A 254898-nucleotide genomic window follows, 5' to 3' on the forward strand; every position below is an offset into this window, starting at 1 on the left:
ATAACACAATGCCGTAATGTATAAGTACAGAGCCACGTCACATGTATAAAAAAAAGTCACACGTACAAGGCGCATTTAGCAAAAATGAAAGATAATACAAATATTATAGAACAATATCACAATGACGGTATATATAAGTATAGAGCTACGTCAAATAGATATCACCAAAAACAGACAAAACAGTAAAAAGTTTTTAATTTCTGTGTCATTTTGGTCTCTTGTGGACAGTTGTCTCATTAGCAATATATCATACCACATCTTCTTTTTTTATATATATATTAATAAAGACAAATAAAAGAACACTAGTACACGTTAGTAATATAATAGACAACTTCAGCATCAGACATTATACTTAGTTATAATTTGTAAACAAGATCGTGGTACCGAAGAATTTTAGAAAAAGGACGAGATGTTCTATGGCATGCATCTGGTTCTTTAACTTTCTGCTAAGAGACTGGTTACGTCTGAGTAGGAGCTGTAAGCTCTCTAATACCGAATAAGTAAGTTAGGAAACGTATATTTCATATGCAGATGCAGTTGGTATATTGCTTCTAAGGTCGTCTTGTTTGTCATAGATTCTGATACTGAGATGACTGTGCATGTCAATTAGGAGATATATACTCCGTATTCAGGCTTTGTAAGGATGTTGCTATATAGAAAAGGAAATTTCACAATTTGGAAGCTGCAATCATCTCTTTTGTCGTCAAGTTTTGTTTCAACCGATCCTGATTGTCAATTGCTAGATGTAAGCCAAGATATGAGGCATACTTAATTGTATCTGTTGTATTCTTTATCTCTCGTCCGATGAAAAACATGCAATCAACACAATCACCAAATTTAGAATTGTTTTGTTAGAGAACATCATCTATATAGCGGAAAGTAAGGTTTGTGATACTGTTAACTTTATTTTATTCTATCTAAGAAGTTCCTGTATGAGGTCAGCCTCATAAAAATGCACGAACAATTCGGCGGCAAGTGGGACAATTGTGGGGGCTTTTCATCCGAGCGTCACTGGTGAGGCTTTTGAAGACGAAACGTTCGTCTGGCACAAACACACAGTTTTAATTCTGATATATATGATGAATTCATTTCCATGTATTATTCATCTAACTAAAAATTGCATAAAGTGAAAGAAAACGAATGTATTTTTACTTATTTCAGGTTTCCTTACGACACGTGTTTCCGGTGTCGACAAATTTATATATCAAATAATGTTAACAACTTTCAAGGAGAAACGTTGCATTTGTCTTAACGCGATCTGGTATCAAATGATGTAATTAGGTCTTTCCACCTTTCCGTGGAAAGACCTATTGAATTTGTTCTGATTATTAGGTCTTTCCACTTTTCTGTGGAAAGACCTATTGTTTTTCTTCTGATTATTTTTTTTTCTTCCGCCTAATTTTGTTCTTGCGATAAACATTTGTTTCGCAATATGTCGCTTAGATATTTTGTATATGATATCGAACAGTTTATGCGCTTTTGAAATTTACCCTGCGTAAACGAATACTTTTCTTTGTAGGAGTTATCTCCCCAAACACTGTTTTCCTTGTTATGGCATCTCCTTCGCAACCGTTAAAGATTATGACAAATTTATTTTACAAAATTGTTCGTTACATCCTCAGTAATTTTTGGCGTATTTGGATCGAAGCGATTCGAAGAAATTTTATAGGAGTTATCTATCTTTTCGGAATAAATTTGTCGGTATGTTTTTTTAACTCATAAACCGTTAACCTTATAACCCTGGAATGTTTTTATTTGAGTCCCCTGATTCCTAACTTAGAAAATTAGGTCAAGGTCAAAGGTCAAGGTCATATTTTAGATTTTCATAACCAATCAATCAATCAATCAATCAATCAATCAATCAATCAATCATGATCATGATCAATCAACCAATAATGATCATGATCAATCAATCAATCATGTTTCCGTCTCATGTGTTTCTTATAGGGTTCAACCAACCAACTAACCAACCAATCAACCAACCAATCAATCAATCAATCAATCAATCATGATCATGATCAACCAATCATGTTTCCGTCTCATGTGTTTAATATAGGGTCCAAGATCTTCTTTGTTTCTTTTTCCGTGTTTCAATTGACCCTATCCAACGTGTTTAACCAACCAACCAACCAACCAACCAACCAACCAACTAATCAATTAATCAATCAATCAATCATGATCATGATCAATCAATCATGTTTCCGTCTCATGTGTTTAATATAGGGTCCAAGATCTTCTTTGTTTCTTTTTCCGTGTTTCAATTGACCCTATCCAACGTGTTTAACCAACCAACCAACCAACCAACCAACTAATCAATCAATCAATCAATCAATCAATCAATCAATCAATCAATCATGATCATGATCAATCAATCATGTTTCCGTCTCATGTGTTTAATATAGGGTCCAAGATCTTCTTTGTTTCTTTTTCCGTGTTTCAATTGACCCTATCCAACGTGTTTAACCAACCAACCAACCAAACAACCAACCAACCAACCAACTAATCAATTAATCAATCAATCAATCAATCAATCAATCAACCAATCAATCAATCATGATCATGATCAATCAATCATGTTTCCGTCTCATGTGTTTAATATAGGGTCCAAGATCTTCTTTGTTTCTTTTTCCGTGTTTCAATTGACCCTATCCAACGTGTTTAACCAACCAACCAACCAACTAATCAATTAATCAATCAATCAACTAATCAATCAATCATGATCATGATCAATCAATCATGTTTCCGTCTCATGTGTTTAATATAGGGTCCAAGATCTTCTTTGTTTCTTTTTCCGTGTTTCAATTGACCCTATCCAACGTGTTTAACCAACCAACCAATCAACCAACCAACCAACCAACTAACCAACTTATCAATCAATCAATCAATCAATCAATCAATCAATCTGTATGACTGTTTAATCATGACAGTTTATTGAAGGAACAAACTCTCAATTATTCAAGAAAAATTGAAATTTAATATTGTTCTTACGTCACTTCTGAAAAAAAAATCCACATGTTCTCTGAAACTACAAGTACAATCGACCTCAAAATTTGCAATCAGCAGGGCATACATGTACTAAACGTTTATAAAAAAACTTGGTGCAGATATCTCTCAAAGCTTTTCCTAGAGAAAAGAAATGGCAATGCCGTAAAAATAGCTTGCTAGGTCCGTAAATCTCAGTAAAAACCTACAATAAAATGTCCGCTCCGAGTTTGAAATACTAATCTGTGTTACAAACAGGTGCTGAAAAATGTACATTATCAGAAAATAATCAATAAATGTGTTTTAAAGTTACACCGGATCAATTAAATCCAAAACATGCACTACTTGTGAACTGTCATCAAAATGTCAATTTCCTACAATGACAAAAGAAATTACATTGTGTACATTCAATCTCTATAGATGTTGTCTGTTTAACGTCCCCACCTAAAAAGAAATAAAAAGACTATCTTTTCGTTATTATAAACCCGTGTCACGTGATGTGGCGCGCGCGCTGTACCTAAAATAAAAGAAAAACTTTCCAAACTAAACATGAAACTTCTCCGGTAACAATAATATAGACCCCATACAGAAACAAACAAACAAACAAACAAACAAACACCCCCCAATTCAATTAATTTTACAGGGGGAAAGACCCCCTACAATTGCTTTTTTAAAGCAATTGATTTATATTTATTATTATTATTTTTTTTTTTTGTTTTCTTCCGCCTAATTTTTTTTCGTGCGTATTATTGATGTTTCAAAAGATGTCGCTTAGATATTTGGAATATGGTATCGTATAGTTTATACACTTTAAAAATTTACAACTGTGTAACAAAATACTTTACGTTGTAAGAGTTATCTCCCCAAACACTGTTTTTCTTGTGGCCACTACTCCTTCGCAACCGTTAAAGATTACGACAAATTTATTTTACCAAATTGCTCGTTACATTTTCAGGATTAGGATATTCATTTGGACCGAAGCTTTACGGAGACTCCATATGAGAGTTATTCCCCCTTTTCCCTTAAATTAAGTGATATGCATTTCTAAATGGTAAACCATAAGTGATAAAGACATAGAGTCTTTAGATTTGGGGTCCTTGGTCGAAAATAATAAAAATGAAGTCAAGGTCAAAGGTCAAGGTCATATTCTAAATTTTGATTTTGGCTTATTTTCATTTATTTTCAAATACCTTATGACATATCGACAAATAATTTTTCATAAATTGTTAGTTGCGACATGTCCTTACTTGTATATTTTGGTTGAAAGGGTGCGCATACAATAAATTGGAGTTTTTGTCCATCTTACATTTAGAATTACGTGTAAAGTGGTATTACTCATTAACCAAACATATTAAAGACCCAGGGTCTTATGATTTAAGGTCCTTGGTTTGTGACCTTGAAATTGAGGTCAAGGTCATAGGTTAAAAGGACGTTCTAGATTTTGACCTTTGCTTTAAATTCATATAAATACATCATAAAGCCATAGGAACTAACATTTTAAACTGATTTTTCATATTGCAATATCAAAATAGATCTTTACTAGTGGAAAGACCTACAATTGTTCTCTGAACAATTGGTTTTTAATTATTATTATTTTTTTTTTTTTTTTCTTCCGCCTAATTTTTTTTCTTGCGTATTATTGATGTTTCAAAAGATGTCGCTTAGATATTTGGAATATGGTATCGTATAGTTTATACGCTTTACAAATTTACAACTGCGTAACAAAATACTTTACGTTGTTAGAGTTATCTCCCCAAACACTGTTTTTCTTGTGGCCATTACTCCTTCGCAACCGTTAAAGATTACGACAAATTTATTTTACCAAATTGCTCGTTACATCTTCAGGATTAGGATATTCATTTGGACCGAAGCTTTATGGAGACTCCATATGAGAGTTATTCCCCCTTTTCCATTTAATTAAGTGATATGCATTTCTAAATGGTAAACCATAAGTGATAAAGACATAGGGTCTTTAGATTTGAGGTCCTTGGTCCAAAATGATAAAAATGAGGTCAAGGTCAAAGGTCAAGGTCATATTCTAAATTTTTGATTTTGGCTTATTTTCATTTATTTTCAAATATCTTATGACATATCGACAAATAATTTTTCATAAATTGTTAGTTGCGACATGTCCTTACTTGTATATTTTGGTTGATAGGGTGCGCAGACAATAAATGGGAGTTTTTGCCAATCTTACATTTAGAATCACGCGTAAAGTGATATTACTAATAAACCAAACATATTAAAGACCTAGGGTCTTTTGATTTAAGGTCCTTGGTTTGTGAACTTGAAATTGAGGTCAAGGTCATAGGTTAATATGACGTTCTAGATTTTGACCTTTGCTTTAAATTCATATAAATACATCATAAAGCCATAGGAACTAACATTTTCAACTGATTTTTTCATATTTCAATATCAAAATAGATCTTTACTTGTGGAAAGACCTACAATTGTTCTCTGAACAATTGGTTTTTAATTATTATTATTTTTTTTTTTTTTTTCTTCCACCTAATTTTTTTTCTTGCGTATTATTGATGTTTCAAAAGATGTCGCTTAGATATTTGGAATATGGTATCGTATAGTTTATACGCTTTAAAACTTTACAACTGTGTAACAAAATACTTTACGTTGTAAGAGTTATCTCCCCAAACACTGTTTTTCTTGTGGCCACTACTCCTTCGCAACCGTTAAAGATTACGACAAATTTATTTTACCAAATTGCTCGTTACATCTTCAGGATTAGGATATTCATTTGGACCGAAGCTTTACGGAGACTCCATATGAGAGTTATTCCCCCTTTTCCATTTAATTAAGTGATATGCATTTCTAAATGGTAAACCATAAGTGATAAAGACATAGGGTCTTTAGATTTGGGGTCCTTGGTCGAAAATAATAAAAATGAGGTCAAGGTCAAAGGTCAAGGTCATATTCTAAATTTTGATTTTGACTTATTTTCATTTATTTTCAAATACCTTATGACATATCGACAAATATTTTTTCCTAAATTGTTAGTTGCGACATGTCCTTACTTGTATATTTTGGTTGAAAGGGTGCGCATACAATAAATGGGAGTTTTTGTCCATCTTACATTTAGAATTACGTGTAAAGTGGTATTACTCATTAACCAAACATATTAAAGACCTTGGGTCTTGGGCCTTGGCCACTTCTCCTTCGCAACCGTAAAAGATTACGACAAAATTATTTTACCAAATTGCTCGTTACATCTTCAGGATTAGGATTTTAATTTTGACCGAAGCTATCCAGAGACTCCATATGAGAGTTATTCCCCCTTATGTATTTGATATAGGTGATATGCGTTTCTAACTGGTAAACCATAAGTGATAGAGACCTAGGGTCTCTTGATTTGAGATCCTTGGTCCAAAAAAATGAAAATAAGGTCAAGGTCAAAGGTCAAGGTCATATTCTAAAATTTGATTTTGGCTTATTTTCACTTATTTTCAAATACCGTATGACATATCGACAAATATTTTTTCCTAAATTGTTAGTTGCGACATGTCCTTACTTGTATATTTTGGTTGAAAGGGTGCGCATACAATAAATGGGAGTTTTTGTCCATCTTACATTTAGAATTACGTGTAAAGTGGTATTACTCATTAACCAAACATATTAAAGACCTTGGGTCTTATGATTTAAGGTCCTTGATTTGTGACCTTGAAATTGAGGTCAAGGTCATAGGTTAAAAGGACGTTCTAGATTTTGACCTTTGCTTTAAATTCGTATAAATATATCATAAAGCCATAGGAACTAACATTTTAAACTGATTTTTCATATTTCAATATCAAAATAGCTCTTGACTAGTGGAAAGACCTTCAATTGTTCTCTGAACAATTGGTTTTTAATTTATATTGCCTTTCTATTTTTTTAAGCGATGGGTTGGTCGTGCTCTTAATAAAGCCCGTGTGTCTGAGTGCGTCTCCTCTGAACCTATAACAATATTTAAAAAACAAGCTTGTCCCAATTGTTGAGGCTAATGCAATATTGAAACAGAATGTTTTATCCGAAATAATTCAATGTCTTCTTAAAGGAGTTATTCCCGATTTCGATTTCAGGTCAATTAGCTCTTGTTTCAAATTTTGAAAAAGGCTGGGCAAGATAAGATTTTGAAAAGTTTAACAATAAGTTGTTATAGCTGACTGTGCGGTATTGGCTATGATCATTGTTGAAAGCCGTACGATGACCTATAGTTGTTAATTTCTTTCTCATGTTGGTCTCTTGTGGAGAGTTGTCTCATTGGCAGTCATACCGCATCTCCTTTTTTATATACACTTACCTATCGTATAATACTCGATTGGATAATGTGTTAACCGGAAGTAACAAATTATCGTCTTTATTTAATCGAAATCGACAGCATATAGTTTTGTTATCAGTGGACTGATAGCTATCCTTTCAACTGAAGGTGATAGTTTCTAAACCTGATCCTCCATTTATTTAACGAAACTGAGCATTAATAAGTTAAATACAAAAAAAATACATCTCCGGGGTAAATTTATAATGAAAAGTCCTTAATAAAATGGCAAAATGAGAAGCTCAAACACATCAAACGAATAGATATCAAATGTTATATTCCTGACTTTGTACGGGCATTTTAGTCTGTAGAAAATGGTGGCTTGAACCTGGTTTTATAGCTAGCTAAAAGACACTTGACGTGATCATGATTGAGATATTTTCTTCGATCGGAAGTAGAAAAAATGTCTGATTTATTCCCGGACAAAATATATAATAATTAATACTTTATTGTAAGCAATACAGATTGAAGAATATACATTATTTAAACAGATTAGTGTCTTTGTAATAAGCATCATTGTACATTGTAGAATATATACATATAACATATCATAGCAATTATACTAATATTAGAGATAAAATGTAAAAACTACATACAAGGTTTTTCTCGACGATTAGAAAAAAATACATAAATTATTGAGTAATCTAATAAAAGAGGGACAAAAGATACCAGAGGGACAGTCAAACTCATAAATCGAAAATAAACTGACAACGTCATGGCTAAAAATGAAAAAAAAAGACAAACAGACAAACAGACACACAGAAGTACACATGACACAACATAGAAAACTGAAGAATAAGCAACAGAGGGACGAAAGATACCAGAGGGACAGTCAAACTCATAAATCGAAAATAAACTGACAACACCCCACCAAAAACTAGGCGTGATCTCAGGTGCTCTTGAAGGGAAAGCAGATCCTGCTCCACATGTGGCACCCGTCGTGTTGCTTATATTATAATAAATCCGGTAAATAGTCTAATTCGGTATGTCACATTCATGAAAGGGAAGGGAATTGTAGCTACGAAGTAAGGAACATATCCAATATCATTTGTAAAACGGTAATTTCATAACGGTCGACCAACTCGTGATGGCGTCCGTAAAATTTACGAATGGATGATTTCAACTTAACCATTTGGAACTCTTGGTTTACTTGTTTTCTTATGAGCAAAGTGACATGTTTACAAGAATTACTATATTTGAAGTCAACTGATAACAACTATTTACACAATTTGATGATCTGAACTAAAACGTTATTCATCTAGACAATTATGGTAACTTTTGTTATTGATGCAAACAAAAAGTAGACTCACAGGAATACTGAACTCCGCGAGCAATTCAAGACTGAATGTCCATATTAAAATGGCAAAATCAAAAGCTCAAACATATCAAACGAATTGATTAGAACTTTCATATTCCTGACTAATAGTACATTCATTTTCTTATGTAGAAAAGGATGGATTGAACCTGGTTATATAGCAAGCTGAAACTCTCACTTGTATAACAATGTCATCACATTCAAATATATTGACTAAGAGTGAACACAACAAACAGGCATAATAGGTAAAAATGTCAAAAATAGAGAGGAGAACATTAAACATTGTGATATAAACTTAATCAGTATAAAACAAACAAATATGTGACAAAAAAGCACAAACAGGCATATATGAAATTTATTAACCTCATTCATTATTACTTTTTTTTAAAATTTTATTTATTTAATTTTAATCCACCCATAAACGATTGTAAGATTGTATGTACTGGAACCGAAACCTTACCCTGACAGACACATGCATACATGGTTAGGTTAACATTAATCTGACGTAGAATTGCGCCTTTGAAGTACATCAGATGATCAAATGAATGGTACCGGTGTTTTTGATGATAAACAATCACTGACTCTTATTTATTCAGTTTTAATTTAATTGATGAATAACTTAAAACAGTTAAACTATAAAACCATTGCATATTTTGTAGACAATTTAAGGCATATCTTCTAACTAAGTGTAAACTAAGTTATGTGAAACTGGTAATGTCCTATAATATATCATAAACAGTACAAAAAACAACAATATTTAGAATCTATATACAATACAATTTTGAAATGAAACCTTATTATACTTTTTATGAACTGAAAGAAGCTTATTACTTTTTTATATATCAAGTTACAGAACTTACAAAGCATTTATTTTTTGAAATCATTGTTAACTCAAGCATGTCAAAAACCGAAAATGGCTTAGTGTTAACTACGATTTATTTTTATCAATATAATCAGTAATGTTACAAAAAAGACTGCAAGGAAGAAAAAAAGTTATTTATCAAATTGCAAAATCAAAAGCTCAAACACATCAATCGAATGGGAACAACTGTCATATCTGTGCTTGGTCAACATGGTGAAGGCATCTCTTTATGTGGTTGTATAGCTAGCTTAACCTCTGACCTGTATGACAGTCGCATAAAGTTCGATTATGTTGACGACATTGTGTGCGTAAAAAAAAACAGGCAAATATATATAAAAAAACATGGGTTATAACAGACAATCTGCCATAAATATCTTACAAACTGTAGAAACAAACAACTATGTCGAACAAAGAATATCAAAAAGTCATGTATACACTTGATCGAAGAAGCACAGGAACAAAAATGAAAGACAAACATTTTCCTTTACATTTTTAGACTTAAACTCTGACTTTTGGTCATGTCATGGAGTGACTGGACTCTCAGTTATTTTTTATATTATCTAAAACAAAAAGTCATTGTGAGTGCTTCGAATTTCAAATATTTTTGTTGAGTCACATATTTGAAAGTGCATATATTTTAATTTTCTTACGTGGATGCTTTTTTTCTTTTACTCACAGCAACTGTTAAATGCCAAATTGATTATAATTTGGACCAACGATGTTGTTCATTAATGTATAAAAAATGTGTTTTTGAACGATTTAATTTTGTCCAATGAATAAACTAGCTGCATTTTCCCTACTCAAAACGAAACGGAAAATTAGAAGCCGAAAAAAATCGGCAACGTCAGGGCGAAAAATGGAAAAGCGAAAAAATAACGTATAGATTAACAACACCGACATCACAGAAAACTTGGAATTGACCAAGACAAACCCAACCAAAACGACTATACTAACTCGGTCCTTCGGAAGGGTGTACAAATCCTGCTTCATATGAGACACTTTTCGTTCCGCTTATACAAGTTAAAATCATGTTATTAGCCTCATTTGTTTGATTACACATAAGATAAAAAAAGACGATATTGTACATTAAAAGATTATACTCTTGGTAATTGTCATATGTTGTTGCAAATAAGTTTCTATTCTGACATGTCAGATGTATTTGTAATATTTGCTAGTTGCTGTTTTTTTACGACGCCAATAAGAAAGGCGCAATAACGAGAGTTGAAAAACGCATCCCACACTGACAACACCGAATACAAAAGGGGCATACCATGCATGATTTGAACAGGCTCCTCTAATCTTCCAATAAAGTAACTTACGATCATCACTATACCAAAAGTATAGCATTGAGGCATTTTCTACATAATATAAAGCGTAGTAAAATACAAAGAATAATCCCCCACATTTTTTGTTCTTGTGACACTGAAAAACATGTGATACGGAAAAGCCAAATATGTTGCCAAATGTTCCTAAAAATAAATATAGCCCAATGTCGTCCTTCTTACTACAGATAAGCATGCATCCATGAAGAAGACGATAGACAATGAAAATGGAAACATAAGGACCATATTCAGCTGTATTGAGTGCAAGCAAGTTAATACGCTGTCCGATCTCGGCTTAACGTGATATCCAGTGAATGACCTTGATCAAAACACTGGTTCTTGGTTCTGTTCCGTCTTTCGATATTGAAGTTTGAAGGCATTTAAAGACCAAGCCAATCCGAGGGTAGATGCAGTTATGCTCAGGCACCGAATAATCTCTGAATATATGTTTCGTAAATTATAATTGTATACAGCTCATACGACAGCTATATGAATTTTCAATACTAGATGGTTTTAAAGTACATGTAAGTAATCTACATTTTTTTCTCTCTGAATATGTGATCGTTTTCTTTTACGTGTTAGCTACAATTTACATATTTCCAGCTACATGTATTTAAATATTAAGCAAATACTTTGATATTTTTATGATAAAATAATCTATTCTCAAATGGACTAGAAATAAAAATCCCAATGACCCACCTTATATGCTGTCATATGATTGTTTTTTTTTAATTTTTTTATTTTTGTCGAAAGAGAAGGAGGGACGAACGATACCAGAGGTACAGGACAGTCAGACTCATCGATTGAAGGTTCAATAGCTTTTTTGTAAGCAGTAATCCTCTATCAAGGGAATCATGATAGGAAATACAAGCTCGGGAATATACTTTTTCCCTCCTTCATGTATTTTAGTGTCTATAGTAACTTACGTGTTGATAAGTGTCAGTGTGTGTATCAGTAATACACATATATAGTTGTATTTTTAACTGTGGGGCGGCCTCTACTCTAGCTATAATGAGAGTAAGGTAAGCTAAGACATATTCCAATTAAGAATATGGTTTTCCACGTGCAAGTAGTTGAGCATACCTGCAAATATGAACATTGTGTACATATTACTTAACTACAGAAGATAGAACATTAATTGTATACAAATTGCATATGCAACATTAGTGTTGCGTTTCAAATATTCAAAGATACAATGTACGTGTACGTGTTTCTTCTTTGTATAAACGATTGCAATTCCAATGTAATTTAATTTTTATTTCAGAATAAAAAAAACGGATGTGTTATATGCGCGAAGGTCATAAATCATATCCGTATTCATGAAACTCGTGATTTTGTTCTAGAATATACAGTAGTTATGTTAACTTTCTAAGATATATACAATATTCGCTTATAGAACTGTTGGAAAAAAATAGTGACCAGTAAACGCTTGTATTTGCGTCAACATAGTTGTCAATGGTACCAGGATTAAAAAAGCGTTTTTGTCCTACATGTTTGATTATAGAACTCACACGTGACATCAGAATCAAATAATTTGAAGAGTTAAATCAAATATAAAAGTCGAATATGATATTTATCATTTCATGTTTTTGTGTTTTAAAACAAGGTCAGTCTTTGGGGGAACCTTATAATTAAAACATTGATGTTTAAGTACCCTGCCTCTTTATATTCGCAGTAGCTTTCATATTTTTTAAGGCCTGTTGTCATGACCAGATATCTGGTGTTTCAAACATGGCCGAATTTTAGGATCATGTAGAAACAATTCGAATAAAAAGTTTTAAAAGCACTTCGCATTTTTTACACTGTTTAACCTGGTCTTTTAATTTATCATTCAAAACCAGCTATTCCTTTTGCCGAAATTTTTTGAAAGGTGTACAACTTTAGTACATTGCTGAACAAACCAACCGAAACACAATAAAATATCCGAAAACAATCAGCTGCACAACTGTGACCAAAAGCCTTTTCAAACTCTTGCTCTGCAATCACTCGACACGAAACATATTTTGAATTGAGAATAGCATTTTACACTCCAAATATACAAGCAATGTTACACATTAAAAAATTTATAACAGGTGTTCTCGATGGGAGGACACAATTCTGCTATCTATGATGAGTTTATTTATATACTCCTGCTTGACCTGATTTATGATATTTGAACATTTACTATTTTATTTTCAATGAAAAGGTATGTGTTTGTTTAAATACTTAAGATTTGTTTTTTACTGGGAAAATATAAATAAATACGCTAATGTTGGGAACAAGGTAAGGTATACTTAGGAAGAATACTGCCATCAACCAGATACATAAGGAGCATGCTGGATGATCATCTGCACATTGTGTGTATTCTTGTTTAGTGTCCTCCGACATAGGATCTTCGACAATTCGTTTATAAAAAACTGCGGCTAGAAAAAACACTGGAAGGAGTGGGAAAAGCATAACCGGCAAGACTGATGAATATTGTCCATTTATAATATACTGTACGAACAGGAACACATCCAACAAGATATCAAATAGGTACAAAACATATGCAAACAAAGTAAGTGCAACATGGAGTATAGCCACTTTAAACGATTCGTGGTACTTCTCTGAAGAGTACAATCGATAGGCAGCTGATCAGACGATAACCATCATTACCATTACACCAATTATAGTAAACATGATTTTTATTTCGTTCGTTTCACTCATCGTTGACAATGTATCTAAAATATTATCATAGTAAAGTTTATAGTTTATCACTTCTTCTTGAACAGGTGTGCTCAGTATTTTTGAATTGTTCATTTTATTTTTAAATGAATTAGTTGCACTCATCAACATTAGATTAATTTGGGGTACTGTGAGCAAAGCTTAAAAAAAAGATCTCTATCACTCACAAGTTCGTCAGTAAGGAAAACCCAAGCAAATTGTGATCAAAACCAAAACAGGAAGTGAACAAAATCCTTACTTGAATTGGTTATTTTTGTAAGAAATTTTTGTGAGAATGTCTCAATCAATTGTATTTATAGTTTTTAAATAGTTGCTGATAAAAGATTGGAAAATTTAATACACATGTTCCCTGTGTCTCTCTTGTGGAAAGAACATGAGTACCCTTAGATGAATTAATTGCAAAGTCCATGCACTGGTAAGGGTTATGATGTTCATAAGTTTGAAAATGTTTCAATGAATTACATTGAGCGATTAAAAAAGAAGTGCGGATAGAAAATTAGTAGCCCCATACCCTAAAATCAATATCAAAGTCCATGCTGTGTTAGGCGGAACTTAGAAAACGAAATCAAAATTGAAATGAAAAAGTTAAAGAGGAGGTAAACAATTGAACTGTACCATGAATACTCTACTGATATTTGATTGCAATACACTCATTAGTTAAGGAAATGTTGATGATTGCGGAGGGTCATCCGTATGAAATGAAATTGAACTGTACACAATTTTGTATACAAAAGTCCAGAAATCATTCTGATCAAAATGTAAATTGCAAATGACAAATCGGTGAACGTTCCATTGAAATCAATAAACTTAATTATGAGATGTTCAGAAGGGTGATGTTAACACCTTTAATTGGAAAGGGCTAATAAACAAATACAGGTATGGTTTTTTTATGTACAGAAATCTCAGGATAGCTAATTCGAGATGTACATTTATGCACTATGAAAGTTTAATGTAAATCCATTCACTGGTTTTGCATGTTTTTGAGGATTTGAGAACAGGGACCTACAATATAAAAGGACAAAGTGTAAAATCTAGGAGGAGATGTTTAGGAAACACTACATATCAACTTAATTAAAACCAAATAGGCCATAAATGAGTACACAACGTAATGAATATGCCGGAATTCATCCTGTGGTTTAGAAGAAATTTGCATTTACGGGAGAACGGTCTGAAGGAAATTGCAAATAGTTTATACTCCAATAGAACGGATAATTGTCAGAACTGGCGTAAATCTATGAAGATATTTCAAATTGTTTTTTTTTTTTAACTAATTGAGTTATTCTAACGTGGCATTGTGTGTGTTTGTTTGCATATCTCAGCGTGTTAAACAACGTGGCTGTTCATATGAAAATAATACAAGCATTACTTGTTGTGTCGTTACTCCAAGATGGTATGGTGACGGTATCGTGCATGGTCAATGTGACAGTTTGAATACAGTTCAAATAGTACCTATCAGTGATATTCATATTGGAAGCAGTCGTCATTCTGATCATGACTGAAATTAAGATTAAATCTTACAAAAAGTTTGTTTAAAATAGCATTCATTTTGCAATCTTTTTCAAAAATTTTTGAAAACAAAATTCTGCATTTTATTAGGCAAATTGTTATGTATATGTAGATGGTTGTAAAGATATATTGTTAATACATACAGACAACGATTATATTGAAAAAAAACAAATACTTGTGAATTGCTTATACTTGCTATTGAAATATAAGAAGATGTCTCGTTCCAAGATAAGCTTACATGATTGTGATTATACGTCATTTTCAATATATAAATCGGCATCTGTGAAATATATATCTTGTCTGAACAACAATTCATTATGAAGTTTAAAAATTCTTTAATCATCAGGCCAGTTAAGGAATATTAATGAAAAAATTAATTACTGTCACTTGTTCTTGTTATCGACATGCATAACCGTACACATATAGACCTATCAATGTGTGTAAAACTATTCATCTTTAGCCATAAAAAAAAACATAATTTTGACGCGGTTGCTTTATGTTCTAACACAATGGAAAATATTAACAATTTTTTTAATACAACATCAAATTTTGCAACTTAAAATTCTTCAATTGTATGTCTAACAATTTATATTGAGGTATACAAACTACAAAATTATAATGATTATTATATTTCAGATATGACACGATTTTGCAAGCTTTGACAAACAAAAAATCAAGGGTTTGTGATATTTCAAATAAATATGATTCCAATGATAAAAATATATGACCGTTTTCAGTTTGGTCCTGTCATTTTTCTGACGGTATGCTTTCATTGGTCCAGTCAAGAAGTAGAAAACGTGCATTTAATTTCTACAACAACAACTAAAAAGACGACACACTTGCACTTTAACGCGGAGGTAAACGGCCGTTCACTATACAAAAAATAGAAGACGCGATTTGTTTCGTTAACGCTGAGGTTAACGTCAAAGGCAACCTCTGCATGCGAGTACATGTACATGTTGCTCTTACGTTTTCCGCATTTTCAAATTTCCATGACGATGTCAGATGTTGAACTATAAATGAGTTTGAATGTTCCCTTGATAATATCTGCCTCTTTTTCACAAAGTCATGTACAGAAAATAGGATGAAAACATTGATAACCAATATATTCCTGGTTTCACATTGGATACCTTATAAGATTTTTTCCTAGAAAAATTACGTACATCAAATAAGGAAATATTGTATGACTTACTTGAGCATTTGGGCTTATAATTTAAAATACTACTAGAACACACCCGCGAAATCGCGGGCATTCAGAGCGTAGTTTAAAGTATGTAAAGAGTTGTTTGAAGAATTTTGAGAAATATTGAATGACTGGAGAATTTCAGCAAAAGTATCATAAATCATAGGTTATTGGGGACAGGAAAATGTTTTATTTCCAAAATTCCCAATTTGTGGTTTTCTATCAATTTCAATATGAATATACATTTAGTATGTTATGAACATTTAAGTAAGGAGCCTGAAATTCAGTGGTTGTCGTTTGTTTATGTGTTACGTATTTGTTTTTCGTTCATTTTTTGTACATAAATAAGGCCGCTAGTTTTCTCGTTTGAATTGTTTTACATTGTCATTTCGGTGCCTTTTAAAGCTGAGTATGCGGTATGGTCTTTGCTCGTTGTTGAAGGCCGTACGATGACATATAGTTGTTAATTTCTGTGTCATTTTGGTCTCTTATGGAGAGTTGCCAACATGGCAATCATACCACATCTTCTTTTTTTTTGTAATCAATAAATTTTGTAAAAGATTCAATGACTGGAGAATTTCAGAAAAGGTATCAAAAGTGCACATGAATAATTTTAGCGCTTATCTGTATCTATATATAAATAAAGTGTATTTACTTTCAATTCTTAGTTTTCTAATCGATCCATGGTGGTCATTGATATAGTATACAGACCCTCTCTATTTAATAAACTCTGTGACCACCGTGGATAGTAAACTTGAAAATGATAGCAGATAGAATTTTGAAAATACACTTTATTCGTAGTATATGTATGTTCAAAGTATACAGAAAAACGCAAACCGGAAGTATAATCTGACTTAAAATTTTGACCAATGACGGTACAATATCCGTATGCCCTTTTTCTCGTTTTTCTCCCAAAATAACTCTATCTGAATAATCATATAAATGGATGACAAATGCGACTATGCACTGTACCTATAGGACACAGAGGCGTGTTGATTACTTTATTGTGGAAAGAAGAGAAGCGACACCCAAAATGAGGTCTTCTCGTTTAATAGTATAGAATATCTCTACCTAATCAGTTTACACCAAAGGAGATGGGAACAGTTGGTGTGTTCACTTAATAAGAGGCATACTAATACACGTGACTGCTCATTACGATCATAAAATTGATTCTATTTTCATATTTTATGTTGTTCATTTAGTGTTATAATCAATTCAGGTAGATAAATTCTGCTTATTTCAGTTAGTATTTCTGCCTAATCTTAATTGATATATGAAAAAAAAAACATTAAATAGTTAAAATTCCATGTATTGAAAAAAAGTTGCTTATTTTACATTACAACAGTTTCTTATTTAGTTTGTTTGTAACAAACTATTATTGGATTTGCGTAAAGATATGTATCAAAGATATCGTATATTTAATGAATTTGCAGTTTTTTTGTTAACATTATCCCAGCCAAGTTTTAATGAAGGTATGTATCTATTACTCGTTTCAACTGATTGGTTACTAAAAACTCGTACAATGGATGTACATAATGATCGATTGATAGCTGGTCAACGACACGAGTCATATTAAATTCTTTTTTTTTAGAAAAAAACACATGTGTATTCAATATAAACCTTGATTTGTAATAAAATAGAATGAGGTGGATTTTAAATGTGCTGACTATGTAGTATGGGCTTTGTTTATTGTTGAAGGGCGTACGAAAATCTAGACCTATAGTTGATAAATACTGTGGCATTTGGTCTTTTGTTGAAAGTTGTCTCATTAGCAATCATACAACATCTTCTTTTTTATTATTCGCACGGTAAAAATCCGGCAGATCACGCTTGTCACCCTACCTGGACACATTATTGTGACCCCGAGACATCGAATCTTTGTTATAAAATCTTGTGGCAAAGACGCAGTAAAATCCTTTGTAAAGTCCTTGTTTCGACTCGACATGCGTTATAACCCTAAACCATCAGTACTAAATTCAAACCAGTTACTGCGTGACTACCTAAGAGTTTTTGCACATAACTTTGATATATCTGTACTTACCAATACGGTTAACTGCAATTATAAAATGTTTCTTCTTTGCGTCTTGACAACACGGACCTACTCTGATCAACAATAAACGATACTTTGAGTGAAACAGTATAATAGTATAAAGCCTGACTTATTGTTTCTACGAACAATGGTTGTTCGAGATGAACATGATGGAAAATCAAGATAAACGTGAGTTCCATTTGCTTGTAGAAAAGTCAAATTTAAACGGAAAAGTTTAATATTTGTAATTTATGTCCTGTCATTGTTTGGTCGTTGTATTGTTTTTTGTAAGTTTCATAAAAGTCATATTTCCTTGTAATACACTCAGTGTCGTCGGACGTAAACGTTTATACCGAAAGAATTATCTTTAACTTGTTTGTCGTTGGGTATGATTTAAAGCTCACTCGATATATCAGTGGCCTAGCAGTTGGGATTTAAAGAATCGCTTGTAACACATTTAGATACATAAAATGAAAGTTTCATTTCACAAAGCTTTAAATGAACTACAATGTAGCATGTTTATCTATTGTCATAAAAATTGATAATATTTATTAAAATTAGTAGATTTAGCTATCAAAGTCCATATATATCATGTATATAAATAAAGTAACATTATTTGTTAGTGCAAAATTGTTTTAATGATATTTAGGCTTAAATTAAAAATTATTTGCTATCCCCTCTCTGTGATTAAAATAAGATAACTCTGGTAAATTTTTCTAACATTCAATCATTATGGGAAGATGATATATTTCTGTTTCTATTTATAGTCTTTTTCAGGAAAGTTCTAATTGTTTTATGTAGTGTCCAATTACAATTTTTCACCAGAGCATTCGGCATGAGTTAGAAGTATTGGAATAAAGTGGTGGCTATGGTGCACTGTTTTGTGTTTGTTCGTATGTGTGGTTGTGTAAGGCGTTAATAAACGACTTTGATGTATTTGTCTTTAGGATCGAGCAAATCAGATGTTATAGATAACCGAGGGGTGTCAGGATTGATCAAAGGAAAGACCGACCGGAGGGAGGTCTTTCTTTTAACAATCCTGACACCCTGAGGTGTGTTCTACGACAAGAAAAACCTTAAAATATGCATTATCTGACTTATATACCGTCAAAAAAATATTAATTTTATAAAGATGTGTAATTTAGTATCCTATTTTACCGACAACACTAAAGTGGGATATTCCTTTCTAATGCGTTCAGGTATTAATTCGCCCTGCGGCTCATTTAGAATGTGAATTAAAACTCACTAAATAATTTAGATATAAACCTTTTTAAAATTAATATCCATAATCAATGAAAATATTACTTTAACTGCATGAAGTAAGACACAAATGTATTGTTACCATCCGATAACGGTGTATGACAAATACAAGACACATTGTAAGTACTTTATTGTACCACTTAGCTTATGGAAAAGGGGGAGGGGTATATATTTTTTTCTATTTGTTATGTTATTTCTATCGCGGAAAAGTGGTTTTTTTTTTAACAATTTTACTTGAATCGAATGAAAAATTCAGAAAGATTGTCTTTTGAATAGCAGTACATTTTATTAAAAGATAATCAGGATATAATTATATACCCTCCGCATCCGACCCCTTTGTGAGTTACGTTAATGTTATTCAATAGAATATAAGATTATCTTATTAGCTGATCATTTGATAGAGTAAAACAGGTATACATAAATTTAAAAAAGTTAAGAACTGACACGAAGACGAATATAAATACATGTAGGTCAAAGTATGATTTTCTATTCAGTGTGTATCGTTCTGAACATGCATGAAATATTTGCCACTGGACGTTAAGCAAGCAACCAAAAATCAATCAACCTATTCAGTTTGACTCAGTAAGATTTTCAAAATCTTACACACGAATATGTTAAATCTGGATTTATTTTATGAAAGTCTACATTAAAATCCATCTGACATATATGATAAAGTTTCTTTATTGTAGCGATAAATTAAAAAAACTTCACGTTAGTTGTCTCTAAAACTAAAATACGGGACTACAATGACGGTTTCTTTTACACCTATCATAAATTGAACTTTAAAAAATATATTTCCAAATCGACAACAAAAAACTATTAGACGAATACAGTTTTGAAGTAAATCAAAGATTGCATTTTTACCAAGGAAAATAATGACCTCACACAGGTCATTATTTTATGCCTTGGAGCATATATCATTGAAACATGGTATCGTCCGGGTTGATTCTGAAAAAGAATGACCTGTCGTTCTGAAAGAAAATAACTCCATATAGGTATATAAGAGTTACATAAACGTTTCTGCTTCATTTTGAGTTCTGGAATTATTGTTTACACCATATCTTAGAAACAAATGCCTTTACGAGAAGAAGGACGAATGCTGTTGGACATTTTATGATGCATACCACAACTTGAAACAGTGTTTTCTTGACAGATAAAGGAATTTGATGCGACTGTCATACAAGTGAGAGGTTTAGCTAGCTATAAAACCAAGTTCAGGTTATTCTGAAGCAAGTCCCTGTGATCTGTGATTTAGAGCAGATTGTCTCATCGCAGTAAGAAAGTTATTGATGAGGGTTGATCTGACCCTGCACATTATTGACGTTTTTTTTTTTTTTTTTTTAATCTTTATTGACGTTCTTGCACGGTTTGAATATTTAAAAGTAACAAAAACATATACATGTGATACATTTAAGATAATAAAATAATTCTTTAATATATTGGTATATATTAATTTTAAACATTGCAAAATAAATAAAAGAAATTATGGATATACATAAATGTCTTTAATAGACTTATGAAAAATAGGAATATATTGTACATTTACAGAATTTGTAACGATTTTGAATTCATTAAAAAAAATTATATGTGAAATATAAAATTATAACCCTGTTCAAGGTAGACAATCAACACATTGACTCTATGAAATTGAACATAGTTCAAAGGGACATAACTGCTGCATACAAATACCACATCAATCGAATTAATTATCTGTGCATTTGCGCTCCACCTTCAATGAATCTTCTAAATTATAAATATACACATGGAAAAAATTATTGCAACACCAAATTGAAATTGATATAAAAAAAACACTTTTCATTTTTTTGTGATATAATTTGGTAAAATAGAACAACTTAAACATTATTTAAGTATCACCTGAGCTTAATCAATAAATATCGAATCGATAAGTTTTTATCTGCACATGCAGCTACTGTACCCGTAAATAGCAAAACAGATTTTTTCATCCTCATTGTTTTCAACACTTTAAATAACCAAGTTGTTAAAGTTATGTGATTGACACCTTGTAATGGGTCGTCGACAACTCTAAACTGCATCACGATGGCATATTATCAGCATGAGAGAAGCAGGGATGTCGCTGTAACAACTGCACGTATTGTTGGTCATCACCATTCCACTATAAGTCGTTTTGAGTTAAAAATAAGGCATTAAACGATGTTCAAGACCTTTCGAGATAAGAAGACCCCCTATACCATTTGCTAGGGAAAATCAAGCATAATGAAGGTTGGTCAGAAGGAAACCCATTGCATACAATACAATCCTAAAAAGAGAGTGGTGAGCATACAGGAGATTTTTAACAATAAGTGTTCGTGATCGACTCATCGCTACTGGTTATCGTGCGATAAGACCATTTTAGAGACCTTTGCTTACAAACAGACACACATTTTTCCGTATCCAATGTAGTGCAGAGCTCGCTAAAGTTGAAAACTGATTCCTCTCAGCTCACATGTAATAAATGTCTGCAAACTGGGCACGTGCTCAGAGCGTGTCCAAATGAATGGGTATGTACAACATGCAATAACCCAGGACATAAGAAAGCTGAATGTCCAAATTTCGAGACTGTTATTGCCAACACCCAAGAATATCCAGTCAACGTCAATAACGCTAGCATGCATAAATCTGAAGATTCAACAAGCGAGGATGAAAATACATCTGAACATAAACAAACAAATACTGAAAAGATGGGAACCACTAACCAGTCTCCGTCTTTTTTACAAAATTTCAATGTGACAAGTGCAAATTTCAGCTACACTGCTTCAAATAACAAGGATGCAGCTCTTAATATGAATGAGCCTGAACACCAAGGCATTTCAGCAGCTAAACATAACAATGAAATTAAAAAGGCAAAAGCTAAAGCTAAAAAAAAGTCTGGCAAAAAAAAACGATCCACAACAACTTAACAAAGACAACGAAGAGAATCCTAATCAATCAACATTGTTCTTTCATTTCCAAGGAAACAACAATGTTGGAACGCCTGATGGACGCAAAGACAAACGCCCGGCAACAACACCAACCGACCAAATTCACGAACGAACATCAAACATTCAGAAACCAAAGGGACCCTAACTACATGTATTATCCAGCTCAACTAAATGTACATAAACTTTATAAACATTAAATAGTAAAATTATCTATCTACTTCCATGAATATTTGTATATATCTACTTTTTTTCTGTGTTTTTATTTATAGTGTAAAAAACAAACAAAACAAAGAGCTTTTTGCAACAAAAGATTGTATGTGTCCAACTGATGTTATGGCGAACATAAACAATGTTTTCATTTTATGTTTTTTCATGACTTTTATTTATTATGTAAAAAAAAAAAAAAAAAAAAAGAATACGATATAATATTAGATTATATGTTTGAATAATGATATCGAAAATGAAAATTACTTATCTTACATACATATTGTATATTGTATTTGTGTTGATAAGAGTCATGAGAGTAGTACATGTATATTAACCAATCAAAAAGAGAAATATGACACAATACTAGATCATACATTCTCAATTGACGATGTAGAAATAGAAAACAGTGTAATGTTTAATTTATCTTACATGTATATGTATGTTTATTCACATAATACCAACAAAAACATATGTTTGAAAGAAACAAATAATTTTAACACAAGCATTAAACCAACAAAAAGAAAAAAACTTTTATTCACTAGTTAACAAAAGATCATTAGTTCTACTATTCACGTCATTAGGCTGCATTAGTTTAATTCAGCTCATCACCAAAATGCTTTTATTACATGTATGCACTGATTGCACAAACAAATCTTCTATTTTCTGCAATTCAAACAAGGATACTTGGAAAATATATCAATCACTAAATATTCCTACGAAATTGCAAATTGGTACGCTCCCCTTCTAGATTTTGAGTTTCCTCATGAGAAAGAGTTTTATCCACGTTTGTTTCTGTTATATATTTTATTTTGGAACAGATCGAGCTGAATGTGACAAGCTGAATACTGAAAAAATAATACAGAAATGTGACAAATTGATAAGTAATTGGAAAAAAAGAAATCTTACAATGATAGGTAAAATAACAGTTGTAAAATCTCTTCTTATACCAAACCTTACATATTTAGCTTCAGTCACAAACCTACCACATGAATTCATTCAACAGTTTAAAACTCTTATCTACAATTTTATATGGGATGGTAAACGAGAAAAAGTCAAACGAACCACACTAAGCAAAAATACTACTGAGGGAGGGCTTAAGATGACAGATATAGATAATTATATAACTGCACTACAAATAGCATGGATCAAAAGACTTACTGCAGATGATTTTGCTAACTGGAAAGTAATTCCGACATTTTACTTTAATAAATTTGGTGCTAATTTCATGCTACTTCACATGAATCTAGACAACATTTACTCAATACAAAATCTTTATAAAACTTTACCAAAGTTCTACTTAGAAATTGTAAAGTCTTGGTTCAAAGTACAAAATTTAAATAATACCAAACTCAATATGAATTTTAAAAACATTAGACAACAAATCTTATGGGGAAACAAACTGATAAAATTTCAAGGAAAATGTTTAGTTTTTATAAATTGGATAAAAGAAGGTATTATATATGTTAATGATATAATTGACCAAAATGGTAATATCTCTCAAGAAATAATATCTAATAAAATATCCTCAAAATCCAATTTAATGTTTGAAATTTCAAAACTTAAAAATGCTATACCAAATGAATGGCTCAAGGTACTTAAATCAGAAAAATCAATAAAATCAAAAGTAAAAAATAAACTTAACCTTTGCATTAATACAAAAGAAAAAAATAAGATAATAAGTTTACAAGTAATGGAAACAAAACAGATATACACACACATTAATAGTGGAAATGAAGACACGCCTTCAAGTTTCTTTAAATGGAAACGTGTCCTAAATTTAGATTCTTTAATCCCAATTAAATCAATGCTAAACTTTGTATTTACTTATTTAAAAGATAACAGATTAAAAATATTTAAATGGAAATTGCTGCATCATATCCTTCCTTGTAAACAACTGCTTTTTCAATGGAAGATAAAAGAAGACAGTAAATGTGACTTATGTAATGTAACAGAAGATTATAAACATTTTTTTTTTCTAGAATGTCATTACTTTAAAACTTTTTGGGAAAAGATCAAAATACTATTAAATAAAGTTAAAATAGGTCATCATATCCTAAACTACAGAAATCTCATTATAGGATATAAAATCAGTGATATTAATTATTATGATATAAATCTGTTGGTGACACTCATCACATTTTCTATCCACAAGTGCACCCACAGTTCAAATTATAAAACTACAAATTTTGATGTGTATGCCCTGTTCAAAAAAGATTTTTTGAACTACTTAAATATTTCGACACTTTCAGGTGGTAAACATGGTAAAATTTTGAAAGAAGTAAGCTTGTACATATAATTATTATTCTTGCATATATGTTATATGCTATATTTATGCAGCAATATATGTGTCTCAATATTATTTAATCTTAAAACCACGTGCTGTGGACTTCGTCATGATCATGATCAGCGACAGTGATAAAAGATTTAATCCCTACTATTCTTGAAGCATCCTTCATGTAATATACCACATATTCATAAATAAACTTATATAATGTACTTCAATTCGCAACCAAGTATGTACACCTACATAATTAATATATATAACAAACTGCTTCGAATGTTAATTTGCCTCCATCGTGTGATCCTTGATCAATAGGTCATGACCAGGTCAACTAGCATATATACAGAGTCAAAGCGGTTCACGAATGTAATTTTTCCGGAAATTAATTTCTGTTGTAATCTGTTTACATAATATTGTTACATGTAAATCTAACCTTCTATTATTATTATTAATTTACTGAACAATCTCCCTGTTTGTTCAGTAAAACTAACACTACAGGGGTGCCCTGTCAAATGCTGTAGACATGGTATTCATTATAACAGCAATAGTGCAATAAATCAGATTTTAGATAAAAAAAAAAAAAAAACGTTGAAAACTAGCATCGTGGAGGAAGATCCATTGTTCCAATGGAACTCTGTTCATCTTCCTTGGACGGATCGTAGCCCGTATTTGAACCATATCGAGCATATATGGAACACTATTGGGCGGAACGTGCGCGAAAGGACACCCCAGTTCAAACACATCATGAAATAAAGAATGCTCTTCATCAGAAATGGTTGCTGCTACCTTAGCAACAAATTAGTCGATTGTTGGCAGGAATCAGAAGACGTTTAGATGCGGTTATCCGTTTGAATGGAGGCTGCGCACAAAGTACTAATTCTTTGGCGTATAACGATCAACCATGATGTGAACAGTCATCTGAAGATTAATTTTGAAATGTCTGACATTGTAAGGTTCGACTACAGTTACTGTAAAAGTTGTCAAATGCATTTTTTTTGTACAAAAAACACTTCATTTTGTTATTAAAATTTTGTTATATAAATATTTTTTTTTCAAACATTTTTTGTTTGTTTCAATGCCAATGTTATCATAAACTATGTGTCAATAATATTATACAAATATTTTATTAACAAACTAAAAGACAAATTGAAAGAGTTGGTATTACTTTGCTTCATAAAAAAGAATGGCCAACGTAGATACAAGTATCTTGTCTTAGGGAGGGATAAATCCTACTTTGTAAAGAATCACTCTGATTCAAACAAAAAATTCTCTGAAACTGATATTATCAAGATGCTTGATTTCTTGATTGACAACATATTTGTTACGTTCGGAGGACGTGTTTTTCAACAGACTGTCGGCATTCCCATGGGAACAAACTGTGCCCCTCTACTCGCCGACTTGTTTCTTTATTATTATGAGGCTGACTTCATGCAGGAACTTCTTAGGAAGAAAGATAAGAAGTTAGCAATATCCTTTAACTCTACTTTCCGCTATATAGATGATGTTCTTTCACTAAACAATTCAAACTTTGGTGACTATGTGGAACGCATCTATCCAATCGAACTAGAGATAAAGAATACTACAGATACAGTTAAGTCGGCTTCATATCTTGACTTATATCTAGAAATTGACAATGAGGGTCGGTTGAAAACAAAACTTTACGACAAAAGAGATGATTTCAGCTTTCCAATTGTGAACTTTCCATTTCTAAGTAGCAACATTCCAGCAGCACCTGTATACGTGGTTTATATCTCCCAATTGATATGATATTCCCGTGCTTGCATTTCCTATCATGATTTTCTTGATAGAGGTTTGCTGCTCACAAGGAAGCTATTAAACCAAGAGTTCCAAATGGTGAAATGAAATCATCCCTTCGTAAATTTTACGGACGCCATCACGAGTTGGTTGACCGTTATGGAATAACCGTTTCACAAATGATATCGGATATGTTCCTTACGTCTTAACTACAATCCCCTTCCCTTTCATGAATATGACCTACCGAATTAGACTTTTTACCGGATTTGTAATCACATAAGCAACACGACGGGTGTCACATGTGGAGCAGGATCTGCTTACCCTTCCGGAGCACATGAGATCACCCTTAGTTTTTGGTGGGGTTCGTGTTGTTTATTCTTTAGTTTTCTATGTTGTGTCGTGTGTACTATTGTTTTTCTGTTTGTCTTTTTCTTTTTTAGCCATGGCGTTGTCAGTTTGTTTTAGATTTATGAGTTTGACTGTCTCTTTGGTATCTTTCGTCCCTCTTTTATTATATTCCATCCAAAAAAGAGGCTGATTTTTCAAAAATTTTAAAAAATCAAGGTGTTGCAATACTTTTTTCCATGTGTATATAACCACAAGTTTTTAATATATAGGAAAGTGAAAACTAATGAGAGCTAACCCACTGTAAGAAATGTTTCTTTGAAATTTTTAAAACTTACTCAGAAAAATGCTCGAGTCACTTGACCTTCGAATTCATAGCTCATAATTAACATTTTTACACAATATTTTAATAAAGTTGTTAAAGATTATTTGCTTCTCAAAGTGTAAGACGCAACACAAATCGTATGCTTGCATAAACTTACCAAAATACTTATGTAATTAATTCCTGAACATTTCGACATTGTCTGGTTTTATTTATCGATACCGGTTGTAAACAAATCACAATCACATGCTAAGATCCAACTAATTACGTATATCACAATATCGTCAGGTAAATACGCTATACAATCTATAGTACTTAAACTCTATGTCATTTGGACTCTTGTGGAGATTTGTCTTATTGGCTATTAAGGTAGATTCGTGGTATACCGCGAATTTGATATGCACAATTACAGTATAAAATCGGTCTAGTTATTTACCCAAATCTGCATATTTGGGGACAGATATAATACACAATCTTTAAACAAATACCATAAGGTTTTGTTTTTAAATCATTTTTTTCAAATGAGCCAGTTCAGGGGAGATAACTCGTTAGGTAAAAAAAAATGATACCGAACTAATAGGGATTTTTTTTATTTATCTTGTTGGAAGAAAGCAAATTAGGTGACACCATTTTTTTATTTTTATTTTCTTAAAACATATCATAAAAATGATCTTCTCAAAATTCATTTCAAAATTCTATGAACAATCTAACCAAATTTAGGCAATTTTCAACCACTCATAGCTTTCAAAATAGCAAGGTGACCCATACTTTTTATTATATTTAAAAAAAAAAGCATAGTAAAATCTTAATTTTGGCAAGTTAAAAGAAAATTCTGTCTAAAAATTCTATACTTATGATCTATATTAAATCACATCGTCTTTTTATATCATGTTTATTGTGAATCAATAATAATACAATTGACAAATACTCATTACTTTCTCAGTAATTGGTTGGTTTTTTCAAACGTTACTTCGAGTACATAAAAAGTCATTTTCCAATATGTATATGCATACAACTGACTCACATTTTAAGCTCAATAAATTCAATAGATAAAACACGTAGTTGCTTCTAACAAAACTGTTTTCAAAATTGTCAGAAACTACGGTTTTAACTCCCTCAGGCAAAGTTGACTTTTGTGAATTTGGCTATTTATTTTAGGTATTTTTGTAGCCCTTCAACTGTTTCGGTTCTTATACATCCTCGGATTTCAAATGTTTGGCTTTGAGCGATCCTTATGAAGGTAAATCCAGAAAATCGCTTTGGACGCAAGAAGTTAATAAACGTGCTGGTTTAAATTTTTTAAATCACTGGTTCGATACCTCTGCTGGTGGACTATCATTCCCCGAGGGTATCATCAGATCATTAGTCAGTACTTATCTACTGACATGATTTTATAAACTTTACTAAAATTGTCTGTTTATAAATTTTAAAATTATTCAGAAAGTAAAGTTTCAACTCCCTCAGACAAAGTTAACTTGAGATGAATTTGGCTATTCATGTTATGTATTTATTTTCAACGGTTTTGGTACTTATACATCCTCGGATTTTAAATGTTTGGCTTTGAGCGTTCCTGATGAAGGTAAATCATTAAAAGCGCTTCGAACGCAATACCTTATTAAACGTGTTGTTTTCAATTTGTTACGCATAGTGCATTTTTTTAAGACTTGATGTGTGTTGCTTACTTTTGAAACCCATGATGTGATCAAAGTTTGGTAACCTCTACGTCATTTGTTATGTGGTCAATAGTTGTCTTATTGTATCTTCTAATATACCTCTCGCTTTTTTTGCTAATGCGGCGTAAAGCAAACAACAATCAATCAATCCAATATACATCTGTTCTTCAGAATAAATTATTACTAGCAAACGTCTGGGTGTAAGAGGTATTATACTTTGAATTTTCGCTTATCAACTCAGTATATTATTTTACATTTAAAGCTAACAAGCTTTACCTCTCTAAAAAAACTACCTGAGACATTATTTTTCATTCTCTATCGTATGATAACATCAACTGCAGAATATACAAGGTTACAAATAATTAAACCAATGTTATGTGAAGACTGTATTATGTTCTTATTTTAATGCAAAAATTCGGGGAAATCATCACAAAGGAATGAAATCAGAAGATTGGATATTTATTTTAATGAATATGTGTATATATTTTTATTTTTTTACATATTAATTCTTTTCTTGTATGCGTTAATTATTAACCAGCAAGGACTTTTGTGCCTCTATTATTCATATTAATATCCACTAAACCTGCATTCTCCTTGACTGTTATATTGTGTACCAATAAACACGGAACCTTGAGTCATCGACTGCATGGATACTTGATACGTGGATCTTACATTTCCTCCAAATGTTTGGTTGTGAAATGTAGGAATAAAATGTTGCCGATTGCTTGCATACCAATCACTTTGGGAAGGACAATCATTCAAATGTTGCAAGTGTTGTTGATTCGTGTTGTATTGTTGAATTGGTTGAGACTGATACGATTCAGTATTACATCTTGAGTTGCCTTCTGACTCGTATAACTGTCTAGTATTTAGCTTTTCTCCTCGATATTGGTCTACATGTCGATCACTATCATACTCATAGTATCTTTGCATATGTGAGTCATTTTCATATGTTACGCCATAATCACAGGTATTGCCCTCTAGGCTGTTCTGATAGTTATTTGTCTGATTTTCAACTTCAAAACCACAGTTATCAAATTGTCTGCGATTTGTGCCTGAAGAAAACTGATCAACTTTATCCAGGGACGCATTGTGACTGCATGTTTCGTCCAACATGCCCTTGGCGATTGTGCGATGTTGTTTGCGACGTGAACAATAATATAAATTTAAACATAATAGATGCAGAACGCAAGCTAGAGTCACCACGGCAAATACACCAGGTGCCCAACGTTCGTGGTTTGAACATGCTCCTCCTAGCTTTATGTAAAGTAAACCAGGATCATCGCTATACCAAAGATACAACAAAATACTATTTTCTGTGTAATATAAAATGTAATAAACTGCAAAGAACTTCCCGCCACATTGTTCTTTCTTGTGACATTTATAAAATTCTGACACAGAAAAGCAAAAAATGTTGCCAATTATTCCTAAAATTAAATCAGGTTCTTCTAAAAATCTACAGCGTTCTTTTACCGACCACCTTTCACAACATCCGTATATGCATCCAAATGCAAAACGATACATTATAAATATTAAAACAAGTATACTGTATTCAGCAGTTACGAGTGCTATCAAAAGAATACGTGGCCCAATTTCAAACAATCGTGCACACCAGTGAAACATCTTAACCTTAAAGTCATCCTCCTTTTCATTGTCTGTTTTTCGAACTTGATGTTTGATGGCATTCAGCGACCAAGCAAGTCCAAGGGCAGATGCAGTCATGCTCAAGTAACGAATGATACCTGCAACAAAGAGTGATTAATCAAATTGTATAAATCATAGATATGTGCTGTTTATTGCATTTTATTAGCTTGATCACAGTTCTCCGACTACGTTACAATTTTGTTGTAACTATTGAAACTATTATAATTATGCAAAGCAACATGGTATCAAATAGCAGATATAAATATCAATTAATGATAAAACTATGATAACTATATATGTAACGGTGCTTCCATCTTGTCTAGATTTTAACAGAGTACTACTCGCTGAAACCAATAGATGAACTATGTTTATTTTAACATGATCTTAATCATGTTGATATTAGTTCATTTACCATTGCCACACATTTCATTATATTTTAACGAGTACTATACTTGCAAAAATGCGTGTGCGTATAATTTCAAGAAAAGAATGAATCGATCATGAAAATTATCAGTTTTTCTTGGTCACTAAGACATTGCTGATGTGGTTAAATCTGATAGGTATTGGAACATATATTCAATGCCCGTTATCACTGTAACCAAGATCGTTTTTTAATTTATAGATTGGCAGATAACAGAAAGGAGTAGGTTCAGTAAAAAACCCTTTTTGGCCCCAAAATATAGCAGTTTTACAAAAAATGTAATCTTTTAAATATTTACTGAAAAGGTGAATTTCTTTTTCTACATAAATATGGGCTGTTTGTGACAATACAATGTACATATATCGGGTACTAGCATCATTAAGTCACGCCAATTTACTGAAATCTTCACAATTTTAGCATTTTAGTTAAATTTTAGACGGTTTCCGTCTTAACTGAAAGTGGCCGCATTCGTGTTCATTCATAATATTGAAATGTAAGTTGTATATGGTGATAATACATACCATATATAAAGGTTGAGGATGACACGGATGCGGCCACTTTCATTTTTGACACAAACCATCTGAAAAGTGACGTTCTTTGGCATATTTGATGGATTTTTCATATTTAAGCTTGAATCGGAGCGTTTTAATGACTAAATCAGTTAAAATCTTTCCCAAAAACTTATTGAATCAACTGAAATAGACATTTAAGTGTTTAAAAAGTGTCCAAAATCTTTCGTTAGATGAAATTGAAATTTGAGGCCAATATCGGTCCTTACCGAACCTACTCCTTTACCAAGCAACGTTTTATACGTACTTTATTTTCAAATATATGTGTTTGATCCTGTTTATATAACGGAAGTATTAATCGATGTTTATACCAAGAAACAAAGATATTCATTTTTCTTAAATCGACGTAGAGCTGTCAAAGGTTAACTTGGAAAAAGGTCTGGTTTCAATCGGAATTGTCAAATCAAAGTTAACTTATGTTAACTTTATTGCAGGACTGTTTTCGAAGTTAACTTATGCTAACTTATGACATGACTATTTCGAAATTAACTTATATCAATAGCGGACCTGTTTCCAAGTTAACTTGTTGGCAGACATTAAAACAATCCTAGGAGAGCTTTTCAAGTTAACTAGATGTTGGTCCAAGGACTGGTCAGAGCAGTTCTAAATCCTGTCACAGGTTAACTTTGACCAGTCCAAATGACCGGTCAAAGCAGTCTAAATCCGGTCACAGGTTAACTTTGACCAGTCCAAATGACTGGTTATCAAAGTTAACGTGCTGTACAGCTTAAGACTGCACCCATCTGAACTACTTACTATGAAAATCCCACACTCTAATAAGAAATAGTGGTACAGTGGTTTGTACTAGAAAAAAGAAAATTCACAACAATTACTGAAATCCGATAAAAATTCAAAATGGAAAGTCTACAGTAGTTAAACCTCGTGTTCCATAGTAGTAACATTGCAAACACAATGTATAATGTGATTTGAAAGTCTGAGATATTGCTGTTAATCTTTGACATACATTAGACTACTGGGTTTGTAAAAAATCACTTTAATAGCCGTATGTGAGGTAGGATCTGCTTACACTTCTTAATTACCTGAAATCACCATCAGAGTTGTGTTGGTGTTCGTGATATTCAGTTTTAAGTTTTCTTAGTTGTGTTGTTTGAACTGTTAATTTTTACTTTGTACTTTGATTATATGTTGGTCTATTTTTTCTATCCAAAGCGTTGTCCGTTTGTTTCTTACTAATACCAACTTTTAGAATTATAATCCTGGTACTTTTGATAATTATTAGAAACTAGCCGATAACATTTTCAATTACTGTAATTGCTTACTTGTAGTAGAAGTGTCCAAATGTGTGTCTGTTATTGCCAGGTATATTTGCACTATTAATTGGGGTGCAGACTCTAGTGTAGCTTCCACCAGAGTCAAATAAGATGTTAGATATTGCCATCTAATATTTTCTTTGCCACGTGCAAGTAGCTGGGCATATCTGAAACACAAAGTATACTTGAAGAATTAAGTACTATTTAAAACGATTCACTGAACAACTGATTTATCTATTTTGTAAAAAAGAAATAATATTTACCTCTGTATACAATGTACCTAACCAAAAACCTAGGATGTGTAAATATAAATGATAACGTTGTTTAAGTTAACGCCACTTAATCCAAGTCGAGTTTAGTCATATTGACCTTACATTTGTATTAATACGTGACATCCTACCTGTATTGTGTATGTATGAGACTGTCATCAAAGTGAGAGGGTTAGCGCTATAAAACCAGGATTAATCCACTATTTTCTACATTTGAAAATGCCTGTACCAAGTCAGGAATATGACAGTTCTTGGCCATTCGTTTTTGATGCGTTTTGTTATTTGATTTTGCCATGTGATTATTGACTTTCCGAATTGATTTTCTTCTAAGTTTAGTATTTTTGTAATTTTACTTTTTATATGCGCACATACATTTTGATTTCGATATTGATATTGTGTCACAAATCAAACTTTCTCGTTAAGTGCATGTTACCTTGTTTCAGGTTAAGTGTATTTTGGTCGAATGAAGTCATTTCAATTGATTTTTTATAGTTTGCATTTTAGTATTGAAATGGTAAAGTACTGTATCAGATGAGGGTGAATAATGTTTTATGTAAACAGATATAAACCCGCTGCATTTTCAGGTTCCTGTCCTAAGTCAGGAGTTTGTTGTTCAATGGTTGTCGTTTGTTGGCGGTTTTTATAGATGTCTCTCGTTTTTCTTTAACATGACGGTACCCAAATTGCACCTTTTTGACAGTTTTTTCACCTACGTTTTTATGTTGAAGACAAAAATGTCCATTGTGTGTTAATTGTGTAGCCGTATCCTCCTTATTATATAGGTTTCCAATTTGATTTTTAATCCATATTGAGTCATAGAAAAATGGGGTTCAATCAACCGCCAAACTATCTATGATTATCCATGAAAGCTCCATATGTTGATGTAAACTGTGAACGTTAATTGTATTTTTGAATATATTCACATATTCTGTAAGACGTGTATAATGTCAAATAATCTAAATACAAATTGTTGAGTCACAAAGAATTTTTTTAAGAATTTGTCTGCTGTTTATGTTGAATAAGTACATTGTGGTACTCGGTGCAATTTGAGTACCATGACGTTATAAATTAAATTTTTAGTTTTCTTGTTTGAATTGTTTAACATAATTTATTGTGGGGCTTTTTTAACCTTGCTGATCGGTGGGATATTAAGCCACGTGTTTAAGAGTAGTACTTAGGTTTGTTATGGTCAAATTTTTACACATTGTGACTTGTGACTTGGACGGAGTGTTGTCTCATTATAACGTATACAGCAAAAACAAGCATATTACCCAAATAATAACTTACATGAATGTTGGTAACAAAGCTGCAAATGGACAGACAATCAGTATTATCACCAAACCAAACAACTGGAATACCAATTGCTGTTTACAGGATAAATCTTGGTATGTACATAACCAATTGTCGTGTTGCTTTGCAAAGAAAACAAATGCTAAGAAAAGAATAGGGGCGAAAGTAAAAGCCATGACCAGCACAAACTTTGAAGTTTGTCCAATTGATATGTAATGTATGAACATGAATACATCAGATACAGTGTCGAACAGGTACAAAATATATGTAAGCAAAGTAATTACGACATGAATTACTGACTTTGTGTAAGAATCATGATAAGGTTGTCCTCCAGAACAACACACTCGGTAGGCAGCTGCATACAAAATAATAGCCATAACCATTCCAAAAATTGCAGCACCCATAATCGGTATTTTGAAAGATTCACTAATGATGAAAATTGATGACAAAGTATCTGAAAAAAAGGTAAGGGTTGAAGTCGATTTTAGCCTAATTATGGTAGGCACAGAGTTTCATATGTTTCATGTTTCATATCATAAAAGAAAAAAATGCGACGCATATTAACAGAAATCTGAGAAGGACGCTAATAAAAAATACGAAGTTTAAACATGATCAATTTATATATCACAAAGAGGCAATACAAAAATTTACAAATGAATTATGGTATAGATAATCGATGCACTTAAAATGGATTGTCATATTTAAATGTTACAGGAGCGAAATTAGAGTGTGCAGGGTTTTTTTTCTGGTAACTTTTCGTTGTATTTTCTTACTTGAGGGAGAGGTTGCTTCGAATTCCTTTTAGTATGGTGAAAGTGATTGTATTGCATTTTGCAGATAATTTATTGTTAATTACGTTTTTCATGTTTACAGTTTTAAAGTATATCTGTTGAAAAAAACACATGCATGTAAATATATACCTGATGTCGTAATTTCATAACTATCAAATGGTGTTGTGATTGATTGGTTTATGGTTGATGTCTCACTTTTTGTACAATTCAAATAGTACAAGTATGTAATGAAATCCGAGTCGGGTGGAGTCGTCTTGAAGTCCATAGCTGTAATATTCAAATAGAATAAAATAATTGTATTTTGCACATTCTGCACGAATAAGCTTTATTTAAAGTATTCCTTATTGATGACATGGATTGACAAATGAACTACTAATAACCCAGTAAATATAGAAAAACATTCAGTGTAGATGACTTTTGATGTGTTATTCGCTTAACGTGAAAGTTGCAAGTTGTTCAACAGTTCATTGAGAAAGTGTTATATATATATATATATATATATATATATATCAATTATTGGCGTAAAAGTCAGCATTTCGTGCGTAAAAATGACCACCAAAGTAGGCACGGGGTTTAACTATGCATTTCCCTGCATACTTAAACTGTAGCGATATATTTCTCTATGAAAAACTTATTTGTTCATTGAATTACGGTATCATTTTTAAAGGCTTTTACATTATCTTCCACATGCACCAAAAATTAGCTCAATTGCGTTTATTTTCGTGAAATGCCGACACTTCGAAATTTCAAGACGTATATATGATGACCTATGCGCTTGCTTCAAACATATAACTTAAGAGTGCACGGTCTTTAATCATATATTTCTCATTTAAACTGATATATATATTGCTTTTTATTTATGAAATAGATAAAGTGTAAAATACCTTAATTTTTGGTTAAATTATATAAAGCCAACTTTCTTAGTTAAAAAGATATATTTAATAAACCGATATATACGCCTCGTTAAAAGGGTTTTCTTTTCTAGCAATGAATCTCACGTGATTAAATACGTCACATGTTATGTGAAGGACATTTGATATCATGTACAGTCTGTAGAAAATGGAAGTTATATATTTTGAGATTTACACTATATTACGAGTTTATCAAGGTATGAAAATTCCAAATAGGATTTTATTTGTATTATTTGTTTATTGTCAGTATAATAGATATAATAGATAGGTATTAAATGCATTTAGTTGTTATTTTTGGCTAGATGAGCTCTTGACCTACTTAATGTAATAAATAACAATAGCTTATTTACATTTAAATTTATCACAGACCCTGGCGGATCTAGAAATTTTCATAAAGTAGGGGCCCTCTCTAGTCAACTTTCAATGATTCAACAGTGGCGGATTCAAAATCGGTAAGATTTTGTGTTCCCTATATAATCCCCCCTTTTTTGTCCTGGGTTAGGAACCCCTTTTAAAAATGGTTTGATCCGCCTGTGTTCCCTTAATATTTAACCACTTTTCAGAAATAGAACCCTGCGCCCCCTTAAATCTACCTCTGGGCTCTGGGTTATATCTCCAATTGAGGTCATATTAGAGAAATCAGGTGTACAAACACCAAAGTAGGCACGGGGTTTAAGTATGCATTTCCCTCTATACATAAACTGTAACGATATATTTTTATATATGTATTGCTTTTTATTTATGAAATAGATAAAGTGTAAGATACCTTAATTTTTTGTTTAAATTAAGTAAAACCAACTTTCTTAGTTTAAAAAGATATATTTAATAAACCGATATACGCCTCGTTAAAAGGTTTTTTTTATAGCAATGAATCTCACGTGATTAATTACGTTTTTACAATGATTTTTATAGTTGTTACAATAATGAAACAATAATGACACAAATCATAAACATGAATTTAACTATTTCTTAGATGTTAATCTACAACCAGATCAGAGCCATATACATAAAAAGGCAAAACAATATATTTATTAGCTAGATGAGCTGTTGACCTACTTAACGTAATAAATAACAATAGCTTATTTAGATTTAAATTTATCACAGACACTGGCGGATCTAGAAATTTTCATAAAGTAGGGGCCCTCTCTAGTCATTATTCAGTGATTCCACAGTGGCGGATTCAAAAGCGGTAAGATTGTGTGTTCCCTATATAATCCCCCCTTTTTTGTCCTGGGTTAGGAACCCCTTTTTAAAATGGCTTGATCCGCCTGTGTTCCCTTTATATTCAACCAATTTTTCAGAAATAGTTCCCTGCACCCCCTTAAATCTACCTCTGGGCTCTGGGTTATATCTCCAATTGAGGTCATATTAGAGAAATCAGGTGTACAAACACCAAAGTAGGCACGGGGTTTAAGTATGCATTTCCCCTCTATACATAAACTGTAACGATATATAATTATATACATATATTGCTTTTTATTTATGAAATAGATAAAGTGTAAGATACCTTAATGTTTTGTTTAAATTAAGTAAAACCAACTTTCTTAGTTTAAAAAGATATATTTAATAAACCGATATACGCCTCATTAAAAGGTTTTTTTATACGCCAGTCAAAATTTTGACGGGACGTATTATGGTATACAAATGTCTGGTGTCCGTCCGTCTGTTCGTCCGTCTGTCCGTCTGTCCGGCGTAAACATGTCGCACCGTAACTTAAGAACGACTTATCCAAATTTCATGAAACTTAATATAGTTGTTTCTTATGATGGTCAAATGATCTGTATACTTTTTGGTGAAAATAAGATTTAAACTTTTTGAGTTACGGCACTTTGTAACTAAAACAGGGGTGTGCTTTTTTTCACATGTCGCACCGTATCTCAAAAACGTTTCTTGATTATTGCTTAAAACTTTACACACTTCTTAGTTATATTAATCTTAATATCTGTATATTTTTTGGTGATGATTCAAAATTTCCTTTTTGAGTTTTTGAGTATTTTGTTAAAAGGGGGAGGGTTTTTTTACATGTCGCGACGTATCTCAAAAACGATTTATGATTATTGCTTAAAACTTTACACACTTCTTTGTTATATTAATCTAAAGATCTGTATACTTTTTGGTTTGATTCAAAATTTTATTTTAGTGATATTTGTAAAATAAAACAGGGTGGGAAGGGGGGGGTTCACATGTCCCGCCGTGTCTCAAAAATAATAAATGGTTATTGCTTAAAACTTCCTCAGAAACTATTTATGATTATTGCATAAAACTTCCACAGAAGACGTCGGGCGTAAGCTGTTTTTTTTATAGCAATGAATCTCACGTGCTTAAATACGTTATTACAATGATTTTTATAATTGTTACAATAATGAAACAATAATGACACAAATCATAAACATGAATTTAACTATTTCTTAGATGTTAATCTACAACGAGCCATATACATAAAAAGGCACAACAATATATTTATTAGCTAGATGAGCTGTTGACCTACTTAATGTAATAAATAACAATAGCTTATTTAGATTTAAATTTATCACAGACCCGGTTGGATCTAGAAATTTTCATAAAGTAGGGGCCCTCTCTAGTCATTCTTCAGTGATTCCACAGTGGCGGATTCAAAAGCGGTAAGATTTTGTGTTCCCTATATAATCCCCCCTTTTTGTCCCGGGTTAGGAACCCCTTTTTAAAATGGGTTGATCCGTCTGTGTTCCCTTTATATTCCACCAATTGTTCAGAAATAACACCCTGCTCCTCCTTAAATCCACCTCTGGGCTCTGGGTTATATCTCCAATTGAGGTCATATTAATGCAGTTTTCATCACTTATTTTTCAAGATTCATCATAACACAAGTTCTTTATCTAATAATGTATATGGCTGAATCCGCCTCTGTAGAAATTATCTTTCTGAAACACAAAATGCATTTAACTTTTACACATCTAGTGTATGACAGATCTTAAAACTTTTCCAACTGAAGCCAAAAGCCAGAAAACTTTTTATTCTCATAGTGGTGTGAACATGATTGTTGTTCCCATAATACTTGTTCCCCCTGGAACAAGTCTTTGAATGGTAATAAGTTCTTTGGAACAAACATAACATAATTTTATTTCCACCTTCTTAAGATATTTTCCTGGAACTAAAATGTTATATGGTTTCATAATATCTGTTCTTTTAGAGAGAGTGTCATTTGATTTTGTATACTTGATCACACCTTAGTTGATATTCACCTCACATTTCATTTACCTGGACATGAAGTACATACAAAGAACATGAAGAGTGGGCAAGAAAAGGGGAACGTGAACCCTGGAACACATATTTTTTTTTAAAATCTCCGGACTGACTTTAAATTAAGTCCCTGTTTATTTTTTAATAGACTGTGAGAGAAATCAGGTGTACAAACAAGAAACACGAGGCCGGGATAAGGTACCGGTACTTCATGTATCTCTAACAAATGTAAAATTCAAAAAAAATATTATAACACTAAAAAAAATTTATAAAAAGAGATACTGAAATGTTTTATTTAGTGTATAAAGTGTTTTTTCAAAACTAATATATTTTCTCGTTTCAGCTGAAAGTACCTCTCTAATAACTGTTTATGTGCTGCTTAAAAATATATTGCAGCACTTCACAGTTGCTTGAAAGGTTGAAAATGTCATCATGCAGAAATTAGAGCAGATTCCTCAGATTAAAATCATTGAAAATGGATAGATGCACTGGTCCTGGTGGTATACATCGATACAATTAATCTTAATTACATTTGGAATGAAAATTGTCTTCTTTTTTGGTTTTTTGCACGATAAAACCAATATTTAAAGTGAGTCACTCGTTAAAGGTAATGTTTATCCCATTCTTAAACCAATGCATGTATATCATCAACTTAGTCTTCTGTGCATTTCTAATGCAAAATAAGGCAAAATGTTTGGTCCGATTTGATTCTGTTATTACAAACTTTTTAAACAAATTACTTCCCTTTGTTAATCTGAGACTGGTTCCATACCGGACAATTTGGCTTTTGCCAATGCAAAGTATGATGGATTGAAAATGATGTATCGGCGGTTAAACTAATTTTGTATGAAAAATAATTTCTGATGTCGTAAGTATTTATCTAAACAACAAGAGGGACGAAAGATACCAAAGGGACAGTCAAACTCATCAATCTAAAACAAACTGACAACGCCATGGCTAAAAATGAAAAAGAAAAACAGAAAACCAATAGTACACATGACACAACATAGAAAACTAAAGAATAAACAACACGAACCCCACCAAAAACTAGGGGTGATCTCAGGTGCTCCGGAAGGGTAAGCAGATCCTGCTCCACATGTGGCACCCGTTGTGTTGCTTATGTGATTACAAATCCGGTAAATAGTCTAATTCGGTAGGTCACATTCATGAAAGGGTTATTCCATAACGGTCAACCAACTCGTGATGGCGTCCGTAAAATTTACGAAGGGATGATTTCAACTTCACCATTTGGAACTCTTGGTTTAATAGCTTCCTTGTGAGCAGTAACCCTCTATCAAGAAAATCATGATAGGAAATGCAAGCACGGGAATATCGTTTCAATTGGGAGATATATACCCCGTATGCAGGTGCTGCTGGAATGTTGCTACTTAGAAATGGAAAGTTCACAATTGGAAAGCTGAAATCATCTCTTTTGTCGTAAAGTTTTGTTTTCAACCGACCCTCATTGTCAATTTCTAGATGTAAGTCAAGATATGAAGCCGACTTAACTGTATCTGTAGTATCCTTTATCTCCAATTTGATGGGATAGATGCGTTCCACATAGTCACCAAATTTTGAATTGTTTAGTGAAAGAACGTCATCTATATAGCGGAAAGTAGAGTTAAAGGATATTGCTAACTTCTTATCTTTCTTCCTAAGAAGTTCCTGCATGAAGTCAGCTTCATAATAATAAAGAAACAAGTCGGCAAGTAGAGGGACACAGTTTGTTCCCATTGGGATGCCGACAGTCTGTTGAAAAACACGTCCTCCAAACGTTACAAATATGTTGTCAATCAAGAAATCAAGCATCTTGATAATATCGGTTTCAGAGAATTTTTTGTCTGAATCAGAGTGATTCTTTACAAAGTATGATTTATCCCTCCCTAAGACAAGATACTTGTATCTACGTTGGCCATTCTTTTTTATGAAGCAAAGTAATACCAACTCTTTCGTCTTTTAGTTTGGAATATGGAATACTTGTGTAAAGAGTAGAAAAGTCAAATGTTTTAACACTGTTACAAGATGAAAGAGAGTTAGATTGTATGTACTCTAAAAGATCTTTGGAATTTTTAAGTATCCACATCTGATTCACGCCACCTCTAGAATAGGCAGTTTCACAATAACTTTGAAGCCCATTTTTGATTGCTGATAAAGTAGATGTTAATAATTTAGAAAGAGGTTTCGTGGAGCACTTGGAAGTTTTTAACAATAATTTCTGATGTCGTAAGTATGTATCTAAACAACAAATTAATGTAATTAAAAGATTTCAAAATCTAAGATTACGCACAGGTAAATTTGCTGTTCCTGCTAGCTCTCCATTGTAATAAAAAAAAAATGAATGTCCCTCATAATGGAGACAACTAAAAAAAAGGTATCTAATTACAGGGTCGGGAATTGGCAAATGGACTATAATAATGCTTTTTTTCTGCTTATCATGTTTGTGGCTTTGATCTTGTTGTACGTGCTTTAACATGATGATGATGGAAGTGTTTAACGACATTGACTGGATATACATCCCGCGGGCAATTGGTGAGCTTTAGATATTTTCTGCAGTTGGTATCACAAGGATTTGTATAGTAAGACTTACTATACAAATCCTTGGTAATCAGCAACAGGTTGAAGGCCGCTATTTTGGTGCACGGCCATCTTGGTTATGCTGAGCTATTTTTGGTTTGTTTACTCTTTTGATGTTTCTTTTGTACTTCACAACGGCTACTTTCAGGCCCAGGTTGGTTAGCTTGATAGCCCGCTAACAACGATGATGGCGTACTAGTCTACGAGTTTCTGACGTAGTAATAACGATGCAGGTAGCATAATCAGTACCAAAGTCGTGAGACAGTTAAATGAATGTCCATTATTCAACACCTCGGTTACAGCTCTCGAGCGTTTGTCGTCATAACACTCCCCCATCAAAAATAAATTTTGGAGTGTATGCTGACGCGGGTTGGTTTCTGTCATCGAAAGAAGTTAGTCGTTAATACATCTAATAATAAAAATTCCTAATTTTGAAGCAAGAATAAAACTAAAATTTTCATCGCACGAAATTGAAATAAAATATAGTGTACGAAAATCCATACAAATAAAATATTAAATAATGATATGTTTTGTTTCTATTAAGTTAATGAAATTAAATGAATAGACAACTTTCGAGTTCGATGCATTTCCGTCAAAAACTCTAGTTTTAGTGAACGTCATTTGTGCGTTTAGGGGCGTCGTCACTTCCATTCCAATATTGAACAAGTGGTTGGAAAACTATACTTCTATATTGTACGAATTATTCGGCAAATTGAATTCTCAAAATTGACAATCAGCACTACTGTCATTCGGAATTGTCATTAAGTACCTATATAACAAGCATTATTTCTAGTTTATCCTGCATAATGACGATCACTAAGACGCTTGATGAACGTTAATAGTGCAGGGATACAGGCGATCCCCTCTATCTGGTAAATGACGTCATAAAGGCGCGTATAATTGACGAGTTTTTTTCCGGTGACGGATGAACTCGAAAGTGGTCTATTGAATTAAAATTTCCAAACTATATATTTAGATTTCTCATATTTCTCGACTGTCTTCAATTATTACAAACAAAAAGAAAAATGTTTATTTAGCGGGTTTTTTCTAAAACAATATATCTTCATTGTTTTTTGATATTTCAAAAGACATCTTATTTTGTTTGTTTGCCAAGCTTACTTGTATGCGGTTAGTACCATCACTAATAACTCCTAACTATTAAAGACCAAATGACCTAATTAACAACAACAAATGGAAGTTTTTAACGACCTTGACTGGCTAGGCAAAATAAACCTGATAATTGGTATTCAATATATATAATCCTAGGTCATGCCTGACATATTTCACAAAAACGGCCGATGAAAACTTCGATAACTCCTTAAATGTTAAAATGTTAAAATGATTTTATCAAAACAAAAATTATTAGATGAAGAGTTATATTATCTATCGAATGCATACCTTCACAACACACTAAAACATATATTTCATGTCCTGAGTGCAGTTTGTATGTCCTGCGTGCACTCAGGACGTCCTGAGCGGTGTTTAGACGTACCGGTGTCTTTTGTTTAAGTGTTTCATTTTTTTTACATTGTCATTTTGGTGCCTTTCTTAGCTGACTATGCGTTATGGGCTTTGCTAATTGTTGAAGGCCGTACGGTGACCTAAAGTTGTTAATTTCAGTGTCATTTTGGTTTCTTGTGGAGAGTTGTCTCATTGCATGGCAATCATACCACATTTTCTTTTTTATGTTTGTAAAAGTTAACGCACGACAAATGATGACAATTATTCACCTAACCCTGGTATCAGGTGAGCTAAAACATTTGCATTCAAGTATGACTACATATTTTGGAATCAAAACCAGGACACTATTGACTATTGGGCGCGGTTTTTATATAGTTATCCTTAAATGTGTTTTGTGTATGTTCAGTGGAAAATATTACAGAGTAATGAAATGGAGTTTTGAAAACGATCTGTAAAATGTCGAAACATATACAAGAAAAACATACAATCTTCACGCTATACAATAATTTCTACGGAATTGGCTTGTACAATTTCTTTCGACAGGCTTGTAAAATTCTTCTTTACCAGTCAACAGAATTATAATATACAGTGTTAATTTCCATTGTTTAACGCAAGCGTACATTGTAGATAAATAAATTAAATTGTAGTGACCTGGGGTCGTGTCATCGAAGGTGTCTTAGGACTAAGACATGTCCCAAGACCATCGTAGGAGATTTTTTTGCTCTTAGCCATGTTATTGAAACGATCTTATTTTAAGAGATGTCCTAATGGTGGTCCCAACTTTAGGAGTACTACTAAGGTCTTAAGGACATTTTCACTTTAAGGATAACTTTATGAAGTCTTAGCATATAAAATTAAAGAACCTTAGTGAGCACGCTCACATACCCCACGTCCCCACATTGTCACTGGAGAAATTGAATAAGTGTAAGAAAAAAAAATTGTATAAGAAAAAATAATGACTAATAATTTCCTGTCAATATGCACATCTACATACAGTGAAACCTGGGTAAACCGAACCCTGATAAAACCGAATTTCAGTTTAAACCGAACAATTTTCAAAGTCCCACACAATTTCCCTATTAATTAACGTTAATCTAACCTGAAAAAACCGAACCCTGTCAACACCGAATTCCGAACGCTTTTTGAAGGCTCGTTAGTAAATTTGTATCTAAAAATTACCTGTCAAAATCGATCAATACCAATCAAAACAATAAAATATAATTAATTATTTGCATGATTTAATTAAACAAACACAGGGTGGCAGAGTATCCCCGAAGGTATTTGAGGTTTAATGAACTTGTGAGTTGTTATTACAAACTAATTAGCATGTCTGTGTGCATGTATAAAGTGATTTTTTCGTAAAGAAACGTTAAACTGGTCAGTTACCCCCATCGCCGATAATGACAAGAAAGGAACTTTCCCTCAGATCAATTAAATGAACCTTACTCAAATAATAACGGCCACAAAATCGAAACTGCCATTCTGTAGCTAAACTGTTTAATTAAATAATAGTTTGAAAGCCTTTCACCGGATTAAGAAGTCGTGCAACACAACAAGGTCAATGGATTTCGATTGCTGGATTCCCATTAGAGGCCCTATATATTTGATTCGAATGCTCCCGAAGACTTCCGTTAGTTATTTAGCAACGATAAAGTCCGAGAATAAACTGGACCCCTGCTGTTGTTTCACTGTTATCGTGTGCCGAAGTATCAATCAGCGGGTGACCAGTTTAGTCCGATAACTCGTGTGTACAATGACATTCCCGATTCAACTACGGAATCGTCATATGACAGTGACTGTGAATCTGAATTGGTCAGTGAATTAACGGATGAGAAAATAATTATAAAAAGCAAAATCACTCCACGTCGGACATCTCCCAACGACGAGCGTGATTGACGGAGTGGCGTTTGTTTATCAACAAAAATGTAGCAATAGTTATCAAAGGTACCAGGATTATAATTTTGTACGCCAGACGCGCGTTTCGTCTACATAAGACTCATCAGTGACGCTCATATCAAAATATTATATTGCAAAACGTCTATCTTTTATCTTCTTTTATTTTCACATTTACATCTAAATCAACACAAAAATAAACTGTCGGCTGTTGTGTCACAATGTAGTATGTCCTTATTATCTACAAAATTTCATGAAATACTGTTGTGTGGTTTCAGAGGAGTTGAGATGACAAACTGTTGCAGAAGTACATTGAAACAAATAAGTTCAAAGGGGCCTAACTCCTAGAAAAAAAATGAATCGTAATTTCCTGTCATTATGCACATCTACGTAGTATGTCCTTATTATCTACAAAGTTTCATGAAATTTTGTTGTGTGGTTTCAGAGGAGTTGAGATGACAAATTGTTGAAGTAGTACCTTAAAGCAAAAAAATTCAAAGAGGCCTAACTCCTATAAAAAAAATTGAATCACAATTTCCTGTCGATATGCACATCTACATAGTATGTACTTATTATCTAAAAAGGTTTCATGAAATTCTGTTGTGTAGTTTCAGAGGAATTGCGATGACAAACTGTTGCAGTAGTACATTTAAGTAAATAAGTTCAAAGGGGCGTAACTCCTAGAAAAAAAATTGAATCGTAATTTCCTGACGATCTGCACATCTAATAGTATGTCCTTATTATCTAAAAAGGTTTCATGAAATTCTGTAGTGTAGTTTTAGAGGAGTTGCGATGACAAACTGTTGCAGTAGTACATTGAAGCAAATAAGTTCAAAGGGGCGTAACTCCTAGAAAAAAGTTGAATCGTAATTTCCTGACGATATGCACAACTACATAATATGCCCTTTTCATCTAAAAAGGTTTCATGACATTCTGTTGTTTGGTTTGAGAGGAGTTGCGATGACAAGAAACAGGACCGACGGACGGACGGACGGGTCAAAAACATTATACCATCCGCAACTTCGTTGCGTGGGGTATAAAAATGAATCCTGCAATTAGCCAACTATTGTATAAATAACAGGTACATACAAATAAATGTTTGCTTTTTTGTACTTGTCCTGTTACCCCAATTCCACGTTGAGCAAGCAGTAATATGAACATTTCTGTTTCCAAACCAGTTCATTTTGGGGTCCTCTTCGCGGTCCGTGTTTCAACGATGTCGATTTTGTGAAATTAGAGACAATGATTTTGATTTTATAACTAAAGTTTCAAGTGTTGGGAGTAATTTCAGGATTCCTCTTATATGCGTTGCGGACTATATCGACTGTATACCTTTTGTTCCTCTGTTAAAAAGCTTTCGAATGAGATATAGGGTATATCTATAATTAGAGCTAAAAGGTCGCAGCAGTTCATTCCATTTTTCAAATTCTTCATTTCATTATTCAAAATTTCTTATTTTTCTTAATTTTCACGCGTATTTTGGCATTTAGGTCCTCCGTAACCCCTCTAATAGTCAATGCTGCACATATCGTTTATACTCAGTTTATTCTATTACCAACAAGCTCTCATTTGGTGTATTAATTTTGTCTTGATTAGGGGCAAACGGCTTGCAACAATCCATTCCGTTATTCAAAATAAGCTATTTCTTAATGTTCAAACGTATTTCGATGTTTTGTTCCTTCTGTACTCCTCTAATATGCGTTGCAGAACATATCGTTTATCCTCAGTTTATTCCTCTATCAATAAGCTTTAATTTGTATACAGTTTGCCTTGATTAAAGGCCTAGGCCTTGCATCAGTCCATTTCATTATTTAAAATAAGCTATTTCTTAATGTTCGAGCGTATTTCGATGTTTAGATCCTTCATTACTCCTCTAATATGTGTTGCTGAACATATCGACTATTTATCTTGTTTTCCTCTCTTAATAAGCTTTCAAATGAGGTATAAGGTATATCAATGATTAGGGGCTAAATGGTGACAGCAGTCCATTCCATAAATCAAGTGTATTTCGATGTTTAGGTCCTTCGTTACTCTTCTAAAATGCGTTGCGGAACTTATCAACTATATATATTTTGTTTCTCTCTTAATAAGCTTTCGAATGAGGTTGAAGGTATATCTATAATTAGGGGCTAAAGTCTCGCAACAGTCCATTCCATTATTCAAAATATTCATTTTATTATTCAAAATTGGCTATTTCTAAATTTTCACGCGTATTTTGGCATTTAGGTACTCCGTAACCCCTTATGGTCAATACGGCACATATCGTTTCAACTAAAATTATTCATCTATCAATAAGCTTTAATTTAGTGTATTAGTTTTGCCTACATTAGGGACTAACGGCTTGCAGCAGTTCATTCCGTTATTCAAAATAAGCTATTTCTTAATGTTCAAGCGTATTTCGATGTTTAATTCCTTCGTTACTCCTCTAATATGCGTTACTGAACATATCTACTATATATTTTTTTTTCATCTCTTCATAAGCTTTTGAATGAAGTATAATGTATATCTATAATAAGGGACTAAAGGGTTGCACCAGTCCATTCCATTATTCAAAATATCCATTTCGTTAATCAAGATTGGCTATTTCTTAATTTTCACGCGTATTTTTGAAATTAGGTCCTCCGTAACCTCTCTAATGGTTATTACAGCACATATTGTTTAAACTAAATTTATTCCTCTATCAATAAGCTTTAATTTGGTGTATTAACTTTGCCTTGATAAGGGGCTAACGGCTTGCAGCAGTCCATTCCATTATTCAAAATAAGCTATTTCTTAATGTTCAAACGTATTTTGCCGTTTTAAGGTTCTTCGTTATTCCTCTTATATACGTTGCAGAACATATCCACTATAATTTTTTTTTCTTTCTTAATAAGCTTTCGAATGAGAAATAAGGTATATCTATCATAAGGTACTAAATGGTCGCAGCAGTGTATTTCATTATTTAAAATATCCATTCATTATACAAAATTCGCTAATTCTTAGTTTTCAAGCATATTTTGGCATTTAGGTCCTCCATAACCCCTGTAATGGTCATTGCTGCACATATCGTTTATCCTCAGTTTATTCAATTATCAATTATCTTTAATTTGGGTTATTTTTTTTTTTGCCTTGAATAGGCTCTGACTGCTTATAGCAATCTATTCCGTTATTCTAAATAAGCTATTTCTCAATGTTCAAGCGTATTTCGAGGTAAAGTTCCTTCTTAATTCCTCGAATATGCGATACGGAATATATCGACTGTATACCGTTTGTTCCTCTGCTAAAAAGCTTTCGAATGAGATATAATGTATATCTATAATTAGAGCTAAAAGATCGCACCAGTCCGTTCCATTATTGCAATCATTCATTTTGTTATTTAAAATTTCTTATTTGTCTTAATTTTCAGGCGTATTTTAGCATTTAGGTCCCCCACAACCCCTTTGATAGTCAATGCTGCACATATAGTTTATACTCAGTTTATTCCATTACCAATAAGTTCTAATTTGGTGTATTTATTTTGCCTTGATTATAGGCTAACGGCTTGCAACAGTCCATTCCGTTATTCAAAAAAAGCTATTTTTTTTATGTTCAAGCGTATTTCGATGTTTAGGTCCTTCGTTACTCTTCTAATATACGTTGCGGAACTCATCAACTGTATATATTTTGTTTCTCTCTTTATAAGCTTTCGAATGTGGTTGAAGGTATTTCTATAATTAGGGACTAAAGTCTTGCAACAGTCCATTCCATAATTCAAGATATCCATTTCATTATTCAAATTGGCGATTTCTACATTTTCACGCGTATTTTGTCATTTAGGTACTCCGTAACCACTCTAATTGTCAGTACGGCACATACAGTTTAAACTAAATTAATTCCTCTATCAATAAGCTTTAATTCCGTGTATCAATTTTGCCGAAATTAGGGGCAAACGGCTTTCAGCAGTCCAATCCGTTATTCAAAATAAGCTATTTTTTAATGTTCAAGCGTATTTCGCTGTTTAATTCCTTCGTTACTCCTCTAATATGCGTTGCTGAAAATATCGACTATATACCTTTTGTTCATCTCTTAATAGGTTTTCGAATGGAGTATAATGTATATCTAGGATTAGGGACCAAAGTCTCGCAACAGTCCATTCCATTATTCAAAATATCCATTTCATAATTCAAGATTGGCTATTTCTTAATTTTCACGCGTATTTTGGACATTAGGTCCTCCGTAACCCCTCTAATGGTCATTACGGCACATATCATTGATACTCATGTTATTCCTCTATCAAAAAGCTTTAATTTGTTGCATTAATTTTTCCTTGATAAGGGGCTAACGGCTTGCAGCAGTCCATTCCGTTATTCAAAATAAGCTATTTCTTCATGTTCAAGCGTATTCCGATGTTTAGTTCCTTCGTTACTCCTCTAATATGCGTTGCAGAACATATCGTTTATAATCAGTTAATTGTTTTATCAATAAGCTTTAATTTGGTGTATACTTGCTGCATTGATTACAGTCTGAGGGCTTGCAGCAATCCATTTCATTATTCAAAATAATCTATTTCTTAATGTTCAAGCGTATTTCGATGTTGAGATCCTTCGTTACACCTCTAATATGTGTTGCAGAACATATCGACTATATATCTTTCTTTCCTCTCTTAATAAGCTTTCGAATGAGGTATAAGGTATATCTATACTTCAGGCTAATTGGTGGCAGCAGTCCATCCCATAAATCAATATCCATTTCATATTCAAGATTGGCTATTTCTTGATTTTCTTATGGCCATTGTCGCATATATCGTTTATACTCCGCTTATTCCTCTACCAATAAGCTTTAATTTGGTGTATAAATTTTGCCTTGATTAAGGGCTAATGACTTGCAGAAGTCCTTTCCATTATATCAAAATAAACTATTTTTTTATGTTCAAGCGTATTTCGATGTTTAGGTCCTTCGTTACTCTTCTAATATGCGTTGCGGAACTTATCAACTATATATATTTTGTTTCTCTCTTAATAAGCTTTCGATTGTGGTTGAAGGTATTTCTATAATTAGGGACTAAAGTCTCGCAACAGTCCATTCCATTATTCAAAATATCCATTTCATTATTCAAAATTGGCGATTTCTACATTTTCACGACTATTTTGGCATTTAGGTACTCCGTAACCACTCTAATGGTCAGTACGGCACATATTATTTAAACTAAATTTATTCCTCTATCAATAGGCTTCAATTCCGTGTATTAATTTTGCCAAAATAAGGGGCTAACGGCTTACAGCAGTCCATTCCGTTATTCAAAATAAGCTATTTCTTAATGTTCAAACGTATTTTGATGTTTAATTCCTTCGTTACTCCTCTAATATGCGTTGCTGAACATATCGACTATATACCTTTTGTTCATCTCTAAATAAGCTTTCGAATATATTATAATGTATATTTATGATTAGGGACTAAAGTCTCGCAAAGTCCATTCCATTATTCAAAATATCCATTTCATAATTCAAGATTGGCAATTTCCTAATTTGCACGCGTATTTTTGACATTAGGTCCTCCGTAACTCCTCTAATGGTCATTACGGCACATATCATTAATACTCATTTTATTCCTCTATCAATAAACTTTAATTTGTTGTATTAATTATTCCTTGATAAGGGGCTAACGGCTTGCAACATTCCATTCCGTTATTCAAAATAAGCTATTTCTTAATGTTCAAGCATATTCCGATGTTTAGTTCCTTCGTTACTCCTCTAATATGCGTTGCTGAAAACATCGACTATATACCTTTTGTTCATCTCTTAATAAGCTTTCGAATGAAGTATAATGTATATCTATAAGTAGGGACTAAACGGTCGCACCAGTCCATTCCATTATTCAAAATATCCATTTCCTTATTCAAGATTGGCTATTTCTTAATTTTCACGCGTATTTTGGACATTAGGTCCTCCGTAACCCCTCTAATGGTCATTACGACACATATCATTAATGCCTGATATTCATATGATGAAAACATAATCTTTTTATCAGTTTAATTGAGATCCGGAGCTGGCATGTCAGTTAACTGCTAGTAGTCTGCTGTTATTTATGTATTATTGTCATTTTATTTATTTTCTTTTGTTTCATCTTCTGACATCGGACTCGGACTTCTCTTGAACTGAATTTTAATGTGCGCATTTGTATGCGTTTACTTTTCTACATTGGCTAGAGGTATAGGGGGAGGGTTGAGATCTCATAAACATGTTTAACCCCGCCGCAATTTTGCGCCTGTCTCAAGTCAGGAGCCTCTTGCCTTTGTTAGTCTTGTATGATTTTTTATTTTAGTTTCTTGTGTATAATTCGGAGTTTAGTATGACGCCCATTATCACTATACCAGTATACATATGTTTTAAGGGGCCAGCTGAAGGACGCCTACGGGTACGGGAGTTTCTCGCTCCAATGAAGACCCATTGGTGGATTTCGGCTGTTGTCTGCTCTATGGTCGGGTTGTTGTCGCTTTGACACATTCCCCATTTCCTTTCTTAATTTTATCAATTGATTCCTCTATCAATAAGCTTTAATTTCGTGTATTAATTTTGCCTTGATAAGGGGCTAAAGGCTTGCAGCAGTCAATTCCTTTATCTAAAATAAGCTATTATTAATGTTCAAACGTATTTCGATGTTTAGTTCCTTCGTTACTCCTCTAATATGCGTTGCAGAACATATCGTTTATACTTAGTTAATTATTCTATCAATAAGCTTTAATTTGGTGTATACTTGTTGCATTGATTACAGACTGAGGGCTTGCAGCAATCCATTTCATTATTCAAAATAAGCTATTTCTTAATGTTCAAGCGTATTTCGATGTTGAGATCCTTCGTTACTCCTCTAATATGTGTTGCAAAACATATCGACTATATATTTTTCTTTCCTCTCTTAATAAGCTTTCGAATGAGGTATAAGGTATATCTATAATTAAGGGCTAAAGGGTGGCAGCAGTCCATTGCATAAATCAATATCCATTTCGTATTCAAAATTGGCTATTTCTTGATTTTTTTATGGCCATTGTCGCACATATCGTTTATACTCCGCTTATTCCTCTACCAATAAGCTTTAATTTGGTGTATAAAATTTGACTTGATTAAGGGCTAATGGCTTGCACCAGTCCTTTCCATTTTTCAAAATAAACTATTTTTTCATGTTCAAGCGTATTTCGATGTTTAGGTCCTTCGTTACTCTTCTAATATGCGTTGCGGAACTTATCAACTATATATATTTTGTTTCTCTCTTAATACGCTTTCGATTGTGGTTGAAGGTATTTCTATAATTAGGGGCTAAAGTCTCGCAACAGTCCATTTCATTATTCAAAAAATCCATTTCATTTTTCAAAATTGGCGATTTCTACATTTTCACGCGTATTTTGGCAGTTAGGTACTCCGAAACCACTCTAATTGTCAGTACGGAACATATATTTTAAACTAAATTAATTCCTCTATCAATAAGTTTTAATTCCGTGTATTAATTTTGCCAAGATTAGGGGCTAACGGTTTTCAGCAGTCCATACCGTTATTCAAAATAAGCTATTTCTTCATGTTCAAGCGTATTTCGATGTTTAGTTCCTTCGTTACTCCTCTAATATGCGTTGCTGAAAATATCGACTATATACCTTTTGTTCAACTCTTAATAAGCTTTCGAATGAAGTATAATGTATATCTATAAGTAGAGACTAAATGGTCGCACCAGTCCATTCCATTATTCAAAATATCCATTTCATTATTCAAGATTGGCTATTTCTTAATTTTCACGCGTATTTTGGACATTAGGTCCTCCGTAACCCCTCTAATGGTCATTACAACACATATCATTAATGCCTGATATTTATATGATGAAAACATAATCTTTCTATCAGTTTAATTGAGGTGCGGAGCTGGCATGTCAGTTAACTGCTAGTAGTCTGCTGTTATTTATGTATTATTGTCATTTTATTTATTTTCTTTTGTTTCATCTTCTGACATCGGACTCGGACTTCTCTTGAACTGAATTTTAATGTGCGTATTTTTATGAGTTAACTTTTCTACATTGGCTAGAGGTATAGGGGGAGGGTTGAGATCTCATAAACATGTTTAACCCCGCCGCAATTTTGCGCCTGTCTCAAGTCAGGAGCCTCTTGCCTTTGTTAGTCTTGTATGATTTTTTATTTTAGTTTCTTGTGTATAATTCGGAGTTTTGTATGACGTCCATTATCACTGTACTAGTATACATATGTTTAAAAGGGCCAGCTGGAGGACGCCTACGGGTACGGGAGTTTCTCGCTCCAATGAAGACCCATTGGTGGATTTCGGCTGTTGTCTGCTCTATGGTCGGGTTGTTGTCGCTTTGACACATTTCCCATTTCCCTTCTAAATTTTATCAATTGATTCCTCTATCAATAAGCTTTAATTTCGTGTATTAATTTTGCCTTGATTAAGGGCTAATGACTTGCAGCAGTCCTTTCCATTATTCAAAATAAACTATTTTTTTTTTATGTTCAAGCGTATTTCGATGTTTAGGTCCTTCGTTACTCTTCTAATATGCGTTGCGGAACTTATCAACTATATATATTTTGTTTCTCTCTTAATAAGCTTTCGATTGTGGTTGAAGGTATTTCTATAATTAGGGGCTAAAGTCTTGCAACAGTCCATTCATTCCATTATTCAAAATATCCATTTCATTATTCAAAATTGGCGATTTCTACATTTTCACGCGTATTTTGGCATTTAGGTACTCCGTAACCACTCTAATGGTCAGTACGGCACATATCGTTTAAACTAAATTAATTCCTCTATCAATAAGTTTTAATTCCGTGTATTAATTTTGCCAAGATTAGGGGCTAACGGTTTTCAGCAGTCCATACCGTTATTCAAATAAACTATTTCTTCATGTTCAAGCGTATTTCGATGTTTAGTTCCTTCGTTACTCCTCTAATATGCGTTGCTGAAAATATCGACTATATACCTTTTGTTCATCTCTTAATAAGCTTTCGAATGAAGTATAATGTATATCTATAAGAAGGGACTAAATGGTCGCACCAGTCCATTCCATTATTCAAAATATCCATTTCATTATTCAAGATTGGCTATTTCTTAATTTTCACGCGTATTTTGGACATTAGGTCCTCCGTAACCCCTCTAATGGTCATTACGACACATATCATTAATGCCTGATATTTATATGATGAAAACATAATTTTTTATCAGTTTAATTGAAGTGCGGAGCTGGCATGTCAGTTAACTGCTAGTAGTCTGCTGTTATTTATGTATTATTGTCATTTTATTTATTTTCTTTTGTTTCATCTTCTGACATCGGACTCGGACTTCTCTTGAACTGAATTTTAATGTGCGTATTTTTATGCGTTAACTTTTCTACATTGGCTAGAGGTATAGGGGGAGGGTTGAGATCTCATAAACATGTTTAACCCCGCCGCAATTTTGCTCCTGTCTCAAGTCAGGAGCCTCTGGCCTTTGTTAGTCTTGTATGATTTTTGTTTTAGTTTCTTGTGTATAATTCGGAGTTTTGTATGACGTACATTATCACTGTACTAGTATACATATGTTTAAAGGGGCTAGCTGGAGGACGCCTACGGGTAAGGGAGTTTCTCGCTCCAATGAAGACCCATTGGTGGATTTCGGCTGTTTTCTGCTCTATGGTCGGGTTGTTGTCGCTTTGACACATTTCCCATTTGCCTTCTAAATTTTATCAATTGATTCCTCTATCAATAAGCTTTAATTTCGTGTATTAATTTTGCCTTAATTAAGGGCTAATGACTTGCAGCAGTCCTTTCCATTATTCAAAATAAACTATTTTTTTTATGTTCAAGCGTATTTCGATGTTTAGGTCCTTCGTTACTCTTCTAATATGCGTTGCGGAACTTATCAACTATATATATTTTGTTTCTCTCTTAATAAGCTTTCGATTGTGGTTGAAGGTATTTCTATAATAAAGGGCTAAAGTCTCGCAACAGTCCATTCCATTATTCAAAATATCCATTTCATTATTCAAAATTGGCGATTTCTACATTTTCACGCGTATTTTGGCATTTAGGTACTCCGTAACCACTCTAATGGTCAGTACGGCACATATCGTTATATATATACAAGTCTATATATATATTCTTTTATATGTTATCTCATCCGAAATTTTGAATTTTATGCATTTTTAATGCATTTTTTATTTTTATGTATACTATTTTTTTAACTTCTCTGTAACCTTTGTACTTGCATGGTTTTATGAGAATAAACTATCTATCTATCTATCTTTAAACTAAATTAATTCCTCTATCAATAAGCTTTAATTCCGTGTATTAATTTTGCCAAGATTAGGGGCTAACGGCTTTCAGCAGTCCATACCGTTATTCAAAATAAGCTATTTCTTAATGTTCAAGCGTATTCCGATGTTTAGTTCCTTCGTTACTCCTCTAATATGCGTTGCTGGAAATATCGACTATATACCTTTTGTTCAACTCTTAATAAGCTTTCGAATGAAGTATAATGTATATCTATAAGAAGGGACTAAATGGTCGCACCAGTCCATTCCATTATTCAAAATATCCATTTCATTATTCAAGATTGGCTATTTCTTAATTTTCACGAGTATTTTGGACATTAGGTCCTCCGTAACCCCTCTAATGGTCATTACGACACATATCATTAATGCCTGATATTTATATGATGAAAACATAATCTTTTTATCAGTTGAATTGAGGTTCGGAGCTGGCATGTCAGTTAACTGCTAGTAGTCTGCTGTTATTTATGTATTATTGTCATTTTATTTATTTTCTTTTGTTTCATCTTCTGACATCGGACTCGGACTTCTCTTGAACTGAATTTTAATGTGCGTATTTTTATGCGTTAACTTTTCTACATTGGCTAGAGGTATAGGGGGAGGGTTGAGATCTCATAAACATGTTTAACCCCGCCGCAATTTTGCGCCCGTCTCAAGTCAGGAGCCTCTGGCCTTTGTTAGTCTTGTATGATTTTTTATTTTAGTTTCTTGTGTATAATTCGGAGTTTTGTATGACGTCCATTATCACTGTACTAGTATACATATGTTTAAAGGAGCCAGCTGGAGGACGCCTACGGGTAAGGGAGTTTCTCACTCCAATGAAGACCCATTGGTGGATTTCGGCTGTTGTCTGCTCTATGGTCGGGTTGTTGTCGCTTTGACACATTTCCCATTTCCCTTCTAAATTTTATCAATTGATTCCTCTATCAATAAGCTTTAATTCCGTGTATTAATTTTGTCTTGATTAAGGGCTAATGACTTGCAGCAGTCCTTTCCATTATTCAAAATAAACTATTTTTTTATGTTCAAGCGTATTTCGATGTTTAGGTCCTTCGTTACTCTTCTAATATGCGTTGCGGAACTTATCAACTATATATATTTTGTTTTTCTCTTAATTAGCTTTCAATTGTGGTTGAAGGTATTTCTATAATTAGGGGCTAAAGTCTCGCAACAGTCCATTCCATTATTCAAAATATCCATTTCATTATTCAAAATTGGCGATTTCTACATTTTCACGCGTATTTTGGCATTTAGGTACTCCGTACCACTCTAATGGTCAGTACGGCACATATCGTTTAAACTAAATTTATTCCTCTATCTATAGGCTTCAATTCCGTGTATTAATTTTGCCAAAATAAGGTGCTAACGGCTTACAGCAGTCCATTCCGTTATTCAAAATAAGCTATTTCTTAATGTTCAAGCGTATTTTGATTTTTAATTCCTTCGTTACTCCTCTTATATGCGTTGCTGAACATATCGACTATATACCTTTTGTTCATCTCTAAATAAGCTTTCGAATGTAGTATAATGTATATTTATGATTAGGGACTAAAGTCTCGTAAAGTCCATTCCATTATTCAAAATATCCATTTCATAATTCAAGATTGGCTATTTCCTAATTTGCACGCGTATTTTGGACATTAGGTCCTCCGTAACTCCTCTAATGGTCATTACGGCATATATCATTAATACTCATTTTATTCCTCTATCAATAAGCTTTAATTTGTTGTATTAATTTTTCCTTGAAAAGGGGCTAACGGCTTGCAGCAGTCCATTCCGTTATTCAAAATAAGCTATTTCTTAATGTTCAAGCGTATTCCGATGTTTAGTCCCTTCGTTACTCCTCTAATATGCGTTGCTGAAAATATCGACTATATACCTTTTGTTCATCTCTTCATAAGCTTTTGAATGAAGTATAATGTATATCTATAATTAGGGATTAAAGGGTCGCACCAGTCCATTCCATTTTTCAAAATATCCATTTCATTATTCAAGATTGGCTATTTCTTAATTTTCACGCGTATTTTGGACATTAGGTCCTCCGTAACCCCTCTAATGGTCATTACGGCACATATCATTAATGCCTGATATTCATATGATGAAAACATAATCTTTTAATCAGTTTGATTGAGGTCCGGAGCTGGCATGTCAGTTAACTGCTAGTAGTCTGCTGTTATTTATGTATCATAATTGTCATTTTATCTATTTTCTTTTGTTTCATGTTCTGACATTAGACTCGGACTTCTCTTGAACTGAATTTGAATGTGCGTATTGTTATGCGTTAACTTTTTTACATTGGCTAGAGGTATAGGGGGAGGGTTGAGATCTCACAAACATGTTTAATCCCGCATCAATTTTGCGCCTGTCTCAAGTCAGGAGTATCTGGCCTTTATTAGTCTTGTATATGCTTTTTAATTTTAGTTTCTTGTGTATAATTCGGAGTTTAGTTTGACGTCCATTATCACTGTACTAGTATACATATTTTTAAGGGGCCAGCTGAAGGACGCCTACGGGTACGGGAGTTTCTCGCTACATTGAAGATTCATTGGTGGACTTCGGCTGTTGTCTGCTCTATGGTCGGGTTGTTGTCGCTTTGACACATTCCCCATTTCCTTTCTAAATTTTATGAATTTATTCCTCTATCAATAAGCTTTAACGTCGTGTATTAATTTTGCCTTGATTAGGGACTAAAGGCTTGCAGCAGTCCATTCCTTTATTCAAAATAACTATTTCTTAATGTTCAAGCGTATTTCGATGTTTAGTTCCTATGTCATCCCTTAATATGCGTTGCGGATCAAATTGACTTGATAACTTTAGTTCCTCTCTTAATAAGCTTTCGAATGAGGTATAAGGTATATTAATAATTAGAGACTAAAGGGTCACAGCAGTCCATTTTATTATTCAAAATATCCATTTCATTATTCAAAATTGGCTATTTCTTAATTTTCACGGATTTGAAGGGTTTTTCAGGCCCGGGCCCCCACTCTTATCGAGATATATATATATATATATATATAGTGAAGCGCCGTAAACACACACAGAGTTGAGTTTTTCAAATGCAAATAATGAAGTTTAAAGATCTTATATATGTGGTATTTTACTTTATTTCTTTAAAGACTGCCAGGTATATTACTGTAAATTCTTAAATTATTGCGAGGTTTTTAATTATTGCGAAAATTGCGACAGAGTTGTAAACGCAATAATAAGATTCGTAAAAGTTAAAAATCGCATTTAAGTCTAAAATGACAAAATCGCAATAATAAATGCACGCAATGATTTCTGAATCTACAGTAAGTAGTTATATAAAATCCATAGTCCAAGTTTAAACCATTTTCACGCATCACACCAATTGTTAATAAACAAATAGTTAAAACCCAAAAGTTTTGTGTTGTTAGATTGCTGTCTCGTCGATGTATACTCACACCACCTATTATTCAGATCTCTAAGAGATATAAATATGCTAAAAGGTCATGTGTGTTAGAAGTCACCCTAAAACAAATGTCTAAATATTAAAAGAAAGAAGAAATGCATGCATCTATTTGTTTTAATTATATTATAATTGTGCAGATCAGAAGATCTTTCTATATAATGATATTTCCCAGTTCAAAGTCTTTTATTAAAACCATATATTTAACACCAAAACGAAATTGTTCTCCAAATTAATACTCAGATACATGTACAAACACTTTGGTTTGTTTTGAGACTAAGAAGGAGCGGGAAATGTAACTGTAAGCTATACATTATAAATCAGCATGTGTTAACCCATCTAACATGTTTATTTAGATAGTGTCCAGAATTGTTAAATGATGATAGGGCGAATGAAGCGGGAAATATAACTGTAAGCTATTATACATAACATGCTGATTACGCATTTCTCACGGATATTTGATACAGGGAAGGTCGTTGTTTTATCATCTCTACCACAAGTACACATTCCATCCTCTAGTTTCCGCTGCAATTTATAATTAATCTGACAGTGCTCGACATCATTCTAAAGTATTTTGCTTCACCGATAAAGGATTAGATATAAAAAAAGAATCAAAAAATTATTAATATGATACTTTAAATTGCAACAGTCTTTTTTTAACTATTTTTAAACATCGACCATCTTTTCATTTATAAAAGGAACCATGTATATTGAAAAAAGGGAATATGTTAGTTTGTTCCAGGGCGTTTTATCCTTCGATTTGGAAAACAAATGTTTGTTCCGAGCAAATATAACTATACCCCCTTGAAAAAATGAATGTTGGGGCTAAACAAATATTTGGTTTTCATTTAGAAAAAAAAATAATTATGAAGTTCATTTCATGATTCAAGATAAGCTATTTTATAATTTTTACCCGTATTTCGATTTTTAGGTACTTCATTACTCCTCTAATATGCGTTGCGGAACATATTTATTGATCATCTTTTAATAGGCTTTCGAATGAGGTAAAAGGTATATTTGTATTTGGGGGCTGAAGTGTTGCAGCAATCTAATCCATTATTCAAAATATCCATTCCATTGTTCAAAATTGGCTATTTCTTAATTTTTACGCGTATTTCGGTATTTTGGTCCTATGTAACCGTCTTGAACGTAATTGTGGGTTTTCTATAAATAGCTTTCACATGGTGTATTTAAAGTTTTTCTTATTAAGGGACTGAGTTACTGCCTCTAAATAAAGTTTTATTACTGACGAGTCACAGCAATTCATTCTTTTCTTAAAAAGAACTATGTAATTTTTATATAAAAAAGAAGATGTGGTATGATTTCTAATGAGACAACGGTCCATAAGAGTTTTAAATGACACATAATATGCATTATGTATTTTTCGACATGTTAGATCCTCCGTTTCTCCTCTAATATGCGTTGCGGAACATACTAACTACATATATTTTGTTCTTCTATTGATAGGCTTTCGAATGAGGTATCATGTAAATATGTAAGTATGGGTTGAAGGGTCGCAGCAATCCCTTGCATCATTCAAAATTGGCTATTTCTTAATCTTCACGGTTATTTTGGCATTTATGTCCTCCGTAATCTCGAGCTCTCTAATGGTCATTGCGGCACATATTATTTATAACCTAAACCATTTTGTTTCTCGATCAATGAACTTTCAAATGGTTATAACGTTTTCCTTAATTAGGGGCCGACAGTCTCAGCAGTCCATTTCATTATTTAAAAAAAGCTACATTTGTACTTCTTAATGTTCACATGTATTTCGATTTTTAGGTACTTCGTTACTCATCCGCGTTGCGGAACATATTAGCAATATACATATTATATACCTTTTGTTCCTCTATGATTAAGCTTTCGAATGAGCTTGAAGTTATTTCTGTAATTATAGGGCTGAAGGGTCACAGTAGTTCATGTCATTATTTCAAAATATTCATTCAATTATTCAAAATTGGCAATTTCTTTCTTTTCACGCATTTAAGTCCTCCGTTACCTCTTTTATGGTCATTGAGGGACGTATTATTGATAAATTTTGTTTCTCTATCAATGAGCTTTCACGTGGTGTATAAAGTTGTCCTTCATAAGGGGCTGACAGGTCGCATCAGTCCATTCCATTATTCAAAGTAAGCTTTTCCATAATGTCCACCCCCATTTCGATTTTTAAGTCCTTCGTTACTCCTCAGATTTGCATTGCAGAACATATTGACTATATATCTTTTGTTCCTCTATTAATAGGCTTTCGAATGAGATATAAGGTTCATATGTAATTAGGGGCTGAAGGTTCACAGCAGGCCATTGCATTATTCAAAATATCCATTCCAATTTTCAAAATTGTCTATTTCTTAATTTTCACGCGTATTTTGGTATTTAGGTCCTCCGTAACCCTTCTAATTGTCATTTGGGCACATATTATCAATAAAAATTTTGTTCCTCTATTCATAACCTTGCAAATGGTGTATAAAGTTTTCCTTAATTATAGGGCTTATGGGTTGCAGAAGTTCATTTCATGATTCAAAATAAGCTATTTTATAATGTTCACCCGTATTTCGATTTTTTGGTACTTCATTTCTCCTCCAATATGCGTTGTGGAACATATTAACTATATACCTTTTGTTCCTCTTTTAATAGGCTTTCGAATGAGGTAATTTGTTTATTTGTAATTAGGATCTGAATTATCGAAGCAATCAATTCCATTATCTAAAATTGGCTATTTTTATTTTATTTTCACGCGTATTTTGGCATTTTGGTCCCCTGTAACCCTATTAAACGTCATTGTGGTTTCTCTATCAATAAGCTTTCACTTTGTCTATAAAGTTTTCGCTAATTAGGGCCTGAGTTACTGCCTCTAAATAACGATATTGTTACTGACGAGTCGCAGCAGTCCATTTTAAAAAAGCTATATTTCATAATGTTTATGCATATTTTGACATTAAGATCCTTCGTTACTCCTATAATATGCGTTGCGGAACATATTAACTACATACATTTTGTTCTGTTATTAATAGGCTTTCTAATGAGGTATTATGTATATCTGTAATTAGGGGTTGAAGGGTCACAGCAATCCATTCCATCATTCAAAATTGGCTATTTTTAAATCTTCACTGTTATCTTGGCATTTATGTCCTCAACCTCTTTAATGGTCGTTGCTGCACATATTATTTATAATCTAAACCATTTTTGTTTCTCTATCAATGAACTTTCAAATGGTTACAACGTTTTCCTTAATTATGGGCTGATGGGGCGCATTCATCCATTTCATTATTTAAAATAAGCTACAATTGTATTATGCTCACATGTATTTCGATTTTTTTGTCTTTCGTTACTCCCCGCATTACATTTTAGCTATATACTTTTAGTTCCTCTATAAATAAGCTTTCAAAATTCTTTCTTTTCACGCGTATTTTTGTCATTTAGATCCTCCGTAATCCTTCTAATGGTCATTGCGACAGCAATGAACTCTCAAATGGTACATAAAGTTTTCCTGAATTAAGGGATGAAATGTCGCAGCAGTTCATTTCATCATTTAAAATAAGCTATTTCTTAATGTTCACGCGTATTTCGATATGTAGGTATTGTTACTCCTCTAATATGCGTTGTGGAACACATTAACTATGTACCTTTTGTTCCTCAATAAATAAACTTTCGAATAAGGTATAAAGTATATCTGTAATTAGTGACTGAAGGGTCGTTGTAGTCCATTCCATTACTTAAAATATCCATTCCATTACTTGAAATATCCATTCAATTACTTAAAATATCCATTCCATTATAATCAAAATTGGGCATTTCTTCCTTGTCTTGCGTGTTTTTGGTATTTAGGTCCTCCGTAACCAATGTAGTAATCATTGTGGCTCAATCGACATGTTTTATAATCAGGGGATAAATAACAGCAAATACATAAATAAAAATAACCTTAATCATAATTATGGGCACAGGACGTTTGCGCTTTTTCACCTCTTAAACGATACGACATTTGCGCTTCAAATACTATGGACATTTGCGCTTTAAATTTTGATTCACCAGTATTAAATTGACCGGACATTTGCGCTTTTGCACCTATTGTCGTCTATCTGTAATTTTAAAGAGAAGTAATTATTGCGTAAATAAATTTAACTTATATTTGGCATTAGTACGACAAATGGTCCAGAATAATTCCCTGTACATTATAATGAACAGTTCTACTCGACTCATCCTGATATTTTTATCTTTTTAAAGAGCATCATTGAACAACAGTATGTGAATCACATTAGATTCGTTATATTGATGAACAGGCACCCCTGTCAAGAATTGGGAAAGAGAATATTGAATATATATTTGAAATGTGTGCGAAATGCCAGTCTGGACAGATAAACAGAGCTAAATTTGTCCAATCCTTGGTCTTCATATATCAAGCGAAAACTGACCTGTGATGACTGTACGTGTTTTTAGGTCTTTAGAATGTTTACCTTTAGCTCAGTGTATATAGACTTTTTTAAAAACACATATCAATGTGCTATGAAATGAATGTGCTATGAAATGTGCTATTAAATGATTTTTTTAAACCTTTAACCATAAAGAAAAAATATTATTCTGCCAGTATTAAAGAGGAAGATATGATAGTCATAAAAATCAAATATTGCAAAAGGGCAAATGTCCTATGTTAACAGCGCAAATGTCCTTTTTTAAAAAGCGCAAATGTCCTATGATTTGAAGCGCAAGTGTCCAAAAAAATAAGCGCAAATGTCCTATGAAAAAGCGCAAACGTCCCGCGCCGAATCATATATATATGTCTTGGTTTTCAGGTTGTCCATACATTGAACCTTCACTTTTTATCTTGAAAACAGAAATACAAACTATATATCATTATTCAATATACATCACTTAACATTGAATTTTGACTACTGAAAAATTAATAATGGACATACATCAGTGCAATGCTTTCTGTTCTTAAATTGTCTGATCTAGCCAAGAAATCCTTGCTAAAAATTCTGTGGACCTCCTACGGCACCTATTAGTAGTTAAAGATTTGTTTTTACTAAACAAATTAATTTAATGTATGACCTGCATGTACGTATCGCTTAGAAAACGGCCATATACCATACGGCGCGGGACGTTTGCGCTTTTTCATAGGACATTTGCGCTTTTAATTTTGGACACTTGCGCTTCAAATCATAGGACATTTGCGCTTTTTAAAAATGTACATTTGTGCTTTTTACATAGGACATTTGCGCTTTTGCAATATTTGTTTTTATGACTTCCTTCCTCTTTTATACTGGCTTGGGACCGACAAGTCATATTTTTTTAAATGTTTAAAAGTTTATATACAGCTAAAAGTTAACATTTTAAAACACATAAAACACGAACAGTCATCACCACAGTTCATGTTTCGCTTAATATCTGAAGCCTAAAGAGTCAAAATAAGTAGCTCTTGTTATCTATTCTGACTGGTATTTTGTCCACATTTCAAATACAAAAATCAAGTTTTTCTTTCTCAGTTCTTGACTGGAATGCCTGATCATCAATATAATGAATCTAAATATAATTCACTGAGTGTTGTTCAATGATACTCTTCAACAAGATAAACATAGCAGGATGAGTCCAGTAAATCGTGATTCAATTGTCACATAATTTTTGCAGATAGTCTGCAAATTTGGAACATCCAAGTTCACTTATACAAAGGTAAAAAGCGCAAATGTCCAATCAATTTAATACAGGTGAATCAAAACATAAAGCGCAAATGTCCATAGTATTTGAAGCGCAAATATCCTATCGTTTTACAGGTAAAAAAGCGCAAACGTCCCGTGCCCATACCATAAGGTCAATATTAATCATCGATGTAATTTGCTCTATTGGATGTTTGAAATTTCAACGGAGGCAATTTCTTGGCATGACAAACCAGCCTCTTAGCGATAAAAGAATATTTTTGAAAGAACTTAGCAGTTTGCTACCTTTTTATTCTTCAGTTCGTTTTTAAAACCTCTTTGTTTCTCCAATTTGAAAAATTCAAATAAAACGAAAACTGAATTTTCTTTCATTAGTGAATTCGAAAAATACTGCTTCATTACTTATTTCAGAGTTTGAACACTTGGTGCTTAGTTTCACTTCATTCGTAGTTGACAAGGATGGACAGATTCCATGTCGAAGGTCAGTGTCTCTCTCCAGGCTTCCCAGTTTTTCTCTACATGCCATGAAATAGCGAATAATGATAACAGTGGCGTTAAAGACCAACAATGAACACACCAATCATTATATATCCTTCACGTTTCACAAACAGATTATAGTTTTGTTAAACATAAATATTATTATTTGAAATTAAATTTGACAATAGAAATTTCCCCGAATCGTTTAATAGTGAATCCGGATTACACTGTAATATGTGCCGCTGGATATGAAAAAGCTCAAACTCTAATAATTTTGAACAACTAGTGGAATAGATAATTTTAAAGCAAAACTATCTTAATATTGTGTCAGCTACCTTAAGGGAAAACAATAAGTAATGAGAAGATATATAACATTTCCAAGGATAAGGTTACATTCCTTACTTAAAGTCGACACCTAATAATGTAGAATATCTATTTCCAATAGAAAAGAGTAATTCTGAGAATAAAGAGAGCAGTCGCTATTCAAAAGGAGCATGTTTGGAGGGTTGAGATCTCTAAAAACATGTTTAACCCCGCCGCAATTTGCCCCTGTCCCAAGTCAGGGACCTCTGGCCTCTGTTAGTCTTTTATGATTTTTAGTATTAGTTTCTTGTGTATAATTCGGATTTTAGTATGACGTCCATTATCACTGAACTAGTATACATCTTGTTAAGGGACCGGCTAAATGACACCTCCGTGTGTGGAAGTTTCTCGCTACATTGAAGACCCATTGGTGGCCTTCGACTGTTGTCCGCTCTATGGTCGGGTTGTTGTCGCTTTGACACATTCTCCATTTCCATTCTCAATTTTATGTCTTTGACAAGCAATGCTTTAAACCACTGACAGTCTCTTTAACGATCCCATGCACAAAAATGACAAAACTAAATAACAAAGTATATTGTCCCAGCTAGCCTGAATAGTGTAGGTTTCAGCTCGAGAGTTCCCACTAAAGGCATTTCGTTTTTTTTTTAGATAAAAAGATTTGAGATACCCAGTCTACAAAATTAAACAAAAGTTCAAAATCTGACTCTCGTCTGTACTAATTGTTTCATTGGCAATTTTACTACATTTTCTCATTATTATGTTGCTTCATAAATGTCTTTAAAGATAAAACTTCTGTTGGTGGTTACGGTTCGGAGATGGGCTGTTCTGTCCTTGTCAGATTTCTCATACATGTTTTTCTATATTAATACTCTAGTTAGAAGAAAATAGCTTGCAGTTATCCGCTATCTCAAGAAGTTTAGACATTTGCTTTAAATAACATGCGATGAAATAAACACTTGAAATGAGTGAAATTCTAAAGATGTCGTAGACATATTGATTTATTAATTGATTAGGATAAGATATCTTGGTTTTCAGTTGATTGCATCCGTTTCGTTCTCTCACAAGTACAAATGAAGATCTCGATCATTGATTATACTGTTCTGTTAATTTCTGTGTCATTTTGTCTCTTGTGGAGAGTTGTCTCATCGGTAATCGTACCACATCTTCGTTTTACAAGTACAGAAAATTTTGGAAAGCTCATTTTTAATTATTTTTTTTTTTTTAATCGAATATTCCAATCGTTACACCATTTTCCAAGGTCATGAATGCTTGGCGCCTTTAACATGATTTAACCCTGTCACATTATGTATATATATATAAATATATATGCCTGTTCCTACTTAGGAGCCTGTAAACCAGAGGTTGTCATTTGTTGCTGTATATCATATTTGTTTTCCGTTCATTGTTTTAGTACATATTTCATTTTTTTCATTTGTCATTTTGAAGCCTTTTGTGGTTGACTATACGGTATGGGTTTTACTCATTCTGTTATAATAAAACACCCATGCAACCACGCATCCCATATTGCTGATAGGACCCGACACAAATATCAATTTCGTGTTTCGGTAGTTAAGCTTGGGATGGTCATTTTAAGATGCATTATTTGAATATAATCAAATATGAAAATTATTCATATTTATATTGATATATTTATATTTTTATTCTTCTTCTATATATCGAGTTATTATGACAGATCTACCATCATCAGGGGTCCAATTGTCAATTTAATGTTAAAGTCTTTAACTTTGATCTACTAAGCATATCTCCAATACTTTTATGTTTGCTATACGCAACTATTGGTGCTGTATTGAATATTTGTACACAGTCTTCGTCGAACTGTAATAAATGCCAGTGTTTCATTATACGTTTCTTTATTTTACGTATATATGGATTATATTTAGTTATTAAAACTAACGGAATACTTTGCTTCTCTTTAGATTTGTTTTGTTGTAATAAATCAGTACGGTCAATTGATAAAGCATCAGTAATACTATCATCTATTTCAACGTTATCATAACCCCTATCTAATAATTTCACTTTGAAATTAGTTAGAATGTTTATTAATTTGTTATGGTCACTTGTATTTCTAATTTGCCGTATTGCTTCACCTTTAATAAATCCTCTGAATACATGCTGTGAGTGACAGCTATTTCTGTGCAGAAACAGATAAGAATTTGTTTCTTTAAAATGTATTTCGAGGTCAAGAATGCCATATGTTGTAAATCTTTGACCTTTAATTACATCAACATCCAAGAACGACATTTTATCGTTTTTGATTTCATAGGTGAACTTTAATAAGGGGTTATAATCATTTGCTAGACGAAAAAAATCTATAATTTCATCTGATGTTCCATCATATATTATGAATCCATCGTCTCTATATCTGCCATGATAGAATATTTTGTCTTTATATTGAAATGCAGAAATAATTTCATTCATTATTTCAAACATAAGTATGTCACAGATTTCCGGTGAAGGAACTGCACCAATTGCCGTACCTATTATTTGTTTGTAAATTTTCCCATCAAATTCAAATACATTGTTTTCTAAAATGATTCTCAACAAATGTATTAATACATTGACTGGCGGAGCATTGACCTTGAAGTTCGATTTGTCAAAACTGTCATAGGCGCGTTCAACCGCACGCAATAATGCTTCTTGAGGTAGATTTGTAAACATCTGTGTTATATCATACGAAACTAACAGGCTGTTTGCCATAGGTTTTAATTTCTCAATGATATTAATGAACGATGTAGTATCTTTTATATATGTGGACTGATTTTGAACTATTGGTATAAGAAAATAGTCAACGTAATGACCTATAAGTTCAGTTACAGAACCACACTGTGATATAATTGGTCTGCCAGGTGGAATTATATTTAATTCATTTAATCCATCATGTTGTATTTGTTTAAACGTCTCTATTTCAAGGCGGTGAATTTTTGGAAGAATATAAATTCTCCCTAATCGTGCATCTCTTAATTTTTGACCATTTGTTAAAAATCTAAATGATATTTTGTCGATTATGCCTTGATCGTATAATGATTTAACATACTCAATGACTTGGATTTTCAGTTCTGCCATGTTAAATGAATCTAATTGGCAGTAATGTTGAGTATTTAGTTGTCTTGAGACTTCTGTTATATAGTCTAGCTTGTCTAAAATAACACAATTTGAGTTTTTATCTGCCTTTTTGTTATAATAAAACACCCATGCAACCACGCATCCCATATTGCTGATAGGACCCGACACAAATATCAATTTCGTGTTTCGGTAGTTAAGCTTGGGATGGTCATTTTAAGATGCATTATTTGAATATAATCAAATATGAAAATTATTCATATTTATATTGATATATTTATATTTTTATTCTTCTTCTATATATCGAGTTATTATGACAGATCTACCATCATCAGGGGTCCAATTGTCAATTTAATGTTAAAGTCTTTAACTTTGATCTACTAAGCATATCTCCAATACTTTTATGTTTGCTATACGCAACTATTGGTGCTGTATTGAATATTTGTACACAGTCTTCGTCGAACTGTAATAAATGCCAGTGTTTCATTATACGTTTCTTTATTTTACGTATATATGGATTATATTTAGTTATTAAAACTAACGGAATACTTTGCTTCTCTTTAGATTTGTTTTGTTGTAATAAATCTTGTTATAATAAAACACCCATGCAACCACGCATCCCATATTGCTGATAGGACCCGACACAAATATCAATTTCGTGTTTCGGTAGTTAAGCTTGGGATGGTCATTTTAAGATGCATTATTTGAATATAATCAAATATGAAAATTATTCATATTTATATTGATATATTTATATTTTTATTCTTCTTCTATATATCGAGTTATTATGACAGATCTACCATCATCAGGGGTCCAATTGTCAATTTAATGTTAAAGTCTTTAACTTTGATCTACTAAGCATATCTCCAATACTTTTATGTTTGCTATACGCAACTATTGGTGCTGTATTGAATATTTGTACACAGTCTTCGTCGAACTGTAATAAATGCCAGTGTTTCATTATACGTTTCTTTATTTTACGTATATATGGATTATATTTAGTTATTAAAACTAACGGAATACTTTGCTTCTCTTTAGATTTGTTTTGTTGTAATAAATCAGTACGGTCAATTGATAAAGCATCAGTAATACTATCATCTATTTCAACGTTATCATAACCCCTATCTAATAATTTCACTTTGAAATTAGTTAGAATGTTTATTAATTTGTTATGGTCACTTGTATTTCTAATTTGCCGTATTGCTTCACCTTTAATAAATCCTCTGAATACATGCTGTGAGTGACAGCTATTTCTGTGCAGAAACAGATAAGAATTTGTTTCTTTAAAATGTATTTCGAGGTCAAGAATGCCATATGTTGTAAATCTTTGACCTTTAATTACATCAACATCCAAGAACGACATTTTATCGTTTTTGATTTCATAGGTGAACTTTAATAAGGGGTTATAATCATTTGCTAGACGAAAAAAATCTATAATTTCATCTGATGTTCCATCATATATTATGAATCCATCGTCTCTATATCTGCCATGATAGAATATTTTGTCTTTATATTGAAATGCAGAAATAATTTCATTCATTATTTCAAACATAAGTATGTCACAGATTTCCGGTGAAGGAACTGCACCAATTGCCGTACCTATTATTTGTTTGTAAATTTTCCCATCAAATTCAAATACATTGTTTTCTAAAATGATTCTCAACAAATGTATTAATACATTGACTGGCGGAGCATTGACCTTGAAGTTCGATTTGTCAAAACTGTCATAGGCGCGTTCAACCGCACGCAATAATGCTTCTTGAGGTAGATTTGTAAACATCTGTGTTATATCATACGAAACTAACAGGCTGTTTGCCATAGGTTTTAATTTCTCAATGATATTAATGAACGATGTAGTATCTTTTATATATGTGGACTGATTTTGAACTATTGGTATAAGAAAATAGTCAACGTAATGACCTATAAGTTCAGTTACAGAACCACACTGTGATATAATTGGTCTGCCAGGTGGAATTATATTTAATTCATTTAATCCATCATGTTGTATTTGTTTAAACGTCTCTATTTCAAGGCGGTGAATTTTTGGAAGAATATAAATTCTCCCTAATCGTGCATCTCTTAATTTTTGACCATTTGTTAAAAATCTAAATGATATTTTGTCGATTATGCCTTGATCGTATAATGATTTAACATACTCAATGACTTGGATTTTCAGTTCTGCCATGTTAAATGAATCTAATTGGCAGTAATGTTGAGTATTTAGTTGTCTTGAGACTTCTGTTATATAGTCTAGCTTGTCTAAAATAACACAATTTGAGTTTTTATCTGCCTTTTTTATTACTATTGTTTCATCATTTTTCAAATTGCGTAGCGCTATTCTTTCGCCCTTAGTAAGATTGTTTTTTACATTTCTTTCTATTGGTAGAAAAGACAATTCAAGCTTGGTTAACTCTATATAATTTTCCAACGTATGGCACGTAGAGGCAGGTTTATATCCTGTATTGCTACGAAATGGATGAAGGTAAGTTTTTTCTTGACTGAACATATACCGACATCGTAATTTTCTAGCAAATTCATTGTAGTCTTTTAGTATAGACATTTTTGCATTTTTGCTTGATGGCGTTGGTATAAATTTCAAGCCTTTCGCCAACAGGATATATTCCTGATTTGATAATCTGCGTTTTGATAGATTAATAACATGCTTTTTCGCATGTGCAGTTCTTTGCTGCATATTGTATTTATTCCGTTCTTTTTTATTGTAGAATCGGAATTTTTGCTTTTTAGCATTTCTATTAAAACGACGTGCCATTTTTGAGTTCACATTGGGTGATTCTCTTAGCTACGTGCCTTTGTTGAGCTCACATTGGGTGGCTGAAATATTTCAATAAATCGTTGTCAAAGCCTATCCCAGCACCCCAACTCCATAGATCATAAGGTGTTTCGAACATCTATTTAGACCAATTAGAATTAACTAATTGACCATGGCCATGTCCATCGTCAGGAGCCCAAGCCATTGCATAGTGACACTTATTATAAAAATACTGTAATTTTTATTAGGGGCTCGACACCTCATGATCTGTTTTATATTTTTCTATACTCTTTATCTACTTAACTTTGTTTATCAATTTAACGAACAAAGTTTAGAAACTATTTTCATAATCTGCAACATATCAATTACCCAGAGTTGCTGATGTTACTGTGTCTTTCAAGTTTTTATGCATACGGAAAGCAAACAGAGGTCTTTTATCAAATAAAATAAAATGTTTGCCTCTTCGTCATCCTTCAATGTATCCCATTGATTTAAGATATTGTTTTTTACGTGTGATTTCTGTCTTGAAAACACTGTTGAGAATACCAAGGGAGGCCACTGTAATACAGATTTGGGCTTTACCATTAATGTGTCTTTTCTTTGTTTTGCAGTCACTTCCTGCACAACCGGTTCATATCCAGATTTTGTTAAAAAAGGGATGACGTTTAAAAATTTCACCCTTGTCAAAATGATATTTACATCTTAGTTTTCTTGCAAATTCATTGAAATCTGATGCAATACTAGATTTTGCAAATTTGGTCGAGGGAGACGGTAGATATTTTAATCCTATACTGAGTAACAAAATCTCATCGTCTTTTATTTTTTCAGTGGTGAATATTTTAACATATTCACGTGCTTTTTCAATTGATTTTTTTTCCTCTTGAGAGAGCGAATCTATATCTTTCTATTTTCTGATAGAAGGCCTTTTTCATGATAGCCTTTTTTGTTTTTTTCGCTCTCTTAAAGTGTCTGTTAGCCATGCTTACAGATCGGAGGAAATCGCCAGAAGGCAGTGTGCAATTCATTTCTTGATGTAATATTGATTCTTTATCAAGCCTGTATGAACTCACCAACCAATCAGATATCAGTTACTCATTAGGAAACTAAATAAGGGGAAGAGGAGAACATCCCTCCTAGACATTGCAACCAATCACCATTCATTGCTTTATAAACTAACACGTTTACCAGATGCATTTTGACAATTTGACTTTTTAATTTATCAGACAATCAAAAAGCATACATTTTTGTTTTGCAAATCTCAGCACTTTCTTATCAACTTATTCCTCTCACTAAAAATCTCTGACGTATTGGTTTTTACATTTACTTTCCTTGTATTATCATGTATGTATTACAACTTTAACATGAAATTGACATAATTAATCAACCCTTAAACCTTTCGGTATAGATATTTTTCCAATTTAATATCTATTTTGACAGAAATGAAAAACACATTATCAATGCACTATTGCTATTGCCGATAATAACCGTTGCATTTAATTATAACGTATTAATTATGACCACTTATCGTAAACAAATATCAAAAATTATCTTTGATGGTTTTATTTCTCAACTTTAAATAAAGATATATTTGTAAACATTTGTTTATCATCATAATTACATTGTGTTCATTGATAAACTAACCTTCTTTGTTCTGCTGTATCAATTATCTATAAATTAAGCGTAACTCAAGAACTGATAAGATATTACACTTTTATTTACACACTTTACAGCTGTTTGTCAAAAAACATCACTAAAGAAGTGTATAGGCACACGTTACATGTTTTATCTTCTTCCAATGACTTATCTGATGTTACACAGTTCAGTTAAATCATATCCATCGCTAGTTGCATTTATGTAATTCAAGTTTGTTTATAAAACTGTATAAAATATAAAGCCATAACAGATCACTTGTGGGACTGCCCTTAAAGTGCCAGATTGCAATTTGAGACGATGTGGGTAAAACCCCAATTTTTTAGCATTGCTGATGATAGATATTTCCTCCAGTGAATAAGCAAATACAGGAAATTGCAGCAGTGTTCAAAATGCACCAAATAACCACTTTATTGTGGTACGAGGAGATCATAAAGTCAACAAGATGTCAACTAAACAATTCTCAGGCTGACAGCGTGATAATAGCTCAAATATTTCAATAAATCGTTGTCAAAGCCTATCCCAGCACCCCAACTCCATAGATCATAAGGTGTTTCGAACATCTATTTAGACCAATTAGAATTAACTAATTGACCATGGCCATGTCCATCGTCAGGAGCCCAAGCCATTGCATAGTGACACTTATTATAAAAATACTGTAATTTTTATTAGGGGCTCGACACCTCATGATCTGTTTTATATTTTTCTATACTCTTTATCTACTTAACTTTGTTTATCAATTTAACGAACAAAGTTTAGAAACTATTTTCATAATCTGCAACATATCAATTACCCAGAGTTGCTGATGTTACTGTGTCTTTCAAGTTTTTATGCATACGGAAAGCAAACAGAGGTCTTTTATCAAATAAAATAAAATGTTTGCCTCTTCGTCATCCTTCAATGTATCCCATTGATTTAAGATATTGTTTTTTACGTGTGATTTCTGTCTTGAAAACACTGTTGAGAATACCAAGGGAGGCCACTGTAATACAGATTTGGGCTTTACCATTAATGTGTCTTTTCTTTGTTTTGCAGTCACTTCCTGCACAACCGGTTCATATCCAGATTTTGTTAAAAAAGGGATGACGTTTAAAAATTTCACCCTTGTCAAAATGATATTTACATCTTAGTTTTCTTGCAAATTCATTGAAATCTGATGCAATACTAGATTTTGCAAATTTGGTCGAGGGAGACGGTAGATATTTTAATCCTATACTGAGTAACAAAATCTCATCGTCTTTTATTTTTTCAGTGGTGAATATTTTAACATATTCACGTGCTTTTTCAATTGATTTTTTTTCCTCTTGAGAGAGCGAATCTATATCTTTCTATTTTCTGATAGAAGGCCTTTTTCATGATAGCCTTTTTTGTTTTTTTCGCTCTCTTAAAGTGTCTGTTAGCCATGCTTACAGATCGGAGGAAATCGCCAGAAGGCAGTGTGCAATTCATTTCTTGATGTAATATTGATTCTTTATCAAGCCTGTATGAACTCACCAACCAATCAGATATCAGTTACTCATTAGGAAACTAAATAAGGGGAAGAGGAGAACATCCCTCCTAGACATTGCAACCAATCACCATTCATTGCTTTATAAACTAACACGTTTACCAGATGCATTTTGACAATTTGACTTTTTAATTTATCAGACAATCAAAAAGCATACATTTTTGTTTTGCAAATCTCAGCACTTTCTTATCAACTTATTCCTCTCACTAAAAATCTCTGACGTATTGGTTTTTACATTTACTTTCCTTGTATTATCATGTATGTATTACAACTTTAACATGAAATTGACATAATTAATCAACCCTTAAACCTTTCGGTATAGATATTTTTCCAATTTAATATCTATTTTGACAGAAATGAAAAACACATTATCAATGCACTATTGCTATTGCCGATAATAACCGTTGCATTTAATTATAACGTATTAATTATGACCACTTATCGTAAACAAATATCAAAAATTATCTTTGATGGTTTTATTTCTCAACTTTAAATAAAGATATATTTGTAAACATTTGTTTATCATCATAATTACATTGTGTTCATTGATAAACTAACCTTCTTTGTTCTGCTGTATCAATTATCTATAAATTAAGCGTAACTCAAGAACTGATAAGATATTACACTTTTATTTACACACTTTACAGCTGTTTGTCAAAAAACATCACTAAAGAAGTGTATAGGCACACGTTACATGTTTTATCTTCTTCCAATGACTTATCTGATGTTACACAGTTCAGTTAAATCATATCCATCGCTAGTTGCATTTATGTAATTCAAGTTTGTTTATAAAACTGTATAAAATATAAAGCCATAACAGATCACTTGTGGGACTGCCCTTAAAGTGTCAGATTGCAATTTGAGACGATGTGGGTAAAACCCCAATTTTTTAGCATTGCTGATGATAGATATTTCCTCCAGTGAATAAGCAAATACAGGAAATTGCAGCAGTGTTCAAAATGCACCAAATAACCACTTTATTGTGGTACGAGGAGATCATAAAGTCAACAAGATGTCAACTAAACAATTCTCAGGCTGACAGCGTGATAATAGCTCAAATATTTCAATAAATCGTTGTCAAAGCCTATCCCAGCACCCCAACTCCATAGATCATAAGGTGTTTCGAACATCTATTTAGACCAATTAGAATTAACTAATTGACCATGGCCATGTCCATCGTCAGGAGCCCAAGCCATTGCATAGTGACACTTATTATAAAAATACTGTAATTTTTATTAGGGGCTCGACACCTCATGATCTGTTTTATATTTTTCTATACTCTTTATCTACTTAACTTTGTTTATCAATTTAACGAACAAAGTTTAGAAACTATTTTCATAATCTGCAACATATCAATTACCCAGAGTTGCTGATGTTACTGTGTCTTTCAAGTTTTTATGCATACGGAAAGCAAACAGAGGTCTTTTATCAAATAAAATAAAATGTTTGCCTCTTCGTCATCCTTCAATGTATCCCATTGATTTAAGATATTGTTTTTTACGTGTGATTTCTGTCTTGAAAACACTGTTGAGAATACCAAGGGAGGCCACTGTAATACAGATTTGGGCTTTACCATTAATGTGTCTTTTCTTTGTTTTGCAGTCACATATTTCAATAAATCGTTGTCAAAGCCTATCCCAGCACCCCAACTCCATAGATCATAAGGTGTTTCGAACATCTATTTAGACCAATTAGAATTAACTAATTGACCATGGCCATGTCCATCGTCAGGAGCCCAAGCCATTGCATAGTGACACTTATTATAAAAATACTGTAATTTTTATTAGGGGCTCGACACCTCATGATCTGTTTTATCTTTTTCTATACTCTTTATCTACTTAACTTTGTTTATCAATTTAACGAACAAAGTTTAGAAACTATTTTCATAATCTGCAACATATCAATTACCCAGAGTTGCTGATGTTACTGTGTCTTTCAAGTTTTTATGCATACGGAAAGCAAACAGAGGTCTTTTATCAAATAAAATAAAATGTTTGCCTCTACGTCATCCTTCAATGTATCCCATTGATTTAAGATATTGTTTTTTACGTGTGATTTCTGTCTTGAAAACACTGTTGAGAATACCAAGGGAGGCCACTGTAATACAGATTTGGGCTTTACCATTAATGTGTCTTTTCTTTGTTTTGCAGTCACTTCCTGCATAACCGGTTCATATCCAGATTTTGTTAAAAAAGGGATGACGTTTAAAAATTTCACCCTTGTCAAAATGATATTTACATCTTAGTTTTCTTGCAAATTCATTGAAATCTGATGCAATACTAGATTTTGCAAATTTGGTCGAGGGAGACGGTAGATATTTTAATCCTATACTGAGTAACAAAATCTCATCGTCTTTTATTTTTTCAGTGGTTAATATTTTAACATATTCACGTGCTTTTTCAATTGATTTTTTTTCCCTCTTGAGAGAGCGAATCTATATCTTTCTATTTTCTGATAGAAGGCCTTTTTCATGATAGCCTTTTTTGTTTTTTTCGCTCTCTTAAAGTGTCTGTTAGCCATGCTTACAGATCGGAGGAAATCGCCAGAAGGCAGTGTGCAATTCATTTCTTGATGTAATATTGATTCTTTATCAAGCCTGTATGAACTCACCAACCAATCAGATATCAGTTACTCATTAGGAAACTAAATAAGGGGAAGAGGAGAACATCCCTCCTAGACATTGCAACCAATCACCATTCATTGCTTTATAAACTAACACGTTTACCAGATGCATTTTGACAATTTGACTTTTTAATTTATCAGACAATCAAAAAGCATACATTTTTGTTTTGCAAATCTCAGCACTTTCTTATCAACTTATTCCTCTCACTAAAAATCTCTGACGTATTGGTTTTTACATTTACTTTCCTTGTATTATCATGTATGTATTACAACTTTAACATGAAATTGACATAATTAATCAACCCTTAAACCTTTCGGTATAGATATTTTTCCAATTTAATATCTATTTTGACAGAAATGAAAAACACATTATCAATGCACTATTGCTATTGCCGATAATAACCGTTGCAATTAATTATAACGTATTAATTATGACCACTTATCGTAAACAAATATCAAAAATTATCTTTGATGGTTTTATTTCTCAACTTTAAATAAAGATATATTTGTAAACATTTGTTTATCATCATAATTACATTGTGTTCATTGATAAACTAACCTTCTTTGTTCTGCTGTATCAATTATCTATAAATTAAGCGTAACTCAAGAACTGATAAGATATTACACTTTTATTTACACACTTTACAGCTGTTTGTCAAAAAACATCACTAACGAAGTGTATAGGCACACGTTACATGTTTTATCTTCTTCCAATGACTTATCTGATGTTACACAGTTCAGTTAAATCATATCCATCGCTAGTTGCATTTATGTAATTCAAGTTTGTTTATAAAACTGTATAAAATATAAAGCCATAACAGATCACTTGTGGGACTGCCCTTAAAGTGTCAGATTGCAATTTGAGACGATGTGGGTAAAACCCCAATTTTTTAGCATTGCTGATGATAGATATTTCCTCCAGTGAATAAGCAAATACAGGAAATTGCAGCAGTGTTCAAAATGCACCAAATAACCACTTTATTGTGGTACGAGGAGATCATAAATTTTTTCAATAAATCGTTGTCAAAGCCTATCCCAGCACCCCAACTCCATAGATCATAAGGTGTTTCGAACATCTATTTAGACCAATTAGAATTAACTAATTGACCATGGCCATGTCCATCGTCAGGAGCCCAAGCCATTGCATAGTGACACTTATTATAAAAATACTGTAATTTTTATTAGGGGCTCGACACCTCATGATCTGTTTTATATTTTTCTATACTCTTTATCTACTTAACTTTGTTTATCAATTTAACGAACAAAGTTTAGAAACTATTTTCATAATCTGCAACATATCAATTACCCAGAGTTGCTGATGTTACTGTGTCTTTCAAGTTTTTATGCATACGGAAAGCAAACAGAGGTCTTTTATCAAATAAAATAAAATGTTTGCCTCTTCGTCATCCTTCAATGTATCCCATTGATTTAAGATATTGTTTTTTACGTGTGATTTCTGTCTTGAAAACACTGTTGAGAATATCAAGGGAGGCCACTGTAATACAGATTTGGGCTTTACCATTAATGTGTCTTTTCTTTGTTTTGCAGTCACTTCCTGCATAACCGGTTCATATCCAGATTTTGTTAAAAAAGGGATGACGTTTAAAAATTTCACCCTTGTCAAAATGATATTTACATCTTAGTTTTCTTGCAAATTCATTGAAATCTGATGCAATACTAGATTTTGCAAATTTGGTCGAGGGAGACGGTAGATATTTTAATCCTATACTGAGTAACAAAATCTCATCGTCTTTTATTTTTTCAGTGGTGAATATTTTAACATATTCACGTGCTTTTTCAATTGATTTTTTTTCCTCTTGAGAGAGCGAATCTATATCTTTCTATTTTCTGATAGAAGGCCTTTTTCATGATAGCCTTTTTTGTTTTTTTCGCTCTCTTAAAGTGTCTGTTAGCCATGCTTACAGATCGGAGGAAATCGCCAGAAGGCAGTGTGCAATTCATTTCTTGATGTAATATTGATTCTTTATCAAGCCTGTATGAACTCACCAACCAATCAGATATCAGTTACTCATTAGGAAACTAAATAAGGGGAAGAGGAGAACATCCCTCCTAGACATTGCAACCAATCACCATTCATTGCTTTATAAACTAACACGTTTACCAGATGCATTTTGACAATTTGACTTTTTAATTTATCAGACAATCAAAAAGCATACATTTTTGTTTTGCAAATCTCAGCACTTTCTTATCAACTTATTCCTCTCACTAAAAATCTCTGACGTATTGGTTTTTACATTTACATTTTAAAGAGTTGGGGTGCTGGGATAGGCTTTGACAACGATTTATTGAAACATATCATGATTTTTTTATCGGAGAAGATGACAAAATAGCGGAATGCAGACAATTGATACTCAAAATTTAAAATCAATGGTGATCTCTTATCTAGCGGAATAAAACTTTAATATCTATAAATTTGAGCATTTTTATACAGAATGGACATAATATCAATTTTTGATTTTTTTGCGAAGTTTCCCTTTAAACCAACAATCCTGCAAAATGTTCAACTGGTTAAAAAATGTATAAAAAATATCCATTACCTCTTATACATAATTAAAAATACACATTTAGTTTATATGAGAGAAAAAAATATTTACATCAACCCCCAAAAAATGTGAATAAAATTAAGTGAATATTTCTAGACAACCTCTTCCTTAATTAACTCTTCTTGCGTAAATACTGAAAAATTTCTGGACAACCCATTCCTTATTATACCCCCGCTTTAAAAAAGGGGGGGTATACTGTTTTACCTCTGTCTGTCCTTCCGTCAGTCCCATGAATATTTTCGTCGCATTTATTGAAATCTACGTTTTGTATTACGAAAATCTTAGATTGAAACCATTTTTCTCTTAAAAAAAGGTTTGTTGGTTTATTTTTACAACTTTCCAAAAAATACTTTCTGTCTCTTCCGGTACTACTTTTCTATTGAGAGCGAACAATTTGATTTTGAGCTTAATACATTTTATGCTTCTTCATAAAGTGATCATAATTGGCTTTAGTTTACGTTTAATCCATTTAATCCATTAAAAGCGTCATTCATTCCCAATCTCTTGTCAAACATTGTTTATTGTTGGACTCATTTTTGTTAAAAAAAAATTTGGCTGCCATTGCACACTACGGTTCGGAACCGGACCAGATATGACAAAAATCCGCATTTTCACGATAGAGAACTTCGCATAAAAAGACTATTTTTCTGAAAACTTTGTCAAAAATATATATATCATTTTGATGTAAAGATTAGAAACAACTGGAACTAAATCATTGGCCCAATTGGGTACCTTGAAACAATGAATTTCATAGACATGATGAAGAAAAAAGTTTTTAAATTGAGATTTTTTTGCTATTTATAACACTTTCTTTACTCTTTTGATATAAAAAAAAGGTTCCTTTTTTGTACTAGATATTTATATGTTTATCATTGTATATATATACAAGTTGCACTATGATAAATCATTCATTCATTTTACTTTCATCATGTTCATGACTTATAGTAACTGAAACCACATATATATATTTTTATTTGGCACAAGAGGCAAAAAATAATTCTGTAACTATAAATGAATAAATAAAACAAACTGAAACAACTGTATTCATGGTATTAGTGATTAGTCTAATTGTATTCTCAGTAATGAATTGAACAATATAAACATATACATGTATAACATAAAGGAAATCAATGGAAATAGAGCATCGCTGAGACGCGACAAATGACACAGTTAATTTTTTTTTACGCCAAATGGGATGCTATCTTCTGGGGATAACACTGCACTTGTAAGAAAGGGACTTCAGGATCAGCCTTTCTGAGATCCATAAATAATTGTACTACAAATGTAGCTATTTCTTCATAATATAATAGTGAAAAAAAAACCTATTATTAATGTTGTTAATCATAAATATGAATCCAGCTGTTCACAATCTTTTTACCGATTTACTCCTATCACAATTTTATAGTATTGAACACAATCATGACAATATACATGTATACACATATACATACATGTTCATGTATGTAGTATATATGCACATGGGTAAAACATTTTTTGATGAACTGAACATGATAGATATATATTTTTTTAATTTCTACTTCAGGTGGAAAATATTAGCTGCAGTTTATCATTGTTTATTATGATTTTCAAATGTTTGCATAACATGGACAGCTTATGACATATGATTTTTTTCTTCAATTTGCACAGGATTATGTATAGTCTGCTACAACATATACAAGAGATGCAGTCAAAAGAATGCTACATGTATGACTGAGGAAGAGAATTACCAGCTCAGCTACAAGTACCACCGGAGCCATTAATAGATGTATGTACATGTACAAACAAAACTTTTAAAAAAAATGTTCTTAGTTCATGTAGCTATAAACATGTACATGTAATGTATACTTTATACATGTACATGTAGTTCATTATGATTGTCTAGTCCAGTACATGTACATGTAAGTCATGAAAAAAATCTAATATATCAAAAATGTAAAGTTCTTACATTTTTATGGTCTACTACCTACGATAGTAGAGGGGCATAATGTTTTCTGGTCTGTGCGTCTGTCCGTCCTTCCGACCGTCCGTCCGTCCTTCCGTCTGTCTGTCTGTTCGTTCAGGTTAAAGTTTTTGGTCAAGGTAGTTTTTGATGAAGTTGAAGTCCAATCAACTTCAAACTTAGTACACATGTTCCCTATGATATTATCTTTCTAATTTAATTGCCAAATTAGAGTTTTGACCCCAATTTCATGGTCTACTGAACATAGAAAATGATAATGCGAGTGGGGCATCCGTGTACTATGGACACATTCTTGTTAATACTTTGCATGCTTTGATTAAATATTCATGTTTTAATTTGTCAATGATCTGGAAATGATCAAAAATTAAAAAAAAAGTAACCTTGATTGGCATAAATGAAAACTTGGCCGAAAAGGACTTAAAATGAAATTGAAAAAAAGAAATATGTAATGATCTGCCCGAAAAGCATGAAAAGGACTTCAAATGATTTTAAAATTTTTTTTTTATGTAATGATCTGTAAATAGAACTGTGTTAACTCTAAAAGTAGGAGCTATATTGTGTCACTCCATTTGTCCTTGGCCAGTTGGTCCTAAAAAATTCAGTGACTCAATTTCAGTCACATGTTTCTCTGAAACTACTTCTTATACTGACTATTTTATGTATGAGCTTCACAGTGATAACTTGTAATATTTGAGCACTTTTCAGATCTATCAAACACCTACACAATGTACATGTACTGCCTGTAAGCAGAAAATTGGAACTACAAGGGGGATAATTGGTATTTGTAATATGACATTGCATGCCTTCTTGTTAAAATTTCATAATTTTTGCAGGAAAATCAATTTGATCCAGAGAGTCATTACAATACTAGGAAAAGAAAATATGTTTATGCATCTCAAACCAGTGATAAGGTAATTATGGACAATGATGGATAATAACTTCAACTGCTTTGTGAGCTCTTGTTGGATGAGTGGCAGCTGGCATTTTTACATCTGCTGTTCTTCAAATTACATCTTTCAATCTTCTCCTCTCAAACTGAATAGCCAATAAGAAGTACGTATATATTGAAGTACAAGTAATTCATGATAAAAAAAATCTTTAAAACTTTATCCTCTGAATTTCTGAGCCAATCAGGACAACACTTGTGAAATGGTCCATAGATGATCCTCTTTGAAAACTAATGTACATGAGGTGACCATTTGGATTCCTGTAATGTATTTGAATTTTGAAAATTTGGCCTTACTTTTAAATTGGTCCACATTGAGCATGTTGAGGTCCAAAGGATCCCAAATTAATCTGTGTGATTACACCACAAACTAATTATTCTGGTACTACGATATGCTTATACTAACTGCATTAAGATTTTTTATTTTTGAACCAATTTAAATTAATCCATATTAAAGTCCAAAAAGTCCAATATTATAAAAAAAAGAAGATGTGGTATGATTGCCAATGAGACAACTCTCCACAAGCAATGACGACAAAGAAATTAATAATAATTGCCTTTAGATTAGTTCACATTTAGATCCAAAGGGTCCAAAATTAAACTTTGTTTGATTTTAATAAGAAGAAAAAATGAAATTTGTATCCATATTTTAGTGTTTGTGTCCAGTTTTCAAATTTTCTTAAATTTCAGAGACCAATTAAATTTCGTTCGATTTCAATAAAAATTAATCATATTGGCTATATTTAGATTTTGATTTTGAGCCTTTGTATCAAATTGGTCCAAATTTATGTTCAAATTAAGCTTTGTTTGATTTTATCAAAAATTTAATTCTTGGGGTTTCTGATATGCTGAATCTAACCATGTGTATTTAGATTTAGAATATTGGGTAATACAGAAGGTAATGTAATGTCATACATGTCATATATTAAGTTCTTTGATCAAATTCTTTAAGTCAGGAACTTTTGATGTGTCAAATATTTAATCACAATCCAATTTTAATATAATTTTATATAATTTAAATTTTTATAAAATTATTGTTGATTAGAAATTTAGGATAGATACAGTAAGTCTCACAGCCATCCAATATCATAAATATGATGACAATTAGCATGTTCATGTAGCCTAAGATTATACCTTAATATTGGTTTATTTGAGAAATTTAAAACATAGAGTTTTATATACCTTCAATACTTGCAAACATCATGAACATTATAGGATTAAACACATTTTTTCTAGAGGTTATTGCTGTAATGGCTGTGTAAACCGGGGCGATTAACTCACAAACTAAATATTCAGATTTGTATATATATGTCAAGTTTGTGAGCAGGGTTTCCCCTGGGTCAATTATTAATTTTGCCACCTCTTTCGCCAGAACAATATATTTTTCGCCACTTTATTATTTTATTCGCCAAGTATCATAAATATACTGTTTGTTTGAAATTTCCCTTCTTTCTATCTTCTCCCCCTCCCCCAACCAAAATGAGTTTGCCCTATTGTTGTCTATGATTATTCTCAAACTCATCTTTTAGTTTACATTGTAAATTGTAATGAAGAAACACTAAACACTACTTTTTATACGATGGCAAAAATTGAAAATTTTTTGGTCGTTTATTGGTATCACGTTGGGGTCAGCGTCGTTGTCGTCGTCCGAATACTTTTGGTTTTCGCACTAAAACTTTAGTTTAAGTAAATAGAAATCTTTGAAATTCAAACACAAGGTTTATGACCAGAAAAGGAAGGTGGGATTGATTTTGAAAGTTTTGTCCCATCAGTTTAGGAATTAGGGGCCAAAAAGGGCCCAAATAAGCATTTTCTAGGTTTTCGCACTATAACTTTAGTTTAAGTGAATAGAAATCAATGATATTTTGACACAAAGTTTATGACCACAAAAGGAAGGTTGGGATTGATTTTGGGTGTTTTGGTTCCAACTGTAAGGAATTAGGGTAAAAAAAGGGGCCCAAATAAGCATTATTCTTGGTTTTTGCACAATAACTTTAGTATAAGTAAATAGAAATCATTGAAATTCAAACACACGGTTTATCAACACAAAAGGAAGGTTGGGATTGATTTTGGGAGTTGAGATCCCAACAGTTTAGGAATTAAGGTCCAAAAAGGGGCCCAAATAAGCATTTTTCTTGGTTTTCGTACCATAACTTTAGTATAAGTTAATACAAATTTATGAAATTTAAACACAAGGTTTATGACCATGAAAGGAAGGTTGGGATTGAGTTTTGGTCCCAACAGTTCAGGAATAAGGGGTCCAAAGGGTCCAAAATTAAACTTTGTTTGATTTCATCAAAAATTGAATAATTGGGGTTCTTTGATATGCCGAATCTACAAAAAATGTTACTGTGTATGTAGATTCTTAATTTTTGGTCCCGTGTTCAAATTGGTCTACATTAAGGTCCAAAGGGTCCAAAATTAAATTTAGTTTGATTTTAACAAAAATTGAATCCTTGGGGTTCTAGGTGTAATACCACCAAATCATGGTACGTCACATCCGGTTGTATACAAAAGTAGGTCTAAAAAAATATTCCCTTGAATTTGACAGTTGTAGGTAATTAATCCTACATTTTATTACAGTAAAAACATTTCTGTGTCATAAACATATGTCTTGGGTATTTCAAAACACCATTATTTTTTATTTTGGATTTCTATAGAAAATTTTGTAATCTTGATGTTACATGGTGACTAAACCTTGTACACAGATAAAATAAGGGGAGACATTTGATTGATTAACTTCCAATGATGGTTATTTTCTTATATGTAATTAAATGTTATGTGAATTTTTTACTATAGTACTGGACAGGATAAAACTTTACTCATGCCAAGTATTTCTTTATTTGAAACAAAGATAAATTCTGCACATTTTTTTGAAAAGTGCAAATTTAGCAAAGACTAATAGGGGAAAATCAATGGTGGTATTACACCTTGATATGCTGAATCTAAAAATGTACTTAGATTTTTGATTATTGGCCCTGTTTTCAAGTTGGTCCAAATCAGGGTCCAAAATTAAACTTTGTTTGATTTTAACAAAAAATTGAATTCTTGGGCTTCTTTGATATGCTGAATCTAAACATGTACTTAGATTTTTTATTATGGGCCCAGTTTTCTAGTTGGTCCAAATCAGGATCCAAAATTATTATATTAAGTATTGTGCAATAGCAAGAAATTTTCAATTGCACAGTATTCAGCAATAGCAAGAAATCTTCAATTGCACAGTATTGTGCAATAGCAAGTATTTTCAATTGCACAGTATTGCGCAATAGCAAGAAATATCTAATTGCACAATATTGCACAATAGCAAGAAATTTTCAATTGGAGTTATCTTTCTTTTTCCAGAATAGTAGTTGAAGCAACTTAAATCATTGTTTTATACAATATACAATGTATATTCACTTTTACTACCAACTGATAAATTAAAACAATCTTTACCATTCAGTGATAACAAGCACTTTTTTTACATTTTAATATTTTATGATGTATTTAAATGAGTAGTTATTGTTGCAAACTCCATTAGAAATTTGGATTGAGATCAGTTTTGGAATAAGGGAAAGGGATATGTGAAAAAAAAATTGGGGGGGAAGGGAGGGGGGGGGTCATTTTTTCTCATTTCAGATTTCATGAATAAAAAGAAAATTTCTTCAAACATATTTTTGAGAGGATTTATATTCAACAGCATAGTGAATTGCTCAAAGGCAAAAAACAAATTTTAAGTTTATTAGACCACATTCATTCTGTGTCAGAAACCTATGCTGTGTCAACTATTTAATCACAATCCAAATTTAGAGCTGAATCCAGCTTGAATGTTGTGTCCATACTTGCCCCAACCGTTCAGGGTTCAACCTCTGCGGTCATATAAAGCTGCGCCATGCGGAGCATCTGGTTTAAAATAAGCTCTTTGCTTTTTTAGCTTATAGGGAAGGGGGGGGGGGTCCATTATATTTGGAACAACTTACCTTAAAGAGGGGTCCACTTACTTTCACTTTTAAAGAAGAGATACAAGTGCAGGAAGAAAATAAATTCCTGGACATGTCTGACCTTATAATTGCAGATAGATGTAAAGCTCTTTAGGAAAGGTTTCTTATTTTTTTAAAACAAAACAAATTTTGTATCACTTTAAATGGATCCCTCATTACATTTGTAGTAAAAAAAAAAAATACATCGAAGGGTTAACATGCATTTGAGTTGTTGATCTCAACCTGTTGAATATATTCCTTCATCCGGACAGTTTTCTATTCCAAACCAATGATATGAAAAAGTTGACGTAAAAATATGAAAAAGTTGAGACGTAAAAACTATCCTTGAAACACATGCATCGCCAAAACGACTTTAATGAAAAAAGACCATTTCAAATCAATTATCTATATCAAAGCCAAAAGTTGGCTTTAAACACGTGCGACGCAAAGTGGTAAAATCCTTTATGTGACATGTGACATATATGTCATTTAATCATATCATTTTGTCAAACAATACAATTATAGCGAACCCTATGATAGTTTTCCATAGATTCACCTGCAAGTTACCTGTCGATTTAAACTTTTGGCAGTTCTATTGTCCCATCTAACAAATACAACAGGTATTGTTCTCTGTGTAGTTTATTCACTGGGACCTTTAAATTTCTTCTAGGAGAAATATATCACTCATTGATTAATTTACCTGAACAAGAAATTGAGCTGTCAATGATGAAAAAATACTTATACCAATACTAAGAAAGGACTCACAAAACTGCATGTGGTGTTGTATTTATTCAAAACCAAAAACTTGTTTTTAATGTGTTCAATATTAATAATGATTTAAAAATTAAAAGTTGATTTCTGATCAAATAATGAAATATTCAATAAATATTTTTGTGTGTTTGATAAATACAAATTTGAATATTATTATTTTTAAATTAAGGTCTTCATAAACATAGTCTATAAATTAACAACAACAAAAACATACAAATTCATTGGAAAATACTAAAAAATGTGTCTAAAATAAACTTTTTATTATTAAATCAGATTTTATATTGAACAGATTGAAAATATATTAATGATATATTGAATAAATACAATATTGCATACAGTTTATGTGAGTTTATAGAAGTATTTCAATAAAAAAACAGATAATTTTTTGGTCAGGTAAATTAATCAATGAGTCCTATAGTGTGTGATAACATTGTGTGAGGGAATTCGACGTTTGATGTACCACTGTTCACTCCAGTGCAATTTATGACAATACCACTGCATCAATCAGAATTATTTTTTTTGCAGTGTTTTAAGAAATGATTTTGCTTTGTTGTCGCGTATTATTTGTGAAACATTCAATGTTTTAAAAAGGCGAATTTTCTTTATAAAGTCAATGATTATGTTGACTTTTGAAGGCCAAACTTTCTACAGCCTTAAATACGCTAATGAAAGATCCAAAAACTATACCAATACATAACGACATGATTATGAAATTATAACAAATCTATTGGTTAACAAATTTTTACTCGTTATTGCAAAATAATGAACTTAATATATCTGACATTTTCTCCCTACCCAGTTTACCCCTATACATTTTTATGATGTGGACTGGTCATTGTTATTGAATCGTAGGCAATTTGATTGGATTAAGTTGTTATTAGTTTACCTTCAAACTTGTTTATGCTTTTCATACATGACTATTGATTAATTAGAACGTGCATGAATGTGACCGGTAACTAAAATGACCTTCAAACTGGACACTGGACGAGTCAATATTATGTTTTATCAATGAAAGTTAAGGTATGAAAGGTAAGAATTGCCACTTATTCGATTTTCACAAAATTTTCGGAATATACAGTTGGAAAGGTTATTTTTTAAAAGCCTATTGTGAAGAGTAAAGAGAAAGTTTACAAATAATACGTTTTGTTCCATTAAACAAGTCATTTTCGTAAGAGAAATACCGAAATATATTTTACGCACGACTACGGCAGGTAAAATTATTATTTATCATAATAAAAAAAAAGCATTTTTCAGTCTCATTGGAATATGTTGATTACAATTAATCCCAAACTTAAGAAGTAAGTAACTAAAGTCAAAATATGTCCGATCTGCCTATTTCTGCACATCAAAAGTCAATACGATCGTTTTAAAGTCAATTTCGTCTACCTCACAAAATCTTGTTAGGCACTATAGAAGAAATTTAAAGATCTTGGTGAATGAACTATACAGAGAACAATACCTGTTGTATTTGTTAGATGGGACAAGAGAACTTACAAAAGTTTAGATCGACAGGTAACTTGCAGGTGAATCTATGGAAAACTATCATAGGGTTCGCAATAACACCTTCATCGATTAGTTCTTTGTTGCTTATAGCTATTTTAAAAGGTGGTACCCAACACTTTCACTAAAATTAATATGGCTTGTTTAATTTTCATAAAATTTTGTCAAGTATGTACTTTGACCCTTTAACAAAAATATAAAAATTTCAAAAATTTTGAACCAACTGTTTTGTCAGAAGAATTACACTGGTTATATAGCAGTTTGACAAACACCAATTTTGATCATTGAGAAGCTAAATATTCCTTTTACAACACAACGTAATTAAAACATTTAGATGACTTTACAGAGTTATCTCCCTGTTGTGTTAGGTACCATCTTAAATGCACCTGATTATTGATTTTTTGTCAAAATTTTAACAAGCTTAAGGTCAATTCAGAGTATTGTCTGATCAGGTAAAGTCTGAGAAACTCAAAACAAACCAAATAAACAAGATTAAATTCTTTTGCAAATGATGGAATTTATTCACCACAATTATTATTTTTTCAAAATACGAAAATGGCAACTGCCAGCGTAAACCCTGTTTGTGAGTAAGAGACCCAGTTTACACATCAATAACCTCTAGAAAAAATGTGTTTAATCCTTATAATTCTTCAGGCAATCATAAGCGATTATTAATTAACATCATTTAATTGATGACTACTATATTTACCACCAAAAGCACAATGGAATATTGTAACTAAGGAGTATGCCACCATCTTTACTTTCTAAAAACCATAAATGTCCGATAAATGCAACAGGATTTAAAAAGAAATAGCACTTACCTCAAAAACTTCATTTTAACTAGATATAAACTGAATTTGAAGTGTACAAGTAACGAAATAATCTTCCCTTTGAAAGTTTTCAAAAACGAAAGCATTTAGAGCAAATCTGACATGGGGTAAAAATGTTCATTAGGTCAAGATCTATCAGCCCTGAAATTTTCAGACGAATCAAACTAACCATTGTTGGGTTGCTGCCACTTAATTGGTAATTTTAAGGAAATTTTGCAGTTTTTGGTCATTATCTTGAATATCATGATAGATAAAGATAAACTGTAAACAGCAAAAATGATCAGCAAAGTAAGATCTACAAATAAGTTAAATATGACCAAAATTGTCAATTGACCCCTTAAGGGGTTATTGTCCTTTAATGACAATTTTTTCACAATTTGTTCATCATATTTGCTAACTTTAAAAAATCTTCTCCTCTAAAACTACTCAACCAAATTCAACCAAACTTCAACTGAATGATCAGTAGGGTGTATAAAATAAAGTTTGTGTTTTATTTTCTATTTTGTCTAAAAACATGGCCGTCATGGCTAAAAATAGAACACAGGGTAAAATGCAGTTTTTGGCTTATATCTAAAAAACTCCAGCATTTAGAGCAAATAAGACTAGAAGTTAAAATATTTATTAGGTCAAGGTCTACCTGTCCTGAAATTTTCAATTTGCAATTTGCAAAAAAAATAATTTGTTGTGCTACTTCCAAAAAATAGAAAATATTCTGACCAGAAAAAAACCCATGTCCCCCTACAAGTTAAATGGTCCATGCCTAACTGTTATTAATGAAATCATTTAACTGTTTTGCTGTTATTGGAGCCCCTTGCCCCTTCTCAGCAGTGGAATAAATTCAAATCATGAATGAAGAAATTCGAAAGAATAACAATTTAATAATGTAACAATAACAATTTTATTGTTAAAATTCTTTTATTGTAACTATAATGTAATAAAAATAACGTCCTGCCGCTCTTCTTGTATGCATATTATATTAGAAGGAAACGTGTAAACATGGTAGAACTTGTATTTCTAATATTGAAGAATTGTTAGCTGTACATGTTTGCCTGGCATGGTTCAATATGTTCAATAAGGCATTATTTACCAGGTGAGCGATTCAGGCTCTTGAGAGCCTCTTGTTCTATTAAGTATATAATAAAGTTCATTTATCATGTTTATAGAAAAATATAAAGAAATCATATAATAGAAAGAAAAAAAAAATTTATACTGGAGAGCCCCCTTAATATAAACATATTTTATTTGTAATCATCAAAGGGAATGAGACACAAGCTAAGACTTATGATGTCTTCTTTGGTATCTTTTCTTGTCTACATGAAATTTTATTTTGCTGTTATCACAGTCCAGGCAATTACTGAAAACTGTAATATTACTTTTTTATATAATATTACAAGTAAAAGTAATATTACAAAAAATAGTAATATAATTCTTATATTACTAAAACCTGTAATATTGTTATATTACTGAAATGTGTAATATAGTCTCCATATTACATAAAACAGTAATATTACTAGAAAATGCCTATATTACATAAAACTGTAACATAAGGCTAAAAATCACTAGGTTTTCATACTTTAATTACTATAATAATTTAGACGTATGATGATAATAAATTAATTATTAAACAATTCCAAATAATAATAATAATCCAATTAAAGTACATAGTATCAATTCAAAATAAAAAATCCAAAGTAAAACTATTTTCTCCTTACAATGTAAAATATAAAATAAATGCCAAATTTACTAAATCATAAAATGAACTTAATCTCAAAATCAAAATATAAAAGTCTTAAAAGTATTTTCTAAAATTAAATTATGATTCAGAGATAAATTTTGTCTCAACACTGCACAGTCAACTAGTAGACTGGTAAAACAATCTTTTAGGTCTAGTATAATGACATGAGCATGACGAGTAGTGTGAGGTTACGCTTCCAGAACACTGATGCTATCTTAAAATATTCTCAAAAATAAAAGGGGAGTCAAAAAATACATTTTTGTCCAAACACTACAAAGTCAACTGGAAGACTGATCGTCAGTCCTACAGGTCCAGTATAATAGACTTTAGCAGTGCAAGTTTGGGTTTCCGAAGGGTGACTGCTCTTCCAAAATTTTGCAACGATATTTATACTAAAACACAAAATAACTCAATTTATCCCGACATGTTAATATTACTCTCATTAGCAAAAATAGACTTTAATTAACAACGCCTAATCATATAATGTTTTGATAAAATCTGTGGATGCTAATTGTCGAGCCTGCAACTTTTGTTGCAGAAAGCTCGACATAGGGATAGTGATCCGGCGGCGGCGGCGGTGTTAGCTAACTTCTTAAAAGCTTTATATTTTAGAAGGTGTAAGACCTGGATGCTTCATACTTTGTATATAGATGCCTCATGTTACGAAGTTTCTGTCAGTCACATGTCCAATGTCCTTGACCTCATTTTCATGGTTCAGTGACCACTTGAAAAAAAAGTTCAGATTTTTTGTAATGTTGAATTCTCTCTTATTATAAGTAATAGGATAACTATATTTGATATGTGCATACCTTGAAAGGTCCTCATGTCTGTCAGACAGTCATCACTTGACCTCGACCTCATTTCATGGATCAGTGAACAAGGTTAAGTTTTGGTGGTCAAGTCCATATCTCAGATACTACAAGCAATATGGCTAGTATATTCGGTGTATGGAAGGACTGTAAGGTGTACATGTCCAACTGGCAGGTGTCATCTGAACTTGACCTCATTTTCATGGTTCAGTGGTAAGTTATATTAATCTGAAGATCTGCTTACTTTTTTGTGATGATTCTTTATCTTATTTTAGAGTGATCATGTTTATTAAAAATACATGTTGTGCCGTATCTCAGAAACTATTTATGATTATTCCATAAATCTTCACATACTTTTTAGTTATATTAAAACCACAAAAGGAAGATTCAGATTTTTTTTTGGTGGTGATGGTCCAAACTGTTTAGGAATTACGGGCCAAGACCAGTATTTTTCTATCTTTATCTATATAGTCAATCTAGACTTCAAAAAAAGAGTGACGAAAGATACCAGAGGAACAGTCAAACTTATAAATCAACTAAAATAAATTGACAACATGCACCTGGCTAAAAATAAAAAAGACAAACAATAGAACACATGACACAACATAGGAAAATAAAGAATAAGCAACACGAATCCCATCAAAAATTGTGGGTCATTTCAGGTGCTCCGGAATGGTAAGCAGATTCTGCTCCACATGTGGCACCCGTCATGTTGCTTATGTAATAACAAGTCCGGTAAATAGTCTAATTTGGTAGGTCACATTCATGAAAGGGAAGGGGATTGTAGTAACAACATAAGGAACATATCCGATATCATTTGTGAAACAGTTATTTCATAACTTCAACTTATTAATACCTCAAGTAGAAGGTTGCATTGGGATTTTCACACCAAAATGTATGTCGCTTAAAAAATGTCTCACTGAGTCATGAAATGTTTACAGATATGGTGTGTCTGAATGATCTTGATGTGAATGTTTCTTTAAATTTAATTTCTTATTGTCTGTTGATAAGTTTATCTTGCTGTTAAAAAGTGTTATACAATAGTATATATACATGTGTATATTTAAAAAAACTGACTGCATGACAAATCTCAAGTGACTTAAGAAAATAATGTGATTCTAATTGTCTAGTTTATTGAAATATTTTCTTCTTTTTTCACTTTTTTGATAATTTATTGTCTTAGTTCACTTTTTTGAAAATTTTGCTTTTCAATGTTTTATATACTCATCCTCTAATGCTGTTTTATTTGATATTTTAGCAATCCATGGTGAATTTAAGTCACCCAGAAATACTGACAATAAAGAATGTAACAAAAGATAATGCTGGATGGTATGGTTGCTTGATTTCTATTCCACTTGGTAGATATTACCAGACTGCCTGGCTAACAGTTTTAGGTAAAGGCTTAGATAAGAATGAGAAATGTTTGTTTTTCACCAAGAAATAATACGTCTTAGAGCAAAATATTCACATAAAAATGATTTAGTCGTTTGGAGAATTTAATTATCAATTTTCGATTACATCATTATCAATAAATTTTTTATAGACTGTCATAAAAATAGGAGGTTTGGCATCATGAAAATTGGAAATGTACAGTTTTTTCTTAAAAAATTAATTCTTTTAATGCCGCCACAACTGAAACGTCATATTATTTTACCCCTGTCAGTGTATCTCTGTATGTCATTCCCATTATGGGTTTACAGTTATTCCACTTAACTCCTCCTACAGTTTGAATTCTAGGAAGTTTTCACTCTGATGTCTGTTTGTAGTCTTTGTACATGTATTGAAGGTGTGCATGTGGTCAGGGTTTTGATTTTGTTTAATATTTGCTCTTAATCATTTTTTGTAGTAGTTACTTGCATAAGGGGAGCTCGCATACAGATAATTGTCCTACAGTTTTATGCTAGGAAGTGTTCACTTAGTTGGTGGTTTTTCCATTTTTTGTGCATGGGGTCAGGATTTTGATTCTTATTTATATTTGCTCTTTTGGGTGATAATATAATTTACCTTTGTCATATTTAAGGTAAAGTGTTAGACAGTTATTTTTAAATAAGACTTTGCATCTGCAAGGGCATCATTTGTGTCTGTCAAAGAAATCCAACATTGACTTTGCTATAAAACAGTTTCAGAGTGAAGTGTGGCCAGGGATTTCACTTAGTCTAGTTTGTATTGTGTAATAATTAAATTTTGTATGTCATACATGTGATTCTTCTAATGGGAGTCAAAATCTCTTGTTTTTCAGACACTCTTCCATCCCTCCCATTAAAATTTGAAATCTACAACTTTTGAAAATGTCAACATCGAAAAAGTTTCAGTAAACATTTTTGTTTACAGAATTAAAACTGACAGGGTAAAACTCTTGAGAAACTCGAAATTGATATCGGAAAAGTCTGTAAAAACAGAAGGTCACCATTTCTTTTTCTTGTTTTTGTGTCGTAAGATAAATAGCTTTGAGTAATCAATGAAGGTGTTTATTATTAGACTATATATACAGCAATAACAAATTATTGGCAATTACCTGGTCATCAACTAGCTAGTTTAAGACACACGTCTGGATGATTAAAAGTGAAATACTGACAATGGATTAAGATGTAAAAAAAAAGACTTTAATTTGATGCTGTTGAAAACATTGAACAGTTATAGTACTGAACCTCAAATACAAATGTCTTAATGAAATCAAATACGATATTTATGGCTTGTTTTCTATCTAAACCAATGGAATACCTAAGTATAAGTATGTTTGTTTTTGAAAATTCTAAATTTTTATAATTTGATGAAATGCAAACTATGTTATCCCATAGACATATAATGTATTATACATGTATGTCTCTGTTATTACCAAATACCCTAGCAGCAAATTAAAAACAACCAATTATCTAGCCATATTTTCTCTGCCTGGAGATCTGATTTTAAATTGTACAAGTCCAGTGCCATTGGGTCAAGATCATGCTTACTACACTTCTTGCCAAGCTGACTATGGTGACCCTAATGACTTTATTAAACATATTGAGACAGCTACCTACCAGAAAGCCACTGCTCAATAGTGTTACCAAAGTTGACATTATGTAGCTTAAGCAGAGATACTTTTTACCAACTATATATGATGGCTGATCACTTTATCTTAACTTTATATATGTAATAAATAGATATTTGAAACCCCCTTATCTTATATTTCTATCAAGTAAAAATGGCTATGCAGGTGCTTAAAGTATAGAACACTTACAAAAAAGGAGAATAAGCAGTTTTAACACCAAAAATAATCATGGCGTTCATCGTTAAAAATGTTGAATTTGATACACACTTTAGAGTAACTTATGTAGTGGGTTATTCAGTGTGCACCACATTTTTTTTAATGATATTATTCCTTCATAGACAGAAAAAAATATTACAATCATTCCTAAAATAAAGACTTTTAACAATTAAAAGTTTGATGAGGAGGAAAAAAGGATTGAATTGGTTATAAATATTGTAGATAAGCCAGCTATTGAGCTGACACATATTTACCATTTCCTTTCAAACATATTATTTCATCTTTTGAAAACTTTTTAATTACAAATACTTTAATTGCAGATGAACAAGCAGAAGCAGTAGACATTAGGTCAGGAGGAACAAACGATAAAGAGCAAATAGTAATCTACATTATCGGTGGTGTCGCATCAGTAGTTGTTCTCTTCCTGTTACTCCTGATATTTATATGTTATAGATGTTACAAGAGGGTTCAGTCCAGCAAATATAGAAATGTCAAGAGAGTAATTGTCATGACACAGGCTGGTTTCAATATTCAAACATATTTTATTACTGATAAGTTCAAATACAAGTGCACAAAAAAGAATATGTTTGACTTATTCGGTTATAATTAGGAAATGAAGTTTTATGAGGAAGTTGTCTTTATATGGTGTAAAAGTTACAAAGACGCTTGTCATCTGATTTGACCATGATGTCAGAGTATGATCTCCCTCTGGACAAACACTGGGAATTTAGACGGGAACAGTAAGTTAAAGCATAACTTTGACCATTCCATGAAAGTTATCATACTGTAAAGACATATATATTGACTCATGACAACATTTTAACTTGTATCTGTCGACCCACAAATAGCATTGCTCACTGTTTCTGACATCCAGATTGTTTCTTTGGTTAAAAGCTGTATAATGACCTGATATTTGATTGGTTGTATCAATTTTCAGATGAATTCAATAGATATTGTAACCACTGTAGTATGAAATATAACAAGAAGTTTTTCCAAAAACTCTTTTTTTCCAAGGTTTAACATTTTCTCATATATATACTGGAATCATTAGGGCTCAACAATAACACTTGTCTGATTGTCTTGTACTGGAGGATAAAAAGGTCAGACAAGTAAAAGCTATATCAATATTAATTTAATTTAACAGGTTTATATGCTCTTATAATATACTAGATTATGGAGTGTGTGTCCGAGCGAGAATATTTAGTCAGACGTCAGTCGCTACCCTGATATACCCTATCTTTTTTGGGTAATTACAGTGAGTTGACTATGGGTGTTGACATTATGTACAATGTAGCTTAAGCAGAGATACTTTTTACCAACTATATATGATGGCTGATCACTTTATCTTAACTTTATATATGTAATAAATAGATATTTGAAACCCCCTTATCTTATATTTCTATCAAGTAAAAATGGCTATGCAGGTGCTTAAAGTATAGAACACTTACAAAAAAGGAGAATAAGCAGTTTTAACACCAAAAATAATCATGGCATTCATCGTTAAAAATGTTGAATTTGATACACACTTTAGAGTAACTTATGTAGTGGGTTATTCAGTGTGCACCACATTTTTTTTAATGATATTATTCCTTCATAGACAGAAAAAAATGTTACAATCATTCCTAAAATAAAGACTTTTAACAATTAAAAGTTTGATGAGGAGGAAAAAAGGATTGAATTGGTTATAAATATTGTAGATAAGCCAGCTATTGAGCTGACACATATTTACCATTTCCTTTCAAACATATTATTTCATCTTTTGAAAACTTTTTAATTACAAATACTTTAATTGCAGATGAACAAGCAGAAGCAGTAGACATTAGGTCAGGAGGAACAAACGATAAAGAGCAAATAGTAATCTACATTATCGGTGGTGTCGCATCAGTAGTTGTTCTCTTCCTGTTACTCCTGATATTTATATGTTATAGACGTTACAAGAGGGTTCAGTCCAGCAAATATAGAAATGTCAAGAGAGTAATTGTCATGACACAGGCTAGTTTCAATATTCAAACATATTTTATTACTGATAAGTTCAAATACAAGTGCACAAAAAAGAATATGTTTGACTTATTCGGTTATAATTAGGAAATGAAGTTTTATGAGGAAGTTGTCTTTATATGGTCTAAAAGTTACAAAGTAAGTCTTAAGAAAGGAAGATTATTGAGATTCATTAAATGTTCATCAGTAATGTTTAGATTATGAAAATAGAGATATTCAATCTAGACAGAATCTAATTTAGTTTTAAGGAAGTTTTTGTCAATTTTAGATTTGAATATTTATAACAGCTTTGCATCTGGACTTGTTTCATTTATTATTAGCGATAGTCTGTGTGCTCTTCAAACTTTTATGATGTTTATTTCTATTAAAAAATCATGATAATTAAAAAAATGACATGGATTTGCACACAAATTTGAAACAGGTATACATTTTAATTTCATATCAGAATGTTTTGCATCAATTCCAGAATGAGAATTACCATCCATACAAGTCTTATGATGGTACACAACCATTTGTTTTACCCACAATCAGAATTGAACCTGGTCCAAGAAGACGCTTGTCATCTGATTTGACCATGATGTCAGAGTATGATCTCCCTCTGGACAAACACTGGGAATTTAGACGGGAACAGTAAGTTAAAGCATAACATTGACCATTCCATGAAAGTTATCATACTGTAAAGACATATATATTGACTCATGACAACATTTTAACTTGTATCTGTCGACCCACAAATAGCATTGCTCACTGTTTCTGACATCCAGATTGTTTCTTTGGTTAAAAGCTGTATAATGACCTGATATTTGATTGGTTGTATCAATTTTCAGATGAATTCAATAGATATTGTAACCACTGTAGTATGAAATATAACAAGAAGTTTTTCCAAAAACTCTTTTTTTCCAAGGTTTAACATTTTCTCATATATATACTGGAATCATTAGGGCTCAACAATAACACTTGTCTGATTGTCTTGTACTGGAGGATAAAAAGGTCAGACAAGTAAAAGCTATATCAATATTAATTTAATTTAACAGGTTTATATGCTCTTATAATATACTAGATTATGGAGTGTGTGTCCGAGCGAGAATATTTAGTCAGACGTCAGTCGCTACCCTGATATACCCTATCTTTTTTGGGTAATTACAGTGAGTTGACTATGGGTGTTGACATTATGTACAATGTAGCTTAAGCAGAGATACTTTTTACCAACTATATATGATGGCTGATCACTTTATCTTAACTTTATATATGTAATAAATAGATATTTGAAACCCCCTTATCTTATATTTCTATCAAGTAAAAATGGCTATGCAGGTGCTTAAAGTATAGAACACTTACAAAAAAGGAGAATAAGCAGTTTTAACACCAAAAATAATCATGGCATTCATCGTTAAAAATGTTGAATTTGATACACACTTTAGAGTAACTTATGTAGTGGGTTATTCAGTGTGCACCACATTTTTTTTAATGATATTATTCCTTCATAGACAGAAAAAAATGTTACAATCATTCCTAAAATAAAGACTTTTAACAATTAAAAGTTTGATGAGGAGGAAAAAAGGATTGAATTGGTTATAAATATTGTAGATAAGCCAGCTATTGAGCTGACACATATTTACCATTTCCTTTCAAACATATTATTTCATCTTTTGAAAACTTTTTAATTACAAATACTTTAATTGCAGATGAACAAGCAGAAGCAGTAGACATTAGGTCAGGAGGAACAAACGATAAAGAGCAAATAGTAATCTACATTATCGGTGGTGTCGCATCAGTAGTTGTTCTCTTCCTGTTACTCCTGATATTTATATGTTATAGACGTTACAAGAGGGTTCAGTCCAGCAAATATAGAAATGTCAAGAGAGTAATTGTCATGACACAGGCTAGTTTCAATATTCAAACATATTTTATTACTGATAAGTTCAAATACAAGTGCACAAAAAAGAATATGTTTGACTTATTCGGTTATAATTAGGAAATGAAGTTTTATGAGGAAGTTGTCTTTATATGGTCTAAAAGTTACAAAGTAAGTCTTAAGAAAGGAAGATTATTGAGATTCATTAAATGTTCATCAGTAATGTTTAGATTATGAAAATAGAGATATTCAATCTAGACAGAATCTAATTTAGTTTTAAGGAAGTTTTTGTCAATTTTAGATTTGAATATTTATAACAGCTTTGCATCTGGACTTGCTTCATTTATTATTAGCGATAGTCTGTGTGCTCTTCAAACTTTTATGATGTTTATTTCTATTAAAAAATCATGATAATTAAAAAAATGACATGGATTTGCACACAAATTTGAAACAGGTATACATTTTAATTTCATATCAGAATGTTTTGCATCAATTCCAGAATGAGAATTACCATCCATACAAGTCTTATGATGGTACACAACCATTTGTTTTACCCACAATCAGAATTGAACCTGGTCCAAGAAGACGCTTGTCATCTGATTTGACCATGATGTCAGAGTATGATCTCCCTCTGGACAAACACTGGGAATTTAGACGGGAACAGTAAGTTAAAGCATAACATTGACCATTCCATGAAAGTTATCATACTGTAAAGACATATATATTGACTCATGACAACATTTTAACTTGTATCTGTCGACCCACAAATAGCATTGCTCACTGTTTCTGACATCCAGATTGTTTCTTTGGTTAAAAGCTGTATAATGACCTGATATTTGATTGGTTGTATCAATTTTCAGATGAATTCAATAGATATTGTAACCACTGTAGTATGAAATATAACAAGAAGTTTTTCCAAAAACTCTTTTTTTCCAAGGTTTAACATTTTCTCATATATATACTGGAATCATTAGGGCTCAACAATAACACTTGTCTGATTGTCTTGTACTGGAGGATAAAAAGGTCAGACAAGTAAAAGCTATATCAATATTAATTTAATTTAACAGGTTTATATGCTCTTATAATATACTAGATTATGGAGTGTGTGTCCGAGCGAGAATATTTAGTCAGACGTCAGTCGCTACCCTGATATACCCTATCTTTTTTGGGTAATTACAGTGAGTTGACTATGGGTGTTACCGTTTACCTGTAGCTATTGTTCAACCAGATTGAAACATTGACAATACAATTGGAACATTTAAATTGACCAGTTTGTTTGTAAGATTTAAATCTACCTTGATGCTACCTGTAAAAAAAATTATTCACCTAACCCAAAATTTCAGCATGATTTTTTCCTGTAATTTTTCTTTACCTAGGATTATTCTATCAAAAATTTGAAAGGGTAAAAATATTTTTAGGTTTTCATTGTTTTAAATGGCCAGTATTGATAATATTTCTAAAATTTACTAAAAAATCTTATTCAGTAAAATATTTTGTTAACTGCATATAACTATGCATGAAAATCAAAACTGTTTTTAAATAATAAATGATTCTTTAAATTTGTAACCCTCATACATAGTATTGTCCATTTGTCAGTGACACATGAAAGAGCTACCCAGGTGATTTCAGTTTCAATTTTCAGATGGATTATATATGTTGTGCATTTCTTTATAATGTCCCTTCAAGATTTCATTTTGGATTATGATATTTGCAGTGTTTTTCTTTGAAATTTATTATAAGAGGATTTTTGTGGAAAAAATACTGTGTTCACTGAAGGAAATTCAATTTGCATAATATGGAATAAGTTATCTAAAAGGTTATAAAAAATCAAACTTGAATGCAAGAAGGAGAAATAATTGCAACACATTCATTATAAATTTTGGGATATATTATAAGAGTGATTCACCTGTTTAAATGGAATATATATCATTGGAATTATCATGGCAATGAAACAAAATGTTAAATTCATAAAGTGGATATAGTCTAATGTAGTGATAAAGTGAAATGAAAAAGTAAAATATTCCTAATGTTGGGATAATATGAATGTGAAATTGGAAGTAATCATTATAAAGTTCTGGATCTAAAATTGTTTGATTGGAATATATACATGTAAATGAAATAAAAACTCAATACTGTGGATATAATAAAATCAAGTGATATAGTGAAAATATATGAATAAACTTATCCAAAATATTTAAGTTGATGTAAGAACATGAAATAAGTTTGTGTCTAGTTATCAAATATAAGTAGTCATATTCTAGCATTATTCATACCATGTATAAACTAATTTAGACTGAATGCATATTATGTAATTCAACAAAGATAAAAAGTGAAGCCTTGAAGTTTAAAAAAAAAATATCTCAGTTATACTACACCAGTAACAATTAAACAGGTGAAGTGATAGGATAAGAAATACTTCAGGAAAAAAGCATGCTGAAAGTTTTGGTTAGGTGAATAAAAAACTGTACAGGTAGCATCAAGGTAGATTTAAATCTACCAAACCAACTGGTCAATTTAAATGTCCCTATTGTATTGTCAATGTTTCAATCTGGTTGAACAATAGCTACAGGTAAACGGTAACACTCATAGTCAACTCACTGTAATACAGATAGCGTTTGACATCTTTAGCTGAACAGATTTATCATTTTTTCATAACTTTATTCATTGTATGCTGGTTCATATTCTGGACGCCAGTCTTTGCTCCTTTCTAATATAATTCACAAACAAAAAACAAATAGGAAGCTTAGAAATGGAAAAATATTAAATACTTAACTCGTTCAAAGGGTAATTACACGTCTCAATCTTCAAAATCGCCTATCTAAAAATACTACCATCGCTAACATTTTTAAAAATAAAAATCGTGGTTACCATTCTATTGATAAGTGTCATGCCAAAAAATGAGTAACATGTCCCTGTCTTTCCACCAACAATACGGTAAGGTCCACACTTAATGGTCGCTCATTTTCTTTAAAATTTGAAACTGATATAACTTGAAAAACAAACAGTCTTATTTATTTACTCACATGAAACAAACCAGGATGCGGTATTCAGTACGTAGGTTAAACTGGTCGATATTTATCTAAACGCACTCAAGAAAATAACCCAATAAATTCAAAAGTATCATTTATCAACACCTTAAGAAGCACAGTCATCTTATCAAATATTTAGCAGTTCAACCTTTGGAAGAAGTAAATAAGCGGCCTGGTGAATCTCAATCAAAGTGTACAATCACGGAAAATAATTGAATTAAATTAGATTAAAAAATATCAAGAACCGATACTGTTAACATTTTGGATATTGTTTCTAAAACTGTTCGAAAAAAAAACATTCTCATGGTCGTAGAAAAAATCACAATCAAAGAAAATTTCGGACCAATCACACCAATATTTCGGACCTAATTTCTATTTCAAAAAACAACAGCAGACATTATCTGTTAACAAAGCTCTGTTCATTACCGATTAATAAGTTAAATAAAATTTTAGAGGATTGCAACTCAATTTCATATAGCAGTCCTAAGTACGAAATTGTTCAAATTATAATGGCATATTGTTATTCTAAACTGTTTCCTAAAATTGATCGTCCTGAAGATCATAAAAAACATTTTATTAAAATAAAGTATGTCAATAAAGGTTTTGATTTTGTAAATATTGCTGGTATTTTTAACAACCATTCTGTTAAAGAACAAATTCCTGGATATTTTGATAATACTGAGCTCCCTCTTATTTGTTATATTTACAAGAAATCTACATGGAAATTTGTGTTAAATTATAGCCAATTGTGTAAAGATTTTAATATCAGTGAAAATACACCTACTTCATGTAATTGCAGTAATTCCAAATACATTTATGGACCAATTTCCCATGTTATAACAGGAGATCTTAACATATTTCAAGACGGAGAGTTAAAATAATTCCTCAGTAAAGGACCTAATTATCTTCCCCAGTCAATTATAAATTGGAATGAGTGTCGTAATATCATCCATGACTCACTCTGTACTTACTGTATGAAATGGATAAAACTGGAAAAAGTTGACAAAAAATTCGACTTTAAAATAAAAACAAGATACAAATCCAATGAATTTACATTGACATGCCTATCAGACGGTGCCTCATATGCAAGTCTGATTTGACTTGGCATTGTTAAAAAGTAGATCCTAAGTTCTGTGACATGACTAGTTTCAGTTTTTCTTGACTCATAATTTTTGAAAAATATTTCAAAAGATATAAAACTAACTTCTGTTCTATTGTTTTAAATTTCTTTTGTTCCTTGAATCAACTTATAATGCAAAGTCCTCCTAAACAAGTTGAAAAAAATGTTATTGTAGAGGTCTGATCATGCAATACAATGTGAGAAACTTGATTTTCTGGTAATTTTTTAAAAGAGCAAATATAACATTCTCACATTACCTAGATAAAAAAAAACATGTGTCTCGGTACAAAATTGTTCAAAAACACTGAAAATTGTAAATCATTAAGTAATAAATGGTTTAACCCATTAAAACATTTAATCCATCACTGCAAATGTTTGCACCTGTCCTAAGTCAGGAATCTGATGTACAGTAGTTGTAGTTTGTTTATATAATTTATATGTGTTTCTCGTTTCTTGTTTTTAGCTCACCTGGCCCGAAGGTCCAAGTGAGCTTTTCTCATCACTTGGCGTCCGTCATCCATCGTCGTTAACTTTTATAAAAATCTTCTCCTCTGAAACTACTGGGCCAAATTTAACCAAACATGGCCAAAACATTATTAGGGTATCTAGTTTAAAAATTGTGTCCAGTGACCCGGCCAACCAACCAAGATGGCCGCCAGGGCTAAATATAGAACATAGGGGTAAAATGCAGCTTTTGGCTTATAACTCAAAAACCAAAGCATTTAGAACAAATCTGACATAGCTTGAAATTGTTTATCAGGTCAAGATCTATCTGCCCTAAAAATTTTAGATGAATCGGACAACCTTTTGTTGGGTTGCTACCCCTGAATTTTGCTGTTTTTGGTTATTATCTTGAATATTATCATGATTATAATAGATAGAGATAAACTAAACAGCAATAATGTTCAGCAAAGTAAGTTTTACAAATAAGTCAACATAACCGAAATGGTCAGTTGACCCCTTTAGGAGTTATTGCCCTTTATAGTCAATATTTAACCATTTTTCATAAATCTTAGTTATCACCAAAACACAATTTTGTCATGTCCTTGAATATTCACATAGACAAAAGTGAGCGACACAGGCTCTTTAGAGCCTCTGGTTTTATATAGATTAGAACGTTGGTTTTCCCGTTTGAATGGTTTTACTCTAGTAATTTTGGGGCCCTTTATAGCTTGTTGTTCAGTGTGAGCCAAGGCTCTGTGTTATGGCCGTACATTGACATATAATGGTTTACTTTTATAAATTGTCATTTGGATGGAGAGTTGTCTCATTGGCACTCATACCATATCTTCTTATATCTAAGAAAATGTGTACAACTATTAGAATTTTATTTAGTTATATATATATGGTTACATCAATCAGTATCTCAATATCTAAATGAATATGAGATGAAATAATTTATTTGTTGTTATAGGTTATCACTTGGTGAACCTCTTGGGGAAGGAGCATTTGGTAAAGTTTTTAAAGCAGAAACTGTTGGTTTAAATAAAGCTCCAACAACTGCCATAGCAGTCAAGATGTTGAAGGGTAAAATTTACTTATATATTTTAGATCAAAAATCAAATAGTATTAATGAAAACTGGATTTATGCTTAGGTTTTCTTTTTTTATTAGACAAGCATAAAATTTTGGGAAATAAGAATTGAATTTTTTCCATCTTTTTTATCTTTATTGAAAAATTTGCATTGTTATGGCCCTGCAACGAATATGGCCCGCAACAAAGATGTCGGTGCCATATAGTTTTATCCATGTCCGTAATTCGGTCATTCCGTAATTCTGTCATTCCGTCATTCCATCATTCTGTCATTCCCTAATTCCACAACTAGGAATTGTTAAGTTTCAGTTTTGTTTCGCTTGGCTCATTTTTGCTATAATTATGGGCTTTGAACTTTGATAACTTTTTGAAAATCACAGTTAAAAGGATGAATTGTTTGAGTATAAAGGACAAGATTATAAATATCCAATTAATGTTCTGATTCAAACAATAAAATACATGAAATAATTACAAATCAATTAATGTCATTAGTGCTGTAATGAATTGTTAAAATCTCAATACTTTTATTTTTTGTTTGATGATTCTAGCTGTTAATCTGGATTATCCCACCTCAATCAACAGGCCTTGAAGTAATAAATATTTGAGTCAGTTTTTTGTACTTAAACAAATAAAAACCAATCAAAATGCTGGATTTTATGTTTTGAGCAAGATTTTTGTGCTCCGAGCACTGAGCAAAGTTTTATGACTTCAACCCCAGGTCTAATGAATGTCAAAACAAATCAGTGACAGGTTGACCTTGTTCCTAATTAAATTTGTTCAGGTAACAATTATGTGATAATCATGTTTTCAATCATAATTTCTTGAAAGGTTTTAAACAGTTGTTTAAAAGTTGAAAAGTTACAAAGTAAAAACGTATTTATAAAAATAAACTTCTCATAGAATAAATCATCACTTTACAATATTATGTCACATGACTGACCAACATGACTTGTGATCACCTGATATATTATATGGTTTATCTTTTCAAAATGAGTGTTGTTTATTCAATTTTCATACACTTTTCTTCAACTCTTCACATACAAAACAATAAGTTATGACAACAAGGAACACAACTCTAGGCTGATTTAACCAATAACAAAAGCTTTATTGTGTCTTCAATATTAAGACAATTGGCAAATTTCCGGATTGCAAAACATATTGACAAATTTACACGAAAAACGTAACAACAAAGATATAAAATGTATTTTATTTGAATAAAACATGACAAATCAAGGATATTAATATTATAACACATAAAAAACAATCAAGGTTTGAGCAAAAAAAATCCTTACTTTTCACTTCAATTGGAAATTTCTTGGTCCAATTTTGGACCTGAAAAAAAACTAAGAAAATATTTGTAGACATGTATAACACACAGGGTATAAATGTAAATGTAATGTAAATGTAAATGTTCGTTATACATACCAAAAGACAGTACTCCTTATTACATAAACATGGATAGTTTGTAGGATCGATTAAAACCCATTTTAATGTCCCATTTATTATGCCCCATTTTGGTGCATTATGTTTTCTGTTCTGTGCGTCCATTCATTCGTTCTTTTGTCTGTCCATTTGTTCATCTGTCCATCCATTGGTTCGTTCTTCCGTCCGTTTGTCCTTCCGTCTGTCTGTCCCGCTTCAGGTTAAAGGATTGGTTAAAGTTTTTGGTAGAGGTAGTTTTTGATGAAGTTGAAGTCCAATCAACTTGAAACTTAGGGCTCATGTTTTCTATTTTATAATCTTTGTAATTTTTATGCCAAACTAGAAATTTTCCCCCATTTTCAAGGTCCACTGAACATAGAAAATGATAGTGTGGATGGGCTATTCATGTACTGGGGACACATTCTTGTTAGCTATAACCATTTGAGCTTATGTTATCACTAATGACTTGGCGTCCATCATCATCTGTTGTTAACTATTTCAAAAAACCTTCTCTGAAACTACTGGGCCAAAGATTTCAAACTTTAACAAAAAAAAATTTCCTTAATTATCTGGTATCATGCTTATAAATTGTATCCGAAGTTTTGATCCATCGACAATCATGGGTGCCATTGTTGGGTTCCTGCCACTAAATTGGTTATTTTAAGGATTTTTTTTAGTTTTTGTATGAAATTAATTAAAGATAAAGATAAACTGTAAACAGCAAAAAATGTTCAGCAAAGTAACATCTTCAAAAATGTTTTTTATGACAAAAATTGTCAATTGACCCGTTACGGAGTTATTGACCTTTAAGGAAAATTACACAAGTTGTTTTATTTTTTTTTTAACTATATAAATCTTCGCAAATGAATTTAGTATAAATTTGTATTTTATTTCCTTGTACTTCAAGAAACAAAGACACTATGGTTAAAATGGAACAAATGGGTAAAATGCATTTATTTGCTTTTAATGAAAATATGACAGATACAATGAACATTGTATTGGCATTTGTAAGCCTCTTATTATTAAATATAAATTGAAAAGCAAAAACAGTCATTGATGAAAGATTTAAGCAAAAAAACAAACTTGTGAGCAATGCAAGCTCTGCTTGTTCTATTGGGGATCCAAGGCAGTGGCGTAGCCAGGGTTGAAATGATGTGGATGTTTTGCCGAGTCGAGCGAGCCGAAAAATGTTTTGGACCTTTTTGTGCAGAAAATATTTTTTATTTAAGCACATGTACTCCCCCAGAATCCGACACTAGTTAGATTTTTGTTTAAATTCAAAATACCCACCAATTCATATATTTATATTTTTAACCAAATTTTATTGTTTTCTTGAAACTACCATCATTCAATTCATAAATACTTGATGTAAAGTTTCCCCCCCAATCTTCTATTTGACATATCAAAAACCGTTTAAACGGACTCCATTACAGCGGCACTTCTGTATAATTTAGGAACTTCTGAGTATAGGAACTGAAGTGACTTCTCTTTCCAGGAATTTGAGTCTACAACCTTTGATTTTTTATTACTGAGCTAAACGCATGCAGGAGACATAAAAATACCGGGCGTCCGATCGTCCGGTATTGTTAGCACTCTCATGTGTACAATTCATGTCAGATTAAGTGAAACTCATATCATAAGCAATGTCTTTGACAATTTTGAAAATAATTCGTAATCAAATATTTTTAACTAGTAATGTCCCTTTGAAATATAAATTGTAATGGAAATCCCATTTCATTTGCTGTGAAGCTTTTATTTCTTTTTAGATATTAAAAATAAAAAAGAAAAAGAAATAAAAGTTTTTTTTAGTTATTCCCTTGTTCCTTGGCCTTTGATAGATAAAATATGACATGTAATGTGCATGGCGGGGAATATTGGATCTTTGTTCTTTACTGAATAAAAATAAAATTAGTATTTGAACCTAAATAGAAACGGGAATTCATAAGCCTAGGACTTATCACGATCTATTACAAATTGATTTGTTTTATCACGTCGTTTACAATGTCGCAAGAAACGATATCAGGATATGGTGTTTTAGTTGTTAGTTACTATAGTCAAATGAGAAGCCATCCCTCCACTAGGTTCAATTTCAGATGAAACATGTCCACGGGTCTGCGTATCAGTCCTCTCCGCTTGCCTTAGCTGATGACATAGACTATTTATACGAAGAAAAGTTAACTTGAAACACTATTCTGCGATTCATGTATCAAACTAAATTATCCTAAATGAAAGACCAGGCATACTGCTTCGAAAATGACTGGATGTTATCCTCATATCCTCAGCCTTGTTACATTTTGATACTTCCGAGTTAAACTGTTGTTTTTTTTATTTTTGTTTTGTCAAAATGATGTGGATGCTTGAGCATCTGAGCATACATGCAAGCTATGCCACTGCAAGGGGAGGGTTCCTGATCAATGTTTTTGAATGGGGACATATAGTCCTGGGTTGGGACAAATTACTTTTGATTCATTAACATTAGTTTGATACCAATTTTCGTGGGTACAGGTGAACATTGAATTCAAATGTTCATTGAATAACATATTTTGAATAGGCTTTGAATACAGAGATTACTAACAGAACTAGCCAAGGAATTTGTTTTTGTCCCGGCTGATAAAGCTGCTAATAATATCATTATTGTTTGACGTAAATTTTATATAGAGGTTCTGCAAAAGGAAATCACGAATTCACCAACATTCCAACTGACTTCATTTTCAGAAAACGACATCTGTAACAAACATAAACTTTTAGCTACTTCTTTACAAGCAGAACCAAACACAATGAAAGTCCCAACTATGTACTGGCTTCCGAAGCTGCACAAAAAACCTTACAAATATAGATTTATTTCATCTTCCAGCCATTGTTCAACTACTAAATTGTCTGTTTTACTTACTAGTACACTTGGTACAATAAAAAACCTGATAATAAATTGTTCAAATAAGGCCTTTGAAAATAGTGGAATTAATTACTTTTGGAGTGTCAAAAACTCGTTGGAAGTACTTGATAAATTGCATGCATATATTGGTGATTTTGAATCTGTTCAAAGTTTTGATTTTTCTACCCTATATACCACTTTGCCTCATATTCTTATTAAGAAAAAATTCACATCCCTAATTAACTGGGCATTTAAAAAGTCGGAATGCGAGTACATATGTTCAAACTCTTTTAGATCATTTTTTAGTAGCAATAAACAAAAGAACTATGTCAATTGGACATGCTTTGATACTATTTATGCACTTGAATTTTTACTTGATAACATTTTTGTTCGCTTTGGAGATTCCGTATATCGTCAAGTTATTGGAATTCCAATGGGGACTAACTGTGCACCACTTATTGCGGACCTGTTTTTGTATTGTTATGAGTTACAATTTATGACTAAAATTAGCAAAGACCCATCAAAACAACATTTGATACAAAAATTTAACAATACTTTTAGATATTTGGATGATATATTGGCTCTAAATATTGACGACTTCAGTATGTATACTAAAGAAATTTATCCTGTAGAACTTACTTTAAATAAAGCTAATGATAACAATGACCACTGCCCTTTCCTCGATCTTGATATCTATATCATAAACGGGAAGCTTAATACAAAAATTTATGATAAAAGAGATGATTTTTCATTTCCTATTGTTAATTATCCATTTTTAGATGGTGACGTTCCCTTGTCACCATCTTATGGTGTTTATATATCTCAACTTGTACGATTCGCTCGTGTATGTAACAATGTATTAGATTTTAGCGAGAGAAATTTATGTATTACTGAAAAATTATTACACCAGGGTTTTCGATATCACAAACTGGTCAAAACATTTACTAAATTTTATCACCGGTATAAGGAAATAATTCGTAAATATAACTCAACATGCAGACATCTTATACGTTCAGGTATTTCACATCCAAAATTTTATGGAAATATTCTTTATAAAGCACAAAAATGTCAGTATTCTCCTCAGAAACTAACAAAACCTTTAAATAGACTTATTAAAAGGGGATATAGTTACGATACTGTTGTCAGGTCATTAAAGATTGCATATTTTGGCTTTAACATTGATTCACTGATAGGGTCTTTGCATCAGAACTAAACACATTTATTTCTAAAAAAACAGTTGTTGGCATGACACGGGTTATGTTCTTCTCATATATTTTATGATAGTATGATACTAAACCCCTAACGGGAGGGATTGTACCTGATATTCATATGATGAAGACATAATCTTTCAATCAGTTTAATTGAGGTCTGGAGCTGGCATGTCAGTTAACTGCTAGAAGTCTGTTGTTATTTATGTATTATTGTCATTTTATTTATTTTCTTTTGTTACATCTTTTGACATCAGACTCGGACTTCTCTTGAACTGAATTTTAATGTGCGTATTGTTATTGTTTTACTTTTCTACATTGGCTAGAGGTATAGGGGGAGGGTTGAGATCTCATAAACATGTTTAACCCCGCTGCAATTTTGCGCCTGTCCCAAGTCAGGAGCCTCTGGCCTTTGTTAGTCTTGTATGATTTTAAATTTTAGTTTCTTGTGTATAATTCGGAGTTTAGTATGACGTCCATTATCACTGTACTATTATGCATATTTTAGGGGCCAGCTGAAGGACACCTACGGGTGCGGGAATTCTCGCTACATTGAAGACCCATTGGTTGCCTTAGGCTGTTGTTTGCTCTATGGTCGGGTGGTTGTCGCTTTGACATATTCACCATTTCCTTTCTCAATTTTATTGGAAAAATTACAAAATCAAATATCCACGATTATGCAAGTTTTAAGCAATCCATGAAAATGAATGAATCCACAGTATTCTTTGAATGTGACCAATGGTTTTATCCATTAATAATTGTCAATATTATTTAAATATTTTAGAGGATGCAACCGATAGAGAATTGACAGATTTAATGCAAGAAATGGAAGTGATGAAATTAATAGGATGCCATGAAAATATTATTAATTTCCTGGGATGTTGTACACAAAATGGTAAGTGGTGTACTTTAAGGGTTAAAAACGATCTTGGTCCAATGGGCAGCACTTGTTGTCTGTCGTCCATATTAAATGTCCGTTAACTTTTAAAAAATCTTCTCCTCGAAATTACACAGGACCCATGCTCTGAGAAAACCATCAACTGCCCCCTGTCTGATTTGCTCCAAATGGTTTAGTTTCAGAGATATATACAAAAATCTGCATTTTACCCCTATGTTCCATTTTTATTCATGTGGGCCATGAGGGTTGGAAGGTGGGGTCATCTGATACATTTTTTAAAGAAAAAACATATTAATTATTATGGTCAAGTATGGTTAAATGTGTCTCAGTAGTTTCAATAAAAGAAGATTACCCACACATGTCAGATTTGCTCTAGGTGTAATACCACCATTGATTTTTCCCTATTAAAATTGAAAAAGGAAATGGGGAATGTGTCAAAGCGACAACAACTCGCCCATAGTCTTTGTTAAATTTGCACTTTTAGAAAAAATGTGCAGAATTTATCTTTGTTACAAATAAAGATATACTTGGCATGGGTAAAGTTTTATCCTGTCCAGTACTATAGAAAAAATTTAACATAACATTTGATTGCATACAAGAAAATAACCATCATTGGAACTTAACCAATCAAAGGAGTAGGAGCAATAAGGCCCTTATTCGGCCCAAAAATTACTGTAAATTAAAAAGTTATCATACATATAGTAGATAAGATGCACACAGATATACAGATTATGTGATGTCATTTAAATATATTGGTAGATAAGGTGTACATCGTAGTTACAAAGCGAGTTAAAGTGGTTGTGAATCGAAATATATATATATATTATTGTGGAAATTCCAATACGTCACAAAGCAATATGGTGATTGTTTACATCAATGTTGACAATGAGTTGACAATGAGATGATGTGTTGAAACACGAAAAGGAAAATATCTCTCGAATGTGAATAAAATGCATGCAAACGTAAGTGAATCTATATATCAGATATTTTATTTAGTGTAAAAGAATGCAGTATTATTCGATTTTGTTTTATAAAGAATATCAATTGTGGTAAATATAAATAATGTGTGTTGCATGAATTTAATATTTGAAATTTCAATATTTTCACAACCATAAAAGAAATTGTGTTTATTTAAATATTATGGAATCTAACATCTGAACAAGAATTTGTGTATTAATATTCATGTCACGTGATAAGATAGGCACGATAGTAGATAAGGTGCACACAGATATACAGATTATGTGACGTCATTTAAATATATTGGCAGATAAGGTGTACATCCTAGTTACAAAGCGAGTTAAAGTGGCTGTGAATCGAAATATATATATATATTATTGTGGAAATTCCAATACGTCACAAAGCAATATGGCGATTGTTTACATCAATGTTGACAATGAGTTGACAATGAGATGATGTGTTGAAACATGAAAAGGAAAATATCTCTCGAATGTGAATAAACTGCATGCAAACGTAAGTGAATCTATATATCAGATATTTTATTTAGTATAAAAGAATGCAGTATTATTCGATTTTGTTTTGTAAAGAATATCAATTGTGGTAAATGTAAATAATGTGTGTTGCATGAGTTTAATATTTGAAACTTCAATATTTTCACAACCATAAAAGAAATTGTGTTTATTTAAATATTATGGAATTATACATTTGAACAAGAATTTGTGTATTAATATTCATGTCACATGATCAGATAGGTACATGGTAGATTAGGTCCACACAGATATACAGATTATGTGACGTTATTTATATATATTAGTAGATAAGGTGTACATCGTAGTTACAAAGCGAGTTAAAGTGGCTGTTATTCGAAAATATATATTGTTGTGGAAATTCCAATACGTCACAAAGCAATATGGCGATTGTTTACATAATAATAATAAAATTCTTTATTTAACGAAGGTAAAACATTTAACAATTACATGTTAATCTTCAAAAACTATCAATACAAATAAAAAACGTACAAAAATACATACAATATAAAATACATAATACAGTTAAATAAGCACATATGCATTCAGTAGAAGAAGAAAAAGAAATACATTAGTTTCATGCATCTTTATTCTGTTCAGTTAGAAAATAGTTTGAACAGTTGGTCATAAATGTATCTAAATTATCTATTTCTTTAATATTATTTGGTAAATTATTCCAGGTAATAAGACCAGAATATTTAAATGTTCTTTTCAAAAAATCAGAATTAGGTCTTGGTAAATGAAGAAGTGGCATGTTCACGTCCTTAATATATGCATATTTATTTGCCACTTGACTTTAAGAAGCCATCCTTTAACATATTTGGTCGGGTTCTTGTCTCTTTGACATATTCCCCATTTCCATTTTCAATTTTATCATCAAATAAAAAGTAAAACAAGACAAAGAAAATTTGCCTGTCTGTAATTGTAGGAACTTAATTTCACACAGTGGCAATTTTCACAAATAAATTTATATTCTCGCTCTATCATTTACCGAAATTGACGAAATACCCATTTGCTGTGACGATGTTTGATATTATACAAACTAAAGGCATGTAGAACAAAATCAGAAAACTTTTCCAAAGCCCGAAGTTTTTTTATTGTTTTTATTTTCTTCTTCAAAAGTTTGACAATGGAATTTGATACACAAATCCGAACATTTGAGTTTAATAAAGCATATTACACATAGAGTTTGTTCTAGAACGGGAGCCTGTCGTGAATTTAAAAGTGATGCAAAAGACGTCACACTTCTTCTGATGTCAATCAAAGTAAAACCGTTAAATATTTTAAACTAAACACTGGTGTTGTCACCATAACTAATTATGGTTTATTTCATACAACACAAACGATTTAAAATGGGCCGTGGCATTTTTGAGAAATAACTTTAAGGCCAAAATATTGGCCATGTGGCACAGATTTTCTGAATACCATTAAAGTCAATGAGGCTATCAGTTTTTACAAATACTAATAAATTGCAATTAACACCAATTAAAAGACTGATCAAATATAAAAAAAACACAAATACAGTAAAAACATTCGACACTTGAGAGTGATAAATGAACGAAGCAGACATACTGTGGTGTCACCACACGAGCAATCATATACAGGTACCATGCAGAATAGCGTGACGTTATCAATTGTTGTCAGGGTTGCCATGGCGCTGTTTGATAAAGTTCGAAGCCAGGCCGATTCTTAGCAGTCAAAGGTAAAACGTTTTTCAATGCCATGGCAGTCAAAGGGTCAATACTCTATGATAAAACCACAAAAACGTATGATAAAACCACAAAAACGTAAAACGCTTCAAATTCTACAAACTGGCATGTAGACTCCTGCTGTCCTTTTGTAGCTAAGTACAAAAAAATGTACAAGGAGAAGACATCATATCTAAGTTTTATTTATCCGGTTGGGAACAAACCCTCTATATGGTGTTTATACCTGTATAGAGGGATAAAATTATTGCTGGTGCTGGAAAAATATAAAATATGTTATTTTTGTGAAGTCATGAAAGGCTATTTTATTTCTTGCCTTGATCCCTTTCTGCGACAGGAAAGTGTCACAGCAAGAATAAGCTTTTGGGTCGATCTGGCCCCACGTAGATCCGGCCCAAGTCGATCCGGCCCAACGTCGATCCATCCCATATGTAAAATCGATCCGGCCCCAATAAAAAATATATTTATCATGTATATAAGAAATAAAAATAAAGATATATATTAATTGTAATTCATAAATTTTTATGATTTTTATTATAATGTCAATATATGTAAAAGGTGTACGGTAAAAAAATAAAAAAGACCTTTGAAAAATATCTATTTTAGATGAGTATAAAACAACTAGGTTGATTATGTTTTTATTGCAAGTTTTCTAGATTATTGGGTATATTCATATTATAACGTATATAAAAGAACTCAAACATCAACATTAATCAGCAGTAAGGCCCTGGGTTCGTTCTCCTTACTTTTATCAAGGACGCATAATACTAAAATATTAATATTATGGGTATTTAAGTTAAATAAACCTTTTCAGATATTTAAATGGTATAAATTCTCGAAATTCACGAAAACACATGAAAATAATTAAAAGTTAATGGCTTGTTTTGGAGCATTAATAGGTCATAATAATAATTCTCACTGATTGTTGTTATAATTGCCTTTGATACATTAATAATTGGAATAATCCGAATGAAACAACTGGATTATTCGGGTTAATCTTAATCAAATTGGTTATGCTTCTGCGCATGTGCACCATTAGGAAATTTAATTGTGCATCCGAAAGTTTCAAAATAATGATATCATTTATTCATACAATCCATCTCGTGTTAAATTCAAGTATGTACGAGGAGAGTATGACTTCAAATCAATTATGCTTGAACAAAAATATATGGATTTAGTCATGTTAGTGTTTCTGTCTGTGTTCAGATCTTTAACGCAATCAAATCATATTCCAGTTTTGGACATGTGTTTTTTAGAACGAAGGTTAAAATATTTTATGTCAAAGAGAAGATGTGGTATGATTGTCAATGAGACTACTCTCCACAAGAGATCAAATGACACAGAAGTTAACAACTATAGGGCACAGTATGGCCATCAACAATTAGCAAAGCCCATACCGTATAGTCAACTATAAAAGGCCCCGAAATGACATTGTAAAACAATTCAAACGAGAGATCTAACAGTCCAATCTATCAAAAACAAATATGTAACACATAAACAAAGGACAACCACTGAATGACCGACTCCTGACTAGGGATAGAAACATACATACAGAATGTTGCGGGGTGAGACATAAGAGGTGTGTTCATTTTTTTTTTTTTTTTTAAGCGTTCATCCTGAGATTGCGGTACCTTTTTGGTCACTATTTATGTGTTGCGTCTAAATATGAATTGTAACACTTTATAGTGACTGAACAGGTTGATTTAACTTCCTCAAGAAACAGAAAAAGAAGACGAATTCAATGGAACAGCTCTAGACTATTTAACATGCAAGCTGATTATAGATAGATTTATAAGGATAGTAACGTAAGTTATCAATAGATTGAATAATAATGGGGATAACCAACATTTTTATGCCGCAGCCTTAGCTATGGATGTTATAGTTTGACTCAACCAAATGTTTGAAACTTATACACAATGCTTATTACGCAAAACACGGATCAAGTTTGAATTTTAGTGGCATAACTTTAACCTTACTAGAGAAAATGTATAGTACTATCAAACACTTATCAAAGCTGGTATATAGAACAGTTACATCCCTGAATAAGTAAACATTAAATAACTAAAGAGCATTACAAATAGTATCAACAGGTCAAATAAACAAGAAAGTACGATTTGAGAGTACTCTTAGTTACTGAAAAGACAAAAACAATTAATTAAAAAAAAATCATGCATCAGAGACTAAAATCAACTAAAACAGATCCCAGAGATTTAGTATTTCAACGTCATGAACAGTCAAAGAAGACATGACTTGTGCAATGCCAAAAATAAATGTATGCTTGTTAACATATTGAAAAATTGCTGAATTTTTCGTCGTTTTCTTTCTCAAACTTAAGTTTCCCTCAACCTAACGTTATAAAACTTATACACAATTTTTATTGCAACAAAATACAGATGAAATTCAAATTTTGATGGTGTTACTATTACTTTTCTAGAGTTATGCCCCTTTACAAATGAAAAAATTACTGAATTTGTTAGTTGGTCTATCTTTTGAAACATGCTTGGTATAATTGGTTTTTATTGCGACATATGATACTACTATGATGTTAGATAGTCTATCTAATGAAATATGCTTGGTATAATTGGTTATTATTGTGTAGAAAGATAGTACTATGATGTTATATGGTCTATTTTTTTTAAAATGCTTGGTATAATTGTTTTTTATTGTGTAGAAAGATAGTACTATGATGTTAGATGGTCTATCTAATGAAACATGCTTGGTATAATTTGTTTTTATTGTGTAGAAAGATAGTACTATGATGTTAGATGGTCTATCTATTGAAACATCCTTTGTATAATTGGTTTTTACTGTGTAGAAAGATAGTACTATGATGTTAGATGGTCTATTTAATGAAACATGCTTGGTATAATAGGTTTTTATTGTGTAAAAAGATAGTACTATGATGTTAGATGGTCTATCTAATGAAACATGCTTGGTATAATTGGTTTTTATTGTGTAGAAAGATAGTACTATGATGTTAGATGGTCTATCTAATGAAACATGATTGGTATAATTGGTTTTTATTGTGTAGAAAGAAAGTACTATGATGTTAGATGGCCTATCTCATGTAACATGCTTGATATAATTGGTTATTATTGTGTAGAAAGATAGTACTATGATGTTAGATGGTCTATCTAATGAAACATGCTTGGTATAATTGGTTTTTATTGTGTAGAAAGATAGTACTATTATGTTAGATGGTCTATCTAATGAAACATGCTTGGTATAATTGGTTTTTATTGTGTAGAAAGATAGTACTATGATGTTAGATGGTCTATTTAATGAAACATGCTTGGTATAATTGGTTTTTATTTTGTAGAAAGATAGTACTATGATGTTAGATGGTGTATCTAATGAAACATGCTTGGTATAATTGGTTATTATTGTGTAGAAAGATAGTACTATGATGTTAGATGGTCTATCTAATGAAACATGCTTGGTATAATTGGTTTTTATTGTGTAGAAAGATAGTACTATGATGTTAGATGGTCTCACTAATGAAACATGCTTGGTATAATTGGTTTTTATTGTGTAAAAAGATAGTAATATGATGTTAAATGGTCTATCTAACGAAACATGCTTGGTATAATTGGTTTTTATTTTGTAGAAAGATAGTACTATGATGTTAGATGGTCTATCTAATGAAACATGCTTGGTATAATTGGTTTTTATTGCGACATAAGATACTACTATGATGTTAGATAGTCTATCTAATGAAACATGCTTGGTATAATTGGTTTTTATTTTGTAAAAAGATAGTACTATGATGTTAGATGGTCTATCTATTGAAACATCCTTTGTATAATTGGTTTTTATTGTGTAGAAAGATAGTACTATGATGTTAGATGGTCTATTTAATGAAACATGCTTGGTATAATAGGTTTTTATTGTGTAAAAAGATAGTACTATGATGTTAGATGGTCTATCTAATGAAACATGCTTGGTATAATTGGTTTTTATTGTGTAGAAAGATAGTACTATGATGTTAGATGGTCTATCTAATGAAACATGATTGGTATAATTGGTTTTTATTGTGTAGAAAGAAAGTACTATGATGTTAGATGGCCTATCTCATGTAACATGCTTGATATAATTGGTTATTATTGTGTAGAAAGATAGTACTATGATGTTAGATGGTCTATCTAATGAAACATGCTTGGTATAATTGGTTTTTATTGTGTAGAAAGATAGTACTATTATGTTAGATGGTCTATCTAATGAAACATGCTTGGTATAATTGGTTTTTATTGTGTAGAAAGATAGTACTATGATGTTAGATGGTCTATTTAATGAAACATGCTTGGTATAATTGGTTTTTATTTTGTAGAAAGATAGTACTATGATGTTAGATGGTGTATCTAATGAAACATGCTTGGTATAATTGGTTATTATTGTGTAGAAAGATAGTACTATGATGTTAGATGGTCTATCTAATGAAACATGCTTGGTATAATTGGTTTTTATTGTGTAGAAAGATAGTACTATGATGTTAGATGGTCTCACTAATGAAACATGCTTGGTATAATTGGTTTTTATTGTGTAAAAAGATAGTAATATGATGTTAAATGGTCTATCTAACGAAACATGCTTGGTATAATTGGTTTTTATTTTGTAGAAAGATAGTACTATGATGTTAGATGGTCTATCTAATGAAACATGCTTGGTATAATTGGTTTTTATTGCGACATAAGATACTACTATGATGTTAGATAGTCTATCTAATGAAACATGCTTGGTATAATTGGTTTTTATTGTGTAGAAAGATAGTACTATGATGTTAGATGGTCTATCTAATGAAACATGATTGGTATAATTGGTTTTTATTGTGTAGAAAGAAAGTACTATGATGTTAGATGGCCTATCTCATGTAACATGCTTGATATAATTGGTTATTATTGTGTAGAAAGATAGTACTATGATGTTAGATGGTCTATCTAATGAAACATGCTTGGTATAATTGGTTTTTATTGTGTAGAAAGATAGTACTATTATGTTAGATGGTCTATCTAATGAAACATGCTTGGTATAATTGGTTTTTATTGTGTAGAAAGATAGTACTATGATGTTAGATGGTCTATTTAATGAAACATGCTTGGTATAATTGGTTTTTATACGACCGCAAATTTTGAAAAAATTTCGTCGTATATTGCTATCACGTTGGCGTCGGCGTCGTCGTCGTCGTCGTCGTCGTCGTCGTCGTCCGGCGTCCGAATACTTTTAGTTTTCGCACTCTAACTTTAGTAAAAGTGAATGGAAATCTATGAAATTTTAACACAAGGTTTATGACCACAAAAGGAAGGTTGGTATTGATTTTGGGAGTTTTGGTCCCAACATTTTAGGAATTAGGGGCCAAAAAGGGCCCAAATAAGCATTTTCTTGGTTTTCGCACTATAACTTTAGTTTAAGTTAATAGAAATCTATGAAATTTTGACACAAGGTTTATGACCACAAAAGAACGGTTGGGATTGATTTTGGGAGTTTTGGTCTCAACAGTTTAGGAATTAGGGGCCAAAAAAGGGCCCAAATAAGCATTATTCTTGGTTTTCGCACAATAACATTAGTTTAAGTAAATAGAAATCAATGAAATTTAAACACAATGTTAATGACTACAAAAGGAAGGTTGGTATTGATTTTGGGAGTTTTGGTCCCAACATAATAAGGGGCCCAAAGGGTCCAAAATTAAACTTTTGTTTGATTTCATCAAAATTGAATAATTGGGGTTCTTTGATATGCTGAATCTAACTGTCATGACTGTGTATGTAGATTCTTAACTTTTGGTCCCGTTTTCAAATTGGTCTACATTAAGGTCCAAAGGGTCCAAAATTAAACTTAGTTTGATTTTGACAAAAAATGAATCAGTTAGGTTCTTTGATATGCTGAATCTAAAAATGTACTTAGATTCTTGATTATTGGCCCAGTTTTCAAGTTGGTCCAAATCGGGGTCCAAAATTAAACTTTGTTTGATTTCATCAAAAATTGAATAAATGGGGTTCTTTGATATACCAAATCTAACTGTGTATGTAGATTCTTCATTTTTGGTCCTGTTTTCAAATTGGTCTACACTAAAGTCCAAAGGGTCCAAAATTAAACTTAGTCTGATTTTAACAAAAATTGAAATCTTGAAGTTCTTTGATATGCTGAATCCAAAAATGTACTTAGATTTTTTATTATGGGCCCAGTTTTCAAGTTGGTCCAAATCAGGATCTAAAATTATTATATTAAGTATTGTGCAATAGCAAGTCTTTTCAATTGCACAGTATTGCGCAATGGCAAGAAATATCTAATTGCACAATATTGTGAAATATCAAAATTTTTTTTAATTAGAGTTATCTTTCTTTGTCCAAAATAGTAAGCAAGAAATATCTAATTGCAAAATATTGTGCAATAGCAAGATTTTTTTTTAATTGGAGTTATCTTTCTTTGTCCAGAATCAACTTAAATCTTTGTTATACATTGTATACAATATACAATGTATATTCACTTTTTACTACCAACTGATAAATTAAAATAATCTTTACCATTCAGTGATAACAAGCAGTTTTTTTACATCTTAATATTTTATGATGTATTTAAATGAGTAGTTATTGTTGCAAACTCCATTAGAAATTTTAATTGAGATTAGTTTTGGAATAAGGGAAAGGGGGATGTGATTAAAAAAATTGGGTTCAATTTTTCTCATTTGAAATTTCATAAATAAATAAGAAAATTTCTTCAAACATTTTTTTGAGAGGATTAATATTCAACAGCATAGTGAATTGCTCTTAAGAGAAACAAAAATTTTAAGTTCATTAGAACACATTCATTCTGTGTCAGAAACCTATACTGTGTCAACTATTTAATCACAATCCAAATTTAGAGCTGAATCCAGCTTGAATGTTGTGTCCATACTTGCCCTAACCGTTCAGGGTTCAACCTCTGCGGTCGTATAAAGCTACGCCCTGCGGAGCATCTGGTTATTTTGTAGAAAGATAGTACTATGATGTTAGATGGTGTATCTAATGAAACATGCTTGGTATAATTGGTTATTATTGTGTAGAAAGATAGTACTATGATGTTAGATGGTCTATCTAATGAAACATGCTTGGTATAATTGGTTTTTATTGTGTAGAAAGATAGTACTATGATGTTAGATGGTCTCACTAATGAAACATGCTTGGTATAATTGGTTTTTATTGTGTAAAAAGATAGTAATATGATGTTAAATGGTCTATCTAACGAAACATGCTTGGTATAATTGGTTTTTATTTTGTAGAAAGATAGTACTATGATGTTAGATGGTCTATCTAATGAAACATGCTTGGTATAATTGGTTTTTATTGCGACATAAGATACTACTATGATGTTAGATAGTCTATCTAATGAAACATGCTTGGTATAATTGGTTTTTATTGTGTAGAAAGATAGTACTATGATGTTAGATGGTCTATCTAATGAAACATGATTGGTATAATTGGTTTTTATTGTGTAGAAAGAAAGTACTATGATGTTAGATGGCCTATCTCATGTAACATGCTTGATATAATTGGTTATTATTGTGTAGAAAGATAGTACTATGATGTTAGATGGTCTATCTAATGAAACATGCTTGGTATAATTGGTTTTTATTGTGTAGAAAGATAGTACTATTATGTTAGATGGTCTATCTAATGAAACATGCTTGGTATAATTGGTTTTTATTGTGTAGAAAGATAGTACTATGATGTTAGATGGTCTATTTAATGAAACATGCTTGGTATAATTGGTTTTTATACGACCGCAAATTTTGAAAAAATTTCGTCGTATATTGCTATCACGTTGGCGTCGGCGTCGTCGTCGTCGTCGTCGTCGTCGTCCGGCGTCTGAATACTTTTAGTTTTCGCACTCTAACTTTAGTAAAAGTGAATGGAAATCTATGAAATTTTAACACAAGGTTTATGACCACAAAAGGAAGGTTGGTATTGATTTTGGGAGTTTTGGTCCCAACATTTTAGGAATTAGGGGCCAAAAAGGGCCCAAATAAGCATTTTCTTGGTTTTCGCACTATAACTTTAGTTTAAGTTAATAGAAATCTATGAAATTTTGACACAAGGTTTATGACCACAAAAGAACGGTTGGGATTGATTTTGGGAGTTTTGGTCTCAACAGTTTAGGAATTAGGGGCCAAAAAAGGGCCCAAATAAGCATTATTCTTGGTTTTCGCACAATAACATTAGTTTAAGTAAATAGAAATCAATGAAATTTAAACACAATGTTAATGACTACAAAAGGAAGGTTGGTATTGATTTTGGGAGTTTTGGTCCCAACATAATAAGGGGCCCAAAGGGTCCAAAATTAAACTTTTGTTTGATTTCATCAAAATTGAATAATTGGGGTTCTTTGATATGCTGAATCTAACTGTCATGACTGTGTATGTAGATTCTTAACTTTTGGTCCCGTTTTCAAATTGGTCTACATTAAGGTCCAAAGGGTCCAAAATTAAACTTAGTTTGATTTTGACAAAAAATGAATCAGTTAGGTTCTTTGATATGCTGAATCTAAAAATGTACTTAGATTCTTGATTATTGGCCCAGTTTTCAAGTTGGTCCAAATCGGGGTCCAAAATTAAACTTTGTTTGATTTCATCAAAAATTGAATAAATGGGGTTCTTTGATATACCAAATCTAACTGTGTATGTAGATTCTTCATTTTTGGTCCTGTTTTCAAATTGGTCTACACTAAAGTCCAAAGGGTCCAAAATTAAACTTAGTCTGATTTTAACAAAAATTGAAATCTTGAAGTTCTTTGATATGCTGAATCCAAAAATGTACTTAGATTTTTTATTATGGGCCCAGTTTTCAAGTTGGTCCAAATCAGGATCTAAAATTATTATATTAAGTATTGTGCAATAGCAAGTCTTTTCAATTGCACAGTATTGCGCAATGGCAAGAAATATCTAATTGCACAATATTGTGAAATATCAAATTTTTTTTTAATTAGAGTTATCTTTCTTTGTCCAAAATAGTAAGCAAGAAATATCTAATTGCAAAATATTGTGCAATAGCAAGATTTTTTTTTAATTGGAGTTATCTTTCTTTGTCCAGAATCAACTTAAATCTTTGTTATACATTGTATACAATATACAATGTATATTCACTTTTTACTACCAACTGATAAATTAAAATAATCTTTACCATTCAGTGATAACAAGCAGTTTTTTTACATCTTAATATTTTATGATGTATTTAAATGAGTAGTTATTGTTGCAAACTCCATTAGAAATTTTAATTGAGATTAGTTTTGGAATAAGGGAAAGGGGGATGTGATTAAAAAAATTGGGTTCAATTTTTCTCATTTGAAATTTCATAAATAAAAAAGAAAATTTCTTCAAACATTTTTTTGAGAGGATTAATATTCAACAGCATAGTGAATTGCTCTTAAGAGAAACAAAAATTTTAAGTTCATTAGAACACATTCATTCTGTGTCAGAAACCTATACTGTGTCAACTATTTAATCACAATCCAAATTTAGAGCTGAATCCAGCTTGAATGTTGTGTCCATACTTGCCCTAACCGTTCAGGGTTCAACCTCTGCGGTCGTATAAAGCTACGCCCTGCGGAGCATCTGGTTATTTTGTAGAAAGATAGTACTATGATGTTAGATGGTGTATCTAATGAAACATGCTTGGTATAATTGGTTATTATTGTGTAGAAAGATAGTACTATGATGTTAGATGGTCTATCTAATGAAACATGCTTGGTTTAATTGGTTTTTATTGTGTAGAAAGATAGTACTATGATGTTAGATGGTCTCACTAATGAAACATGCTTGGTATAATTGGTTTTTATTGTGTAAAAAGATAGTAATATGATGTTAAATGGTCTATCTAACGAAGCATGCTTGGTATAATTGGTTTTTATTTTGTAGAAAGATAGTACTATGATGTTAGATGGTCTATCTAATGAAACATGCTTGGTATAATTGGTTTTTATTGCGACATAAGATACTACTATGATGTGAGATAGTCTATCTAATGAAACATGCTTGGTATAATTGGTTTTTATTTTGTAAAAAGATAGTACTATGATGTTAGATGGTCTATCTAATGAAACATGCTTGGTATAATTGGTTTTTATTGTGTAGAAAGATAGTACTATGATGTTAGATGGTCTATCTAATGAAACATGCTTGGTATAATTGGTTTTTATTTTGTAGAAAGATAGTACTATGATGTTAGATGGTCTATCTAATGAAACATGCTTGGTATAATTGGTTTTATTGCGACATAAGATAGTACTATGATGTTAGATTGTCTATCTAATGAAACATGCTTAGTATAATTGGTTTTTATTGTGTAGAAAGATAGTACTATGATGGTAGATGGTCTATTTAATGAAACACGCTTGGTATAATTGGTTTTTATTGTGAAGAAAGAGAGTACTATGATGTTAGATGGTCTATCTAATGAAACATGCTTGGTATAATTGGTTTTTATTGTGTAGAAAGATATTACTATGATGTTAGATGGTCTCACTAATGAAACATGCTTGGTATAATTGGTTTTTATTGTGTAGAAAGATAGTAATATGATGTTAGATGGTCTATCTAATGAAACATGCTTGGTATAATTGGTTTTTATTTTGTAGAAAAATAGTACTATGATGTTAGATGGTCTATCTAATTAAACATGCTTGGTATAATTGGTTTTTATTGCGACATAAGATACTACTATGATGTTAGATGGTCTATCTAATGAAACATGCTTGGTATAATTGGTTTTTATTTTGTAAAAAGATAGTACTATGATGTTAGATGGTCTATCTAATGAAACATGCTTAAGCTTGGTATAATTAATATTTTTTATTGTGTAGAAAGATAGTACTATGATGTTAGATGGTCTATCTTATGAAATATGCTTGGTATAATTGGTTTTTATTGTGTAGAAAGATATTACTAAGATGTTAGATGGTCTATCTTATGAAACATGCTTGGTGTAATTGGTTTTTATTGTGTAGAAAGATAGTACTATGATGTTAGATGGTCTATCTTTTGAAACATGCTTGGTATAATTGGTTTTTATTGTGTAGAAAGATAGTACTATGATGTTAGATGGTCTATCTAATGAAATATGCTTGGTATAATTGGTTTTTATTGTGTAGAAAGATAGTACTATGATGTTAGATGGTCTATCTAATGAAACATGCTTGCTATAATTGGTTTTTATTGTGTAGAAAGATAGTGCTATGATGTTAGATGGTCTATCTAATGAAACATGCTTGGTATAATTGGTTTTTGTGTAGAAAGATAGTACTATGATATTAGTTGGTCTATCTTTTGAAACATGCTTGGTATAATTGGTTTTTGTTGTGTAGAAAGATAGTACTATTATGTTAGATGGTCTATCTAATGAAACATGCTTGGTATAATTGGTTTTTATTGTGTAGAAAGATAGTACTATGATGTTAAATGGTCTATCTAATGAAACATGCTTGGTATAATTGGTTTTTATTGTGTAGAAAGATAGTGCTATGATGTTAGATGGTCTATCTAATGAAACATGCTTGGTATAATTGGTTTTTGTGTAGAAAGATAGTACTATGATATTAGTTGGTCTATCTTTTGAAACATGCTTGGTATAATTGGTTTTTATTGTGTAGAAAGATAGTACTATTATGTTAGATGGTCTATCTAATGAAACATGCTTGGTATAATTGGTTTTTATTGTGTAGAAAGATAGTACTATGATATTAGTTGGTCTATCTTTTGAAACATGCTTGGTATAATTGGTTTTTATTGTGTAGAAAGATAGTACTATGATGTTACATGGCCTATCTCATGTAACATGCTTGGTATAATTGGTTATTATTGTGTAGAAAGATAGTACTATGATGTTAGATGGTCTATCTAATGAAACATGCTTGGTATAATTGGTTTTTATTGTGTAGAAAGATAGTACTATTATGTGAGATGGTCTATCTAATTAAACATGCTTGGTATAATTGGTTTTTATTGTGTAGAAAGATAGTACTATGATGTTAGATGGTCTATTTAATGAAACATGCTTGGTATAATTGGTTTTTATTTTGTAGAAAGATAGTACTATGATGTTAGATGGTGTATCTAATGAAACATGCTTGGTATAAATGGTTTTTATTGTGTAGAAAGATAGTACTATGATGTTAGATGGTCTATCTAATAAAACATAATTTGTATAATTTCTTTTCATTGTGTAGAAAGAACGTACTATGATGTTAGATGGTCAATCTAATGAAACATGCGTGGTATAATTGGTTTTTAGTTTGTAGAAAGATAGTACTATGATGTTAGATGGTCTATTTAATGAAACATGCTTGGTATAATTGGTTTTTATTGCGACATAAGATAGTACTATGATGTTAGATGGTCTATCTAATGAAACATGCTTGGTATAATTGGTTTTTATTGTGTAGAAAGATAGTACTATGATGTTAGATGGTTTATCTAATGAAACATGCTTGGTATAATTGGTTTTTATTGTGTAGAAAGATAGTACTATGATGTTAGATAGTCTATCTAATGAAACATGCTTGGTATAATTGGGTTTTTTTTGTGTAGAAAGATAGTACTATGATGTTAGATGGTCTATTTAATGAAACATGCTTGGTATAATTGGTTTTTATTGTGTAAAAAGATAGTACTATGATGTTAGATGGTCTATCTAATGAAACATGCTTGGTATAATTGGTTTTTATTGTGTAGAAAGATAGTACTATGATGTTAGATGGTCTATCTAATGAAACATGATTGGTATAATTGGTTTTTATTGTGTAGAAAGATAGTACTATGATGTTAGATGGCCTATCTCATGTAACATGCTTGATATAATTGGTTGTTATTGTGTAGAAAGATAGTACTATGATGTTAGATGGTCTATCTAATGAAACATGCTTGGTATAATTGGTTTTTATTGTGTAGAAAGATAGTACTATTATGTTAGATGGTCTATCTAATGAAACATGCTGTGTAGAAAGATAGTACTATGATGTTAGATGGTCTATTTAATGAAACATGCTTGGTATAATTGGTTTTTATTTTGTAGAAAGATAGTACTATGATGTTAGATGGTGTATCTAATGAAACATGCTTGGTATAATTGGTTATTATTGTGTAGAAAGATAGTACTATGATGTTAGATGGTCTATCTAATGAAACATGCTTGGTATAATTGGTTTTTATTTTGTAAAAAGATAGTACTATGATGTTAGATGGTCTATCTAATGAAACATGCTTGGTATAATTGGTTTTTATTGTGTAGAAAGATAGTACTATGATGTTAGATGGTCTATCTAATGAAATATGCTTGGTATAATTGGTTTTTATTGTGTAGAAAGATAGTACTATGATGTTAGATGGTCTATCTTATGAAACATGCTTGGTATAATTGGTTTTTATTGTGTAGAAAGATAGTACTATGATGTTAGATGGTCTATCTAATCAAACATGCTTGGTATAATTTGTTTTCATTGTGTAGAAAGATAGTACTATGATGTTAGATGGTCTATCGTTTGAAACATGCTTTGTATAATTTGTTTTTATTGTGTAAAAAGATAGTACTATGATGTTAGATGGTCTATCTAATGAAACATACTTAAGCTTGGTATAATTGGTTTTTATTGTGTAGAAAGATAGTACTATGATGTTAGATGGTCTATCTTATGAAATATGCTTGGTATAATTGGTTTTTATTTTGTAAAAAGATAGTACTATGATGTTAGATGGTCTATCTAATGAAACATGCTTGGTATAATTGGTTTTTATTGTGTAGAAAGATAGTACTATGATGTTAGATGGTCTATCTAATGAAATATGCTTGGTATAATTGGTTTGTATTGTGTAGAAAGATAGTACTATGATGTTAGATGGTCTATCTTATGAAACATGCTTGGTATAATTGGTTTTTATTGTGTAGAAAGATAATACTATGATGTTATATGGTCTATTTTTTTTAAAATGCTTGGTATAATTGTTTTTTATTGTGTAGAAAGATAGTACTATGATGTTAGATGGTCTATCTAATGAAACATGCTTGGTATAATTTGTTTTTATTGTGTAGAAAGATAGTACTATGATGTTATATGGTCTATCTAATGAAACATGCTTGGTATAATTGGTTTGTATTGCGACATAAGATAGTACTATGATGTAAGATGGTCTATCTAATGAAACATGCTTGGTATAATTGGTTTTTATTGTGTAGCAAGATAGTACTATAATGTTAGATGGTCTATCTAATGAAACATGCTTGGTATAATTGGTTTTTATTGTGTAGAAAGATAGTACTATGATGTTAGATGGTCTATCTAATGAAACATGCTTGGTATAATTGGTTTTTATTGTGTAGAAAGATAGTACTATGATGTTAGATGGTCTATCTAATGAAACATGCTTGGTATAAATGGTTTTTATTGTGTAGAAAGATAGTACTATGATGTTAGATGGTCTATCTAATGAAACATGCTTGGTATAATTGGTTTTTATTGCGACATAAGATACTACTATGATGTTAGATGGTCTATCTAATGAAACATGCTTGGTATAATTGGTTTTTATTTTGTAAAAAGATAGTACTATGATGTTAGATGGTCTATCTAATCAAACATGCTTGGTATAATTTGTTTTTATTGTGTAGAAAGATAGTACTATGATGTTAGATGGTCTATCGTTTGAAACATGCTTGGTATAATTTGTTTTTATTGTGTAGAAAGATAGTACTATGATGTTAGATGGTCTATCTAATTAAACATGCTTTGTATAATTTGTTTTTATTGTGTAAAAAGATAGTACTATGATGTTAGATGGTCTATCTAATGAAACATACATTGTACTTGGTATAATTGGTTTTTATTGTGTAGAAAGATAATACTATGATGTTAGATGGTCTATTTTTTTTAAAATGCTTGGTATTATTGTTTTTTATTGTGTAGAAAGATAGTACTATGATGTTAGATGGTCTATCTAATGAAACATGCTTGGTATAATTTGTTTTTATTGTGTAGAATGATAGTACTATGATGTTAGATTGTGTATCTAATGAAACATGCATGGTATAATTGGTTTTTATTGTGTAGAAAGATAGTACTATGATGTTAGATGGTCTATCTAATGTAACATGCTTGGTATAAATGGTTTTTATTGTGTAGTAAGATAGTACTATGATGTTAGATGGTCTATCTAATGAAACATGCTTGGTATAATTGGTTTTTATTGTGTAGAAAGATAGTACTATGATGTTAGATGGTCTATCGTTTGAAACATGCTTGTTATAATTGGTTTTTATTGTGTAGAAAGATAGTACTATGATGTTAGATAGTCTATCTAATGAAACATGCTTGGTATAATTGGTTTTTATTGTGTAGTAAGATAGTACTATGATGTTAGATGGTCTATTTTATGAAACATGCTTGGTATAATTGGTTTTTATTGTGTAGAAAGATAGTACTATGATGTTAGATGGTCTATCTAATGAAACATGCTTGGTATAATTGGTTTTTATTGTGTAGAAAGATAGTACTATGATGTTAGATGGTCTATCTAATGAAACATGCTTGGTATAATTGGTTTTTATTGCGTAGAAAGATAGTTCTATGATGTTAGATGGTGTATCTAATGAAAAATGCTTGGTATAATTGGTTTTTATTGCGTACAAAGATAGTACTATGATGTTAGATGGTGTATCTAATGAAACATGCTTGGTATAATTGGTTTTTATTGTGTAGAAAGATAGAGCTATGATGTTAGATGGTCTATCTAATGAAACATGCTTGGTATAATTGGTTTTTATTGTGTAGTAAGATAGTACTATGATGTTAGATTGTTAATCTTATGAAACATGCTTGGTATAATTGGTTTTATTGTCTAGTAAGATAGTACTGTGCTGTTAGATTGTCTATCTATTGAAACATGCTTGGTATAATTGGTTTTTATGGTGTAGTAAGATAGTACTATGATTTTAGATGGTCTATCTATTGAAACATGCTTGGTATAATTGGTTTTTATTGTGTAGTAAGATAGTACTATGATGTTAGATGGTCTATCTTATGAAACATGCTTGGTATAATTGGTTTTTATTGTGTAGAAATGTCTCTGTCGTGGTCACTACAACAAAAATATAAAATGATAGTGATTTTTACCCCCTGTTAGAAGTCATAAAGGTTTTTTTTAAGTACAAATGAAAAAGCAAGATAGATCACAGTAGTCAATATAAAAATGAGAAGATGTGGTATGATTGACAATGAGACAACTCTCCTCAAGAGACCAAGTAACACAGAAATTAACAACTATAGGTCACTGTATGGCCTTCAACAATATGTTACACAGAAACAAATGACGACCACTGAATTACAGGCTCCTGACTAGGGACAGGTACAAACAGAATGTTGGATGTTAAATTAGTTTAAAGGTGCCAATCCTCCCCCTAAGACTACCAAGAGTGCACATGCTAAAATGTCTCACCTGTTTTTACTGAGCATTGATTTTATGTTGATAGTCCTAAATATGAAGTTTTACTTCGTGTATCACATATATAAACTTAATTTGATCCAAGAAAATGAGGGCATACTCAGATAAATCAAGCCAGAAATACATTACACCTTACAATCATTTCATACATATCAATCATATTTGACCTATTACTTACAGTAAAAATACAAGAAACAGACCAAACCTTGAAAACTTCATATTGACCAATGAAACAAGGTCAAGGTCAGATGAACCCTGCCATACAGACATGTCACCTTACAATCATTCAATGGATCAAATATAGTTGCCCTATGGCATATACTATCTAAGAAACAAACATAACCAGGAAAACTTAACATTGACCAATGATCTGTGAAAATGAGGTCAATATCAGATGACACATTCCAATCAGACATGTACACCTTACAATCATAATTCGCTTTTAGCAGGCAGTTTGGTTCAATTTTGTCAGAATATGCCAAGAAAGATTGCTGATGAATTATTAACTTGCAAGTGAATAATTTTACTTTATTTAATCAAATAATTTAATTATTGTAACAAGAGTGCATACACTGAAATGTCTCGCCTTCTTTACTTATCATTGATATTATGTTGATAGTCCTAAGTATAAAGCTTTATTAAAAACTGTCACATAAACTTAACATTAACCAAGATAACTAATCAAAGACCAATGAACCATGAAAATGCGGTCAAGGTCAGATGAACCATGCCAAGCAGACATGTACAGCTAACAATGCTTTAGTAAAACAAATGTAGTTGACCTATTACTTATAGTTTAAGAAAAATAGACCAAAACACAAAATCTTAACACTAAGCTAATCATCTGACTGTGATAGATTGACTCTGACACCATTTCTATTGGTCAAGGTATCATTACTTGTACAGGATAAATCATCGGACTGTGATAGATTGATTCTGACACTATGTCTATTGGCCACAGTACCACTAGTGGTACAGGATAAATCATCTAACTGTGATATCTTTACTCTGACGCCATTTCTTTTGGTCAAGGTATCATTATTGTTACAGGATAAATCTTCTGACTGTGATAGATTGACTCTAACACCATGTCTATAGGTCACAGTATCATTATTGTTATAGGATAAATCATCGGACTGTGATAGATTGACTCTGACACCATGTCTATAGGACACAGTATCATTATTGTTACAAGATAAATCATCTGACTTTGATAGATTGACTCTGACATCATGTCTATAGGTGACAGTATCATTATTGTTACAGGATAAATCATCTGACTGTGATAGATTGACTCTGACACAATGTCTATTGGCCACAGTACCACTAGTGGTACAGGATAAATCATCTGACTGTGATAGATTTAGTCTGACACCATTTCTATTGGTCAAGGTATCATTATTGTTACGGGATAAATCATATGACTGTGATAGATTAACTCTGACATCATGTCTATAGGTCAGAGTATCATTATTGTAACAGGATATATCATATGACTGTAATAGATTGACTCTGACACTATGTCTATTGGCCACAGTAGCACTGGTGGTACAGGATAAATCATCTGACTATGATATGTTTACTCTGACGCCATTTCTTCTGGTCAAGATATCATTATTGTTACAGGATAAATCATCGGACTGTGATAGATTGACCCTGACACCATGTCTATAGGTCACAGTATCATTATTGTTACGGGATAAATCATCTGACTGTGATAGATTGACTCTTACACCATGTCTATAGGTCACAGTATCATTATTATTACGGGATAAATCATCTGACTGTGATAAATTGACTCTGACACCATGTCTATAGGCCAGAGTACCATTATTGCTACAAAATAAATCATCGGACTGTGATAGATTGATTCTGACACCATGTCTATAGGTCACAGTAGCATTATTGTTACGGGATAAATCATCTGACTGTGATAGATTGACTATGTCACCATGTCTATAGGACACAGTACCATTTTTGTTACAGGATAAATCATCTGACTGTGATAGATTGACTCTGACACTATGTCTATAGGTCAAAGTATCATTATTGTTACAGGATAAATCATCTGACTGTGATAGATTGACTCTGACACTATGTCTGTTGGCCACAGTACCACTAGTGGTACAGGATAAATCATCTGACTGTGATAGATTTACTGTGACGCCATTTCTATTGGTCAAGGTATCATTATTGTTAAAGGATAAATCATCTGACTGTGATAGATTGACTCTGACACCATGTCTATAGATCACAGTATCATTATTGTTACGGGATAAATAATCTGACTGTGATATATTGACTCTGACACCATGTCTATAGGTCACAGTATCGTTATTATTACGGGATAAATCATCTGACTGTGATAGATTGATTCTGTCATCATGTCTATAGGTGACAATATCATTATTGTTACAAGATAAATCATCTGACTGTGATAATTTAACTCTGACACCATGTTTATAGGTCACAGGATCATTATTGTTACAGGATATATCATCTGACTGTGATATATTGACTCTGACACTATGTCTATTGGCCACAGTACCACTAGTGGTACAGGATAAATCATCTGACTGTGATAGATTTACTCTGACGCCATTTCTTTTGGTTAAGGTATCATTATTGTTACAGGATAAATCATCTGACTGTAATAGATTGACTCTGACACCATGTATATAGGTCACAGTATCATTATTGTTATAGGATAAATCATCGGACTGTGATAGATTGACTCTGACACTATGTCTATAGGTCACAGTATCATTATTGTTACAAGATAAATCATCTGACTGTGATAGATTGATTCTGACACTATGTCTATAGGTCACAGTATCATTATTGTTACAGGATAAATCATCTGACTGTAATATATTGACTCTGACATCATGTCTATAGGTAACAGAATCATTATTGTTACAGGATAAATCATCTGACTGTGATGGATTGATTCTGACACCATATTCATGTGACCTTCAATTTAACCCCTTATCTAGAGATTGGTTAAGCAAGAATGAGGTGTGTTTTGTTATTAAAAGGAAAAGAATGTCAACATTAAATGTGAAACAAGGATAAATCATTTGATTGACTGATTCGATCCACAAAATCTCATTCTTATACAGGTAACAAGAGTGCATACACTGAAATGTCTCGCCTTCTTTACTTATCATTGATATTATGTTGATAGTCCTAAGTATAAAGCTTTATTAAAAACTGTCACATAAACTTAACATTAACCAAGATAACTAATCAAAGACCAATGAACCATGAAAATGCGGTCAAGGTCAGATGAACCATGCCAAGCAGACATGTACAGCTAACAATGCTTTAGAAAAACAAATGTAGTTGACCTATTACTTATAGTTTAAGAAAAATAGACCAAAACACAAAATTTTAACACTAAGCAATGAACCGTGAAAATGAGGTCGAGGTCAAATAAAACCTGCGCAACTGACATATAGATCATAAAATATTTACATACACCAAATATAGTTGACCTATAGCATATAGTATTCTAAAGATAAAAAGACCAAAACTCGAAAACTTAACTTTGACCATTCAACCATGAAAATGAGGTCAAGGTCAGATGACATCTGCCAGTTGGACATGTACACCTTACAATCATTCCATACAACAAATATAGTAGATCTATTGCATAAAGTATGAGAAAAACAGACCAAAACACAAAAACTTAACTATAACCACTGATCCATGAAAATGAGGTCAAGGTCAGATGACATCTGCCAGTTGGACAAGTACACCTTACAGTCCTTCCATACACCGAAAAATATACTAGCCCTATTGCTTATAGTATCTGAGATATGGACTTGACCACCAAAATTTAACCTTGTTCACTGATCCATGAAATGAGGTGGAGGTCAGGTGAAAACTGTCTGACAGGCATTAGGACATTGCAAGGTACGCACATACCAAATATAATTATCCTATTACTTATAATAAGAGAGAATTCAACATTACAAAAAATCTGAACTTTTTTTTTCAAGTGGTCACTGAACCATGAAAATGAGGTCAAGGACATTTGACATGTAACTGACGGAAACTTCGTAACATGAGGCATCTATATTCAACGTATGAAGCATCCAGGTCTTCCACCTTCTAAAATATAAAGCTTTTAAAAAGTGAGCTAACGCTGCCGCCGCCGGATCACTATCCCTATGTCGAGCTTTCTGCAACAAAAGTTGCAGGCTCGACAAAAATGATGATTAACATATATTTTTAATCTATAATATGAAATCAAACAAACCTAGAAAAAATCAAACTGCACAGGTTTGCTATCTATTTATATCTATATTTATATCAAGTTATATGACCGTCGGCAGACTTTGGAGGTTACCTCAATAGTTAATCAGATGGTGTCTATACTGAAATACACACAAAATGCCCCTTTAACAGTAGTGAGCCAAGTTGCTTGATTTTATCTAGAAGAAAAGGAACCAAAGAGACACACAAAAACCATGAAAACAGGTCTCCTCTCTTATTGTTATTATACATTCTGAAAAAGGCAGTTCAGATGAGTGAAGAACCTGAAATATTGTATCACACACTTGAGCATGTTCACATAAAGCTTCTAAAAATTGTTTACATGCTACAAATCAACATTATCAATTTCCAGACCAAATATAAAATTGCCTCCTTTTATAGAAGCCAAAACAAGTTAGAAAGTTTTCTACAGAAGGTTATTCAGATGTACATACGTACAGACAAACTGAATGATGTGCAAAGTCAAGGGGTTACTAGACCTCTTTTAACATTGGTGATGCAGGTAAAAATAACTAACAAAATCACTAAAGACAAAAGTTAAAATATGCTTAATCAAGTTCAAAAATAATTTATACACACTTCATCCCCTTTTACAGGTAACTCCTGCCTCATATTAACATAATAGATCATGATAAGCAGATTATACATGTATTTACTTTGCATCAAATAACAAAGAATACAGCAAAGAAACTGGTTTTTAAATATCATACACAAATCAATCTGTTTCTTTGTTGGTGATGAACTCAACTTTAAGCACTCTCAGCTATATTTCGGTAGCCATTTTTTATTGGTGGAAGAAGCCATACTATCTGGAGAGAACCATCAATGAGTATTGACCTTCAACAGCAAAAATGGTAATCCTTGTCAATTTTAAAGATATCCGTCAAATGCACCTCATAATCTCACAATCTCAGTCATTGTTAGTGTTGACAAGCTATTTATCCCTGTAGATAAACTACTTAAACCACTTGACCACCAACAACCCAGTATATCAATCTGTGTTATTAATTTCATGTAGTTATACATACATGTACCTGCTTTATAAGCATTCCCATGCTTATGCTGCACACAAAGGTTTTTCACCCATGTGTACAGCTTATTTCTCTGTTTCTTCTCTCTGTGACCATACCTGTCACCTTCCTTCAAAATTGGCAGGTCATACTCGGAACCAACAATCTAATAATAAAATTGAAAATTAAAATTTTAAATACATTTTACAAAATTGCCTCACTGTCTCAAAACTCATTATCACAACTACTTAGTACATGTAGTATAACTAGAGATTCAGTGTATATAATGTGCGAATCCTGAAATACCGTTTTTACTGTATCCGTTATGAATTTTTAATGTAGAATTATAAATAAACAGACGACAAATTCAAGATTTTTGAATAAAATAAGAAATAATATATAATATGTACTGTTTTAATAAAGTCATGATATAGTTCAGAGATGCTGACAGGTTTTCATTGCTCATACTGCATGATCCAGGTTTAAAATTGATACACAAATGTACCTTTTAACATAATTATTAATGTTGTATAACTTAAGGTAGCACAATACAAAGTTTTTGTCATTCCCAAACAGACAACTTTAAACTTATGTAGTTCATTCCATCCTTCTTTATATTTTATAAACGAGGTACCAAAAGAAGGAAGAAAGATTAGTCTTTAAAAATTGTGATAATTTCATTATGACATAATTATTACATAATTAATTATTATGTAATTATTGTTACAGGATAAATCATCTGACTGTGATAGATTGACTCTGACACTATGTCTATTGGCCAAAGTACCACTAGTACAGGATAAATCATCTGACTGTGACAGATTTACTCTGACGCCATTTCTATTGGTCAAGGTATCATTATTGTTATAGGATAAATCATCTGACTGTGATAGATTGACTCTGACACCATGTTTATAGGTCACAGTATCATTATTATTACGGGATAAATCATCTGACTGTGATAGATTAACTCTGACACCATTTCTATTGGTCAAGGTATCATTACTTGTACAGGATAAATCATCGGACTGTGATAGATTGATTCTGACACTATGTCTATTGGCCACAGTACCACTAGTGGTACAGGATAAATCATCTAACTGTGATATCTTTAGTCTGACGCTATTTCTTTTGGTCAAGGTATCATTATTGTTACAGGATAAATCTTCTGACTGTGATAGATTGACTCTGACACCATGTCTATAGGACACAGTATCATTATTGTTACAAGATAAATCATCTGACTTTGATAGATTGACTCTGACATCATGTCTATAGGTGACAGTATCATTATTGTTACAGGATAAATCATCTGACTGTGATAGATTGACTCTGACACAATGTCTATTGGCCACAGTACCACTAGTGGTACAGGATAAATCATCTGACTGTGATAGATTTAGTCTGACGCCATTTCTATTGGTCAAGGTATCATTATTGTTACGGGATAAATCATATGACTGTGATAGATTAACTCTGACATCATGTCTATAGGTCAGAGTATCATTATTGTAACAGGATATATCATCTGACTGTAATAGATTGACTCTGACACTATGTCTATTGGCCACAGTAGCACTGGTGGTACAGGATAAATCATCTGACTATGATATGTTTACTCTGACGCCATTTCTATTGGTCAAGGTATCATTATTGTTATAGGATAAATCATCTGACTGTGATAGATTGACTCTGACACCATGTTTATAGGTCACAGTATCATTATTATTACGGGATAAATCATCTGACTGTGATAGATTGACTCTGACACCATTTCTATTGGTCAAGGTATCATTACTTGTGCAGGATAAATCATCGGACTGTGATAGATTGATTCTGACACTATGTCTATTGGCCACAGTACCACTAGTGGTACATGATAAATCATCTAACTGTGATATCTTTACTCTGACGCCATTTCTTTTGGTCAAGGTATCATTATTGTGACAGGATAAATCTTCTGACTGTGATAGATTGACTCTAACACCATGTCTATAGGTCACAGTATCATTATTGTTATAGGATAAATCATCGGACTGTGATAGATTGACTCTGACACCATGTCTATAGGACACAGTATCATTATTGTTACAAGATAAATCATCTGACTTTGATAGATTGACTCTGACATCATGTCTATAGGTGACAGTATCATTATTGTTACAGGATAAATCATCTGACTGTGATAGATTGACTCTGACACAATGTCTATTGGCCACAGTACCACTAGAGGTACAGGATAAATCATCTGACTGTGATAGATTTAGTCTGACACCATTTCTATTGGTCAAGGTATCATTATTGTTACGGGATAAATCATATGACTGTGATAGATAAACTCTGACATCATGTCTATAGGTCAGAGTATCATAATTGTAACAGGATATATCATCTGACTGTAATAGATTGACTCTGACACTATGTCTATTGGCCACAGTAGCACTGGTGGTACAGGATAAATCATCTGACTATGATATGTTTACTCTGACGCCATTTCTTTTGGTCAAGATATCATTATTGTTACAGGATAAATCATCGGACTGTGATAGATTGACCCTGACACCATGTCTATAGGTCACAGTATCATTATTGTTACGGGATAAATCATCTGACTGTGATAGATTGACTCTTACACCATGTCTATAGGTCACAGTATCATTATTATTACGGGATAAATCATCTGACTGTGATAAATTGACTCTGACACCATGTCTATAGGCCAGAGTACCATTATTGCTACAAAATAAATCATCGGACTGTGATAGATTGATTCTGACACCATTTCTATAGGTCACAGTAGCATTATTGTTACGGGATAAATCATCTGACTGTGATAGATTAACTATGTCACCATGTCTATAGGACACAGTACCATTTTTGTTACAGGATAAATCATCTGACTGTGATAGATTGACTCTGACACTATGTCTATAGGTCAAAGTATCATTATTGTTACAGGATAAATCATCTGACTGCGATAGATTGACTCTGACACTATGTCTGTTGGCCACAGTACCACTAGTGGTACAGGATAAATCATCTGACTGTGATAGATTTACTGTGACGCCATTTCTATTGGTCAAGGTATCATTATTGTTAAAGGATAAATCATCTGACTGTGATAGATTGACTCTGACACCATGTCTATAGATCACAGTATCATTATTGTTACGGGATAAATAATCTGACTGTGATATATTGACTCTGACACCATGTCTATAGGTCACAGTATCGTTATTATTACGGGATAAATCATCTGACTGTGATAGATTGATTCTGTCATCATGTCTATAGGTGACAATATCATTATTGTTACAAGATAAATCATCTGACTGTGATAGATTAACTCTGACACCATGTTTATAGGTCACAGGATCATTATTGTTACAGGATATATCATCTGACTGTGATATATTGACTCTGACACTATGTCTATTGGCCACAGTACCACTAGTGGTACAGGATAAATCATCTGACTGTGATAGATTTACTCTGACGCCATTTCTTTTGGTTAAGGTATCATTATTGTTACAGGATAAATCATCTCACTGTGATAGATTGACTCTGACACCATGTATATAGGTCACAGTATCATTATTGTTATAGGATAAATCATCGGACTGTGATAGATTGATTCTGACACTATGTCTATAGGTCACAGTATCATTATTGTTACAGGATAAATCATTTGACTATAATATATTGACTCTGACATCATGTCTATAGGTAACAGAATCATTATTGTTACAGGATAAATCATCTGACTGTGATGGATTGACTCTGACACTATGTCTATTGGCCACAGTATCACTAGTGGTACAGGATAAATCATCTGACTGTGACAGATTTACTCTGACGCCATTTCTATTGGTCAAGGTATCATTATTGTTACAGGATAAATCATCTGACTGTGATAGACTCTGACACCATGTCTATAGGTCACAGTATTATTATTATTACGTGATAAATAATGTGACTGTGATAAATTGACTCTGACACCATGTCTATAGGTCATGTAGGTCACAGTATCATTATTATTACGGGATAAATCAACTGACAGTGATAGATTGACTCTGACACCACGTCTATAGGTCACAGTACCATTTTGTTACAGGATAAATCATCTGACTGTGATAGATTGACTATGGCATGATGTCTATAGGCCACAGTACCATTTTTGTTACAGGATAAATCATCTGACTGTTATAGATTGACTCTGACACTATGTCTATAGGTCACAGTATCCTTATTGTTACAGGATAAATCATCTGACTGTGATAGATTGATTCTGACACTATGTCTATAGGTCACAGTATCCTTATTGTTACAGGATAAATCATCTGACTGTGATAGATTGATTCTGACACTATGTCTATAGGTCACAGTATTATTATTGTTACAGGATAAATCATCTGACTGTGATAGATTGACTCTGACACTATGTATATTGGCCAAACTACCATTATTGGTACAAGATAAATCATCTGAATGTGATAGATTTACTTTGACACCATTTCTATTGGTCAAAGCATCATTATTGTTACAGGATAAATAATCTGACGGTGATAGATTGATTCTGACACCATGTCTATATGTCACAGTATCATTATTGTTACGGGATAAATCATCTGACTGTGATAGATTGACTCTTACTCCATGTTTATAGGTCACAGTATCATTATTAATACGGGATAAATCATCTGACTGTGATAAATTGACTGTGACACTATGTCTATAGGCGACAGTAGCATTATTGCTACAGGATAAATCACCAGACTGTGATAGATGGTTTCTGACACTATGTCTATAGGTCAAAGTATCTTATTGTTACAAGATAAATCATCTGACTGTTATAGATTGACTCTGACACTATGTCTATAGGTCACAGTATCCTTATTGTTACAGGGTAAATCATCTGACTGTGATCAATTGATTCTGATACTATGTCTTTAGGTAACAGTATCATTATTAATACAGGATAAATCATTTGACTGTGATAGATTGACTCTGACAGTATGTCTATAGGTCACAGTATCATTATTGCTACAAGATAAATCATCTGACTGTGATAGATTGACTCTGACACTATGTATATTGGCCAAAGTACCATTATTGGTACAAGATAAATCATCTGACTGTGATAGATTTACTCTGCCACCATTTTTATTTGTCAAGGTATCATTATTGTTACAGGATAAATCATCGGACTGTGATAGATTGATTCTGACACTATGTCTATAGGTCACAGTATCATTGTTGTTACAGGATAAATCATCTGACTGTGATGGATTGTCTCTGACATCATGTCTATAAGTGACAGTATTATTATTGTTACAGGATAAATCATATGATTGTGATAGATTGACTCTGACGCCATGTCTATAGGTCACAGTATCATTATTGTTACAGGATATATCATCTGACTGTGATAGATTGGCTCTGACACTATGTCTATTGGCCACAGTACCACTAGTGGTACAGGATAAATCATCTGACTGTGATATATTTACTCTGACGCCTTTTCTTTTGGTCAAGGTATCATTATTGTTACAGGATAAATCATCTGACTGTGATAGATTGACTCTGACACCATGTCTATAGGTCACAGTATCATTATTGTTACGGGATACATCATCTGACTGTGATAGATTGACTCTTACACCATGTCTTTAGGTCACAGTTTCATTATTATTACGGGATAAATCATCTGACTGTGATAAATTGACTTTGACACTATGTCTATAGGCCACAGTATCATTAGTGCAGCATAATAAATCACCTGACTGTGATAGATTGACTATGACACCACGTCTATAGGCCACAGTGCCATTTTTTTGACAGAATAAATCATTTGATCGTGATGGATTGACTATGACACCATATCTATAGGCCACAGTACCATTTTTGTTAAAGGATAAATCATCTGACTGTGATTGATTAACTCTGATACTATGTCTATAGGTCAAAGTATCATTATTGTTACAGGATAAATCATCTGACTTTGATAGATTGATTCTAACACTATGTCTATGGGTCACATTATCATCATTGTTACAGGATAAATCGTCTGACTGTGATACATTGACTCTGACATCATGTCTATAGGTGACAGTATCATTACCGTTACAGGATAAATCATCTGACTGTGATACATTGACTCTGACACTATGTCTATAGGTCACAGTATCATTATTGTTAAAGGATAAATCATCTGACTGTGATAGATTGACTCTGACACTATGTATATTGGCCAAACTATCATTATTGGTACAAGATAAATCATCTGAATAAGATAGATTTACTTTGACACCATTTCTATTGGTCAAAGTATCATTATTGTTACAGGATAAATAATCTGACGGTGATAGATTGATTCTGACACCATGTCTATATGTCACAGTATCATTATTGTTACGGGATAAATCATCTGACTGTGATAGATTGACTCTTACTCCATGTTTATAGGTCACAGTATCATTATTAATACGGGATAAATCATCTGACTGTGATAAATTGACTGTGACACTATGTCTATAGGCGACAGTAGCATTATTGCTACAGGATAAATCACCAGACTGTGATAGATGGTTTCTGACACTATGTCTATAGGTCAAAGTATCTTATTGTTACAAGATAAATCATCTGACTGTTATAGATTGACTCTGACACTATGTCTATAGGTCACAGTATCCTTATTGTTACAGGGTAAATCATCTGACTGTGATCAATTGATTCTGATACTATGTCTTTAGGTAACAGTATCATTATTAATACAGGATAAATCATTTGACTGTGATAGATTGACTCTGACAGTATGTCTATAGGTCACAGTATCATTATTGCTACAAGATAAATCATCTGACTGTGATAGATTGACTCTGACACTATGTATATTGGCCAAAGTACCATTATTGGTACAAGATAAATCATCTGACTGTGATAGATTTACTCTGCCACCATTTTTATTTGTCAAGGTATCATTATTGTTACAGGATAAATCATCGGACTGTGATAGATTGATTCTGACACTATGTCTATAGGTCACAGTATCATTGTTGTTACAGGATAAATCATCTGACTGTGATGGATTGTCTCTGACATCATGTCTATAAGTGACAGTATTATTATTGTTACAGGATAAATCATATGATTGTGATAGATTGACTCTGACGCCATGTCTATAGGTCACAGTATCATTATTGTTACAGGATATATCATCTGACTGTGATAGATTGGCTCTGACACTATGTCTATTGGCCACAGTACCACTAGTGGTACAGGATAAATCATCTGACTGTGATATATTTACTCTGACGCCTTTTCTTTTGGTCAAGGTATCATTATTGTTACAGGATAAATCATCTGACTGTGATAGATTGACTCTGACACCATGTCTATAGGTCACAGTATCATTATTGTTACGGGATACATCATCTGACTGTGATAGATTGACTCTTACACCATGTCTTTAGGTCACAGTTTCATTATTATTACGGGATAAATCATCTGACTGTGATAAATTGACTTTGACACTATGTCTATAGGCCACAGTATCATTAGTGCAGCATAATAAATCACCTGACTGTGATAGATTGACTATGACACCACGTCTATAGGCCACAGTGCCATTTTTTTGACAGAATAAATCATTTGATCGTGATGGATTGACTATGACACCATATCTATAGGCCACAGTACCATTTTTGTTAAAGGATAAATCATCTGACTGTGATTGATTAACTCTGATACTATGTCTATAGGTCAAAGTATCATTATTGTTACAGGATAAATCATCTGACTTTGATAGATTGATTCTAACACTATGTCTATGGGTCACATTATCATCATTGTTACAGGATAAATCGTCTGACTGTGATACATTGACTCTGACATCATGTCTATAGGTGACAGTATCATTACCGTTACAGGATAAATCATCTGACTGTGATACATTGACTCTGACACTATGTCTATAGGTCACAGTATCATTATTGTTAAAGGATAAATCATCTGACTGTGATAGATTGACTCTGACACTATGTATATTGGCCAAACTATCATTATTGGTACAAGATAAATCATCTGAATAAGATAGATTTACTTTGACACCATTTCTATTGGTCAAAGTATCATTATTGTTACAGGATAAATAATCTGACGGTGATAGATTGATTCTGACACCATGTCTATATGTCACAGTATCATTATTGTTACGGGATAAATCATCTGACTGTGATAGATTGACTCTTACTCCATGTTTATAGGTCACAGTATCATTATTAATACGGGATAAATCATCTGACTGTGATAAATTGACTGTGACACTATGTCTATAGGCGACAGTAGCATTATTGCTACAGGATAAATCACCAGACTGTGATAGATGGTTTCTGACACTATGTCTATAGGTCAAAGTATCTTATTGTTACAAGATAAATCATCTGACTGTTATAGATTGACTCTGACACTATGTCTATAGGTCACAGTATCCTTATTGTTACAGGATAAATCATCTGACTGTGATAAATTGATTCTGATACTATGTCTTTAGGTCACAGTATCATTATTAATACAGGATAAATCATTTGACTGTGATAGATTGACTCTGACAGTATGTCTATAGGTCACAGTATCATTATTGTTACAGGATAAATCATCTGACTGTGATACATTGACTCTGACACTATGTATATTGGCCAAAGTACCATTATTAGTACAAGATAAATCATCTGACTGTGATAGATTTACTCTGCCACCATTTTTATTGGTCAAGGTATCATTATTGTTACAGGATAAATCATCGGACTGTGATGGATTGTCTCTGACATCATGTCTATAGGTGACAGTATCATTATTGTTACAGGATAAATCATATGATTGTGATAGATTGACTCTGACGCCCTATCTATAGGTCACAGTATCATTATTGTTACAGGATATATCATCTGACTGTGATAGATTGACTCTGACACTATGTCTATTGACCACAGTACCACTAGTGGTACAGGATAAATCATCTGACTGTGATATATTTACTCTGACGCCTTTTCTTTTGGTCAAGGTATCTTTATTGTTACAGGATAAATCATCTGACTGTGATAGATTGACTCTGACACCATGTCTATAGGTCACAGTATCATTATTGTTACGGGATAAATCATCTGACTGTGATAGATTGACTCTTACACCATGTCTATAGGTCACAGTTTCATTATTATTACGGGATAAATCATCTGACTGTGATAAATTGACTTTGACACTATGTCTATAGGCCACAGTATCATTATTGCAACAGGATAAATCACCTGACTGTGATATATTGGCTATGACACCACGTCTATAGGCCACAGTGCCATTTTTGTTACAGAATAAATCATTTGATTGTGATGGATTGACTATGACACCATATCCATAGGCAACAGTACCATTTTTGTTAAAGGATAAATCATCTGACTGTGATAGATTGACTCTGATACTATGTCTATAGGACAAAGTATCATTATTTTTACAGGATAAATCACCTGACTGTGATAGATTGATTCTGAAACTATGTCTATGGGTCACATTATCATCATTGTTACAGGATAAATCGTCTGACTGTGATACATTGACTCTGACAGTATGTCTATAGGTCACAGTATCATTATTGCTACAGGATAAATCATCTGAATGTGATACATTGACTCTGACACTATGTATATTGGCCAAAGTACCATTTTTGGTACAAGATAAATCATCTGACTGTGATAGATTTACTCTGCCACCATTTTTATTGGTCAAGGTATCATTATTGTTACAGGATAAATCATCGGACTGTGATAGATTGATTCTGACACTATGTCTATAGGTCACAGTATCATTATTGTTACAGGATAAATCATCTGACTGTGATGGATTGTCTCTGACATCATGTCTATAGGTGACAGTATCATTATTGTTACAGGATAAATCATATGACTGTGATAGATTGACTCTGACGCCATGTCTATAGGTCACAGTATCATTATTGTTACAGGATATATCATCTGACTGTGATAGATTGACTCTGACACTATGTTTATTGGCCACAGAAGCATTAGTGGTACAGGATAAATCATCTGACTGTGACAGATTTACTCTGACGCCATTTGTATTGGTCAAGGTATCATTATTGTTATAGGATAAATCATCTGACTGTGATAGATTGACTCTGACACCATGTATATAGGTCACAGTATCATTATTGTTACAGGATTAATAATCTGACTGTGATAGATTGACTCTGACACCATGTCTATAGGTCACATTATCATTATTATTACGGGATAAATCAGCTGACTGTGATAGATTGACTCTGACACCATTTCTATTGGTCAAAGTATCATTATTAATACAGGACAAATCATCGGACTGTGATAGATTGCTTCTGACACTGTGTCTATAGGTCACAGTATCATTAGTGTTATAGGATAAATCATCTGACTGTGATAGATTGTCTCTGACATCATGTGTGTAGGTGACAGTATCATTATTGTTACAGGATAAATCATCTGACTGTGATATATTTACTCTGACGCCATTTCTTTTGGTCAAGGTATCATTATTGTTACAGGATAAAACATCTGACTGTGATAGATTGACTCTGACACCATGTCTATAGGTCACAGTATCATTATTGTTATAGGATAAATCATCGGACTGTGATAGATTGACTCTGACACTATGTCTATAGGCCACAGTATCATTATTGCTACAAGATAAATCATCTGACTGTGATAAATTGATTCTGACCCTATGTCTATAGGTCACAGTATCATTATTGTTACAGGATAAATTATCTGACTGTGATAGATTGACTATGACAGTATGTCTATAGGTCACAGTATCATTATTGTTACAGGATAAATCATCTGACTGTGATAAATTTACTCTGACACCATTTCTATTGGTCAAGGTATCATTATTGTTACAGGATAAATCATCGGACTGTGATAGATTGATTCTGACACCATGTCTATAGGTCACAGTATCATTATTATTACGGGATAAATCATCTGACTGTGATAGATTGACTCTGACACCACGTCTATAGGCCACAGTACCATTTTTGTTATCTGACTTTTATAGATTGACTCTGACACTATGTCTATAGGTCACAGTATCCTTATTGTTACAGGATAAATCATCTGACTGTGATAGATTGACTCTGACAGTATGTCTATAGGTCACAGTATCATTATTGTTACAGGATAAATCATCTGACTGTGATAGATTGACTCTGACACTATGTGTATTGGCCAAAGTACCATTATTGGTACAAGATAAATCATCTGACTGTAATAGATTTACTCTGACACCATTTCTATTGGTAAAGGTATCATTATTGTTACAGGATAAATTATCGGACTGTGATAGATTGATTCTGACACTATGTCTATAGGTCACAGTATCATTTTTGTTACAGGATAAATCATATGAGTGTGATAGATTGAGTCTGACGACATGTCTATAGGTCACAGTATCATTATTGTTACATGATATATCATCTGACTGTGATAGATTGACTCTGACACTATGTCTTTTGGCCACAGTACCACTAGTGGTACAGGATAAATCATCTGACTGTGATATATTTACTCTGACGCCTTTTCTTTTGTTTAAGGTATCATTATTGTTACAGGATAAATCATCAGACTGTGATAGATTGACTCTGACACCATGTCTATAGGTCACAGTATCCTTATTGTTACGGAATAAATCATCGGACTGTGATATATTGACTCTTACACCATGTCTATAGGTCACAGTTTCATTATTATAACGGGATAAATCAACTGACTGTGATAAATTGACTCTGACACTATGTCTATAGGCCACAGTACCATTATTGCTACAGGATAAATCACCTGACTGTGATAGATTGACTCTTACACCATGTCTATAGGTCACAGTTTCATTATTATTACGGGATAAATCAACTGACTGTGATAAATTGACTCTGACACCATGTCTATAGGCCACAGTACCATTATTGCTACAGGATAAATCATCTGATTGTGATGGATTGACTATGACACCATATCTATAGGCCACAGTATCATTTTTGTTACAGGATAAATCATCTGACTGTGATAGATTGACTCTGACACTATGTCTATAGGTCAAAGTATCATTATTGTTACAGGATAAATCATCCGACTGTGATAGATTGATTCTGACACTATGTGAATGGGTCACATTATCATCATTGTTACAGGATAAATCGTCTGACTGTGATAGATTGACTCTGACATCATGTCTATAGGTGACAGTATTATTACCGTTACAGGATAAATCATCTGACTGTGATAGATTGACTCTGACACTATGTCTTTTGGCGACAGTACCACTAGTGGTACATGATAAATCATCTGACTATGACAGATTTACTCTGACGCCATTTCTTTTGGTCAAGGTATCATTATTTTTATAGGATAAATCATCTGTCTGTTATAGATTGACTCTGACACCATGTCTATAGGTCACAGTATCATTATTATTACGGGATAAATCATCTGACTGTGATAGATTGACTCTGACATCATTTCTATTGGTCAAGGTATCATTATTGTTACAGGATAAATCATCGGACTGTGATAGATTGATTCTGACGCTATGTCTATAGATCACAGTATCATTAATGTTATATGATAAATCATCTGACTGTGATAGATTGTCTCTGACATCATGTGTGTAGGTGACAGTATCATTATTGTTACATGATAAATCATCTGACTGTGATAGATAACTCTGATACCATGTTTATAGGTCACAGTATCATTATTGTTACAGGATATATCATCTGACTGTGATATATTGACTCTGATACTATGTCTATTGGTCAAAGTATCATTATTGTTACAGGATAAATCATCTGACTTTGATAGATTGATTCTGACACTATGTCTATGGGTCACATTATCATCATTGTTACAGGATAAATCGTCTGACTGTGATACATTGACTCTGACATCATGTCTATAGGTGACAGTATCATTACCGTTACAGGATAAATCATCTGACTGTGATACATTGACTCTGACACTATGTCTATAGGTCACAGTATCATTATTGTTAAAGGATAAATCATCTGACTGTGATAGATTGACTCTGACACTATGTATATTGGCCAAACTATCATTATTGGTACAAGATAAATCATCTGAATAAGATAGATTTACTTTGACACCATTTCTATTGGTCAAAGTATCATTATTGTTACAGGATAAATAATCTGACGGTGATAGATTGATTCTGACACCATGTCTATATGTCACAGTATCATTATTGTTACGGGATAAATCATCTGACTGTGATAGATTGACTCTTACTCCATGTTTATAGGTCACAGTATCATTATTAATACGGGATAAATCATCTGACTGTGATAAATTGACTGTGACACTATGTCTATAGGCGACAGTAGCATTATTGCTACAGGATAAATCACCAGACTGTGATAGATGGTTTCTGACACTATGTCTATAGGTCAAAGTATCTTATTGTTACAAGATAAATCATCTGACTGTTATAGATTGACTCTGACACTATGTCTATAGGTCACAGTATCCTTATTGTTACAGGATAAATCATCTGACTGTGATAAATTGATTCTGATACTATGTCTTTAGGTCACAGTATCATTATTAATACAGGATAAATCATTTGACTGTGATAGATTGACTCTGACAGTATGTCTATAGGTCACAGTATCATTATTGTTACAGGATAAATCATCTGACTGTGATACATTGACTCTGACACTATGTATATTGGCCAAAGTACCATTATTAGTACAAGATAAATCATCTGACTGTGATAGATTTACTCTGCCACCATTTTTATTGGTCAAGATATCATTATTGTTACAGGATAAATCATCGGACTGTGATGGATTGTCTCTGACATCATGTCTATAGGTGACAGTATCATTATTGTTACAGGATAAATCATCTGACTGTGATAGATTGACTCTGACACCATGTCTATAGGTCACAGTATCATTATTGTTACGGGATAAATCATCTGACTGTGATAGATTGACTCTTACACCATGTCTATAGGTCACAGTTTCATTATTATTACGGGATAAATCATCTGACTGTGATAAATTGACTTTGACACTATGTCTATAGGCCACAGTATCATTATTGCAACAGGATAAATCACCTGACTGTGATATATTGACTATGACACCACGTCTATAGGCCACAGTGCCATTTTTGTTACAGAATAAATCATTTGATTGTGATGGATTGACTATGACACCATATCCATAGGCAACAGTACCATTTTTGTTAAAGGATAAATCATCTGACTGTGATAGATTGACTCTGATACTATGTCTATAGGTCAAAGTATCATTATTTTTACAGGATAAATCACCTGACTGTGATAAATTGATTCTGATACTATGTCTTTAGGTCACAGTATCATTATTAATACAGGATAAATCATTTGACTGTGATAGATTGACTCTGACAGTATGTCTATAGGTCACAGTATCATTATTGCTACAGGATAAATCATCTGAATGTGATACATTGACTCTGACACTATGTATATTGGCCAAAGTACCATTTTTGGTACAAGATAAATCATCTGACTGTGATAGATTTACTCTGCCACCATTTTTATTGGTCAAGGTATCATTATTGTTACAGGATAAATCATCGGACTGTGATAGATTGATTCTGACACTATGTCTATAGGTCACAGTATCATTATTGTTACAGGATAAATCATCTGACTGTGATGGATTGTCTCTGACATCATGTCTATAGGTGACAGTATCATTATTGTTACAGGATAAATCATATGACTGTGATAGATTGACTCTGACGCCATGTCTATAGGTCACAGTATCATTATTGTTACAGGATAAATCATCTGACTGTGATAAATTGATTCTGATACTATGTCTTTAGGTCACAGTATCATTATTAATACAGGATAAATCATTTGACTGTGATAGATTGACTCTGACAGTATGTCTATAGGTCACAGTATCATTATTGTTACAGGATAAATCATCTGACTGTGATACATTGACTCTGACACTATGTATATTGGTCAAAGTACCATTATTAGTACAAGATAAATCATCTGACTGTGATAGATTTACTCTGCCACCATTTTTATTGGTCAAGGTATCATTATTGTTACAGGATAAATCATCGGACTGTGATGGATTGTCTCTGACATCATGTCTATAGGTGACAGTATCATTATTGTTACAGGATAAATCATATGATTGTGATAGATTGACTCTGACGTCCTATCTATAGGTCACAGTATCATTATTGTTACAGGATATATCATCTGACTGTGATAGATTGACTCTGACACTATGTCTATTGACCACAGTACCACTAGTGGTACAGGATAAATCATCTGACTGTGATATATTTACTCTGACGCCTTTTCTTTTGGTCAAGGTATCTTTATTGTTACAGGATAAATCATCTGACTGTGATAGATTGACTCTGACACCATGTCTATAGGTCACAGTATCATTATTGTTACGGGATAAATCATCTGACTGTGATAGATTGACTCTTACACCATGTCTATAGGTCACAGTTTCATTATTATTACGGGATAAATCATCTGACTGTGATAAATTGACTTTGACACTATGTCTATAGGCCACAGTATCATTATTGCAACAGGATAAATCACCTGACTGTGATATATTGACTATGACACCACGTCTATAGGCCACTGTGCCATTTTTGTTACAGAATAAATCATTTGATTGTGATGGATTGACTATGACACCATATCCATAGGCAACAGTACCATTTTTGTTAAAGGATAAATCATCTGACTGTGATAGATTGACTCTGATACTATGTCTATAGGTCAAAGTATCATTATTTTTACAGGATAAATCACCTGACTGTGATAAATTGATTCTGATACTATGTCTTTAGGTCACAGTATCATTATTAATACAGGATAAATCATTTGACTGTGATAGATTGACTCTGACAGTATGTCTATAGGTCACAGTATCATTATTGCTACAGGATAAATCATCTGAATGTGATACATTGACTCTGACACTATGTATATTGGCCAAAGTACCATTTTTGGTACAAGATAAATCATCTGACTGTGATAGATTTACTCTGCCACCATTTTTATTGGTCAAGGTATCATTATTGTTACAGGATAAATCATCGGACTGTGATAGATTGATTCTGACACTATGTCTATAGGTCACAGTATCATTATTGTTACAGGATAAATCATCTGACTGTGATAGATTGACTCTGACGCCATGTCTATAGGTCACAGTATCATTATTGTTACAGGATATATCATCTGACTGTGATAGATTGACTCTGACACTATGTTTATTGGCCACAGAAGCATTAGTGGTACAGGATAAATCATCTGACTGTGACAGATTTACTCTGACGCCATTTGTATTGGTCAAGGTATCATTATTGTTATAGGATAAATCATCTGACTGTGATAGATTGACTCTGACACCATGTATATAGGTCACAGTATCATTATTGTTACAGGATTAATAATCTGACTGTGATAGATTGACTCAGACACCATGTCTATAGGTCACAGTATCATTATTATTACGGGATAAATCAGCTGACTGTGATAGATTGACTCTGACACCATTTCTATTGGTCAAAGTATCATTATTAATACAGGACAAATCATCGGACTGTGATAGATTGCTTCTGACACTGTGTCTATAGGTCACAGTATCATTAGTGTTATAGGATAAATCATCTGACTGTGATAGATTGTCTCTGACATCATGTGTGTAGGTGACAGTATCATTATTGTTACAGGATAAATCATCTGACTGTGATATATTTACTCTGACGCCATTTCTTTTGGTCAAGGTATCATTATTGTTACAGGATAAAACATCTGACTGTGATAGATTGACTCTGACACCATGTCTATAGGTCACAGTATCATTAATGTTATAGGATAAATCATCGGACTGTGATAGATTGACTCTGACACTATGTCTATAGGCCACAGTATCATTATTGCTACAAGATAAATCATCTGACTGTGATAAATTGATTCTGACCCTATGTCTATAGGTCACAGTATCATTATTGTTACAGGATAAATTATCTGACTGTGATAGATTGACTATGACAGTATGTCTATAGGTCACAGTATCATTATTGTTACAGGATAAATCATCTGACTGTGATAAATTTACTCTGACACCATTTCTATTGGTCAAGGTATCATTATTGTTACAGGATAAATCATCGGACTGTGATAGATTGATTCTGACACCATGTCTATAGGTCACAGTATCATTATTATTACGGGATAAATCATCTGACTGTGATAGATTGACTCTGACACCACGTCTATAGGCCACAGTACCATTTTTGTTATCTGACTTTGATAGATTGACTCTGACACTATGTCTATAGGTCACAGTATCCTTATTGTTACAGGATAAATCATCTGACTGTGATAGATTGACTCTGACAGTATGTCTATAGGTCACAGTATCATTATTGTTACAGGATAAATCATCTGACTGTGATAGATTGACTCTGACACTATGTGTATTGGCCAAAGTACCATTATTGGTACAAGATAAATCATCTGACTGTAATAGATTTACTCTGACACCATTTCTATTGGTAAAGGTATCATTATTGTTACAGGATAAATTATCGGACTGTGATAGATTGATTCTGACACTATGTCTATAGGTCACAGTATCATTTTTGTTACAGGATAAATCATATGAGTGTGATAGATTGAGTCTGATGACATGTCTATAGGTCACAGTATCATTATTGTTACATGATATATCATCTGACTGTGATAGATTGACTCTGACACTATGTCTTTTGGCCACAGTATCACTAGTGGTACAGGATAAATCATCTGACTGTGATATATTTACTCTGACGCCTTTTCTTTTGTTTAAGGTATCATTATTGTTACAGGATAAATCATCAGACTGTGATAGATTGACTCTGACACCATGTCTATAGGTCACAGTATCCTTATTGTTACGGAATAAAGCATCGGACTGTGATATATTGACTCTTACACCATGTCTATAGGTCACAGTTTCATTATTATAACGGGATAAATCAACTGACTGTGATAAATTGACTCTGACACTATGTCTATAGGCCACAGTACCATTATTGCTACAGGATAAATCACCTGACTGTGATAGATTGACTCTTACACCATGTCTATAGGTCACAGTTTCATTATTATTACGGGATAAATCAACTGACTGTGATAAATTGACTCTGACACCATGTCTATAGGCCACAGTACCATTATTGCTACAGGATAAATCATCTGATTGTGATGGATTGACTATGACACCATATCTATAGGCCACAGTATCATTTTTGTTACAGGATAAATCATCTGACTGTGGTAGATTGACTCTGACACTATGTCTATAGGTCAAAGTATCATTATTGTTACAGGATAAATCATCCGACTGTGATAGATTGATTCTGACACTATGTGAATGGGTCACATTATCATCATTGTTACAGGATAAATCGTCTGACTGTGATAGATTGACTCTGACATCATGTCTATAGGTGACAGTATTATTACCGTTACAGGATAAATCATCTGACTGTGATAGATTGACTCTGACACTATGTCTTTTGGCGACAGTACCACTAGTGGTACATGATAAATCATCTGACTATGACAGATTTACTCTGACGCCATTTCTTTTGGTCAAGGTATCATTATTTTTATAGGATAAATCATCTGTCTGTGATAGATTGACTCTGACACCATGTCTATAGGTCACAGTATCATTATTATTACGGGATAAATCATCTGACTGTGATAGATTGACTCTGACATCATTTCTATTGGTCAAGGTATCATTATTGTTACAGGATAAATCATCGGACTGTGATAGATTGATTCTGACGCTATGTCTATAGATCACAGTATCATTAATGTTATATGATAAATCATCTGACTGTGATAGATTGTCTCTGACATCATGTGTGTAGGTGACAGTATCATTATTGTTACATGATAAATCATCTGACTGTGATAGATTAACTCTGATACCATGTTTATAGGTCACAGTATCATTATTGTTACAGGATATATCATCTGACTGTGATATATTGACTCTGATACTATGTCTATTGGCCACAGTACCACTAGTGGTACAGGATAAATCATCTGACTGTGATATATTTACTCTGACACCATTTCTTTTGGTCAAGGTATCATTATTGTTACAGGATAAATCATCAGACTGTGATAGATTAACTCTGAAACCATGTCTATAGGTCACAGTATCATTATTGTTATAGGATAAAAATCGGACTGTGATAGATTGACTCTGACACTATGTCTATAGGTCACAGTATCATTATTGTTACAAGATAAATCATCTGACTGTGATAGATTGATTCTGACACTATGTCTATAGGTCACAGTATCATTATTGTTACAGGATAAATCATCTGACTGTAATAGATTGACTCTGACATCATGTCTATAGGTGACAGTATCATTATTGTTACAGGATAAATCATCTGACTGTGATAGATTGACTCTGACACAATGTCTATTGGCCACAGTACCACTAGTGGTACAGGATAAATCATCTGACTGTGATAGATTGACTCTGACATCATGTCTATAGGTGACAGTATTATTACCGTTACAGGATAAATCATCTGACTGTGATAGATTGACTCTGACACTATGTCTTTTGGCGACAGTACCACTAGTGGTACATGATAAATCATCTGACTATGACAGATTTACTCTGACGCCATTTCTTTTGGTCAAGGTATCATTATTTTTATAGGATAAATCATCTGTCTGTGATAGATTGACTCTGACACCATGTCTATAGGTCACAGTATCATTATTATTACGGGATAAATCATCTGACTGTGATAGATTGACTCTGACATCATTTCTATTGGTCAAGGTATCATTATTGTTACAGGATAAATCATCGGACTGTGACAGATTGATTCTGACGCTATGTCTATAGATCACAGTATCATTAATGTTATATGATAAATCATCTGACTGTGATAGATTGTCTCTGACATCATGTGTGTAGGTGACAGTATCATTATTGTTACATGATAAATCATCTGACTGTGATAGATTAACTCTGATACCATGTTTATAGGTCACATTATCATTATTGTTACAGGATATATCATCTGACTGTGATATATTGACTCTGATACTATGTCTATTGGCCACAGTACCACTAGTGGTACAGGATAAATCATCTGACTGTGATATATTTACTCTGACGCCATTTCTTTTCGTCAAGGTATCATAATTGTTACAGGATAAATCATCAGACTGTGATAGATTAACTCTGACACCATGTCTATAGGTCACAGTATCATTATTGTTATAGGATAAAAATCGGACTGTGATAGATTGACTCTGACACTATGTCTATAGGTCACAGTATTATTATTGTTACAAGATAAATCATCTGACTGTGATAGATTGATTCTGACACTATGTCTATAGGTCACAGTATCATTATTGTTACAGGATAAATCATCTGACTGTAATAGATTGACTCTGACATCATGTCTATAGGTGACAGTATCATTATTGTTACAGGATAAATCATCTGACTGTGATAGATTGACTCTGGACACAATGTCTATTGGCCACAGTACCACTAGTGGTACAGGATAAATCATCTGACTGTGATAGATTGATTCTGACACTATGTCAATAGGTCAAAGTACTTATTATTACGGGATAAATCATCTGACTGTCATAGATTGACACTGACACCACGTTTATAGGCCACAGGACCATTTTTGTTACAGGATAAATCATCTGACTGTGTTAGATTAACTCTGACACTACGTCTATTGGCCACAGTACCATTTATTTACTGGATAAATCATCTGACTGTGATAGATTGACTCTGACACTATGTCTATAGGTCACAGTATCCTTATTGTTACAGGATAAATCATCGGACTGTGATAGATTGACTCTGACACTATGTGTATAGGTCACAGTATCATTATTGTTACAAGATAAATCATCTGACTGTGATTGATTGATTCTGACACTATGTCTATAGGTCACAGTATCATTATTGTTATAGGATAAATCATCGGACTGTGATAGATTGACTCTGACACTATGTCTATAGGTCACAGTATCATTATTGTTACAAGATAAATCATCTGACTGTGATAGATTGATTCTGAAACTATGTCTATAGGTCAAAGTATCATTATTATTACGGGATAAATCATCTGACTGTGATAGATTGACACTGACACCACGTCTATAGGCCATAGTACCATTTTGTTACAGGATAAATCATCTGACTGTGATAGATTGACTCTGACACTATGTCTATAGGTCACAGTATCCTTATTGTTACAGGATAAATCATCTGACTGTTATAGATTGACTCTGACACTATGTCTTTAGGCCACAGTATCCTTATTATTACAGGAAAAATCATCTGACTGTGATAGATTGCTTCTGACACTATGTCTTTAGGTCAAAGTATCATTATTGTTATAGGATAAATCATCTGACTGTGATAGATTGACTCTGACGGTATGTCTATAGGTCACAGTATCATTATTATTACAGGATAAATCATCTGACAGTGATAGATTGACTCTGACACTATGGATATTGGCCAAAGTACCATTATTGGTACAAGATAAATCATCTGACTGTGATAGATTTACTCTGACACCATTTCTATTGGTCAAAGTATCATTATTGTTACAGGATAAATCATCTGACTGTGATAGATTGTCTCTGACATCATGTCTATAGGTGAGAGTATCATTATTGTTACAGGAAAAATCACATGACTGTGATAGATTAACTCTGACATCATGTCTATAGGTCACAGTATCATTATTGTTACAGGAGATATCATCTGACTGTAATAGATTGACTCTGACACTATGTCTATTGGCCACAGTACCACTGGTGTTACAGGATAAATCATCTGACTGTGATATATTTACTCTGACGCCTTTTCTTTTGTTCAAGGTATCATTATTGATACAGGATAAATCATCTGACTGTGATAGATTGACTCTGACACTATGTCTATAGGTCACGGTATCCTTATTGTTACAGGATAAATCATCTGACTGTGATATATTGACTCTGACAGTATGTCTATAGGTCACAGTATCATTATTGTTACAAGATAAATCATCTGACTGTGATAAATTGATTCTGACCCTATGTCTATAGGTCACAGTATCATTATTGTTACAGGATAAATTATCTGACTGTGATAGATTGACTATGACAGTATGTCTATCGGTCACAGTATCATTATTGTTACAGGATAAATCATCTGACTGTGATAGATTTACCCTGACACCATTTCTATTGGTCAAGGTATCATTATTGTTACAGGATAAATCATCGGACTGTGATAGATTGATTCTGACACCATGTCTATAGGTCACAGTATCATTATTATTACGGGATAAATCATCTGACTGTGATAGATTGACTCTGACACCATGTCTATAGGCCACAGTACCATTATTGCTACAGGATAAATCACCTGACTGTGATAGATTGACTCTTACACCATGTCTATAGGTCACAGTATCCTTATTGTTACAGGATAAATCATCTGACTGTGATAGATTGACTCTGACAGTATGTCTATAGGTCACAGTATCATTATTGTTACAGGATAAATCATCTGACTGTGATAGATTGACTCTGACACTATGTGTATTGGCCAAAGTACCATTATTGGTACAAGATAAATCATCTGACTGTAATAGATTTACTCTGACACCATTTCTATTCGTCAAGGTATCATTATTGTTACAGGATAAATTATCGGACTGTGATAGATTGATTCTGACACTATGTCTATAGGTCACAGTATCATTTTTGTTACAGGATAAATCATATGAGTGTGATAGATTGACTCTGACGCCATGTCTATAGGTCACAGTATCATTATTGTTACATGATATATCATCTGACTGTGATAGATTGACTCTGACACTATGTCTTTTGGCCACAGTACCACTAGTGGTACAAGATAAATCATCTGACTAAGATATATTTACTCTGACGCCTTTTCTTTTGTTTCAGGTATCATTATTGTTACAGGATAAATCATCAGACTGTGATAGATTGACTCTGACACCATATCTATATGTCACAGTATCCTTATTGTTACGGAATAAATCATCGGACTGTGATATATTGACTCTTACACAATGTCTATAGGTCACAGTTTCATTATTATAACGGGATAAATCAACTGACTGTGATAAATTGACTCTGACACTATGTCTATAGGCCACAGTACCATTATTGCTACAGGATAAATCACCTGACTGTGATAGATTGACTCTTACACCATGTCTATAGGTCACAGTTTCATTATTATTACGGGATAAATCAACTGACTGTGATAAATTGACTCTGACACTATGTCTATAGGCCACAGTATTATTATTGCTACAGGATAAATCATCTGATTGTGATGGATTGACTATGACACCATATATATAGGCCACAGTACCATTTTTGTTACAGGATAAATCAGCTGACTGTGATAGATTGACTCTGACACTATGTCTATAGGTCAAAGTATCATTATTGTTACAGGATAAATCATCCGACTGTGATAAATTGATTCTGACACTATGTCAATGGGTCACATTATCATCATTGTTACAGGATAAATCGTCTGACTGTGATAGATTGACTCTGACATCATGTCTATAGGTGATAGTATTATTACCGTTACAGGATAAATCATCTGACTGTGATAGATTGACTCTGACACTATGTCTATTGGCGACAGTACCACTAGTGGTACAGGATAAATCATCTGACTGTGACAGATTTACTCTGACGCCATTTCTTTTGGTCAAGGTATCATTATTTTTATAGGATAAATCATCTGACTGTGATAGATTGACTCTGACACCATGTCTATAGGTCACAGTATCATTATTATTACGGGATAAATCATCTGACTGTGATAGATTGACTCTGACATCATTTCTATTGGTCAAGGTATCATTATTGTTACAAGATAAATCATCGGACTGTGATAGATTGATTCTGACGCTATGTCTATAGATCACAGTATCATTAATGTTATATGATAAATCTACTGACTGTGATAGATTGTCTCTGACATCATGTGTGTAGGTGACAGTATCATTATTGTTACATGATAAATCATCTGACTGTGATAGATTAACTCTGATACCATGTTTATAGGTCACAGTATCATTATTGTTACAGGATATATCATCTGACTGTGATATATTGACTCTGATACTATGTCTATTGGCCACAGTACCACAAGTGGTACAGGATAAATCATCTGACTGTGATATATTTACTCTGACGCCATTTCTTTTGGTCAAGGTATCATTATTGTTATAGGATATAAATCGGACTGTGATAGATTGACTCTGACACTATGTCTATAGGTCACAGTATCATTATTCTTACAAGATAAATCATCTGACTGTGATAGATTGATTCTGACACTATGTCTATAGGTCAGAGTATCATTATTGTTACAGGATAAATCATCAGACTGTGATAGATTGACTCTGACACTATGTGTATAGGTCACAGTATCATTATTGTTACAAGATAAATCATCTGACTGTGATAGATTGATTCTGACACTATGTCTATAGGTCACAGTATCATTATTGTTATAGGATAAATCATCGGACTGTGATAGATTGACTCTGACACTATGTCTATAGGTCACAGTATCCTTATTGTTACAGGATAAATCATCTGACTGTTATAGATTTACTCTGACACTATGTCTTTAGGCCACAGTATCCTTATTATTACAGGAAAAATCATATACCTGTGATAGATTGCTTCTGACACTATGTCTTTAGGTCAAAGTATCATTATTGTTATAGGATAAATCATCTGACTGTGATAGATTGACTCTGACGGTATGTCTATAGGTCACAGTATCATTATTATTACAGGATAAATCATCTGACAGTGATAGATTGACTCTGACACTATGGATATTGGCCAAAGTACCATATTTGGTACAAGATAAATCATCTGACTGTGATAGATTTACTCTGACACCATTTCTATTGGTCATAGTATCATTATTGTTACAAGATAAATCATCTGACTGTGATAGATTGTCTCTGACATCATGTCTATAGGTGAGAGTATCAATATTGTTACAGGATAAATCACATGACTGTGATAGATTAACTCTGACATCATGTCTATAGGTCACAGTATCATTATTGTTACAGGATAAATTATCTGACTGTGATAGATTGACTATGACAGTATGTCTATAGGTCACAGTATCATTATTGTTACAGGATAAATCATCTGACTGTGATAGATTTACTCTGACACCATTTCTATTGGTCAAGGTATCATTATTGTTACAGGATAAATCATCGGACTGTGATAGATTGATTCTGACACCACGTCTATAGGCCACAGTACCATTTTTGTTATCTGACTTTGATAGATTGACTCTGACACTATGTCTATAGGTCACAGTATCCTTATTGTTACAGGATAAATCATCTGACTGTGATAGATTGACTCTGACAGTATGTCTCTAGGTCACAGTATCATTATTGTTACAGGATAAATCATCTGACTGTGATAGATTGACTCTGACACTATGTGTATTGGCCAAAGTACCATTATTGGTACAAGATAAATCATCTGACTGTAATAGATTTACTCTGACACCATTTCTATTGGTCAAGGTATCACTATTGTTACAGGATAAATTATCGGACTGTGATAGATTGATTCTAACACTATGTCTATAGGTCACAGTATCATTTTTGTTACAGGATAAATCATATGAGTGTGATAGATTGACTCTGACGCCATGTCTATAGGTCACAGTATCATTATTGTTACATGATATATCATCTGACTGTGATAGATTGACTCTGACACAATGTCTTTTGGCCACAGTACCACTAGTGGTACAGGATAAATCATCTGACTGTGATATATTTACTCTGACGCCTTTTCTTTTGTTTAAGGTATCATTATTGTTACAGGATAAATCATCAGACTGTGATAGATTGACTCTGACACCATATCTATAGGTCACAGTATCCTTATTGTTACGGAATAAATCATCGGACTGTGATATATTGACTCTTACACCATGTCTTTAGGTCACAGTTTCATTATTATAACGGGATAAATCAACTGACTGTGATAAATTGACTCTGACACTATGTCTCTAGGCCACAGTACCATTATTGCTACAGGATAAATCCCCTGACTGTGATAGATTGACTCTTACACCATGTCTATAGGTCACAGTTTCATTTTTATTACGGGATAAATCAACTGACTGTGATAAATTGACTCTGACACTATGTCTATAGGCCACACTACCATTATTGCTACAGGATAAATCATCTGATTGTGATGGATCGACTATGACACCATATCTATAGGCCACAGTACCATTTTTGTTACAGGATAAATCATCTGACTGTGATAGATTGACTCTGACACTATGTCTATAGGTCAAAGTATCATTATTGTTACAGGATAAATCATCCGACTGTGATAGATTGATTCTGACACTATGTCAGTGGGTCACATTATCATCATTGTTACAGGATAAATCGTCTGACTGTGATAGATTGACTCTGACATCATGTCTATAGGTGACAGTATTATTACCGTTACAGGATAAATCATCTGACTGTGATAGATTGACTCTGACACTATGTCTATTGGCGACAGTACCACTAGTGGTACAGGATAAATCATCTGACTGTGACAGATTTACTCTGACGCCATTTCTTTTGGTCAAGGTATCATTATTTTTATAGGATAAATCATCTGACTGTGATAGATTGACTCTGACACCATGTCTATAGGTCACAGTATCATTATTATTACGGGAAAAATCATCTGACTGTGATAGATTGACTCTGACATCATTTCTATTGGTCAAGGTATCATTATTGTTACAGGATAAATCATCGGACTGTGATAGATTGATTCTGACGCTATGTCTATAGATCACAGTATCATTAATGTTATATGATAAATCATCTGACTGTGATAGATTGTCTCTGACATCATGTGTGTAGGTGACAGTATCATTATTGTTACATGATAAATCATCTGACTGTGATAGATTAACTCTGATACCATGTTTATAGGTCACAGTATCATTATTGTTACAGGATATATCATCTGACTGTGATATATTGACTCTGATACTATGTCTATTGGCCACAGTACCACTAGTGGTACAGGATAAATCATCTGACTGTGATATATTTACTCTGACGCCATTTCTTTTGGTCAAGGTATCATTATTGTTACAGGATAAATCATCTGACTGTGATAGATTGACTCTGACACCATGTCTATAGGTCACAGTATCATTATTGTTATAGGATAAAAATCGGACTGTGATAGATTGACTCTGACACTATGTCTATAGGTCACAGTATCATTATTGTTTCAAGATAAATCATCTGACTGTGATAAATTGATTCTGACACTATGTCTATAGGTCACAGTATCATTATTGTTACAGGATAAATCATCTGACTGTAATAGATTGACTCTGACATCATGTCTATAGGTGACAGTATCATTATTGTTACAGGATAAATCATCTGACTGTGATAGATTGACTCTGACACAATGTCTATTGGCCACAGTACCACTAGTGGTACAAGATAAATCATCTGACTGTGATAGATTGATGCTGACACTATGTCAATAGGTCAAAGTACTTATTATTACGGGATAAATCATCTGACTGTCATAGATTGACACTGACACCACGTCTATAGGCCACAGTACCATTTATGTTACAGGATAAATCATCTGACTGTGTTAGATTGACTCTGACACTACGTCTATTGGCCACAGTACCATTTTTTTTACTGGATAAATCATCTGACTGTGATAGATTGACCCTGACACTATGTCTATAGGTCACAGTATCCTTATTGTTACAGGATAAATCATCTGACTGTGTTAGATTGACTCTGACACTACGTCTATTGGCCACAGTACCATTTTTTTTACTGGATAAATCATCTGACTGTGATAGATTGACCCTGACACTATGTCTATAGGTCACAGTATCATTTTTGTTACAGGATAAATCATATGAGTGTGATAGATTGACTCTGACGCCATGTCTATAGGTCACAGTATCATTATTGTTACATGATATATCATCTGACTGTGATAGATTGACTCTGACACAATGTCTTTTGGCCACAGTACCACTAGTGGTACAGGATAAATCATCTGACTGTGATATATTTACTCTGACGCCTTTTCTTTTGTTTAAGGTATCATTATTGTTACAGGATAAATCATCAGACTGTGATAGATTGACTCTGACACCATATCTATAGGTCACAGTATCCTTATTGTTACGGAATAAATCATCGGACTGTGATATATTGACTCTTACACCATGTCTTTAGGTCACAGTTTCATTATTATAACGGGATAAATCAACTGACTGTGATAAATTGACTCTGACACTATGTCTCTAGGCCACAGTACCATTATTGCTACAGGATAAATCCCCTGACTGTGATAGATTGACTCTTACACCATGTCTATAGGTCACAGTTTCATTTTTATTACGGGATAAATCAACTGACTGTGATAAATTGACTCTGACACTATGTCTATAGGCCACACTACCATTATTGCTACAGGATAAATCATCTGATTGTGATGGATCGACTATGACACCATATCTATAGGCCACAGTACCATTTTTGTTACAGGATAAATCATCTGACTGTGATAGATTGACTCTGACACTATGTCTATAGGTCAAAGTATCATTATTGTTACAGGATAAATCATCCGACTGTGATAGATTGATTCTGACACTATGTCAGTGGGTCACATTATCATCATTGTTACAGGATAAATCGTCTGACTGTGATAGATTGACTCTGACATCATGTCTATAGGTGACAGTATTATTACCGTTACAGGATAAATCATCTGACTGTGATAGATTGACTCTGACACTATGTCTATTGGCGACAGTACCACTAGTGGTACAGGATAAATCATCTGACTGTGACAGATTTACTCTGACGCCATTTCTTTTGGTCAAGGTATCATTATTTTTATAGGATAAATCATCTGACTGTGATAGATTGACTCTGACACCATGTCTATAGGTCACAGTATCATTATTATTACGGGAAAAATCATCTGACTGTGATAGATTGACTCTGACATCATTTCTATTGGTCAAGGTATCATTATTGTTACAGGATAAATCATCGGACTGTGATAGATTGATTCTGACGCTATGTCTATAGATCACAGTATCATTAATGTTATATGATAAATCATCTGACTGTGATAGATTGTCTCTGACATCATGTGTGTAGGTGACAGTATCATTATTGTTACATGATAAATCATCTGACTGTGATAGATTAACTCTGATACCATGTTTATAGGTCACAGTATCATTATTGTTACAGGATATATCATCTGACTGTGATATATTGACTCTGATACTATGTCTATTGGCCACAGTACCACTAGTGGTACAGGATAAATCATCTGACTGTGATATATTTACTCTGACGCCATTTCTTTTGGTCAAGGTATCATTATTGTTACAGGATAAATCATCTGACTGTGATAGATTGACTCTGACACCATGTCTATAGGTCACAGTATCATTATTGTTATAGGATAAAAATCGGACTGTGATAGATTGACTCTGACACTATGTCTATAGGTCACAGTATCATTATTGTTTCAAGATAAATCATCTGACTGTGATAAATTGATTCTGACACTATGTCTATAGGTCACAGTATCATTATTGTTACAGGATAAATCATCTGACTGTAATAGATTGACTCTGACATCATGTCTATAGGTGACAGTATCATTATTGTTACAGGATAAATCATCTGACTGTGATAGATTGACTCTGACACAATGTCTATTGGCCACAGTACCACTAGTGGTACAAGATAAATCATCTGACTGTGATAGATTGATGCTGACACTATGTCAATAGGTCAAAGTACTTATTATTACGGGATAAATCATCTGACTGTCATAGATTGACACTGACACCACGTCTATAGGCCACAGTACCATTTATGTTACAGGATAAATCATCTGACTGTGTTAGATTGACTCTGACACTACGTCTATTGGCCACAGTACCATTTTTTTTACTGGATAAATCATCTGACTGTGATAGATTGACCCTGACACTATGTCTATAGGTCACAGTATCCTTATTGTTACAGGATAAATTATCGGACTGTGATAGATTGATTCTAACACTATGTCTATAGGTCACAGTATCATTTTTGTTACAGGATAAATCATATGAGTGTGATAGATTGACTCTGACGCCATGTCTATAGGTCACAGTATCATTATTGTTACATGATATATCATCTGACTGTGATAGATTGACTCTGACACAATGTCTTTTGGCCACAGTACCACTAGTGGTACAGGATAAATCATCTGACTGTGATATATTTACTCTGACGCCTTTTCTTTTGTTTAAGGTATCATTATTGTTACAGGATAAATCATCAGACTGTGATAGATTGACTCTGACACCATATCTATAGGTCACAGTATCCTTATTGTTACGGAATAAATCATCGGACTGTGATATATTGACTCTTACACCATGTCTTTAGGTCACAGTTTCATTATTATAACGGGATAAATCAACTGACTGTGATAAATTGACTCTGACACTATGTCTCTAGGCCACAGTACCATTATTGCTACAGGATAAATCACCTGACTGTGATAGATTGACTCTTACACCATGTCTATAGGTCACAGTTTCATTATTATTACGGGATAAATCAACTGACTGTGATAAATTGACTCTGACACTATGTCTATAGGCCACACTACCATTATTGCTACAGGATAAATCATCTGATTGTGATGGATTGACTATGACACCATATCTATAGGCCACAGTACCATTTTTGTTACAGGATAAATCATCTGACTGTGATAGATTGACTCTGACACTATGTCTATAGGTCAAAGTATCATTATTGTTACAGGATAAATCATCCGACTGTGATAGATTGATTCTGACACTATGTCAGTGGGTCACATTATCATCATTGTTACAGGATAAATCGTCTGACTGTGATAGATTGTCTCTGACATCATGTCTATAGGTGACAGTATTATTACCGTTACAGGATAAATCATCTGACTGTGATAGATTGACTCTGACACTATGTCTATTGGCGACAGTACCACTAGTGGTACAGGATAAATCATCTGACTGTGACAGATTTACTCCGACGCCATTTCTTTTGGTCAAGGTATCATTATTTTTATAGGATAAATCATCTGACTGTGATAGATTGACTCTGACACCATGTCTATAGGTCACAGTATCATTATTATTACGGGAAAAATCATCTGACTGTGATAGATTGACTCTGACATCATTTCTATTGGTCAAGGTATCATTATTGTTACAGGATAAATCATCGGACTGTGATAGATTGATTCTGACGCTATGTCTATAGATCACAGTATCATTAATGTTATATGATAAATCATCTGACTGTGATAGATTGTCTCTGACATCATGTGTGTAGGTGACAGTATTATTATTGTTACATGATAAATCATCTGACTGTGATAGATTAACTCTGATACCATGTTTATAGGTCACAGTATCATTATTGTTACAGGATATATCATCTGACTGTGATATATTGACTCTGATACTATGTCTATTGGCCACAGTACCACTAGTGGTACAGGATAAATCATCTGACTGTGATATATTTACTCTGACGCCATTTCTTTTGGTCAAGGTATCATTATTGTTACAGGATAAATCATCTGACTGTGATAGATTGACTCTGACACCATGTCTATAGGTCACAGTATCATTATTGTTATAGGATAAAAATCGGACTGTGATAGATTGACTCTGACACTATGTCTATAGGTCACAGTATCATTATTGTTTCAAGATAAATCATCTGACTGTGATAGATTGATTCTGACACTATGTCTATAGGTCACAGTATCATTATTGTTACAGGATAAATCATCTGACTGTAATAGATTGACTCTGACATCATGTCTATAGGTGACAGTATCATTATTGTTACAGGATAAATCATCTGACTGTGATAGATTGACTCTGACACAATGTCTATTGGCCACAGTACCACTAGTGGTACAGATAAATCATCTGACTGTGATAGATTGATGCTGACACTATGTCAATAGGTCAAAGTACTTATTATTACGGGATAAATCATCTGACTGTCATAGATTGACACTGACACCACGTCTATAGGCCACAGTACCATTTATGTTACAGGATAAATCATCTGACTGTGTTAGATTGACTCTGACACTACGTCTATTGGCCACAGTACCATTTTTTTTACTGGATAAATCATCTGACAGTGATAGATTGACTCTGACACTATGGATATTGGCCAAAGTACCATTATTGGTACACGATAAATCATCTGACTGTGATAGATTTACTCTGACACCATTTCTATTGGTCATAGTATCATTATTTTTACAGGATAAATCATCTGACTGTGATAGATTGTCTCTGACATCATGTCTATATGTGAAAGTATCATTATTGTTACAGGATAAATCACATGACTGTGATAGATTAACTCTGACATCATGTCTATAGGTCACAGTATCATTATTGTTACAGGAGATATCATCTGACTGTAATATATTGACTCTGACACTATGTCTATTGGCCACAGTACCACTGGTGTTACAGGATAAATCATCTGACTGTGATATATTTACTCTGACGCCTTTTCTTTTGTTCAAGGTATCATTATTGTTACAGGATAAATCATCTGACTGTGATAGATTGACTCTGACACTATGCACCACAAAAGTCTGAAAGTCTGAAAAGACCAGTTTTTGTCTTAATTTGCATGAACTTTTACTCGACATTCTCCAAAAGTATGACTTGTGTCTTAATTTTTCTTGACAAATTCTCATTTATATCAAATTTGTTTGAAATTTACTTGACATATTCTTGACATTCTGAATATGGTCTTAAAATTTCTTGTTAAATTCTTGACATTTGAATACTGTCTTGAAATTTCTCGACATGTTCTCGACATTCTTTTTTTTTCTCAGTATGGCTTGACATATTCTGAACATTTTGAATTGTGTCTTAAATTTGCTTGACAGTTCTGAGTTTTACAAATCATAGCCAATATTCATAATATAACTTTAATCTTTATTTCTCTTTATATGATATACTGTTGTTTCAAGTTACACTTCAAAAATAAAAATTGGGCATGTAAAATAATTGAAAATTTGGGTATATAAATATCTTTACAAATGCAAATATGGCTATGCATCTAATGTATAAAATAATTTAAATGTGGTTGTGTTGATATAAAACAATTTAAAATTGGGTTTTTAAATAATTACAAATTTTGATTCCTAAATCTTATAAATTAAATGATTAAAACCAATCATACTGTAGACATATTTCATTCTATATTCATAATATTCAATTTTTAAATGGTAAATAATTATTGTACCAAAATGTGGTTTATATAAATAGAAAATTAAGATGATATACAAATCATTCATTTAACAGGGGAAAAATTTGTGTAATGTCATCTGTTGGAATATATATTAAGTATTACACATGGACAGGATGTTCCCCATAAAATTAAGGTATTCCACACCCCAGAGTACACAACTGTCAAATAGAAATTACTGCTTTACCTGTAAAAAGCCATGCAACTTATAAGTTGACCGATCATGCCACTACAATTTAAAAAGTTTGTTCATAGATGAAAATGAAAAGTATCATTTTGATGAAAAAAAAATTGAAGTGTAATTGATTTTCTTCATCAAAATTATGACGTTATTTATTTTAACATAAAATAAAATTTGAATATTTCCCAAAGATTAAAAGAAAAGTATTATCTATTCCAGGAATAATAAAAAAATGTATTTATAATGGGTCCATTTCTATAGAAATCATTGGTCTTATGAAATGGATCTCAAACAGACATGCATAATATAGATCTAAACCTTTTTTTTCTTTTCTGGAAGGAGTTATCCCAAATATTTATTAATCGGAATAAAAAAATGTTTTTTGGTTGTCCTAAAAAATGAATAAGGTTTTTGAATCAAGATGGGAACAAATTCTTTGACCTTCACGAAAGCCCCCCCCCCCCTCTTTTTTTTAGCCACACAAACCAAAAAGATGAATTAATAAAAATAAATCAAAAATTAATCTTCTACATGGGGGGTTATTCAGGGTATTCCAACTTAGTTGCACCAAAAAGGTATCTTACTATACCAAATTAATCCTTGATTCTTCAAAGTTTAGTTAAGCCATAATAAGTATATAACAGCAATAGAATGTCATAAACAGTGGAGAATAAGTCTGTTCACATTTTAAGGCGAAATTTATACTGCATGTACTGTTGAGATAGTGTCAAGACATATTTAAGACTGTCAAGAATATGTCAAGACATATTCAGACATTATTAAGAATGTCAAGAATATGTCAAGACAGATCGAGACATTATTAAGAATGTCAAGAATATGTCAAGACAGATCAAGACAAATTTAAGACAGTCAAGAATTGGTCAAGACTAATTCAGACTCTTATCAGATAATACAGGAAGTGTCGAGAAATTTTAAGACAATGTTCATACTGTCAAGACACTTGTCAAGAAAAATCAAGAACCTTATTAGACAAATTCATACTATGTCAAGAACTTTTAAAAAATATTCGGACAAATTAAGAATGTCGAGTAAAAATTCATGCAAATTCAGACAAAACCTGGTCTTTTCAGACTTTTTGACTTTTGTAGTGATGTCTATAGGTCACGGTATCCTTATTGTTACAGGATAAATCATCTTACTGTGATATATTGACTCTGACAGTATGTCTATAGGTCACAGTATCATTATTGTTACAGGATAAATCATCTGACTGATAGATTGGCTCTCACACTATGTATATTGGCCAAAGTACCATTATTGGTACAAGATAAATCATCTGACTGTGATAGATTTACTCTGACACCATTTCTATTGGTCAAGGTATCATTATTGTTACAGGATAAATCATCGGACTCTGATAGATTGATTCTGACACTATGTCTATAGGTCACAGTATCATTATTGTTACAGGATAAATCATCTGACTGTGATAGATTGACTCTGACACCATTTCTTTAGGTCACAGTATCATTATTATTACTAGATAAATCATCTGACTGTGATAGATTGACTCTGACACCAAGTCTATAGGCCACAGTACAATTTTTTTTACTGGATAAATCATCTGACTGTGATAGATTGACTCTGACACTATGTCTATAGGTCATAGTATCCTTATTGTTACAGGATAAATCATCAGACTGTGGTAGATTGACTCTGACAATATGTGTATAGGTCACAGTATCATTATTGTTACAAGATAAATCATCTGACTGTGATAGATTGATTCTGATACTATGTCTATAGGTCACAGTATCATTATTGTTATAGGATAAATCATCGGACTGTGATAGATTGACTCTGACACTATGTCTATAGGTCACAGTATCATTATTGTTACAAGATAAATCATCTGACTGTGATAGATTGACTCTGACACTATTTCTATAGGTCAAAGTATCATTATTTTTACGGGATAAATCATCTGACTGTGATAGATTGACACTGACACCACATCTATAGGCCATAGTACCATTTTTGTTACAGGATAAATCATCTGACTGTGATAGATTGACTCTGACACTATGTCTATAGGTCACAGTATCCTTATTGTTAGAGGATAAATCATCTGACTGTTATAGATTGACTCTGACACTATGTCTTTAGGCCACAGTATCCTTATTATTACAGGAAAAATCATCTACCTGTGATAGATTGCTTCTGACACTATGTCTTTAGGTCAAAGTATCATTATTGTTATAGGATAAATCATCTGACTGGGATAGATTGACTCTGACGGTATGTCTATAGGTCACAGTATCATTATTATCACAGGATAAATCATCTGACAGTGATAGATTGACTCTGACACTATGGATATTGGCCAAAGTACCATTATTGGTACAAGATAAATCATCTGACTGTGATAGATTTACTCTGACACCATTTCTATTGGTCATAGTATCATTATTGTTACAGGATAAATCATCTGTCTGTAATAGATTGTCTCTGACATCATGTCTATATGTGAAAGTATCATTATTGTTACAGGATAAATCACATGACTGTGATGGATTAACTCTGACATCATGTCTATAGGTCACAGTATTATTATTGTTACAGGAGATATCATCTGACTGTAATATATTGACTCTGACACTATGTCTATTGGCCACAGTACCACTGGTGTTACAGGATAAATCATCTGACTGTGATATATTTACTCTGACGCCTTTTCTTTTGTTCAAGGTATCATTATTGTTACAGGATAAATCATCTGACTGTGATAGATTGACTCTGACACTATGTCTATAGGTCACGGTATCCTTATTGTTACAGGATAAATCATCTGACTGTGATATATTGACTCTGATAGTATGTCTGTAGGTCAGAGTATCATTATTGTTACAGGATAAATCATCTGACTGATAGATTGGCTCTCACACTATGTATATTGGCCAAAGTACCATTATTGGTACAAGATAAAGCATCTGACTGTGATAGATTTACTCTGACACCATTTCTATTGGTCAAGGTATCATTATTGTTACAGGATAAATCATCGGACTCTGATAGATTGATTCTGACACTATGTCTATAGGTCACAGTATCATTATTGTTACAGGATAAATCATCTGACTGTGATAGATTGACTCTGACACCATTTCTTTAGGTCACAGTATCATTATTATTACGGGTTAAATCATCTGACTGTGATAGATTGACTCTGACACCAAGTCTATAGGCCACAGTACCATTTTTGTTACAGGATAAATCATCTGACTGTGATAGATTGACTCTGACAGTATGTCTATAGGTCACAGTATCCTTATTGTTACAGGATAAATCATCTGACTGTGATATATTGACTCTGACAGTATGTCTATAGGTCACAGTATCATTATTGTTACAGGATAAATCATCTGACTGTGATAGATTGACTCTCACACTATGTATATTGGCCAAAGTACCATTATTGGTACAAGATAAATCATCTGACTGTGATAGATTTACTCTGACACCATTTCTATTGTTCAAGGTATCATTATTGTTACAGGATAAATCATCGGACTGTGATAGATTGATTCTGACACTATGTCTATAGGTCACAGTATCATTATTGTTACAGGATAAATCATCTGACTGTGATAGATTGTCTCTGACATCATGTCTTTAGGTGACAGTATCATTATTGTTACATGATAAATCATATGACTGTGATAGATTGACTCTGACGCCATGTCTATAGGTCACAGTATCATTATTGTTACATGATATCTCATCTGACTGTGATAGATTGACTCTGACAATATGTCTATTGGCCACAGTACCACTAGTGGTACAGGAATAAATCATCTGGCTGTGATATATTTACTCTGACGCCTTTTCTTTTGTTCAAGGTATCATTATTGTTAACAGAATAAATCATCTGACTGTGATAGATTGACTCTGACACCATGTCTATAGGTCACAGTATCATTATTCATACGGGATAAATCATCTGACTGTGATAGATTGACTCTTACACCATGTCTATAGGTCACAGTTTCATTATTATTACGGGATAAATCATCTGACTGTGATAAATTGACTCTGACACTATGTCTATAGGCCACAGTACCATTATTGCTACAGGATAAATCACCTGACTGTGATAGATTGACTCTGACACCACGTCTATAGGCCAAAGTGCCATTTTTGTTACAGGATAAATCATCTGATTGTGATGGATTGACTATGACACCATGTCTATAGGCCACAGTACCATTTTTGTTACAGGATAAATCATCTGACTGCGATAGATTGACTCTGACACTATGTCTATAGGTCAAAGTATCATTATTGTTACAGGATAAATCATCTGACTGTGATAGATTGATTCTGACAACTATGTTTATGGGTCCCATTATCATCATTGTTACAGGATAAATCGTCTGACTGTGATAGATTGACTCTGACATCATGTCTATAGGTGACAGTATCATTACCGTTACAGGATAAATCATCTGACTGTGATTGATTGACTCTGACACTATGTCTATTGGCCACAGTACCACTAGTGGTACAGGATAAATCATATGACTGTGACAGATTTACTCTGACGCCATTTCTATGGGTCAAGGTATCATTACTGTTATAGGATAAATCATCTGACTGTGATAGATTGACTCTGACACCATGTATATAGGTCACAGTATCATTACTGTTACGGGATAAATAATCTGACTGTGATGGATTGAGTCTGACACCATGTCTATAGGTCACAGTATCATTATTATTACGGGATAAATCATCAGACTGTGATAGATTGACTCTGACACCATTTCTATTGGTCAAGGTATCATTATTGAAACAGGATAAATCATCGGACTGTGATAGATTGATTCTGACACTATGTCTATAGGTAACAGTATCATTAGTGTTATATGATAAATCATCTGACTGTGATAGATTGTCTCTGACACCACGTCTATAGGCCACAGTGCCATTTTTGCTACAGGATAAATCATCTGACTGCGATAGATTGACTCTGACACTATGTCTATAGGTCAAAGTATCATTATTGTTACAGGATAAATCATCTGACTGTGATAGATTGATTCTGACAACTATGTTTATGGGTCCCATTATCATCATTGTTACAGGATAAATCGTCTGACTGTGATAGATTGACTCTGACATCATGTCTATAGGTGACAGTATCATTACCGTTACAGGATAAATCATCTGACTGTGATTGATTGACTCTGACACTTTGTCTATTGGCCACAGTACCACTAGTGGTACAGGATAAATAATCTGACTGTGATGGATTGAGTCTGACACCATGTCTATAGGTCACAGTATCATTATTATTACGGGATAAATCATCAGACTGTGATAGATTGACTCTGACACCATTTCTATTGGTCAAGGTATCATTATTGAAACAGGATAAATCATCGGACTGTGATAGATTGATTCTGACACTATGTCTATAGGTAACAGTATCATTAGTGTTATATGATAAATCATCTGACTGTGATAGATTGTCTCTGAGGCCATTTCTATTGGTCAAGGTATCATTACTGTTATAGGATAAATCATCTGACTGTGATAGATTGACTCTGACACCATGTATATAGGTCACAGTATCATTACTGTTACGGGATAAATAATCTGACTGTGATGGATTCAGTCTGACACTATGTCTATAAGTCAAAGTATCATTATTGTTACAGGATAAATCATCTGACTGCGATAGATTGACTCTGACACTATGTCTATAAGTCAAAGTATCATTATTGTTACAGGATAAATCATCTGACTGTGATAGATTGACTCTGACACTATGTCTATTGGCCACAGTACCACTAGTGGTACAGTATAAATCATCTGACTGTGACAGATTTACTCTGACGCCATTTCTATTGGTCAAGGTATCATTACTGTTATAGGATAAATCATCTGACTGTGATAGATTGACTCTGACACCATGTCTATAGGTCACAGTATCATTATTATTACGGGATAAATCATCTGACTGTGATAGATTGACTCTGACACCATTTCTATTGGTCAAGGTATCATTATTGAAACAGGATAAATCATCGGACTGTGATAGATTGATTCTGACACTATGTCTATAGGTAACAGTATCATTAGTGTTATATGATAAATCATCTGACTGTGATAGATTGTCTCTGACACCACGTCTATAGGCCACAGTGCCATTTTTGCTACAGGATAAATCATCTGACTGCGATAGATTGACTCTGACACTATGTCTATAGGTCAAAGAATCATTATTGTTAAAGGATAAATCATCTGACTGTGATGAATTGATTCTGACAACTATGTCTATGGGTCACATTATCATCATTGTTACAGGATAAATCGTCTGACTGTGATAGATAGACTCTGACATCATGTCTATAGGTGACAGTATCATTACCGTTACAGGATAAATCATCTGACTGTGATGGATTGACTCTGACACTATGTCCATTGGGCACAGTACCACTAGTGGTACAGGATAAATCATATGACTGTGACAGATTTACTCTGACGCCATTTCTATTGGTCAAGGTATCATTATTGTTAACAGAATAAATCATCTGACTGTGATAGATTGACTCTGACACCATGTCTATAGGTCACAGTATCATTATTCATACGGGATAAATCATCTGACTGTGATAGATTGACTCTTACACCATGTCTATAGGTCACAGTTTCATTATTATTACGGGATAAATCATCTGACTGTGATAAATTGACTCTGACAGTATGTCTATAGGCCACAGTACCATTATTGCTACAGGATAAATCACCTGACTGTGATAGATTGACTCTGACACCACGTCTATAGGCCACAGTGCCATTTTTGTTACAGGATAAATCATCTGATTGTGATGGATTGACTATGACACCATGTTTATAGGCCATAGTACCATTTTTGTTACAGGATAAATCATCTGACTGCGATAGATTGACTCTGACACTATGTCTATAGGTCAAAGTATCATTATTGTAACAGGATAAATCATCTGACTGTGATAGATTGATTCTGACAACTATGTCTATGGGTCACATTATCATCATTGTTACAGGAAAAATCGTCTGACTGTGATAGATTGACTCTGACATCATGTCTATAGGTGACAGTATCATTACCGTTACAGGATAAATCATCTGACTGTGATTGATTGACTCTGACACTATGTCTATTGGCCACAGTACCACTAGTGGTACAGGATAAATCATCTGACTGTGACAGATTTACTCTGACACCATTTCTATTGGTCAAGGTATCATTACTGTTATAGGATAAATCATCTGACTCTGATAGATTGACTCTGACAATATGTATATAGGTCACAGTATTATTACTGTTACGGGATAAATAATCTGACTGTGATGGATTGAGTCTGACACCATGTCTATAGGTCACAGTATCATTATTATTACGGGATAAATCATCTGACTGTGATAGATTGACTCTGACACCATTTCTATTGGTCACGGTATCATTATTGTTAACAGAATAAATCATCTGACTGTGATAGATTGACTCTGACAACATGTCTATAGGTCACAATATCATTATTCATACGGGATAAATCATCTGACTGTGATAGATTGACTCTTACACCATGTCTATAGGTCACAGTTTCATTATTATTACGGGATAAATCATCTGACTGTGAAATATTGACTCTGACACTATGTATATAGGCCACAGTACCATTATTGCTACAGGATAAATCACCTGACTATGATAGATTGACTCTGACACCACGTCTATAGGCCACAGTGCCATTTTTGTTACAGGATAAATCATCTGATTGTGATGGATTGACTATGACACCATGTCTATAGGCCACAGTACCATTTTTGTTACAGGATAAATCATCTGACTGCGATAGATTGACTCTGACACTATGTCTATAGGTCAAAGTATCATTATTGTTACAGGATAAATCATCTGACTGTGATAGATTGATTCTGACAACTATGTCTATGGGTCACATTATCATCATTGTTACAGGATAAATCGTCTGACTGTGATAGATTGACTCTGACATCATGTCTATAGGTGACAGTATCATTACCGTTACAGAATAAATCATTTGACTGTGATTGATTGACTCTGACACTATGTCTATTGGCCACAGTACCACTAGTGGTACAGGATAAATCATCTGACTGTGACAGATTTACTCTGACGCCATTTCTATTGGTCAAGGTATCATTACTGTTATAGGATAAATCATCTGACTGTGATAGATTGACTCTGACACCATGTATATAGGTCACAGTATCATTACTGTTACGGGATAAATAATCTGACTGTGATGGATTGAGTCTGACACCATGTCTATAGGTCACAGTATCATTATTATTACGGGATAAATTATCTGACTGTGATAGATTGACTCTGACACCATTTCTATTGGTCAAGGTATCATTATTGAAATAGAATAAATCATCGGACTGTGATAGGTTGATTCTGACACTATGTCTATAGGTAACAGTATCATTAGTGTTATATGATAAATCATCTGACTGTGATAGATTGTCTCTGACACCACGTCTATAGGCCACAGTGCCATTTTTGTTACAGGATAAATCATCTGACTGCGATAGATTGACTCTGACACTATGTCTATAGGTCAAAGAATCATTATTGTTACAGGATAAATCATCTGACTGTGATAAATTGATTCTGACAACTATGTCTATGGGTCACATTATCATCATTGTTACAGGATAAATCGTCTGACCGTGATAGATTGACTCTGACATCATGTCTATAGGTGACAGTATGATTACCGTTACAGGATAAATCATCTGACTGTGATGGATTGACACTGACACTATGTCCATTGGCCACAGTACCATTAGTGTTATATGATAAATCATCTGACTGTTATAGATTGTCTCTGACATCATGTGTGTAGGTAACAGTATCATTATTGTTACAGGATAAATCATCTGACTGTGATGGATTGACACTGACACTATGTCCATTGGCCACAGTACCATTAGTGTTATATGATAAATCATCTGACTGTTATAGATTGTCTCTGACATCATGTGTGTAGGTGACAGTATCATTATTGTTACAGGATAAATCATCTGACTGTGATAGATTAACTCTGACACCATGTTAATAGGTCACAGTATCATTATTGTTACAGGATATATCATCTGACTGTGATAGATTGACTCTGATACTATGTCTGTTGGCCACAGTACCACTAGTGGTACAGGATAAATCATCTGACTGTGATATGTTTACTCTGACGCCTTTTCTTTTGTTTAAGGTATCATTATTATTACAGGATAAATCATCTGACTGTGATAGATTGACTCTGACACCATGTCTATAGGTCACAGTATCATTATTGATACGGGATAAATCATCTGACTGTGATAGATTGACTCTTACACCACGTCTATAGGTCACAGTTTCATTATTATTACAGGATAAATCATCTGACTGTGATAGATTGACTCTGACAGTATGTCTATAGGTCACAGTATCCTTATTGTTACAGGATAAATCATCTGACTGCGATAGATTGACTCTGACACTATGTCTATAAGTCAAAGTATCATTATTGTTACAGGATAAATCATCTGACTGTGATAGATTGATTCTGACAACTATGTCTATGGGTCACATTATCATCATTGTTACAGGAAAAATCGTCTGACTGTGATAGATTGACTCTGACATCATGTCTATAGGTGACAGTATCATTACCGTTACAGGATAAATCATCTTACTGTGATTGATTGACTCTGACACTATGTCTATTGGCCACAGTACCACTAGTGGTACAGGATAAATCATCTGACTGTGACAGATTTACTCTGACGCCATTTCTATTGGTCAAGGTATCATTACTGTTATAGGATAAATCATCTGACTGTGATAGATTGACTCTGACACCATGTCTATAGGTCACAGTATCATTATTATTACGGGATAAATCATCTGACTGTGATAGATTGACTCTGACACCATTTCTATTGGTCAAGGTATCATTATTGAAACAGGATAAATCATCGGATTGTGATAGATTGATTCTGACACTATGTCTATAGGTAACAGTATCATTAGTGTTATATGATAAATCATCTGACTGTGATAGATTGTCTCTGACACCACGTCTATAGGCCACAGTGCCATTTTTGCTACAGGATAAATCATCTGACTGCGATAGATTGACTCTGACACTATGTCTATAGGTCAAAGAATCATTATTGTTAAAGGATAAATCATCTGACTGTGATGAATTGATTCTGACAACTATGTCTATGGGTCACATTATCATCATTGTTACAGGATAAATCGTCTGACTGTGAAAGATAGACTCTGACATCATGTCTATAGGTGACAGTATCATTACCGTTACAGGATAAATCATCTGACTGTGATGGATTGACTCTGACACTATGTCCATTGGCCACAGTACCACTAGTGGTACAGGATAAATCATATGACTGTGACAGATTTACTCTGACGCCATTTCTATTGGTCAAGGTATCATTATTGTTAACAGAATAAATCATCTGACTGTGATAGATTGACTATGACACCATGTCTATAGGTCACAGTATCATTATTCATACGGGATAAATCATCTGACTGTGATAGATTGACTCTTACACCATGTCTATAGGTCACAGTTTCATTATTATTACGGGATAAATCATCTGACTGTGATAAATTGACTCTGACAGTATGTCTATAGGCCACAGTACCATTATTGCTACAGGATAAATCGCCTGACTGTGATAGATTGACTCTGACACCACGTCTATAGGCCACAGTGCCATTTTTGTTACAGGATAAATCATCTGATTGTGATGGATTGACTATGACACCATGTCTATAGGCCATAGTACCATTTTTGTTACAGGATAAATCATCTGACTGCGATAGATTGACTCTGACACTATGTCTATAGGTCAATGTATCATTATTGTAACAGGATTAATCATCTGACTGTGATAGATTGATTCTGACAACTATGTCTATGGGTCACATTATCATCATTGTTACAGGATAAATCGTCTGACTGTGATAGATTGACTCTGACATCATGTCTATAGGTGACAGTATCATTACCGTTACAGGATAAATCATCTGACTGTGATTGATTGACTCTGACACTATGTCTATTGGCCACAGTACCACTAGTGGTACAGGATAAATCATCTGACTGTGACAGATTTACTCTGACGCCATTTCTATTGGTCAAGGTATCATTTTTGTTATAGGATAAATCATCTGACTCTGATAGATTGACTCTGACAATATGTATATAGGTCACAGTATTATTACTGTTACGGGATAAATAATCTGACTGTGATGGATTGAGTCTGACACCATGTCTATAGGTCACAGTATCATTATTATTACGGGATAAATCATCCGACTGTGATAGATTGACTCTGACACCATTTCTATTGGTCACGGTATCATTATTGTTAACAGAATAAATCATCTGACTGTGATAGATTGACTCTGACAACATGTCTATAGGTCACAATATCATTATTCATACGGGATAAATCATCTGACTGTGATAGATTGACTCTTACACCATGTCTTTAGGTCACAGTTTCATTATTATTACGGGATAAATCATCTGACTGTGAAATATTGACTCTGACACTATGTATATAGGCCACAGTACCATTATTGCTTCAGGATAAATCACCTGACTGTGATAGATTGACTCTGACACCACGTCTATAGGCCACAGTGCCATTTTTGTTACAGGATAAATCATCTGATTGTGATGGATTGACTATGACACCATGTCTATAGGCCACAGTACCATTTTTGTTACAGGATAAATCATCTGACTGCGATAGATTGACTCTGACACTATGTCTATAGGTCAAAGTATCATTATTGTTACAGGATAAATCATCTGACTGTGATAGATTGATTCTGACAACTATGTCTATGGGTCACATTATCATCATTGTTACAGGATAAATCGTCTGACTGTGATAGATTGACTCTGACATCATGTCTATAGGTGACAGTATCATTACCGTTACAGAATAAATCATCTGACTGTGATTGATTGACTCTGACACTATGTCTATTGGCCACAGTACCACTAGTGGTACAGGATAAATCATCTGACTGTGACAGATTTACTCTGACGCCATTTCTATAGGTCACAATATCATTACTGTTATAGGATAAATCATCTGACTGTGATAGATTGAATCTGACACCATGTATATAGGTCACAGTATCATTACTGTTACGGGATAAATAATCTGACTGTGATGGATTGAGTCTGACACCATGTCTATAGGTCACAGTATCATTATTATTACGGGATAAATCATCTGACTGTGATAGATTGACCCTGACACTATGCTTATTGGCCACAGTACCACTAGTGGTACAGACGCTTTTTCTTTTGTTCAAGGTATCATTATTGTTACAGGATAAATCATCTGCCTGTGACAGATTGACTCTGACACCATGTCTATATGTCACAGTACCATTATTGTTACGGGATAAATCATCTGACTAAGATAGATTGACTCAGACACCATGTCTATAGGTCACAGTATCATTATTATTACAGGATAAATCATCTGACTGTGATAGATTGACTCTCACACTATGTATATTGGCCGAAGTACCATTATTGGTACAAGATAAATCATCTAACTGTGATAGATTTACTCTGACACCATTTCTATTGGTCAAGGTATCATTATTGTTACAGGATCAATCATCGGACTGTGATAGATTGATTCTGACACTATGTCTATAGGTCACAGTATCATTATTGTTACAGGATAAATCATCTGACTGTTATAGATTGACTCTGACACCATGTCTATAGGTCACAGTATCATTATTATTACGGGATAAATCATCTGACTGTGATAGATTGACTCTGACACCAAGTCTATAGGCCACAGTACCATTTTTGTTACAGGATAAATCATCTGACTGTGATAGATTGACTCTGACACTATGTCTATAGCTCACAGTATCCTTATTGTTACAGGATAAATCCTATATTGTTACGGATTAATAATCTGACTGTGATGGATTGAGTCTGACACCATGTCTATAGGTCACAGTATCATTATTATTACGGGATAAATCATCTGACTGTGATAGATTGACTCTGACACCATTTCTATTGGTCAAGGTATCATTATTGTTACAGGATAAATCATCGGACTGTCATAGATTGATTCTGACACTATGTCTATAGGTCACAGTATCATTAGTGTTATATGATAAATCATCTGACTGTGATAGATTGTCTCTGACATCATGTGTGTAGGTGACAGTATCATTATTGTTACAGGATAAATCATCTGACTGTGATAGATTAACTCTGACACCATGTTTATAGGTCACAGTATCATTATTGTTACAGGATATATCATCTGATTGTGATAGATTGACTCTGACACTATGTCTGTTGGCCACAGTACCACTAGTAGTACAGGATAAATCATCTGACTGTGATAGATTTACTCTGACGCCATTTCTATTGGTCAAGGTATCATTATTGTTACAGGATAAATCATCTGACTGTGATAGATTGACTCTGATACCATGCCTATAGGTAACAGTATCATTGTTGTTACTGGATAAATAATCTCACTGTGATAGATTGACTCTGACACTATGTCTATAGCCCACAGTATCATTATTGTTACAGGAAAAATCATCTGACTGTGATAGATTGACTCTGAAACTATGTCTTTAGGTCAAAGTATCATTATTATTACGGGGTAAATCATCTGACTGTGATAGATTGACACTGACACCACGTCTATAAGCCACAGTACCATTTTTGTTACAGGATAAATCATCTGACTGTGATAGATTGACTCTGACACTATGTCTATAGGTCACAGTATCCTTATTGTTACAGGATAAATCATCTGACTGTTATAGATTGACTCTGACACTATGTCTTTAGGCCATAGTATCCTTATTATTACAGGAAAAATCATCTGACTGTGATAGATTGATTCTGACACTATGTCTATAGGTGACAGTATCATTACCGTTACAGGATAAATCATCTGACTGTGATAGATTGACTCTGACAGTATGTCTATAGGTCACAGTATCATTATTGTTACAGGATAAATCATCTGACTGTGATAGATTGAATCTGACACTATGTATTTTGGCCAAAGTACCATTATTGGTACAAGATAAATCATCTGACTGTCATAGATTCACTCTGACACCATTTCTATTGGTCATAGTATCATTATTGTTACAGGGTAAATCATCTGACTGTGATAGATTGTCTCTGACATCATGTCTATAGGTCACAGTATCATTTTTATTACGGGATAAATCATCTGACTGTGATAGATTGACTCTGACACTATGTCTATAGGTCAAAGGATCATTATTGTTACAGGATAAATCATCTGACTGTGATAGATTGATTCTGACAACTATGTCTATGGGTCACATTATCATCATTGTTACAGGATAAATCGTCTGACTGTGATAGATTGACTCTGACATCATGTCTATATGTGACAGTATCATTACCGTTACAGGATAAATCATCTGACTGTGATTGATTGACTCTGACACTATGTCTATTGGCCACAGTACCACTAGTGGTACAGGATAAATCATCTGACTGTGACAGATTTACTCTGACGCCATTTCTATTGGTCAAGGTATCATTACTGTTATAGGATAAATCATCTGACTGTGATAGATTGACTCTGACACCATGTCTATAGGTCACAGTATCATTATTGTTACAGGATAAATGATATGACTGTGATAGATTAACTCTGACATCATGTCTATAGGTCACATTATCAATATTGTTACAGGAGATATCATCTGACTGTAATAGATTGACTCTGACACTATGTCTATTGACCACAGTACCACTGGTGGTACAGGATAAATCATCTGACTGTAATAGGTTTACTCTGACGCCATTTCTTTTGGTCAAGGCATCATTATTGTTACAGGATAAATCATCGGACTGTGATAGATTGACTCTGACACCATGTCTATAGGTCACAGTATCATTATTTTTCCGGGATAAATCATCTGACTGTGATAGATTGACTCTTTCACCATGTCTATAGGTCACAGTATCATTATTATTACGGGATAAATCATCTGACTGTGATAAATTGACTCTGACACTATGTCTATAGGCCACAGTACCATTATTGCTACAGAATAAATCACCTGACTGTGATCGATTGACTATGACACCATGTCTATAGGCCACAGTACCATTTGTTATAAAGGATAAATCATCTGACTGTGATAGATTGACTCTGACAATATGTCTATAGGTCAAAGTATCATTATTGTTACAGGATAAATCATCTGACTGTGATAGACTGATTCTTACACTATGTCTATAACTCACAGTATCATCATTGTTACAGGATAAATCATCTGACTGTGATAGATTGATTCTGACACTATGTCTATAGGTCACAGTATCATCATTGTTACAGGATATATCATCTGACTGTGATCGATTGACTCTGACACCATGTCTATAGGCCACAGTACCATTTGTTATAAAGGATAAATCATCTGACTGTGATAGATTGACTCTGACAATATGTCTATAGGTCAAAGTATCATTATTGTTACAGGATAAATCATCTGACTGTGATAGACTGATTCTTACACTATGTCTATAACTCACAGTATCATCATTGTTACAGGATAAATCATCTGACTGTGATAGATTGATTCTGACACTATGTCTATAGGTCACAGTATCATCATTGTTACAGGATAAATCATCTGACTATGATAAATTGACTCTGACACCATGTCTATAGGTCACAGTATCATTATTGTTACGGGATATATAATCTGACTGTGATAGATTGACTCTAACACCATTTCTATTGGTCAAGGTATCATTATTGTTACAGGATAAATCATCTGACTGTGATAGATTGACTCTGACACCATGTCTATAGGTCATAGTATCATTATTGTTACGAGATAAATCATCTGACTGTGATATATTGACTCTGACAGTATGTCTATAGGTCACAGTATCATTATTGTTACAGGATAAATCATCTGACTGTGATAGATTGACTCTGACACTATGTCTATTGGCCACAGTACCACTAGTGGTACAGGATAAATCATCTGACTGTGATATGTTTACTCTGACGCCTTTTCTTTTGTTCAAGGTATCATTATTATTACAGGATAAATCATCTGACTGTGATAGATTGACTCTGACACCATGTCTATAGGTCACAGTATCATTATTGATACGGGATAAATCATCTAACTGTGATAGATTGACTCTTACACCATGTCTATAGGTCACAGTATCATCATTGTTACAGGATAAATCATCTGACTATGATAAATTGACTCTGACACCATGTCTATAGGTCACAGTATCATTATTGTTACGGGATATATAATCTGACTGTGATAGATTGACTCTGACACCATGTCTATAGGTCACAGTATCATTATTGATACGGGATAAATCATCTAACTGTGATAGATTGACTCTTACACCATGTCTATAGGTCACAGTATCATTATTGATACGGGATAAATCATCTGACTGTGATAGATTGACTCTTACACCATGTCTATAGGTCACAGTTTCATTATTATAACGGGAAAAATCATCTGACTGTGATAAATTGACTCTGACTCTATGTCTATAGGCCAGAGTACCATTATTGCTACAGGATCAATCACCTGACTGTGATAGATTGACTCTGACACCACGTCTATAGGCCACAGTGCCATTTTTGTTACAGGATAAATCATCTGACTGCGATAGATTGACTCTGACACTATGTCTATAGGTCAAAGTATCATTATTGTTACAGGAAAAACCATCTGACTGTGATAGATTGATTCTGACAACTATGTCTATGGGTCACATTATTATCATTGTTACAGGATAAATCGTCTGACTGTGATAGATCTACTCTGACATCATGTCTATAGGTGACAGTATCATTACCGTTACAGGAGAAATCATCTGACTGTGATTGATTGACTCTGACACTATGTCTATTTGCCACAGTACCACTAGTGGTACAGGATAAATCATCTGACTGTGACAGATTTACTCTGACGCCATTTCTATTGGTCAAGGTATCATTACTGTTATAGGATGAATCATCTGACTGTGATAGATTGACTCTGACACCATGTATATAGGTCACAGTATCATTATTGTTACGGGATTAATAATCTGACTGTGATGGATTGAGTCTGACAGCATGTCTATAGGTCACAGTATCATTATTATTACGGGATAAATCATCTGACTGTGATAGATTGACTCTGACACCATTTCTATTGGTCAAGGTATCATTATTGTTACAGGATAAATCATCGGACTGTCATAGATTGATTCTGACACTATGTCTATAGGTCACAGTATCATTAGTGTTATATGATAAATCATCTGACTGTGATAGATTGTCTCTGACATCATGTGTGTAGGTGACAGTATCATTATTGTTACAGGATAAATCATCTGACTGTGATAGATTAACTCTGACACCATGTTTGTAGGTCACAGTATCATTATTGTTACAGGATATATCATCTGACTGTGATAGATTGACTCTGACACTATGTCTGTTGGCCACAGTACCACTAGTAGTACAGGATAAATCATCTGACTATGATAGATTTACTCTGACGCCATTTCTATTGGTCAAGGTATCATTATTCTTACAGGATAAATAATCTGACTGTGATAGATTGACTCTGATACCACGCCTATAGGTAACAGTATCATTGTTGTTACTGGATAAATAATCTCACTGTGATAGATTGACTCTGACACTATGTCTATAGCCCACAGTATCATTATTGTTACAGGAAAAATCATCTGACTGTGATAGATTGACTCTGAAACTATGTCTTTAGGTCAAAGTATCATTATTATTACGGGGTAAATCATCTGACTGTGATAGATTGACACTGACACCACGTCTATAAGCCACAGTACCATTTTTGTTACAGGATAAATCATCTGACTGTGATAGATTGACTCTGACACTATGTCTATAGGTCACAGTATCCTTATTGTTACAGGATAAATCATCTGACTGTTATAGATTGACTCTGACACTATGTCTTTAGGCCATAGTATCCTTATTATTACAGGAAAAATCATCTGACTGTGATAGATTGATTCTGACACTATGTCTATAGGTGACAGTATCATTACCGTTACAGGATAAATCATCTGACTGTGATAGATTGTCTCTGACATCATGTCTATAGGTCACAGTATCATTATTATTACGGGATAAATCATCTGACTGTGATAGATTGACTCTGAAACCACGTCTATAGGCCACAGTACCATTTTTGTTACAGGATAAATCATCTGACAGTGATAGATTGACTCTGACACTATGTCTATAGGTCACGGTATCCCTATTGTTACAGGATAAATCATCTGACTGTGATATATTGACTCTGACAGTATGTATATAGGTCACAGTATCATTATTGTTACAGGATAAATCTTCTGACTGTGATAGATTGACTCTCACACTATGTATATTGGCCAAAGTACCATTATTGGTACAAGATAATTCATCTGACTGTGATAGATTGATTCTGACACTATGTCTATAGGTCACAGTATCATTATTGTTACAGGATAAATCATCTGACTGTGAAAGATTGACTCTGACACCATGTCTATAGGTCACAGTATCATTATTATTACGGGATAAATCATCTGACTGTGATAGATTGACTCTGACACCAAGTCTATAGGCCACAGTACCATTTTTGTTACAGGATAAATCATATGACTGTGATAGATTGACTCTGACACTATGTCTATAGGTCACAGTATCCTGATTGTTACAGGATAAATCATCTGACTGTGATGTATTGACTCTGACACTATGTCTATAGGTCACAGTATCATTATTGTTACAGGATAAATCATCTGACTGTGATAGATTGACTCTCACACTATGTATATTGGCCAAAGTACCATTATTGGTACAAGATAAATCATCTGACTGTAATAGATTAACTCTGACACCATTTCTATTGGTCAAGGTATCATTATCTGTTACAGGATAAATCATCGGACTGTGATAGATTGATTCTGACACTATGTCTATAGGTCACAGTATCATTATTGTTACAGGATAAATCATATGACTGTGATAGATTGTCTCTGACATCATGTCTATAGGTGACAGTATCATTATTGTTACATGATAAATCATATGACTGTGATAGATTGACTCTGACGCCATGTCTACAGGTCACAGTATCATTATTGTTACATGATATATCATCTGACTGTGATAGATTGACTCTGACACTATGTCTATTGGCCACAGTACCGCTAGTGGTACAGGATAAATCATCTGACTGTGATATATTTACTCTGACGCCTTTTCTTTTGTTCAAGGTATCATTATTGTTACAGGATAAATCATCTGACTGTGATAGATTGACTCTGACACCATGTCTATAGGTCACAGTGTCATTATTGATACGGGATAAATCATCTGACTGTGATAGATTGACTCTTACACCATGTCTATAGGTCACAGTTTCATTATTATTACGGGATAAATCATCTGAATGTGATAAATTGACTCTGACACTATGTCTATAGGCCACAGTACCATTATTGCTACAGGATAAATCACCTGACTGTGATAGATTGACTCTGACACCACGTCTATAGGCCACAGTGCCATTTTTGTTACAGGATAAAGCATCTGATTGTGATGGATTGACTATGACACCATATCTTTAGGCCACAGTACCAATTTTGTTACAGGATGAATCATCTGACTGCGATAGATTGACTCTGACACTATGTCTATAGGTCAAAGTATCATTATTGTTACAGGATAAATCATCTGACTGTGATAGATTGATTCTGACAACTATGTCTATGGGTCACATTATCATCATTGTTACAGGATAAATCGTCTGACTGTGATAGATTGACTCTGACATCATGTCTATATGTGACAGTATCATTACCGTTACAGGATAAATCATCTGACTGTGATTGATTGACTCTGACACTATGTCTATTGGCCACAGTACCACTAGTGGTACAGGATAAATTATCTGACTGTGACAGATTTACTCTGACGCCATTTCTATTGGTCAAGGTATCATTACTGTTATAGGATAAATCATCTGACTGTGATAGATTGACTCTGACACCATGTCTATAGGTCACAGTATCATTATTCTTACAGGATAAATCATATGACTGTGATAGATTAACTCTGACATCATGTCTATAGGTCACATTATCAATATTGTTACAGGAGATATCATCTGACTGTAATAGATTGACTCTGACACTATGTCTATTGACCACAGTACCACTGGTGGTACAGGATAAATCATCTGACTGTAATAGGTTTACTCTGACGCCATTTCTTTTGGTCAAGGCATCATTATTGTTACAGGATAAATCATCGGACTGTGATAGATTGACTCTGACACCATGTCTATAGGTCACAGTATCATTATTTTTCCGGGATAAATCATCTGACTGTGATAGATTGACTCTTACACCATGTCTATAGGTCACAGTATCATTATTTATACGGGATAAATCATCTGACTGTGATAAATTGACTCTGACACTATGTCTATAGGCCACAGTACCATTATTGCTACAGAATAAATCACCTGACTGTGATCGATTGACTATGACACCATGTCTATTGGCCACAGTACCATTTGTTATAAAGGATAAATCATCTGACTGTGATAGATTGACTCTGACAATATGTCTATAGGTCAAAGTATCATTATTGTTACAGGATAAATCATCTGACTGTGATAGACTGATTCTTACACTATGTCTATAACTCACAGTATCATCATTGTTACAGGATAAATCATCTGACTGTGATAGATTGATTCTGACACTATGTCTATAGGTCACAGTATCATCATTGTTACAGGATAAATCATCTGACTATGATAAATTGACTCTGACACCATGTCTATAGGTCACAGTATCATTATTGTTACGGGATATATAATCTGACTGTGATAGATTGACTCTGACACCATTTCTATTGGTCAAGGTATCATTATTGTTACAGGATAAATCATCTGACTGTGATAGATTGACTCTGACACCATGTCTATAGGTCATAGTATCATTATTGTTACGGGATAAATAATCTGACTGTGACAGATTGACTCTGACACCATGTCTATAGGTCACAGTATCATTATTATTACGGGATAAATCAACTGACAGATATAGATTGACTTTGACACCATGTCTTTAGGCCACAGTAACATTATTGTTACAGGATAAATCATCGGACTGTGATAGATTGATTCTGACAATATGTCTACAGGTCACAGTATCATTATTCTTATAGGATAAACCATCTGACTGTGATAGATTGTCTCTGACATCATGTCTATAGGTGACAGTATCATTATTGTTACGGGATAAATCATCTGACTGTGATAGATTGACTCTTACACTATGTCTATAGGTGACAGTATCATTATTATTACGGGATAAATCATCTCACTGTGATAAATTGACTCTGACACTATGTCTATAGGCCACAGTACCATTATTGCTACAGAATAAATCACTTGACTGTGATAGATTGACTCTGACACCACGTCTATAGGCCACAGTGCCATTTTTGTTACAGGATAAATCATCTTACTATGCAATAAAACCAATTATATCAAGCATGTTTGAATAGATAGACCATCTTACATCATAGTACTATCTTACTACACAATAAAAATCAATTATACCAAGCATGATTCAATAGATAGACCATCTAACATCATAGTACTATCTTACTACACCAGAAAAACCAATTATATCAAGCATGTTTCAATAGATAGACCATCTAACATTATATTACTATCTTACTACATCATGAAAACCAATTATACCAAGGCTATTTCATTACGTAGACCATCTAACATTATAGCCCTATCTTACTACACAATAAAAACAAATTATACCTAGCATGTTTCAATAGATAGACAATATAACATCATAGTACTATCTTATTAGACAATACAAACCAATTATACCAAGCATGTTTCAAAAGATAGACCATCTAAAATCATAGAACTATCTTACTTCGCATTAAAAACCAATTATACCAAACATTTTACAATAGATAGACATTATAACATCGTAATACTATCTTACTACACCATAAAACCAATTATATCAAGCATGCATCTATAGATACACAGTCGAACATCATAGTGCTATGTTAATACACAATAAATACTTGATTACGTTCGACTAGGATGTCACAATTTCCTGAATAGGGTTTTACAAGGGCATGACTGGGGTGTTATATGAAGACATTATAAAAAAAGGTGTGATAGATACAATAGAACAATTATTACAAAGATAGGATGTCTATATGTATTATATAGTTGATTGTGTATGACTGGGATGTCCCAAATGCCTGACTAAGGTGCTATGAGGACATGACTGGGGTGATAGATGAAGACATTATAAATGAAGGTGTGATTGATACAATAGAACAATTATTAAAAAGATATGATGTCTGTATGTATTATATAGTTGATTGTGTATGACTGGGATGTCACAAATGCCTGACTAGGGTGTTAAAAGGGCATGAGTGGGGTGTTAGATAGGACATTATAAAAAAATATGTGATAGATCCAATAGAACAATTATTACAAGGATATGATGTCTGTATGTATCATATAGTTGATTGTGTTCGACTAGGATGTCACAAATGCGTGACTAGGGTGTTACAAGGCCATGACTTGGATGTTAGATGAAGACATTATAAATGAAGGTGTGGTCGATACAATAGAACAATTATTACAAAGATATGATGTCTGAATGTATTAAATAGTTGATTGTGTACGACTAGGATGTCCCAAATGCCTGATTAGGGTGTTACAAGGGCATGACTGGGATGTTAGATGAAGACATTATAAATGAAGGTGTGATTGATACAATAGAACAATTATTACAAAGATAGGATGTCTATATGTATTATATAGTTGATTGTGTATGACTGGGATGTCCCAAATGCCTGACTAAGGTGCTATGAGGACATGACTGGGGTGATAGATGAAGACATTATAAATGAAGGTGTGATTGATACAATAGAACAATTATTAAAAAGATATGATGTCTGTATGTATTATATAGTTGATTGTGTATGACTGGGATGTCACAAATGCCTGACTAGGGTGTTAAAAGGGCATGAGTGGGGTGTTAGATAGGACATTATAAAAAAAATATGTGATAGATCCAATAGAACAATTATTACAAGGATATGATGTCTGTATGTATCATATAGTTGATTGTGTTCGACTAGGATGTCACAAATGCGTGACTAGGGTGTTACAAGGGCATGACTTGGATGTTAGATGAAGACATTATAAATGAAGGTGTGGTCGATACAATAGAACAATTATTAAAAAGATATGATGTCTGAATGTATTATATAGTTGATTGTGTATGACTGGGATGTCACAAATGCCTGACTAGGGTGTTAAAAGGGCATTAGTGGGTGTTAGATAGGACATTATAAATGAAGGTGTGATAGATACAATAGAACAATTATTACAAGGATATGATGTCTGTATGTATCATATAGTTGATTGTGTTCGACTAGGATGTCACAAATGCCTGACTAGGGTGTTACAAGGGCATGACTGGGATGTTAGATGAAGACATTATCAATGAAGGTGTGATAGATACAATAGAACAATTATTACAAAGATATGATGTCTGAATGTATTAAATAGTTGATTGTGTACGACTAGGATGTCCAAAATGCCCGACTAGGGTGTTACAAGGGCATGACTGGGATGTTAGATGAACACATTATAAATGAAGGTGTGGTCGATACAATAGAACAATTATTACAAGGATATGATGTCTGTATGTATTATATAGTTGATTGTGTATGACTGGGATGTCCCAAATGCCTGACTAGGGTGTTACAAGGGCATGACTGGGGTGTTAATTAAAGACATTATAAATGAAGGTGTGATAGATACAATAGAACAATTATTACAACGATATGATGTCTGAATGTATTATATAGTTGATTGTGTATGACTGGGATGTCCCAAATGCCTGATTAGGATGTTACAAGAGCATGACTGGGGTGTTAGATGAAGACATTATAAATGAAGGTGTGATAGATACAATAGAACAATTATTACAAAGGTATGATGTCTGAATGTATTATATAGTTGATTGTGTACGACTAGGATGTCACAAATGCCTGACTAGGGTGTTACAAGGGCATGACTGGGGTGTTATATGAAGACATTATAAAAGAAGGTGTGATAGATACAATAGAACAATTATTACAAAGATATGATGTCTGTATGTATTATATAGTTGATTGTGTATGACTGGGATGTCCCCAATGCCTGACTAGGGTGCTATGAGGGCATGGCTGGGGTGTTAGCTGAAGACATTATAAATGAAGGTGTGATCGATACAATAGAACAATTAATACAAAGATATGATGTCTGTATGTATTATATAGTTGAATGTGTACGACTAGGAGACACAAATGCCTGACTAGGGTGTTAAAAGGGCATGAGTGGGGTGTTAGATAGGACATTATAAGAAAATGTGTGATAGATACAATAGAACAATTATTACAAAGATATGATGTCTGTATGTATTATATAGTTGATTGTGTATGACTGGAATGTCGCAAATGCCTGACTAGGGTGCTATGAGGGCATGACTGGGGTGTTAGTTGAAGACATTATCAATGCAGGTGTGATCGATACAATAGAACAATTATTACAAAGATATGATGTCTGTATGTATTATATAGTTGATTGTGTATGACTGGGATGACCCAAATGCCTGATTAGGGTGTTACAAGGGCATGACTGTTGTGTTAGATGAAGACATTATCAATGAAGGTGTGATAGATACAATAGAACAATTATTACAAAGATATGATGTCTGAATGTATTATATAGTTGATTGTGTACGACTAGGATGTCACAAATGCCTGACTAGGGTGTTATGAGGGCATGACTGGGGTGTTATATGAAGACATTATAAAAGAATGTGGGATAGATACAATAGAACAATTATTACAAAGATATGATGTCTGTTTGTATTATTTAGTTGATTGTGTATGACTGGGATGTCCCAAATGCCTGACTAGGGTGTTATGAGGGCATGACTGGGGTGTTAGATGAAGACATTATAAATGAAGTTGTGATCGATACAATAGAACAATGATTACAAAGATTAGATGTCTGTATGTAATATATAGTTGATTGTGTATGACTGTGATGTCCAAAATGCCTGACTATGGTGCTATGAGGGCATGACTGGGGTGTTAGATGAAGACATTATAAATGAATGTGTGATAGATACAATAGAACAATTATTACAAAGATATGATGTCTGAATGTATTATATAGTTGATTGTGTATGACTGGGATGTCCCAAATGCCATATTAGGGTGTTACAAGGGCATGACTGGGGTGTTAGATGAAGACATTATAAATGAAGGTGTGATAGATACAATAGAACAATTATTACAAAGATATGATGTCTGAATGTATTATATAGTTGATTGTGTACGACTAGGATGTCACAAATTCCTGACTAGGGTGTTACAAGGGCATGACTGGGGTTTTATATGAAGACATTATAAAAGAATGTGGGATAGATACAATAGAACAATTATTACAAAGATATGATGTCTGTATGTATTATATAGTTGATTGTGTATGACTGGGATGTCCCAAATGCCTGACTAGGGTGCTATGAGGGCATGACTGGGGTGTTAGATGAAGACATTACAAATAAAGGTGTGATTGATACAATAGAACAATGATTACAAAGATATGATGTCTGTATGTATTATATAGTTGATTGTGTATGACTGGGATGTCCCAAATGCCTGACTAGGGTGTTAAAAGGGCATGAGTGGGGTGTTAGATAGGACATTATAAAAAAAAATGTGTGATAGATACAATAGAACAATTATTACAAAGATATGATGTCTGTATGTATTATATAGTTGATTGTGTATGACTGGGATGTCGCAAATGCCTGACTAGGGTGCTATGAGGGCATGACTGTGGTGTTAGTTGAAGACATTATCAATGCAGGTGTGATCGATACAATAGAACAATTATTACAAAGATATGATGTCTGTATGTATTATATAGTTGATTGTGTATGACTGGGATGTCCCAAATGCCTGACTAGGGTGTTAAAAGGGCATGAGTGGGGTGTTAGATAGGACATTATAAAACAAATGTGTGATTGATACAATAGAACATTAATTACAAAGATATGATGTCTGTATGTATTATATAGTTGATTGTGTATGACTGGGATGTCGCAAATGCCTGACTAGGGTGTTATGAGGGCATGACTGGGGTGTTAGTTGAAGACATTATCAATGCAGGTGTGATCGATACAATAGAACAATTATTACAAAGATATGATGTCTGTATGTATTATATAGTTGATTGTGTATGACTGGGATGTCCCAAATGCCTGATTAGGGTGTTACAAGGGCATAACTGGGGTGTTAGATGAAGACATTATCAATGAAGGTGTGATAGATACAATAGAACAATTATTACAAAGATATGATGTCTGAATGTATTATATAGTTGATTGTGTACGACTAGGATGTCACAAATTCCTGACTAGGGTGTTATGAGGGCATGACTGGGGTGTTATATTGTAACGCCGTAGGGCTATGCTTAGTTCTTGTGTACCTTAAACCGTGTTATAAAACGATTCGTACAATAGTGGGACTTTGACTGTTTATAGTTTTACCGGTCAAAGTTACACCAATATACAAGAAAGGACTGTAATATCCAGACAAGACCACTAAATACAAGAAGAACCTTTAATATAGCCACAACATTATGGTATCTATAAGGGATCGTTGAGTCTCTGGCTTTTGGTGAATATGAATGAGAAAGTTGGATATACATTATATAATTTATTAATTACGTATATGAAATATTTATTAGATATTATGAATAAAAATGTTTTATTATTGTCAATATATTTCTGGGTAGCTGCCTGATCTTCTTGCACAATGTATTTTTCTGCGGAAAAATACTCGGAACCTTTATATAGATATGGAAATAACGGACAGTCTTCTTTCTTTAACTGACGGTTGCTATGACGAAGTAATATTCTATATTATAACTCTATACAATTTATAAAGTATCTAACTCGATACGTTATTTATTTGTACGATAATAATTTATACTGTTGCCTTAATTCGGACAAGTAACTAAATTCCTTTATATTCAGGAATTTTCTATAGGAAATAAATATACATATATTTTTCCTTTAATAATACTGTTATTTGCTTTTAGCTGAATTTATATTTAAATTCAACTTTTGTACTTCTGAACCTTAATTGTTATGTACGAACACCGTTCACAATTTATTACGTAACTAAGTGTAAGTAAAAGACACCCTCTTTGTATATTTAATTAATTTCTCTTTCAGAAATATTCCGTCTATAGAAACCTTTCCTTGTTTCTCTTTTAGACAAATAATTAAAACTGCTCTTGCCTTCCGCCTAGCAGTTCTTTTTATTTTTTAGCTTCCGCCTTGAGTCTTGAAGCCAGACTGCCTAACACCGTCTGTGCATGATGTTTTATAATATTTACGTGCAATATCCTCGTGCTTCTCACGAGGTCCCCTATGGTTACCTCAACAACCAATCAGCCAATCAGAAACTGATTTCTACGGGAAACGTCATACTTCCGTTTCCTACCTGAAAAGACTTTTGTAAATATCTCTTTATTCCGTATTAACATATTCGGGAAATTTGTATAATAATATTCTAGACATGGAGAGGAATTTGAGCATGTCTCGTTTATTATGATACGAGTTTTCTAAGTGATCAGCCGCATGAAACAGCCATGAATATTGTGCCGTCTAGATTTCGATTGGAACAACGTCAGTTTGTTATCAACTCTAGACCGTCTATTTGTATGTTCATCTGTCACCTTCTATTAAAATTGTTATGAAGTTATTCCTAGGATTATGTGTGTTCTATGGACTATTCATTTAAGCTGGTAAGACTTGTGTACGCCGAGAACGACGATTATTGCATCCAGATTATCTACCTTGTTCTAGACAGTGTTTGTTTACGTCACATTCCAAAGAATGACAATGTCATAGATGTGTATGAAATTACAATACAAATCTCTAACCGTTATAACGTTTGTAACAAAACCGATGTAACTATGAACTTCTATAACTACAACAATATTTATGTATAAGAATACATATTCTTTATCAACTATGAGCATTACGACTCTTTGTGTAAGGAAAATAAATATAAAAACTGTAAACAGCCTGACTGTTTGTTTTTCTTTAAGACCTCTACAGGGTCTTGTGCGTACAATAATTTTTCATAGATATTCGGCGTATGGTACATGGTTCCTGGCCGTGACAATATGGAGACATTATAAAAGAATGTGGGATAGATACAATAGAACATTTATTACAAAGATAAGATGTCTGTATGTATTATATAGTTGATTGTGTATGACTGGGATGTCCCAAATGCCTTACTAGGGTGCTATGATGGCATGACTGGGGTGTTAGATGAAGACATTATAAATGAAGGTGTGATCGATACAATAGAACAAAGATTACAAAGATTAGATGTCTGTATGTAATATATAGTTGATTGTGTATGACTGTGATGTCCAAAATGCCTGACTAGGGTACTATGATGGCATGACTGGGGTGTTATATGAAGACATTATAAATGAATGTGTGATAGATACAATAGAACAATTATTACAAAGATATGATGTCTGAATGTATTATATAGTTGATTGTGTATGACTGGGATGTCCCAAATGCCTGATTAGGGTGTTACAAGGGCATGACTGGGGTGTTAGATGAAGACATTATAAATGAAGGTGTAATAGATACAATAGAACAATTATTACAAAGATATGATGTCTGAATGTATTATATAGTTGATTGTGTACGACTAGGATGTCACAAATTCCTGACTAGGGTGTTACAAGGGCATGACTAGGGTGTTATATGAAGACATTATAAAAGAATGTGGGATAGATACAATAGAACAATTATTTCAAAGATATGATGTCTGTATGTATTATATAGTTGATTGTGTATGACTGGGATGTCCCAAATGCCTGACTAGGGTGCTATGAGGGCATGACTGGGGTGTTAGATGAAGACATTATAAATGAAGGTGTGATTGATACAATAGAACAATGATTACAAAGATATGATGTCTGTATGTATTATATAGTTGATTGTGTATGACTGGGATGTCCCAAATGCCTGACTAGGGTGCTATGAGGGCATATGACTCGGGTGTTAGATGAAGACATTATAAATGAATGTGTGATAGATACAATAGAACAATTATTACAAATATATGATGTCTGTATGTATTATATAGTTGATTGTGTATGACTTGGATGTCCCAAATGCCTGCCTAGGGTGCTATGATGGCATGACTGGGGTGTTAGATGAAGACATTATAAATGAAGGTGTGATCGATACAATAGAACAAAGATTACAAAGATTAGATGTCTGTATGTATTATATAGTTGATTGTGTATGACTGGGATGTCCCAAATGCCTGATTAGGGTGTTACAAGGGCATGACTGGGGTGTTAGATGAAGACATTATAAATATTACAAAAATATGATGTCTGAATGTATTATATAGTTGATTGTGTACGACTAGGATGTCACAAATTCCTGACTAGGGTGTTACAAGGGCATGACTGGGGTGTTATATGAAGACATTATAAAAGAATGTGGGATAGATACAATAGAACAATTATTACAAAGATATGATGTCTGAATGTATTATATAGTTGATTGTGTATGACTGGGATGTCCCAAATGCCTCACTAGGGTGCTATGAGGTGATGACTGGGGTGTTAAATGAAGACATTATAAATAAAGGTGTGATTGATACAATAGAACAATGATTATAAAGATATAATGTCTGTATGTATTATATAGTTTAATGTGTATGACTGGGATGTCCCCAATGCCTGACTAGGGTGCTATGAGGGCATGACTGGGGTGTTATATGAAGACATTATAAAAGTATGTGTGATAGATACAATAGAACAATTATTACAAAGATATGATGTCTGTATGTATTATATAGTTGATTGTGTATGACTGGGATGTCCCAAATGCCTGACTAGGGTGCTATGAGGGCATGACTGGGTTGTTAGATGAAGACATTATCAATGAAGGTGTGATCGGTACAATAGAACAATTATTACAAAGATATGATGTCTGAATGTATTATATAGTTGATTGTGTACGACTAGGATGTCACAAATTCCTGACTAGGGTGTTATGAGGGCATGACTGGGGTGTTATATGAAGACATTATAAAAGAATGTGGGATAGATACAATAGAACAATTATTACAAAGATATGATGTCTGTATGTATTATATAGTTGATTGTGAATGACTGGGATGTCCTAAATGCCTGACTAGGGTGCTATTAGGGCATGACTGGGGTGTTAGATGAAAACATTATAAATGAAGGTGTGATCGATACAATAGAACATTGATTACAAAGATTAGATGTCTATATGTAATATATAGTTGATTGTGTATGACTGTGATGTTCAAAATGCCTGACTAGGGTGCTATGAGGGCATGACTGGGGTGTTAGATGAAGACATTATAAATGAATGTGTGATAGATACAATAGAACAATTATTACAAAGATATGATGTCTGAATGTATTATATAGTTGATTGTGTATGACTGGGATGTCCCAAATGCCTGATTATGGTGTTACAAGGGCATGACTGGGGTGTTAGATGAAGACATTATAAATGAAGGTGTGATAGATACAATAGAACAATAATTACAAAGATATTATGTCTGAATGTATTATATAGTTGATTGTGTACGACTAGGATGTCACAAATTCCTGACTAGGGTGTTACAAGGCCATGACTGGGGTGTTATATGAAGACATTATAAAAGAATGTGAGATAGATACAATAGAACAATTATTACAAAGATATGATGTCTGTAGGTATTATATAGTTGATTGTGTATGACTACAATGTCCCAAATGCCTGACTAGGGTGCTATGAGGGCATGACTGGGGTGTTAAATGAAGACATTATAAATGAAGATGTGATTGAAACAATAGAACATTGATTACAAAGATATGATGTCTGTATGTATTATATAGTTGATTGTGTATGACTGGGATGTCCAAAATGCCTGACTAGGGTGTTAAAAGGGCATGAGTGAGGTGTTAGATAGGACATTATAAAAAAAATGTGTGATAGATACAATAGAACAATTATTACAAAGATATGATGTCTGTATGTATTATACAGTTGATTGTGTATGACTGGAATGTCGCAAATGCCTGACTAGGGTGCTATGAGGGCATGACTGGGGTGTTAGTTGAAGACATTATCAATGCAGGTGTGATCGATACAATAGAACAATTATTACACAGATATGATGTCTGTATGTATTATATAGTTGATTGTGTATGACTGGGATGTCCCAAATGCCTGACTAGGGTGTTACAAGGTCATGACTGGGGTGTTAGATGAAGACATTATCAATGAAGGTGTGATAGATACAATAGAACAATTATTACAAAGATATGATGTCTGAATGTAATATATAGTTGATTGTGTACGACTAGGATGTCACAAATTCCTGACTAGGGTGTTATGAGGGCATGACAGGGGTGTTATATGAAGACATTATAAAAGAATGTGGGATAGATACAATAGAACATTTATTACAAAGATATGATGTCTGTATGTATTATATAGTTGATTGTGTATGAATGGGATGTCCCAAATGCCTGACTAGGGTGCTATGAGGGCATGACTATGGTGTTAGATGAAGACATTATAAATGAAGGTGTGATCGGTATAATAGAACAATTATTACAAAATTATGATGTTTGTATGTATTATATAGTTGATTGTGTACGACTAGGAGTCACAAATGCCTGACTAGGTTGTTCGAAGGGCATGACTGGGGTGTTAGATAGGACATTATAAAAAAAATGTGTGATAGATACAATAGAACAATTATTACAAAGATATGATGTCTGTATGTCTTATATAGTTGCTTCTGTATGACTGGGATGTCCCAAATGCCTGACTAGGGTGCTATGAGGGCATGACTGGGGTGTTAGTTGAAGACATTATCAATGAAGGTGTGATTGATACAATAGAACAATGATTACAAAGATATGATGTCTGAATGTATTATATAGTTGCTTCTGTATGACTAGGATGTCACAAATTCCTGACTAGGGTGTTACAAGTGCATGACTGGGGTGTTAGATGAACACATTATAAATGAAGCTGTGATCGATACAATAGAACAATGATTACAAAGATTAGATGTCTGTATGTATTATATAGTTGATTGTGTATGACTGGGATGTCCCAAATGCCTGACTAGGGTGCTATGAGGGCATGACTGGGGTGTTAGATGAAGACATTATTAATGAAGGTGTGATCGATACAATAGAACAATTATTACAAAGATATGATGTCTGTATGTATTATATAGTCGATTGTGTACGACTAGGAGTCACAAATGCCTGACTAGGGTGTTAAAAGGCCATGACTGGGGTGTTAGATGAAGACATTATAAATGAATGTGTGATAGATACAATAGAACAATTATTGTCTGTATGTATTATATAGTTGATTGTGTATGACTGGGATGTCCCAAATGCCTGATTAGGGTGCTATGAGGGCATGACTGGGGTGTTAGTTTAAGACATTATCAATGAAGGTGTGATCGATACAATAGAACAATTATTACAAAGATATGATGTCTGAATGTATTATATAGTTGATTGTGTACGACTAGGATGTCAAAAATTCCTGACTAGGGTGTTACAAGGGCATGACTGGGGTGTTATATGAAGACATTATAAACGAATGTAGGATAGATACAATAGAACAATTATTACAAAGATATGATGTCTGTATGTATTATATAGTTGATTGTGTATGACTGGGATGTCCCAAATGCCTGACTAGGGTGCTATGAGGGCATGACTGGGGTGTTAGATGAAGAAATTATAAATGAAGGTGTGATTGATACAATAGAACAATGATTATAAAGATATGATGTCTGTATGTATTATATAGTTGATTGTGTATGACTGGGATGTCCCAAATGCCTGACTAGGGTCCTATGAGGGCATGACTGGGGTGTTAGATGAAGACATTATAAATGAATGTGTGATAAATACAATAGAACAATTATTACAAAGATATGATGTCTGTATGTATTATATAGTTGATTGTGAATGACTAGGATGTCCCAAATGACAGATTAGGTTGTTACAAGGGCATGACTGGGGTGTTATATGAAGACATTATAAAAGTATGTGTGATAGATACAATAGAACAATTATTACAAAGATATGATGTCTGTATGTATTATATAGTTGATTGTGTATGACTGGGATAACCCAAATGCCTGACTAGGGTGCTATGAGGGCATGACTGGGTTGTTAGATGAAGACATTATAAATGAAGGTGTGATCGGTACAATAGAACAATTATTACAAAGATATGATGTCTGAATGTATTATATAGTTGATTGTGTACGACTAGGATGTCCCAAATATCTGACTACGGTGCTTTTAGGGCATGATTGGGGTGTTAGATGAAAACATTATAAATGAAGGTGTGATCGATACAATAGAACAATGATTACAAAGATTAAATGTCTATATGTAATATATAGTTGATTGTGTATGACTGTGATGTCCAAAATGCCTGACTAGGGTGCTATGATGGCATGACTGGGGTGTTAGATGAAGACATTATAAATGAAGGTGTGATCGATACAATAGAACAAAGATTACAAAGATTAGATGTCTGTATGTAATATATAGTTGATTGTGTATGACTGTGATGTCTAATATGCCTGACTAGGGTGCTATGAGGGCATGACTGGGGAGTTAGATGAAGACATTATAAATGAATGTGTGATAGATACAATAGAACAATTATTACAAAGATATGATGTCTGAATGTATTATATAGTTGATTGTGTATGACTGGGATGTCCCAAATGCCTGATTAGGGTGTTACAAGGGCATGACTGGGGTGTAAGATAAAGACATTATAAATGAAGGTGTGATAGATACAATAGAACAATAATTACAAAGATATGATGTCTGAATGTATTATATAGTTGATTGTGTACGACTAGGATGTCACAAATTCCTGACTAGGGTGTTACAAATGCATGACTGGGGTGTTATATGAAGACATTATAAAAGAATGTGGGATAGATACAATAGAACAATTATTACAAAGATATGATGTCTGTAGGTATTATATAGTTGATTGTGTATGACTACGATGTCCCAAATGCCTGACTAGGATGCTATGAGGGCATGACTGGGGTGTTAAATGAAGACATTATAAATGAAGGTGTGATTGATACAATAGAACAATGATTACAAAGATATGATGTCTGTATGTATTATATAGTTGATTGTGTATGACTGGGATGTCCAAAATGCCTGACTAGGGTGTTAAAAGGGCATGAGTGAGGTGTTAGATAGGACATTATAAAAAAATGTGTGATAGATACAATAGAACAATTATTACAAAGATATGATGTCTGTATGTATTATATAGTTGATTGTGTATGACTGGAATGTCACAAATGCCTGACTAGGGTGCTATGAGGGCATGACTGGGGTGTTAGTTGAAGACATAATCAATGCAGTTGTGATCGATACAATAGAACAATTATAACAAAGATATGATGTCTGTATGTATTATATAGTTGATTGTGTATGACTGGGATGTCCCAAATGCATGACTAGGGTGTTACAAGGGCATGACTGGGGTGTTAGATGAAGACATTATCAATGAAGGTGTGATAGATACAATAGAACAATTATTACAAAAATATGATGTCTGAATGTATTATATAGTTGATTGTGTACGACTAGGATGTCACAAATTCCTGACTAGGGTGTTATGAGGGCATGACTGGGGTGTTATATGAAGACATTATAAAAGAATGTGGGATAGATACAATAGAACATTTATTACAAAGATATGATGTCTGTATGTATTATATAGTTGATTGTGTATGACTGGGATGTCCCAAATGCCTGACTAGGGTGCTATGAGGGCATGACTGTGGTGTTAGATGAAGACATTATAAATGAAGGTGTGATCGGTATAATAGAACAATTATTACAAAGATATGATGTTTGTATGTATTATATAGTTGATTGTGCACGACTAGGAGTCACAAATGCCTGACTAGGTTGTTCGAAGGGCATGACTGGGGTGTTAGATAGGACATTATAAAAAAATGTGTGATAGATACAATAGAACAATTACTACAAAGATATGATGTCTGTATGTCTTATATAGTTGCTTCTGTATGGCTGGGATGTCCAAAAATGCCTGACTAGGGTGCTATGAGGGCATGACTGGCGTGTTAGTTGAAGACATTATCAATGAAGGTGTGATTGATACAATAGAACAATGATTACAAAGATATGATGTCTGAATGTATTATATAGTTGCTTCTGTATGACTAGGATGTCACAAATTCCTAACTAGGGTGTTACAAGGGCATGACTGGGGTGTTAGATGAAGACATTATAAATGAAGGTGTGATCAATACAATAGAACAATGATTACAAAGATTAGATGTCTGTATGTATTATATAGTTGATTGTGTATGACTGGGATGTCCCAAATGCCTGATTAGTGTGCTATGAGGGCATGTCTGGGGTGTTAGATGAAGACATTATAAATGAAGGTGTGATCGGTATAATAGAACAATTATTACAAAGATATGATGTTTGTATGTATTATATAGTTGATTGTGCACGACTAGGAGTCACAAATGCCTGACTAGGTTGTTCGAAGGGCATGACTGGGGTGTTAGATAGGACATTATAAAAAAAATGTGTGATAGATACAATAGAACAATTACTACAAAGATATGATGTCTGTATGTCTTATATAGTTGCTTCTGTATGGCTGGGATGTCCAAAAATGCCTGACTAGGGTGCTATGAGGGCATGACTGGCGTGTTAGTTGAAGACATTATCAATGAAGGTGTGATTGATACAATAGAACAATGATTACAAAGATATGATGTCTGAATGTATTATATAGTTGCTTCTGTATGACTAGGATGTCACAAATTCCTAACTAGGGTGTTACAAGGGCATGACTGGGGTGTTAGATGAAGACATTATAAATGAAGGTGTGATCAATACAATAGAACAATGATTACAAAGATTAGATGTCTGTATGTATTATATAGTTGATTGTGTATGACTGGGATGTCCCAAATGCCTGATTAGTGTGCTATGAGGGCATGCCTGGGGTGTTAGTTTAAGACATTATCAATGAAGGTGTGATCGATACAATAGAACAATGATTACAAAGATATGATGTCTGAATGTATTATATAGTTGCTTCTGTATGACTGGGATGTCCCAAATGCCTGATTAGGGTGTTACAAGGGCATGACTGGGGTGTTACATGAAGACATTATAAATGAAGGTGTGATGGATACAATAGAACAATTATTACAAAGATATGATGTCTGTATGTATTATATAGTTGATTGTGTACGACTAGGATGTCACAAATTCCTGACTAGGGTGTTAAAAGGGCATGAGTGGGGTGTTAGATAGGACATTATAAAAAAATGTGTGATAGATACAATAGAACAATTATTTCAAAGATATGATGTCTGTATGTATTATATAGTTGATTGTGTATGACTGGGATGTCCCAATTGCCTCATTAGGGTGCTATGAGGGCATGACTGGGGTGTTAGATGAAGACATTATAAATGAAGGTGTGATAGATACAATAGAACAATTATAACAAAGATATGATGTCTATATGTATTATATACATTTGTAGTTGATTGTGTTTGACTGGGATGTCCCAAATGCCTGATTAGGGTGTTACAAGGGCATGACTGGGGTGCTAGATGAAGACATTATAAATGAATGTGTGATAGATACAATAGAACAATTATTACAAAGATATGATGTCTGTATGTATTATATAGTTGATTGTGTATGACTGGGATGTCCCAAATGCCTGATTAAGGAGTTACAAGGGCATGACTGGGGTGTTAGATGAAGACATTATAAATGAATGTGTGATAGATACGATAGAACAATTATTACAAAGGTATGATGTCTGAATGTATTATATAGTTGATTGTGTACGAGTAGGATGTCACAAATTCCTGACTAGGGTGTTACAAGGGCATGACTGGGGTGTTATATGAAGACATTATAAAAGAATGTGGGATTGATACAATAGAACAATTATTACAAAGATATGATGTCTGTATGTATTATATAGTTGATTGTGTATGACTGGGATGTCCCAAATGCCTGACTAGGGTGCTATGAGGGCATGACTGGGGTGTTAGATGAAGACATTATAAATGAAGGTGTGATAGATACAATAGAACAATTATAACAAAGATATGATGTCTATATGTATTATATACATTTGTAGTTGATTGTGTTTGACTGGGATGTCCCAAATGCCTGATTAGGGTGTTACAAGGGGATGACTGGGGTGCTAGATGAAGACATTATAAATGAATGTGTGATAGATACAATAGAACAATTATTACAAAGATATGATGTCTGTATGTATTATATAGTTGATTGTGTATGACTGGGATGTCCCAAATGCCTGATTAGGGAGTTACAAGGGCATGACTGGGGTGTTAGATGAAGACATTATAAATGAAGGTGTGATAGATACGATAGAACAATTATTACAAAGGTATGATGTCTGAATGTATTATATAGTTGATTGTGTACGACTAGGATGTCACAAATTCCTGACTAGGTTGTTAAAAGGGCATGAGTGGGGTGTTAGATAGGACATTATAAAAAAAAATGTGTGATAGATACAATAGAACAATTATTTCAAAGATATGATGTCTGTATGTATTATATAGTTGATTGTGTATGACTGGGATGTCCCAATTGCCTCATTAGGGTGCTATGAGGGCATGACTGGGGTGTTAGATGAAGACATTATAAATGAAGGTGTGATAGATACAATAGAACAATTATAACAAAGATATGATGTCTATATGTATTATATACATTTGTAGTTGATTGTGTTTGACTGGGATGTCCCAAATGCCTGATTAGGGTGTTACAAGGGCATGACTGGGGTGCTAGATGAAGACATTATAAATGAATGTGTGATAGATACAATAAAACAATTATTACAAAGATATGATGTCTGTATGTATTATATAGTTGATTGTGTATGACTGGGATGTCCCAAATGCCTGATTTAGGAGTTACAAGGGCATGACTGGGGTGTTAGATGAAGACATTATAAATGAAGGTGTGAGAATACGATAGAACAATTATTACAAAGGTATGATGTCTGAATGTATTATATAGTTGATTGTGTACGACTAGGATGTCACAAATTCCTGACTAGGGTGCTACAAGAGCATGACTGGGGTGTTATATGAAGACATTATACAAGAATGTGGGATTGATAAAATTAAACAATTATTACAAAGATATGATGTCTGTATGTATTATATAGTTGATTGTGTATGACTGGGATGTCCCAAATGCCTGACTAGGGTGCTATGAGGGCATGACTGGGGTGTTAGATGAAAACATTATAAATGGAGGTGTGATCGACACAATAGAACAATGATTACAAAGATATGATGTCTGTATGTCTTATATAGTTGATTGTATACGACTTAGAGTCACAAATGCCTGACTAGGGTGTTAAAAGGGCATGATTGGGGTGTTAGACAGGACATTATAAAAAAATGTGTGATAGATACAATAGAACAACTATTACAAGGATAGGATGTCTGTATGTATTATATAGTTGGTTGTGTATGACTGAGATGTCCCAAATGCCTGATTAGGGTGTTACAAGGGCATGACTAGGGTGTTAGATGAAGACATTATAAATGAAGGTGTGATAGATACAATAGAACAATTATTACAAAGATATGATGTCTGAATGTATTATATAGTTGATTGTGTATGACTGGGATGTCCCAAATGCCTGATTAGGGTGTTACAAGGGCATGACTGGGTTGTTAAATTAAGACATTATAAATGAAGGTGTGATAGATACAATAGAACAATTATTACAAAGGTATGATGTCTGAATGTATTATATAGTTGATTGTGTACGACTAGGATGTCACAAATGCCTGACTAGGGTGTTACAAAGGCATGACTGGGGTGTTATATGAAGACATTATAAAAAAATGTGGGATTGATACAGTAGAACAATTATTACAAAGATATGATGTCTGTATGTATTATATAGTTGATTGTGTATGACTGGGATGTCCCAAATGCCTGACTAGGGCGCTATGAGGGCATGACTGGGGTGTTAGATGAAGACATTATAAATGAAGGTGTCATAGATACAATAGAACAATGATTACAAAGATATGATGTCTGTATGTATTATATAGTTGATTGTATACGACTAAGAGTCACAAATGCCTGACTAGGGTGTTAAAAGGGCATGAGTGGGGTGTTAGATAGGACATTATAAAAAAATGTGTGATAGATACAATAGAACAATTATTACAAGGATAGGATGTCTGTATGTATTATATAGTTGGTTGTGTATGACTGAGATGTCCCAAATGCCTGATTAGGGTGTTACAAGGGCATGCCTAGGGTGTTAGATGAAGACATTATAAATGAATGTGTGATAGATACAATAGAACAATTATTACAAAGATATGATGTCTGTATGTATTATATAGTTGATTGTGTATGACTGGGATGTCCCAAATGCCTGATTAGGGTGTTACAAGGGCATGACTGGGGTTTTAGATGAAGACATTATAAATGAAGGTGTGATAGATACAATAGAATAATTATTACAAAGGTATGATGTCTGAATGTATTATATAGTTGATTGTGTACGACTAGGATGTCACAAATTCCTGACTAGGGTGTTACAAGGGCATGACTGGGGTGTTATATGAAAACATTATAAAAGGAGGTGTGATAGATACAATAGAACAATTATTACAAAGATATGATGTCTCTATGTATTATATAGTTGATTGTGTATGACTGGGATGTCCCAAATGCCTGACTAGGGTGCTATGAGGGCATGACTGGGGTGTTAGATGAAGACATTATAAATGAAGGTGTGATCGGTATAATAGAACAATTAATACAAAGATATGATGTCTGTATGTATTATATAGTTGAATGTGTACGACTAGGTGTCACAAATGCCTGACTAGGGTGTTAAAGGGCATGAGTGGGGTGTTAGATAGGACATTATAAAAAAACTGTGTGATAGATACAATAGAACAATTATTACAAAGATATGATGTCTGTATGTATTATATAGTTGATTGTGTATGACTGGGATGTCCCAAATGCCTGACTAGGGTGCTATGAGGGCATGACTGGGGTGTTAGTTGAAGACATTATCAATGAAGGTGTGATCGATACAATAGAACAATTTTACAAAGATATGATGTCTGTATGTATTATATAGTTGATTGTGTATGACTGGGATATCCCAAATGCCTGATTAGGGTGTTACAAGGGCATGACTGGGGTGTTAGATGAAGACATTATAAATGAAGGTGTGATAGATACAATAGAACAATTATTACAAAGATATGATGTCTGAATGTATTATATAGTTGATTGTGTATGACTGGGATGTCCCAAATGCCTGATTAGGGTGTTACAAGGGCATGACTGGGTTGTTAAATTAAGACATTATAAATGAAGGTGTGATAGATACAATAGAACAATTATTACAAAGGTATGATGTCTGAATGTATTATATAGTTGATTGTGTACGACTAGGATGTCACAAATGCCTGACTAGGGTGTTACAAAGGCATGACTGGGGTGTTATATGAAGACATTATAAAAAAATGTGTGATAGATACAATAGAACAATTATTACAAGGATAGGATGTCTGTATGTATTATATAGTTGGTTGTGTATGACTGAGATGTCCCAAATGCCTGATTAGGGTGTTACAAGGGCATGCCTAGGGTGTTAGATGAAGACATTATAAATGAATGTGTGATAGATACAATAGAACAATTATTACAAAGATATGATGTCTGTATGTATTATATAGTTGATTGAGTATGACTGGGATGTCCCAAATGCCTGATTAGGGTGTTACAAGGGCATGACTGGGGTGTTAGATGAAGACATTATAAATGAAGGTGTGATAGATACAATAGAACAATTATTACAAAGGTATGATGTCTGAATGTATTATATAGTTGATTGTGTACGACTAGGATGTCACAAACTCCTGACTAGGGTGTTACAAGGGCATGACTGGGGTGTTATATGAATACATTATAAAAGGAGGTGTGATAGATACAATAGAACAATTATTACAAAGATATGATGTCTCTATGTATTATATAGTTGATTGTGTATGACTGGGATGTCCCAAATGCCTGACTAGGGTGCTATGAGGGCATGACTGGGGTGTTAGATGAAGACATTATAAATGAAGGTGTGATCGATACAATAGAACAATTAATACAAAGATATGATGTCTGTATGTATTATATAGTTGAATGTGTACGACTAGGTGTCACAAATGCCTGACTAGGGTGTTAAAGGGCATGAGTGGGGTGTTAGATAGGACATTATAAAAAAACTGTGTGATAGATACAATAGAACAATTATTACAAAGATATGATGTCTGTATGTATTATATAGTTGATTGTGTATGACTGGGATGTCCCAAATGCCTGACTAGGGTGCTATGAGGGCATGACTGGGGTGTTAGTTGAAGACATTATCAATGAAGGTGTGATCGATACAATAGAACAATTTTACAAAGATATGATGTCTGTATGTATTATATAGTTGATTGTGTATGACTGGGATATCCCAAATGCCTGATTAGGGTGTTACAAGGGCATGACTGGGGTGTTAGATGAAGACATTGTAAATGAAGGTGTGATAGATACAATAGAACAATTATTACAAAGATATGATGTCTGTATGTATTATATAGTTGATTGTGTATGACTGGGATGGCCCAAATGCCTGATTAGGGTGTAACAAGGGCATGACTGGGGTGTTAGATGAAGACATTATAAATGAAGGTGTGATAGATACAATAGAACAATTATTACAAAGATATGATGTCTGTATGTATTATATAGTTGATTGTGTACGACTAGAAGTCACAAATGCCTGACTAGGGTGTAAAAAGGACATGAGTGGGGTGTTAGATAGGACATTATAAAAAAAATGTGTGATAGATACAATAGAAGAATTATTACAACGATATGATGTCTGTATGTATTATATAGTTGATTGTGTATGACTGGGATGTCCCAAATTTCTGATTAGGGTGTTACAAGGGTATGACTGGGGTGTTAGATGAAGACATTATAAATGAAGGTGTGATAGATACAATAGAACAATTATTACAAAGATATGATTGTCTGAATGTTTTATATGATTGATTGTTTACGACTGGGATGTCCCAAATGCCTGATTAGGGTGTTGTAAGGGATGACTGGGGTGTTAGATGAAGACATCATAAATGAAGGTGTGATAGATACAATAGAACAATTATTACAAAGATATGATGTCTGTATGTATTAAATGGTTGATTGTATATGACTGGGATGTCCCAAATGCCTTACTAGGGTGCTATGAGGGCATGACTGGGGTGTTAGATGAAGACATTATAAATGAAGGTGTGATAGATACAATAGAACAGTTATTACAAAGATATGATGTCTTTATGGATTATCAAGTTGATTGTGTATGACTAGGATGTCACAAATGCCAGACTAGGGTGTTTTATCATATGTTAAACTAGATACCCCAATGATGATTGTGGTCAAGTTTGGTTTAATTCGGCCCAGTAGTTTCAGAGGAGAAGATTTTTGCAAAAGTTAACGACGACGGACGACGACAACGACGGACGACGGACGCCAAGTGATGGGAAAAGCTCATTTGGCCCTTTAGGTGAGCTAAAAAAAGAGACATAGGGATCCTACATTCTGACGTTGTCATCCACAACTACTGACCATGTGGTTAAGGTTTTTTAAATTATAATGACTTTCTTAAACTGTCCTGAATTTCTGCCAAACTGGGACAGAAACTTGTTAATGACCATAAGATAGTATCTAGGAGTAAATTTGAAAAAAAAATATCCTGTTTTTTTTTCATATTTAACTAAAGTGAACATATATTTTTCTGCCACGAAGCATTTCATTCACTCACCTGTTTAGGATCATAAAAATATCAAGAATAAAATTTTGTAAAATTTTTTCATTTTTTCCGTATTTTTTTCCTTATAAATCGACTTAGTTTTTCTCCTAGGAAACATAACATTCACTCTGCGTTTAAAGTCTTTAAACTTTTAATAATTTTCTAAAACTATCTTGTAATTATACCGGACTTGGCCAAAAGCTTGTTTATGATCCGTAGCTTTTACCTAGCAGAACATTTTTGTTCTTGGTTTGCTGTATTTTACTTATAAATTGACTTAGTTTTTCTTCCAGTTAGCATTACATACAGTCTTCAGTTAAAAGTTTTTAAAACATTTATTTGATTCAAAATCTATCCTGAATTTTTACCAAACTTCTTACAATCAAAAGATACCCTATAGCTGTTTATTTTATTTTTTTGGGGTGGGGGTTATTTTCGCTTTTTTTGGAGAGCATACTTTTGTTATTTTTTTAATTCTTTATTGAAAAGCACTTTACACCCATATGGGCCAATGGCTTAAAACATGATACATAATATACAATTTACATATATAAAACAATGAAAATAAACAATGTAGACACTTTGAACTATACTCCTTGTCTTTCTTTAAATCAATATATATATATAAGAGATTCAAATTATATCAAGGACTCCCTATCCTCGGTCTTAGTGACTTTTTTAAGAAGGAGCCTAATTTGCAAGTGTCCTGTTTTGTTTCAGGATTGAGGATATGTTTTAATTTATCTATATCATTTAAGTTATTATATTTATTTTCATTTAATAGTTATAGTGTCTGTCGGTTGGTCAATAACAGTATAAGCTTAGTTTTGTACAACATAAACAGCTAGAAGCTCTAAAGAGCCTGTGTCTCTCACCTGTATTGACTGATGCTTTGGAAATCATGTAAAATAAGGTTAAAATCATAGTTTATAGTATTAGATATAATAATATCTAAGATAATAACTAAAAACTGCAAAATTTCGGTACAAGTAATAGCTTTTCTCAAAAAGCTTGTCCCTTTTTCTCGCTTATTACGCTGTAAAATGATTTTTAATTTTGTACACTCATAGGACAAAAGTGAGTTCTCATTCCAAAACTGTTCTACCATTTTACTAAAATCGGTATGTACAAAAATATATTACTAATTCTAATATGACGTGTTTCTTTCACTTTGTATACAAAAAATCTATACTTATGATATACATAATAATGGCTGTAACAATATACTTCCCATGTAAATCCACATTAATTGGGACATATTTGCAAACCCTTTGCCGATTTAATTGTTTTAAAATTGAAATTAAATAAAGATATAATAACTTTTATTATTGCACCCCAACAGGTGACGTATTGTTATTCAACGTTTCTTTTTATTTTTTTATGTCACCCTGACGGAAAAAATTGTTATTGTACGATTCTTTTTTTAATTTTTATTATTGAACACGTTTTTGATCAGATTATTTCTCGGAATTGTATGGACCAATTATTATGGAACTTTACTATAATGTTAACCCTCTTGATGCCAGATTTAAAAAAAAAGTTTAATTGAGATATAATATAAATGATTAAAGACCGTGCACTCTTAATCTAGATGTTTGAAGCAAGCATAGGTCATCATATATACGTCTTAAAATTTCAAAGTGTCGGCATTTCACAAAAATTAACGCAATTGAGCTAATTTTTGGTGCATCTGAAAGATAATGTAAAAGCCTTTAAGGATAATACCATAATTCAATGAACAAATAAGTTTTTTTCATAGAAAAATATATCATTAAAGTTTATGTATGCAGGGAAATGCATACTTAAACCCCGTGCCTACTTTGGTGAAATGCTGACTTATACGTAATTAAGAAATGTATCGGTTGTTCTAAAAATAGAATAATCTAAAAATATGCAATTCTACTTTCTACTTACAATATAGTATCTGTGTAAGACGATGATAATCCAACATCTTTTCGCCCTAGGGACCAAACTGAGCATATTATTGGTCTATACAAGGTGTCATTTTCATCGTAAAGGCCTTGGCTAACTTTATGGGTAGTTGCCTTTATGTTGGTCTTCTAGGCTTTTATGATGGTTTATCGTGTTTTCCGCTTAATAAAGCATGTATTTATATTGAAAAACACATGTTAAAGTTAGCCAAGGCCTTTACGATGGAAATGACACCTTGTAAAGACCAATAATATAGTCAGTTTGGTCCCTAGGGTGAAAAGATCCGGGGTTGGTATGGTCAATACTGGAGTCTGGATTTTAAAATTGGGGATACGGGTCGATTAAACATTTGGTTGGCCTATGTTCCCATATTTTAGTATAAATACAGATTCAGGCATGTAGTAGACACCCTAAGCATTAGTTTGAGCTAGAATATACTCCAATGGCATGCCTGGGCGGCGCTGGGGGAAGATTTTCACTCTTATGGGTAGTTGCCTTTATGTTGGTTTTCTAGACCTTTATGATGGTTTACCGTGTTTTCTGCTTAATGAAGCACCTATTTATATTGAAAAAAAACATGTGAAAGTTAGCCAAGGCCTTTGCGATGAAAATGTCACCTTGAATAGACCAATAATATGTTCTGTTTGGTCCCTAGGGTGAAAAGATCCGGGGTTGGTACGGTCAATATTGGCGTCTGGCTATCAAAATTGGGGGTAAGGGTCGATTAAATATTTTTTCGGCTTACGGTCACATATTTGAGTATAGGTAAAGATTCAACCATGTAGTAGACACCCAAAGCTTTAGTCTGAACTTAATATTCCCCTATGCCTTACCTAAGCGGTGCTGGAGGGAGATTTTAACTCTTGTCGGTAGTTGCCTTTATGTTGGTTTTCTAAGCTTTTATGATGGTTTAATGTGTTTTCGGCTAAATGAAGCACCTATTTATTTTGGAAACACATGTTATAGATAGTCAAGGCCTTTACGATGAAAATGACACCTTGTATAGACCAATAATATGCTCAGTTTGGTCCCTAGGGTGAAAAATTCCTGGGTTGGTATGATCAATATTGGCGTCAAGCTATCCAAATTGGGGGTAAAGGTCGAATAAATATTTTGTTGGCCTACGTCCACATATTTTAGTATAAATAGAGATTTAGGCATGTAGTAGCCACCCTTAGCATTAGTTTGAGTTATAATATACCCCAATGGCATGCCTGGGCGGTGCTGGGGGAAGATTTTCACTCTTATGGGTAGTTGCCTTTACGTTGGTCTTCTAGGCTTTTATGATGGTTTATCGTGTTTCCCGCTTAATGAAGAACGTATTAATATTGAAAAACACATGTTAAATTTAGCCAAGGCCTTTACGATGGAAATGACACCTTGTATAGACCAATAATATGCTCACTTTGGTCCCTAGGGTGAAAAGATCCGGGGTTGGTATGGTCAATATTTGCGTCTGGATTTTAAAATTGGGGGTAAGGGTCGATTAAACATTTTGTTGGCCTATGTCCACATTTTTAGTATAAAGAAAGATTCAGGCATGTAGTAGACACCCTGAACATTAGTTTGAACTAGAATATACCCCAATGGCACACCTGGGCGGTGCTGGAGGAAAATTTTAACTCTTATGGGTGGTTGCCTCTATGTTGGTTTTCTAGGCTTTTATGATGCTTTATCGGGTTTTCCGCTTAATGAAGCACCTATTTATATTGAAAAAAAACATGATGAAGCTAGCCAAGGCTTTTACGATGAAAATGACACCTTGAATAGACCAATAATATGCTCAGTTTGGTCCCTAGGGTGAAAAGTTCCGGGGTTGGTACGGTCAATATTGGCGTCTGGCTATCAAAATTTGGCGTAAGGGTCGATTAAATATTTTTTTGGCTTACGGTCACATATTTGAGTAATGGTAAAGATTCGAGTATGTAGTAGACACCCTAAGCTTTAGTCTGAGCTATACTATACCCCTATGCCTTGCCTAAGCGGTGCTGGGGGAGATTTTAACTCTTGTGGGTAGTTGCCTTTATGTTGTTTTTTAGGCTTTTATGATGGTTTGATGTGTTTTTGGCTAAACGAAGCATCTATTTATGTTGGAAACACATGTTATAATTAGCAAAGGCTTTAACGATAAAAATGACACCTTGTATAGACCAATAATATGCTCAGTTTAGTCCCTAGGGTGAAAAATCCTTGGTTGGTATGGTCAATATTGGCGTCTGGATATTAAAATTGGGGGTAGGGGCCGATTAAATATTTTTTTGGCCTATGTCCACATATTTTAGTATAAATACAGATTCGGGCATGTAGTAGACACCCTAAGCATTAGTTTGAGATAAAATATTCCCAAATGGCATGCCTGGGCGGTGCTAAGGGAAGGTTTACACTCTATGTGTAGTTGTCTTTTTGTTGGTTTTTCCAGGCTTTTATGATGGTTTCATGTGTATTCCGGTGAAGGAAGCACCTATTTCTGTTGGAAACACATCTTAAAGTTAGACAAGGCCTTGACGATGAAAATGACACCTAGAATAGACCAATAATATGTTCAGTTTGGTCCCTAGGGCGAAAAGATATGGGGTTGGTATGGTCAATACTGGCGTCTGGATATTAAAATTGGGGGTAGGGGTCGATTAAATATTTTGTTGGCCTATGTTCCGATATTTTAGTATAAATACAGATTCAGGCATGTAGTAGACACCCTAAGCATTAGTTTGAGCTAGAATATAACCCTATGGCATGCCTGGGCGGCGCTGGGGGGAGATTTTCACTCTGATGGATAGTTGCCTTTATGTTGGTTTTCTAGACTTTTATGATGCTTTATCGTGATTTCCGCTTAATGAAACACCTATTTATGTTGGAAAACACATGTGAAAGTTAGCCAAGGCCTTTACGATGGAAATGACACTTTGAAACGACCAATAATATGCTCAATTTGGTCCCTAGGGTGAAACGATCCGCGGTAAGCATGGTCAATATTGGCGTCTTAATATTAAAATTGGTTGGTAGGGTTCGATTAAATATTTTTGTTGGCTTACATTGACATATTTTCTTATAAGTAAAGGTTCAGGAATTTAGTAAACACTCTTAGCATTCGTTTGAGCTATAATATACCCCAATGGCATGCCTGTGCGGTGCTGGGGGAGATTTTTACTCTGATGGGTAGTTGCCTTTATGTTGCTTTTCTTGGCTTTTATGATGATTTATCGTGTTTTTCGCTTAATGAAGCACCTATTTATGTTGGAAAACACATCTTAAAGTTAACCAAGAACTTTTTGATGAAAATGACACCTTGTATAAACCAATAATATGATCAGTTTGGTCCCTAGGGTTAAAAGATCCGGGTTAGTATGGTCAATAATGGCGTCTGGCCTTCCAAATAAGGGCAAGGGTCGATTAAACATTTTGTTGGCCTCCGTCCACATATTTTAGTGTAAATAAAGATTCTGGCATGTAGAAGACTCCCTTAGCATTAGTTTGAGCTATAATATATACCCAACAGCATGCCTGGGCGGTGCTTGTGGAAGACTCTTATGGGTAGTTCCCTTTATGTTGGTTTTCTAAGCTTTTATGATGGTTTATCGTGTTTTCCGCTTAATGAAACACCTACTTATATTGAAAAACACATGTTAAAGTTAGCAAAGGCTTTTAAAATGAAAATGACACCTTGAATAGATCAAAAATATGCTCAGTTTGGTCCCTAGGGTGAAAAGATCCCGGGTAAATATTGCCAATAATGGCGTCAGGCTGTCCAAATTGGGGGTAAGGGTCGATTAAACATTTTGTTGGCCTCTGTCCACATATCTTAGTATAAATACAGATTCTGGCATGTAGTAGACACCCTAAGCATTAGTTTGAGCTAGAATATACTCCAATGGAATGCCTGGGCGGTGCTGGGGGAAGATTTTCACTCTTATGGGTAGTTGCCTTTATTTTGGTTTTCTAGGCTTTTATGATGCTTTATCGTGATTTCCGCTTAATGAAGCACCGATTTATATTGTAAACACATGTTAAGGTTAGCCAAGGCCTTTGCAATGAAAACAACACCTTGTATAGACCAATAATATGCTCAGTTTGGTCCCTAGGGTGAAACGATCCGCGGTAAGTATGGTCAATATTGGCGTCTTAATATTAAAATTGGTTGGTAGGGTTCGATTAAATATTTTTGTTGGCTTACATTGACATACACTATAAACTGCTCAGAGTCTGAATTGACCAGTTTTTGTGCTCGACCAGTAAAATCGAGAACACATTTTACTTGACTAGTCTCGACATTGTCTCGACTGTACTTAACTGTACTTAAGTGTACTCGACTAGGTCTCGACTTTACTTAATTAGTCTGATTCAGTACTTGATGATCTTTGTGTAGTCTGAAATGGTCTTGACCATGGCTCGACCTGTCTCGACCTGTCTTGACTAGTCTCGACCTGTCTCGACTAGTCTTGACCTTCAAATTTAGTTTTGACTGGTGAAAATCAGCCCATCTAACTAAATTAAATATTGATCTTACAAAATTCAAGCTTATTAGGTAGTTTGATTTATTGCTGTCAAATGAAAGAATTTAATTTTACAATAGGTAAAAATAAAAATTATTATATAAATTCAGATAGGCATCTTTATTTTTTTTTTTAGCTTTTTCAAATCATCTTGGATTTTCATCAAACTATGCAGCTATTTCAGAGATATATTAAGCTTACTGAATCCTATGTCATTTACTTTTTTGTTGTATTGCTGTAAAATTTAAGAAATAAAGTAATCTTGGTAAAAAAAGCTAGGATTTGCAATTCGGACAAAATAGAGATAGTACACTTTAATTTTTTTAATAACTTTTTTCAAATCAACTTGGATTTTCATCAAACTATGTAGCTATCTTAGATATATATTAAGCTTACTAAATCCCTGGTCATTTTTTTTTATTTTTTTTGTATTGCTGTCAAAATCAAGAATTAAATTAATCTAGGTAAAAATAGCTAGAATTTGCAGTTCGGATGAAATAGAGATCGTACACTTTAATTTTTTAAATAACTTTTTCAAATCAACTTGGATGTTCATCAAACTATACAGCTGTCTTACATATATATTAAGCGTACTGAATCCTGTATCAATTAGTTATTTGTTGTATTGCTGTAAAATTTAACAATTAAAGTTATCTTGGTAAAAAAAAGCTAGGATTTGCAATTCGGTCAAAATAGAGATAGTACACTTTAATTTTTTTAATAACTTTTTCAAATCAACTTGGATTTTCATCAAATAATGTAGCTATCTTAGATATAAATTAAGCTTACTAAATCCCTGGTCATTTTTTTTTTTTGTATTGCTGTCAAAATCAAGAATTAAATTAATCTAGGTAAAAAAAAATAGAATTTTTAGTTCGGACAAAATAGAGATAGTACACTTTAATTTTTTTAATAACTTTTTCAAATCAACTTGGATTTCCATCAAACTATGTAGCTATCTTACATATATATTAAGCTTACTGAATCCCAGGTCATTTTATTTTTTGTTGTATTGCTGTCAAATTCAAGAATTAAATTAATCTAGGTAAAAATAGCTAGAATTTGCAGTTCGGATGAAATAGAGATCGTACACTTTAATTTTTTTAATAACTTTTTCAAATCAACTTGGATGTTCATCAAACTATACAGCTGTCTTACATATATATTAAGCTTACTGAATCCTGTATCAATTAGTTATTTGTTGTATTGCTGTAGAATTTAACAATTAAAGTTATCTTGGTAAAAAAAAGCTAGGATTTGCAATTCGGTCAAAATAGAGATAGTACACTTTAATTTTTTTAATTACTTTTTCAAATCAACTTGGATGTTCATCAAACTATACAGCTGTCTTACATATATATTAAGCTTACTGAATCCTGTATCAATTAGTTATTTGTTGTATTGCTGTAAAATTTAACAATTAAAGTTATCTTGGTAAAAAAAAGCTAGGATTTGCAATTCGGTCAAAATAGAGATAGTACACTTTAATTTTTTTAATAACTTTTTCAAATCAACTTGGATTTTCATCAAATTATGTAACTATCTTAGATATATATTAAGCTTACTAAATCCCTGGTCATTTTTTTTTGTATTGCTGTCAAAGTCAAGAATTAAATTAATCTAGGTAAAAAAAAATAGAATTTGCAGTTCGGACAAAATAGAGATAATACACTTTAATTTTTTTAATAACTTTTTCAAATCAACTTGGATTTTCATCAAACCATGTAGCTAATTTAGATATATATTAAGCTTACTGATTCCCAGGTCATTTTATTTTTTGTTGTATTGCTGTCAAATTCAAGAATTAAAGTTATCTTGGTAAAAAAAAAGCTAGGATTTGCAATTCGGTCAAAATAGAGATAGTAGACTTTAATTTTTTTAATAACTTTTTCAAATCAACTTGGATTTTCATCAAATTATGTAGCTATCTTAGATATATATTAAAGTTACTAAATCCCTGGTCATTTTGTTTTTGTCTTGCTGTCAAAATCAAGAATTATATTAATCTAGGTAAAAAAAAATAGAATTTGCAGTTCGGACAAAATAGAGATAATACACTTTAATTTTTGTAATAACTTTTTCAAATCAACTTGGATTTTTATCAAACTATGTAGCTATCTTAGATATATATTAGGCTTACTAAATCCCTGGTCATTTTTTTTTTTTTTTTTGTATTGCTGTCAAAATCAAGAATCAAATTAATCTAGGTAAAAAAAAATAGAATTTTCAGTTCGGACAAAATAGAGATAGTACACTTTAATTTTTTTAATAACTTTTTCAAATCAACTTGGATTTCCATCAAACTATGTAGCTATCTTACATATATATTAAGCGTACTGAATCCTAGGTCATTTTATTTTTTGTTGTATTGCTGTCAAATTCAAGAATTAAATTAATCTAGGTAAAAATAGCTAGAATTTGCAGTTCGGATGAAATAGAGATCGTACACTTTAATTTTTTTAATTACTTTTTCAAATCAACTTGGATGTTCATCAAACTATACAGCTGTCTTACATATATATTAAGCTTACTGAATCCTGTATCAATTAGTTATTTGTTGTATTGCTGTAAAATTTAACAATTAAAGTTATCTTGGTAAAAAAAAGCTAGGATTTGCAATTCGGTCAAAATAGAGATAGTACACTTCAATTTTTTTAATAACTTTTTCAAATCAACTTGGATTTTCATCAAATTATGTAACTATCTTAGATATATATTAAGCTTACTAAATCCCTGGTCATTTTTTTTTGTATTGCTGTCAAAATCAAGAATTAAATTAAGCTAGGTAAAAAAATAGAATTTGCAGTTCGGACAAAATAGAGATAATACACTTTAATTTTTTTAATAACTTTTTCAAATCAACTTGGATTTTCATCAAACCATGTAGCTAATTTAGATATATATTAAGCTTACTGATTCCCAGGTCATTTTACTTTTTGTTGTATTGCTGTCAAATTCAAGAATTAAAGTTATCTTGGTAAAAAAAAAAAGCTAGGATTTGCAATTCGGTCAAAATAGAGATAATACACTTTAATTTTTTTAATAACTTTTTCAAATCAACTTGGATTTTCATCAAATTATGTAGCTATCTTAGATATATATTAAGCTTACTAAATCCCTGGTCATTTTGTTTTTGTCTTGCTGTCAAAATCAAGAATTATATTAATCTAGGTAAAAAAAAATAGAATTTGCAGTTCGGACAAAATAGAGATCGTACACTTTAATTTTTTTAATAACTTTTTCAAATCAACTTGGATGTTCATCAAACTATGCAGCTATCTTACATATATATTAAGCTTACTGAATCCTGTATCAATTAGTTATTGGTTGTATTGCTGTAAAATTTAAGAATTAAAGTTATCTTGGTAAAAAAAAAGCTAGGATTTGCAATTCGGTCAAAATAGAGATAGTACACTTTAATTTTTTTAATAACTTTTTCAAATCAACTTGGATTTTCATCAAACTCTACAACTATCTTTGCAATATATTGATCTTACTGAATCATAGGTTGTTATTCAGTTTTGTGTATTTCTGTCAAATTTAATTAATCTAGGTAAAAAAGCTGCGATATTAGAAATACATCTTTCCTCATTATTTGGGAAAAAGTATATATAATTATTTAATAATTTATTCCTTTTAATATATATTATATAAATATATCAAATAGTGATGAAACATTAAAGAAATTATTAAAATAGTTTTTCTGATTTGTGGTGATTTAAAAAGCAATACCTTTTGCTTGGGGCAAACTTATTAAAAAGATCACATCTACCAGTGTTTTAAATTCTAAATAACATTAATCAAAGTTGCAACATCCTGTTAAATCTAAATCGCAAGGCTTTTTTTAATTTACTAGATAAGTAATACACGAGTTTAAGAAAAGAAGGGCTTTCTTTTTACCTGTAAAACTCACATGTACTGATGTAATTAAACCATGTATAGTGCCATGTCATTAAATTTGACCAAAATAATTTAAGATTTGATTTAAATTAAGTTTTACTGTAACTTTGAAACACATTTCTTTTTTTAAAAGGTTATCAAGGATTGTTATGAAAGTTCATGATATTAAATTTTTGTTTTAACAAAAAAAAAGGTGTTTATTTGGTTTAAGCTGATTTGAAAAAAATTATGAAGTCTTAAAAAAGACACTTTTTTTTTGTTGTTAAAACAAAAATTTAATATCATTTAATATATATCAGGAAAGATATATTTCTAATACCGTAGCTTTTTGACCTAGATCAATTAAATTCTTAAATTTGACAGAAGTACACAAAACTAAATAAAAACCTATGAATCAGTAAGATCAATATATGGCAAAGATAGTTGTAGAGTTTGATGAACATCCAAGTTGAATTGAAAAAGTTGTGAAAAAAATTAAAGTGTTCTATTTTTTTTACCTGGATTAATTTAATTTTTAAATTTTATAGCAATACAACAAAAAACTAAATTACATGGGATTCAGTAAGCTTGATATATATCTGAAATAGCTGCATAGTTTGATGAAAATCCAAGTTGATTTGAAAAAGTTATAAAAAAAAATTAAAGATGCCTATCTGAATTTATATAATAATTTTTATTTTTACCTATTGTAAAATTAAATTCTTTCATTTGACAGCAATAAATCAAACTACCTTATAAGCTTGAATTTTGTAAGATCAATATTTATTTTAGTTAGATGGGCTGATTTACACAAGTCAAAACTAAATTTGAAGGTCAAGACTTGTCGAGACAGGTTGAGCCTTGGTCAAGACCATTTCAGACTACACAAAGATCATCAAGTACTGAATCAGACTAATTAAGTAAAGTCGAGACCTAGTCGAGTACACTTAAGTACAGTTAAGTACAGTCGAGACGATGTCGAGACTAGTAAAGTAAAATGTGTGCTCGATTTTACTGGTCGAGCACAAAAACTGGTCAATTCAGACTCTGAGCAGTTTGTAGTGATATTTTATTATAAGTAAAGGTTCAGGCATGTAGTAGACACTCTTAGCATTCGTTTGAGCTATAATATACCCCAATGGCATGCCTGTGTGGTGCCTGGGGGGGAGAGATTTTTACTCTGATGGGTAGTTGCCTTTATGTTGGTTTTCTTGGCTTTTATGATGATTTATCGTGTTTTTTGCTTAATGAAGCACCTATTTATGTTGGGAAACACATCTTAAAGTTAGCCAAGGCCTTTATGATGAAAATGACACCTTGTATAAACCAATAATATGATCAGTTTGGTCCCTAGGGTGAAAAGTTCCGGGTTGATATGGTCAATATTGGCGTCTGGCTATCCAAATTGGGGGTAAGGGGTCGATTAAATATTTGTTTGGCCTATGTTCCGATATTTTAGTATAAATACAGATTCAGGCATGAAGTAGACACCCTAAGCATTAGTTTGAGCTAGAATATAACCCTATGGCATGCCTGGGCGGCGCTGGGGAAGATTTTCACTCTTATGGATAGTTGCCTTTATGTTGGTTTTCTAGACTTTTATGATGCTTTATCGTGATTTCCGCTTAATGAAGCACCTATTTATATTGAAATACTCATGTTAAAGTTAGCCAAGGCCTTCGCAATGAAAACAACACCTTGTATAGACCAATAATATCCTCAGTTTGGTCCCTAGGGTGAAACGATCCGGGATTGATATAGTCAATATTGGCGTCTGGCTATCCAAATTTGGGGTAGGGGTCGATTAAATAACTTTTTGGCTTACGTTCACATATTTTGTTATAAGTAAAGATTCGAGCATGTAGTAGACACCCTTAGCATTAGTTTGAGCTATAATATACCCAAATGGCATGCCTGGGCGGTGCTGGGGGGAGATTTTCACTCTTATGGGTAGTTGCCTTTCTCTTGGTTTTCTAGGCTTTTACAATGGTTTATCGTCTTTTTGGCTTAATGAAGCACCTATTTAAATTAAAAAAAAAACACATGTCAAAGTTACCCAGGACCTTTACGATGAAAATGACACCTTGTATATACCAATGATATACTCAGTTTGGTTCCTAGGGTGAAAAGATCCAGGGTCAATATTGTCAATAATGGCATCAGGCTGTCCAAATTGGGGGTAAGGGTCGATTTAACATTTTGTTAGCCTACGGCCACATATCTTAGTATATATAAAGATTCAGGCATGAAGTAGACACCCTGAGCAGTAGTTTGAGCAAGAATATACCCAAATGGCATGCCTGGGCGGTGCTGGGGGAAGATTTTCACTCTTATGGGTAGTTGCCTTTATGTTGGTTTTCCAGGCTTTTATGATGGTTTATCATGTTTTCCGCTAAAGGAAGCACTTATTTATATTGAAAAACACATGTTAAAATCAGCCAAGGCCTTTACGATGAAAATGACACCTTGTATAGACCAATTATATTCTCAGTTTGGTCCCTAGGGTGAAAAAATCCAGGTTTCGTATGGTCAATATTGGTGTCAGGCTATTCAAATTGGGGGTAAGGTCGAATAAACATTTTGTTGGCTTACGTTCACATATTTTCGTATAAATACAGATTCAGGCATGTAGTAGACACCCTAAACCTTAGTTTTACGCTGAAATAATCCCAAATGGCATGCCTGGGCGGTGCTAGGGGAAAGTTTTCACTCTATGGGTAGTTGCCTTAATGTTGGTTTTCCAGGCTTTTATGATGGTTTAATGTGTTTTCCGCTAAATAAAGCACCTATTTATGTTGGAAACACATCTTAGAGTTGGCGAAGGCCATTACGATGAAAATGACATCTTGTACAGACCAATAATATGATCAGTTTGGTCCCTAGGGTGAAAAGATCCGGGGTTGGTATGGTCAATAATGGCGTCAGGCTATCCAAATTGGGGGTAAGGGTCGAATAAACATTTTGTTGGCCTACGTCCACATATTTTAGTAAAAATAAAGACTCAGGCATGTAGTAGACACCATTAATATTAGTTTGAGCTAGAATATACCGCAATGGCATGCCTGGGCGGTGCTGGGGGAAGATTTGAATTCTTATGTGTAGTTGCCTTTCATTCGGTTTTCTATGCTTTTAGATGGTTTATCGTGTTTTCCGCTTAATGAAGCACCTATTTTTATTGAAAAACACATGTTAAAGTTAGCCAAGGCCTTTACGATGAAAATAACACCTTGTATAGACCAATAATATGTTCAGTTTGGTCCCTAGGGTGAAAAGATCCGGGGTTGGTATGGTCAATAATTGCGCCAGGCTATCCAAATTGGGGGTAAGGGTCGAATAAACATTTTGTTGGCCTACGTCCACACATTTTAGTATAAATAAAGATTCAGGCATGTAGTAGACACCCTAAGCATTAGTTTGAGCTAGAAAATATCCCAATGGCATGCCTGGGCGGTGCTGGGGGAAGATTTGAATTCTTATGTGTAGTTGCCTTTCTTTTGGTTTTCTAGGATTTTTTTGATGGTTCATCGTGTTTTCCGCTAAATGAAGCACCTGTTTATATTGAAAAAAACATGTTAAAATCAGCCAAGGCCTTTACGATGAAAATGACACCTTGTATAGACCAATTATATTCTCAGTTTGGTCCCTAGGGTGAAAAAATCCAGGTTTCGTATGGTCAATATTGGTGTCAGGCTATTCAAATTGGGGGTAAGGGTCGAATAAACATTTTGTTGGCTTACGTTCACATATTTTCGTATAAATACAGATTCAGGCATGTAGTGGACACCTTAAACCTTAGTTTTACGCTAAAATAATCCCAAATGGCATGCCTGGGCGGTGCTAGGGGAAAGTTTTCACTCTATGGGTAGTTGCCTTTATGTTGGTTTTCCAGGCTTTTATGATGGTTTAATGTGTTTTCCGCTAAATGAAGCACCTATTTATGTTGGAAACACATCTTAGAGTTGGCGAAGGCCTTTACGATGAAAATGACATCTTGTACAGACCAATAATATGATCAGTTTGGTCCCTAGGGTGAAAAGATCCGGGGTTGGTATGGTCAATAATTGCGTCAGGCTATCCAAATTCGGGGTAAGGGTCGAATAAACATTTTGTTGGCCTACGTCCACATATTTTAGTAAAAATAAAGACTCAGGCATTTAGTAGACACCCTAAATATTAGTTTGAGCTAGAATATACCCCAATGACATGCCTGGGCGGTGCTGGGGGAAGATTTGAATTCTTATGTGTAGTTGTCTTTCTTTCGGTTTTCTAGGCTTTTTTGATGGTTTATCGTGTTTTCCGCGTAATGAAGCACCTATTTTTATTGAAAAACACATGTTAAAGTTAGCCAAGGCCTTTACGATGAAAATAACACCTTGTATAGACCAATAATATGTTCAGTTTGGTCCCTAGGGTGAAAAGATCCGGGGTTGGTATGGTCAATAATTGCGCCAGGCTATCCAAATTGGGGGTAAGGGTCGAATAAACATTTTGTTGGCCTACGTCCACACATTTTAGTATAAATAAAGATTCAGGCATGTAGTAGACACCCTAAGCATTAGTTTGAGCTAGAAAATACCCCAATGGCATGCCTGGGCGGTGCTGGGGGAAGATTTGAATTCTTATGTGTAGTTGCCTTTCTTTTGGTTTTCTAGGCTTTTTTTGATGGTTTTTCGTGTTTTCCGCTTAATGAAGCACCTATTTTTATTGAAAAACACATGTTAAAGTTAGTCAAGGCCTTTACGATGAAAATGACACCTTGTATATTCCAATAATATGCTCAGTTTCGTCCCTAGGGTGAAAAGATCCAGGGTAAGTATGATTAATAATGGCGTCAGGCTATCGAATTTGGGGGTAAGGGTCGATTAAAGATTTTGTTGGCCTACGGCCACATATTTTAGTATATATAAAGATGCAGGCATGAAGTAGACACCCTAAGCATTAGTTTGAGCTAGAATATAGCCCAATGGAATGCCTAGGCGGTGCTGGGGGAAGATTTTCACTCTTATGGGTAGTTGCCTTTATTTTGGTTTTACAGGCTTTTATGACGGTTTATCGTGTTATCCGCTTAATGAAGCACCTATTTATATTGAAAACACATGTTAAAGTTAGCCAAGGCCTTTACGATGAAAATGACACATTGTATAGACCAAAAATATGCTCAGTTTTGTCCTTAGGGTGAAAAGATCCAGGGTAAGTATGGTCAATATTGGCGTCTTGATATTAAAATTGGTTTACATAAGAGTCAAACAACTGGATTAACACATAGAAACAGTAATATGTCCACATGAAAACCTGTCAGATAGAAAGTCAGAATGCCACTTAGTCATCAAAATTGAAAAAAAGGTCTGTAATGCTTATTTTGACCATATAATTCCAAAATTGGTAATTTGTGCAGAATTTCTAATAAGTGAAAGTTTAAATCCTTTAGTTTGTTTCTATTTGACAAATTGACACCGTCAAATCATTCAGGGAAGTTGCCAAAGTACAGATTCTATATTTACTGATTTCACCTCTTAAAAAAGAAAAAATTGACCAATCTTTATAAAACTAGTTATGACCAAAGCTTAGTTACTTATGAGACTGCTTACAAATTTCATGACAATAGGATATATATAACATACAATATGTTAAATTTTAAATTTAATTTGCGTGTTAAATTTAGACGTTAAATTGGAAAATTTCAACTATCAACATTTGGGAGTTTAAAAATTAAAATGTTGCAAAAAAAATACTTCTTAAATGCTTAATATATAATATATCAAATATCAAAAGCAAAAAAGGACTCATTTGAGTAATCAGAGGTAGCACAATTATTCAAAAGTCAAATTTATATGAGCCTGTGGTTTAAAATTAAGGTTTTCCAATAAAAGGGTGTCTTACATAAAGATAAAGTATTTTCCAGCAATTTTAAATTTTAGGAGTATTTAAAAAAAAGAAAGAAATGAGGCATATAACATATCATATTAGTTTTAAAGGGTGTTAGGCCAAGAAAGACTGCAAAATATTTATTATTTTTGACATGTTTGGTTCAGTGATTTTGTAAGCAGTTAATTTATAAATATATGATTTTTTTTATAATAAACACATAGTTTTTGATTGACTTAATTAAACTAAAGTTTCATATTATCATCGTCTTACGCAGTTACTCTATTGTAAATAGAAAGTAGAGTTGCGTATTTTTAGATTATTCTATTTTTAGAACAACCAATACACAGAAGAGCACTATTTATAAATTCCGTACAAGTCAGCATTTCACCAAAGTAGGCACGGGGTTTAAGTGTGCATTTCCCTGCATACATAAACTTTAACGATGTATTTTTCTATGAAAAACTTATTTGTTCATTAAATTATGGTATTATTCTAAAAGGCTTTTACATTATCTTTCAGATGCACCAAAATTAGCTCAATTGCGTTTATTTTAGTGAAATGCCGACACTTCGAAATTTGAAGATGTATATATATATATGATGACCTATGCGCTTGCTTCAAACATATAACTTAAGAGTGCACGCACGCAAGCATGCATATATAAAGTACGAAAACATTGATATGATCACATGTGGGGAAGAATTTAAAACTCTTCAACACTACCTGTCAATTAATAACATTCAATTGTATAAAAGAAACCCAGAATATATGCATGCTTTAGAAAATAGAAGACTATAGATGTAAGGGGACGGGTTTAAATTACATCTACATTATGTAGAAATGAGACAATTCTCCACAAGAGACCAGATGACCTAGAAATAAACAACTAAAGGTCACCCCGAGCAGCATTTAACAATGAGCAAAGCCCATACCGCTTAGTCAGTTATAATATATAAATGTACATTATGTATAACGTTTGTTACAATGCAAATATTTTTATAATATAGCCGTCTAGGTTTTTAAAACGCGTATCATATGTAGAACAAGATTGTATAATTAAGAAATTAATGCTTATTTTAATAATTTGATTGAGTTGTAAAAGTGTTGACTGGAGCATAACTTGTACGAAGCGGTTCGTTCGAAAAATATTCACACGATCAACAATATAAAATCCCCTTTCTCTTTTCCCGTCAAAAAAATATACATAAAGAAGCATTCATTTCTTAAAACTATATTTCTATGCCAATAAGACAAAACAAAAAGTTGGATCAAGTTTTTCTTTTATATACCAGTGCACTTTTTTTTGCAGCACTTATCAATTCGAATTTAACATATTATTTTGATATTCCTTATGTATTAATTCAATTTCAGACAAACTACTCGTAATTTCTTTAAAGTTTTTAATTACATTTCATTTTTTTCTACAAAATTTTAATATAACTTCCTTGCCAACAGAACTGCCGTTTTGTTTGTTTATTAACAAAGACTTCCGAAAAGAAATGTTATTCTTATCCTTAATATATACGCTGACTTTAACGACCTTATACTTGTTTAAATACAAAATCAAGAGATGTTCCGGTGATTGCGACTTAAGTAGTAATTTAACAATATTTTTTTTTTTAAATTGTATAAGAAGGCACAAAATTTAAAGTAGGCACGTATACATTTTGGAGGCCGAGTTTACACATTTCCCGATTTTTTATTGAGTTTAAAGTAACATATTTATCTTAAATTGTTATAAAAAACATATTGTACGTCCAAACAATATTAATATAACATCAAGATTTTCGATAATAACCGATTTCTTAAATTCTTTGAAAATGCTGAATCATGCTTACTTTAGTAGCTGTTTTAACGCATCGGGACTTTGGTAGCAATTAGTTAGTATATATATATATATATATATATATATATATATATATTTTATTCTGAAGAACCTATGTTAATACAATGGTATACAGAAAAACATAGACATACATGATAATATTACAAGACATATGGTGAGGTATATTTTGTTAAAGAATATTGAAGTTAAATTTTCGCCCTTGCTAATTGAGCTAGCCGCTGTTTGTCGCTAATGGCATTGTCTGTGATTACTCGCTACCATGAAAGAGAACAAAAAACGCCTGATATACAACCTCTAGAAATTATGACTCGCTAGCTTACTTAAAAATGTCCATCCGAAAAGAATGGTTAGTAACTTTTTGTACCAAATGTTGGGAACACTATATGGTGTAAGCCATAATCTATTGTTGCATATGATTTGTTCATTTCATTGTTTGATGAGAACAAAATGATATACTTTATCAAATATTTAGAATAAAAAATATCCCGATTTGTGTGATTTTATCAGTGCAAAAAGTAAAACAACAAAATGAACGGATGTTATTGAGGAATTCCAACACTAATTAAGATTTCGATTTAAAAAGCTGTCTTTACAATAATTACCTAATAATTTACGCAGTCAAGAATAACACTTTATTATCTGTAAGATATAGCCACATTTGTGGAATGTCAACTGATCTGTTATCAAGTTATCTACTCTGTACCTAGCTCTGACATCCTTTTAAAAACCACCGAATGCTTAATCAAATAATACTGTCAACCAAGATATATACATAGATATAAAATATAAACATTTTGTAAGGATTATTGAACAAAAATCGGTTATTTTAAATTATCATTTTCGTCATATATAACAAGTTTCTGCTTATGAAAAAAAAATATATTATTAGTGAAAAAGTGCACGCATGAATACTTAATTCTGTCCTAAGCGCACTTGATTTTTATTTCCATAATTTCCTCGTACCTATAACGTATACATGGTATGCTATGAACTTGAAAAAAAAACAAAGCCTTCAGTGTTTGTTAATCGAGAAATTTGACTGATGTTTAGTTTTCGACTTCGGGTATCAAAGTTTACTGAATTGTGTTTATGATGTACGTCGAAAACAGAACCATGGAGATTGTGATACGTGCGAGCGTTGAAAGTGCTGAAAGAAGTTTCGTTGTAATAAAAATGTACATAATTATGGTGTAACTTTGACACTGCAGTGTTTAATTGATTTGGTGTTTTTCAAGATTTCTTTAAAATCAGTGGATTCCAGATTTCTTCCAAATTGTTTCTATCAACATGTTTTTTTTTTTTTATCTTGTGTCGTATTTAAAAACAAGAGGTATGCATCTGAGTACAACCCTTTGCTTATCAATGAAAAGTTATAACTTCATTATTTTTTTTTTTCGAATTTTAAATATTTCGGATTCAATCTTCACCAAAGAGACACATTTCGCGTTATTCACGTTAAACCTTAACGTTTTGCGACTCATGAATGACAAATATAATATATGTATCAATCAAAATATTTGAAACATGTTTATCTTTTAAACGCTGTTATACGCAAGCAAAAAAAAGTTAAAATAAAACATATAAAAAAAGTATTGATATTCTGGAGTATAATTGCATTATATTGACAAGGCAACTTTTGAAATATGTCATAACAAAATTAAACTCACTGTTTTTTTCTAAATTGAATTCAATATAATCCTCTTCAATGATATTTGGACTTCAGTTCACCCGGTAAGTTATATAATCTTGCAAGATATCAGTAGTTCAGGTACTTGTCCTACTTTGTGTGCATGTAATATGTATATCATTGTGAAAAATCATACATTTCGATAAAAACAATAACACTTATGTTGAATATACACACTTTGCTGATAAATGCTCTTCAACTTCGTGTTTCATTTGGCCTTTTAATTTTTTTTTTGTGATTCGATCGTCACTGATGAGTTTCTTTGTAGACAAAACAACGTCTGCCGTAAAGACAGAATTTCAATCCTTGTATATATGATAAGTTCATATGTGTTGTAAAAATATTGGATAAAAGACACAAGTGGGACACTCACATATACAAAATAAATAAGTTATTTATAATTAGTTTCTAATAACATGAACAACACGACGGTGTCACATGTGAAGCAGGATCTGCTCACCCTTCCAATGCACCTGCAAACAACCCAAGATTTGGTGGGGTTCATATTGCTTAGTTTTAATTTTTCTATCTTTTGTTTTTGTGTATTATTATCTGCGTGTCCTTTTCTTTTTTAGCCATGGCGTTGTCAATTTATTTTCTATATACTAAGATTGTTTGCCACTCATTTATAATTTATATACTCAGTTTGTACAAATTATAATTTCTATAAAAAGTACATTTGTACACCATGATTTGTATAAACTAAGGTGTAATTTTAATCATAGAATAAGTTTTCAAATCCACCGGTTTAAATCAATTTGATTTTTACTCTTCATTTTCAATACTATCCAATGCATTTTTGTATTTTTTTAAAGCATATGAAAGTAGTATGACACCTCGAATAACACAATACATGTGTTGCAACCTCCTTTAAAATTACAAGGAAGATAACTGTCCAACAGTCTTTAATTGTTTTCACAGCTTCTCTCATGCAGGTTTTTTCTACGCCTGAAAATTACGTCACAATGCGTCATTTATAGATTCCAGTTGATTTTATCATTTTTCTTTGAGTTTTGTGATTACATTTTTTCCAGCCTAATGACACACTAATGAATATATCATAAGAAATATGATTTAAAGCCAAATCTCAAATCTAGAACGTGAAATTACCTGAATATTTGAGCTAAATTGTAGGGTCATACATCGAGGACAAGAAGTGAAAAGACCAGAAAAGTTGTTAATAACGGACCAACGAATTAGAATTAAAAGACCATACAATTAAGGTCTTTATTCCTAATGGTTTGACAGGTAAAAATACATGACACGTGTATAAAAAGGAGGGGGAACACTTTCATTTGTTATATCTATATGACTTCTGTAAAAAAATTCTGTTTTCTAGAAAAAAAAGTTAGTTTATTTAACGTTTACCAAAGAGCAGTCATGATAAGAAAACAATGTTCGGCGAGATACCGTTCACATTTAAAGTGTTCGGTTGAGCGTTGTCATTTTCAAAACAGCATTATTTGTGTGAAATGACGTACCAAACGTATATACTGTAAATTATTGCGAAAAATGCGACAGAGTTGTAAACGCAATAATTTAAAGTCGCATGTTGAAATGTTTTATATGAATTAAACATGATTTTTCTCAAAATCGTAACAATTAAAATCGCATTTAAGTCTAAAATGACAAAATCGCAATATTAAATGCACGCAATAATTTCTGAATTTACTGTACCTTATCTTGAAAAAAAAAAACAAGCCAACGGCGCAAAGAAAAATAAAAAAGTTTTAAACTACTTTCCCTCCATGATTGCTTTATTGATCGGTTGATTTAATGGTTTGTGTATTTTCTTTTATTTTTCATTTTTTTGTTTTTATATTTTTATTTTGGCCTACATTCTTGCTCGCTTGACTGTTTTAGGCACTACATTTGGATTCCCAGATATACTTTATCTGTTTCATTTCAAAGAATTATAATTTTGAATGTTACCAATATAAAACATGAGGGTAGAAGAAAAAACACATTGTACGGAAGACTGAGTGAAGACCACGTGAATAGAAGCACGACCACATCACACTAATCCTGAAGTATCTGCATTGGCTGCCCGTTACGTATGGATGCCAGTATTAACTTCTTGTGTATGTAACATTTGGGTTTAGAAGATTCGACAAAGCGGCAGCCGTTCTGTGGAATGATTTTCCAAATGATCTACAAAAGAGGGACGAAAGATACGAGAGGGACAGTCAAACTTATAAATCGAAAATGAACTGTCAACGCCTGGCTAAAGATGAAAAAAAAAAACAGAAAAACAATAGAACACATGACACAACATAGAAAACTCAAGAATTATAAGCAACACGAACCCACCAAAAACTAGGGGTGATCTCAAGTGCTCCGGAAGGGTAAGCACCCGTCGTGTTGCTTATGTTATAACAAATCCGGTAAATAGTTTTATGCGGTAGGTCACATTCATGAAAGGGAAGAGGATTGTAGTTACGATGTAAGGAACATATCCGATATCATTTTTGAAACGGTTATTCCATAACGGTCAACCAACTCGTGATGGCGTCCGTAAAATTTACGAAGGGATGAATTCAACCTCACTATTTGGAACTCTTGGTTGCATAGCTTCCTTGTGAGCAGCAACCTTCTATCAAGAACATCATGATAGGAAATGCAAGCACGGGAATATCGTATCAATTAGGAGATATACACCCCATATACAGGTGCTGCTGGAATGTTGCTACTTAGAAATGGAAAGTTCACAATTGGAAAGCTGAAATTATCTCTTTTGTCGTAAAATTTTGTTTTCAACCGACCCTCATTGTCAATTTCTAGATGTAAGTCAAGATATGAGGCCGACTCATATGAATACAAAACATTCATTCTGTAAACGTTTAAAAGAAAAAAAACCTGAAATCTCATTCACTTAGATTAGCTTTTCATAGCTCTTGAAATGGTTCTATATCATTGTATTTTTTGAGTTCTCAAGTAATTATTCTTTAAATTTCCGAATTACTTTAATCGGTATTTTTTTAAGATATTTTAAATATGTTTTAACTGACTTGTATTGGTACAGTGTAAGCATCTCCTTGATTTTACCATGCCCATTTTATTTAAATTAGTGGAAGGATATATGTTATGAAATCTTAGGGTAATTTTAATATTATATAATGCGTTGTTATATATACTGTTAAATAATACTAATAATAATTAAAAACCAATTGTTCAGAGAACAATTTAAGGTCTTTCCACATCTATTTTTAAAACATGCCTAGTACTTTTTTACATTTGGATGTTTTACATAATATGGAGGTATGAACTTCCCCCTAAATCCTTAACTTCACAAATGGTACATTTACATATATAATGGTTTACATCCCCGATACCAGCTTTACAAAGTGGACAAGTTCTCTCATTACCATATATACTTTAATGTGAGGTAAAAAGAAAGGTCAAAATCTAGAACGCCAATTTTACCTATGAACTTCCCCCTAAATCCTTAACTTCACAAATGGTACATTTACATATATAGTGGTTTACAACCCCGAGACCACCTTTACAAAGTGGACAAGTTCTCTCATTACCATGTATACTTATGAGGTAAAAAGAAAGGTCAAAATCTAGAACGCCAATTTTACCTATGACCTTGAGTTCAATTTCAAGGTGATAACCCAAGGGCTTCAAATCAAAGGCCTATAGGTCTTAATTATATATGGTATATGAATTATATTATTATATTCCCAATTTTTTATATACGAGGGAAGAAAAAACTCCAATTTGCTGTAAGCGTATCCTTTTAACCAAAAAGTATGTGTTACGACATGTCACTACTTACATTTCTGTAAAAATATGCTGTCGATATCTTATACGGTTTTTTAAAAGAATTCAAAATAATTCAAAATTTGAAATATGACCTTGACCTCTTAACTTGACCTAATTTTCTTATGTTTGGTTCAATGACCTCTATCACTTGTGGTTTACAAGATAAAAATGCAATCTGTGGATTTATTTTATGGTTACAGAAGAGATGTTTGTGGAGATAACTCATACACAGACAAGTATTTGGTTATGCAGGGTAAATTTCAAAGGCGAATAAACTGTTCGATATCATATACCAAAGCGACATATTTCAAGAACAAAATTCGGCGGAAGAAAAATAATAATCTGAACAAATACAATAGGTCTTTCCACAGAAAAGATGAAAGACCTTATAATCAGAACAAATGCAAAAGGTCGTTCAACATAAAAGTGGGAAGACATAATTAATAAAAGGGGAATGAAGTATAGACTGTTATTATAAGGTAAATGCTTGAAGTTCCAAGCATGTGAATGCTGAAATTCCGCTTAACCCTACATTGTTACCTTTTGATAAAAAAAGAAGAATTTCAAATGACCTTTAAGTTACCATCAAGGTATACATGGAATAGAGCCACTGATTCAGCCCGGTCAAAGAGAACATAGAAGAGTGTACGTATTTCAAACAAAATGGTTCCTACGCATAGCTGTATCTTTATCAATTAGGGGAATATTTGGATTATTTATTAATTAGATGAAAGCTCGAGCACTTGGGATCACTGTAGAAGACAGGTTTATTTGGATAATATATAACTATATAAAATTTTAATAGGAGAGCATATTTGGTCTGTTGGTCAGATCAGACGTTTCTGTTTTGTACTATAAAACTTCCGGGAACCAGTACGCTCTAATATGCAATTAAAGGTTAAGAATAAGTCTGGATACATTACAGTGTTGACATGAACCAACTGCCACTTTATTTCAACTTCTGACAAAGTAGCCTATAAAGCATGTCATTGCAGAATTAAAAAAATAAAGTAAGGATTAGTGGTTTATACCTCAAAGGATGTTATGTTAACGAAACTTCATAGGAAAGATATGTTGATTTTTGCCTTTACTAATTGTGTGTTTATTCGAAAACGAGGTTGACATTGATTTGCAGTAGCGTATCAAATAAGATAAAATTTTAAGCTCTATATGTCTACTTAATTGGCAAATCAATTCATCCTGTTTATCAAGCACTATTCATCTCTTGCTATTGTTTGAATGCATTGATTTAATAACGTAACTATCACAGGATGTAAAACGAAACGATAGTAAGTGCATGCAAAGCCAAGATGTTACATCTCAAGAACAAAACTTTTGGGTGAATAAAATCTAGTGAAGAAATATGAGAGATGAAATTTGTTTTCCATTTGTTTATAGAAATTTGCAAAATTATTATATTAGGGGATTAAGTCTAAAGTTTCATATAACTTGTCTTTCATATTTAGGAACAATCATATTAACTGAATACGAATACTACTTATAATCAACATGCTCAACGAGGGCCAACAAGTTGTGCGTGTGTGATTGTTTTCCACTACGAGTGGTACTTTTTGTTTACTAATTTCATAGTCTCCTGAAAAATCTGTATCTTTATAACCTTGATTTTTAAAAAAAAAATTATGTATAAATGTGTGACGTTTGCTTGTTCTTTCAAATTATAAAATGTCTGACTGTTTGCAAATTGTCCTTAATGATTTTAAGGTTTCTGTAAGCCTTGCTTATAATGTCTCGTTTTCACAATAGTCGGGGGAAATTGTAGATATATAACCATGATGAATCTCCACTGTTCGCCATTTCATATATAGTATTTTCTTCTTGTGTATTTTGTTTCCTACGGAGCCAATTATAGAGATATAGAAATAAAGGTTGAACAATGAATCCCAAAACGACAACAACGAATACATAAAGTGCATACCACTCATGATTTGAACATGCTCCTCCAAACTTATAATAAGCCAATACTAGATTATAAGAAAACCAAAGATACAGCAAACACCCAATTTCTGCATAAAATAAGATATAATAGCCTATATAGAATTTTCCCCCACATATCTTTTTGTAGACATAAATATCTTTTACAGAATAGCCGAATATGTTACCTATTATTCCTAAGAATACATCGGGTTTTTTTAAAACTTCGCAGGGTTGTTTGTCAATAGTTATATCGCACAAAAAATTAATACATGTACATCCGAATATTTGTCGATACCATATATAAAACAAGACTAAGAAGCTGTATTCAGCAGTTATGAGTGCAAGAAAGAGAATACTAGGTAAAATCTCAGCTAAACGTGCGACCCAGAAAACAAATTTGATTTTTTTGGAGTCTTCTTTTGGCTGTTTGGTATTTCGTCTCTATCTTTCTCCTTTCGTGAATGACTTTTGAAAACATTCAAAGACGAAGCAAGACCGAGGGTGGATGCAATGATACTCAGTTTACGCATAATACCTGGTAAATAATAGCATTAAGTTATTTTTTTTATTCATTTAGGTTTAGAAAGTAAACAATTTAAATATATTGCATTTTATACACATTCTTTGAGTGTTGTAGTTCACTTTGATACGCTGTGTGCAACTTCCTTTCTTTTAACTTATATCGACAATGGTACTGTTGTGAGATGTTTATTCAATTAACAGTAACCCTAATACGTCACGAATTAAGTTAAACAATGTAAAAGTAGTGCGCACAAAGTGTGCACGTTGAACTATGATACAAAAAAAAAAATAAAGCATGTGTCTCTTTTATTTTCTTAAACATTATTTGGTAAACAGTGACAATGAGTGAATGATAAAGATTTGAAAAAAAAAATCAAACCGTCGATTATGGCGTTTAAATATGTTTATATATATGACAGTTGTTATCCATTCCTTTGATGTGTTTGAGTATTTGATTTGCTATATGACTATGGACTTTCCTTTTTTTTTTCGAATTTTCCTCGGAGTTCAGTATTTTTGTGATTTTACTTTTTATTGTTACAGTTCATTCCGAGATAGTTAAGAAAATAAATGAGATAAATTTGCATTTTATTTTCGATTTCGATTTTTACTTTTAAGCTGAACTTTTAGCACTGCTTTCGTGTTATAGGATACTTGTTCCTGGATTGTTATGATTGAAAACAAGTTCTACGTAACATTTTATTGATTTGTGTAAAACACCAACTGTTACCTTTTAAGATATTTCAGTTTCCAGTTTTTTTTACGATGAATTATGATGTTTACAGACGCAGTCAATATAGATATGATCAATGTCTACGATATGATCCTTTGTATACATATGTCCAAAATAGTTATGAATCTAACCAAGGGGTGAAATGTTTAAATTATGTTTTTATCGTTTTTTACATTGATTTAGTTTTTGATGAATTATAATACAGGGTCTTTGCATCGGAACTAAACAAATTTATTAAAAAAAACAGTTGTTGGCATGACACGGGTTATGCTCTTCTCTTATATTTTATGATAGTATGATACTAAACCTCTAATAGGAGGGATTGTGCCTGATATTCATATGATGAAGACATAATCTTTCAATCAGTTTACTTGAGGTCTGGAGCTGGCATGTCAGTTAACTGCTAGTAGTCTGTTGTTATTTATGTATTATTGTCATTTTGTTTATTTTCTTTTGTTACATCTTCTGACATCGGACTCGGACTTCTCCTGGACTGACTTCTAATGTGCGTATTGTTATGCGTTTACTTTTCTACATTGGCTACAGGTATAGGGGGAGGGTTTAGATCTCATAAACATGTTTAACCCCGCGGCATGTTTCACCTGTCCTAAATCAGAAGCCTTTGTTAGTCTTGTATTATTTTTAATTTTAGTTTCTTGTGTATAATTAAGAGTTTAGTATGACGTTCATTATCACTGAACTAGTATATATATTTGTTTAGGGGCCAGCTGAAGGACGCCTCCGGGTGAGGGAATTTCTCGCTGCATTGATGACCTTCTGCTGTTGTCTCTTCTGTGGTCGGGTTGTTGTCTCTTTGACACATTCCCTATTTCCATTCTCAATTTTACTAAATGTATATGTAAGTTATGTTGTTTGTCCTCTGTACCGAATTTTTAAGGTAAGGCATATGCAATGACTTTTACAGGTTTTTTTCTACGTTCTACTGTTACACCACTGTTTAAGTAAGGAGAGGGTTGACAGTTGATAAACATGTTAAAGCCAGCAAACATGTTAATGAGTCTGTCCAAAAGATGAAGTTGTTCATGCAGTAGCTGTTGTCAGTTAATACTTTGTGTTTGACAATTTATTTGTTATGATATAGTTTGTTATTTTTCTGGCTTGAATTTTTCCACATCTTTTTTGTATAAGAGACTGCAATAGCTGACTATGCCTTATTGTCGTCCTTCAATGTATTGGTGAACGACACATAAAAGGAAATGTAAGCATAAATATCATCAACTAGAGAAATTCAATACATATGTTGGTAAACATGCTTTTTTATTTTGATATCAGTCATACAATATGTGTTTCTGTTTGTCCTGTTTCTCCAATGCATGATACCCTTTTAGTTCCACATTTTCTACCTTTTCATTTATATCAGTACATACAATGCGTGATTCAAGTCTTTAACAGAAAATGTCTTCATCCGTATGAACATGAACAAAGACACTGCACTGTCATGAGTTAAACAGAATTGCATATATATTAAACGCATAACTTAAATTTAATATAAAAAAGGTAAACAAAAGATACCAATATCCACGGTTAAATCAACAAGAGGAAGTCCATACCGATCGACATAATAAAAAGTTATCAACTTATATTAATTGACAAATGTCATAGTCCTGACTTGGTACAGGAATTGTCTAAAAAAAGTTAGGCTGAACATGCTAAACATAATATTGTAGCTAGCTGAACCTCCAATTTGCATGATAACAGTTATAGAAAAAAATCATGTTTTGTAGTTTTTTATTTAATATTTATTATACAGTATTTATAACAGCGCATTATATAGCATCAAAAATTACCCTAAGCGCTTGACATCATATTCATAAACATATATAAGTATAAACAATAAAACATGAAAGCCCATGTTATGAGATCATAAAACAAACATATTTTAAATAAATGGCATATAAAACATGTAAAACTATACTATGATATTTACTGGTCAACAATAAAATTTATATAAATGGGCATGGGTAGAGCACATCCACTTGCTGATGTCAGTTATGCAAGCCTCTGGTCGCTTTGATATATTTGTCCAATTTACAAGTGGTTTAAACACGAGATAAACTTGTGTGTCGTCTGCATAACAGTGATAGCACATATTATGTCGTTTAAATATTTCGCCAATTGGTCTTGCGAAAATGAAATAAAGTTTCGGTCCCAAAACCGATCATTGAGAAACATCAAATATGAGACGAATCTCACCAGAAAAAACAGAACCAATAGCGATTCGCTGATGCCTCATCTCGAGATATGACTTCAACCAACAAAGTGCTGTACCGGTTATCCCACAAGAGTATTCCATCCGCTTTATGAGAATAGGATGATCGATAACATCGAAAGCATTCGATAGGTCTAGTATGAGTAAAACGGCATAACAGTCGTTACCAAGTGCAACAGTGATGTCATGATGCACACGAAATAATGCTGTATCGGTCACAAACGGTAGGCTGATTGTACATTGTCGTGAAGAGATTTTGACGTATGATTGTTTTCAATGCGAGTCTCGACGACTTTTTCCACAAACGGAAGATTAGAGACTAGTCGATACCTCTTTGTCTAGACCAACATTTTTTTCAAGAGTGGTCGGACAACTGCCTCCTTGAAAGATGATGGTACACAACACTGTTCCTGTGACAAGTTTATTATCTTGGTGATGACGGTAGTTAAACTGTTTAGACACGGTTTTAATATATTAGTCGGAAGAGGATCTAATTCAAAAACGTTTTGTAATTGATAGCTATGGTAACATAGACGTCAACAAAAAAACGTGTGTGTAGTGGATACTAGTATTAATTAACAGATATAATATAAACCGCATAATGTGTACAATTTCTCGATAGTGAAAAATTATCAAATGTAGAATACACACACATTTCCTGAACTTGCATACAAGTAGTTTATATTAAATCAGCGTTTAGGATTATTTAAACATATATCCATATGTTTATCATTGAAATATGAAAGTCTACAAATCAATGCAGCTGATAATTATATGTCAAAGGTATATCCCTTCCTTGTAAGCTGTTCAAATAAAATCATACGCTATCGACAACAATGATATGTTAACTAGTACAGTTTTGCATTATATCTGTTTATATCGCCTATGATATACATAAAAACAAACAAACCTGTGCCAATTTATATTTTTTTCCGTTTAAACCTAGTAACCTTATTATTAGATGCAAATAGTTATGACCAATATGTTCATGGGTCAATTGATTTTATGTTGCGATCCCGCCCTCCTAGTGTAGTTAATATGTTTAAGTGTTCCCTTATAACTATTTATATATATTATAACTGTGTCCAGTAAATCCGTAAAGAATATATGAAATATTTGGAGGTGTTTATGGGGCAATCAACTAATGTTTTATGAATGATCAGGTTTTACAGATTTGAACGATTGCATTTTTAAAAATCTTGATGTTTTCTCGTAGATGTTGCAATAATGTTGAAAATATTCCTTCTACGACTATCGAAATGCAGTTGAATACAAATGTTGTTTTTTAAGATCTCAATTGATGTATTGTTTCGTTCTTTTTTTTTTCAGTTTTACAGAACATGTTTTAATCTATTTATATGTGTGTTTTACATAGCCACTTCCTTGATGAAGTAGTGTCTGTGTGTGTGTCTGTGTGTGTGTCTGTAATTAGCAGATACATTTGAAATGTTAAATGTGGAGCTGACTCTAGTGTAGCTTCAACAAAGGTGAGGTAATATTTATTATTATATCATATTTTTTTTATTCCTGGTATGACTGCACTACAAATCTCTTAATTGACTGTAAGACTTAACATCATCATACATGTCATAGATTCCCATTCTTTTGATGATTTTTTATCCATTAATTCCCTCCGATAACTGAGAATAAATTCATTCTTGGCTTCAATATTTGAGTTTGATCGTGTCTGGTAAATATAAACCATGAATATTACAAGGCACGTTCCAAGATCTTGTTTTTTTCATAGTACATTATATATTATGTGTTGACGAAACATTTAGATTGAAATTCGGATGGCATAGTTCTTGATGTGTAAGATCAACAAAAAATCAAAATAGGGAAATCGAACTTTTGACATTTTACGTATGCACTATTACTAGTGCTTATACTTGCGATACTGTTTTGGTCCCACGGTGATTTTTTTTACGAAAATGTATATATAACATGTACAAGATATTTTTATCTAATTTAGATATGAAATTAAAATATACCTTCACGTTCTAAACTAAGAGATGAATGGGATTGTAAGTTTAGACATTTACTTAAAATTTAGGTTTCTGTACATTTATACCCTTTGGACAGACATATTTAACTGTAAAAAGTATAGATGTGGAATTTTGAAGAAAAAAAAATTGAAATGTTTTCTTCAAAAAAGTAAGCTCATAATTTGTGTAAAATATTTAATTCCTACAAAATTTTTTCGACTTTAGTTAAAAAAAAAACGGCAATTTTTGTCTGCGTACTTATCAAGTTTAAAAAAGAAATAATTTGTGATTGTTTGTGTATTAAATTAATACAGTTTCATGTTTTAGTATGAATATTGTATATTCAATTAAAACTGGTATATATAATCATCTTAACTTGAATTAAACTGAAGAGACATCCATATCTGTTATCAAAACTTGCAACTTTTTTCAAAAGTACCAAAAACATTCACAATACATTTTAATTGTCAAGGAATAAAAGATGCACAAGGGTCAATCAAAATGTGTAAACTATTATATTTAGACCTTTTTCTCCAAATGACTACTGATGGTAGGTTAAATACCAAAATTTATGACAAACGCGATGATTTAAATTTTCCTATAGTCAACTTTCCATTTCTGTGCAGCAACATCCCAGCGGCACCAGCATATGAAGTATATGTGTTTCAAATGATACGTTATTTTAGAGCTAGCTCAAAGTACGTTGATTTTGTTGAACGAGGAATACTGCTTTCTCAAAAGTTGCTAAGACAGGGCTTAAAATCAATCAAATTAAGGTCATCCCTCAAGAAATTTTACGGTCGCCATCGTGGGCTGATTTGCAATTATGACAAAAGTGATTCAAATCATATTTGGTATTCTTCCTCAGTCATATGAACTTCCATCATTACCGAACTGAACAAAGATATAAGACGAAGGATGTCGTATACGGTGCAGGAAATGCTAACCCTTCCGGAGCATCTGATTTCACTCCCGGTTTTCAGTGGAGTTCGTGTTGTTTCTTATTTATTATTTGTAACTGTTGATGTAAATATATTTTGGTTTTATGAGTCTTTGTTTACTCCTTAGTTTTGATTGTTATCGTCTTTTACGCATGAACTGGAACTTTTTGCAGACAAAATTAAAGGAAAATTGCTTATTATCGCTATTTTGTACATTTTCCATTTGATCTTTTTTTGTGATAATTTTTCATAGCATGCTACTCGCTTGAGATGGAAAATTATCGCTAGAAACTATGGAGGCACGTGGCATTGCTAATGAAATTGACATGAAATTGACAACGTCGTCATAGGTAAAATAGCGATAAACAGACTGTCATTGGTCATCGCAACTTGATTGCTTTTCTCAAAATCAATCTCGTTGAGAGGATCAACGATAATCTATAATATACAAAAAGTAACTATGTAAAATACAGAAAAAAGAAACAGACCTTAAAATACTTACTGTATATAAAAACCACCTGTAGATAAAACCGTTTTAGATTGTTTGCTCATTTAACATGTTGTTTCCGAATTTCAGATAGATAAATGACATTATCGTAAGTTGTATCGTAAGTTCAAGTATATGTCCCACTTGGTTTGTAGTTTTACATTTTAAGATAAATATCTTTTATCTTACTACAAGCTGCTTTTATCAGTAATTGTAGATTGTAAATTCACAATATGCCCTTTCTAGTGAAAAGTAAGAAAGCGAAACACAAAATAAATATGAATACAATATTAATAATAAAATTTATAATTCGTAATGGCACTAGAATCAAAACAATCAAAAGGTCAAATCAAATATGAAATTTTTTTTATTAAAATTTATAAATAAACAAAAGACTAAGCACACCCAAAGTTGACTGCTAAATAAAAGTATGGTCGCACTTGGTCGCCTTCTTTCGACAAACAGAATGACCCTTTCCAAAGTGGTGCGTCTGTTTGAAAGTGCGGGATATACAAATTCGTAGCCAGAATGCAGACGTTAAGTCCGATGCTTCGTGTAGAGAGATTGTAATACTATTTGCATATTACTATACCTAACAACAACTCCTTTAGGGTCCGTTTGTGAATTAATTGGAAGCAAAATTTCAGTCCTTATCCAATATACCCGCAGCTTTAAGTGACTGTCAAAATTTCCCCGACTCTATTACAGTACCTACTTTGTTCACACTCTTTTGTATGTACTTATTAAGACAGACTGTCAAGGAGTAAGGGCTATAAAAAAATGCAACAGTAGTATACCGCTGTTCGAAATTCATAAATCGATTCAGAAAAAAAATCCGGGTTACTAACTAAAAATGAGGGAAACACATCAAATATATAAGAGGAGAACTACGACACAACAGAAACATAACATTAAAATGTAACACACACATAAACGAACTATATTATAACAATGGCCATTTTCCTGACTTGGTACAGGACATTTTAAGAAAAATATGGTGGGTTGAACTTGGTTTTGTGGCATGCCAAACCTCCCGCTTTTATGGCAATGTTAAATAATGGACTAAAATGGCCCCAGTTTTACAAAATAATAAACATTTAAACCGAGCAGATTTTCTCCATAAATTATTAGAATATGAGTCAATAATTAAAAAAAAAGATTTTATCTAACAGAAAAAGGTTAAATCATGTCACAATGCTAGGGGCAAATGACGTCATAATTGGGAAAAATTAACAAAAATGCAGAAATTGGGATGGTTTTCCTATATTTTGACCATCGCAACATGCCTTCACTAATTTGAGATTTTTAAAATTTTGACAAGATCATACATAGTTGGTGTTTATTTTATATGTGTTCACAGCCAAGCAGTAAATAAAAAAGCTGAAATTTGAATTTTCCTCGGAACATGTCGGAGGTCAGTATTTTTTTATTTATTTTATTGCCTATAAAATTAGACATATTCTGATGACAAAGTTTAATTTATACATTCTTCTGCCTGTATGAATTATATTTTTTGCTTATGAATCATTTACATTTTTTTCGTATGTATGTCTAGTTTAACCAAAAAGCAATTAACTACATATTGTAAGGGAGTCAACGATAACTTTGAGGATTTTTTTTTTAAATATGAAATTTTAGATAGACATACGAATGTTTAATCATTTCTTATGTCCAGCTTATCTCAATTAGTAATTTAGTGTTCGAAATGGAACAATTTTTCTCTGATATTATGGTTGGATCCATGATTCAGGAAAGAGGGTGGAGGGCGGGGAAGTAATTCAGAAAACAAAACATAACAAGCTAAAATTTACATAATTGATGAAAAATAGACTTATTTTAAAAATGATGCCACCCTCATTCGAAATTGATATGTCTTTGGTGGTAATAAGCAATAAGTACAATATTATAACATTTGGTTGTGGCAAAGAAATGTGAGATAACGGAAACCGCTAAAAATCGCTGATTTTTCTACTTATAAAAGGACAATGCTCAAAAACAGCGAAAGTGATACACCCAAATTTTAACTTGATCAGTAATTGGTGTTAAAACTCATTGTGTATAAGATTCAGAATATTTGGTTGTTTCAAAGTAAAGTTAGAAAACGGAAACTAATTTCGGGACGAACATATCGACAAGGGTCATCCGATATTAATCATGGTCTGTTCGCCAAAAATCATGACCGCTCCCTTTCAAGATCCAATTCCACACGTTCACACCATGGGTATGTTTACACCCTATACATATGTAAACAGGTTTTGTTAGGTGAATTCTTTTGGCATAATGAATAATAGATATAAGTATTATGATCAAAGAACAAGTCATATATATATAAGACTTGTAAAAGAATATCAAACTAGTCAGAATGACAACAAAGAATAAAACAAATAATATATGTAAAGAAAAGAGAAAAAAAATAATACATATAAAGGTCTAACATATAGACCAACTACCATGTTTGGCGTTGTTTTTGTATCATATTTGTCCAAATAATCTTGATAATTAGGATTCAAGCTGTTAATAACAATTGACTGTCATGTTTTTTAGTTTAAATCTTCATTTTTTTACAACTATCAATTCAACTACATGTCATGTTACACCACTAGTTATATAAGCTGCCATGATTTTCAAACACATTTCAATTATACCAAAAAAAAAAGGTTTTGTAAATACAATTAAAAGAAATCATAAATAATTGATATTTTTAAAATAACTAATCACCCAAACAGTTAATATTTAATTGAAAAATTCATCTGAATATGTCGATAAATACTTCTAAAAAGACATGTTTTTTTAATAATTCAACCTGTACTTACCAGGGTTCTAAATAAATGGACTTTTGATGTGATATAAAGATAAGATAATCTTATAATTTGGTTTGAATTTTAAAAATATCAACCCTGTCGACTCTTCATAAGTACTGCAATGAAACTATCATTATTTAAAATAAACGTTAGAGCATGTTTCTTTATTTATTAATTTAAGAAAATTAATGTTTAGATTTATTAGTCCTCAATCAGTCTTCGTGTCGTTAAATTACCATTCTTGTCGCTAATTCTGGAACCTCTCGGCGAGAGCATAAACAACTAAAAAATGACTCCAACCAACACTGGAGACAAAATCTGTTTATATCATCAACAATTGATATAATTGATAAACAAATATTAGGTCTACACGTATTAATTCATGATCAAATGTCAGAAACAATCATTTCATGGTAAGCACAATGGTTTATTTTCATTGTTAATTCTCAGATAGACTCTAGAAGTGTCTGTTAAGTGTATGTTGTTACCACGTTCTCTTGAAGACTGATTTATTGTGTTTGTCTGTAGTTTTGTTTGTTGATATTTCAGCGCTAATCTTAATCCTTGAATATTATTTTTACAATATGAATCTCGAACAATCTGTGTTGCAACATATCAAAAGTTAAATCTTGTAACATAATTGCAAAAATGCCGTTGCTATGGGCAAAACATTTGTTGCTATGGAGAAATCTCAATAATTTTGCAGAGAATGTTCGCTACATTGTGTTACATGTAAACAGTGTATAAGTGTAATATTCGCTGCATGCATATGTTTTACAGGTTTGATTCAAGTAAAAATAGATTTAAGCTGGTTATTATATAAATTATATATTTCATGAGTATATCTTCACCATTATACTGGTTGCTAGGCAACAGAATATACGAGATAGACACAAAGCTCTACCATTTTCAGAAGGTTTGTGGTATAGAGTTACAACGGGAGAAATTAAATGAAATTTGAGGGATGGTAAAAAAAGGCCCTTATCGTTGATCTTATGTAACGGTGTGCCGCCATCGGATTACGATGTAAAAGATGGACGAAAGATACCAAAGGGACAGTCAAACTCATAAATCTAAAACAAACTGACAACGACATGGCTAAAAATGAAAAAGACAAACAGAAAAACAATAGTACACATGACACAACATAGAAAACTGAAGAATAAACAACACGAACCCCACAAAAAACTAGGGGTGATCTCATGTGCTCCGGAAGGGTAAGCAGATTCTGTTCCACATGTGGCACCCGTCGTGTTGCTTATGTGACTACAAATCCGGTAAATAGTCTAATTCGGTAGGTCACATTCATGTAATCTGAGGTTTCAAATTTAGTTATGGCGTAGCCTATCACAGCTTACATTCTAAATTGGTCAAACGATTGTTTATACCTTTGATTTCTATTCTGTCTTTGGTTGAAAATAGGCAGTCATACCTAATATCCCTTTTTATATAGTAAGTGCATCCAACTATTGAATTCGCGAAAAGTGAAATAACGATCAAAATAAATGGTACTTGACAATATGATTTTTCAAAGTTTATGTAGTTATTTAACTCTATTGTGAAACATGGTCAGTCACCAATACTAACGACATTGTTGTGACGTCATCAATTATTGATTTTGTTTTATGATTTGACGCCACCTTCAGTACTATTGGCGATAGAGCGGCTGAACTTTTTTTTCCTTTGGAGCAAGCCGAAATGTCCACAGTAAACCATCTAACTTCTAGAAGAAAAGTATAAAGTCCAGGCAACTTAAATCGGAATCGAAAGCATCTGGCACGCACAGGGTTCCTCAAAACATCCTTGTTTACATACTAGTGTCACAGTGTAGTATTTCAACTACTTAGATCACATTGCCATCAATTTTTCAACTATGTGACACTTACATTATACAAGGAAGAGGTTTAGCTAGCTACATGTATCAAACCAGGTTTAATCCACTATTTTTTTACATAAAAAAAATGCCTGTACCAAGTCAGGAATATGACGGTTGTAATCTATGTGTTTGATGTGTTTGAGCTTTTGATTTCGTCATTTGATTAGGGAATTTTTGTTTTTGATAAAATTGAGAATGGAAATGGGGAATGTGTCAAAGAGACAACAACCCGACCAAATAAAAAACAACAGCAGAAGGTCACCAACAGGTCTTCAATGTAGCGAGAAATTCCCGCACCCGGAGGCGTCCTTCAGCTGGCTGAGAGTTTGTTTGTGTTTTTTTTTTACACGTCATATACATTTGTGAATACGGTTGAAGTTAGGTCGCTTCATAGATCGCTTATCTTATCAAGAACAAAATCTATAAATAACGAAATCAATTCCTATTTCTAAGTTTCCAAACAACATTTTGCACGCATAGAAATATAAAACGTTCTAGAACAGAAATAACTAATCAGAATAACATGAATTACTTATCTAAATAAATTTCAGCGTAAAGATACCAGGATTTAAATTAAATACGTCTGAAAAAAAATTTTCGAAAGTTTTTTTTTTGGAATAATGCCGAATAACCGATAGTGATACTGAAACAACAGACATACTTTTTTTTATTTTCTTAATTGATTTTTAGATGAATACTGCGTCATATAATTGAAAGAAAGAAATTTGTAAGAGTGTAGAATATGTATATACAATGTATGTTAATATCAGTGAAAATACACCTACTTCATGTAATTGCAGTAATTCCAAATACATTTATGGACCCATTTCTCATGTTATAACAGGAGATCTTAACATCGTTCAAGACCGAAAGTTGCAATCATTCCTCAGTAAAGGACCTAAATATCGCCCCCTCCCCCTCCCCTTTCAACTATTGATTGGAATGAGGGTCGTGATATAATCCACGACTCACTCCGTACTTACTGTTTGAAATGGATAAAACGGGAAAAAGCTGACAAAACATCTTTGGACTCTTTTTTTAATTCAGTAAAGAACATTTTACTCTTAGCAATAACCACAATAAACCTATTTCTCGGATCAAACATAAACTAAAAGAACTAGCCAAGGAATTTGTTTTGTCGCGGCCGATAAAGCTGCTAATAATATTATTATTGTTTGACGTAAATTTTACATTGAGGTTCTACAAAAAGAAATCACCAATGCACCAACATTCCAACTGACTCCATTTTCAGAAAACGACATCTGTAACAAACATAAACCTTTAGCTACCGCTGTACAAGCAGAACCAAAAACAATTAAAAACCAATTGTTCAGAGAACAATTGAAGGTCTTTCAACCAATAAGGATCTATTTAGATATGAAAATATTAAAATTCAGTTGAAAATGTCAGTTCCTATGGCTTAATGATGTATAACTATGAATTTTAAGCAAAGGTCAAAATCTAGAACGTCCAATTAACCTATGACCTTGACCTCAATTTCAAGGTCATAGACTAAACATCTCAAATAAAAAGACACTAGTTCCTTAATATGTATGGTTCATGAGTAAAATCACTTTACGCATAATTCTTAATATAAGAGGGGCGAAAACTCCCTTTTATTGTTTACGCACCTTTGCAACCAAAATTTATAAGTTACGGCATGTCACAACTAACAATTTAGTAAAAAAAAATTGTCGATATCTTATAAGGTTAATGAAAAAAGGTGAAAATAAGCCAAAATCAAAATTTAGAATTTGACCTTGACCTTTGACCTTGACCTAATTTTAATTTTTCTGGACCAAGGATCTTAAATCAAAAGACCCTAGGTCTCTATCACTTATAGTTTACCAGTTAGAAATGCATATCACTGATATCATATATAAAAGGGGGGATAACTCTCATATGGAGTCTCCGGATAGCTTCGGTTGAAATGAAACAGAACATCCTAAGGATATAACGAGCAATTTGGAAAAATAAATTTGTCGGTTTCTTATACGGTTGCGAAGGAGTAGTGGCCACAAGAAAAACAGTGTTCGGGGAGATAACTCTTACAAGGTACAGTTTTTTGTTACGCGGTGTCAGTTTCAGAAGCGTATTAACTGTTCGATATCATTTACCTTATATCTAAGCGATATCTTGTGAAACAAAAAAACAGCGAAGGAAAAAAAAGTTGGCGGAAGAAAAAAAAAAAAAATAATAATAATAATAATCAGAACAAACCCTATAGGTCTTTCAACTGAAAGGTTGAAAGACCTAATGAAAGTCCCAACTATGTATTGGCTTCAAAAACTACACAAAACACCTTACAAATATCGATTTATTTCGTCTTCAAGCCATTGTTCTACTACCAAATTATCTATTCTTCTTACCAGTACACTTGGTACAATCAAAAACCTACTAATAAATTGTTCAAATGAGGCTTTCGAAAATAGTGGAATTAATTACTTTTGGAGTGTTAAAAACTCGTTGGAAGTACTTGATAAATTGCATGCTAGCTTATATTGGTGATTTTGAATCTGTTCAAAGTTTTGAATTTGTGATTCAGTTTGGATGATATTTTAGCTCTCAATAATGACGACTTCAGTATGTATACTAGAGAAATTTATCCTGTTGAACTTACTTTAAATAAAGCTAATACTAACAATGACCACTGCCCTTTCCTCGATCTTGATATATATATATATATATATATATATCATTAACGAAAAGCTTAATACTAAAATTTATGATAAAAGAGATGATTTCTCATTTCCTATCGTTAATTATCCATTTTTAGATGGTGACGTTCCCTTGTCACCATCTTACGGTGTTTATATATCTCAACTTGTACGATTCGCTCGTGTATGTAACTATGTTTTAGATTTTAACGAGAGAAATTTTTGTATTACTGAAAAATTATTACACCAGGGTTTTCGATATCACAAACTAGTCAAAACATTTACTAAATTTTATCATCGGTATAAGGACTTAATTCGTAAATATAGCTCAACATGCAGACTTCTTAATATACTTTCAGGTATTTCACATCCAATATTTTATGGAAATATTCTTTATAAAGCACAAAAATGTCAGTATTCACCTCAGAAGCTAACAAAACCTTTAAATAGACTTATTAAGAAGGAATAGTTACGATACTGTTGTCAAGTCATTAAAGATTGCATATTTTGGCGTTAATATTGATTCACTTATAGGGTCTTTGCATCGGAACTAAACACATTTATTATTAATAAACCAGTTTTTGGCATGACACGGGTTATGTTCTTCTCATATATGTTTAAGCCTCAAATCTATGCCCGGCCTCAAATCTATGTCCTTTCCGCAAATCTATGTCCTTTTTAATATTGCATCAAAGACGTTGCAAATCTATGTCCTTTATTGTCTCAAATCTATTTCCTGTATTGTCTCACATCTATGTCCTTTATTTACTCAAATCTATGGCCATTTTTAGCTCAAATCTATGTCCTTTCACCGACGTAAAACATAACAAAACGTCATCAAGTAAACGATGAAAAGTTAACAATTACAGGTGTAAGTACAGCCTTCAACACGGAGCATTAACTCACACCGAACAAACACTGTGCAAGTGGTTTATATGACAAAAGCAAGGTTAACATTTTAACTATTAATACACATGGTTTAGAATTGCTTTACGCTTTGTCTTTAAAACTGGAGGGAAATCTGTCAAACTAAAAGACAAATTGAAAGAGTTGGTATTGCTTTGCTTCATAAAAAAGAATGGCCAACGTAGATACAAGTATCTTGTCTTAGGGAGGAATAAATCATACTTTGTAAAGGATCACTCTGATTCAAACAAAAAATTCTCTGAAACTGATATTATCAATACATGATGCTTGATTTCTTGATTGACAACATATTTGTTACGTTCGGAGGACGTGTTTTTCAACAGACTGTCGGCATTCCAATGGGAACAAACTGTGCCCCTCTATTTGCCGACTTGTTTCTTTATTATTATGAGGCTGGCTTCATGGAGGAACTTCTTAAGAAAAAAGACAAGAAGTTAGCAACATCCTTTAACTCTACTTTCCGCTATATAGATGATGTTCTTTCACTAAATAATTCAAAATTTGGTGACTATGTGGAACGCATCTATCCCATCGAACTAGAGATTACGGATACTACAGATACAGTTAAGTCAGCCTCATATCTAGAAATTGACAATGAGGGTCGGTTAAAAAAACTTTACAACAAAAGAGATGATTTCAGCTTTCCAATTTCCTTTGTTATCTTTCGTCCTTCTTTATGAATAGTGGACTGATGGAATATTTTCAAAAACGTCAACTAGAAATTTATCCTCTTGAAATGTTTTCTGACAATTATCAGGATATCTTTACTCCTACTATTGTGGAATATTTACAATTCAAATTACATTTGCGCATGGCGAAACAAATTGGAAAACAAAATAAAACATAACACAGATTTGAGACCTTATCTTTTTTATAACGGACACAGATTTGCGAATGACGTCGCGATTGAAAATCGGACACAAATTTGAGGCCG

The 254898-nt window shown here is 32.9% G+C and overlaps 1 protein-coding gene and 3 long non-coding RNA genes across 5 annotated transcripts; 3 read left to right on the plus strand and 1 right to left on the minus strand.

Annotated features, from left to right (window-relative positions):
- Positions 1–29437: 29437 nt before the first annotated feature.
- On the minus strand, positions 29438–233162 carry LOC143081894 (uncharacterized). 2 transcript variants are annotated; one of them, XR_012980138.1, is made up of 5 exons: positions 233083–233162; positions 35375–35512; positions 34452–34908; positions 32905–33062; positions 29438–30732 (listed from the first exon to the last, which is right to left on the minus strand). It is a non-coding gene; the product is annotated as an uncharacterized LOC143081894 (long non-coding RNA). The 2 variants fall into 2 exon arrangements; XR_012980139.1 differs by lacking the exon at positions 233083–233162 and adding an exon at positions 232018–232141.
- LOC143081892 (uncharacterized) lies at positions 35838–39919 on the plus strand. Its single transcript, XR_012980137.1, has 2 exons — positions 35838–36353; positions 39719–39919. It is a non-coding gene; the product is annotated as an uncharacterized LOC143081892 (long non-coding RNA).
- On the plus strand, positions 91547–95922 carry LOC143083505 (uncharacterized). Its single transcript, XR_012980744.1, has 3 exons — positions 91547–92353; positions 93399–93534; positions 95708–95922. It is a non-coding gene; the product is annotated as an uncharacterized LOC143083505 (long non-coding RNA).
- Positions 99766–113136, plus strand: LOC143083506 (fibroblast growth factor receptor 2-like). Its single transcript, XM_076259761.1, has 4 exons — positions 99766–99903; positions 104804–104916; positions 111209–111319; positions 112590–113136. Exons 1-4 carry the CDS (start codon positions 99848–99850, stop codon positions 112733–112735), a joined length of 426 nt encoding a protein of 141 aa, XP_076115876.1. The 5' UTR covers positions 99766–99847; the 3' UTR covers positions 112736–113136.
- Positions 233163–254898: the final 21736 nt, after the last annotated feature.

This window comes from Mytilus galloprovincialis, chromosome 7, assembly GCF_965363235.1.
Source record: "Mytilus galloprovincialis chromosome 7, xbMytGall1.hap1.1, whole genome shotgun sequence".
Taxonomy (NCBI): domain Eukaryota; kingdom Metazoa; phylum Mollusca; class Bivalvia; order Mytilida; family Mytilidae; genus Mytilus; species Mytilus galloprovincialis.

Bases quoted from the DNA above. Each gene is read 5' to 3' on its own strand.
- LOC143083506 (XM_076259761.1), top strand. From the start codon at position 99,848: ATGATGTCAGAGTATGATCTCCCTCTGGACAAACACTGGGAATTTAGA. The intron at 99,904-104,803 runs GTAAGTTAAAGC...TTGTTGTTATAG, and splicing joins TGGGAATTTAGACGGGAACA to GTTATCACTTGGTGAACCTC. The intron at 111,320-112,589 runs GTAAGTGGTGTA...ATATATTGGCAG, and splicing joins GGGATGTTGTACACAAAATG to ATAAGGTGTACATCCTAGTT.